The sequence below is a fragment of the Mustela erminea genome, chromosome 1, assembly GCF_009829155.1.
Source record: "Mustela erminea isolate mMusErm1 chromosome 1, mMusErm1.Pri, whole genome shotgun sequence".
Lineage (NCBI taxonomy): Eukaryota > Metazoa > Chordata > Mammalia > Carnivora > Mustelidae > Mustela > Mustela erminea.
The window spans coordinates 22023447-22294649 of NC_045614.1; the positions used below are offsets into that span (position 1 = coordinate 22023447).

Sequence of the window (271203 nt, forward strand, 5' to 3'; positions counted from 1 at the left end):
TGCACCAACTTGCATTCCCACCAACAGTGTCAGAGGGTTCCCCTTTCTCCACATCCTCTCCAACACATGTTGTTTCCTGTTTTAATTTCGGCCATTCTAACTGGTGTAAGGTAATATCTCAATGTGGTTTTAATTTGAATCTCCCTGAGGGCTAGTGATGATGAACATTTTTTCGTGTGTCTGATAGCCATTTGTATGTCTTGATTGGAGAAGTGTCTGTTCTTGATTTTTAACATCTTAAGGTATTAAGGCAGTGTCCATGGGAGAACTCTCCTTAAAAGACCCGTGTGTGAAAGCTCAAAGCTCTCAAAAGAGTTCATAGTTTGATCCAACTGACATTTCCCTTCCCTCTCCTAGAGCATTTACCTAAAAGACCTCACAATTGTAAATCCTTCCAATGTCCCTATTAGATAGATAGGTGTCTATCTCCCAGGACCCAGGTGCGTCTTTCTCAAGGATCTGAAATCCATCCCTTTGAAATACAAGATTTGTCTACATCCAAGAACCAATTTTTGCCCCATTGGGGGCAATACCGCCCCTGTTGAGAATGGAAATGTTAAAGAACAGAAATTCAACCAAGTAAATTTGAAGATCTGATCGACTTTATTAAGTGATTCATGAATCAAGCAGCATCCTGGCTAGCAAGTAGAGAGATACTCTAAGGAGTTGTTTAAAATGGAAAGTTTTTACTGGAAGGAAAGCAAGGCAAGGAAATTATTACTGGAAAAAAGAGAGACAGAGAGAGAAAAGAAATAACTTTTAGTTATTACTGGAAGTTTCAGACCAGGGCATCTTCTTTTTTTTGTGGGGAAGAGAATGGCAGCATTTTTAATTGTACAGATTATCTCACTAGTGCTGATCAGGAAATTTCAGATTGACTGTTAGAAGGTCACATTCTTGGGTTGGTTGAAACTGCAATTAAGTCTTGGTTTGCTGTTGGGGACTGGGTGAGGGGGGATATGTCTCCATCTGGGGCTTGTTGTTTCTTTTTTAATAATACTATTGCCCCAGAAAGTTAATACATGTTTTTTTCCCAGTTAATCCCCATCCCCCTCTTACAGACAAGTACATTAGTTTCTTTAATCCTTACATCAACCCTGTGAAGCTGGTACTATTGTCATCCTCATTTTACAGTTAAAGAAACTGAGTCTCTGGGAAGTAAAGAAACTCATGCTAACAGAGAGAATAAATTGCAGTCAGCATTGCTAACAGGGTTCTTTAAAATGGAGCCAGGAGGACATTGAGGTTGTTGAGGAAATGGAGCTTATTCATGTTTTCTGTCTCAAATTCTCAGAATTTTTGCTGAACCCAGCTAAAAGCCAAGGCATCAGCTACATGGCAAAAGGGACATAAATGGACTTTCTGCCTAACACTAGCCCTGACAATCGATCACATATAGGTTAGTACAACTAAAACTATACCAGCACTGATCACATTTTGTTCAAAACAACTGATGTAAATAGCCTCTTTCTTCTTTAAAAACTCTCAATTCCTTTGTCTCTTCAGAGCTTGTCTTTTGTTTTGGTGGAACCTGTGCTTCCTGGATTGCAATCCCTAACACCCCAAATAAACATATATATTTTGTTTTGCAGTTTGCAATTTTGTCTTTCATTGGTCAACATTCAAAACAACATTCTAGAAGGCTTACAGCTCGCTGCTCCTAAAATCCCTAGAGTTACCTGGCCCCACATGCCATCAAGAGAGCTTCCTGGAAAATGACTCAGATTCCCGAGTTGCATTTTTCGTCTCCATCAATCCCTCTTCCCCTCGGTAGCCCTTGCCCCTCTGGTGAGTTCTCTCCTCTCTTGGTTCCTACAACTTAATTCTGGTTCTCCTGCTCCTCCTGTCTACTCCTCTTCTTTTGACTTCTCCTGATTCTCTCAGGTTTGAGTTTCTCCAAGGTTCTGTACTTTGCTCCCTGCTTTTTAACCTCCTGCAACTTGCTCCTCTTTAAGCCTATCATTCATTCTATAGGCATTTAATGTGAGCCTGCATAGCACAAGGCTAGTGCCCTCCTCTGGAGGCTCAAACTGAACAAGACAAACAAAGTCCTTCCCCCATAGGGCTTACAGTTGAAGAGAGAGGTGATCATTAATCAATGAAGCATGCTAATGTGTTAACCTTGCCAACTGAGGTCAGTGTCACCAGCCCCAGGCCGGGCATCCAGGGTAGGTTGTCCCGAGCTACCATTCCTTGAACTGAAGTTTGCAGGAAAACTTTTTTCAGGTGAAGGGAGCACCATATGGTAAGGCTCAATGGACTTATTTTGTGACTTCATCTCTGCAGTTCAGGGTGAACTCAGCACCGGGCCAGCCCTGTCTACTTCAAGACCCCAAGCCCAGCAGCTGACATGGGCCTGGTGCACAGCAGGTGTGAATGGATGACTAAGGGGGGCTGACAAATGAATGAGTGAAAGAGCACCTGCCTATACAGATCAGAAAAAAAATCTGTGTGGCTGAAGTTGAGACCCAAGGGGGGCAGGCATGGCTGAGTGAGATGGAGGGGTCAGCAGGAGCCAGACCACTCAGGACCTGGAAATGTGTAAGACAGGGAAACATCTCAAGCAGATCAACCTTTTTTTTTTTTTTAAAGATTTTATTTATCTATTTAACAGAAAGAGATCACAAGTAGGCAGAGAGGGAGGCAGAGAGAGAGAGGAGGAAACAGGCTCTCCACGGAGCAGAGAGCCCGATGTGGGGCTCAATCCCAGGACCCTGGGATCATGACCTGAGCCGAAGGCAGAGGCTTTAACCCACTGAGCCACCCAGGCGCCCCACAGATCAACCTTTTTTAATGATGGCTCTGGCTGCCGCCGGAGAGCACACTGTAGGAGGAGGGTGGAGGTAGGGGGAGCAGCCATGTAGGTGAGAGATGAAGATGGCTTAGACTCAGTGGCGACTAGGGATTTGGAGAGAAGTGAATGGATTAGGAAGATATTTAGAAAGGGGTGAGGGGCAGGGAATCTAGGGGCATAAACCACGTAGAATGCCACCCACCTTTTCTGGTGTGGATGCCTGGATGGACGGTGGTGGTCCTCGCTGGGGTGGACAACAAGAAGAGAAGACCAGGCTTGGTGGTGGAGTGCAAGACGGGGAGAGAAAGTCATGAGTTCAGTTTGGCCGTATCAGATGGAGAAGCTCTAAGCAAATCAAGCCAGCATTTCTCTGTATGGGCGGAGCTCCGAGCCGGTCTGAGCTGTCCTCTGTCCTGAGTGCCATCCGTTTGCACCAGCAGCACAGCCCCCCTCTCAGGCCCTCAGGTGCGTGCGATCTTCCAAACCGCACCTGCTTTCTGTCCACCCATCCACCACCTTCCTCACCCACAGGGGGAGCAGCCTCTCCTCATCATCCCTGATGTGGAAGCAGTAATGGTATCCATCTCTTGGGGGTAGTTGGGAATAGTATCTGAGGTAGGACACAAAAGACGTCGAGAAGCTGGTCAGGCACTCGTCACTACCAGCTCTCCCCATACCCTCTCTCCTCCCCACAAGCCACACAAATGTAGTTCTTGAACCTTCTATGGGCCAAGTTTGGTGCTGCCCATCTCCCAACAGTCCAATCTCGATCTTCCCACACCCCTGCTCAAAAGATCTTTAGTGTTTTCCACCAAAGATGGGCCCCTTTCAGACTTCGGTGCCAGACTGACCCCAAACCACTTCCGAGCCTCCTGCGCCACTCTCTTCATCAGGTCCAGCTTCCAGGACGCAGGCAACCGCACCTTCCCCAAGCATGCTTCACACCCACCCACCCATTTTCCTCTTCCTGTCTAAGGGCTGCTCCATTTCCCAGGCTCCTCCTCTAGGAACCTTCCCCTAAGCCCTGTGGGAGTGAGCTCTGCCTCTTCCAGATTACTACAGCTCCTTCGTGCTGCTCTTAGTTTCTGACACCCCTGACCCTCGCTGAGCTTCTTTTGAGTCCTCTGGCTCTTTTTTCCCAATGCACCAGCTCACTGAACACAACAAGGTACTCGAGCTCATCACTGTGTCCTGGCGCCTGGCACCATGCCCAGCCCACCAAGGACTCCGTTGATACCCATGCAGCAAATCAACAGAACCTCAAAGGCAATTCCATGTTGATCCATCTCATCTTCCACGAAGGCCAGAAAACAGACCAGAAGGTCATTCCGGCCTGGGAATGATAAACGTTTTCCCAGAAGCTGTTCTGAGAGACAAAGTCCGAGACAAGCAAACAGAGATCAAAGTGGCCTCTGGGGCCCCCTCACCCCATCAGGGTCATGGCAGCCAGCACATCTCAACCAGGGCCATGGAGTGGATTGACCAGGGCCATATCTGCCCTGTGTGCTGTGGCTCATGGCAGACAAGGAGGGCTCGGGCAGAAAACTTAAGAAACTGAAAGTCCAAAAGAGGTCCCTGGGGTTTTCAACTCTGCGTCTCCTTTCTTGCTAATAAGGCAGAGGGCTTTTTTGTCATTACACGATAGGCTTGGGCTTTGGAGTCTGAAAGATCTGGGTTTGAAGACCTATCCTGTCACCTGCTGTGAGACCAATATCCCAGGGACACCACGAGGATAAAATGAGACAGCAAAGAGCTGAGATCGATGCGTAGCACATACTTAGCCCTCCATTATGAAAACACAGTATTCCCCTTTGCCTCCCCAGCCCTGCCCAGGAGGAGGAGCAATGAGGCTCATTTCTGTTCTTTCCAAATCCAGATGTGAAGGTCCAGAGGGATTAAGAAACTGTCCTAAAGCACGGGTCGCCCATTACACATCTCAGGGACTGGCCAGACGGCCTCTGGCAGAACCAGCCCAAGGGCTGGCACGGCTAGAGCCATGGGCGTGGGCGGACACTTGGTAAACTCTACCATCTTGCCACCCCGGCCAGACCATGACTGTGAAAAGGTTGCTGATGCTTGAAGAATTTTGAAAGTAACACCTAATGGACTTCAGAAGTCCACTTTGAACTGTGGCTTCTTGACGCATGTCACCATGTCCCTGGTGTTGCCTGTGCCAGACCAGGCTTTAGATGGGCCATCCGGGGCTTCGCCATTCCTGCCGGCAGAGAGCGGCTCTGTCCAAAGGGGCTCCGTCTGAGGCTGGTCAGGAGTTTACGCAGCTGGGAATCCCCCCCAAGGAGAACGATTTTACTGCTAAATTTTGATCCCCCTGATTGTGATATTTGCCTTCACCTTGTCTAATGTTTAATCCATGTTTATCCAGCACTTTATTGATTAACGGTCTGAGCGAAGGGACGAGGCAGCAGGAGCCTCGAGACCATGGACGGCACCATGGGGCTGCGGGCGCTACTGTGCCTATACCTGGCCTCTCTCCTCGTCCTGCAGGCCATGCCCACTCAGGGTTCACCCACAGGCAGGCCCAAAGTCAACAAGGTATGTGGGTAAACCCCTCAGGCCAGAAACAGGCCAGAATGGGCCCAGGAGGGACACAAGACCCTCACCCCAGGGCCCCGGGGCCACCCGCAGTCACCTTGACCACCACTGCCGGAGAGGTAATGTCCAAGCAGCGAGGGGGAGGTGAGGCCAAGGGGTAGAGGACCCAGACTGTGTCCCATTCCCACTCCTTAGCAGATAAGCTATGGTCCCCTACACGTTCCCACTTACCCTTGTCCCGGTTTTGTTTTACAGAAGCGACAGACTGTGGACACAGTGAGTGAGATTCTCTGCAAAGGGGTCTGTAGAGGGGCCATACTGCAGCCTGTTTTCCCCCCATCCTGCAGGGGGTGCCCTTCTATCAGCGCTCTGGGCAGAGGGACTCCATGTCCCAGACATGGGGGGCTTGCACGCCTCACTGCAGGGTCTCCGGCAGAGGATAGAGTGGGTCTTTCTGGGAGATCCGGTCTGTTCTTTGGGCGCCTGGCCTCTGAGCTGGGTGCTGATTCCCCATACAACACGGGAGTCCCTCCTGGTTCAGAGGCCCACCCTCCCTGTTCCCAGCCACAGCCCCCTCACTTCCACTCTAGGCCGTCGATGGCGTGACCATCCGGAGTTTGAAAGTCAACTGCAAAGTCACCTCTCGCTTCGCCCATTATGTCATCACCAGCCAAGTGGTCAACAATGCCGACGAAGCCAAGGAAGTGGCCTTCGAAGTGGAAATCCCCAAGACGGCCTTCATCAGTGACTTTGCCATGTGCGTGCCCTGCCTGACTTCCACGCCCAGAGCTGTCCATTCACCAGCCCCAAGCCATGGCTCCGGTGGCTGGACAGTGCCGACCTCCTCCTTCTTGCCGGCAAGACCATAGGCCAGCTCCAGCGCAGAGGGGATGGGCAAGCCACTTGTATCTGTTCTGGGCTCCCATCTTGGAGAGCAAAGTGGGGCCTCTGACAGTAGGTTTTCAGCATAGGGCTCAAACAGCAAAGGCCTGCACCCAAGATCTCCTGTTGGATCCCGTGGCCATGGCTGCCCCTCTCACTGCCATAGAAACCCCGAACCACTCCGTGGGCAGCGAGAGGTGGCAGGGGGTGCCTCCCACGAGCGCTCACCAGGACAGGGCCTTCTCCAGGGCTGGGTTGGGAGCCCCTCCGGTATGATGGACCTGAGTGGTTGGGGCCAGGGGCACTTCCCCTGAGGGCTTCTTCCTCCCTGTAGCACATCAGATGGAAACGCATTCATCGGGGATATAAAGGACAAAGCGTCCGCATGGAAGCAGTACCGGAAAGCTGCTGTCTCCGGAGAAAATGCCGGCCTTGTCAGGTGAGTTCTGGTGCCACCCTCCCCAGCAAGGACGGACCTGAGGGCTGTAAGGTGGCCTTGGCTGGGGAACAGCCCCAGGTTGATTAGAAGTGAGCAAACTACCTGAACTCAAATGCCAGTACAGGTGCACCAGACAGGGCTGGTGCCGACATGGCTACCTCCCAGACCAGCCTCTGGGAGAAGGGGACTCTGTCCTTGGGTCCTGACCTTGACCCTGAACACTCAGCTAAGACAAGGGTGAAGGGCTAGGAAAACCAGGAGTAGCATGAGTGGAAGAGAAATTGATTCTGAGGGCCACGCTTTAGGTGACAAGACCCACGTGTCACTCACCATTTGTCTCTCTGTTGTGGCCGATGGCCGTATGTCCAGGGCCTCGGGGAGAACAATGGAGCAATTCACCATCCACCTCACCATTGGGGCCCGGAGCAAGGCCACGTTTCGGCTGACCTACGAGGAGGTGCTGAAGAGGAAACTCAAGCAGTATGAAATTGTCATCAAAGTCAAACCCAAGCAGCTGGTGCATCATTTCGAGGTAGATTACAGGTGACCGTTTGCAGGGGAGCCGTCTGGGGAGCAGGGCTCCTTCCTCTCTCTCACCATGGCTCCGAGTCCTGGCTCAGGGCACACCATGTGCCATCCCAGGGCTGAGCACACAGAAGGAGACTGTCTTCCTTGGGTAGGTTCTAGTGGGCTCTTTGTGGGCAGAGAGCTACCAACGTCCTCTTCCTCTCTGAGCCTTGGTTTGCTCATCTGTTAACTGGGGCTTCCTGCAGGTCCCAGAGGTGCCACAAGGATCACGAGACATATTGAACGTCCCGGAAGCTGGTAGACCAGAAAGCCCCAGGCAGCCGAAGAGGCTGTGATTGTTGTTGGCAGCTCAGTAGCAGCCGAGTTCAGGGGCCCAGGCATGCACACCTTCATTTGGCCTCTATTTTTGGAGTGCCGATGACATGCTAGGCCCTGTGCTGAGGGCTAGGTGGGTACCACACACAGTGGGTAGCCAGGACACAGGTTGGCTCCTGACTGAGTCTTGATGGTGGCCTCAATGGAGCCTGGGGACTTTAATGACGCAGATCGACGTGGACATCTTTGAGCCTCAGGGGATCAGCAAGCTGGATGCCCAGGCCTCCTTCCTCCCCAAGGACCTGGAAAGCCAACTCATCAAGAAATCCTTCTCAGGGAAACAGGTGTGTGGGATGGCTGGGAGCGATGGTGGGCCTTTGGGACCTCTCAGCCAGGCTTAGCCTGGGAACCAGGCAGGGGCCGCAGGCTGCCCTAGTAAGGGACATAGGCGTTTTGTGGTTGGTGTACCCAGGGAACTCATAGCTCTCGTTCTCAGAGCACTTAACAAAAGCCTGCATGCCGAGGCTGGGGACAAGCCCACGCTGGTTTGCATGGTCTGGGGTGAGCCGCTGACTTGCTTGAGCCTCAGTTTCCTCTTTGCTGTGTCACACCCATGTGAAAGCATTCAGGGAAATACAGAGCACACGAAGGAATCTCAGATGCTGTCGCAGTTAGGATTGCAAGCTCCAGGTCTTTAGGAAACAGACCTCAGTTTGGGAAGGCCTTTGGTCTACCTCGCCACTTACCACTTGTCACAAACCTCCCGTTGGCAGAAACTCCTGAAGTCCCCTGCTTGCCCCTTCCCCAGGTCCTGGCGGAATGTGGCGTATGGGTGGGTGATACCCAGCCGGTGCCCTGCTTCTTAATTTGCCCTCAAATGGAGCCAGGAACGAACCCTCCAGGGAGGTGGGAACCTCCCTTTGGTAGTGACTCCATCATAACTTAAATGAAGGAAATGTTTCTTGCAGTTTGGAGCGGTTCTTTTTTAAGCAAAGTAGGACACCCAGAGTGTTAGCAAACATGCTTGCTTTTAGTAGGGGACCAAGGGGTGGGTCGGTGCCTTCCTAACCATCCTTTTCAAGTTTTGGAGGGGGTTTTTGATGAGTATATCTTAGTCTTATAACAAACAAATACATGAAAAGTAAAAATTAAAAAGCATTTAAAGAAAACGTAGAAAGTTACAAGTCTAGAAAAGTATTGAGTGGCTCAGTCAGTTAAATGTCTGCCTTTGGCTCAGGACATGATCCCAGGGTCCTGGGATCAAGCCCTGCGTTGGCATCCTTGTACAGTGGGAGCCTGCTTCTCCCCCTCCCTCTGCCTGCTGCTCCCTGTGCTTGTGCTCTCTCTCTTTCTCTATCTGTTAAATAAATAAACAAAATCTTTTTTTAAAAAGAGAGAGAGAGAAAAAGTATTGAGTAAGAATAAATGAAACAAGATGGGATTGGGAGGGAGACAAACCATAAGTGACTCTTAATCTCACAAAACAAACTGAGGGTTGCTGGGGGGAGGGGGGTTAGGAGAAGGGGGGTTGGGTTATGGACATTGGGGAGAATGTGTGCTTTGGTGAGTGCTGTGAAGTGTGTAAACCTGGCGATTCACAGACCTGTACCCCTGGGGATAAAAATATATGTATAAAAAATTAAAAATTAAAAGTTAAAAAAAAAACAAAAAAAAAACCTCATCCCTAATTCCCTGAGCACCGACACCAAGTCAGACCAGACCTTAGCTTCCAGCTTCCTCCCCGGGTCCTTCCTTCCAGCCTCTGCTCTTTGCCCACCAGAAGGAGGTGGTGGGGGATGGGGGCTCTGTTTTCCAGCACAGTGTCGTAGCCTTACTTTTTCACCCCACAGTTTTGGGTTAACTGATGTCTCTTGTTCTCATACTGCTATTATTTTGTGCCCAAAGTGGCGACACTTGTAGAAAAGCCCAATGATTCAGAAGCATATACGCAAAGAAACAGGTCTTCTCTCCTACTAGCTTATAGGCGTGTGCTCTCAGCAGGGGGAAGGGCCCGCCAGACTCATTTCTATGAGTCACACAACACACACACACACACAGACACACACACATGTGCGCATGCACGCTCTTTATGGTGTCTCTGCAAGCGTCCAGATCGCAGCCCCACGAAGCAGTAATGCCGCACGCCCTCCACCATTCCAGGGTCACGTCCTCTTCCGCCCGACTGTGGGTCAGCAGCAGTCCTGCCCCACGTGCTCCACGTCCATGCTGAATGGGGACTTCAAGGTGACCTACGATGTCAATCGAGACCAACTGTGCGACCTCCTGGTGAGCCTGAAGTTTCCGGCCCTGAGACTCAGAGACCAGGCGGGGGCGCTTGTGACAAGAGCTTCACTTGTCCCCTCGTGTTCCAGGTTGCCAACAACCATTTTGCCCACTTCTTTGCTCCCCAAAACCTGACGAACCTGAAGAAGAACGTGGTTTTTGTGATCGACATCAGCACCTCCATGGAAGGCCAGAAACTGAAACAGGTGAATGGTGGCTTGAAGCAGTTTCCCCAGCAGCAGCTTTTCCAGCCCCAGCACTCAGCCCATGCTGGTGCTGTCGCCAGAGCCTGGGCTGGGGATTTCTGCTCCTGATCAGAGGCGGGGTGATTTGACAGGAAATCCCAGCAGTCAGGGGCTCGGGCATCAGCCACGTCCTCATTGTACCTCCATGACGGGAGGAGCCCCTGCTCCTCAGTAGTACAGTGGGATGCCCACAGGCTCGTGGGTCTAGTGATGGGAGGATACACTGAACGTGCCAGGGCAATCATGGCTATCCCCAGGGAGGTGTCTGGCAGCAGGGACAGCCCACTGCCCATAGTGCTCTGAGAGCCACAGCTCCACTGGCAGAGTTTTAGAAATTCTTTCTTGATTCTGCCCCCTTCGAGCTTCCGGTCGTTTCTTCTCCCCACACGGGGTCCCCCCGCCTTCTCTGTCTGCTCATCCACGCCCGGAGGACAGACCTCTCCTGGCACCACCTGGCTGTCCTGCCCGTCCCTTCCCGTTTGTCCACTGTGTCCCTCTGCCCTGTGGATCTCTCAAATGCATACCTGGAATTGACAGGGGACACTCTCATGGAGCCATGTCCCTCCACCGACTGTCCTGTCATTACAGACCAAGGAAGCGCTCCTTAAAATCCTGGGGGACATGCGGCCAGGGGACTATTTCGACCTGGTCCTCTTTGGGTCTGAAGTGCAATCATGGAAGGGCTCACTGGTGCCGGCTTCCCCAGCCAATCTGCAAGCAGCTCAAGAATTTGTGCGGCGCTTCTACCTGGCTGGGGGTAAGTGCAGGGGTCTTGAGTCACTCTGGAGTCCCCCCTGTCCCCTTGGAATGAGGGCATACACTGGCCTGCTTTCCTTCCTTTGCAGCCACAAACCTGAATGGAGGTTTGCTCCGGGGAATCGAGATCTTGAACCAAGCTCACAGGAGCCTCCCCGAACTCAGCAACCATGCCTCAGTCCTCATCATGCTGACAGATGGCGAGCCCACAGAGGGTAAGCACCTCAAGGCCCGTGTTGGGAGGCGGTGATCTCTTCGTTACGGAAGGCGTTCAAGCTGTGCTTGGAAATCCCGCTACTGGAGATGTTGTAGGGGGTGAAGAACGGCTCCAGGAGAAGTCAAACCCTGATCTAAAGACAGAGTTCCGCCCATAAAGTCTGCAGGACTTACAAGGCATATTTCTCTGCTGAGCTGGGCGATTGGGGGAAGTACCCGTATGACACAGGGTTAAGCAGATCCCAGGACAACAGGCAGAATTCCCAGGTTGAGTTTAACGAACTAGGTATTCAGCACCGACTGTGTGCCAAGCATGGGACTGGGGACCAAGAAGAGACACTGAGAGAACAGGCTTCTCCTCTGTCCTCAAGAGAGCACAGGATCCACTGGGGTGGCAGACCCAGGAGCAGCTGTTCTGTTGAGGGCCTTGAAAGAACACGGTGTCAGGAGGCTATAGGATTAAGGACATCTGGCCCAGGCAGGGTCCCAGTGAAGCTGCCTGGAGGAGGTGGCCTGTGAGCTCAGGCTGGGAGGAGGAGAAGGGAAGCAGGAAGGAAGGTCTGGCAGAGGGAGCAGCTTGACAAAAACCAAAACCAAAACCAAAACCAAGTATGTACAATGGCAGGGCCGGACTGAGAACATCAGGCAGGTGCAGACTAGGTAGAACAAGGGTGGGAAGGGTGGCAGGGTCTGGGAGGCCATGACAATGACCTCTGGGGGAGGGTGGTTAGAGCAGATTCTGGTCTGCTTATGATGGATCCATATAGATGGGCATGTTCCTGAGGGCCATCAGGAGCTATCGTAGTCACCCACAGAGCCTGTGGAAGACACTGCCTCAAGATGCTGGTGGGGACAGGAGAGAGGTGGGGGTGTGAGATAGGTTTGAGGGTGCCCCAAAGGCCCCTTGTGCCCTACGTGCCTGTGAGTCCGTATCCCGGCTCTGCCTGCGTGTGTGTGGCTGCAGGAGTGACGGACCATTCCCAAATCCTCAAGAACGTCCGCAACGCCATCCGGGGCAAGTTCCCGCTCTACAACTTGGGCTTTGGCCGCAACTTGGACTTCAACTTCCTGGAGGTCATGTCCATGGAGAACAACGGACGGGCCCAGAGAATTTATGAGGACCATGACGCCACCCAGCAGCTGCAGGTCTCCTCCTTCCCCTTCGCCCCACAACGTACCACCAACGGTGGGCCACGGCCCACATTGCCACAGCTGCCCGGCCTTGGCGGCCTTTTGCCCAACCACCCAGAGGAGCAGATAAAGCTCTAGAATGTGGTTTGAATCAGCTGTAGGACCTGAAGCTGGTTCCTTAACCCCTATGAGCCTGCAATTCTGTCTGCAGAACAGGGATCCCAACACCCCACCTGGTGAGCGGGTTTCCCCATGGGGTGCCCAGGGTGGCCCATCAGCTCTGAGGTCGTGCCCCACCTCTGCCCGCAGGGTTTCTACGACCAGGTAGCCAACCCCCTCCTGGTGGACGTGGAGCTGCTTTACCCCCAGGACACCGTCTCAGCCGTGACCCAGCAGCGCCATAAACAGTACTACGAAGGCTCGGAGATCATGGTGGCGGGACGCATTGCTGACAACAAACTGGGCAGTTTCAAGGCTGACGTGCTGGCCCATGGGGTAAACAGTGGGCTACGGACTGGGGAGAGGTCAGGCAGCACTCAGAGGTTCCAAACCACACCTGTTCTCCACCCTATTCCCCCTACCCCAGGCACCACACCACCCCCTTCTCCCCAAGGCCTGAACATTCCCACATGCAAGCAGCCCGCGGACGGGCTGCAGTGGAACCAAAATGGCCTTGATTAGGTGTAGTGCCTTGATCTAATCATCACCTGTTACTCCTTATATCATTTCCCCCCAGGCATGAGAGAGCAAGAGGCTAGCCTTTTCCGGAACACTTCCTGTGCACCCAGCTTTGTGCCACAGTGCCGTGTGTGCCTGTGTGTGTGTGTGTGTATGCGCGCGTGTACACGCGTGTGTGCGCACACACACCACCGGTGGGGGGGCGGAGGTTGTCTTACAGACGCGTGAGGCCCAGACCCTGACCGCAGGGTGTGGATTCACACCTCACTGTGCGGTCGAGGGTTCAGAATCAGGACTCTGAGTCAGAAAAGCGGAGCTGCATCCTGGCTCCCTCTCACCAGCTGGGTGACCTTGAGCGAACAGGTCCAGCTCTCCGGGCCTCAGTTTCCCTCTCTGTAGTCCAGGGGAATACCGTCCTGGAGAGCTGGGTGGAAAGAATGAAAGAATCCCTGCACTGTTTGCGTGGGGCCCAGTGCACAGGATACCCTCAGTGAGGGAATCCCAGCTACCACGGCTTGGAAGAGAGAAGCATTTGTGTGTGGGGACGTGGTGGGCCTTAGGAGGAGTGGAATGTGGTGGAAATAGCTAGCTGCTTGCTGGCAGGCCCCAGAGAGAGTGACTTGAGGAGGGAAGGGCCTGCCCCTCCCTTCCCTGGGATCCCCAGAGCCGAGGCCAGCTCGCCCGGCTCTGAGAGTGCTCAGCAAACGTTTGTGGGATCAAGGGCAGAGTGAGGTGGAAGAGAGCAGGCTCAGGCCGGGCGGGTGCGGGGGACAGAGCACAGAGACCGGGCACAGTGGGGCCCCTGGAAGGCCGGAGCGGCGTCCCCGGCCAGCGGTTGTGCTCCTCCACGGTGCTCAGCCCCCCACCCCATCGCGACCCTCAGGAGGGCCAAGAGTTCAAGACGACCTGTCTGGTGGATGAGGAGGAGATGAAGAGACTGCTCCAGGAGCGCGGCCACATGCTGGAGAACCACGTCGAACGCCTCTGGGCCTACCTCACCATCCAGGAGCTGCTGGCCAAGCGGTAGGACCCGTGCGGTGCGGGGTGGACACTGGGGCCTCTGGACCAGTGGGGTGAACAGAGAAGGCACACTCCTGGGCCTCTGAGGCTGGGAGCAGGTCAGACAGACCGGGCTTCGGCTTTGCTCACCGGGTTAACATCAACTGGTTAGTCAACAGTGTGGGTGGGACACGGTTTGCCCCCGCCTCACGGGAAGCTGCCCTCTCCGTGGGGCCATGGTGTCCACACACGCTCGGGTCATCCCCACAACCTGCAGGCCAGTTTCCTTGTTATCTCCATTTCACAGATGAGCACGCTGAGCTCCAGAGGAGCTAGACCACTCGCCCAGAATCACACAGCGGATCCATTCCCTGTGTCTTTCTGAGGCACGTCCCCCAGCCCTGCCGCATCTCCAGGTTTTCCTGGTGTGGGGGCTTTAAATCAAGAGGCCCTGGGAGGCAGCCGCGGGACAGGCGCCCTGCAGGTGCCCCACACATGTTTGCTGAATGAGTGAATGAGTGAACCAATGAGCAAAAAAAAAAAAAAAGGGCCAGGCAGCGCGAGTCTGCTGTTGTCCAGGCTGCGGGGCTTGGAGCGGGTCTGTGTGTCTCTCAGGATGAAGTTAGAGGGGAAGGAGAAGGCCGACGTGACAGCCAAGGCCCTGCAGATGTCGCTGGCTTACCAGTTCGTGACCCCGCTGACCTCCATGACCATCAGGGGCATGACCGACGAGGACGGCCTGGAGCCCATCATTGACAAGCCCCCCGAGGGTATGTGCTCTGCCGCGGGGAGCGCTGTGGGTCCGGGGAGGCTTCTGAGGGTCGAAAACCTCCTGGGCTTTCATTCTCTTCCCTTTCTCTTCCTTCCAGATTCTCTGCCGTTGGGTGAGTTTCAAAAACATGTTGGTTTTCAGAAGGGGTTTCCGGTGGCCGGCCAAGCAGCTCGTGCTCCAGCCCCCAGGCACGGGCTCCCTGCCCCGCGTCCCCTCTCCCCTTCACCACAAGCTAGCGGCTGCCCCTTTGTGCCTGGGGAGCCCTTGCGCAGCTTCCATCCGGGCCTCTGTGAGCCTGTGTCTGCCGCGGGGGCCCGGATGGGGGGCAGGGAGCCCAGGGGAGGAGGGTTCGCTGAGGACTGATTGGCCTCTGGGCCCAGACTGGTGAACGAGGTGTGTGCCTCTCAGGTGGGGTGGTGAGGGTGACGCCGTCCTCTGTCATTGTCCTCTACAGAGATGCTGGGACACAGAAAGAGTAAGTGACCGCATCCCGCCGACATACGTCTCTACTTCTCTCCTCCCCACGTGCAGTCCCTCAGGCTGTGTGCCCCTACTTGCCTGAGGAGGAAATGACAGACAGCCGAAGGCTTCCTCACTGCCTTCCACTGGGTCCCTCAGAATGGCCCCCTGCCTGGGCCTGGTGACCTCTTGTGCCACTGGCTCCACTAGGTCCCCATGGAAGGAGAGAGACTGGGAGTCAGCACACCTGGAGGCATCAGGGACTCGGGGGCCACTCCCGCCCTGTGGCTTCAGGCCTGCTGCCTGGGTGGCGGGGCCTGGGAAGAGGAGCCAGCAGCCCGAGGAAAGCAGAGTACCGTCCTCCTAAATGCCATTCACTCTCCAGCGTTCGTGCTGTCGGCTTTGCAGCCTTCCCCGACTCGATCCAGTTCCAACTTTCAGCAGTTGCCAAATCAAGTGACTGGAGGTGAGTCCTGGGGAGGGTCTGAGGGACACCCCTGTCTTGCTCTCCCAGCGGGCCCCAGCCCACCTGCCCAATGCCCCATCTAACGGACTCCCTGCTCTGCCCCCAGTGGACACTGATCCCCACTTCCTCATCCACGTGCCTCAGAAAAAGGATACTCTGTGCTTCAATATCAACGAGGAGCCCGGTGTGGTCCTCAGCCTGGTGCAGGACCCAGACACAGGTATGGGGGACATTACTCCTTCTGTCAGACAGGGTGGCTTAGCGCCCGGACCCCTCCACCCTCAGTGTGCAGCCGCGGACAAGACAGTGGCTGTGGCCTCCACATCCCACAGACTGTGTCCCGCAGTCCCCTGCCTGGGCTCAATCTGCCTCCTTCTCTCGCATCTGCCTGCCTGAGCCCTAGATGACACCTGCTTCATGGACATGGAACCCACGCAGGCACATAGGACCCTATGCTTAGGAGGGCCCACGCACAGTTTAATACTCTGCTCTAGCTGTCTTGAAATTCTTTTTTTTTAAAATTTTATTTATTTATTTGACAGACAGAGATCACAAGTAGACAGAGAGGCAGGCAAAGAGAGAGAGGAGGAAGCAGGCTTCCCGCTGAGCAGAGAGGCCGATGTGGGGCTCGATCCCAGGACCCTAGGAACATGACCAGAGCTGAATGCAGAGGCTTTAACCCACTGAGCCACCCAGGCACCCCTGTCTTGAAATTCTTAATATTTTTTGAACAAGGAGCCCCTCGCATTTTGTACCTAGTTCTGCAAGTTACGTAGTGATCCTGTCCTGCCTCCTGGCTGGAGCCTCAGAGTGCATCCTCTAGCAGAGCTCAGGCGGTGGGAATGACTCCCTGTCCGTCTGTGGGGCCACTCTCTCTCCCTCCCTCTGGTCAGGCCATCTGCAAGGGTTTGCTGAGCACTTCCTATAGCCTACAGGTGCAGGAGGGGCTCAGCCAAAGTCCTTGTTCTTGTGCAGCTTAGTGAAGAGAGACAGGTGAACAAATTCTCAGATGACAGTTTCAGAACATGCTGTGTTGGGGTCGTGAGGACAAGGAGGGAGCTTTGGGAACTGCTCAGGTCATAGGGGGCCTCTGGGACCTGCTCCTGAGTCAGGGATTAGGGCCACAGAGGAAGAACAGACACAAGTTCTGTCCTCAGGGAGGCAGGATCTCCAGCATGTCCCAGAAGCAAGGACTAAGTACCAGGTAGTTAGTGTGGTGGGAGGAGAGGGGCGGGGAGAGGTGCTGTGTGGCCTCCGCTAACCCCTTGGGAGGTGAGCCCCTCGAAGCCAGTGTGGCACAGGTGGAGTGCGGGTGTCTCCCAGGAAGGAGGCGTGGCGTGAGCAAAGGCAGGGTGGCAGGCGTCTAGCGAGAGCTGGGCCCTCCCTGACCCGGATGGCGCCTTACACCACTGCAGGCTTCTCGGTGAATGGGCAGCTCATTGGCAACAAAGCCAGCAGCCCAGGGCAGCAAGAGGGCACCTACTTCGGACGGCTGGGGATCGCGAACCCTGCGACTGGCTTTCAGCTGGAAGTGACTCCTCACAACATTACACTGAACCCTGGCTCGGGTGGACCCATGTTCTCCTGGAGGGACCAGGCTTCGCTGCGGCAACACGAGTAACCAGGCTGGGGCCAGGGCCTGGGTAGGGGGGCCAGAGTAGGTGGGGGGAGGGACAAGACAGGAAGCCCCAGAGCCAGCTCAGGTGCCTGAGCTTGCCAGGCCCTTGGCCCCTGAGTCAAGTCAATGAATGACAATCACGTGACCTCCGTGTGGGCTGGGCAGACATGTGGGACCCTGTGGACAATCCTGTCCATTTCCCTCCATTTCCGGACCTGTGCTCCAGGCCCAGCTTCCTGCATGCCTAGGCTTCCATGGCGCTCTTGTCCTGCAGTCCGTTCCCATCGCCACCGAACCAAGCCAACTCACCTCTTGGGCCCAGCACAAAGGCCACCTATTCCCTGAAACATCACCTCGTCTCTTCTCTGCTGAACTCCAGAGTTCACTGGGCTTCTCTTTCAGCACCTGTCTTAACGTGCCTTGTGTCGTGCTTGTTCTTTCTTCCACTCATTCATCCACCAAACTCTGCCAAGGGCCAGAGCCGATGCTCAGCAGCAGAGCTATAGGAGGACGTGGGCAGAGTCCAGTGTGGAGGACACAGACGATCAGTGGCAGGCAAAGAACACAGACTTTGATGTTAGACAGGCTGGAGTCCAAGTCCTGGCTTTACTGCTTACCAGCTGTGTGACCCTGGGCAAATTCCTTACCCTCTCTGAGCCTCACAGGATCTGAGTGAGAAATGCATGATGCAGCTTGTGTGGAGGGCTTGGCACAGGGCCTAGCACACTATAAGCCCTGCCCACCCCCCCGCATAGCAGCATGTGAGAAAGAGATTGTAGCAGGTAACACCCCTCCATCGGGGAGTGAGGGGGTAGGGGAACTCACGAGAGCTGGATCCAGGAGGATGAGGGCAACTGAATGGAGAGGGGTGCCATCTAGCTGCACCTGCCCTCATGGCCGCCCGGCCCTGCAGGGTGGTAGTGACCATCAACAGGAGGAGGAACCTCGTGGTGTCTGTGGAAGATGGGGGCACTTTTGAGGTCGTCCTGCACCGGGTGTGGAAGGGGAGTGCCGTCCACCAGGACTTCCTGGGCTTCTATGTGCTGGATAGCCACCGGATGTCAGCACGGACACACGGGCTGCTGGGTATGACCGGCCCGGCAGGCTGAGCTGGGGGTGCGCGGCAGCAGCCTGGGGCTTGCCATGGGTCGGACTTGCAGCTGAGCACCAGAGCAGGTTCTCCTGCACCTTGGCCATCGAGGCTCGGAGCTCCAAAGAGGGCTTGTCCCGGTGAAGGTCTTGTCCCTCAGAAAGCCTGTGATCAAACACAAGGGGAAACCAAAGCTTCAGTGGGCCTGGGGGTGAACAGGGAGAGGTCCGATTCACAGAACAGGTGAACTAAAGGTGGCTCTTGATGCCAAAACGTATGAGACATAGTCACACCCTCAAGAAAAAAACATTGCAGCAGCTCTCTGACCCTCCAGTGTGCACCTGCTGCATACGAGGGCCCCTGTGGTAACTGCTGCTCCAATGTGCCTTTCCAGGACAATTCTTCCACCCCTTGGATTATAAAGTGTCTGACCCCCACCCAGGCTCCGACCCCACAAAGACAGATGCCACCATGGTGGTAAAGAGCCACCAGCTGACCGTCACCAGGTAAGCAGGCTGCTCTCCCAGTACCTCGGCCCTCAGCATCCCCATCATCGGTTGGGGCTCCAGATGTCACAGGTGGATGGGCTTCTGGGGGTGGGGGTGCAGCCCTGCTGCCTCCAAAAGGTAACCCTAGCTCTTTGTATCTCCTCAGGGGCTTGCAAAAAGACTACAGCAAGGACCCCCGGCATGGGACTGAGGTGACCTGCTGGTTCGTCCACAACAACGGGGCAGGGCTCATCGACGGTGTTTACACGGACTATATCGTCCCTGACATCTTCTGACCCCCCTGCCAGCACCCCTGTCCTTTCTTAGGACCGTCGCAGCGGAGGACAGCATCTGACCTGCTTCCCGTGTCACACCTCCCTGGTCAAGCTGACCCACTGTGACAAAGTCCCCATGATTTTCATTAAAGAGAGGCTATGTCTAACCCGGGCTGGCTGCTTTTTGGGAAGGAGGGTGGCCGGGAGGCCACCCGAGATACTGCCTCTCATAGGGCTGGGGTCACAGCTGACCTGGAGGCCACGAGGGAGCCTCCACCAACTCGGCCCCACCCCACCCTGTCCACGGCAGCTGCCCAACCCCAAGCCAGAGGAGTGCCTGGAGTGCCTCCTGAACCCAGCTCCCCTCCCAGGACACTGGCAGCTTCTACGGGCACTGTTCTGTGTCTTTATGGGATTAACCAAGTGTACGTTCCCACTGATACTTGTTTCAGGCCGATTTACAGCTGAAAAAGCAAAGGTTCGGTGATTTGTCCAAAATCACTCATAAATGCCAGAGCTGGGATTTGAACCCAGGCTGTCTGGTGTCAGCGGTGTCAGCATCTGTGTGCTTAACCCCCCATGTGGATCCTCTCATCAGGCTGGGCAGCGGATCCCAGCCTGCTGGGATTTGGTTCTAGATATTCCAAAGCATCACTTAAAATGAGCATATGAAAGGAGCATATGAGATCGATGGGGATCTGGAGTCCCAGAGAAGCCCTGCTGGGAGCTGGACGCTACAGCCGGTGGGCAGAGGGTCTCCGCAGGCCTTCCCCCAAGCCCCATTTCCAGCTGTGGGTTTGCAATTCTAGCTGGGGGAGCCAGGATATTTCCCAAATGCAGAGACGACCACCCCCTAGAAGCGCTGATTTCAGGGAGATAGCAACCGTGGCCCACGGGCTTCTCATGCTGAGGCCTGGAATGATCCCTGCGGGGCTCCTTCCCTGGGCTCCCCCTCGGGGCCCTGTTGAAGTGCAGTGACACAGGATGCAGGGAGATGAAGCTGTCTGTACCTCCAGGAGCCTCTGGGCCCTCGGGTGGAGGTTGGTGGGTCTCTCCTTTCCGAAGGTATCTACTTTTTCTCTGCTGGCTTTCCATCCAGTTCCCACGGCAATGGAGGTCCACGAGGCCCCACATCAATCACACAAATGCTGAGCTCCAGGGCTGCCCCAGGTCTAGGGAACACAGAGCCCTTGGGGGCAGGCGGGGGGTGGCCAACGGTGTTTCAGAGACCAAGTGCCTTCGAGAGCCTCCAGGGCTTCTCAAGGGAGAAGCAGCCAGACGGCTGGTCACCGGCCCGAAGAAAGCCTTCCTGAAGAGTGGAAAAGCAGTGAGCCCGAAGAGCTCTTGGACTCCATCTAATTCTCAAACTCTGCGTGTGACTCTGGGTCTCTCCAAGTGCCCAGCTGTCCCCTCCAGTGCCTACTGAGCTGCCTCGGAAGTCCTCCGAGGGCTGGGGAAGCTCTGTAGTTGACCGCAGGGCCCCAAGCAACCATTGGACAATGCTGGTCGGACAACTGTTCTGCCACAGTCCCCCGTCACCCCGTGGTCGGTGACCATGGGTACTCAAAAGGGCCACATGAACAAGCTGTCGTGGGAGCCAGGAACCTGGTGGCCGGGCTGCAGGGCTGGGTGGCGCAGCTCTGAGAGGGGACTTCTCTCTGCTCCCGGGGGTCAGCAGTGGGGCGCGGGTCCCCGTCAGGCCCTGAGCAGGGCTCCAGCTGGCCACGGGACCGTATAAGGATTCTGGAGGCCCGGGGAACACGGGGACCCCAGCTGGCCTGCCACATGGGCGGTGGCCCTTCTGTGTTGCTTCATTTGGTCCCACATCCTCCTGTCGAGTCAGCAACTCTCTGTCATTGCTTCTGTGGCTCCTGTCACTGCCAACCACGGAACCCTTCTTCCTTGTGGCTTCTGCTCCCTCATGGAGTCATCTTTCCGCCTTCTCGCTCTCTCTCTGCTCCTAGCAGTCAACTCTCTCTGTACAAGTCATGGTTGGGTGCGGAGCTTTTGGCCAAGCCCACAGGACACCATCACGTAGCTCAGGCAGCCTCCTCAACACCATTCAGCGGCCGCCCCGTGGGAGTGTCCCTGGGCCACTTTTCTCAAAAGAGCCTGTGTGTGTCCAGCCCATGGCCACCACTCTGGAAGGTCTGGGGGCAGGCAGGGCCCTGGGGTAGCCCAGGAGAGGCCTGGGCTCTGCCTCTGAAGCTACCATTGTCCCGGAAGCCAGAGCTCCAGCCTCCCTGGAGACTCTTCGGGGAAGGACTCTCCAGGAGGTGAGGGCCACTGAGTCCCTGGCCAGGCCCTTGGAACACAGGGATGAATGTGTGACATGGCCCGGCCCTCCGGGAGCTCGGAGTCCAGGGGGACGATCAGATCCAAACATGCAAGCCTCCATGAAAGGTAGTGATGGAGCAGGTCCTTGGGGACCGGGAGCCTGAAGCAGGGCCATCTAGGGTCAGCTAGATGACCTTTCAGCTGGAAAGCATGAAGGCTTCTGGAGGCAGGACATAGAGCTGGCAGGAAGGGAGGTGTGAGGTGCTGAGAAGGGGCAGGCGCACCAGTGGGGGAAGAATGCGTTCGGAAAAGCAGGCTGGAGCCAGATCACAGGGAGGGCTGGAGCCCAGGACGTGGGCTTTGTCCTGTCCCTCCAGCGTAAGAACATGGGAAGTGTAATGAACAAGGGGTGTGGCCACGGAGGTCGGAGGGAGCCTCGGGGCTATGCACCTGGCTTTGCGCCCTGGCCGCCTGGAGAAGGCTGAGGGCTTCTTTCCAGAAGGCCAGCCCTGAGGCCATGTCAGCAGTGCAGGTAACAGGCAACAGTGCTGAGACGCCATTGGCTTTCAGTGTGACTCCACGCCCTGTGAGCCCACACCCAGGGAGCCCCAGGCCCATGACCCAACGCGCAGCGGTCTGCTTCCCCCCCCCCCCCCAGCCTCCGTGTCCCAACGCTGTTGACTGTTGACAATCCCTGTGGGCCCCCTTGGCACAGGCGGATCCAAGGCCTGTTACTCCACCCACGCCCCAGTTCCCCGGGGAGCCCCCCACCTCCCGCTCTTCCCGCTTGACACTGCAGGTCACTGACCCCACTCGGAAAACACCAGGCTCACCATATAAGGAGCGCAGGCCAGGCCTGCGCGCTCAGCGATGGCATCGGCGTGGAGGCCCTGCCTCATCTTGGCCCTGCTCTCTGGCCTGGCCGCCTCTGGCTTCCCAAGAATCCCCTCCCGACCCCTGGGGGTAAGTCTGTCCCATCTTTGCCATCTGAGCCTGTCACATGGGCAGAAGCAACAGGATGGACCGTCCTCTATGTGGGGAGAGGAGAAGGCAGGAGGCTAGGCAGTGAGCCGTCAGGGACAAGGCTGGGTATTGGGCTCTTAAATCTCTGTCGGCCTCCGTTTCCCCACCTATCACATGGGCAAGCAGCAGAAAGGGCTCACCTCACTGAGGGGCTGTGCAGGTCCACACCTGAGAGAAGCGTGGAGGACTCCAGGAAGGGCTGAGCTGAGCCTCACGGAGGTGCAGGGGGGGCGGTCCTCGGAGGGGAGGCCTCAGGAACTCGAGGTCCAGGGAAAGGCAGAGTGAGTCAGAGTATGTGGGGTGGGGAGATAGCTGGTTTGGTTCTCCCAGCCCTGTTTCCCCTGGAGAACCTGGAGACCTGCCCTACCTGGGCCTCGGTTTCCCCATCTACTCAGAGCCCTTCCTTCTCTGAAGTGGCTCTGGGAGGGTCCTACGTCCAGAGGCCCCTCAAGAGGTATGTGTGTGGGAGATGACTGCTGAACCCTGGCCTCAACACAGAGCCTGCTCCCAGGCCACATGGCCTTGGCCTTGGCCTGATTGCTGTGTTTGTCTTTCTTGTTGCAGAAACGGAGCCTCCCGGAAGGGGTGAGAACTTTCACTGGGCATGGGGTGGGGTGTGGCGGAGCAGAATGGAGCTGGTTGCCCAATAGCAGAAGGGGTGGGCCGTAATTAAAGGTCCCTCCCAGTCGGCAGACAGCTCCCAGCCCCCTGCCCTGGCAGACCCCATGCGACTCAAGACCCCTGGGAAACAGTGCCACAAAAGCATGCTCACAGACCTCCTGGAAACAGCCCAGGACCACTCTTCTGCCGGCCCTGTCTCCTGTAAACACTTACCCAGCACTTGATGGTACCAGGCTCTATGTGCAGGGGACACACAGCCTCATGAGGGGACACACAACCTCATGAAGCATCTTCACATCCTGTTCGAGCCAGAAGTCTCCCTAGACCTTCCCCCAGTCCACCAGCCCCACTGGAGAGAAGGTGTGGCGACACAAAGGCCCTCCCCACACAGTCCCCTTGGCATGGGAAATTAGTGCCCGTCTGGGGACAGAATCAAGCAATTACCAAAGGAGAGGAGGAGGGCTGGGGTGCATGTGAACGTGATTTCTTTCCAAGTGGAGGTGGGCAGGAAGAGCTGGTTGGTGCAGGTGCTCCAGGGCCAGAGACACGGGGTGGTTGGAGCACAGATGATCAGAGAGATGGGACCTGCCTGGAGGACCTCGAAGCCATGGGGATGACTGTCTTGAGGGTGATGGGGAGCATAAGAGGGTTTAAGTGGGATACAGACAGGGTCAGGCTTGGATTTTTATCAGACCTCCCTGGCTACAGCTAGCTGCATGTACACAGATCCAGAATTGAATTAAGGAGGTAGAGCAAGTGCCCTCCCTCTCTCTGACCCCTCCCCCCTCCCCCCCTCCCTCCTCTCTTTAAGTGGGAGATGGACAGGGACCGGGTCAGACTTGACTCTCCTTCCCCCACTCCTCTTCCCCCTCCCCCTTGCTCTATCCCTCCCCCTCCTCCTTTTCTTGGCACCAACACATGCAATACCGTCCTGAAGTTCCTTCTCATGGTGCAAAACCCTTCCCTGAGTGGCTTCTTGGTGCTGAGCTCCAAGGCAGACTGAGTTAAGGATCCTGTGGGGCCAGGGAACAAGAAGAGACAAAGGCTGAATCAGATAAGGCCCCTGCCGGCCTAGGAGCCCCTGGTCTCCGAGGGGGAGAGAGGTGTTAGAAAGGACAGAACATTCCAGAACCAAGGTGGCCGATTGAATGCAAGGATGGAGGAGGCCGCCCGGGCTTCTGTCACAGTGCCTGGGAAACTGGAGGCGCCACTTACCAGACAGGGGCTCTGGGTTCTGCAGGGGGAGCCTGGGAGGACCAGCCAGGCTGAAGGCCTGGTTTCCCAGAGGCCGATCACTGTCCCCTCCTGCAGGTCGTCAATGGCATCGAGGTCTACAGCACCAAGATCAGCTGCAAGGTGACCTCCCGATTTGCTCACAATGTTGTCACCACCAGAGCTGTCAACCGTGCAGACACGGCCAAGGAGGTGTCCTTTGACGTGGAGCTGCCCAAGACGGCCTTCATCACCAACTTCACCTTGTGGGTGTCGCCATGGCCGCTGGTTCCAGGCTGGGGGGTGGGGGTGGGGAGTCTGGCTCAGCCTGAGCCCCCAATTCTCCTTCCTCGTAGGACCATCGATGGTGTTACCTACCCCGGGAATGTCAAGGAGAAGGAAGTCGCCAAGAAGCAGTATGAAAAGGCTGTGTCCCAGGGCAAGACAGCCGGCTTGGTCAAGTAAGAGGGGCCCCCCGCACCCCGGCCTTGGAAAGAGTGTGTGGGCTGCAGGGGCTCTCAGAGATGCAGACAACAGGGGCCCAGGTTCTTGGTACTGTTACTCTTTCATGATCATAGCAAAATGTGCCTGTGATGCTTATGACATTATCCTACTTGGAAGTGGGGACAAGCAAGTCTCAGAGAGGGGAGGGTCTCTCCATGGGGCTGGACTTGAGCCGAGGGCCCAGGCAGGCGGGCTGGTGCAGTCTTCAGGGTGGTTTTTACACCCCATTCAGGGCCTCCGGGAGGAAGCTAGAGAAATTCACAGTCTCCGTCAACGTGGCGGCGGGCAGCAAGGTCACCTTCGAGCTCACCTACGAGGAACTGCTGAAGAGGCACAAGGGCAAATATGAGATGTTCCTTAAGGTCCAGCCCAAGCAGCTGGTCAAGCACTTTGAGGTAATCAACCACCCTGTAGACCGTGCTGAAAGGACAAGGGTGAACGTGCAGGTGTGCGGGGTGGGGGGTGGACTGCAGGGAAGGGCGCTGGGACAGAGCACGGAGCAGGGTCGAGATCGCAGAGGTCCAATCCCACCAAGGCTGAGGAGCGTCCGAGCTGAAAGCCAAAGGAGATGCCTTAGTGCCGGAGTGCAGGGCACTAGATGGCAGGTGATGCGAGAGACTTGGGGTCACCGAGCTGTCTACAAGCCTTCGAGGTCCTTTTCTTGGAGGGAGACATGAGGCTTAGCCATTAGGAGTTATCGGGAGGCTGTCCCTGCTCCCTCACTGACCCTCTCCATTCCCTTGGCCTTGTCCTGGGCAAATATGGAGGCTGGCCTCTCTCTGTGCTGTCTCTGAGTGACCCCTCCTACTCTTGCACGTTCCAGATCGAGGCAGACATCTACGAGCCCCAGGGCATCCGCTCGCTGGATGCTGAGGCCTCATTCATCACCAATGACCTCCTGGGCAGCGCCCTCACCAAGTCCTTCTCAGGGAAAAAGGTGGTGTTCTCAGGCCTGGGGGGGTGGCTGGGGCAGGAACCCTGACACTAAAGGGATAAGCGTGAAGCCCAGGGCTTGGCGGAGAAGGGGAGAGGGGAATACTCACCGCCATCACTTCTCTCTGGCCACTCAGGTCAGGGGTGAGGGTGCAGGAGGCCAGTGCTAGTCCTGCTGTGATCTGGGGTCCCAGCTGCCTTGAGGATGGGGGACAGGGGAATCATTCATAAGGCCCAGTCTCATTTTACCTTGGGCAGTAGGCAGTGCAATTTATTGTTTGTGTTATAGATAAGGACACCGAGGCCAGAGGGCGTCATTTAGATCTGCTGACTGCCCTGAGGGGTGACAGAAGAAAGGGAATCTTGGTGCTGATGCCTGGGGTTCCCAAGAACCTCAGCCATTCCAGGGGCCTTTTTCATCATGGGCAGTGGATAAATAAATGTCACCTGAATAGCAAACCTTAGTCATTCAGGAATTCCTGGTCAATGCCCAAGGAGCATGTGCTAGGAGGGCTGGTGGTTTCTGCAGGCCAGTGAGTTCACCCTGGGCCCCCCATATCCCCCCGAGGTGCTCAGGAAGGCCAAAGCATTCTGGATGGCAGCTGGACTGCCCAGGTGCCGCCCCCCTCCCCAGCCGCCACCTCTGGTCTCCTCCTGTGGGGGCTCTGTCTCCCTCCCCAGGGAAGCACAAGGTCCACAGGCCCTGGCCAAGCTGAGCAAGGCCCTCTGTCGCCTCCCCCAGGGCCGCGTGTCCTTCAAGCCCAGCATGGACCAGCAGCGTTCGTGCCCAACCTGCACAGACTCCCTGATCAACGGGGATTTTATCATCACCTACGACGTGAACAGGGAGTCCCCTGCCAACGTGCAGGTAGCTGCTTGGCAGCCCCGCTGGGCTGGCTGGTCCTCTGTCCACCCGAGGCGGGGGGGGGGGGGGCTGGCACAGGAGGGTCTACAGTGGTATCTCGTGCCCAGATCAGCAGTCCTCAGCCCAAGGCCAAGTTTTCTGCACGGCCTGGGGATGACAGACAGTCCAGAGCCTTCGTGCGGCACCCCATGGTGGTTTTGCGCAAGGACCGTTGTTTTCTGGAGCTGATAAATGTCTGCACTCTGTTTGCAAGAGTCGCCAAGGGCACGTGGCCTCCTGTCTCTCTCTCCCCTTCCCAGATAGTCAACGGCTACTTCGTGCACTTCTTTGCACCTCAAGGCCTGCCGGTGGTGCCCAAGAGCGTGGTCTTCGTCATCGACGTCAGCGGCTCCATGTACGGTCGGAAAATGGAGCAGGTATTTGCCCCCGCGCCAGCCCGGCTGGGAGGACAGACAGACAGCTGGCTGGCCGCCGGCCGCTCCCTCCCAGCCTCTTGTCTGCTGCTCTCTCTCCTTCCCAGACCAAGGACGCCCTCCTCAAGATCCTGGAAGATGTGAAGCAGGAGGACTACCTGAACTTCATTCTGTTCAGTGGGGATGTGATCACCTGGAAAGACAACTTAGTTCAAGCCACCCCCGAGAACATCGAGCAGGCCAGGACATTCGTGAAGAATATTCACGAACGAGGAAGTAAGATGGGACGGAAGGGCCGACGCATCCTGCCACACCCCTTGGCCTCACCATCCTCCTCCTTCATGCCTTGGGGCGGAGACTCCACTGAGCTAAGCCCTGCAGAGCCTAGCTTGAGGGTGCCGGGGGTGGGGGGGTCTCAGGCTTGATAGTGGGGTATCTTCTCTGTGGGCTTGGGGAACCCCCTCTTCCTTTCTCTAACCCGTGATGCTGGCACCCTGCTAGTCCCAGCAAGATGACGCCGCGGACAGCCTTCATCCTAGGCTGTCTTCAGGAAAATGACAAGTGATGTCACTACGGCGCCCCTCTCCTCCCAGGGAGCAGGTCTGGGAGTCCATCTGACAGTTTCCCAAACTGCTTTCACACCTACTTTCCGGCAGCCCCTTGAGGCTGGTCCTTTTGTCCCCATCAAAAGAGTGAGTCATTCAGCCACCCCTCGCTGGGTCACTCAGTCAATACCTACTGAGCACCACCATGCATTGGCCAACAGCACCCTGGGGTCCAAGAGCAGGGCCTGCTTGTCCCGACCTCCTCCACCCTGGTCCCCCGAGGACACTCTCTCACGGCGCTGTCTATGTCTGTGTGCCAGTGACCAACATCAATGATGCACTGCTGAGGGCCATCAGCATGCTGAACAAGGCCCGGGAGGAGCACAGAGTCCCAGAGAGGAGCACCTCCATTGTCATCATGCTGACGGATGGGGACGCCAACGTTGGTGAGGCAGGCAGCTCCGGAGCCGGCATGCTGCGAGATCTCGGGTGGCTCTCCCAGTAGCCTGGGAGCCCTTTAAAGGCAGTGTCCTGTCTTCCCCTGCTGAGGACTACCCCCCTGCCCCGACACGGGCTTGTGGCTGTGACCCCACCAGCTCTGCGTGGGCAGGAGTCTGATACCTCCAGACAGAGCTGGGCCAGCTTATTGCTGGGCTGTGGCTGGAGTGAGAATGCTCCTTTCTCCTGCAGGGGAAAGCAGACCTGAAAAAATCCAAGAGAATGTACGCAACGCCATTGGGGGCAAGTTCCCCTTGTATAACCTGGGCTTTGGCAACAATCTGAATTACAACTTCCTGGAGAGCATGGCTCTGGAGAACCATGGGCTGGCCCGGCGCATTTATGAGGATTCCGATGCTAACCTGCAGTTGCAGGTATGCCTTGTCTTGCACACTTCCAGAGGCCGGGAGCTCATTACCTCTTCAGGCAGCTGTCCCACCGAGTGACATATTTACTTGTTAGAAAGTGTCTCCTCTTGGGCTCACATGGACCTCTAGCTACCTTTTAGACATCAGTGGTGGTTGATTTTGTCCTCGGGCTACACGGAATAGACTTGCTTCCTCGGTGGGATGGCCAGACCAAATAAGGGGTCGAATATGAATGTCCTATAAACTGAACAATTCTGTAGTGTAAGCATGCCCTCAGGGTGGCCTGGCGAGCTCAGCTACTACAACAAGGTGCCACTGGGGGGTGCCCCTGGGGGGCTCCCACCACAGAAATGGACTGTGTGGCTGTTCTAGAGGCTACAGGTCTGAGATCCAGGTATGAGCAAGGCTGCTCCCCTCTGGGGGCTGTGAAAGCAGGGTCTCCTCCAGGCATCTCTCCTTGGCTCATGGATGGCCTCCTTCTCCCTGTCCCTCCACATCATCGGCCTGCGTGGGTGTCTGTCTCTGGATCTGACCTGCTCCCTGTTCAGAAGGACACCAGATATATTGACTAGGACCTGCTCCAAAGGCATTTTTTAAAATTTTATTTTATTTTTTAAAAAAATATTTTATTTATTGATTTGACAGAGAGAGGTCACAAGCAGGCAGAGAGGCAGGCAGAGAGAGAGAGGAGGAAGCAGGCTCCCTGCTGAGCAGAGAGCTTGATGTGGGGCTCGATCCCAGGACCCTGAGATCATGACCTGAGCCGAAGGCAGAGGCCTCAACCCACTGAGCCACCCAGGTGCCCCTCAACGGTCTCATTTTAACTCGATTACCTCTGTAACCTCCCTAATCCTCTAATCCCAAAAAAGGTCACATCTTGAGATCCTGCGGTAAAGGATCTTAACATATGGACTTTGGGGATAGGCAACTCATCCCCTGACAGACATACTTCCACTTAAACTGAATTTGCTGTCTACCTGACATTCAAATTCAATGGCACGTCCTGTGTTTTCATTTGCTAAGTCTACCGACCCTATCCTCCCCCACCCCGTGCCTACACCTCTGCAGTAGACCAACCCCTCATGCCTCTGCCTTGTCTCTCTTGACCCTTGTGCTCACGCCCATGTCATCTTCTCTAGTCAGCTTCTCCTCCTTTGCTTTCTCTTTCTTACTTTCTTTTCAACACAAGTTTCTCAAGTACCTTCTATGTGCCAAGAACTCTGTGCTTACTTTCTGTTCTTCCCAGGATCTTCCTAGTTGCCGGGGGGGCGGAGGTTGTGTGTGCTGGAGGGGGTCAGGGAAGTCTCCCACAAATTGAAGGGCACAGTCAGGGCCACAAGGAAGTGGAGATCAGGACCTGGAACCGGCTCAGCCTGGGGGATCCACACCTGGGGAGGCAGCCGGGGGCACCTGCCCAGCCTGTCCTCTCCATGCCCACCCCTTGACCTGAGATGACCAGGTCCCCTTTCTGGACTCCAGGGTTTCTACGAGGAGGTGGCCAACCCGCTGCTGACAGGCGTGGAGGTAGAGTACCCTGAGAATGCCATCCAGGACCTCACCCAGAATGCTTACCAGCACTTCTACGACGGCTCTGAGATTGTGGTGGCTGGGCGCCTGCTGGACGAGGACATGAACAACTTTAAGGCGGACGTTAAGGGCCATGGGGTGAGCTGGGCCAGGGCCAGAATGTGTGCTGTGGACGGGGGATCAGCACCGATGGGGCTCTGGCCTCCCGGCTGACGGTCCAGCAGTGGTAGCCCTCGAAATGGGGCCACCTAGGCCAGGCCTCCAGCCCTCAAGCCTCTGGCCTCCTCTCACCCCCACCTCAGGCCACCAATGATCTGACCTTCACAGAGGAGGTGGACATGAAGGAAATGGAAAAGGCTCTGAAGGAGCAGGACTACATTTTTGGGAACTACATCGAGCGGCTCTGGGCCTACCTCACCATTGAGCAGCTGCTGGAGAAGCGGTGAGGCCAATGACCCCTCCCATAGCCAGACCCCACCCCTGCGCCCCTGACACTACCCCACGCCCTACCTGTGCTTGCCCCTGTGCTGGCTGTGCTCTGGGGGAGCCCAAGAGGAAGAAGCCGCAGCCAGTCCCCAGGATGTGCCCCTCCACGTGCTGTCCCAGCTGCCTTCCCTTCTTCTCAGCCCAGCCTCACGGGATGGTTTCCCCAGGGCAGAGCCCAGCCTGACGTCTGGCCTCAGCACCCTGTCGCCCACAGCCAGCGTGGGCCCACAAGGATGGGGAGGCTGAACACAGCTGAAGGCTGGGACCTTGTCCTCAGCCCCCAGAAGGCAGAGCTTGGGCCCATCGGAGAGGGCCTGTCAGCCTTCCTTCCGGGGGGCATGGGCCTATAAAGTCCCTGGAGCAGGGGCTGGGACGGGCTGAGCGCTCAGCACAGGGACACGGTCACGAGCGAGTGTTGTGACGCCACGTTACGCCTCTTCTATCCTATAGTGGAGAATCTGAGGCCTGGCCTCAGACACAGGCGGTCCGTCAGTCCCAAGGAGCTGGTGAACCAGTCTTCTCTGAGCACTCGAGGGTTCTACCCTGGGAAAAGGCACTCCCGGGCTGCGTCTGGGGCTCTTGGCTGGCCTGGTTCTGGGAGCCAGAGCAGAGGAGGGCAGGCAGGGAACTCTTCTCCAGCTGACACTCCTGTCCCTTCCCACAGCAAGAATGCCCATGGCGAGGAGAAGGAGAACCTCACTGCCCAGGCCCTGGACCTGTCCCTCAAGTACCACTTTGTGACTCCACTGACCTCCATGGTGGTGACCAAGCCCGAGGACAACGAAGACCAGACCTCCATCGCTGACAAGCCCGGAGAAGGTGGGCATGGAGAGTACAGGCCAGAACTCGCAGGCCTTCCAGACCCGGGGCCTTGGGTGCCTAGAAGAGGAACAAGCCAGGCTGGCGAGACCCAGCCTTGCTCCAGAGGGGCAGGTCCAGGGGGCATAGAAGGAAACCTGGCTGAGGTTTGGGGAGGGTGTTGTGGAGGGAGTGAAGCCACCAGCATGGACAGTGTGTGGGGGCTGACCAGAGAGGCCTCTGCATCTCTAAAGGGATATGAGTCAAGGGACACCTTGCCGGGGGTGATTTCAAGGAGAGGCTTTGGCTGCAGCATGGAGGTGCTCAGTTAGACAGGAAGAGCTTGAAAGTTGGGCCCAGAGCACGTGCCTGGGGATTGTGAGAGGAAAAGGCCTTGAGTGCTGGAGGCTTGACAGGCCTGTTCAACCAGATTCCAAGAGGGGACGCCTAAGCGCCCTGTACCTAGGTGTGGGGATGAGGGTTTGGCCAGGGGAGACACAGGAGGCAAAGATCTGGTCCAGGCCAGGCTTCTGGCTCCAGGAGCTCCGGGAGCTCCTGGCTCTAGGCGATATGCCCTTGGGGGTGGGGAGGAGTTGTCTGCTGGGAGGCCCACAGCCTGGCGTGGGGTGGACGGGCAGCAAGTCGGTAGCACTGGGGTTGACACCAGGAGTCTGTGGATCCTAACACATTTCTCCCCTTCCTCCCTCACAGGGCCTGTGGACACAGAAGGTGAGCTTCTACCAGCGGCTGGGCGGGTATCCCAGGATGGGGACAAGAGAGAACCAAGGAGGCCTTTCCAAGCGCCGAGGCCAGGGAAGGACCCTTAGGACACCTGCACCCAGGTCCCAGTGCTGTTGCCAACCCAAGAGCCACCGCGGTCTGGGCTCTGCCCTCTCTGAGCCTCAGCAGGTCCTCGTGGGCAGTTTGGAGGTGGCTTTCCCCGACTAGTGAGGGACAATCAGCACGAGAGCTTTCCTGACCTGCAGAAATGAGCCAATTCTCACGTCAGGCACTGACATTCCGTTGATACCACAGCGATCCTCTAAAGGAGTCCTCTTGTGGTTCCCGTTTTATAGCGAGGAAACTGAGGCATGGAGAGCCTAAGACTATTAGTTAGAGGACTTAGTCAGCAGGTGGCCAAGCTGGGACTTCAGCCCAGGCCCCTCACCGGGATTCACACCACTCTCTCGTTATCAAATCGCATCCTCAACCCCAGCAAGTCCCCCTCCCCCACCAGGTAGGGCCCCCCAGCCCCCACCTGCCGGCTCCGAGCAGAGCCTCTGGCCGGGCTGCCTGCTCTGCCATTAGCACGGGGCTGTCAGAGGCAGTCACTGGGGGGCAGACATGGACACAGGAGTGTGCATTGGCGGGGAGGGGTTCAGTACCAAGGACAACAGACAGCTGTGGGCTTCTGGGGAGAGGGACTTCAGGGGTGTGGGATGGCTTCTGCTGTGAACATTGTTCATAACAGAGAAGCAGACGATCTCGTGGCTTACATTTTAGCCACGTCACGTTCTGCCTCAACCTAGAAATTACAGCCGTATTTCCACTGGTCCTCGAAAGGCGTTCCCTGGGCATGCTCCCATTTCTAAAGCCTACCTTAGGAGTCGCATCCCAAGCCTCCAGCTGTCAGGGTTGGGGCTCCACTGGAGACTTGTGGCCCTAGGACAGGCAGAGGCATGGGGCTGGGGGAGAGGGAACCCTCCAACCCCGCTCACGACTGCCCTTTGGTCTCCTTCCTCAGTGGCGCGCTCCATGGCTTACCTGAGTGAGTACAGGCCCGTGGCCACAGCCCCTGCCCCTCCCGAACCCCCCACCCCGCCCAGAGGGCACTGCCCAGAGACTGGCCCTGTGTCATATTCTCTTCTGGAGTCTTTGTGAGTCAGCTCTCTGGAACAGGCAGATGGTTGGGGGCCTGAGGAAATGGGGGTGGTTTGAGAGCCTAGGGAAGCAGGAAGGGGAGGGGCCGAACCAAACCCTGGTTGGGGGTCCTGGTGCCTCCCCGCCGGCCTGCTTATTTAGCTCAGCCTCTCTCCCTCTGCATCCACAGCCAGCTACCAGCCTCCTCAGACACCTTACTACTACGGTGAGTGCTCCCTGCTCCTCCTGGGGTAAGACCAGGGGCCCAGGGCCCAGCGACTCCTACCTGTTAGGAGTCTACCCATTGGGGCCAAGATGGGAGGGGAGGTTCCTCCTAGAACGGTGAGCCAGTCCTTTCTCTGATGTGCCTTCAGTGGACGGGGATCCCCACTTCATCATCCAAGTCCCGCAGAAGGACGACGCCATCTGCTTCAACATCGACGAAGACCCGGGCACGGTGCTGCGCCTCATTCAGGACCCTGTCACAGGTGGGGGCTGAGGCTGCGGCTGCGGCCAGTGCCTCACTCTGCCCATAAGGCATCATCTTTTTGTGTAGCTTATACCGTGAGGGGGCTGTCCAGAGCCACAGGCTCACCAAGGACCCCACTGTGTTGGAGAGATGGTCAGGGTTGAGGGTGCTCGGGGGCAGCCCGTGTCTGGGAGATAGCTTTTCTCTGAACTCCACTCCCGGTCCAGATGGGTCAAGTCTGCAGCATAGGCCCTCGGCCACCAGCATAACCCAGGAGTGTCCAGACCAGAGAGGGCTGGCTCTGAAGGCCTGGTCTCACTTTGGGGACCCCATGCTGTTCCCCCTCAGCAAGGCTGGCTGGAGGTCTCAGAAGGTCTCGCTGGTCCCTCACTGCCCCGTCCCTCCGGCAGGCCTCACAGTTAACGGGCAGATCATTGGCGATAAGGGAGGCAACTCTGACCCCAAGACCAGAAAGACTTACTTTGGCAAACTGGGCATTGCCAGTGCTCACATGGACTTCCGGATGGAGGTGACACCAGAGAAGGTCACCCTATGGAACGGAGCTGCACAGAGCACCTTCAGCTGGCTGGACACAGTCACAATCTCACAGGATGGGTAAGGCCTCCCACTGGGTCTCTGAGGAGCACTTCAGGCCGAGGGCCTGAGGAGCCTTTGAGGGATCCCAGAAGATCCGCAGGGGTCACAGGTGAGACCGGTGGCCTCAGAGCTCAGCCCCTGCCCAGGGAAGGGTGACCGCGTGCCCTCAGCCAGGTATGGTAGTTGGCCAGTTCACAGGACAGATCTTGAGGGAAGGGCTGTGCGGAGGTAAGCATTAGTTGGACCTACACACTGAATACACACTAATCCCCAGTTTCTCCTTCTCTGGCTGAGCTCGTTAACTGGAACCTTCTCAGACTGCTCAGCCTCTCTCCTCAAGTCACCCAGAGCCTAGTGGGCAGGACAAGGCTGTTACTCCCAGGGAAGCTCTGAGAGGGGCCGAACCTACCCCAGGTCACACAGAAAGCCATTGGCTGAGCTGAGGCTCAATCCCTGGTCTCCAGACTCCCTGGACAGCCCTGTTCCTACTTATGGGGAAAAAAGGATGAAGCATCTCCTAGTAGAGCGCAGAGTCAACACACATGAGGCACCTGCTCTCCAGCACCTCTGAGATAGTGTCCAGAGTCTGTGTGCCCTTAGGTGCGGAAAAGGCCCTCCCGAGACGCCCTGGACGCAGACACCTGGTGTCATGGCCACGACCGGTCCCACCTGCTGAGCTCCTCTTCTCTCCTAGGCTGTCCGTGACAATCAACAGGAAGAAGAACATGGTGGTCTCCTTCGGAGATGGGGTTACTTTTGTGGTCATCCTGCACCAGGTGTGGAAGAAGCATCCCGTCCACCAGGACTTTCTGGGTTTCTATGTGGTGGACAGTCACCGGATGTCGGCACAGACGCACGGGCTGCTGGGTATGGAATGTTCGAGCTTCAGATTGTTCAGGACACATGGCAGAGGGGAGACGCCCCAGGAGAGATTGTCCCAGTCACTCCAGACCCAACACCCGACACCCTGTCAGCCTTTGCGTCAACCCCGGAAGGCCGGGGCCATGTTCCCTCTGGTGTTGGCAGGGGCTCACAGTGTGAATGTTTTTTGTTCCCAGGACAATTCTTCCATCCCTTTGACTTTGAAGTGTCTGACATCCACCCAGGCTCTGACCCCACAAAGCCAGACGCCACCATGGTGGTGAAGAACCATCGGCTGACGGTCACCAGGTGACGGGACTCCTCTGGAGAGCCCTCTCCGCCCACACCCGTGGGTCTGGCAGGCTCTTGTCTCCTGTGGCGCACCTACCCTCATTTCTCTCCAGGATCCTGACCCCCCCTCTAGGCCCCTCCTAATCAGGAAAAGGCCAAACTCAGCTCCCTAGAAGGAGCGAATCATTTGATTTCCTTCTTGTCCAAAGAGTTCTAGACTCTTAGAATGAGCAACTTCACACCCTTTTCCTGCTTGAAGTCCACGAGCCTAGCAGCCGTCTGGTCCACACTGCATCACAGCGTCTCTTTCCTTTTTCCCAGGGGCTCCCAGAAAGACTACCGGAAGGATGTCAGCGTCGGCACCAAGGTCGCCTGCTGGTTTGTCCACAACAACGGGGAAGGGCTGATCGATGGTGTCCACAGCGACTACATCATCCCCGAGCTGTTCTGAGCAGACGTGCCCGCTCCTGCTGAGACGGCTGGCCCAGCTCCCCTGGCATTGGGAACCGGCCCAGAGCAGGGCCTGAGGGAGGGCTGTGACAATAAAGCCCAAGGGGACGCTGCCACCAGCCTCTGCATGCCTCTGTGAGCCCTACTCCAGAAATAGACCATTAGGCCCTGAGGTGGCTCCAAGGAGGGGCTGGGGGCTAGAAAAGTAACTCTCTGGGCCGCTCCTCTGATGCCGGTGAAAGATGGGGTGGGTTGGGACGGTGCTTTGGGGAGCCAAATGCCTGATGGTTTGGGAAGGAAAAAACCAAGAACTGACTCCGGTGCGAAGGGGCTCTGCGAAGTCGAGAAGGGTTGAGTGCTTCCCAGAGTGCAGGAGGGTAATAAGGAAAGTCAGGGGTCATGGCTCAGTGGCTCCTATCAGGGTCCCCAGGCCCGAAGATCTTTCTATGATGAGGAAGCAGAGTGCTCTGGAGCAGACAGAGCCAATAGATCATGACGAATGTCATTTATCCCTCCATCTTCCCACTATCTAGCCAGCCACCCCCACCATCCACCAGCTAGCCCCCATCCACTGGCTATCCACACCCCTCACCCATCCATTAGCCACCCCGCATCCACTAGCTACTCAGCCCCCTCCATGCATCCACCAGCCAACCCCTACCCACTAGCTAACCATCCATCCAGCCAGCCAGCCAGCAGATAAACCCAGCATTCTGATTCTGGGCCAGAATCTGGGGGCACACAGCCCCCAGTAACCTGGTTCCTCTTTGCATGGGTGCCCCACATTCGCTGGCACCTAGGCTGGGAATCCCTTCGATCTTCAATCACCACTCATAGTCACCACCTGCTCCACCCCCACAGTAAGTCCTGGGGGGGCCAGGAGTCAGACAGAGAGTCCCAGAGGTGGGGCTCTGAGGACTCTCAGTCAGGACAACCCTCTTCCACCAGGACAACTGCAACACCCTTTCCTGGGTCTCCCTTCTTCCACAGATTGATTTTGTAGAGCAGAACTGACCATCAGTCTCTGCCTAAAACCCTCTAAGTAACACCCCCCACCCACTGATCTTAGAACAAAGGCCAAAGTCCTACCTAGGGTCTCTCTCGCGTCACCAGCACCACACCACACACCAGGTGGTTCCCTCCCTTTTGGGGTTCCAGACACACAGACTGCTTCCAGTTCTGCAAACCTAACCCCTCCTGCCCCGGATCCTTTGGCTTTGCTGTTCTCTCTGCCCGAGGGGCTCTGGGCACACTGTGCGGAGGGCACCCAGGGTAGGAAGCTGCGGGCGGTTTTGCTTGACAGCAGAGCACGGCTACAGCCTCCTGGAAGAGGCTGGGTTAGGTTGGGAATGGCCACAAATGCCAGTGGGGGTGGGGGTGGGATCTGACGATGGGTCACCAGGACGGTCCCCTACTTCCCACTCGAGGGGCTCATCTGCCTGAGCCAGAACAGGGTTCCCCAGGACCTGGGGGCCAGGAGGAAGGTCCTGGGAAAGCTGGTCCAGGAGAATACATATGCGGCCAGGCCCTGCCACCCATTTGGTCTCAGGTGGACTGAGGAACACATAACTTTAAACCAGTCAGTTTTCACACCTGTAAAATGGGGAGAAAGAGCTTGCCAGAGGGTGGGAAGACATCATGATCATGATGTTTCTGATCCTCTTGAGGCGCCTGTCTTTGTGCCATACCCCAACTAGCCTCCCAGCCCCAGTGAGTTGGGAGAAAGGCAGGAGGAGGTCCCCAGGCACAATTCTGCCCCTTTCCCCCAATACACAGTCTGGGAGGCCCTCCATGCAGGCAAAAATCTGGTGGACTGAGTCCTCTTCCCAGTCCCACATCACCCTGGCTATGCCTGTCCCTGCTTACAGCCTCTGATGCCTCCCCCAGCTTTCAGGAGAGAAGCCATACTCCATGGCGAGGTGCACACAGCCAGGGCTGGGCTGGTCCAGCTTCTCCACCTCTCCAGCGTCCACTTCCACCGGATCCCGTGGCACTGCTCTCTTTCACGTTCCCTGAATTCAAGGCACAGCCTTCCGGCTCTAGGCCTAGTGTTCTTGCCCTCCATTTCCACTGGGCTAATCTCTCTTTATTCTTCGAAACACAACCCCAACCACGCCACTTCCAGGAAGCCTTCCCTGATATTCCCCAGGTTGGACAAAATGTCTCCCCGTGGGCTCTTTATTCGCTGGGCGGCAGCTCTGTCAATAGACACTGTGTCTCCTGTGGTACCCAATGTACCTGCCACTCCTGGCCCAGGGGCTGGCCTAAGTGAGGAGCTGGAAAGCACTCAGGGAACAAAACAGTGAAGGGCACGGAGCTCCCTTCAACTGCTCACAGAGAACATCCGTTCTGCAAGTACTGCTGGGCCAGAAAGTCACCCATGACCCCTCCGCTGGTGTGCCAGTTCCACAGCCCAGCCCAGGCGGAGGGGTCCCAGAGTGGGGAGCTTGGGGTGGGCACGCATGTCATTGCGGGATGTTAGCACTAGCGCCACAGCAAGTCGGGCAGAACCCCTGAGGCTGCACCCTTGTCTCAGGGCGCTGGCCTGAGCCCCTCTGAGCAGCCTTGACAAGGTGATTCAACCCATGACCCTGGCCCGCTGACTAGGCTGGATGGGGAGGCAGCAGGGCGGTGGAGGGTCCCCTGCTGCTGGAGACCCCTCCCACTGGCCTCTCCGCTGACCCTTCTAGCAAGAGTCACTCTGCAAACATTCTGTGAAGCCCTACAGCTGAGAAAAGAATGTTTCCCCTGGTGATCTAGTTTGTTTCCTCCCGGCGAGCTGCCGAGCTCGTTTCCTGCTTCACCCCGGCTGCCAGGACGCCCGGAGTGCACGCGGGGTTCTGTGGCTCCCTGCCCGGCCCTGGTGCCTCTGATCCGACTCTCTCCCCTGCCTGCCTCTCCTCTTTGATCTCAGCCTCCTGGTTTTTGTTTTGTTCTCTTGATGCTTTTTATCTGTAAGCCAAAAACGTGTGTCATTTTTGAAGAAGTAGGGAGAGCCATGTCAATGGTGGTTTAGGTATGCTTTGCTTATGCAGGGGTTGGGGGCCCTCTCTGGGGTGCCTAACCCCCGGGGCATGGATGGCAGAGCAGATCCCGGGCAGTCTGGGATCCGGGAGCACCCCCATGAGACTAGAGGCTCCTGGGGACAGGCCCTGGCTTCTTTCCTGGGGCCGGAGCCTCACTCTGTATTGTCTCTGCCGGGACCGGCCTCTCAACAGGGCAGTGAGCAGACAGGCTTGAGCCTGAGCACAGGGGTGGAAATCGGACTGTGTCACGCAAATCCTGTCACCAAGGGACTCTGGAGCTTGCTGAGAACCTCGGGGAGTTGGCCTCTAAAGAATTTCTGTCCAGTCTGTGCCCACCTGGGGACATATGTTTCTAACCAGAACTTCTTGCACACTTCTTTTTTTTTTTTTCTGGTCAAAACCGGTTTCCACAGATTGAGTGACCATAAGGCTTAAGACTAAACCTTTGTTCCCAGAGTATGTTCTCCTGTCCTAGACTCCCAACTGGGCGATATTTTATTTTATTTTATTTATACTTATTTAAATTCAACTAGCCAACACAAGAGTGCCTCGTTAGTGTTCGATGTGGTGTTTCATAACTCATTAGCTATGGATAACGCACAGTGCAGGGCAAGATTTTAAATGAGTGGCTGAATTTCTAAATCATAGTCCTTCTGCTTGTAAAATGAAGAGACTGCCCTGAAAGTTTGCCGTGGGCTGACTGATCACAGGCCTTTGAGGGGCTCACAGTAGAAGATTCTAAGATTCTAAGATTCTAATTCGAATGTGGGATTTAGCCAGAGGCAAGCAGAGATGCTCATTGCCTGGGCTTATGGCACCGGTCTTTATTTGTAATGAGTCGAAAATATCCTCCCCATCACAGCCCAGGTCCCACAGGCCACCCTCCGGTCACAGGGTGGCAGTCCTCAGCACACCTCCGGGGGGATTGGGGGGGTACGCTTGACCCCTCTATAACTACAGCTCCACGGACCAGCAGGAAATCTCTGTTCCTGGGGACCCCTCTTGGTAATCCAGTTTGAGCAATCTGGGATGGAAAAACAGACAGACAGAAAGACAGATGGTCAGCAAATCTCAGGTGTGATGGGAAGAGACAGAGATAACTAGGGTTAGGAACGGGGAGGGTGAAGAGTCTCAGGGCCCTTAGGACTTCTGCCAGGACCCGCTGACAAGGCCGGTCACCCGAGTGGACGCAGCTGTGTGTGGTCCTCGGGGTCTGGGGCTCTGACACTTCGGGAGGAGTTTCTTACTGCCTCCCACCACCCTCACCCGAGTGATCTCTGGACTAGGGTGTTCTCTGTCATTTTGGGGGTCGCTGAGAGCTGGGTCAGACATATCTAAAGTATCAGCCTTTGCCCTGACTGTCTCTATCTGCCAGGTAAGGACAGAGGAATAGGGGCCCAGCTCCCAGCCTCCTGGCCCCCACCCCTGGCCAGGCTCAGCGGCCTGCTTGCACAGAGTCACCTGGTGGCAGTGTACTCAAGGTCGCCAACTGTCAGTGTTCGCTGGCTGTCATTGGCCGCTGCTGGCGGCCCCCAGACCACGTCCTGGTAAAACTGGCCTGGGATACAAAGGGCGGGTCAGAAAGGAATAAAGACAGAGAGAGAGAGGCTGGGAGACACACAGAGGGGGAGGGCACTGCCTGTTAATGGCAGAGGTGGCTCCTGAGGGCACCTAGAGCCATGGACAGCATACCGAGGACCCCGCCAACACGGCTGGAGAAGCGGTCTGTATCCCGCAGAAGAAGCCGGAGCCCCTCCCCAGGGCCGTCCCAGGGTAGCAGGCCGATGGTCACTCTGTCTGGGCTGCTGAGAAGCAGGAGCCCTGCCTTGTCCATGGTCATCTGGAGGCTGTGGGGAAACCCGCGGTCCTGAGCAGTCGGGCTGGGAGCCGGCTGGGGTGCCCCTCTCGTCCTCAGGAATTCCTACTGTGGCCTCGGGGGCCAAGTCCCTTCAGTCTCGCGCGGGCTTCCCTCTCCTAGTGGTAAACTGGGACCGATATTAACCTTATCAGATAAAACATCAGCTCCTTTCCCTCCCTGGTTCTCTTAGATGTGGTTTCTCATAAGTTAGTCTGATGGGATTTCGGTGGGTGTTGGTATATTTACTCAGTCCCTTTCGCTCTTATGGCCAGTGCCACTTTCTTCTGAGGATCAGTGACATTTGGGTCTAGAAGAGCAAGTCCCTTTTTGTTCCAGGCTGTCCTTTTTTTTTTTACTTAGGATAATCTTTGAAATTCTTACTTTTTTGTTTCCTTAGGAATGTTAGATTCTTTTAAGCATGTTGAATAGGGTCCTACTGTTACTCTGAGTTTATTTTAAACAGAATTACCCTAAACAGACACTGTCTTCCAGGCAACATACAAAATGTGGTCTGTTTTCCCTATGTGTATCTTCTGTACCTCGTGAAAATATTTGGACTTTCCCTCACTGCCCGTGATAGGAATTCTTTATTCTACCCTCTAGCGTGTATGTCCGAGGCACAGAAATGCTGTCATTCTCTGTGCATTTATCAGATAAACAGAAACTAAGATCTCTTACGAAACTGGGCGGTTTTCAGGTGAAGCCCTTGGATTTTCTAGGCATGCACTCAGTTGTCAAGTGGAAACCAGTGTCTGCTGTGGGGCAGGGAGAGGGCAGCGGGCAAGGCTCTCTGTGCCTGGTACAGGCTGGGGGGTGGCAGGGTACGGCTCAGAGAGGGTCAGGCTTCTCTGCCCCACTCCCAGCACCCCCAGAGCTGGAGAGCTGCCTCTGGAAGGCTCTGCGGTGGGACAGCCTCACCCAGAAGAGGTCGCCATCCACTTGCATTACCCACCAGCAGCCCAGGGTTTGATGGTGGGCCAGGAACATGCTCAGGATGATGTTCCTAAACTCCCCTGGGGGACAGTGCTCTCCAGCTCCTCATTATTGTCATTACCTCGCCACACAGACGGCACTGCCCTCCACAGCACCCCATGGGCACCGCGCTGTCTAAGGGACAAAGTGCTCCGGGACCACATCCTCTCACTGGATCTTCTGACTCAGGGCTGGGTGATTATCTCTGATGATGGATGAGGAAACAGGCTCAGAGCGGGTGAGCAGCCTGCCCAGGGTCACACAGGACTAGCAGCAGAGCTAGCTCCAAACCACACTGTGACCCGCCTGGGACAGTGGCCTGGGTTGGGTATGAGGCCAGCCAAGCCCCAGCCTAGCCGCTCGGTGCCCCCTGGAGCGCTCGGCACCTCTGCTCTTCCTGTGGGCACAGCCCGCTGCAGAAGACTCATGCCCAGCCACCCCCGTCCGCAGGCTGGTGAGCTCAGGTCACCTGTTGACACTGTCCCCAGATAACTCATGTGGCCAGAGTGGTACCCAGGCTGGACGTACCCGGGTATCACTGAGAACAGCGTCTCCTTCCACTTGTAGGCAGAGTTTCTTCGATTCCGGGTCACCACCACGTGCTCGGAGAAGGCGTGAACCTGCAGCTCGGGGTTCTTGAAGGTCACCTTGATCCATGAGAACTGGGCCTTTTCTGTTGTGTACTGTGCAGTCACCTCAATCCCTGAGAGAGCCGGGGGCAGAGAGGTCAAGACCATGGCCCCAGCTTGGCACTGGCCTGAGCGGGAGATACAGCCAGACCCCTTCTCACCAGCTGACCTCCCTGCCTCCCTCTCTCCCACACTCCCTCCCACCGGGGGCTGGTTCCCACAGTCTCTCCCCTCATCCCTTGGTTTCAGATGGCTGTGCAAGGACCCCTGAATCCTCAGTGATGGCCAGCTTCAGAAGGGCCTTTGAGAAGGGAGATGGTGTCAGAAATCCACGAATGTTCGTAAGGCCCCTGGGGCGTGCTTGGCCTGACGAGGCACCATGGCCAAAGGCAAGATGGAAAAGGGGTGGTGCCCCCTCTCCTCTGTGAGCAAACAGACTACAGGCCAGGCGGGAGGAGGGGCGGACTGTGTGGGCGTGGGAGGAACAAGGGAGCCGTCTGTGCTAATGGACTCTGGCCGGCTCTGTAGGTGAGTGTAGGGCATCCCGGAGCACTGGGCCTCCCGGTATCCCACCCAACACTCAGTTCAAGCAGTAAGACCGTTCACCACCTCCACACCCTCCACAGTCCCACCAGCACCCTCTAGCGCTCTGCTTCTGCCTCCCCTTCCTCTGCCTAGTGGACCCCTACTTGTCTGCCAAGGCCTAGTCACTCCTTTATGACCCTGTGTAGCCACCGCTGCCCCTCCACCCCCGCATTCCCGACAGCTCCTGTCCCCTCCTCTGGGTTTGCTTCCGTGTCGCTCTGGGCACTGACCCAAGGCCATGGAGCTCACCTGTGCCCAAATCTGTCTCCCCACCCCCGAAGTATGGCAGGGCCTGGGGGGCAAGTCCACATCTCGTCATCCTGGAGTGCCCAGGCCACCCAGACCTGCGTAGGGGTGCTCAGGGGTGTGGCGGTGCCAGGATCTGGGACAGGCCTGCGTGGGGCAGGTTGTGTGTGTCTCCACAAGCGGGTTTCCCATCCGTGTCTCTGGGGTAGTACGTCGGGAGGGAGAGGTGTCTGGGCCTCTCTGGGTGGGTGACAGGATGTGCCCCTCTCACCTTGCTCAGGGTCTGAGAGCAGGTTCATCGGCCCCTGAGAGTGCTTGATGTCCACACAGAGACGGTCCACGCTCTGTCCGGGCAGCGTCAGGATGACGGGCGGTGCCTGGATGGGGGCTGGGACAGCAGCTGTGGTTCTTAGAGTAGGTAGAGAAGGCTGGCAGACAAGGACAAGAGGGGGGCCAGGCCTGAGGGAGGCTGGCAACTTACCTGGGAGTGAGGTTGTCTTGGGTGGCTCTGAAAGAAGGAAAAGTCTAGGTTTAGGGAGCCCCTTCCCAGAGAATGGGGGGGGGGAGGGACAGAGACGTGGGTGTATGTAGCCAGGGCACTCTCTCAACCTCAACACAGGGGAACCCACGTGGCAAGTCTGTAGAGCGACCCGAGGCTTTCCTCTCCCATAGTCTCCCTGTCACAGGGTCAGAAGCTACTGCAGGGACTCTGGCCGGGAAGGTATCTCTGGCTCTTAAATCCACACTCCGGAACACTCCATCAGGAATGGAGGGGGCTGACGGCGCGAAAGCAGGCATCAGGGCAGGGCCAGCCGGAAACAGAAAGGAAGAGGGCAGTCAGGACTGAGAGCAATCAGCACGCAACCCCCAGCCATCATCACGGCTGCCCGCCCCCTACCCAGCCCCGCAACCCCTGCCGCACCTATGCAGGACTTAGAAGAGCCTTTGCCATGGGATTTGGAAATAGGAGAGCATGCTCTCAGGGAAAATGGAGAGGAGGTCTAGCCTGGCTCAGTGCTGTTTTTGAGTCCAGACCTGGAGATCAGAAACAGCTCAAGGGTCCACTGCTGACTTTGAAAGGGAGGAAGACTTCCCTTTCTAGAAGGTTCCATCCTGAGCCAGACTCCAGAGTGTAATGAATCCAATTCCGTGAAAATAAAGGACACGTTACATCATGTCATGCCCCACAGCAGCTCTCCCTGGCTTGTGCCCCGCCTTGTCCTGTGTGCTTTACCTCTCCAACTTTATGGCCATGTTCAACGATCATCTTGAAAAAATTAGACCCTCGGAAGGTCAGAAAGTGGCTAACCTAACAACCTGTCCGGTAGCAGTGATTCTCCAGCAATCTGGTAGAGTGGATAATGATGAGGCATGTCAGGAGGTCCTGGTGGTCCGGCTCTCCCTACGTCACTAGGTCTCTTCCTGGTAGTTCCAGCTTTGGAAAAGTTGACGCATGCAGCCTTCTCTCAAGGAGTGTCTTGGCTCTCCGTAGCCAGGGCTCAGGGACCCAGGCCAGGAGAGGGATGAGGAAAGGGCAGATGGTCCCCCCCCCACACACATTAATCACTCTGGGAGCTAACTCCCCGTGGCCAGGGAAAATTCAGCATGGGAATGATGGACCCTTCTTGAGCAACCCCCACCCTGCCCCTGGGATATGAGCCCCCATCCCCCACCCCCGACTCAAACCACCTTGTCCTCTATAGCCTCTTGCTTCCATGAGGACAGAGTCTGCATAGATGCCTCCTGATCAGATATGATGACCTGAGTCCCAGCCCCACCAGCCAGCCAAGGGAGCCAGGCAAGTCACGCCCCCAACAACCAGGGCAGAACCCAGTCTGTGGCCTGGGGTCAAGGTCCTGTTAATGTCCCCCACCCCTTCCCCTTTCCTCCTTTGCCACCTGTTATTCTGGACCTTCTGTTTCCCGCAGTACGAAATTTAGAGAGTGGATAACCTGGAAATCAGAGGGACCTGGGTTTGCTTCCTGGTTATACCTTTCGGGGGTCCCTCACTGACCAGCGTTTGTGTCCCTAAGTGCCCAGGACAGGGCGTGAGTGGCAGACAACACCCGCTCCTGGCAGCAGGGCTGAGTTGGAGAGGCCCTCGCTGGCAACCTCGTGGGGCTGATGTCTCAGGCTCTGTGTCAGCCAACTGCCCCCCCGACCAGCCTTTGAGGGAATTAGGCCCTTACCTGAGTGGAAGTTCCTGTGTTTGTTTTCTGGATAAAACAAAAAGAGAAAGAAAAGGAAATAACGCTGTTAGGATGTTTTCGACAAGTTCGAAGTGCTTCTGTTTAACCTTGCTTCCCAGCCCCAGCACTGAATAGGTGCGGTGAACTCTGGGGTCAGCAGACCTGGCCTCAGCTTTCTCATCTGTGAAATGGGAGCAGTGTCCCGAGGCTCCTGGGAGATTAGGGGTGGCTAGGTCAGGGACTTGGTGGGGATACGCGGGGGAAAGGCTCTGGAGAATGCGGAATCAAAACTGTGTTGCGGGGAAGGCTGGGGTCCTACTCTCACACCTACCGGTTTCCATAGGCTTCTCAGCAACTTCAGACTGTTCTTTGCCTTCAGGTTTGGTGACCACCATGGACGTGAGAGGAGTGACAAAGCAGTAGTGCAGTGACAGGTTCAGAGCTTGGGTCTCGAGGGCCTGCTTCTCAGCATTGGATGCTGAAACCCTGCAGGTGGGGGACATCAGAGGCTTGGCGTGTCCTCCCTGGATGCTGGGTCAGAGTCTCCCTCTCTTCCAGACCCTTCTGGGAGGTTCCACCTGGGAGAGCCTGGAGCTCACCCACAACGCCACCACTGCTTCTCTCTATGCCCGGGAGATACCCCGTGCCAGTTGCAGCTGCCCCCCACCGCAGGGGAAACTGGGGAAGGTGCTTGGGCTGTGTGTGGTGGCCCCAGCGGGCCCTCGAGGGTACAGGCCACCCACATTTTCTCCAGCAGTTGCTGGATGGTCAGGTATGCCCAGAGTCTCTCCATGAAGCTGTGGAAGATGTACTTGGGGCTCTGGAACTCCTTCTCCTGCTCCGCCACACTGGACTCCGTTTGGAAGGTGATGTTCTGCATGTGCTGGAAAGAGGGGCCCAGCCCAGGCAGGAGGAGTGAGGGCCTTGCCAAGGCCGACACGGCAGGCCCAGAGCCAGGAGCTCAGGTCAGACCGACCCTTCCAGAGAAAGGGAAATGAGAATGGGATCCAAACCCCGGGCCAGGGTAGAAACAGCAGCAGAAAGGACGTGCAACTGCAGTGTGGGGGGCAGAAAGGGGCCCCACAGGCACTCCACACTCACCCCAAAGATGGAGACTCTGGGGACCAAGAGAGAAGAGCCTTCTCTGACAGTCAGACGCAGAGTTGAGAAGAGAGCTCAGGTGTCACGGCCCTGATAGGCCTCGGGGGCCCCCCAACCAGCTGTCCCCTGCCCAAGCTGGTGCCCTCTGCTGGAGCTGGGCGCGATGGGATGTGGCAATACAGCGGGTGCCAAGCTCTGGGAGACTGCTGCTTCCTTCCCCAGGGCCGGGCCTCCTGCTGTTGGGCGGCCCTGCCCGCAGTCTGGGAAGTGGGGTCCAGGGACAGAGGAAACCTGCCCTCTCTCACCATTGCTCCAAACAACAGCTGAAGACCGTATCATGGATCAAATCCCACTACCCCTGCTGGGACCACCTTCTCCATCTCACCCACAGCCTCGTTTCCCAAAACTGTGTCACGTAGGCCACCTACATGAATTTCGTCCTGTCCACACACACAGCAATTTGTCTGATCGTTTTCCTTAAATGAACTTCAAATAGATGAATACTATTTATCTGGCTTTGTCCCAATCACACCTGTAAAAATCTTAGGTCTGGCATTCAAGTTCTATTTTGCAGGAGACACATTAAAATACATACTCAGGGGTGTCTGGGTGGCTCAGTCATTAAGTGGCTGCCTTCGGCTCAGGTCATGATCCCAGGGTCCTGGGATGGAACCCCGCATTGAGCTCCCTGCTCAGCGGGAAGCCTGCTTCTCCCTTTCCCACTCCCCCTGCTTGTGTTCCCTCTCTTGCTGTGTCTTCTATCAAATAAATAAATAAAATCTTTTTAAAAAATAAAATAAATACACAACTACTGAAAGAAAGACAGGTTTATAAACTCCCCTGAGTCACCCTGAGTTCTGCACTTTGGGAACCCCTGGCCTTCAGGTTATTTTAGCAGCTAACGTGAATGGAGTGTTTAAACTGGGGCCAGACATTAATCCCCACAGCAGCCTTACAAGGTGGGTAGGGTGACCTATTCTGATTTTTACCCCTAAGGAAACTGAGGCACAGGAAGGTTAAATGATCTGCCCCTGGCCTCACCTCTGGGAGGTGGCAGAGCTGGGTTTGAACCCAGACAGGCGGGCCACAGGGCAGACGATGCCCATCACAATACTTGGCTACTTCCTCCAAGGCAAGGCCCTGTCCCCCCGCTCCGCCTCCCCCACCCCGCTCCCCCACCCCACCCCCTCCGTGTCCCTTAACTCACCCACCTGCTGTTCTTCCCACACAGGCTGCCTGCTTGCCATGCAAGCCCAGAATGCTCCTCTACCATTCTACATCTCTATTGTCTCCTACTCGTCCTTGAGCCTCAGCTGGGCCTCCTTCAGGTAGCTGCCCCTGATTCCCAGATCAGGTTTGGGTTCCCAGGGCTGCTCCCCCGAGTCCTCGAGTTTCTCCTGTTGGCAACCTCCCTACCTGTAGCTCCCTGTTTGTGTGATGATTTCCCTGCACTGCCTTTCCTGGGACGACAGGATCTGTAGGGCCTGGAAAACTTAGCACGGAACGGATGCTGCTTCTCCCCGTGGAATGAGAAAGCTTCCGGTGGCAGAGGCAGGGAAGGTGGGCAGAGTTGGGGCACTGCGTGGGGACCTGGGCTCTTGACCTGGCTACACTGGGGCCCGAGGCAAGTTGCCTGCCCTGTCTGGATCTCAGCCTGCTCGTCTGCAAAATGGGAGCAGTCGCCCCTGCCCGAACGCAACCTCCGAGCGCCGGTGCGAGGGCAGGAGGGCGTGCCAAGCCCCTGGTGCCCTCAGGACCAGCAGCAGCGCAGACGGACTGCTGGGTGTCCCCTCTAAGCAGCCAAGAGCACCGTGGGACTTGTGCAAGGCCGGTGGCTGGAGCCCGGCTGGGCTAGGGTTGGAAGCCAGCCCCTGTGACTGCCTGCCCCGGCGGCCCTCCCCCTGCAGAGTGGTTGGCCACACTCACCATCTTCCCCTTGACTTCGGCTGACAGCACATCAGGGCTCTGGTCCCTGATCTTCCCGGCCACGACAATCTCAGAACCTTTGAAGAGCAGTCGGAAGTTGTCCTGCGAGACGTCCTCCACGGCGTTGCTGGGGTACTCGAAGGTCACTGCTGTCAGCAATGGGTTGGCCACTTCCTGGTAGAAGTCCTGCAAGGTGGTGGGGGGCAGTGTCATGAGTGCTGGACTGGGCTCGGCCTGCCTACCCGTGTAGCCCCCCAGGGCCCTCTGGCACCTACCTGGAGCTGCAGGGCAGAGTCCGAGTCCTCATAGATGCGCCGAGCCAGGCCGCCATTGTCTAGTGCCAGCTTCTCCAGGAAGGCATAGCTGACGTCAAAGCCAAAGCCCAGGGAGAAGACGCTGTACTGGCCACCTACAGCTTCTTTCACATTCTTCTGGATCCTTGCAGGGTTGGTCTCCCCTGGACCCAGTGGGTGGAGAAGGGGGAGTGAGGAAACAGTGATTTGTTCAAAGATCTTTCTGGAGTCGCAGAGCCAGAGGGGTCTCAGATACGCTCCCCACCCCTGCCTGGGGTCCCACGGCACAGCTGTCCGCGCCTCCAGGGTTGTGTGCCCTGGAGTTGCTGGTGGTGCCCTCACCCATGGTGGGGTCGCCATCAGTGAGCAGGATGATGAGGGAGACACTCCCCTCCGGCAGCAGCTCCTGCTGGTTGGCACTGTCCAACAGCTGCACGGCCATCAGCATCGCGTCATTGATGTTGGTCCCTGGGGGGCACGTACTCTCAGGGTGGCAGCTTCCAGACCAGCTCCCCAGGCTGGGCTTGTTGCGCTGGAAGCCCCCTACGCTGCAGGAGCCCGGAGGTGCTCACCTCCTTTGGCCTGGATTCCGGCTGCGTAGCTCCTGGCCTGGTTCACATTCTCAGCTGAGGCTGGCACCAGCGAGGGCCTCCACTGGGTTGCGTCCCCGCTGAAGCTGACAAGATTGAACTGGTCGTTGGGGCTGAGGTCATCCAGGATCTTGATTAAGGCTTCCCGGGTCTGGGCAGGGGGGTGGGAGACTCAGGAGGGTGTCTGAGTAGGGCCTCTCTGGGGCTCAAGCGTACTTGGGGGACATCCCTGGGCTCCCATGGTCAGTGCTCTAGGGGCAGACCCTGCCCACACTCTGGCCAATCTCAACCCCTGGGTGCCCCCTACCCAGGAATATGGAGGAAGGAGAGTGCCTCCTGGACCAGAGCTAATGGTGTGAGGCATATGTGAGTTTCCAGGGCCATGCCCTGAGTCAGGGGGACCCACCTGCTGGATCTTCCTGCCCTTCATGGAGCTGCTTTTGTCAATGACGAAGATCACATTCTTGGGTATTGTGGGTAGGCCCTCGGGGGCAAAGTAGTGCACAAAGTAGCCACCCTCGATCTGTGATCACAGTGAAACAAACCCAGGTAAAAAGAGCTTCAGCCTGCCCTGCCCTGGAAGCAGCCTTCTCATCCTAATCCTTGGGTTCCTCTCTACACATAGCCCCCTCTCTCTGTGTCCCACTGCTGTCCTCCCCAAGTCTTCACCATCTTCGACGGCTCAGTCTAGCCCCTCCCCTACCTCCCCTGCTCACACATGGCCCACTACAACTGTACTCCCACCTCATCACCTATTTGTTTTAGTATTTGAGGCAATTTACCTTAAAAAGTTTAGACATAATTACCCTGAAATCCATCAAAAGAGTAAAGACTTTAAAACAAGGTCCAATAAAGATGAAAAGGGAAAGCACAATGATGCCAGAGACTTGTGAGAAAGAAGCTACTGCCATTGAGTATAAAACTGAACTGTGAGCCTCCTGGCAGGCAAGGCAATAAGGGAAATCCTGCAGGGCATCTCTCTAGCAGAGGTGAAACTTTTGTGCCTCCAAAAGAAAACTATTTCAGGGACAACATAATAAAATTACTTGTTTTCAGTCTGTTCTGCCACTGGTTCACCCTGATAAGTAGGGGCAGTTATTCTGCCTTTCTTTCTAGAGCATGCAAGCTCAGGCCCTTTTCTGGTTGTCCTACTCTCACCTTAAATCTCACCACACACCTGAATGGAGCCCCCGGAGACGGTCCTGTTCACATCGTAGCGGACGATGAAGTTGCCATTCAGGACTGTGTCCTGCTGCCCTGATGACTTTTGCTGGGAGAGTGTAGGCTTGAATTGGATGTGAGCCTGGGGAGGGAGAGGCTGGAGTTGGGAGGATCCTCATGGTCACCCACACCCCCTCTGAAGCAAGAATTCTAGGATGCTGTCTTGGGCCACAGCCCAGCGAATATTCTCTGAGGCCAAGCTGTTGGAGAGACTGCCTCCATACAGAGAAGTGGGAGCCATGTGAGCAGAGGCTGGGCTCAGGTTGTGCAGGATACAGCTGTTGGCCCTTTCCTGCTATGGGGGCCTCACTCTGGCTCCTCCCCATGGCCTTCTCCCCCATCTCAGACTTCACACCAGCACCCAGCAGCCTTCTCTAGGCCTTGTCCTCCACCTCTGCCAAGTGGCAGTAATGGACACAGACCTCCAAAGTCCCTCCAGCTCAGAGTCTGTCCACTTGTCCTGCTCTTTGGACACACCCATAAGGCTGGCCTGACAACAGGTCCCTGGGACCCTTGCCTGCTGATCGTGGCAGGCCCACCTTGGTCTTGTTCTGTGAGACGGTGAGGGCGTCTACCAGTTCGTTGGTCATGAAGGTGCTCTCTGTCTCCAGAAAGCTGATACCTTGAGGCTCGAAGATATGAATGTCCATCTGGAGGCAAGAAGTGGGGGTCACTGGGTCAGTAGGGAGTTGGGGCTGGGCCTCACAGGACACAGAGGGGAAGGATGGGCTGCCCTCACCAGAGCACGTGTCTTCTTAGAGGCCCCCCCGGGAGCAGGCAGTGCCAGTACCTGCAGGTGCTTGACCAGCTGCTGAGGCTGGACTTTCAGCAGCAGCTCATACGCTCCAAGTTGCCGCTTGAGCAGCTCCTCATACACCAGCTCGAAGGTGACCTTGGCAGAGGGAGCCACACTGACCGACACCTGGAACTGCTCTGTCTTTCTTCCGGTGGCCCTGCGGGAGGAGAGCATCATGTCTGCCCCTCCAGGCCAGGCAGGGGGCTGGAGAGGGTGTACAGGGCTAAAGGCAGGGGCAGCCTCTGTGCCAACCCCCTGGGGTCCCTCCCGCCTCCGTTGCTGGCTCACTTGACGAGGCCAGCACTCTCTCCCCTGGCCACAGCCGCGCTGTACTGCTCCTGGGCTGCAGCCTTCTCCTTGATATTCCCTGGGTAGATCACACCTTCGATGATCCTGGGGCAAAACAATGGGAGTCGTGGAGGGCCTGACAGGAGATGCCCACTCCAATCCCACCTCCTCCAGGGAGCCTCTCTGGACTCCGCGTGCCTCATAACAGATTGAGCTTTGTCTTTGCCTGAGCCTACCCGTTTGTCTTTCTTTCTTTCTTTCAAAGATTTATTTATTTATTTGGCACAGAGAAAGAGAGAGAGCACAGCAGAGGCAAAGGGAGAAGGAGGCCCCCCTCTGAGCAGGGAGCCAGCCGCAGGACTCGATCCCAGGACCCCGGGCATATGACCTGGGCCGAAGGCAGGCGCTTAACCGACTGAGCCACCCAGGCGCCCAGCCCACCTATTCATTATGTACTTACTGTATACAAGAGTCTGTGCAGGGCCCCGGATGAGGGTGGCGGGCCTCTGCAAGCTATCAGACTTGTCATGTTGGTACACATGCATTTACTGAACAGACCTCGGAGGAGGTTGTAGAGGAGGCGGGATGGGAGGTAAATAAATCCTGGCCTCCACCCTTGCAGTCTGGCCCCACGTTCCAGCTTGCCTGGTCTACCTCAAAGCCTGCTCCCAGAGGAACTGGTCGGTCACCAGCAAGCACTTTATGGGGGTGCACGTGTGTCCAGCCTTGTGAGCGGCTGTGTGGGGCAGACGGAGGAGGCGGGGGTGCCGGGCTCCCAGCCCAGTGGGAAACGCAGGTCTGAAAGGCTCTGCTCCCTCTCCCTTGCAGCTGTCCCCTGCACAGAGGATGGCCTCTGGGGAAGTAGGTTTTTGACAATTGGTGGATGAGACCCCCAGGGGTGTGGATACAATCCTCATGGCTGTTCTTTGGGACTAGAAAGACCTGCCAGGGCTTTTCCTCTGGAAGGAGAAGGGTTCCAGACTGTCCTGGTGAGGTGAGCTGGGGTGTGTCGGCAAACCTTTGCCTGCCCCACCTGGGGTCGCGTGAAAGGGTAAGAGCATGCAGGGACGGGCAGGGCGCCTGTCACCAGGGCATTAGGACCCAGTGTCCCTCCTCCCCACCTTCCTGACCTTCCTGGTCATAATTTAACTGTGGGCCAGGGCTGCTGAGTGGGCCACAGGGCTCCTCCTCCCAGATGCCCAGCTGGGACTCCCCGCCAGGTCAGAGCACAGGACATCTTGCCCCCTGCTTCCCCATCTGCTGCAGCAACACCATCTGGACCCAGAGGGGGGTGCCGGCCCAGGGCTCTCAGCATAGGCCCTGTACCCGAAAGCTGGTCACCTGCTGGCCTTGGCCCTCCAGTGGGAAGCTGGGAGTACCCAGCTGCGCTCCCACCTCAGGCCTGGCTCCAGGGTCAGGAGAAGCAAGGGCTGCTGACAGGGTGGCAGGGAGTGAGGGAGAAGCCGACCGCAGGGACCCAGGCCCCACTGCAGCTTTTCAGAGGTCTCAGGGTAGTTTGGGAACCCCCGGCTGGGAGAAGCTTGCTCACGGCACCATTTAGCGCCCTCCCTGAGTTTCTGGGATCGGCGTCTCTCTGGCCGGCCTTCAATCCCTGCCTCTCCTGTGAGGCTGGGGACAGACTGGGAGGGTTCTCCTGCACTCAGCAAACATTGCAAAAGAGTCGGGAAGGGTGGGGGAGGGTGGTAGAGGACAGGGTGAGGGTCAGCCCTGAGCCACAGAGCCCACAGAAACTCCACGGGCTCCCTATTTCGGCCTCTGGCCCAGAGGAGACACACCCTCTGCAGGGTCCCCGGGGGGAGGGTGGGGATGAGCCCTGGCTTAGAACTTCCTGTGACAGAGATCCCCCTCCTCGAGGCACTGCCCCACTGTGGGTCCGCTCAGGAGTTAGGAAGTTGTATTCTGAGCTGGACTCTGTCTTTGGTGACTCCCTCCTGCCTGGGCCTGGCCTCAGGATGCTCCAGCTCTGCACGCTTCAGAGGCAAACACACCAGGAAGCTGTGGTGCTCCATCCGTCAACGGGGCAGGTGGGTGGGAAGCATCAGTGGAAAGATGGATGATGGCATGGATGACGGGAGGCAGGAAGGTGAGGGAGAGAGGGATGCGGGGGGGTGGGGGGGAGGGAAGGATGAAGGGTGAGAGCAAGGGAGGCGGGACGGACGGCAGGAGGGACGGCTGGAGGACCGAGGGATGGACCATCTCTGAGAACGCACGGAGTTCCTGGGTTAAGCCTCTGACTCCTCGTATTGCCTACACGCAGAGCACACACGCCTGAGGCGTCCGCCCTGGCTCATCTCACATCAGGAAGAGGGTCCCTCTTCCTGACAGGGTGTCACCAGGGAAGATGGCGACATCACGCTGGGTTGGGGAGGGTGGCAGGGAGGAGGGCGGGGGAGGGGCACCTACATGGAGAAGTTGGTGATGAAGGCTCTCTTGGGCAGCTCCACCTGGAATGTGGCCTCCTGCGCGGTCTCGGCCCTGTTGACCGCCCTGCTGGTGACGACTGTGTGGGCAAATCTGGACGAGACCCTGGAGTCCACGGTGAGGCTGTAGATGTCGATGTCATGCTGGACCAGCGGAGGGGAGGGGTGGGATGCTTTCTACGCCACTCCAGCTTGAGACGGCACTCGTGGAGGGGGCCCTGCCCTTGGTCCCCAACCCCGACTGAACCACTGGCCATGCCCCTGGCCAAACCCCAGGAGGCATTGCACAGGTGAACACCGGTCTCATGGCAGAGGGAGCTGTGTGCCCTGCCCCTCCCCCTTCAGGGCTGTGTTGCTGGAGCCTGAGCCCCAGTGTGTCTGGGAGGTGACTCTCACTTCCTCCTCGGGGAGGGGACCCTAGCGGGGGTCAGGCAGCTTCACATTTGATCTTAGCTCTGCCCGTGAAAGGGTAATGAACAAGTTCTGTGATTTCTGGTGACCTCAGCCTCCATGGAAACTGGGAAACGCAGCTCTTGCCTGTCTCCCACCCGGTGCTTATAGGAGCTGGGAGAACTTGGAGGAGATGAGGACCCAGTCTCTAACCACTAGGAGCCTTCCTCTTTGCCCCCTTCACCCTGCAGCCCTGGACCCTCCCTAGGCCCACACTCTTCCCCTCCAGGTCTGCAGTTCCCCAGAAAGGACCTGGGCACACCTGCGACCTTGCACACCTGCTCTCTGCACATGGCGCGTTCAGGTGCATGCGTGGCTTAGCACCGAGGCGCGTGACTGGCTGGGTGGCTTGTGGGGTGTCTGCTCGGTAGCAGGCCCTGTACAGAGTTCTTTCTGGATATTACAGGTCTGATCTTCACAACAAAGCTCTGAATAGCTTTATCTTTTTACCATTTTACAGATGAGGAAACAGACACAGAGAGCATAAATAACTCTTTCGCAGCCACTCAGCCAGGGAGAGGGAGAGCAGGGCTCATGAAGCCCGTTCTCACCCGCCGCGCGCACTGCCCCAGCAGTAGCTCGCTGGGCTGCAGCGCCTCCTTGCAAAGTGGAAATAGGGTCTCCCTGCTGTTCAATGGGAGAGCAGCCATACAGCCCTAGGTTAGTGCCTGGTAGATGGTCGGCACCACATCTTTGCACACACCCTGATCCACGCTCCCTTGTCCACACATGCTTGCACACGCGGAGGCTCTCCTTGTTCATCAGCCCACAGCACTCGCGCTCGGGCACCCAGACACCCATTACCTTTTGGGCGGTGGTCGTGCAGAGGGCAGCCAGCAGCGAGAGCTGCACCAGTGCGATGCCACGGGTGCAGCCCGAAGTCTTCATTTTGGCTCTGGTGCCTGGCAGGTGGCTTCTGAACTTGAGAGGATGTGGGGAGTGAATTAGTAATGTGCTTGCTGTCCCGCCCCTCCGGGGGCGGCTTCTGGGAAGTTGGGATCTCCAAGCCAAAAACGGCAGTAGCCTCAGCTAAGCAAACTGAATGTCCCGTGGACCTTGGCTGGGGACAGGAACACATACCGACGAGAGGCAGGCTCAGGTGGAAACTGGGTATGGCACTCCTTCTGAAAGATCCAGAATCATCCCAGGCCACTACCAAACCCTTGCACCAACCCTTTCACCAGCAGGCTTCCTAGATCTGGGAGATACAACAATGAACCAGCCTGCTCTCCATATGCCCAGCCTAGGAGAAACGGATGGGCCAGAATCGGGGGGCTAGGGAATGGCTCCCCAGAGGTAGGCAGCCTGGAGGTCAGCTCCATATGACTGGGTGGTGCGAGGGCCCTTAAGGCACTGAGAAGGCACTAGGGTGTCTGACCGGGGGCAAGATCTGCTGGGGCCAGGGCAGGACGGAGACCTCTCGTTTCTGGGGTGAGAGGGGCTGGGCCCAGGAGTCCCCTTCTCTGCCCTTAGGTCCCAGGCTGCTGTTGGGCCCCATTAATCTACCTAGGGCTCTTGGATCAACTCCAGCAAGGCCCTCAGAATGAGCCCCACACTTTATCAATATAAACCAAGAGCCATAAATACTCCTGCACTTTGTGGCCCAGAGGTCTCCCTCCAGGGAATTTATTGAGAGGAAAGCAAGGAACAGACCCCTCGCGGGGCGCCCGTGGGGGTCAGTCATGCCAAGGGAGCCCACAGGTCACAGCTTGCGTGAGAACGTTGAGCCATCCGCACACCCAGGCGGTGCCGCTGTCCTGAGCCCAGACCCGTGGGAGTGTACCGGAGGGCCTGGGGTAGGATTACCGGTAACTTTTCTCAATTATTCTTTAATAAACTTGAAATGCTTTTGTAACGAATAGCAATGAAGTGAATAAATATTGAGTGTCGGGATACAGCTGGTGCTGGTGTCCCTGGCGGTTCTGGGAAAGCCCAGCTCCTGAGTCTGGCCACGGGTCAGGCCGGTTGCTTCAGCAGTACGGCCAGGTGCCAAACCCTGGGTTGGGGGAGGAGGACGGCTTGGTGACACTGGTTGGGGTGCGGGGGTGGGGTGGAGTGGAGCAGCCATGCTCAGGCCCACACAAGGTTCTGAGGTGGTGACCGGCCTCCAGGGGGTCCCCTCGACCAGGGCCGGCAGCATCCAGCCCTGGGGAAAGGGCAGTACGGACTCCAGCGCTGTCTCAGGCTGCTTCCCCTTCCTTAGCACAACTGCAGCCTCTCTGTGCACATCTGTGCTGCTGGCCCTGTGGCTCTAAATATGGCTGGGGTCATACGGGGCTTCACACCCCTCTGGCAATCTGAAAGGAGCCTCCCCAAGGAGCACAGTGGGCAGGCCCAGGCCCTGTCTCCCAGGAGGTCTGCTCCTTGGGGCACACAGCACAGGCCCAGCCTAGAAACAGCTATTTAAGGAGGCTGGGCTGGCTGGGAACATGGGAAAGGCTCCGAGCAGCCAGCCGGACCTGCCCAGGGGACCGGCTGTCTTCCCTGCAGGCAGCATACTGGAGTCAGGTACCACAAGGCCTGGCTCTGCCAGTCCAGCCCGGGGCCGCCCGTGGTTTTGCCATCACGGAGGATGGGCCTCAGCAGTCCTCGGATCTGACAGCTCTGTGCACACAGGGGACACTGAGGCCTTGTGAGCCAAGGGTCTGGAATTCCCGTGTTGTAGGCAGAGCTGTGGGAGTGGCAATGCGGAGGCTCACCCCAAGTGTGGGAGAATAGCTCAGGAGGTGGACGGCCACTGGCCAGAGAGGGGCCTCCATCTGGCTTTGCCTTTGAGGGGTGTGAGCTGGCAAGGGGGCAGTGCAAACAGGGGTGCCGGGGGAAGGGGCTTTGAGGTCCCTGGCCCAGCAGAGCCTTGGAGTCCTTGGAAGTATCTCGATGGTTTCTGTGGAAGGCAGGGGGAGGGGTAAGCCTTAGGCCCCCGCCAGCTTCATTCACTCCAAGCAGTGTTCCTGTGGTCCTTGTCAGACAGGAGGGGAAGCCGAGGCTCAGAAAGGGAGAGGCTGGTTTGAAGTCACACGGGAGCTCAGCACCAGGTCTCCACTCCAAGGCTTTTTCTAGTGAGTGGCAGTAGCCATAGTAGCACCTGCCTTATCCTCTGGAACCTCCCAAAAGCCCACGAAGGGTAGAGAACATGCCCCCCACCCTACCCCGCCTGCCCCTCCCCTACACTTGGTGGCCGTGGCCAGTGACCAACTATCAGCCTCCAAATGCCGGGGCCATGTGGGCATGCGCTTTATTGGTGCTCCCTGGGCACTGGTGCAGAGTCCCTGGGCCGAGGGGTCAGGGCTGTGAGGGGTGGGTGGCCATCCCACGGGCAGCAGGTGAGAAGGAGCATTCTGGCATAAAAAAAGTTTTGGGGAAATTCTCCTGTGTCTGGTTGTTGGCAGCAGTGAGAGGAATGGTGCACACGTCTTAGCCAAAGACACTCTTGGCAGGTCCGGCTTTGGGCTTCTCGAAGACGGTCTCGGTGCCGGTTCGGCTGCCACTGAACACGGACGGGGCGGTGGAGCCGGCTAGTTCTGTTGGGGGGGGATGAGGAGGTGTGGGAGGGACATTCGTGGGGGGGTGCCCCCCTGAGTTCAGGAAACGACCCTGGGACCCCCTCACCCCATCCCTCCCCTCCACTGACAGCCATCTGTGCCCCCCACCCCCATGGCCCGGGAGGACACTCACCACACTCCCGCATGACCTGGTAGGTCTTGGACTTGATCTCCTGGTTCTTGGCTAGGTTCCCACGGGCCCCCTTCAGATCTTCCTCCTTCACCGGGGGGCGCTTCTTCTTGATGGGGGCCTCCTGTGCACCAGCCTTGGAGAAGCCAGAGTCTTACAGCCCCAGGCCTTGCGGCTGAAAGCCCCTTCCCACCTCTGTGCCTTGGCCCTGAGATCCCTCTTCACTGGTTCCCGAGCTCAAGCCGGTTGAAGGCTCCAGTCCTCCTCCTGCAGGCAGCCTTCCCAGCTGTACCCCACCCCCACCCCAAGTGCGTCCTTCTCCCACAGACTGGGAGCTTGAGGACTGTGGGTGCTGTGGCCTTCACACTGTCCGTCTGCCCAGACAGGGGCTCAGGCCTGGACACAAAGGGCAAACGGGAAAGGCATTGGTTTCCAGGTGGAGTTTCAAGGGGTGAATTCTAAGACCTGCTCACTGGGTGCAAGGGCCCTCTTAGGGACTGCCTTTCTCTCCCCCTAACTACCTGCCTTTACCTTGAGAGTTTTGAGGGTGCGAATAGAGAATCAGATGCCCATGAGGTCAGTCTGAAGTGAGTCCCTACCCATGGAGCAGGCAGCAAGGAGGACCCTCCACTTAGCCTGCCACTCCGTCCCTCCAGTACTAGGGATATTCAGACTGTGCTTATCCCGTCAGCCCCAGGCGCCCACAAGTCTGACACCTCACTCCTTTCTAAGCCCTGGGGACAGGTGCAGGGAATCCCTGGTCCCTGAGTCTGGGCTGGGCTCCTGGGGCAACATGCTGTCCGCCCCCCCCCAACTCCCCTCCCCAACACCGTGCAGAGATCGGTCCTACTGGGGAGAGGCCCGGACAGAATTGTGTGCCTACAGATCCAGTGTCACGTGTATGCGCGCGCACACACACACACACACACACACACACGGCTACGAACGAGTCATACAGTCAGCTTCTTCACACACAAAAGCATACACAGAGACTTGAAGTATCCTACGTGTCGTCTCTATGCTCCGGGCCAACCAGGCAATACCACCGAACCTGAGATAAATAGGGGTTTGTCAGCAAACTGGGGGTGGGGGTGTCAGCAAACTGGGGTCCGGGGTTGCCCTCGCTGGGCCTTGGCCTTTCAGGGGCTGCGGGAGATTCTTGTTTACGCCTGGGTTCAGCTCAGGACACATCTGTCAGAGATGACAGTGTCCAGGTTCCCAGCCCTGCCCCTGTCTGGACACCAGCACAGCCTGTGCCGGGCCCTCCTACCTGGGACATGGTGCGTCCTGTGCGAGAGCTGCTGCAAAGGTGCTCGTCCGGCAGAGGCAGAAACCGCTGGAAGGTGGGAGCTGCGCCACCCCTCTGGGGCTTATATATAGTCCCTGGGCCTGTCCCGGAAAGCCACTCCCCTCCTCAATGGGCTTCCCGATGATTCAGGTCCACACAGCCTCTAGCTTCAGAGTTTATTCTTGGAGATGAGAGGGGCTGGCTGAGCACTGCTGCCTGGGGGCTGCGGCCCTGGTGAGAGCAGGTGGCTGGGGAGACCCTGTGCCCTTGGGAACAGCTGCTCTAGGCCGGCAGGAGGGGCCGGGCCTGGCAGCGAGCGACAGGGGTATCGATGAACCCAGATCTCGGAACGTGTAAGCCGTCCGCCTGGAACCATCCATCCCCATGCACTGGGCGTCCCCAAGGGAAGTGAGGGCCCTGCGCCAGGCTGGGCCGCTCTGAGCTTGTTTTTCCTTCTCTTCCACCCCTCCCTGGATTCCAGAGGGGGGAGACTTGCCATCCCTGGCCAGCAGGGCAGAAGCGTCCCGTGTCTGACAGGCAGGAGCGTGTGCTCTTGGCACGCACAGCCCCCCATGGTTCATGGGGGAGCAGCTGTGGCTGAGGGAAGCCTGGGGAGCTGCTCCGTCTGTTCCTGTCCTCTGTCTGGCTCCCAGTGTAGGTTCAGCAAAGGGACCGAGCAGGGGGCAAGCACCCAGGAAGGACCAGGAACAAATTCGTTTTCTGGTCAGGAAACTGGTGAGCGCAGGCAAAAAGGACACAGAGCCTGACTGTATGAGGTCACCCAAAGGTGCCTGGCCTGAGGACATTCAGGTTGCTGAAAGAGGGCGGGTGACATCCGAGCCCATTCCAGGCTCTGAGCTATGGAGAGAGGGATGAGTCCATGGTGTCCCCTGACGGTCACTTGGCTGCCAGTTCCTCATTGCCCATCCTTGGAGGGGAGACCCTCATGGTGCAGGACAGGACTCTCCACCTGGGGTGAGCGTGGAGTAGAGGGGGTGGGAGTGTCAGCCACCCCTGAGCTCCTTGTCAGTTTGTGATGGGAGATTATTTTTGTCTTTGGAGGCTTCAAGCAGACGGAACCCCACCGGGCACTGACATTTGGTTATCCTGAATGCCACTCCACTGCGGTAATATCTCCAATCCCACTCCAAGCCCCAGCAGGCCAGTGTGAGGACTGCCAGCCCCATCTGAGACAAGTGCTGACACGAGGAATGCCTTCCGACAGCCAGGGCCATGGATCCAGGCCTGCGAACAAGGCCACGCAGAACCGAGGGCAAGCCTGGCCTGGGAGGGCTTCGGCACCGTCCCCACAGTCGGCTCTGTACGGGGAGGCACCTGCCTTCCAGCCCTGCAGCTCCAGGGACAAGGATGTGGGCTGTTCACTGCTCACAGCTCATCGCCCAGCACTACTTACTCCTCAGGGGGAGGTAAAGTTCCTTTTACCAGCATTAGCGGGGACGTGGGAAAGGCGAGAGTATGTTTGGCTTTGTCCTTTGGCAGATTCTGGCTCCTGTGTCTGTCCCCAGGTGATGTAGTTCATTCACATTTGGTTTCCTGGGGAGAGCTGTCGTTGTCCTTGTCTTCTTTTTAAAGATTATTTTATTTTACTTATTTATTTGAGACTGGAAGAGAGAAAGTACGAGTGGGGGGAAGCAGGGGTGGGGAACGAGACTGCCTGATGAGCAGGGAGCCCAATGCAGGGCTTGATCCCAATCCCAAGACCCCGAAATCATGACCTGAGCTGAAGGCAGAGGCTTAACCAACTGAGCCACCCGGGCACCCCTGGGGACAATCTTTTAACTCACTGGGGAAATTTTCTTGACCCCACTAAGCTGTTTCAACTCCAAAGACCATACAACCAATAACCACAAGTGATGGTTTCTTTAAAAAAAAAAAAAAAAAAAAAAACTGTATTAAGATGTGAAACTTTATTGTAAACCATTTTACAATGTAAGTACATCGTCTTCCCTTTCATTTCAAAAATGTGTTTCTGTGAATCTTAACACCACTGCTGAAACACCCCCACCGGAAGGGCAGTGGAAATAGGCCATGGTTTGCTCACACAGTTCTGAGTTCTAATAAACATCATGAGAAAGAGAGACCAAATGAGACAGCTCACCCCCCCAGCCAGGAGCTCAAGGTGCTGACGGCCATCGGACTGGAAGTCCCTCCCAGAGAGCAAAGCCCTTCAGAGCTGCCAGTGCTTCACAGGGGAGAACAGAGAGGTCTCCTCTCCCGGTCAGAAGTGTGTGCAACTTCTAAAAGCCAACCCTACAAGGTGGCTGCTTTGGCCAATGAGAAGTTCCAGAGCGTCTATGTTGGATTGGCTGCAAAAAGACCAGCACGTTGCTGTCTGGAGGGCAGAGTGGGCTCCTGGGCAGCCTTCCGATGGGGACTCTGGGCTGCAGCCTGCAGGACTAGACTGCCTAGAATCTGAGCCCCTCTAGGTTTCCCTTTAAAGGCATGAGTGGTCAACATTCGCCTAGGACTTGCAGTTGCCAGGAAGGGGCACTAGTTAAAGCTTGAGGCAGGAGGCCACCAGCGTGCCTGAGCGCTAACTGATGGGCCACAGGCCTCTACCTTGAAGGTCTTCTGAGCAGACCAAGAAGCCACTGCCGCCCAAGATCTCACCAACATCCCCTGCCCCCGCCACTGCTAACATCCCACTGACAGCGAAAGGAAATAAGGCCAACAACGATTCCTTCCATTCAGACGTGATAGTTTCTACCTCACCAGGTTATTTCCATTAGGTACAAGAAACTCATTCATGACCCTGACTTACAAGCTTCCATCAGGGGGGCCTTGGCCAATGTCCACATCTGCACTGATCAGATGGATAGCACACAATATCCGGTTGGTGTCCCATGGTTTCTCAAGCACTGTGACACTTGCCATGTGGCTGGGTAAAGAGCTGTACTGAGTAAGGCACCTCGGGGCAGGTGGTAAGGAGACTCATCCCAGAGAAGGAGGACAGTTCAGGAGAACGTTCTGACCATGGCCCTCTGCATCTGGTCTCTTGCGACAATGCAACAAAGAAAAATTCCCAGGGATTACAGGAAACACTCCAGGGAATACAAACTCTGTGTGTGTGTATGCGTGTGCCTGTGCATACACACACACACACACACACACACACACACACACTCACACACACACAGCCGGAAGGGAAGGGACGGCTAAACCGGCGAGGCCACGCTGTCCAGTCCTACACATCACATGGCTCTCTATGATTAGAGACCCATACCCTGGTCAGCTCTACGACAGTGACTCAGAGACTAAAGCCCTTACTGAAATTCAGGATCCAAGGGAAAACCAGCCCTCACTAGCCACCACTTTGCTCCCCAAACCCCTGCCCTGCAGGCACTGGGACAGGCCTTGAGATGAGCAGATTGTCTGAGGCCTACAGAAAGCCTACTTTCCACCTTCCAGAGACTGTGGTTCCCCCACCACTGTGCCTGGAGCTCAAGACTGAAAGCACTGCTGATTCGGAGCTCAGGAAGGTACGGGGACAGCAGCAGGCACAGGCTGTTCATACAAGATGAGACAGGGGGGAAAAGTAGGGAGAGCCAGCAACGCCACAAGGGGCTGACACGTAGCAGGCACAATGTCAGTTCTGGCCTTCCCCAGCACCGATTCTCCAGGAGGAACAGTCCACTATGGCTGGGGGCGGGCGGGGGTGAAGAGCCGAAGTGAGGGCAAATGCGGTCAAGGCCTCTTGTCTTACACGCAGCCTTGTCTCCCGCCTGTAGACACCTACATTCACAGAGTGGCCACCCAGGGCCATGACAGGGCCCAGTTCCTTTCAGGCCTCTGGTTCCTGGGGGAAGGCAGGCCCAGAGCATAGTGGCCTGGCTCCCACACCACAATTCAGACCCAATCTACTTAAGGGCAGCACATTTGTGCGTAGGTCTATAAAGGAAGGTTATGGGCCAGGTGGCCTCCCTGTACTTGCCTCCCTTCTAGCTTGCGCCTTAGTGGTGCAGTTTTCCGTTCCTCAGCTTCTGTGGCTGTCTCAGGGCCATGACGGAACACTGGCTGTCCCACCGTGCTGCTCCCACAGCAGGGCGAGTGCTCAGGCCGACCCGGACCACTGTGGTCAGCACGCCTCCAGAGCTGTGGAGGCCTGTGGCCATGCTGAGGAGTGAGGGCCACTCCCCAGGGAGGGGACCTGGGCCTCGAAGCATCTAGCCTGCCTGCGGACGCGGACAGTGAGCTCCCACACCTCGACCCGCCCCCTCTCCAGCTGCCCTGCTGCTCTGAGGCCATGAGAAACAAGATCACTGGGTCAGGCGGGCGTTCCTCAGACCGTTGTGCTCAACAGGGGGACAACACCAAGACGACAGACATAGGGCAGCCTGAGAGGAGGTTACTGAGGCTGGTCCAGCAGCTGGTTCCAAAGGCTCCACCTTGCACTGGGAGGCAAGGAGGCTCATACTGAATTTTATACTTCAGCTGTGGAGACTGAAGAGAGGCAGGGAACTCACAGGGGTGGCCCCTATGGTTTCAGTTCTCTGGACACAGACCTCTAGGCTCTTCTCTTGGTCACATTTAACTCAGACCTCTAAACTGCCAGCAGAAAGCCAAGCGCTGGACCCACTTGTCCCCGGACAGGCCTTCAGACCAGCTGCCTCCCACTCAGCCGCGGCCTTTACAGACCCACTGGGTTCATCCCTTTCAGACAAGGGCTCCTCTCCCTTCCTGCTGGGACCACTGGCCTCATCTCCTCTCAGATTACCTAAAAATATCCCAAATAAAAAAACTCCCAACTTTTTCTTCCCACTAGTTCACATCCCATGAAAGGCAGACAAACCCATTTCTTTGGGGGATTAAAAAGAGTTTTTAAATACAATAGTATGAAAATATAACTTAAAAATATAAAAGTCAACAGCATACGGAAGACTTAAAAATCTATGTTTTTGCCCATTAGTCCCATAGGAAATAAACACATACTCAAAAAACATTAACACTGTGACAGCTCATAAAACCGGCTTTAGAAATCAGTAGTTACAAAGCCATTTGGAGTAAGAAAGCATTGCGGTTCCAACTTGGTCAATGAGTGACTTTTAGCCCAAAATGTGTTACATCCTCACGCTCCCCGAGCCTTGGGGAAAGGCTCTACCCAGTCTGTGCGCGTCAGTTTTCCTCCTCAGTGCCACCCAGCCAGACACAGGACGGGGCTTCTGGGTCCCTCGCAACACCGTCTGGGACAATGACAGACACACAGAACGCCTCACTTGCATATTTGGTCAGTGTTTGTAGTGCAACTGAGTGGGGACCTCCGGCTGCCTGGAGCCCCTCAGCGCTGGCCCGGCCTCCCTCTGGCAAGTCACAGCCGTCTGGGAGCGGGCGGAGACAGCGAGAGGAGTGGAGGTAGAAGAGGAGGGGCAGAGAGGAGGGAAGGAAGGACACTGCGCAGCGACCACCTGCTGACCCGAGGGAGCCCCCACGCCTGACCCCAGCACAGGAGCGCGTCAGACCGGCAGCCCGAAGCGGTGCTTCTTCTTCTTCGCAGGCTTCAGGGGGGTCAGTCGGCGCAGGTCCTCCTCCGCGTCAGACTCCTCCATCTCGTCGTCGGCGGAGATCAGGATCTGGGGTGGGGGACAGGCACGACCTGAGTCACCACCGGCGGGGCCTTCTTCCTCTGCCCTCCCTGCACCCTGGCACTGGGGTCTCACCCATCTAGAAGGCCTGGGGTCTCAGGTGTCTTTAGGGGAGGGGGACAGGGAGGCTCCTTTACACAGTGGAACCATCCAGATGTCGCTTACTCCTAGAATAGTCATGGGCTCCTGAACCAGCGCGGAGTGGACGTGCCCACCCCTAGCTTCTCCAGCCAACCTCCAGCTGGGACGGAACCCCAGTCGGAGCAAACTCAGCAAGGACCCCCACCCTGAGGTCGTCCTGGTAAACAAGCCCAATCTGGACACAGGGCGTCCCAGGCCCTGGAAGGTACCCCGCAGACAGCAAAAGCACACTGAAAAGTCCCTTTCCAGAGGAGAAGAGAACCTCTGTGGAGCACACACAAGGCAGACCACGTTCAGATCAGCTGCTTTGAATCAACTCTGCGACCTGTGCAGACGAACGGGAGCCCTGCGCTCTTCTGAGTGTCGGGAAGGAGTTGGCCGTGGGGCAAGGGCACCCGGGCCAACACAGACCCTTCCTGCCCACCTGCCATGCTGCTTGCAGACTCTTCAAGCCTCTGAGCACTGGGAAGCCCAGGGACAGTGCACCATGAGCTCCTTCTCTCCCAGGGAAGGGACAGCTATTGTCACCTTTCTCCGGACCACTTCCCTGGCTTCCTGCTGCCTGTCCAGGCATGGCCGCATCATGAGGCACTTTGCCTGTCTGGCTCAGACCTTTGCCTGTACCTCATTCCATGTCACTCTGTCCTTCCCTACAGGACACACGCTGCTCTGGCCATGAGGGGTTCCAATGACCCAGAGGCCACCCCATGTGACCACAACCCCTCCTGAGTGATTGCTTCTGCCTGTAGTGTTGCCACTCACCTAACGTTCATTACGACAGGATGGGCCCCGTGCCAGATCCTGGGGACAGCTAGAGAAGATATGGGCTTACCCTCTGTCCTGCTCCTCCAGTCAGCTTTCCAAACTCCCCCCAGGAGGCCCCCAGGAATCAAACAGACCATTCCAAGGTCCTCACAGGGCTTTGTGGGCGCCTCAGTGTCAGAAGGATCACACCGTGTGAGAAGGACCTATTCAGACACTCACCTTCACCTCATCCAGTCTGAAGGTCTCTCAGGGAAGACATTACCTCAGCCATTTCTGCCGCCCCACCCTCACTGCAGAGCTGCACACACCGAGAAAGCTGATGAGGCCTCTCAGGAGACGGCCCTGGCCTCGCCCTGCAGCACGCAGTGGGCAGGCCACCCGGGAGCATTGCTCTGCCTCCATGCTTCTGTTGATGACCACCAGTCTCCCCGAAAGTCCAAACCTTTGAACTTAGGAAACCTGACAATAAGGGCGGGGGAGGTTCCTGGGAAGGTCTAGCTACCCCTACGTTTTAGAAGTTTCTAGTGGGCTTAGCCAACACTTCTGCTGGTCTGTAGTGGTAGGCAGGGACTGAAACACCTTAAGGCGTGAAGGTCAACTATCAGGCCCACGAGTCCTCGCCAGCTTCCCTGGAACAAGGCAGCCCCCCTCTTCCCTGTCTTCCTCCACCGGCGGAGGTCCCGACTGCCGGAGATGAGCTCCCGCCACCCCGCTGGGCACTCCACCTCCCTGCCGTGGGAAGGCCAGGGGACGCAGGAATGGGTCCCTCCCTGCTGGATGGAGCAGTCAGCCTCTTCTTCCTCCCCCTGGCCAGGGCCGGGAAGACCAGATGCAGCAGAGGCCAGAGACCCCACGGGGATGGTGTGTGGCATGAGGGCCTGGCCCTACCTCCGATTCTGAGTCTTCGTGGGACGCGGCCCTTCGGTAGCGGACCTTGCTCCCGTCCCTCGGGTCCGGGTCGGCTCCCCTTTCTTCCAGTTTAGCTTTCGTCCTCCCCTTCCTCATGAGGAAGTTGTCCACGACCCAAAACATCAAAGCCTGTGGGGAGGAAATGTGCATTTTACTCTGGGATAAGGCATCTGTCAAAGTACAGCAGATGCCCACTGCCAACCTTCCTGCCTGCTCCTGATTACGAGGTCTAGAACAAGGGGAGCAAAAGCCTCCTCCAGTCCCCCAGCTCTCTCACAAGCTTACAAAGAGATCCCCACCCTCCTCATCCTTTGCTTCTGCTTTCTTATCGGAGAACCAGCAAGAAAGCCCTAGTCCTCTTCACCCTGAGTGCTGGTAACCGCTGGGGACTAGCCACTGGAAAGGTTTCCAGGCTCCTACTGTGAGCTGAGAGGCTGGCCCGCGCACTCTGCCACGACTGTCAGCCCCACGTGACTTTCTTGTTCCTTCCATTTTCTAACGTCTAGCCAGCATGCTTATGAGTCTCTCTTGGAGCTCTGGGGCCAGGGATGAGGCGGCCTGGATTCCGAACATCCCGATCTACAAATTGCTCGCTGTGCATGCAGAGGGCCTCCTTGGCGGGAAGTCCCCGGCAGGCAGGGCAAGACAAAGTTCTCAGGACCCTTCCTCTTGCATGGGGAGCCTAGAGGAGGGATCTGCCTGCTGAGGAAGCAATCCTGCCATTTCCAGGTCTGGGGTGGGGAGAGGCCTGGGGGCTGTAAGGGGCTTTCTCTGTCAGACTCAGAACTGAGAACAGGACACTGGAGGGCAGGGAGTATGTGGGGATAAAATGCAACATGGCACTGACATTGACAAAGAAGGGGACGATCAGCATGACGATGGCCAGTTTCAGGTCTGGGTTTTCAATGGGGTTCAACAGGGCCACCTGTAAAGAGAAGCAGACTCCGTGAGGTAGGGAGAGACCACATAGAAGGGGCCTGGGGGTAGCGGGGCAGCAGCACACATCATCCTTGAGGCCCTGAGAAGGGTGGCTTGGCTCAGACGACACTCCCCTGGAACCCTGATGGGAACAGTGCCTCACAGCCAGGGCTGCATGGTCCGTCCCCAGATGGGAATGCTGACAAGGGGCAGATCCCCGGGAGGGGAGAACACCTGCAGCAGTTAGGGTTTTAGCCGCCTTCCTGGTGCCATGGACCTGGGAAGCATAATGGGCTTACAACCACCAAGCAGGGCAGGGCCCACCCACCAGGCAACGCGGAGGGTAGGGGTGGTGGGGCTTCGGGGTGTTGGAGAGAATGAGGTCGGTGGATGCCCATTACAGACACTAGCAGTGAGGGACCAGACCATTTTCTAGCAGAAATCCTGCACCCCAACCACCTCTTGAAGGACAAAAGCTCTGAAAAGCCTTGGTTTATTTTCTTGAAAAATAAAATTCAGACATAAATAAAACCAACAGAGGGGCACTTGGGTGGCTTAGTCAGTTATGCATCAGACTTCAGCTCAGGTCATGATCTCAGGGCAGCAGGGAGCCTACTTGTCCCTCTCCCTCTTGTGTTCCTGCTCTCTCTCAAATAAATCAGTAAAATCTTAAAAAAAAAAAAAAAAAACAAAAAACCCACACACGACAACAATAACAAAAACAAAGGAAGGCCAAGTTCTGAGCTACTCGAAGACTCTTCAGCCAGTTCCATGCAGCCATGTGGGGGACTTGGGCAGTGCAGAGCCCAGCACCAGGGCCAGAGGGCAGCGCCGAGGGAACCCTGGGAACAGCCTGTGAGCAGCTGTTTCCTGCAGCCCCCAGAGTCTTGATTAAACCACTGGCCAAGAAAAGTGTGGAGGACATGCGCAGGTGGAGAGACACCTTCCCGATAGTTACAGTAGTGAGGCTTGTAGACTGTCTCAGCCAGGAAGCAGCCCGAGAGCAGGGACACTTGTCCCCACTGGCCTTCTGTATCGCAAAGCTTTTTTTTTTTTTTTTTTTTTTAAGATTTTATTTATTTATTTGACAGAGAGAGATCACAGGTAGGCAGAGAGGCAGGAAGAGAGAGAGGAAGGGAAGCAGGCTCCCTGCTGAGCAAAGAGCCCAATGCAGGACTCGAACCCAGGACCCTGAGATCATGACCTGAGCCAAAGGCAGAGGCTTTAACCCACTGAGCCACCCAGGTGCGCCTGTATCGCAAAGCTTAATCGAGGGCAGGCACTTGCACTATTCAAGTAGATGGATGCTAAGTGAAAAACCAAGTTCCTGCTCCCGACAGGCAAGCCAGACTGACTTAGTGGAGGTGGGGGTGGGGGAGAAGGAAAAGAAAGAAAAGATTTGGTTTTCCAATAAGGTTGGGGCGTGTGGATGGTAGGAGAACAAGTACTGTCTTGCTTGGCAGCCCAAGGAGCTGCTAAAGGATGGACAAGAAGCAAACCTTTTTCCACTGAAGTATGAGGAGAACGATGAAGACGACAGACTTTTCAAAAATCATGATCACGATGTAAAGCGCACACTGCCCAACCCAGGCTCCGCACTGCAGAGGGTCTCCTGCAGGGACAGCAGGTGCACAGTCACGCAGGGCCCGGATGCCAGGACCCAAGCCCATGTCCCCGCCCCATGCCCACAGCTCCTAGGAGCCCTCGGGCCCCCCAGCCCACCCCAGACCCTGGCTCTAAAGCCACTTCACGAGCCCCCGAAGCACCAGGAATCACTTCAGTCCCACCAGACACATGCAGGTGTTTTAGACAAAAATCACAGAATTCCTAATTTGGAGATACCAGAGTGGGGGTTTCTTTTAAGAGATTCTAGGATGTAATTAAGGAGACTAAAGTTAGTAAGTGCTCACTGTCAAGGCTCAGAGAGCTGGCTCTTTTTGTCCACGGGCAGAGCTGTGGGAAGGAAGACTGCTATTATTATCTGTTGTTGATTTTTCCAGTGACTGTGGTGCTATCCATCCTTTCCTCCACCCGTGGACTGCCTGATGTTTGTGACTACGGAGGCAGCAAACCTCCCCTTTGCTGATCTGCTGCCCCGAGCCAGTCGCCCCTGCTGCTCCTGCTTCCCTCAGCCCAGAAAGCAGAACTCGGACTGGAGGAATCCTGATTCTGTCTCCATGAGGTAGCCCAAAACAGCTGCACTGGGGACAGGGAAGGAAAGTGGGGGCAGACAAGCAGGAGGGAGGGGCTGTGCGTGGGGCCGTGACAAAGGTCCATCTGTGACCCATCCATCACGGTACTTGAGAAATGGAGAAAGGCAACAGTTCACACTGGGGCACACGCAGGTCCTGGAGGGCCTCCAGAATGTTTCAGAAAAGACTAGAAGAAGTGTGGAGGACCAGCCCCAGGGACAGATCTATATCCTTGGGGACAGGCAGAACTCATGGGATGGGCCCCCAGGGAGCCACACATGCTAAAGTGGGAGACCTAGGGAAGAGCCAGGGGATGGTGGGAGGCAGCTGGAGCTGGCTCTGGATGCTCTGCTGGGGTTGCCTGAGCACCACTCGCCAGAAGAGGGGTGGAGGGCAGCACTTCAGGGGAGGCAAAGGCCCCTGTCTAGGCTGTGAGGCGAGAACGTGCCCCAGAGAGAGGGCTCCGGTTCCACCGTGCGATGGAAGGTTTCTGCAGCATCCCCGTCCAGGCACGGGTGCCGGAGCAGGCCCAGCCCGGCCAGAGCCTGCCAACAGGACGCTGGGGAGCGCACATGAATGCCTTCGCACAGCTGTAATGGACACCACACCAGGCCATTCCCTTTTCTGGAAAACCTCAGGAGAAGGGTGCAGAAAGCATGCAGAGAGCCATCGGGGCTGCTGCTAAGCTCGCCCTACTTTCACTTCTGGTATTAGACACATCTGAGCCAAAAAACCACTTCAGAAGCACAATCCCTCCAGCTAGATTTTTAATGCAGTGCTGGAATCCCTTCAGTCAACTGCGTGACCTGACTGAGAAAAGTTCTCAGAAGTAACAAATCAAAATATTCGTCAAAAATCATTAAGATCAGAGACCAACAGAAAGCACTAGTAGGAAACATCTCTGAACAGGGACCAGCGCGTTTCCAGTCAGCAGACTAAGGGGCCACACTTCATATCAAAAGAAAATGTGCTTGTTCCATGTGCCCGTAAGCTTGCAGCGACTGACAGAGAGGGACAGACGCCCCGAACCCCGCATTGCCCCACACTCTTAAGTGTCAGCGCCATAGCTTGGCCACGGTTGCGTCTTCATTTACATGCTTTAAAAGGACAGCTAAAAAACATGGTAAGAAAAGGGAAAGTCCTCTGTAAATGCGTTCCCACACTCTCCTCCTCCTCCATGTCCCGACCACCAGGAGCCCCGGCTGGAGTGAGCACGTGTGCTGGTCTGCTTTGCTCCTTGGAGAGCCTCCCAGACGTTCCCCACTGTCTCACTGTTCAAGGACAGACACACCAGGCATTATTGACATGTCCTGGACAATCTCAGGTAGAGGGTGTTGTGTTTGTTGAACAAATTCCTCAGGAGAAATCGCAGGGATAGGGCACAAACGGACAGAGCCCGTCTGTCTCCCAAAGGCTTCAGGAAGGGAGCATAAGGACAGGGCCAGCCAGCAAAGCCCACAGACCACTGGTCCATGGGACACAGACCTGCCTTCAGAGCTTCTGCTGTGGGAAATGCCGCCTGGTCATCAAACCACAAGCACACCTATCACCTGGATTTTGTCTCCCCCCCCTCAGGGCTGTGTGACTTATTCCCCAAGTCCCATGTGCTTGTTGGCAAGATCAGCCTCTCCTCTAAAGACAAAGGAAGCACCTAAAAAACAAAGCCCTCTTCTTCACTTAGCTGAGAAGAGAGCTATGGGGCCGACATGGAAATACTGCCTCAAGAAGATGGGCCAGTTAACAGGTGTGGTAGGTGAAATGTGGCCCCACAGACACATCCACATCTGAGTCCCAGGGACCTGGCACTATGGTAAGTTGCCCAGGGCAAGTACGGCTGCTAACCAGCTGCTTCTAAGATGGGGCAGCACCCCGCAGTATCTGGGGGGCCCGGCGCACTCACACAGGCACTGGAAAGAGATCTGGAAGGAGAGCAGGATACCATCGGAGAGGAGCCTTACCCGCTGCCTCAGGGGAGACGGGGCCACAAGCAGGGAGGGCGGCCAGCCTCTTAGGAGCGGCAGACTGCCAGCAAGCACATGGATGCCCCCTCTAGAGGCTCCAGAAGGAAGCAGTCCGGCCCACACCTTGACTTTAGCCAGGGCGACCCAGGTGGGATGCCTTACTACACAGGTGTAACGTGAGACACCTGCTGTCGGAGGCCACTGGTTTTGTGGAAATTTCTTGTAGCAGTGACAGGACACAAGAATACAGGTAGAAAGAGAAATCAGGTAAGAGAGGACATGCACCGTCCTCCCTCAGCCCGGGGAGGGAGGACTCAGGATGGTCATCTGGAGACATCCTGGTTTGAAGGCTCTGGGAAGACGAGGGTAGGAATGGGTGGTGCTCTAGGACCCGACCTGCCTTCCCTCTGTTGGGTACTCAGAGTTGGCGGCGGGGGTGGGGGTGGGGGTGGTCACTGAGTGGCACATGACTGGCTGTGATGGCTCTCTGCAGTGTGGGTCACTACAGCTGAGTCGAGAGCAGCCTTCCAGGATAGATCTCAACAGCAAGCAGTGAGCAGCTCTGATCTTGGAGGCGGTGGCAGATGAGACCATGCCCGCCCCCAGCTGTGCACTGGCTTCAGGAGTGACTTAACTCCTCGGTACCTAGCCTGTAAGTGAGGATGACGCTGTGGTCCACAGGTGTCCTCCAAGCGGAGGGATCATGACTCGGGGCTTCTCAGAAGACTTCCATCGAGCCACAGGAGCGTACGCCGTGTGTCATACGCTATCTTAAGTCCGTGACTCATCAGGCATCAAGTAACAGGGCTAAGAAAAGCCCTCCCCTGAGTTCATCTCCCCTCAATAGAGACAAACAATTACTTAAGAATTCTAGAAATACCCAAGGCTCTCGTATAGTCGGTTCCACGGATCGGCTCCCCTTCCACTCGTTAGTGCCTTATGAGGCTTCAGTCATCTAGGAGTGAGTGGCCCTGAAGCTGCGCCAGGAAGTCCGCAGAAGGGGTGACCAGGAAAGGAGAGTGGAGATCCAGAATTCCTTCCTTCTTGTCCTGTGTGTCCCTAGGTGGCTGAGGCCCCACTGATGCTATTCTCACTGAGACCAGGAGTTCGTGCTCCCAGACATCAGGGGCCAGGCGTGAAGGTGGGAGAGACCTGTCCTTGCCCCTTAACTCCGGGGCCTGAATGCCCAGGGTGTGGCAAGGCCTGAGGAAGGCATCGCACCACAGCCCCGTGGAGGCTACTGCCACGCTTCTCTGGGCAATGTATTTGTGCTCAGAGAGTATGAGGGCAGCTTCCTAAGCAGGCCCTTGTCCTGGGGGTTTGAGAGAAGGGAGGGAGTCAAAGATGAGCCAGCAGCCACAGGTCACCTGTTTTAAGGCTCACCTGTGAGTGAGATGGACCTGGGGTTCCTGGTGACAGCACGCACCTGATGCTGGTGGGAGATCAGCCTCCAGTTAGGAGACAGTAAGGTGACTTGGCCATGGCGTGGGGGATGGATAGCCCTGTAGCGAGATGGCCCAATGACAGGACAGGCAAAGACACGCAGCAGAAGAGGGCCACCTCCCATTCCTCTAACGAGTGGGTGCCTCCTGTGCGCTGGGTGAGAAGCCCAGCAGGGTGAGGTGGCCTCACGGCCTGCAGGTGGGGCCACTGGTGCCCTCTAGTGGAAGAGGCCAGAGCTGGGCCCCTCCCCCTGTCTAGGGTCTCCTGGCTCCTGCCACGGAGTGGCAGTGAAGTGTGCTCCTCCACACCTCACGTGTGGCACTCTGACACTAGCAGGGCGATGGTGTTCAGGCCCCAGAACCAGCCCCCCGACCAGAGGATACAGCCACCAGCTCCTGAAGCTTCCAATCCACCGGCCTAGAGAGCTGACTGGGGCGAGGAGGAGAGCCCCCCCCTGCCCCGCCGAAGGCCCCCTCCACACCCCCATCCAGTGTCCACGCCACTTTACCATATTCGCCAAATCGCAAGGACTCCCACTGCTGCCACTCCACCAGGACGCTGACGGCGCGCACCCCCACGTAGATGAGCAGCATGCCCACGGTGGCGTCCAGGAGGAAGTTGATGAGGTACCTGGGAGGACAGCACACAGTGGCGCCATCAGGAAGCACCACCCAGGCCCCTGAGCCCAGCCCTGGGTGCTTACCAAGACCAACTTCAAGCCTGAAGTCCCAGCACTTTGGCCAGTTCCGGGGGGGCCCATGCGAGAGTCTCCGGGGCTCAATTCCAGGAGCCCCAGGGAAGCCTCCCCATGATAGCATCCGACACTCATCGGGGTCAAAGAACTCGAGGGAGGAGTGGATAAGGGACAGAGAAACTTGAAAGACCCCTAACACTCCCACCAGGAAAGACCTGACCCAGGACAGGGTGCCTAGAAACAGCAAGGACGTCAACAGGGAAACAGAACTTAATTCATTAAAAGAAATCTGCACCTTGACGCTGGTCACATGCACGACCCCGAGCTAGTGCTGCTGCTCCATGTGGTTCAGGACGTGGCTTCTGGGGTTTTTTGGACCAAAGAGGGCAAGGCCACAGGCCCCTCTATCATCCCTATGTTTCAGAGCCTGCCACGGAAGCAAGTGTATTTCTAGAGAGAGCTTTATTCCCATGGAAAAGGCAGGCTGACAGAGGAGAGTAGAGTCAGAAGAGCTCTCCCACCATGATCCTTTGTTCTTATACTGTCTGTTTCCATGTGTCTGACACACACCTCCTCCCTCACCAAGGAGAGGCCCTCCTCAAGGGCCCTGTACCCAGATCTTGCCAGGCACCCTGACCACAGGTGCCAGTGCTCCAGACAAAGCAGGAGACAGGCAACCACTGGGTCAGGTACCGGCCCCCTGGGATGCCAAGTGGCTTGGAAAGCTCTTCAAGTAGTTCCAGATGTCACAGACCAACTGCTGTGCTTTCCCATTGCCAAGGCCGGAGATATTTCATGCAGACTCTGAGCCCCCACCTAGAGACCGAGGCTCTGGGGCCGGGCACACGCTAACTCCTGAGGGGGCTCACCATGGGGCCCAAGGGTGGCCAGAAAACCAGAAGGGTGGACAGCGTGTCTCCGCCTGCCCTTCCTCGTTAACATCACAAGGGGTCACTCTCAGACCAGAGACCAAGGCAGAGCAGCTGAGTCCAAGGCGACTTCTCCAGGCTCCCAGCTGGCCCCAGACTAAACTGCTCTCAGATGCTTACATCTAACTGGTTTCAAATGGTTCTCACATCTGAGGCTCGCCCTGAAAGTCACAAGAACTCGTGACAGACATGTGTTGGTTCATTCATTCCCTCCCCAAACATTTACACCTACTGGGCGCCAGGCCCTGTGACGAAAGACGGAATGCTCCCTACAGTCTACCCAACACATATGAGGCCGGGGGACAGGCTGGCTTCAGATCCCAGCTCCATCACTATTCGTCCATGTGAATTTAAGTTCCGTGCTCTCTCTGTGCCTCAGTTCCTCAGGCTGTAAAACGAGGATAACCAAAGTATCTAAACTGTAGGGCTGTTACCGGGATCGAAAGAGTCAGTACGTGTGAACAATGCCTGCCACGTAGTAGGTGCTAGACCAATGTGTGGTTTGAATCCTGGCCCCTCAGAGTCCCAGAACCCTGGATGTCACAAAAGCTGAACTTCCTCCCAAAGTATTTGGACGGAGCAAGGAGCAGAGCGCCCAGTCCACGGGACCCCTGCACCCACAGGGGCAGCTCGTCCCCGCTGTACGTTTCTGGTCTCCCGTAGCTGAAGCTGGCTTCCCTTCCAGTCTGCAGCTTCCCAAGATGCCTCAAGGCCTGCCCAGCCGAGCCTGTCCCCAACTTGTGAAAAGTCACAGGGCAGAGCCGGGATAGCAGGACCTGAAACAGATCCAAGGGCCTGGGCGCCTTCCACTGCCCAAACACTGCCTGCTGCTGGGCTCTCACACCTTTCCTAACTTACAACATCCTCCAAATGAACTGTTAACTCCCTCACTGAGCAGCGACCCTATGGACCCCAGTGGTGCTTACACTCAACAAGTCCTGAAACCTGCCCAGGAATCCTGGGAATCTGGTGGGACACAGGCCAGGGGAGCAAAGTGGGGCTCGGTCTGGCCTCTTAGTCAAGTGCCTTCACCATACCAAGCTCCACCTTGGGCCCTTCCTCCTCCAGGCGGAGCACTTGAGAGCTGTCAACAGCCCCTTCTCCCTCCTGGCTGTGATTCAGTTTGCCAATGTCCTTACAGCCGTATCGTCTTCATTTTGCAGACAGCCAGTGGAGGTGCTGCAGGGGACAGGCACGCGGCCGACACTGCATGAGGAGTAACCTTAGTGCCTCCAGTGTCAGCCTCTGCCTTGTGGGCTATCCCGGTCAGCAACGTCAAGACCATTCACCAGAGGATGACTCCAGCCTGCTGGGGGCTCAGGGGCTGGAAGGAAAACCATCTCCTAACCATCCCCCTGAGGGAGGATTACCTTTCCAGTCACCTACTTTGGGAATGCACCCACACGTCCAAACAGATCATAGCCTTTCCAGGTCTCAGAGAGACTCTAGGCAGGGAGACGTCATAGCTTTCTGCTGAAATCTCGCCCTGAACTAAATCTGCAGTCACCAAAAAAGGAGGCTTGAAAAGAATCTTCCAGTCCAAATGATCTTAAACATACACGAAGCCTCTTGGCAAGGGACTCCCCAGCTCTCCGCCCTGGTCTCTCAAAGGCGGGGCAGGACAGCAGTGGGAGTGCTCCAGGCAGAGGGCAGCGTGAGCAAAGGCACGGAGGCAGGAGACAGCAGGAGACAGCTGGTCGGGTGGAAGGCCTCCAGCACAGCATGATGGGAGCAACAAGTCTGAGCCAGGAAGGAAGGAGATGGAGCTGGGATAGGGTAGGGGAGTCTCTTTTCCCACTCCCTCGGCTAAGAGAGGCACCATTATGAGCCAGAACCACCCATGGTGTTCAGGTCCAAGAGGTCAATGATGATCCACAGTGGCTTTGACCCCAAGCGGCTGGCACCACAGAGAAGCCCCCCCATAGGTCTTATTCTAGCAGAGATACTCCTTCAGGGCACTATGATGCCCCACCAGGGGCCACTCCCTACCGGGAGACATAAGGATTACTAGAACGCCAAGGGCCAGAACTCGGATAAGCAGGGAGTCAACACAAAGCCCTCACAGCCGGCTGTCAGCTGTGTGTGTGATCCCACAGGCAGCACAGACAGGGTTCTCTCAGGTGAGCACAGAGCACAAAGTGGGGCCTGCCCCCTACCCAAGCTAGAGGGAACATGACTAGTGGCTGAAAGCAAGGCCAGTCTGCATGTTCAGTGGACAGGTGGGTGACGTCTATCCTCGGATACGGGCCACTTACAGTGAGCAAGGGTCCTCTTCAGTGAGATCTGCTAGGTACACATTTGCAAAGTGGATGAACAGCATTCCTATGGCTTGTTTAGAAGTGTCTAAAAACCTGTACAAAATAGGATCAGCACTTGTTACCATCCTGACAGGAGGGTTATACCCAATTTGGGGAAAATGAGAAGTCTGAAACAGGAAGAAAGCCACCGGGGTGCTCCCAACCTTCCCTTTACTAGGTGTCTCTTTCTGAGGCATTGGCACGAACTCAGGCTTGGTGTCTCAGTGACCTTTCAAAACCTTCAATAAAACCGCATCTGAACTCCCTAAGAGGCTGCAGATTTAGAACACATACTTAAATACGTTAAACACATATTTAAAATAGGTGTATTTACTTTTTCACTTTTTGTCACTTCAAAATGAAATGCTGGATCCTGGCTTTTGATGAGGTCCAGGGTGCCTCTGTTTTAAAGAGGTCCCGCTCGACGTCCCTCTGAGCTGAAGTCCGTCTGCGCAAGACCAGCAGGACGCGCAGGTCCAGCCCCACAGCTAAAGCCCCAGAGATTCCGGCTGCTGTGGTGTATGCACTGCGCTACGTGGGGTGGGCAACCTCCCTCTGTAAAGGGTCGGAGAGTCTTTAAACACTCTCTTGAAGAGGTCGGCTGCTGGTCCTCCTGCCACTCCATGTGAAAGCGGCCGCAGAGCCCGCCATTCCCGTAACACTTCATTAGGAAAATGGACAGTGGGCCACACTGGGCCTGTGGGCCGTAGTCTGCCAACCCTTGGGCTAGATGGCCGGAGTTTCAAAAGAGAAGAAAACAAGGGTGTTCTGGGGACACCCATTGGTCCAGACGGGGCCTTTGGTTTCTCCTCTGCCACGAACACCTGGAGACCACGGCCGTCTGTGGCCGAGGAACCTCTAGACTGGGGCCAAGTCTCCTGGCCTCCTGGGCTGGTCACCGAGGGCTCGGACTGAACAGACCTTAGAGATTATCCAGATCAACCCTATGACTGAAGTTTGAAAGTAATTTCCTAAAATACTGGCAAAGCAGAAGTCCCCAAAAGGCAATGTGTGCCCCACAGAGTGCCCCAATTCCAGACCCTCCCTAGGTCCCCTGGCCTAAGCTAGATACCCAGATTTGAGAGAAACCAATGGGGGAAAATAAAAACAAGACTGATCAACATTCACAAGTAAGGCACTGAAGATCAATCAAGCATATGCTCCAACTGCTGTAAAGGCCCTTTAACACACTGATTTATCTGGAGTCTTCTCTGCAGGGCAAAATGACCGTTCTGTTAGCACAGCTGCAAACCTAAGGCAGCCCAAGAAAGTCTGCTTCTAGTGGACGTCACGTTGTCCTGAAGAGCTGGCTGTGCCCTTTTTTCTTTTGAGTTCTGTCTTTGAAGGCAGTATCCGAAGTTCTACCACCCTTTAATGAAGGACAAATTGCTACCAGGGGTCACCCTAGGGTCGACCAGGAGAGACAAGTTTTGGGGAAAGGAGCATTTCCATGGTGTATCTGACTGTCTCCAGATTCAGAGAATGCTCTGCTTACACATACAGACTACAGAACCCAAGGATTTCTCACGACCTAACAACACAGAGACATAATTAAAGGAGCTCGCTGCATACACTGACCTATCTGTCCCAACCTCTGTTTCCTAAAATTGGGCAGCTGTGTGATGACAGAATAAAGGCAGAGCCTGACGTTACCTAGAGGAACTTCTAGAAGTCTTCTGTATTAGACGTAGTTCCTGAGATGATTAATCCAACTAAGGGATTCCAACACTTTATGTGATGCAGAATCGCTCCCATTGCCCGCCCCCCTCCCCCCGCAAACCCCAAAGAGTCAATGGCATTCTAGGAAGGTGTTCATATGTACATACGCACCATATCCTCCACGGCCGTCTCTCGTGCTTTGGTTCTCTGAAGCGCTTGACTGGAAGAAAACACACACATTCAGCGGCTTGCCACAGCGACAACAAAGCAAAATGCATACAAGGAGGGTTACCAGCACACTTGGGGTTGACACTCTAAGTCAAGGTCCTTGCTCTTTTGACATGTGACAATAGACACTAAGCCGTGAAGGTCACAGAGGCCCTGCGCTGCGGAAGACCAGCACAGCCTCGTCAGAACTGGACACTGAGGAAGAACGCCGCCTCACAGGATGTGGAGAGCTGTCTTCTCCTCCGTCACGAGGTTCTCTCAGAGAGGGCCTGGAGACCACAAAGTGGAAGGCAGCTACTTCCAGCTTCAGGATATGCTCCACAGCCAGTGACAGATCCATTCAGCCCCCCGCCTGCCCGCCCAAACAGTCACTGGGTGCCCACTCCAAGGCGGGCACTGAGGACACAAAGGCAGGTGTCTGGCAGGAGGGCAGGCGCGTAACCATCTAGTGAGGCAAGTGCCAGAGGACAGGTATGTCTGAGGCGGGGTGAGGGCACAAGGGAAGTAGGACCACCCCTGGCTGCCTGGAAGGACACTGGCCAGGAGAGGCGGCCCCGGGGGGAGGGGACAGAGCACACACCGCGAGCTCACAGGGACAGGGACATAACATGGCAGACAAACCGAGCAGGAGCCACATGACGGAGGGTCTTGAATGCCAAGCTAAGGAGTGTGGAATGAACCGTGTAGGGAAGGGAAAGCTGGGAGAGAGTGGTAGGCAGAATCAAAGACACGGCTGTTAGTGTGTTTTAGACAAATGGCTCTGAATCGTGTAGAAGGTGGGTTTCTGGGGCTGGAGAAAATGCCAGCTTAGCCCCGGCACCAAGCAGGGGTGCACCCCACTATAGAACAACCAGTAGGGGTGGGGTGCTCCTTCAGCCACAGGCCAACCTCAAATGGCTGAGGGCTGCCGAGACGCACACCTTCACCTCGGGTGCATAGACACCTGAGCAGACTGTCTCCACAAGTCTACCCACGAAAGCTGGCCCCTCGCACAAGTACCAAGGAAGGGACGCACGGATGCAAGCCCACAGAGGACGTCTCCTTCCTATGGGCAGGAGGCGAGAACTGACTTCTGGCAGAACCCCAAGCTGCCCATGAGGGTGCAGGAGGAGAAGGAGACAGGGAGGGAGACCCCGGTGGTGCCCAGATCGATCGACCCTAAATGAACATAAGCCTCCTGCAGTTTGCAAAGCAAGAGCTGTTTGTTCACAGAAACAAAACAGGTCGTGGGTTCAGAGAGTCATTTTGAGCGACCAAAAAACAGGAGGAGCTGTAAGGAGCGCTTTGACTCTGTTGATTCATCATAGAGCCGACATACCAACCACATCGAAGGACCTGGAAGTGGGGCCAAGAGGTTCTGTCCACCCAGATATACGCACATCTCCCACAAATACGCACGTCTCCCCGGGGTGTCGGGAAGGAGACACAGAGCAGACTGCGCCTGGACAAAACCCTCTGGAGGGAAAGCCCCCAGTTAGGACCAGAGCCACGTCACGCACATTTGTGCTTCTGCCTCAAGGGACTCTGTCCCCATCAGTATGAGATCAACACAACCCGAGGAGAACGTCCTCCTTCTGAGGAGACACATGCTCAAGTACCAGAACGGCTGCAGCTCCCTTGCAACCGGTTTACAGAAAAAAATTACACAACATGCATTACAATTACATGAAGTAACTGTCTGACAAATCGTGTAATACATTAGAAGTAATAAACACAGTATCAACTATTATATAATACACCTATTACTTATACTAATATGACCCAAAACATGTAAGGAGAAGCAAATGTGGTGTTATGGGCCAAATCATGTCCCCACTCCCCCAATTCACATGTTGAAATCCTAACCCCCAGGACCTCAGAATGTAGCAGTAGTTGGAGACAGTCTTGACGAGGTAATTAAGGTAAAATGAGGTCACATGTGTGGGTCCTAATCCAATAGGGCTCATGTCCTTATAAGCAGAGATTAGGACCCACAGAGAGGCATGGGCCACCCACCACGTGAGGACCCCGTGAGAAGGGGCCATCTGCAAGCCGAGGGAGAAAGGACCCAGAAGAATCCAACCCTGCCCGCACCTTGACCTGGGACTTCCAGCCACCCAGTGCGTGGTACTTTATGTCAGCCCTAGCACACGGGCACAGGGGGCAATGTAATAATGGGAGAATCTGGATGAAGGATATTTGAGTATTCGTTAAATGACTAGTTGGACTATCCTGCAGATTTAACATTTTTTTGTAATAAAAAGTTGGGAGGAAAACGTACCGTAGAACGCACGCATGAGTATAGCCATTCGGAGGTCCATCTGGCAATGTCAAAGTTCTCAGTGCCCAGGTCCCTCTAACCTGCAAGGCACTGCCAGGTATGTGTTCTACAGGCATTATTGCAACATGTGCCAAGAAATACAGGGCTCTGCACTATAAGATTGCCCGAACAACCCAGAGAGAAACCAGTGTCTATCGTTGTGGGGTTGGGGACACATACCACGGTACAATGCAACATTAGGCTGTCACTGGAAACAACCAGGTCATCTGCATGGACTGTTACATTAATAATATGCCTCCCATGATTCCGCTCATACCCATTTTTGGGGTTCATATCCATTTTTTTTTTTAAAGATTTTATTTATTTATTTGACAGAGAGAGATCACAAGTAGGCAGAGAGGCAGGCAGAGAGAGAGAGAGGAGGAAGCAGGCTCCCTGCCGAGCAGAGAGCCTGATGCGGGACTCGATCCCAGGACCCTGAGATCATGACCTGAGCTGAAGGCAGCGGCTTAACCCACTGAGCCACCCAGGCGCCCCTCATATCCATTTTTAAAGGATAAATAAATATTTATGTTGGTGTTATGCATGTGTTTCTTCCCTAGAAGGATACAAGGCTATTACTAAGGACTGCCTTGGATGAAAGGAACTAGGGTTCAGGGGAGTAGACCTTCTGTATCATTCTGAATGGTTTTAAACATTCTTCTATTTTCACATGGCTTTTACTTCAGAGTTACAAACAAAAGACAACCTGTGTCAGAGACCTGTGCTAAGATGGCAAAGTGGGACATGGGGGATGCAGGGTGGGTCACGGGGGGCTCTGGGATAAGAAGGCAGAAGGTTGTGTGTGGGTGCTGGTCCGTGCTTGGGGTGTGGCCTCACACAGGAGCACCTCAGATATTCAGGACGCATTCAGATTCTCTTTAAACAGAGGAGTGTGACTCCTGCCTTCTTCCTCTCCATCTGCCATCCCCTTTCCTCAGAATATTTCAGCATCTAAAATCTTTTTATTTTTTAATTAAACGCAGAAGAAACATTTAAAGAGCTCCTCAAGATCTAACATGTCAGGAAAACTCGGGAAACTTGGTTCACCCACGCAGTTGTGCTGTACCAAGGGGTCTGTGCTGTGACAGGCTGCGTTCAGGGGACGAAAGAGAAAAAATCCTGGCCTTTCTTGCATTCTCGGGATGGGGCAACAGTGACACTAGAACAGGAAAGAAGAGAGGTCTGGGAAGTGGGTTTGCTGATCAGGAGGTCTGGAAGGTGAGCCAAGACCAGAAGGAGAGGGGTGAGAGTCACAGGTGGCTCTGGAAGCGCCCTCAGGCAGAGGGCTGGGCCTGTGAGCAGCAGGAATGTGGGCCTGAGGTCAGATCGCCCAGGCCTCATGGCCAGGGTGACCTGGAGGCAGCCACCGGGCAGGGCGCTGTGGCCCATAGCTGCTGGTGGAGAGTGGCCTGAGGGCACCACGGTGGAAGGCAGATCAGGCCACCACAGTAACCATGGGTGAGTGGGTGAGTGGGTGCCCGGCCCAGGCGGTGGCAGGAGGGGGTGAGTGAGCAGAGGCGGGAGCCTGTACCTTGGGCTGTGAGCTGACTGGACTTGCTGACACGGTGGAGGTGGCTGTGCATCCGGGAAGACTCCAGAGGTGGAGACTGACACAGATCCACGCATCTGTTTGTTTTGGGGGTGGTTCTGGGGGGAGCGGGGTGGTAAACTGAAAGACTCAAGACATTTGTGCACGAGAAATAAGAGCTGCCCCCCGGGTCCCTCAGGGACGGTGATGCAAGGCACCCAGGCCCCGGAAGCAAGTCTGCTCCCCACAGGAGCCTGGCAGCTGCTGCCTGGAAGCCATGCAGAGAGGGGCTCAGGCGCAGCTCGAGGACAGCTCATCTCTGCTTCTGCAGGACGCAGAGAACTCAGAGGGAGCCAGAGGCCAAAGCAGTGCAATCCACCCCTTCCCACAGAGCCACCGCGCAGCCTGAGGCAGAAGGCTGGGGCAGAGGGCACAACTCAAAGTGTAGGTCAGGTCTCTGAAGGCAGAACACCAGACCCAGAATCCCAGGCTCGAGGTAGGAAAAGGAAGAAGAGCCGAATGGGGGATGGAGAGTGGGGCCGGGGGAGGGGCTGTCAGGGTGTGCGGCCCTCAGTGGGCCCTGACACCTGACCCCCAGGCCCCCTTCCAGTCCCTGAGTGACACTGTGCACCACCACCTCCAGGCTAGGGTGGGCTCTGAAGCAGGTGCTCTGTGTATGCATGTGTCCTAAGACAGGCACAGGGTCCCATCACCCCTGAAAAGGAGGCAAGGTCAAGAGCCAGACAGATGCGGCTTTGAGTCCTGTCTCTGCTGCTGTCTAGCGGACGGGCTTTGGTGGGCGTCAGGATTAAATAAGAAACAAGTGGAAGGGGCTAGCACAGAACTGGTGCTCAGGATGATGACCTGCACTCAGCGGTCCCTGACCTGGACCCTGCCTTCCCGTTCCTCCTCTCCGTGTCTGCTCTCCGAGGCCTGGCACGGGTGTCTGGGTCTCTGAGAAGCGTGTGACCTTGGGTCTTCCATCTGCCACCTCACCTCTCCACAGGGGCCCAGCATTCCCCGACCCTGCTGTCCTCCCTGTGCTCTGAGTGCTCCTCCGTGTCTCTCTTCTGCCTCCCCATGGTTCTGTCCTCCCTCCACAGGCCCCCCTTCTTCCCAGCTTCTCTGCTGTGGGCTCTCCAGCCTCCTCCCCTCCCAGCCTTCACCCCAGTCCTGCCCGGCCTCACCACTGCTTGGTAGAATGGAAGCATCCTCCCTTCTGGGGCTCCTTACTCTCCTCGCCCACTCACCTGCGGCTCTTCCCTGCCAGCTCTGCAGCTGGGTCCCACGTCTACCACCAAACCAGTCCGGGCCTCAGGATTGCCTTCCTGCGCTACGGTGACTGCCTCCTAACAGGCCCCCCAGCCACAGGCTCTCCAATGGCCCTGGCCACCGACCTGTGCTTCCTTCCACTCACCCCGAGCACCAGCAGTGCTGGGGACACAGCATCAGACGCCGCTACAGCCCGGTCTTGGCCCTCGGCGAACTTTCCATCTATTACTCTGCGCATCATTTCTTAAAACACGGCTTAAAACACGGCTCCCTTCTTTCCTAATCTTAGGCATTTTTAAATTAAAATACATCTTTTAGAAGAGATGAACATATGGAGAGTATATAAAATTCAGAATGCGTTCTTTGGTTAGTGTTTGGATGGTATATCCTTTTTAATCCCTTTTTTTTTCCAACATTATACTTAAGATGGGTCTACTGAAAGCAACACACAGGGAAGTGTTTTCCCCGTAAATCTGGCTCACAATTGTAGTGGGTTGAATGGTGGTCTCCAAAAAGATATGTCCAAATCCTGACCCTCCTCCAACCCCATGGATGTGACCTTATCTGGAAAAAAAAGTCTTTGCAGGTGCGATTAAGTTAAAGAACTTGAGACAAGATCATCGTGGATTAATGAGGTGGGCCCTGAATCTAATTGCAAGTGTCCTCGGAGAGAGCAGAAGGCACAGGGGAAGGAGAAGTCCTTGTAAAGCCAGAGGCAGACGGAGGAGTCTTGCAGCCCCAAGCCAGGGAACCCCTGAAGAGGAAGAGATGGGGAAGGATTCACCCCCAGACCCGCTGGAGGGAGTGTGGCCCAGCCAACAGCTGGATTCTGGACTTCAGGCTTCCAGAACAGAGAGAACTTCTGTTGTGTTAAGCCAAGAAGTCTGTGACCCTAGTAAACTAATAATGCATTTCTTTTCTTTTTCTTATTTAAAAAAAATTTCTTTTGAAGAGTACAAGCATACTCTGTGAAGTCTCCCTTCCACCTGGAATCCCAGGCCTTGCTTCCCTGCCCAGAGCCAGCCAGTCACCCAGATCTTGTGTGGCCTTCCAGAGACACACAGGTGAGTCCAAAGAGGGATAGAGATCCCTTTCAAGAGAGACAGACGGTCCCCCACTCTGCACACTGCTGGACCCTCGCTGCTCTCACCGAACACCCCCCTTCCCTGACTCACCTACTGTACACGTGACCCCACCTCTGTTGTCAGAGGCTCTGTGGTCTCCCACCGCATGGCCGTGCACCATGCGCTGTCTCTGCCATGTGGCATCTGTGCCCGTGTGGGTGAACTTCTAGTGGCGGATAAAGGTTACACACGTGCAGCTGACTTCACCACACCACTCTCCGGGGGTTGTCACAATGCATGTGGTCGCCTGCTTCCCCCCACCCTTGTCAGCATGGAGCAGGAGCAAACCCAGCAGAGTGTACTAACTGGGCACACGGGTGCCCAGGCGCCCGCGGGGCTCACCACCACCTACCACCTTTGTTACACGTGCTTTTGGCTCGCAGCTTCCCCAGATGGTACAAAGCACAGCACTCACTCCTCTAGAACTCCTGGAAGTTCTGCACTGTTCGCGCCGCACCAAAGCCACCAGTGATGGCTTATCTGATTCTACCTGTCGGTCCCACACCAGCAGCCGTGTCACTGACGGCCCGCATGAAGCTGTCGCTTGGTTTTTTTAAAGATTTTTTTTTTTTTTTTTTTTTTTATTTGTCAGAGAGAGGGCGAGAGCGAGCACAGGCAGACAGAGTGGAAGGCAGAGTCAGAGGGAGAGGGAGAAGCAGGCTCCCTGCCGAGCAAGGAGCCCGATGTGGGACCCGATCCCAGGACGCTGAGATCATGACCTGAGCCGAAGGCAGCTGCTTAACCAACTGAGCCACCCAGGCGTCCCAAGCTGTCGCTTGGTTTTGCACACCTCTCCGAGCCCGCATCTACAGGGTGGGGGCCAGGCACCCCCAACTTCATTCTCCCTTTCAGAGCCTGGCCTGCTGGCACTCCCACAGGCTTGCTGCACGACAGAAGACAGCTGAGTTTTACATACAGGCATTTCCTGTCATGTCACCAAGAGGAAGACGTAAGAGGTGGTGTTAAATAATCACGGGGGTGGGGGTTGATGGGGGTGCCTGGCGGGCTTAGTCGGTGGAGAAGGAGACTCTTGATCTTGCGGCTGCGAGTTTGAGCCGAGCTCCGTCTTGGGTATTAGAGATGGCTTAAAAATAAGATCTTAAAAACAAAACAAAAAACCCCACAGGGGTTGGAAGGGGAACAATTACCATGCAGTCCTACTTGGAAACGAGTCATAAAAAAGCACAACTGTTTTGAGATGAAACCACACTCTTTCGGAGAGCTGTTTGGTCCATGCCAGGTGCAGAGCGAGAGAAGGGAGTCTAACCCCCTCAGTGTAGAGTGAAGACAGTGGTGGGGAGGGGGTGAACTGTGCAGGGTCACCAGGTTGTGACGTGGGCCTGGGATGAAATCAAGCCACCTGAGCCAGCCTCTTCCTCCAGCTGGCCCTGGCAGTGACCCTAAGCCATGCCCTGCCGGTTCTATAAGCCCAGGGGTTGGAGCTCAAAAAGGACCGAAACAGGGGCGCCTGGGTGGCTCAGTGGGTTAAGGCCTCTGCCTTCGGCTCAGGTCGTGGTCTCGGGGTCCTGGGATCGAGCCCCACATCGGGCTCTCTGCTCGGCAGGGAGCCTGCTTCCCCCTCTCTCTGCCTGCCTCTCTGCCTGCTTGTGATCTCTGTCTGTCAAATGGACAGAATCTTAAAAAAAGAAAAAAAAAAAAAGGACCTTAACAATCGAGGGGAAGGAGGCGCTGAGCAAATCCACCCTCTGATAGAACCAGCAATCAAGGAAAATGTTTCTGCACCTCCCCTGACCTCCTCAGTGCTCACTAGTAGTAGGAAAAACCTGAAAGGTTTTAGGGCAGGGAAAGGTCCCAGAAAACCAGGTAGACTGCTGGTTGCCTCCCCCAAGCTCACATCCCCCCTTCTTCCTTCCTAAGGACTTAGCTGCACAGCTGACAGACTGTCAGCCCCAGACGCCCTTGCCGCTGGAGGTGGCCACGGGTAACTTCCAGCTGGACAGTGTGTGAAGCCCAGGGTGAACCCCTTTTCCAAGGAGACATGAAGGGCCGGTGATTCTTAGGGCAAGGAACTAAAGGCAGTCGAGCTGGTGTCAGCTTGAAATCTAGTCTCTGCTTTATCAAAAATGTTATTATTTTAAGCAAGTCACTTTTCTGGGTCTAACTTTTCTCAACTGTCTACTTTGGAGGGTCACTGTGGGGAGAAAAGCAGCTGCAGCTGTGGCCACTGTCACTGGGAACTTATTAAAGGTGCTTCAAGGATTCTTTCTAACCTTTATGACAACCTTGAAAGGGATCATTCTCATTTTACAGGTAAGGCCAAAGGGTCTGCCTTGAGGCCCCAAAGGTCAGAAGAGCCGCATCCATGTCTGACTGCAAAGCCCACGTTTCCCCCACTGTCCTGAAGAAGCCTAGCCCAAAGGTGACAAAGGTTCCAGAAGGGCAGAAGATCAGGGCCTCCTGGCTCCAGTGTTCTTCCCCGTAAACCCTCACACACCCGAGCTGGAAGGAACTGAGCATGACGCCCCTCGGTCAGGCCTTTCAGTGCGCAACCCTCTTCCCCCTCCTCAGGGAACATAGTTCGAGCTTTCTGGGCTGGCCGGCTGGGCCCTGCCCATGGCCTGGCACCTTCTGTCTTGGTCCTGTCACTCGCATGGTCACTATGGCTTGGGAGGGCCCCATACTGAACTCTCGGGCATCCCTGCAGACTCAGTTCACAATGCTCCAAGACTGGCTCCCTAGGCAGTGAAGCTCAACACCTCTCCACCTGGGTCCCTAAGGTCTCCCATGCATGCTCCTCCGCACACCTCCGGGTGAATATTTCACATCAATCCTGAGGCTCTGTCTCTCCCACCAGACCACTAGTTAGGGAAGTGGAGAGAGACCTTGTCTTCCTCATGGCCCTGCATCTGGAAGGAAGCGGGCATTTAACTTCAGAGCAGAACACACTGGAGGAACACTCGGGTCAGAGGCGGCCACAGCTTAGAGCACAGAGTGCCACCTCTGGTCCCAGCCTTCGCAGCAACACAGACTGTGGGTCCAAGGGAAGTTGTTTAACCTCTCTGGGCCTTACCCGGCTCCTCCGGACAACCGAAGGAATCCAAGCAGCCCCTCCTGCGAGGATTAACGAGACTACAGGTGAGCGCACTGAGCAAGGACTGGGCACGTTTCAGCAGGACTCTTACGGCTGGAGGAAAAAGCAATGGTTCAAAGCAGGAGCACACAGCTGAGGGTAACCTGTGCATCCCTCCTCTTACGTTGTGAATCACTGTAACCAGTTTGGAAACTGAAGAACAGTTACCTAACACGTAACCATCGGAAAACAACCAAGCCCGCAGGTTGCTAGAGCACCTTCCTTCCGGCCTGCACCTCCCAGGTGGGACCAGCACAAAGCCAGGTCACCGGGGGCTCAGAGAATTCCCCAAATGTGGGGGCTCTGAGAGGTGAGTGCACAGCAGCAGTGACAGCCATGAGCCAGGCCTGGTGGCCGGGTGTACCCTAGGCTGCAGCGGCCCAGAGGCAGGCGAGCCTTGAACGCCCACCTCTCCACCCCCAGGGTAGGATGCACAGTGCAGAAACACCAAAGGACCGGCAGGACGGGTGCCCATGACCAACTGGGAGGGCTCAGAAGACCACAGGCTGGACACAGCTGGCTCCTGCTCTGTTCTCAGCGGATGAGAGGAGGAGGCCCACTGTGAAATCAAGTCTGGACCTGCAGAATTTCTTCCTTAATCACTCGGAGTCAGGAAGAGAAAAGCACCAACGTGGCACTGATTCAAGAAACACCATGAGACGAGACACCTGTCCCCAGAGGGTGATCCAGAACGGGGAGCAGGTCGGGGCTGCTGCCCACGTGGGTAGGCTGACAGGCACCGCGGGCTTCAGCACCTTTCAGCACTCCTGCCGTCCCCGCCTTCTTGCCAGTCCCTCGCTTGGGCCTGTCCACCAGGACAGAATGCCCCAGGCCCCGGGCCTTTCTCGGTCCCCAAGCCACCTTCCTAACTTCCCACCTTCCTAACAGGACAGTGCCCCTGGTGGCTTCACACACTCAAAATCAAGACATTTTATTATTTTTTTAAATGGTATATTTTGAAAGTGTTCGATTTAAATTCCAGTTAGGTAACAGAATGTAATGCCAGTTTCAGGTGTATAATATAGCGACTCAGCACGTCCATACACCTCCGGGTGCTCATCACAAGCCCTCCTCCATCCCCGCCACCAGTTTGACCTCTCCCTCCTCCCCTCTGGCAACCATCTGCTGGTTCTCTGTAGTTAGGAGTCTGTTTCCTGGTTTCTCTCTTTTCTTCCCTTTTCTTGTTTCTTAAATCCCACCTATGAGTGAAAATCATGTGGTATTTGTCTTTCTCTAACTTATTTTGCTTAGCGTAATATTCTCCGGCTCCATTCGTGTTGTTGCAAGTGGCAAGATTTCATTCATTTCTGTGGCCGAATAATAGTCCAAAGTGTGTGTGTGTGTGTGTGTGTGTGTGTGTACTACTTCGTAATCCATTCATCAGTCAAGGAACACTTGGGTTGTTTGCATAATTTGGCTACTGTAGATAACACTGCTATAAACACTGGGGTGCATGTCTCCCTCTGAGATAGTATTTTTGTATTCTTTGGGTAAATACCAAGAAGTGGGATTGCTGGAACACAGGGTAGTTCTATTTCTAACTTTATGAGGCGACTCCATACTGTTTTCCACAGCGGCTGCACTGGTGTGCATTCCCACCAACAGGGCAAGATGGTTCCCCTCTCTCCACATCCTCACCAACACTTGTTTCTAAAAACCAAAACATTTTAATGCTGGAAGTTCAGAGCCAAAAAAGGTTGATGGAAAAGCTATCTTTGGAGAGAGACCTTTCCAGTTGCCCCACAGAAATCACACCCCACGGGCCAATACCACTGCCCTTTTGATCACAGGGCTGACATTGACCCTGCCAGAGAGAAGGCTGCGTTTGCTCACCACCCTCAACAAGCAGGTTGTCTGAGCAGAAGGGGCCGTGAAAGCCACCAGGGAACGCAGAACCCGCAGGCATGAGCCGGGGAGAGCCCGCCTGGGACGGACTGTGGACTTCCGGCTTGACACCTGCCCCCACCTCCACGCCTCTTCCCCTGCCGAGCCTGCAGAGGAAGTGCTTCTGCGGCCACCTGCAATGGCTCTGGGCGGCAAAGCGTCCCGCTCGGAGGCACCCTGTTCCTGCAGTAAGGCACGACTATCAGGCCATTTATTCGTCCGTCTGTCCATCCATCCACCACACGGCTGCTGGTGGAGGTCTCAAAATGCCAATAAAATCCTACCACCCACTGCTCCACTTAAAACCCTCAAGACACATACATGTGCCAACAGTCAAACTTCACACGGAAGACGTGTGCATTTTACTTCATGTAAATGATACCTCCACGAAAATTTTCAAAACGACAAAATGGACACAACTCTCCCCGCAGCCCCCCTGCCTTTCCACAGCAGCCAAAATAAAACGCAGGCTCCTTCTTGTGGCCAAGGGACCACATGACTCCGGGTTCTGCCCGCTTCTCCGGCCTCGTCCCCGCCTTCCCTCCCACCACAAGGGCCTTCTCTCTCCGCACGGCACACACCAATCTCCATCCTGCCTTAGCGCCCTGGCTCCCACGGCACTTCCTGTCCGGACCCTGTCCTCCCGGCCTGCCAAGCGGCGGCTCCTCCTTTCTCTTCTGTCGCAGCTCTCAGCTCACCTCCTTGGAGGCCTCTCCGGATCCCTGCACCCCCAGCCATGTACATCCTGCCCTGCTTCCATCATCTTCTCCACAGTTACCCTTCTTGTGTCAGGATTTTTTTTTTTTTTAAAGATTTTATTTATTTGAGAGAGAGCACGATGAGGGGGAGGGTTAAAGGGCAGGGGGAGAGGGAGAAGCAGGCTCCCCGCTGAGCAAGAAGCCCAATGTGGGGCTCGATCCCAGGACCCTGAGATCAGGCCCTCAGCCGAAGGCAGAGGCTTAACCCACTCCACCCAGGTGCCCCTCATCTCAGAAATCCTTACGTGCTTCCTTGACTACTCTCTGTCTTCTCCCCCTAGAAAGTAAGCTCTGCAAGACCAGGAACTATGGTTGTTTACCCCCATGCTCCTGGCATCGAGAGGGCGCCTGGCTCTTCACAGGTAGCTAAACAGTATTTGTTGAACAAAGGAATGCATTCAGTCTGTCACTTAAGACATATTTATTGAGTGCTGTCCAGGATTTATTTTTAATTCACTAAGGTCCATGAATTTGCACGACAGGTTCTCCCAGAAGCTTAGCCTGCAAGCCCTTCATTCTGCAACAGGACAAAATTGCCTAGCCCTTTGGTTTTGGACAAAGTAATCTGCCAGCAGGACTGCCCAAGGACAGCCACCCCAAGCCTCTCTTCCTCCTGACTGGCCACAGGGCAGGGAGAACCAGCCAGTCAAGGTCTCCCTCACCACATCTGGCCTTGGATGCAAAACCTAGACAATCTGGGTTTGTAAACAGCTGAAATGCTGGTCACCATTTTTTGGTAAAAGGACCGGATGAAGCCAAGGGTCACAGTTAGTCAGCTTTAATCCTCCTACATGGAGGTTCTGCCAAAGGTTGAGAAAGAAATGAGAAAAAAAAAAACTAAACTGTCTAGCAAATAAATATGCTTAGCTCTCTAAACATGGGGCCTCCTTAGGACCGCAACTTCCCCTGGGAGCAGGGCGGCTGTGCAATCTGCTGACGACGATGGCCTCAGCAGGGCCGAGGGGGCAGGGTCACTGTGCAGGCGCTCCACGGGGCTCTGTGCGATGGAAGGACATGTGAATGGCTGATAAACACACAAGAACACAGGCAAGCTCAATCAGGTGGGTTTTAAAAATGCAAATTATTAACTACACTCTGCCAGAGTAGCCAAGATGAAAACACTGGGCAAGGGTATTAGGAAACAGGGGCTCTGAAGCTGCTGGTGGACAAGTAAATGTGGACGTGTAGGGGAGCAGATTTGTGATCTTGTCCCCAGAGTCCCCCAGCTAAGAGCGGACAGTTGGCTGGTGTCAGGGTAGCCACAGTGAACAACGGAGCCCTGTGAGACCCGGGGACACGCTGGAGGAGGGACATGTGAGGCCTCCGGCACGCAGAAACTGAAGAAGAGGAGCGGGAGACCTGCAGATACTCCTAAAGAGGGAGAGCTTGTCAGTGTAACTTCTTTCTCCGCACTGATGGAGGCACCACACGTAAACGGGCTGGGGCTGGCCTAGGACAGTGTCCCTGGGCTGCGGGGGACCCTCCAGGTCTGGGGAATTCTGAGACACGCTCCCGGCCTGTGTCACCCCTGCACTGCTGACCCAGACTCCCTGGCCATAAATTTTGGAATTTCATTTGATCTCAGAGGATGGAGATGGGTGTGGTTTTTTCCCTATCGACCCACAGATGACTTGGAAAGTTGGCAGTGGGTATTTTCGGAATATCTATCATGATTTTTAACTGTTTATACACTGTGACCCAGAAACTCCACTACTAGGATTTTCTTCTTTAGTTGCACTCACACAAATGCCCAAAAATCTGTGCAAAATACTGCAGCACTGATTTAAAACCACCTAAATGCCCATCAGTGGGGGACAGGGTTAAAGGTAAATTATCATCCAGTGGAAATTACCATTAAAAAGCAAGGCAGAGGGGCGCCTGGGTGGCTCAGTGGGTTAAGCCGCTGCCTTCGGCTCAGGTCATGATCTCAGGGTCCTGGGATCGAGTCCCGCATCGGGCTCTCTGCTCAGCAGGGAGCCTGCTTCCTCCTCTCTCTCTCTGCCTGCCTCTCTGCCTACTTGTAATCTCTCTCTGTCAAATAAATAAATAAAATCTTAAAAAAAAAAAAAAAAAGCAAGGCAGAGAGGGTACCCTAGCATGTGTGGATTTTATGGCTTATCCATTATACCTCAACAAAGTTGCTTGAAAAGTGAGGTGAGTCTGTCTGCAATGATGCAGAAAAATGCTCATGTTAAATGGAGGGAAAAAAGGAAGTCACCAAAACAGTAATGTGTCATGGGAACCTACTTTGATTTTTTTTTTTTAAATGCTACATACAAACAGAAATTTCAAGGCACATGCATCAACTGTTACCTATGGTTAGCTCTCTAGAGGACGGAATTACAGGGAACTTTCACTTCTTATACTAGTATTTCCATAAAGTTTTAGTTGTTTACAAAGAGCATGCGTTAATTTTGTAGTTAAAAAACGGTTACTTGATGGGGAAAAAAAACTTCTGATGCTAAAAACAATAATAATTATTTTTTTAAGATTTTATTTATTTATTTGACAGAGAGAAACAAGTAGGAAGAGAGACAGGCAGAGAGAGAGGGGGAAGCAGGCTCCCCGCAGAGCAGAGAACCCGATGCGGGGCTCGATCCCAGGACCCTGAGATCATGACCTGAGCTGAAGGCCAAGGCTTAACCAACTGAGCCACCCAGGCGCCCTAAAAACAATAATTAAAAAAATGACAAAATTACAACATCAGATAATTAAAGGCCTTCCTCAAACCTACCTCACTAGCAAATCTCCTTCTGAGAGAAGAGCTTCCAGCAGGCAGAACTCACTGGACATGGACAGCACCTCTGCCCCTGCAACCTCATGGTTAATCACACAGAACAGGACACGGCCCAGAGCCCAGGGCTTCTCAGAGGTAGTGTATGCGGCTCCTGGTCCGGCCCCACCCCACAGGGCGACCCACAGCTCAGGCAGCCGGAAGCTTGCCTGGGCACTGTTTCCCCTGGTCAGAGGATTAACCCGCCAGCCCCATTCTGCAGGGCTGCGCTCCACATCGCAAGATGGATTTTCACCCTTGTGACCTAAGGCTCTGAAGTGATTGCAGCTCAGCAGACAGAACATATGATGGGTACAGAGAGGGCTCTCTTGCTTGACATGGTTTTCACACCTGGGATCTGGAAGGAAAGGGTACAGATCCAGCCAGAGAGCCACACATCAAGAGTTAAACACAGAAGCCAAAGGACTGAAGACAAAGCTGCCAACTCATTTAACTGGGTCATTCAACTCCGAGACTCTGACCAGGAGAAAAACCCCAGTGTACTATGTTTTACACATAAAGATGTTCGCGCTCGCCCTCTGACCTCCTGCAGGCCATATACTTTAAGTGCCATTCCTAGGCAGTGGTGAAGGGGCCACCCAGCCACCCACCTCGCTCAGCTGGCAGACCTCGGGAACATTCTGGGAAGCAGTGTGAGGGCAACGGCTGAGGACCGCTTCACACCCAGCAGGCAGGGCCCCTGACTGTACCCTGCTTCACCTTTGAAGAAAAACAGCCTCGTCTACTGCCCATACCCAAAATACTTAACTCATTCGACGGCGTTCCTGGGAGGATGTCAGAAACACCTGATCTGATGAGGTTTCACCGTCGTGAGGAACACTGAAGGCTCGGGCACTGGACATAAATAGACCCAGCCACGCATCACGCCCACCCTAGGTGGTAGACGGGACCATCCCAACTTTTGGACAAAGAAACGGCATCTCAGTGCAGGTAAAGAACTTTCCAAAGTCCCACAGGTGGCAAACGCTGGTCAGGACCAGGATCCAGGCCTCACTGCTGACCTTCAACAACCCCCCCTTTCCCTGTTAAACAGGTTCCAAACTTGGTCTGAGTTTGGCCTCATGATACAAAAACATAAAGCTTATGAAATGCACAACTCTACGTGCAATCCAGACAGCATTACCAGATGTCAAGAACAACCTTCCAGAGAGGTAGCTCAGAAAATTTAAATACAGGCAGACAAACAATTCAAGAACTTGACCCTACACGGAAGGTGTCAGCAGTGTATACCTCTACAAAGCATGCATGGTCCCAAATTTCAAGGCTTGGGGTAAGAAGTCAAATAAGTCTTAATTCAGGTTAATCTTGGGAAGGTTTGGCTGTCAAAGTTCATCAGGACACGGAAGGGGCCACGCAGGCTGAGGCCGCCCCAGGTCCCCTCTGCAAACCCTGCCTGAGGCTGCTCCAGCCACCCCCTGGCCTCCCTGAGTACAGATCAGGCTCCTGGGCAACCCTGCGCCTCAGGCCGGCCCGAGCAGCAGGGAGGAGGAAAGCCCTGCATCTCCCAAGAGTGTGCAAGCCCCTCCTCCATCACCATATTCCTCTGCCACCTTGCACCGGCCGCTGCTCTGGGTTCTGTGCTCCTGGCCGTCATGGCTAAGCGGCACAGTTAGCTGGGAAGGTGAGTTCTCAGAACAGAAGAGTTCCCTGTCTCAAGCTGCAGTCTGGAACAAATCCCTTGGACAAACGGACGAGCCTCTGTAGACACGTCTGGGTGGCGTGGGGAGGAGGCAAAGAAACAGCAGCAGGACTGGGCTGTGGCGGGGGAAGAATGACGGCCCGGGAGGCAGGACGTCGGGTTCATGTCCTGACCTAGCCTCCGGCCTGCTGTGAACCCCTCCTGTGCTGCCTTATAGAAGTCCTGCATTAAGTCACCTGTATTTTTCCAATTCTAATAAGCAACAGTAGGGTGTGAACTGTCCTACCTCCTCAGGGTCACCTGCTCTGGAGGTCAGTGAGCCACAGTGGGCCTCGGCGAGCTCCCATCTATTCAGCAGCTCCCATGTACCAGGTGAGGCACCTTACCAGCTCACTTAATGCTCGTATGGACCCGTTAAGAAAGGTAATCAGCTCCCTCGTTTGGAGCACAGGAAAGAATGTCCCAGCGTTCACACGTCACCTGGGATGAGGCCGCCCAGTCGTCATGTGGCTCCGTGGTCTCCTGTGAGAGAACCAGGCGTTCAACTGGCAGAAGGTTCTTCCCCTGTTGGGACAGGTGGGGGCTTTGCCCTTGAATTTTATTAGCAGGAGTGAATTAATAAGCAACCTCAACAGAAAAATTAGGTGCAGCTCTTTTCTTGATATCAGTTAAGACCTTTTCCTGAGGTTCTCAACCCAGGCCAGTTAGCACCCCGAGTCTTCTCTTTCCCAACAATCCAAGGTGTGTTATCAACCAGAACCTCAGCAGAAGAGAAGTGACAGACTTTATTTCCTCAGCCCCAAAGCCTGGGAATCCGGGAGCAGCGCAGAGAGCGGCTGAGGAAGCCCTCGTCTCCCTCCAACACTGAGCTGACCTCAAGGGGGCTTGTGACCTTAAGCGCCCAGATCATCAGGCCACTAGGAGCTCAGACATCTGCAGTCCTCCTTGGCGGGCAGGGGGAGTCCAACCCACAGTGGTCTGGTGGACTCTTCCGGTGCCTTGGATTCTGCTCAGAGACCTCTCCTCTCCACACAGAACAGGTGGACAGAGTGAGAGGAATATATCAGCAGTGCATACACCAGTAACGGAGGAGGAACATGTAAAAGGACCATGGCCCTTAGGATGGGGAGCCCAGGCTACCCCAGGAAAGGCAGGTCTGAGTCAACTTAGGATTCCTCAACTCCCAGTGTTCGCTCTGTCCACCTGCCTGCTAGGATCCCTCCAATCAATTCTCCTTCCGAGAGGGCACTAAGAAACGACCAGACTGTGGCCTGGTGGTCACAAGAGGCACTTCCAAATTTTTCTGCATCCCTTGTCCGATCATGCAGATTGCAGAGGGAGTGGCCGCAGGGATGAAGGCTAGGCAAGCAGCTTGGCTGAAGAGCAAGTCAAAGGGAGGTCTGCCTCCATCTCTCACCTTGAGGCCGCCGGACACCACAGCTATAGGTACTGAGGGAAAGCCATCTGCGCTGCTGGGTTTCAGAGAGGGGCCTGCTGTGGGTGCTGTTCTGGGACTGACTCACAACTGTGTTGTCCTTGGTTCCAGCCTTCTTAGAAGTCTAGAACGAACATAAATCAGTCTCAGAAAATCACAATATGCTGACCCTGCTATTTACCATTTCAAACAGGCCTGCCTATGCCAGCTCTGGATGAGAAAGGTCAGACACAACTCATGAGGCCCTGGGAGAGAAGGAGGCATAGGGCCCTACCAGTCCTCAGACCCGGTGACGCAGCCACAGTGCCAGCAAACACGCTTCCTTTGGACTTGCTGTCTGCCAAGCTACCCGCAGGAGACTTAGGTAATAAGCTTCTTACCACACCTAATGCCACGCAAGAGAAGCCAGAGGCTGTACCACTCACGTGGGCCGGGAAGTACAGAACGCAAAGAAACCAGAGCACTCTGTTGGGAAACGACCCAAACAATCCAACACAAGAATCAGGAGAGAGGTGACCACGCCTGCATATATGCCACGGGCAAGGGAAGACAGGTGGCCAGGGAGAGGTGGATGCTTCAGGCAGTGAACAAAGACTCTATACAAAGACCCTACAGGGGATGCCTGGGTGGCTCAGTTGGTTAAGTGACTGCCTTCAGCTCAGGTCATAATCCTGGAGTCCTGGGATCGAGTCCCGCGTTGGGCCCCCTGCTCGGCGGGGAGTCTGCTTCTCCCACTGACCTTTCTCCACTCATGCTCTCTCTCTCTCAAATAAATAAAGAAAGAAAATCTTAAAAAAAAAAGAAAGAAAAAGAGAGAGAGACCCTACAGAACAAAGCTATATACTAAATACAGGCCAGAAGTTTAGCACTTCTTCCCTCTTAGCTTGACATATGAGCTCCTTGGGCTGCTGGTATCTTTGAAAGAGGGGTACAAAGGAAGATCCGTCAAATGCATCCTTATAAAAATCATACTAAGAAGATCAAACACAGGTAAAGTCACGAACAAGTAGAATGAGTAGGCCCCATCTCAACTATCAGTCCCTGTTTTCCTCCCACACGTAACTCAAAGGCTCATTACACAAATTAGTTTGAAATTTATCTTGTTCAACAATCTAGTGCAGACTGTAGAAACTCTGATTTCCTACCCATTAAAATACACGCGGTGAGCAATGAGGTTGGCTGGGCGAACAGAACATGACGGGCTGCTCCTCCAAGGCCCGTAAGACTAAAGCAGCAGCCAACTCTCATCTTGGAGGAGATGTTTACTGGCATCTCTGAGCCTGCTGCAGCCACCTTTGGGGGCTCGGCCCACTCACCAAGGTGAAGTCTGTCCAGTCAACAAGCTCTCGCTAGTCGTAGAAATACCTGAATCAACTCTCTTTGGCCACCCGGCATATAAACCAGGAATCATGACTTACTGGTTCAAGTACAGATCATAGACTCTTGGTGAGTAGCGTATCAAGTCTCAACTTCTCCCATCTTCATCTTCACCGTGTTAGTCATGGACCACTGTGTAACAGACGGCTCCACAACTCAGCGGCCTAAAGCACGGACCATTTATTCTCAGCTTACCTGGGTGGTTTTGGCTCGTGGTCTTTTGTAAGACTGCAAACTTAGAAACCACGGGAAGCCTTGACTGAGGTCGGAAGAGCCACTTCTGAGAAGCTGCACACACACGGCCACTGGCTGGACTCCTCAGCTCCTTGCGGTGAACGTGGGTCCTTCCAAAGGACTCCTTGAGTGTCCTCCAGACAAGGCCACCAGCTTTTCCCAGAGCAAGTAATCCCAGAGGGAGCGCACCCAAGACAAAAGGTGCAGTTTTTTGTTTTTTCTTTTTTAAGATTTTATTTATTTGACAGACAGATCCCAAGTAGGCAGAGAGGCAGGCAGAGAGAGAGGGGGAAGCAGGCTCCCCGCTGAGCAGAGAGCCTGATGGGGGGCTGGATCTCAGGACTCTGGGATCATGACCTGAGCCGAAGGCAGAGGCTTTAACCCACTGAGCCACCCAGGCGCCCCCAAAGGTGCAGTTTTTAGCTAACTTAGTCTCGGAAACAACACACTATTGCACTTCTGCCATATACTGTGCGTCACATGGACTAACCCTGATGCGATGCGGAAGAGGACGACGCAGGGTGCGGCTAGCAGGAGTGGGGATCACTGGGGTCTGTCATGGAGACCGGCTGTCCTGTGCCCTTCTGTGTTCACAGGGCATTTTTACTGAACGTGGAACAGATGACCCTTTTGGGAGGGGGCGGGGGGGCAGGACTGAAGCTGTTCCTTTGCTTTTTGATTCTGTCCCAACCAACGCGGTCACGCTCTCTGCTGACCTGGCTGGCTATCATGCTCCAAAGCAGGAAAAGTGAACAAGGCACTAGCAGCAGTCACCAATGTTTCTGTCCAACCCTACAGAAACTTCCCCAATTTTACTTCAATAAGCAAAAAAATGTTTTCAGCTAAATTCAGTTTCTGACTCACCCAAACAAGGGGGTCATTCTATCAGTGCAACGGCATCTGCAGACAAAGGGAGCATGGACCCGAATGACGCCATCCACGGAGGGGTACCAAGAAGGGCCGAGGGCCGGGCGCTGGCACCCTGCTTCGGCAGGGCAGGGCAGATGGTCCCGACAACAGAAAGGAGGCCCTGGGATCAGGTGACACCCCCCGCCACCCAAACGCACGGCCTCTTGGAGCCCAAAGCCATGCTACTGTGCTGGGGCTCATTAACGTGGTGAAAGGAATTTCTTAAAGTTAGGAAAGCAACTCAATTTCTCCCCAAATCATGTAATTCTTACCATCAGACATAACCCCTGAGATTATAACTTGAGTGGACAAAATCTGTTAAAAAAAAAAAAAAGAGTAGGGGCTCAGGAGCGGAGTTGGTAAGGCAGTACGTAAGGACTGGAGCCACTTGCTTTGGATAAGGAAGGATCAAATGCCTTCAATCCACTTTTTTTTCCTGCCTTCATTTATAAAAGCTATTCCCCGCCACCCCGTATGCAGAATCCTGGGTTAAAAGGTTTTACTTTGCACTTAAAAGATGTTGTTCCCTTGTCTTCTAGCTTGATTAATCTGACGAAAAGTCTCTATCAGTCTTTATGTTTATTTCTCTGTATGTCGTGTCTTTTTTCCCTCATAATGCTTTCACAATGTTCTTTTTATCATTGTTTTTCAGCAATTTGATTATGATGTGGCTTAGTGTCATTTACTCTGTGTCCATCTGCTTGGGGTTTTTGAAGCTTCTTGGATCTTGGATCTGTGTGTTTATACTTTTCATCAGCTTTGGAAAATGTTCAGCCATTAGTTATCTTTTTCTAGGATTTTATTTATTTATGACAGAGAGATCACAAGTACGCAGAGGCAGGCGGTGGGGGTGGGGAAGCAGGCTCCCTGCAGAGCAGAGAGCCCAATGCAGGGCTCCATCCCAGAACCCTGAGATCACGACCTGAGCCGAAGGCAGAGGCTTAACCCACTGAGCCACCCATTCGCCCTCAGCCATTAGTTTTCAAAGATTTTTTTCTGCCCTTTCTTCTGCCTCCCCCAGAAATCCAATTACACATAGGATCTCTGATCCTTTCCCATGGGTCACTGGAGCTGCTTGTTTTTTGTCTTTCTTCTGTGTTTCATTCTTAGTTCATTTATACTGACTCACTTTTCTCCTGACTATAGGTCATAATTTTCTGCTTCTCCACCTGTAATTTTTGATTGGAAGCCATACATTATGACTGTCACACTGTGAAGCAACAGGATTTTGCTGTTTTCCTTTAATGAGGACTGAAGTTTGCTGGGGTGAGCACTTACGTCTGTGAAACAGTTCGACCGTTCTGAGGCTTTCCCCCCCTCTCTTTTAAATCAATTCTGAAGTATAATTTACATACCAAAATGCACCCATGTTGGACACAGTTCAAGAGTTTCGAGAAATGTGTACGCTGATGTGACCCTCGCTACCACCAACATACTAGTTTCCATCACCCCCCAAATTACCTCCTGTTCCTTTGCAGCTGGCCTCACACCTACCACTGCAAGGCAATCGGCTTTCCTCACTATAAATCCCATTTCTAGAACTTCATAGAACTGGAGTCGCACAGTAAGAATACACTTGAGCTGGATTCTTCCGCTCAGCACGCTCACCCATGGTGTGAAATGTGTCACTAGCTCATTCCTTTTTGTGGCCAACATGTATTCCCTTGTTCAGATATACTATAATCTGTTTATCCATTCACGTGTTGATGAACATTTGGATTGCTTCCAGTTTGGGGCAATTATGAATAAAGTTGCTATGAATATTTATGTACAAGTCCTTTTGTAGCCCTGTTTTCTTTTCTCTTAAGTAAATGTCTAGGGGTGACATTGCTGGGTTGGATGGCAGGTCTAATTTTCTTTTCTTTTTTTTTAAGGGTTTCATTTTTAAGGGCGCCTGGGTGACTCAGTTGAGTGTCTGCCTTCAGCTCAGGTCATGATCCCAGGGTCTTGGGATTGAGCCCAGCATTAGGTTCTCTGCTCAGCAGGATGCCTGCTTCTACCTCTGCTCCTCCTTGCCCTCCTGCTTGTGTGCTCTCTAGCAAATAAACAAATCACACACACACACACACACACATAAATAAATAAATCTTAAAAAAAAAAAAAAAAAGATTTCATTTTTAAGTAATCTCTACACCCAGCGTGGGGCTCAAACGAACAACCCAGAGATCAAGTGTCGCCTGCCCCGCCAACTGAGCCAGCCAGGTGCCCCACGTGTCATTTTCTTTTCTTTCTTTTTTTTTTTTTTAAAGATTTTATTTATTTATTTGACAGAGATCACAAGTAGACAGAGAGGCAGGCAGAGAGAGAGGAGAAAGCAGGCTCCCCGCAGAGCAGAGAGCCCTATGTGAGGCTCGATCCCAGGACGCTGGGATCATGACCTGAGCCGAAGACAGAGGCTTTAACCCACTGAGCCACCCAGGCGCCCCACCACGTGTCATTTTCTTTTTAAGAAACTTTCGGTTCTCCAAAATGGTTTCATCATTTCACATTTATTCTGTTAATATATAAGAGTTTCGAAGTTCATACTCTCTTTAACTTTTGGTATTGTCAGTCTTTTTGATCGTAGCATCCTGTGGGTACACGGTGGAATCGCTGTTTAACATGCATGTCCCTGATCGCTAGTGATACTGAACAGCTTCTCCTGTGCTCACTGGCCAACTGTGGGTCTTCTTTAGAGAAACGTCTATTCTGATCCTTTCTGATCATTAAATCACGTTGACTTTCAACTGAGTTGTGAGAATTCTTTACCTATTCTGGATGCAAGTCCTTGTCACATTCTTTCCCAATCTATGGCTTACCTTTTCCTTACAGTATGTTTTGAAGGTCAGAAATCCTTAATTTAGATGTGGGCCTAAATTCACCCCCCAAAATTTTATTTATTTATTTATTTATTTAATGGGTGGTAGGGGACCATGAGCAGGGGGAGGGGCAGAGGGAGAAGCAGGCTCCCCGCTGAGCAGAGAGCCCGATGTGGGGCTTGATCCCAGGAACCTGGGATCATGACCTGAGCCGAAGGCAGAGTCTTTAACCCACTGAGCCACCCAGGCACCCCTCTTTTCTTTTCTTTTTTTTTTTTTTTTTGTAACAGTTCAAGCTTTTTGTGTCCTAAGAAACCTCTGCCTATCCCAAGGTAACAATGACCGTCTCCTGTTACAGTTTCCACTTCCACATCCGGATGCGCACTGTAGTTCTGCTGTTTCTGTGTACGGTATCAGGCTTGTTCTCAAGTTGTTTGCCCCTCTCGCCCGGGTAGGCAGCCAAGTTTGCGAGGGGCTTTCTCAGAGGAGGAGTATCTTCAGAGGCCTCTACCAAATGCCCCTGGTGTTCAACAGGGTCTCACATCTAACTGCACAGAACACCAGAAGCAGTTCAGCTCCCAGCTTCCCAGCAGCTGTCCTTGGCTTTGCTCCGAGGCTCACCCTACGCACGCACAGACTCATATGCAGATAGAGACTTGAGACCGCTGAGCAAATGTCTAGGGCTCTTGGTCTAGGTAGCTCCTTTTTCTCCATATTGTCCCTGGAAATTCCGACTGCCTTGGCTTCCTCAACTCTGTCTTCTCAACTAGGCCAGGCCGCTGGGCTCTGCGCAGGCTCCTCCTCACTGCTCTGAGATCTGGAAACTGCTTCCAGCAGAACATTTCAGAGGAGACCACAGGGCCTACCTCATCATTTTCGGTCCCTCAAGGACCATTATTCTGAGCCATCTGTCGCCCAATGTCTACGAACAGTTGTTTCGTATGTCTTCTGGTTGCTTCTAGAAGAAGAGCAAGTTCTACACTACTGACTCCTTCACTGGCAAAAGTCTCTTCACCCACTTTTGTAGAGGCTCAAAGGCCACATTTAGCCACACGGGACAAACTGCTCTGACTTTAACAAGTCCTGGACTCCAATCTCAAAAGGAAAAGACTTTGGCTTTTTCCTGGTGCACCTGCCAGGCCTACGAAAGTGTTGCAATGATGCTCTGAGTGAAAAACCAAGCAGGTGAGAGACAGTGTAACCTGATGGCATTGAAGTGGTCCATGTTAAGAGGCTACAGGAAGTCCACCGAGGTTAGAGAAGCAGCATCCCTATGTCATGAACTACACATGAACCCTGCGCACAGCAGGCAGGCGGAGCAGTGGGGAGCCCCGGCACTGAACCAGTATTCCATTTAGAGGCTGCCACAACCCGAGACACTTCACTTAGCCTCTCTGTGCCTCAGTTTCCCCAGATACACAACAGGATAAGAGGAGTACCCACTTCGGGTGGCTAACGTGAGAAATAAATGAGTTACGTTTATAAGGTGCTTACAGGGCTTGACACATAATAGGCACTACACAGTGTGACCCAGTATTGTTGCCAAATCAAACGGGCCAAGGCCCCTTCAGCCAAAATCCCTCAGAGCCTGTGGCTCTGACCTCCCAGCCAGGGGAGGCTTTACAAGAAGACTGAAAACAGAACCTTTACATGTTCTCAACATATGCCCTAACAATTTAGAAATTACAAAGGGAAAGATGTTAACTTCACAGTGGAGAGACCTGGGGGAACCACCTGGCTGCAGTCATCAAGAGAACTCCGCCAGTACTGGGAAAAACCCATGTCAGGTGCCGTGGGGTCCCACGCACTGAGGAGGTCACATGTAACCCGAATGGAATCACGAAGAAACATCAGACAAACCCCATCGGGGACATTCTACAAAACCACTGGCCTGTACTCTTCAAAAGTGTCAAGGCCAAGAAGGACAAAGAAAGGCTGAGGAACTATCCCAAGACCAGCATCCAGGTGGGGAACACCCAGCCCTGCACAGGCACCAGCTTGGCCCCTAAGCCAGATCAGGCCAAGGGAGAGGCAGAGGTCATACTTGTGCAATACAGACTGTCCGTCCTGCAACATAACCATCTGGGGAAGTTTCCTGGAAGCAGAGGAGGATGTGGCTGCGTGGGGAGGAAGGAGAAAAACATTCAGGGGCAAGAGAGATGTGGGTAAGGGGAAGAGGCAGGAACGGGTTCAGCAGGTGCAGCGGCCAGGAAAAGAGTAGCCTTGGGGCACATGGCCACATCCAGTGTCCCAGAACGTAGCTGCAAGGCAGACCATGGGGGCTGAGCTGTCTACAGCACAGAAAGAGCTGGGAAAAGGAGGGCAGGTTCTGGAGCCTGGCTGTCCTGCAAGATGCCAGGACACCACCTTAGTTCGAAGCAAAGAAGGACTCCTGGTAGCTATGGCCACTGTGAGAGAGGACAGAGGAGCTCCTTGGTAAGGTCCCATGGTGCCCGGTATGAACACCTTCGGAGAGCAACCCGCCCATCACACCCTCTCCTCACCCTTGTGCCTCACTCACATCAGCGCAGACCGAAATCCAGCCGAAGCCACGTCCACGCTGGCCCAACCTGAAAACTTCCACTTTGGGGGCGAACAAGCTCACTAGAAGACAGCTGCCACCGTGCACATCACCCCATCCACAGTAGTGGCCCTTGAACTACGGTGGTCCATAGCAAGACCACAGTGTGTTTGTTGGCTGTTTCGCCGAAGACGTTTTTACCTACCTGGGGTATTAGTAAGTTATTTACCTTAACACGTTGAAAAAGAAAAAATCCATACATAATCTGCTGAGTGGTCTGAGAAACAACCTAATATTCTTCTTAACTCTCCTTTCATAAAGCAATTTTTTTTTTTTTTTTTTTTTGCCAGCAATTGATCAGATTTCTGACAGAGAAATCTGGGGATAGAATTCCAAACCAGGGTTCTTGACAGAGAAAACACATTCATGCAGACCTCCTCCACTGTGTCAGCAGGACCCCAGCACCGGCCCCCCGTCATCGGCGTCTCTTTCCCACACTTCTGGACCCCAGTTCCCTGCAGGGCTCAGAGAGGGTGGGAGCAGCGGCAGTGAAAACAGGAGACCCACTATCTTCAAGTCTGCTGCGTCCGAACAACCTGCAAATGTTTCGGGCCCCAAATCCCCACCTAAATAGAAAACCTGCTCTCGCCCCCTGACGCCGCCTCGGCCAAGATGCTGACAGGGCCCTCGGGTCTGGGCAAGAGAGGTGGGGTGCCCTGCTCCTGCAGGATGGAGTTGCCGGCTTATGAAACTGGGTGATGCCAGCGCCTCACCTCTCTACATCATTTTCCATGTTATTAAGTGAAAATGTCTTCTAAGAAAACGGAAAAGTGGGGCGCGCCTGGGTGGCTCAGTCGGTTAAGCAGCTGCCTTCAGCTCAGGTCATGATCCGAGGGCCCTGGGACTGAGTCCCTCGTCGGGCTCCCTGCTTGGCAGAGAGCCTGCTTCTCCCTCACCCTCCCACTCTGCCTACTTGTGCTCTTTCTCTGTCAAATAAATAAATAAAATCTTAAAAAAAAGCAAGCAAGCAAGCAGAAAAGCCCATAAGGAACACTGATGAGCTTAAGCGGTTAGAGCCTGGGTAGTTCAGTCAGTGAAGCCTCTGCCTTCAGCTCAGGTCATAATCCCAGGGTTCTGGGCTCGAGCCCCATGCCCGGTTCCTTGCTCAGCAGGGAGTCTGTGTCTCCCTCTCCATCTACTCCTTCTCTCTCTGCTCTCTCTGCTCTTGTTCCTCTCAAATAAATAAAACCACACACACACAAATTTTTTTTAAAATTAAAAAAAAGAGAGGTTAGAGGAGCCCAGGGACTAGAACAAAAGCAGAGGGAAGGGGGAAGAAAAGCATTCTGAGCAAGGGGAACATATAAAAAATATAAGGTTGGTTCTGCTTGTGTCCCGAGCTACTGGGCATACAACTTGGTCCATGAAAGAGAAAACTAAAGACAAACTGTGAAAGCTCTTGACACCTACCACTGACTGGGGATAGGAAAAGCCATAGATACTCAACACCAAGACTTTCAAAGTTATTTTAGAGTCAACAACACAACGACAGCTGAGTTCCCTGGTAAGCATAGTGACTCTATCTCTCCTACCCCTGGGTGCCACTCCACGCCACCCCCCCAAGCACGCCCCAGTTAAGACCCAGCCTCACACAAAGCAGCTCGAGCGGAGCCTGACGGTGGCACAACACACCCTTTAGGATGAAGAGGACCCTCTAACTCAAAGGAAACGTGGGAGGATCTGTCATTCGCTAAGACGGGATTGCAGTAACTCAATTTAGAACTCTTGTCATCACAGTCACAAAGGTGATGTCAGGGATTGGCCATCCTGCTGGGGTAGGTACAGGATTCCAGAAGGTGCTCACACCTGGCCTTCTCCTAAGAGACATTCTTCAGCAGAGCCCCAGCCCACCAAAGCCTGGGACCATGCTCGCAGTCCAGGCCTTGCCCACCCTGGCCGCTGTCCAGAACCCAGGCCAGAGTCCTGCCACCTCCACACCTGGGTGCAGCGCGGATGGCCGCCAGCGGGAGCCAGTTCACGGGCATGATCTGCTCCCTCTACGAGCTAGTGGCGATGTCTCTGGAGCTGGATGGTTGGTTCCTCGGGGGGCACCATGAGATCTAAAAAGGACCTGATAAAGCTGCTTCAAAGGAAATGCTGGCAGAGAAACAGTCCAAAAGGAGCACCAGGTAAAGGCAGAAGCTGACTTGCCACCCAATCATTGAACTCACCCTCCTTTATAAGCGCCAAGCTGTAGGACAAGGGGCCCGCAACTGAACGGGAAGGCTGTCTTGAAGCCTCTTCCTGGAGCCTCTGTCCCATGCTCTCTAGGCCCCCAGACAACCGCCCTGATCACGACCTCCTGTGGCCCCTTGGCATTGCCACCCCCCCTCCCCGTGCTGTGCTGGAGGAAGGCTCCCCCATGGACACTTCCCCAGCCGCAGGCAATCCACCACCACCTGCGTACTGTCCGGGCAGCCCACTCCAGCCAAGAGCCCCTGGAGGCTGGGATGCAGGTCTCGGCAGTCCCCTGTCGAGGTAGCAGCCAGACCCTTCATAAGCCCTGCCAGGGCGTCGCTCTCATCCTTCAGGGGCACCTACTGACTGAATCTGTTCTCTAGGGCTCCCCTGAGAGTGCACTGCATCACCCCCAAGCTGAAAAAATGCAGTTCTCAACAGATACAACTCTGCCCCCGCCCCAGGACACTCTGGGCAGTGTCTGGAGACATTTTTATCTGTCTCAGCCTGGGGGTGGGGTACGTCTGGCATCCAGTGGGGAGAGGCCAGGGACACAGCTGAATACCTGACAATGCATAGGACAGCGCCCGCAGCAAAGAATTATCTGGCCCCAATGCCAACAGCGCCAAGTTGGAAAAGCCGGGGTTAGACGGAACACTTCCCAGTAGTGGAGGAGTCCGAGAGGCTCCCAGACCACCTCTACGCATCCGTGAGGTAAAGGATAACTTCGGGGTTCTCCCCAACGCAAGGCTGTTAGCCACACTCCTGCAGCACCAGGGAAACAAACTGTGAAAAGCAGCAGGTAACCTGAGAGCACTGAGAGCCGTGCAGAGCCTCCTCACCGGCTATGGAACCGACTCAGCTATACTCCCTCCCTGGTGCTCCAGGAGGCTCAGTCCCCAGCCGGGATGGCCGTCCTCAAGCACCGGGGGAGAGCCTGACAAAGGCCCAGGCTGGGAGAGCGCACCTCAGGTAGAGCTCAGACATGCACAAAATGACTCGTAAGTCATTTCAAATGTCTACTTTCATGCTATCAAGAGCCATAAAACTGAAGTTCCACATTAACACTTCGGACATAAAAAAGAATTATTAAGAAAGAAAAATCAGACTTGTTTGAATGGGAAAAAATGAGATGAAGCAGCGAGGGCTTAGGGTCCTCAGAGAGTGCACCTGCGTGGAAAGGGGGCCCAAGTAGGGCAAGCAGGGGTAGGGGAAGTGGTTAGGAGGGTCTGGAGTCTGCTGGGCCTGGCTTCCATTTCAGCTCTACACCTACTAACCAGGCCTGTGTTCGCTGTCCTGGTTCTCTCTAGGGTGCCTGGGAAGTACGTCAAGAGCGAGGCACAGGAGCCAGCACAATGGGGACTGGGTACAGAGCAAGCTTCCGGAAGGACATGGGTTCTAGGGGCCAGCACCATGCCCTGACATCTCTGGGGGCAGAGAAGGCCGGGGCCTGGGACGCAGGTCAAGTACCTGTAACCAGCCTGCCCTCAATGCCCAGGCGACACTCTGTAGGTGAAAACGGGTCAGGGTGAGGTGAAGGAAGGAGAGCCTTACCTCTACTAAAAGCCACCTGCTCTGGGTACAAGCTAATTTGGAATTCACCAGCATTGTGCTGGTTGTGTTCAAGTTTTCTACTATTATGCAGTCCACGAAAGGAGGGCGAAAGGCAAAGATGTTAAAAGGCACAGATGTTGTGCAAACAAGATAGCAAGGGAAATGTTTAACCTAATTCAGAAAACAAGTTACTCAAGCTCTTCGATGGGACTCTCAATGCAAATACTGTAACAATGAGGATAACTGAGGGCCCGACTCGTGCCAGATACTGATCCCAGCTTCCTTACATTCTTCCTAATCCCCACAGTCCCAGGAAAATTATTTCCATCCTTCTGGGAAGCAAACAGAACAGTCGGGAAATACAGGTAGGCTACTCAAGGGCACAGGGAGGCAGAAGCAGAAATGGAAGCCAGGTCCGATTGGTTTCAGAGCCAGGGAGCCTGCTATTTTTAACCACCTGTAAAATTCCTTCAAAGAGACTTCATCTTCATGCAAATATTATACTAATTGCGAAGGATTTTAAACAGATCATTAAAGCAGTGAAGGCTGGATAGGCCCCTATAGGGCAACGCTTGACAAACAGAGGTATTTAAAAGGCTAAAAATGCATTTCATTAAATTATTCTACAACCCAGACTGTCCTCTAATTCAGACAACTCCCTCTGGCCTGATTTTACTCCAAATTAATTAAGTTTTACTATAAATAGAGGAGATCACCATTATGGATACATGCTACCAGATAAATCAGTGTTTAGAAACCCTGAAAACTCTCTAAATAAAGATTCCTAACCAGCTGCCACGCTAATATTGGCCGTCCTCCCTTCCCCTATGGGCACAATACCAGCCTGGGACAGAAGAAGGGATGTTCTTCCTCAGCCTTGGCTGGCACTCCGGAGGGAGCAAAGGAAACTGGTATTTACTGAGTGTTGGGTGCCGGGCCCAGAGACAGGTGGCTTCTCTCCTGAGCTCCAGCTCCAGGGAGGCCACCACTGTGTCCCACTGTTCTGTCAGGTGACCACTGAGTGAAAAGTTACTGGGGAATAGGATATCCCCACAATCTCAAGGGATAAGCCCCCCAGAAATGATTTATTCACTGCAAAGGGGAAAGCATACCTTTACAAGGGAGAGATCCAGAGACCTGCACCCTTCCACCAGGTAATGACCTTACTGTTACTGATAGCAGGGCCGCCTGAGGTCACGTGCAGCCTGGTATGCTGTACTAGGAAGCACGCAGCACTGCCTACAGAGTGTTCCTGGTGTAAGAAAGGTTATCTGAATCTAAAACCCTTCCCAGACTGAACTCAGGGAACACAGGGGTCTGTGAAGCAGCTCACACACCACCACAAGGAAATACCCAGACAAGTCCAGAACACAAGACGCGGCACCTTCAGAACAGCAATATTTAAAAAAAAAAAAAAAAAGGAAAAAGTGTGTGTGAGTGAACGTAGGGGGAGGTTGTTCTACAGTAAAAATGACTTCAAAACACAACTAACACGACATGTGGCCCTTGACTGCTCACGGTTTTTAAAGACCCCAGCTCTGAGACACATGGGGCATGTGGGCAAGTGTGACTGTGGGCTAGCTGTCAGGTGACCTCGTGGAGGTATACATGTTCTTAGGCAGGATCACGAGGCTGTGATTATGCAGAAAATTGTACCCCTTCACAGGAGACTTGACTGGAAGGTCTTAAGAGTGAAGTGGGATCCTGGCTACAAAGTATCTTCAAATGGTCCGGCAAAAAAAAAAAAAGGTATAAAGAGATAAATGTGGCAAAACATGAGCAATTTCTGAATCTAGGTGGAGGGCTGATATTGTATTATCACTGTATTATTTCTCTTCTTTCCTGGATGTTTGACATTTTGTGAGGTAAAGACTGGGATAGGGTAGGGAGAGGGCACCCCAGGAAGGGTGGCCCCCGCAGGTCTGTGTGTACTGAAGACACAGGGAGGCCGGTTCACGGTGTGAGAAAAAGAGCGACTCTCGTATGAGATTGAGATTTCAAAGCTGGGCAGACTGGCGTGTGATGTACCTCTGGGTCTCAGGAAAACTCTCATTTCTCAATTTTTGTGAAACACCGACATGCTCTCCCAGCCGGCTAATCCCCACATCTGTAACACGGAAACAGGCAGGTAGGTCTATCCAAGCTCTCAAACCGCTTGTGTTAAAAACCGATTCTGTCTATACTGCAGCCCAGAGCTCTGTGCAGGGTGAAGGAGGCTGGTGTTTGCTGTGCACCACACGTCCTGAGAGTCAACACTCCCGAATGCCAACGCACACGCTGCCTGACACCGACCTTTGGCTGACAGGTGGGCCACGGCCCTGCAGTGAACAGGGTGCTGAGCTCTGGGTGTGCTGTGACTCCGGCCTCAGCGACTTTATTGTGTCACAGACTAGAGATAGAGCCACCAAAACCAGATGGACTGTTCAGCAGGCGGGTCATGACAAGGTCCCTCACTGAAAGCGTTTCTTTCTCCTCAGACACCAATGCTTTGTGCTGACGTCCCAGAGAACCCGGAGGACCCAGACTGGGAAGTCCCTTTGTAACAAGCTTGCCTCCGAGTGGGTTCAGCTTTTCTCACAGGTGGAGCCTCTAGGAAGCTCACCGCTTAGGAGGTGAGACCTGCTGCCATGTCTTAGCTGATGCTACGACATGCCCGCGGATGCCGGCTGGGGAGGGTCTGTGTGTTCACGCAGCTTGAAGAAAGGCTACATACATCACCTGGTGTTCTTAACTCTCGGCCGTCTTGGCTGAGACCAACTGAAGACCCCCACACAGAGCAAGCACCAGCATGAGAAATCCTTGTGAGAATCAAAATCTTCTCTCTCTCTCACACACACACACACACACACACACAAGTATACATATGTGAAGTCTTCCTCCAGGACAAAACCCTCTAGGGCAAAAAACACAACCACCTGTAAATGGAGAAAAAAGTGATTTTTCTGTGCAGGAAAAAAAAACAATACACCGTAAAGACACCAGTCTGAGGATTCACTGAATTCAGGGATGTGAAGTGATGAAAAATGCCTCAGCCTGTCTGGCAGGGAAAGGGGTGCAGCCAATACAACAGAGCTGGTCTGACAGGAAAATGGAACGATACCTGCCTGCAGGACAGGGGAACTGTCAGAGGAGAGAGCCAACGAGTCCATGGCTGAGGTGGGGGAGGGGGGCACAAACGCACCCAGGAGGGAAGACTGTGACCCCAAAGAGGTTAACTTAAAATTGCTCAGGAGAGATGACTGCTATTTAAAATATGCTCGATGGGGGCACCTGGGTGGCTCGGTTGGCTGAGTATCTGCCTTTGGCTAGGACTGTGGTTCCAGGGTCCTGGGATTGAGTCCCGCATCTGGCTCCCTGCTCAGCGGGGAGCCAGCTTCTCTCTCTCCCTCTGCCTGCCGTTCTGCTTACTTGTGCTCACTTGCTCACTCACTCTCTCTCACTGTCAAATAAATAAATGGAATCTAAAAAAAATTAAAAAAAAAACAAACAACATATGCTCGACAAAGAAAACAGTGGAACTGATGATGGATGGGGTGGTCTCATCTTAACACACCAAGACGTCCCTCAAGAGTAGCAAGCGGGACACCTGTCACGGGAGCCTGGCCTCTTGCCAGCAGCTGTGCCTGACTGGGGAACCGACGCTGTGTCTGGGAAGACAAAGCCCGGGCAAACCAAACTGCTCACACGTGCATTTCCTAGAAAGCACCTCCCCCTTTTCCTTGTCCCCAGCAAAGTCACTGCAAAATGTGATGCAGCCCCTGAGAGATTCCCTCCTCACCCCCGCAGTGCCAAAGGGGAAAGCCCCACCATTCTCAGAACAGAACCGACGAGTTGAAGAGATCATCAGCAAGGGCAGACAGGGTTCTCACTCCTCCACCCCTTCTCCCTGTCACCGTCCTCATCACTGTCCCAGGAACCGATGCCCATTGCCACAGGCACCCTCCATGTCTAGGCTTACACTGAGCAAAAGGCTGCTCGGTAGTCTGGTCTCTGCATACAGAAAGAGCACCCACTGCAGTGAGGTTTGCACACGTGCTCACGCTGAAGATTAAGCAAAGTGAGTTATGTCCCTGAAGACTCCAGGGCCAGCGCCATCACTCTGAACACGGGCAACCTGGGACACTTCTCAGCAGCGAGCAACTCTGCCCCGTCATAACCACATTTCCCTCCCTGAACCACGAGTTCAAAGCCTCAGGAGTAAATAGGGCCATCAGCAGCAATCAAATCCACGGAAATAGCCAGAGCTAGGCTAGGAAATCAGAAGTTAGAGAACAGAATGCAAAGTAAGCCTGTAGTTCCTTCAGAGAGAAAGGAAGGCCAGCTGGGGCGGGGACAGAAGTGGGAGGGGAGGGGAGACCCACACACAGTTTATGCCCCCAAGTCAGCAGCTGATTTTGGCTAAGTCGTCACAAATTATTACTGTGGGAACAAGTGGGTATTTGTTCAGCTGCGAAAATAGCAAGGCAAGTAGAGACTAAAAAGGAAAGAAAGAGTGGCAAACATAAACAGTCGGGCACTTGGGGTAAGGTTTACCAAGGCCAGGCAACCAGAAGAAGTGTCCTCCAAGAACAGCCTCTTCGGGGTTACCTGCATGAAGCCTGGGAGAATTCGCTTAAGCAAGCCCCGTGTTAGGACAAGCAAAGCTGTAACTCCAGCAAGTCCACCCTAGAAGACAAATGCACACAGCTGCGGAATCTGTCCCCAGTGCAAAGAAGCATACTTTCTGCCGAAACTTCCACTCTGCCCATGTGAGCACAGTGGGGAAGTTCTGAGATCCTGTCATTCTGGAATTAATGCCTCTGTACAGATCGTTGTAAACCCTTCCTTCCTCCAGGATGCAATCACAGGGGCGCTCCTAGGCCCACAGCCAACTGAAGCCTCCTGTTACTGTAATCAAGGGAAGGATGTGCACCAAGAAAACAACACAACCCCAAAATGCACGACGCACCTGATAACTACGGTGGAACTTCCAGTTTTCAAGAGGGGCCATCTGGGGCTTTCTTTTCCATCAGGAAACTCCCAAGAAAGGGCCCCCAGGGACTTTAGCACAGGGATTCTGTGACCTCCCAGACCCTCTGAGCAGCATCCTTCACTAAGCCACTAGGTTGCCCGAGTCTCATGGAAAGGAAGGAAACTTTAAATATGAGTAATAGAGTGGGTTGGACAGAGGAATAGCCAGGGGAGGCTTGAGATGCAACTTAATTAGAAAAGCTTGGGCCAGAGATGGAACAGGTGGACCAGTTCAGGAAGTAAAAGAGGGGAAAGAGGAGCAGCAGGGAAGAAGGCAGTCTGGGCGGGTCCTGCTCCAACCAAAACAGAAAATAAAGCTGGGGGAAAGGTGGGGGAAGCGAGGCAGGAGGAAGTAGTACTGGGAAGGCAATGCATGGCCTTACAATCCAGGTATTGCAAAGGAGCGGGATTTAAAAGCCAAGGGGAGTCAGCAAATCTTGGCGGAGTGAAGAAACAGGAAAAAGCCCAGCATCAGACTGTGGATTTAAGGATGCGGGTTCAAAGGGCGAAGGGGAGACTAGGGAGGCTCTGTGAGGGGGCATAAAGGATTATTCCAGCTGGAGGTTCATGACGCCCGGCTGGGAAGTGGAGTAGCCTTAATTCGCGATGACAAGGTAGCGGGAGGGCGAGTTTTAGGCAGTTACATCGGAAGAGAGGCGTGTGCGGGCTGTAGGAGAGAACCAGTGACCCCTGACTAAGGGCTGTCTCGAGAAGGCGAGGGACTCAGGACCCTAGGTCCTGAGCGGGGAGGGAGCTCCCGCTAGTCCGGGAATGCCCAGACTGCGCTCGCGGACAGAAGGCACCCGAGCCAAAGGGCCCGGGGACCCAGGCCTTAACTCTTCTGGCAGGAGGGTCTCCAAGGCGGGGCTGGGCCTGCGGTGGTCCCACAGGGCCTCAGGAGGGGCGGGGGTCCCGGACTCACGCATCAATGTGCTGAAGGCCACGACGCCGAGCAGCCCCTGCAGGAAGATGCCGAAACTGTGCATGAGCGCGCCGCTCTCGCAGCGGCCCGCCCCGGACGCGACGGTGGAGGGCGGCGCGCCCGGGAGCCCGCGGCTCGCGTTCCCGGCGGGGCCCTGCATGGCGGGCCTGGCGGAGGGGCGCGGGGCGCCGCAGCCAGCCCGCCCGCCCGGCCTCGCTGCCTGCCGGGGCCGCGCCGCCGAGCTCCGGGCCGGGAGTCGAAGCCGGGAGCCGGTACCTCCGCCCCGCGGCCCACTCGCCGCCGCGCGTAACCCGACGTCTGAGACCGCAGCTCCTGATTGGCTCGGCCGGGCGTGGGGGCGGGCCTCGGCCTCTCCGGCTCTCCCCTCCCCACCATGGGCGGGGCTCCGGCTGGGCGTGGGGGCGGGGCCGTGCGTCCAGGCCGCAGGTAGAGCGGGGCAGGTGAGCGCGGCTGCTCGAATGTCGGTGAGCCCGAGATACCTCCTTCTCCTCCTCCACCCTCCCCTCGCCGAGCTCCACGTAGGAAAGGCAGGAGCCCGGGACCATCTGCGACTGAATTCTTTTCCTTTCCAAGATGAAGCCCTCACACCCTGCAGAATTTATTAAAAATGCTCCTGGATTCCACCCTCAGATTCCGATTCAGTAGTTCGGAGACAGAGCGGAATCATCTGCATTTTCAGTCAGCATCCTAGATTATCCTGAAGGAGGCGGTGAGGAAAATAAACCGAGACTCTGCCCACAGGCATATTCCTTCCCATCCAGACGTTTGGCGTCCTTCTACTTTCCTTGTTAGTACGAATGTTGTGGCCAAAAGCTTATCTTCGTCAATCAGGCCCCAGTTGACTTTTTTTCTTCCCTAAACATTATGTAAATGGTCATTTTAATCCAATCAATGTCGTTTAGAAATATACAAGGTTTATACTGAAAACATGTCAACATATCCCCGTCTTGTTAATTTTGAACATGCTTCATAAAGCCAAATTGTTGGTAATTGGCAGAATCTCTAAGGACCCCCTCCCTCCACACATACCTGTTTACTCCCACCCTTGACCCTTTGGAACCAGCTCTCTCCCTCTACCGGGGCCTCTAGTCCCTATTGTCTCATGGAACTTCCCAAGCCCCTCTGGCTTTTCTCCAGACACCTCTTGCTGGTGCTCTCCAGTCCCTAGCCTTCCTGCTGCATCCACGTAATGACCGTATACACATGGTATTCACTCCAGTAGACACTGGGCTACATTTGTAGGACAAGAAAAACTGTATTTAGGGAAATTTTCCCTAAAAGATAGCCACCACGGAATTCCAATGGGCTAAAAGCTTACAAAAGCTTTCTGGGTTAACAGGAATTAACCGGATTATCCAGAGAACAAAAGTGCTATTGGCTCCTTAGAGCCAATTCTTTAGCCCTTCTCTTAGGATGCACTTCACAGCTCCTCTGTCTTAAATGGCATTCCAGCTCCATGTACCACTCTTCCCTTTCCCTGCAGAATGAACTGCTACTCGTGCTTGAGGCCCGTCTAACCTCCCTCTCCCTGTACGGCTTCCACGTGACCTTGTGTCCACTGCTCCATTAGAACTTCTCCAACTGCTCCAATAGACGGTGGTACACGTCTCTCTCCCACACCTGAGTGTGAGTACTGGTTTTTATTCACCCTTGAATCCAACATAGTGCCTGGCACAGAGAACATGGCAACACTTTTTAAATTAAACTGAATTTTAATTTATAAAATTTAAAACTCTCCACAAGTATTGACCATGGGAAAATACAGAAAATCAGGTTAAGAAAATAAATAGGCCAGGGAAAATTGTGTTACCGTCTTTAAGTCTAAGAAGGTCTCTTATGGGGATACTCAACAGTTACAGTCCATGTGCAGAGGGAACCAGGTAAGAGAATGAGTACTTAATGCAGGAGAGACTGTGGGCTGGTATAAGAAGACTGTTAATTGATTGAAGATACAGGCAGCTTAAGGAAAGTTGCACACAGAGCTGAAGAATGAAGTTTTTGACAGAGCACTGCTCTGCACACCCAGATGTGGAGGGATCCTTAAGGCCCGTTGCTGCTGTACCAAGGCAAATGTAGACAAAGGAGAAGCATTCTTCTGAGATCAGGGGCAGATTCCCCAAAGCCAGGAGCAAAGGTGCTATGGGGAAATTCTGTTCCTCCTACCTTTCCTGAACTACAGTTAAAAAGTACCCAAATCCAGAGGATAAAGATTGGACAGCAGGAGAGGGGGGAGAATTCTGGAAATGTAAATTTTACTGAAGTAGAAAGAACTTTCTTCTCCTTTCAGAGATGATTCTGAGGCCCCACTGGAATGGGTTTTGAAGGATTTACTCTGGCCAAGATGTCTTCTTTGCTGTCAAATGAAGTTAAACATAGCTTAAGACGTGTTTTAATTCTTACAACCACTTAAAACTGTTATAATATACCACAAGTTCTTATACACTCTTATTTACAAAAAAAAAAAAAAAGAAAACAAAAACCCACACAGAATATTCATCCAAAATAGTTTTTTTTTAATCCCTTGAAGTTATACCCATCAAACTGGATGGGAGTTATTTTATAGGTATTCTTGTGCATATTTCTCCTTAATTATACTTTACCCTCATAGCATAACTTTTAAAATTAAGAGAAAAACAGCAAGCAGGAAGGATACAATGCAATATGCATTTCATTTTGTTCGAAACAAGCAGCTTAAAAAAAAAAAAAAAAAGGCTAGCATAAACAAAGTGCATCAGTTCCAGCAAGTTAGTATCAGAAACAGGCCCAAGGACAGTGCTGGAACCAGCCAGAAGTCCCACCCTAGCAGGCCTCTGATTGTCTTTAGAGAATATTCAAACCCCCCCCCCCCAAAAAAAAAGAAAGAAAAGGAAAATAAATGAAAGCTTAAAAATCTCGAAGCATTCAAACTACACTTCCCTAGAGCCTTCTTACAAAAGGAGATAAGGAACTGTCCAGATTTAGCTTTGTCTAAACTTTGTACAGGACCTTCAGTCATCTGCTTTGTGATTTGATTTGCCCCCAAAGCCTACCTTCATCCTTCCAGCACTATTTGCCCACCTCCATTCTGCCAAGCTAGGCATGCAGTTAGGTTGACTATACCATGTAGAATCCCCTCTGGACAGAGTTTCCACACATCCTGAGACTAGGCACCCCCACTGGCAATGGCGGCATCATCTCACCAGGCAGTATCATCCTTTGTCCCCAAATAGCTCAGGGTCCACACTTGACTGCTAGTGTTGAGGACCTGTCCACCAAAGTTGTAGATTCTCTTTTACAACCGTGCCTTGTGAGAGGCCATAGCACCAGGACAAACCCAAATGGTGTGGTAAGTCAGAGAAGACATAAGGGGATGGAGTTTTAGGCCTATTTCTCCATTACCCTCTGCTGGTTTTGTGGGTTCTTATGAAAAATCTAAGCATTCTGAAACACCAGAAGCAAGAAAATCTCCAGGGCATTTACTGCCCACTACCTTCATATCTTCACCCTGCAGGCTGCCCTCAGAAGCAAGGCTACCTCTGTGGTCTGGGACAAGTACAGGGAAACCCAAGTAAGAAGGCTTAGAACCAGATCTGTGGACTGGGCTTTGAGTTTAGAACTCTTCTGCAAAAACTCCACGTCCATAGGTGGCTTGCTTAGGTAGATTCAAATTTTCAAAGTACGTACTTCTCATACAAGGGGTGAGAGTCATCAAAATTCACTAACAGAACATGGTAAAGTAAATCAAGTCATGGAAGAATTACAATTGCATGAAAGGGACTGACTTCTTTTTGGCTTTGCAGGAGACTTTGTTCTACAGGGTTTCTGAGAAAGCATCATGACCATGACATGCGCTTATTTACAGTGGACCCAGGACCAAAGACATTCAAATTTTAAAAAGGGGGGTCCCTGGTTCCCAAGATTTATACTTCACTTGTTAGTGATGTCTTTTCCTTCATCTTCCTAAGGCCAAATGATAACATAGAACTCTTTTAAACTTACACACACACACCCACACACACACACACACACCCCATCCCTAGTATATAGAACCAGTATTCAAACCTAGTACGTGTTTCCACTGTTGAGACTAAGCTCCTAACATCTCTTTCAGAGCTTCTGTGGGCATCAATCAAACCAGTGAAAGGGGTCTTCAATACAAGTCTTTGGTGATAGGCGCCAAGTAAATATAAGTATCTGTGAGTTTTCCCAACGTTCCCATCTAGATAATTCTTAACAACTGTTAACAATTTCCTGATGTTCTGTGTGTCCCCCAGAAATACTTTTTGGCTTGGGAGAGGTGAACGGTTCTGAGTCCTGCCCTAGCTATGTCCTCCTAAAGCTTTTAATCTGTATTTAGGTACCACATTAGTAACAGGATTAATAAAACAGAGTGAGTAAAATATATTCAAGTCCTCAGGAAACTTTGGTCCAAGGCCCTCTCTCTCGCAGTGAGAATAACTTTACTTCCAGGAGAAGAGGCATAGAAAGGCCAAGCTCTGAGCTGGTTTTCCATGTCTGACTCTATCATAATTCAAGAAATATTTACCAAGAAGCCCATCTCTTCCAGGAGTTGCCAAGTATCTTTCCCTGACCTCATATATCCACAACATAGATGCTGGGAGCCACTTACATCACCAAAGAAAGGCAGACACAGGTAAAGCCCCAGTAATATATCCCCTGCATTAGACACCTTAACTCTCCTTCAACTGAGAAGAATGAGGGCAGTTTACAAAGGAAAATAGCATAGTTCCCAGAAGCCCACAAAATACAGTCAAAATGTTACAGCAAATCTTCATGTACAATAAAAGGTTTCCCTAACACACACAAAGGCTAATAGCGGCCGGTCAACTTCAAGGTCCAAGAGGCTTACACAGTCCATTCACCTGTTTCCAAGTTTGTCAATACAGGATAAAAAAATGGATCATGGAAAACTCTGTGACCTCAGGCAGCTGTGGGGCCAGCTGCAATTCAGATAAATGCAGCCCCTCACAATATAAATCTTTAAATTTAAGAGGGTGTCAGCCTTTAAGAAACAAAGTTCATGTACCCATGTGTAATATACAAGCATTTTACCCCAACATGGTGAGTCATTATCCGGTTTAAAATCTGTTTCAGAATCAGAGTAATCAGACTGTCACCGTCGTCCAGCCATGTCCCAGCAGCTTTATGAGGGAAATGGAGTCTAAACTGTGTACTTTAAAAAAAAAAAAAATGCCCTGTGCCAAATTCCCAATTACCTTCCCTTATTTAATATGGGGGGGGGTATGTAATTCTTTAATGCAGTTGCCTGAGAAACTGCATCTCACCATGAGAATGCAAGAAATATTAAGGGAAAACCAACTTAGAGTTGGCTTCTCTCTAGGAGAAAGCTGAGCTTGGATAATCATGGTACAGACAGAGGAGCTGGCTGAGCCCTGAGTATATCCAGATTAGAGACTACTCAGGGCCATGAGTTTCACCTTCCCAGGCTCCACCCCCTTTAACTATGATTTTGGAGAAGGCAAAAGAGAGACAGCTTAACGTATTCACTGTTGCATTTGGTCAACTCCCCCTCACAGGAAGTAAAACTCATTTCCCTACATAAAACAAACACTGATCTTCTCCAAGGAACTCCCTTTGCCTAGTGCCTTAACTGCTGAGCTCTGCAGAACTTTATGTAAGTTATGCACCCTCTGCCCCAAGACCATGTACTTAACACTAACTGTTCCCAAGCATCTTCTATGTGCTCCTCTTCCACAGGCATAGCCTTACATTTGAAAAAACTGGGTCTCTAAGTTCAAACGTATCGACTTTTACTTAAAAGAAGCTTCTTTCCGGGTCTATCTGGTGATAACCTAAGCACAGAACTGATGCTTTAACATGCGGTTTGGCTGAAGGGCTTGCGTTAAGGTGGTTTGTGAGTCATCTAAGGAGGAGAGTGTGCAGACTACAGACTGTCTGCCAAGGTCCGTCCACTGGTGGGAACAGGAGAGGGGAGGAAAAGCGAAAAACCAACAATCAGTTTAAATTTGAAATAATATTACCTTATATTTGTATAGCTGTTTAGAATTCACCAAGTCTGTAGTTTTAAAAAACATTTTCAAATCTTGACGATGAGTGATTAAGTTATAAATTTGCAGGTAACTAGGATAATTAAAAAACAAACAAACAAACAACACACTCAGCAACGCAAACCATTTAAAGGAGGCAATCTATATGTGCATCTTTCCTCATTCCTCCCGGCTGGAACAGCATGGCTACTGTCCTATAGTAGCTCGAAGTACAATCCTAAGTGAAAATTTGCCTATAGTTTAATGTTAGCTTGAACTGGGCCAAAACAAACACCTAAAAGAAAACCAAGTTGTTGAGCTGTTGTGTGGGAATCCTCAGGCTTTAGATTACGTTCAATTTAAAGGTTTCACTAAGAGGACATGTAAATGTGACTAGGCAAAGAAGTTTCCAGAATCCTTAACCACCTCTTAATCTTTATGTGGCCACTGAGGACATGAGGACACACTGTTACAGAAACTCCATGCTCTGCATCGCCCCCCAAAATATTTTCTCTGTTGTGCTTCTTCACTCTCTGCCTGGAGACACAGAAAAAGAAAGGGAAATGGGTTTTCCACCGGGTCCAAGAAACACCTACTGATTTGCACCCTAAGTGAGGACTCTCAAAATGAAACAGACAACCGTGGAGGAAAGTAGACATAAAATAAGAGCCACTGAAGTCCGTCTGCAGACTGATGGGGAGACACCAACTAAACAGAAATAACCACAATTTTTGAGAGACCACCTCACAGGGAGCACTACACTGGGCCCAAATGGGAAACAATGACAGTGCAGGTCTCGGATCAGGCCAGGAACTCATGTAAGTGCTCACATGGTATTTTTAAGAACGCAAACAGTATTGGGTTTGTTGGTTTTTTTTTTCACCCTCCAGCTTCTGTCATAGTTTTAGTGTTGATGTAGCTTAAAAATGGCATCATACAAAAAACCTTATACATGGCTGTAAGCTCAGTCATCAACAGAGGTAGTAAACAAAGGAACTCCTAAGAATAGATTTTAAAATGGATCAAAGTGTGAATGTACATTCAAAACCCTAGAGTCACGTAAGCATCCCCAAAATGAACTGTTTTAATTTAAAAAAGCTTAAAAACACAATGACAATGAAGCACTGAGGTGCCTTAGGCACAGTCCCAAATCAGTGCTGACTTAAAGCTATGTCCTCTCTTTCCAGGAAAGAGTTCAATCTACAATGGGAAGGAACAGAACAAAAAGAACACAACCATAAGGGTGCTTTCCGGCCGCCGAGGTTCTTCTTCGTTTTCAGGCCACACCACTGGAAATGTTCGTTCTTCTGACACGAGTCTTTTCTTCACAACCCTTCTTCTTTTTAAAACTGCAATCTGCTGACCAAGAGATGCCCACATTCCCACTGGCTGGGGAGCCCCTTCCAGGCAGTTTTTGCTTCTTCGGTGTGGGTCCTCCTTCCCTGAAAGTGCAAAGAGAGCAGGCCGAGCCCTGCAAGGCCCAGAGCCTCAGGGCTGACTCAGCACAGCTTGGAGAGCAGCGAGAAGGATTTGCTGCACTTGTGCTGCGAAGACACAGCTCACTTTGGTTGTCCTTCTCAGTTGGCAAACTGCTCATAGAAAGCAAACTTGATCCTCTCTATGTGGTGGCAGAGTTTGATGGCGGGGCCCAATTTTAAATCCATGCACTCTTGAACAGTGGGAAGGGTAAGAAGCAACAGGGCCTGCCCGTCAATTTCCTGTTAAAGCACAAAATACGCATTATATATGATGTGCATGTGGATGGCAGCTCAGGAAAGACAGCCCCTGTTTCCTTTCGCTTGTGTCAAAATCTGAGCCTCTCTGCTTTCCTTTCCTTACTTTCCCCCTTTTCCCAAGTATCACACAGTTTCTTCCAAGTGCCTCCTGCAGTCCTCCATGCTAATGAATCTTCACAATTAAGGATAAACTTTTACCCAGTATAAGAATCCATTCTACAGGGAACGCCTGGGTGGCTCAGTGGGTTAAGCCTCTGCCTTCGGCTCAGGTCATGATCTCAGGGTCCTGGGATTGAGCCCCACATCGGGCTCTCTGCTCAGCGGGGAGCCTGCTTTCTCCTCTCTCTCTCTCTCTCTCTCTCTGCCTGCCTCTCTGCCTACTTGTGCCCTCTCTCTCTGTCAAATAAATAAAATCTTAAAAAAAAAAAAAGGAATCCATTCTACAGTTTTTGCTCTGCAGAAATTCACTGAATGAACTAGCTTTGTAACTGGCTACTGAATGAACCAAAAGAAACATCTTTTTAGAGGATGCTTTCTAAATCTGAAAAAAAAAAAAATTAACTATAAACGTCAATGTTTTCCTACTCTGTAACATTCATAAAAGCCGGATGAGCTCTTCAAACATGTTCAGTTCAGAATCTCCCCAGTTATCAAAAAAAAAAAAAAAAAAAAAAAAAGTATTTGTTTAAGGTCACAGACTATTTGTCTTAAGACCGATCATCAGTGTAGAGCCTCACATATTACATATTACAGTTGTTAATTATTCTTAAAAACAAGCAAATCATTACTTTGGAAAACAAGAGCACGGTTAAGAACTGCATACTTGATTTTAAGCCATTCAAATACTTGAGGGATGGAAACAAAGTCTTGGGAAAAAGGGCAACACAGTGATCATCCAGTTCAAATGTAGCGGAAGTGGGAACCATGACCTCTTACAACCCTCCTTCTAGACTCCTAAAAGGGTAACTACATTTCTTTTGTATGAGAGAAACATTTTTCCTCAGACTTGTAAACAAATCGTTACTACACCCACAGTCCTTTGCTAAGGAAACAGGTCTCTGTAATTACCTGGTCTAGAAATATCCTCGCCAGCGGAGCACAGTCGGTGGATCTGATGAACCGGACCACGTCCGCCACACTCCACTTGAGGGGGTTACTGTCCAGATGGAGCCTCTCGGCAACTTCAATCCTTATTTCCTTCATTGCCCGCAACAAAGCAAACCAAACGGTGTCAGAGCTACTTTATTCTAAAAAAGTCTCTCTCTATAAATTCAAAACCCTTGGAGACAGGATTGGAGGGTTAGGTTTTAGGGCATGATTTCTCCCAGCAAAGATGGCCAAGGTCCACACACACCAGGTACCCAGGAAATGTGGATCTTTTATAATAAGAAACATCAGTGGGGAAGAATTTATTCAAAGTTCCAGCACAAATAATTTGGACAATTTAACAGAGAAAAATGGCTTTTCAGGCTCCCATTTGTTCCCTGGTCTATTTCGACTCGCTGTCTGTAGGGTGCTGCAGTGAACAGGATGCTACTTCGGAAGAAAGAAGGCGTAACTAAATCTTCAGGAGAAACCATTTGCTGCTTTAGTTCAGGCAATATATTTAAAATGCAACCCAGTTTTGAAACAGTGACTTAACTGCCACTCTTATAGTGTCTGCATTATGTAACACACATGTATGTATATATTATACACCAAGCAAAACCGCTTCACCCGAATCAAAAGGATAAATAACTTATCTCCACAGAACCATCTATCAAAAGTATCAAACAAGAGTTCTCCCTAAACGACAGGCTAGAGTTAAGAGGGAAAAAAAAAAAAAAAAAAGGAAAGTTTTATTGCAAGTTTAACCTAAAGTAAGCAGCTACTCAGAAAGACCTTCTTTCTGGTAGGTAGTTGATCTCCAAATAATCCTTGCAACACAAGTAAATTCCTAAATTTGGAATTCTTTTAAGAGAGACCCAGGAAATTCAACTGAAGCCTGTACTGAAATAAACGGAATGCCCACATCATTAACAACCCGCCCTCAGAGGGGAATTCTAGAGAGGAATAAAAGGCACTGTATTTTATAAATGGGTACCTTTGGTGAAGGAGGTTTATTCTCATCATCAGAAAATGAAAAAGTGCGAAGCTCTCTTTTTCTCCGTTGTCTGTCGGGAGGCAGTGATGTAGAGATCTCACTCTGGGTGGGCGAGGAAGAGCACGACTTTTTTTCTGACATTTCTGACTCTTCTTGTAGCTCGTCCTGCTGCTCCGACGTACTGCCCTCACTCAGGGAATCATCATCCCCTTCATCTGGGTCATCCTCATCTTCACCCCCACTTCCCTAGAGGAAACGCAGAGAAAAGTCTCATGGAAATTCACAAACAAACCAGCTCCCGGCCAAAGACCACCTTCTGCTGGGGCAGGGATCTGACTCAGACAGGCCGGCAGGTGGTCCTTGTGTGTCCGTGCTGTACGGTCGTGTTCTCCTGGCTGCTTGGCTGGACAGGCACACCACAGATCTCGTACCTGGGGCGAGCCTGCCGGGGTGTTATCAACGGATGCAGAGGAGCGTTTCTTCTTATGGACAAAGACATTTTTCCGCCTCTTCCTCCGCTTACTGGCTTTTTTCAGGGCACATGCTAAGTTGCTATGCCCACCAGGTGGCCTCCCGATTCTTTTATTTTTCTTCTTTCCATAATAGTGTGCTAAATGTGAAGGACAGAGAAAAATGAAGTAGGGTCACAATTTCTGTACACTTCATACCACAAGAGATTTGACCAGCACAGCAGAGAACATTGTATGTGATGAAGGTTTAAAATCTGAATCATGGAACAATCTTAACTGTCCAGATCTTAAATGGATAGTACCATTAGTACTGACAAATGCACAAACCTGTTATGCACAAATGCATAACCGTCCCTCTGTCAAGATGTAGAACATCTCCATCAACCTAGAAAGTTCCCAGGGTCCCTTCCCAGTCAGTCCACCTCACCAGAAGCAAGCACAACTGTATTCCAACTTCCACCAGTACTTATCAGTTCTGCCTCACCTATAGAACATTTGGTAGATGCTTTTTTTTTTTTAAAGATTTTATTTTTTTATTTGACAGAGAGAGAGACAGCGAGAAAGGGAATACAAGCAGGGGGAGTGGGAGAGGGAGAAGCAGGCTTCCTGCTGAGCAGGGAGCCCGATGTGGGGCTCGATCCCAGCACCCTGGGATCATGACCTGAGCCGAAGGCAGACACTTAATGACTGAACTACCCCGGCGCCCCAATCAGTAGATGCTTTTTGGACAAGGTTTCTTTCGCTCAGTATGATTCTGAGTTTCACCTCTGCTGCTGTGTGTATGAATACTTCAGTCCCTTCTACTGATGAACAGCATCTCATTGTGAAGAATACACTAGTTTAGTCTCCTGTTGACAGGCACCTGAGCTGTTCCCAGGTTCTGGCTATTACTATTTGGCAATGAACACTCTTGTCCGAGGCTTTTAGAGTGGGTATTTTCATTTTCCTTGGGTAGATACCTGGGGATGGAATTGCTGGATCATACGTGGATGTAGATTAACTTTTAAAGAAACTGCCAAGAGTTTGCTTAAAGGGTCGCATAATTTGACACTCCTACCAGCACTGTATGAGAGATCTAGTTGTCAACACCTTTGCCAGCTTGTGGGACTGTCCATGTTTTTCATTTTAGCCAATTTAGTGGATATGTAGTAATTTCTCATGATAGTTTAGATCTGCATTTCCCTGATGACTAATGATACTGAGCATGTTTTCATGTGCTTATTGGCCACATATGTATCTTTTTTGTGAAGTGCCTATTCAAGTCTTTTATTCATTTTTAAAATGGTTTTCTCTTTCTACTTTGTGAGATATAATTCACAATATAAAATCCACCATTTTAAAGTATACATATCCAGTGATTTTTAGTATATGATGTCTACAACAATCATAACTAATTCCAGAACATCTTCTTATTTTTAAATTTTTAAAAAATAAGGTAAAAGTCCCCATAACATACAATGAACCATTTTCCCATGTACCATTCAGTGGTATTCAGCATATTCACAATGTCGTACAACTATCAGCTTTCTCTGGCTTCCAAGTTTCTCTTATTACGGAGTTGCAGGTGTATTTACTACACTGGAGAGAAATTCTCTGAGCATAAGTTTTTAATTTTGGTGATTTTTTTTTTCCTTTACATTAGTGCATTGTTTTCTAAGAAATCTTTGCTTGCCCCAAGATCTTGAGGATACCCTTCTTGTTTTCTTCTAGGAGCTTTACAGTTTTAGCTTTACCTCAGGCCTAAGATATACCTTGAATTAATTTTTATATTTAGTGATGTAGAAGCCAAGGAGTTCTGGTTTTGTTTTTTCAATTTGGAAATCCGAATGTACCAGTGCCATTTGTTGAAAGAACTTCCTTTTCCTGTTAAGTTCTTCATCTTTATTGAAAATCATTTAACCACATAAATTTGGGTGTATTTCTGGCCCCTCTCTTCTGTGTGTCTTCTGTGTGACTATTTCATCCACCTCACTTACTGATTATTCTACCTTTATGGTAAAACTCGAAGACAGACAGAGTAAGTTCTCCAACTTTATTCTTTTTCAGGATTGTTTTGGCTATTCTAGATCTTGCACATTTTCATATAAATTTTAGAATATAAAAATAATTCAAAAAATGAACTATATATATCCTAGCTCTAAATATATATACTAGTTTTATATTAACATAAAAACAAAATATAATTTTTTTTTGCAAAAAATGGATTATACAGAATATAAATCTATTTGATATCACTCAGATTACTAACTGAGGAAAATCAATAAACACTCTCTCCTAAAGTCTAGGTTTCTATGACTTAGAAAAATAGATTTAGACAAAAAGGTAATAAAATCTGCATATCCTCCACAGGCTCTGAGAGACAGTATGTAGAGTATATTTCACATAACTACTAATACTTCCAATTTGCTAAACAAAGTGCTGAATCTGACCCTATAAGCTAACACCAATCCCTGCCTTTAAGGAGTTTACAATCCAACAAATAAAAATAGACATTACAAGGTTAGACTCTTCTATGATTTTGCAATTCAGACACTGACTGATTAGCAAGCTCATCATGCTAAATGACCTCAGATCAGCAGCATCAACAGTGTCTGGGAGCTTGCTGCAAAAGCAGGGACCCACAGACCTGATGAATCACAACTTTCATTTTAACAAGATCCTTAGCTAGTCTGCATGCATGATAAAGTTTAAGGGGCACAGGATTAGAGATCCCTAAAAGAAATCTTCGAATTTAACAAGGTAAAAATCTTCCTCTGTATTAATTCTCCCAAGTGACATCAGGGCTTGTAAAATTTAAGGAAAGGTAGGATCAGAATTTTGTCTTTGGGCAACAGTGCCTTGACAAGGCTCTGATCTGGAAATTTCCTTTTGTATGATGTGTGCATGTGTGTGTGCGCATGCACAGTGGGCAGTTTCACATGGGAGAAGATAACCAATGAGAGGGAACGGGTGTAGCTGTGATGGTTCTGAGGGAGGCCCGCAAGTACCCCTCTCCTACCACTGATGCCTCCCAGCCACGGCGGCTTCTCTGCTGCTCCTTGCAGACTCCTGCTCCTGCTGTGCTCTTGTGGCCCCTGCTCAGAGCACGTTCACCCTGATGTCTGCACAGCTGGCTCTCTTGCTTCCTTCAGGTTGTTACCTAGCAGGAAGACCTCCCCAACCACCTCTGAACAGCACCCCATCCTAGCCTTCCTTACTCCCCACTCCCCTCCTTTGCTTACTTATCTTGCCTCACTTTTCTCCATAGTACCTGTCTCTCTCTATTCATTTACTATCTGTCTCCCTCATTAAAACAAAAACCCAATGAGCACAGGAATTTGTTTTTCTTTACTGCAGCATCCCAGTACTAGAACAGCAGTGGCACACAGTGGACACATAATAAATACTTACAGACTGCATGAATGAATCACATATCCCATCAGATGCAAAAGCTAATTTACATGAAAGTTAGCAAACGGGCCTGCGGGCCAAATCTGACCCATAGCCTGTTTCACTATGGCCCTCAAGCTAAAAATGGCTTTTACATCTTTAAAAGTGAAAATAAAACAAAACAGAGGGAAGCCTGGGTGGCTTAATTGACTAAGTGTCTGCCTTCAGCTCAGGTCATAATCCCAGAGTCCTGGGATTGAGCCCCACGTCGGACTCCCTGCTCAGCAAGAAGCCTGTTTCTCCCTCTCCCCCTGCTTGTGTTCCCTCTCTCGCTGTCTCTCTGTCAAATAAATAAAATCTTTAAAAAAAAAAAAAAAAAAAGAGAGAAGAATATGCAGCAGAGATCATTTGACTGACGACCTAAAATATTCATTATCTGGTCCTTTACAGAAGCAGTTTGTATACCTGTATTATAGCTGAAATGTCTACAGAATAAAAACTTTCCAAGATATAAAGTGTGGCCAACCATGAGAGTTAACAAATCTGGAAAACCGAACTCACTGTATTTGGTCTTTGTAAGCACAGAGCAGTTCTCGGAACACTTGTCCAGAACCATCCTTGGGCCAAACAGATTCGGACAGCACTCCAATTTGATGCAGGTTTGCCGGCAGAACTCAGTCACACGATCTGCTGTCTTCACTACTTCAACAGTAGCCCGGTAACTCTTTCCTTTGTATCTGCCATGGAAGATGCCACAGACCATGTTTACTGGGCTAGTGATTAACCAGAGAAAGTCAAGCGCATTCAGAGGCCTGAAAAATGTCTTCACTTCTCAGGATAGTACATGTCCTTTATAGTTTGAGGATTCTAAAAATGAGTTTATGCACATTGCACTTAAATTTATCACCTAAGCTATAACAGATAAATGTTGAGGTTTTTATATTAACAGATGAGGGTCTTGCTTTCTGGTTCCTCAGTTTAAGGTTTCTAAATAGGTTTCTAAATAGGAACTTCTACACTAACTACTAAAAGAAAAGGGACTAGAACGAAGGATTTCCTGTACCCTTGGGCAGTGATCCTCAGAGTGTGGACATGGACCAGGTTAACCTGCCAACGGTCATGCTGACAGGGTCAGAAAACAAGAGTCCATGTTTATAGCCTTTTACAGTAATTTGCAAAGGTAAGTTCATGGCTCTTAAATCTAAAAACAAATTATTCTTGCATTTTACATCTTGTGATTTTCCTATTTCTTATAACTCATTCTTACCATATTTTGTAACAGTACTGGCCCACAACAGGACGGAAACTTATTAAACGAAACGAATCTGGTCCCTCACCACCAAGAGCTGAAGAACTGCCCGAGAGGACAGAACTACTCTAACATGACGCATGGAGGGGGATCGGGCTCCGTGGCCTGTCAGATGGGTAAGAATGAAGGGCAGAGGAGGCTACTCACTTGGCTTTTAGGACCTCCCCACATCCATGCCACACGGAGTCCTTGTCCAGCTGCAGCTCCCGAAGGACGCGACTGGGTTTGTAGGCTGCATTGATAAGTAAAGTGAGGACCTGCGCTCCGTTTTTAAAGCAGAAATATGGGTTGGGAATGAGAAAAGCAGACCATTAGAATCTTGTTATCCCCCAGAATATCATTTAGGAGATTAAATCTAATATTTGTTAACAATAATAATATTCAAGATACAACCGCTGACCAAAGTGGTAGCTAAGACAATAATCAGACCCTCTTGGACATTCAAAACATCACAGTCAGGATGAAATAGGCAGCATGAAATAAAAACGACTCTGGCATATGCTTCTGAATCCTTTGCAACTCCTGGCAGACACAGCAGCTCGGCCTCCCAGACCCGCCCTGCCCCGCCACGGACTGAAAGCGCCAGCAGTCCTCACAGCTGGTGTGCACAGCGCGTGGCGGTCTGGCTGGGCAGCTGGGCAAGCCCGGCAGGTGTGCAGCTTTCTCACGGCCCCCGCGAGCGCCACGCGGCCGCCAGCTCCCCGACTACGCTCCCGCTCTTCCTTGCACCACACTCAGGCAGCCTCTGACGAAAGCCCTTTCTCCACTAGCAGAGATGGGCATCAGGCTCAGCTGCCTACATGAATGCTCCCTCAGGAGCAAAAGTAAGGACTGGTTCATTGAACAATACAGGAGGAAAGGGAATCTTTTCGGATAAGACCTAGCACTGTCACACGTTAGGCATGCACATCTTTGTACCGATGAGTCTATGAGACTGCTGTGAGTTGTTCTGCCCCGGGCGAGAAGCTTACCTCTCTGAGGACCAGAACACAGTTCCCAGGCCCTACACACTGAGGCAGCTCAGCGATTCTTCCTTTGTTAAGATATGGCCCTGAGAAGCAACGGTGGTTGAAATATATCTTTGGACAGCAGTATTTTCCATTAATCATAACTGGGAAACGAAGAGAAACAAATATTCAGAAGAATCATTTTCCACTCCATGTTTCCAAAGTGGATTACTGGGGGGTGAGGGGTGGCAAGCATAGCCACCATTATATAAAGTTAAACACATATTTTGAAGCTTAACATGTTGCCTGAGAGTGCCCTTGAAACACCTGAGACTTACCACAACTCTATTACAGAGCTCGTCATGCTGCCCAAATCAAACAACAGCCTGAATCACATGGAGATTGACTTCAGGGTTAACACGACTCTATTTCAGAGACCACACTTCTATCAATAAGGGAAGTAAAGGATTGACTTTAAGAACCCATAATGATGGGGCGCCTCGGGTAGCTCAGTCGGCTAAGCACTGGGCTCATGATTTTGGCTCAGGTCCTGATCTCAGGGTTGCTCTGCACTCAGCGCAGAGTCTGCTTGAGATTCCCTCTGCCCCTCCCCCAGCTACCCACGCGCTTTCTCTCTCAAATGAATAAAATCTTTAAAAAGAAAACACTCTTAAAAAATGAATTAAAAAAAAAAAAAGGAACCCATGATGATTCTTTAAAAAAAATAAAAAGAAAGAAAGAACAAGCACATGTGCTCGTATGCAAACGGGGAGGGGCAGAGAAAGAGGGAGAGAGAGAATCTCGGGCAGACTCCCCACTCAACGCAGAGCCCCATATGGGCTTTTATGATCCATGATCTCATGACCCTGAGATCGTGATCTGAGCCAAAATCAAGAGTCACGTGGTTGGGGCACCTGGGTGGCTCAGTTGTTAAGTGTCTGTCTTCAGCTCGGGTCAGGATTCCAGGGTACTGGGATCAAGCCCCACTTCAGGCTCCCTGCTCAGCGGGGAGCCTGCTTCTCCCTCTTCCCCCGCTTGTGTTCCTCTCTCACTGTCTCTCTCTGTCAAATAAATAAATAAAATCTTAAAAAAAAAAAAAAAGTCACATGCTTACCTGACTGCGTGCCCAGGCTCCCCATGAGAACCCATGATGATTCAATGATTCCTGATGCTCAACTATTCAATAATCTATTCTGGAATGTTTCTAGGCAGTGGTGATGAATCATTTCCAGAACTACAGTTTCTCCCTTTCTCCTTAAAACCACCAAACTAGCACGTCAGCAGTTTACTATGAGGTAGGCACCCTCCCACATCTGGGACTCCTCCAAAGGCTGAAAGTAAGCTACAAACAGATCTCTAAGTCCTTTAAGCACCATGGGGTGTTACGTGGGCACAGAGACCCCTCTCTTCAACTCTTTCTGTGTGAATGCTATACTTCAATATGTTTTCTCATTCCCTCATCGTAGCTGGCAATTCCACTAATAAATATATGAAATTCATAGTCACAAAAGCAGAAAGAAGTCCTGCTGCTGGACACTGTTTTGGGAAAGGGAACGTGTGCACTGCCCACTGCCGATGGGATCCTAAAGCAAGGAATGTCCACTCGGGAACGAAGAACGCAGTCTCAGCACAGAGGACAGCATGTCTGTGCCCGCTTCTCCATCTCAACTCTGCCACCCAGACCCCACTCTTCAGGATGAAGGCCCGTATGCTCCCCACTGGGGCAGTATGGGCAGCTAACAGGTATCAGCTGTACATTATCCTGGAATTAGCCTTGCCCTACCCTCTCACAGGAGAGAGAGACTCCTTGCCCAAGGTTCCACCCTCTGTGAGTAGACAGGGAGAGGCAGCCCACTTCTAACAACTGCCCAAAGAGGGAGTACAAATGTGTGGCCACTGTGCCTCAACTAGGGATGACTCTGAGTGGCCACACCAGCTAAAAGGCTTCTTTGTGGGCTGGAAGGAACTTCTGTTACAAACAGCACTGCAACTGAACTTCTCCCTCTGCCCAATTCCTGCCCCCCACCCCTGAGGCTGTTCCCCAAAAGCACACCCCAGTGACCCTCCTGCATGCAAATAGCAGCCTCAGACTGTTTCCAAGGTAACCAGAACTATAACAAAACACAAACCAAAAAGAATATGGCTGAGGTCACTTGGGAAACATTAGTGTCTTAATTCTATAGTTCTAGTAGGCATTAGAATAGCCAGTAATACATCAAAATTAAAGAGTTGCCTTATGTTTTTAATTTACCTTACCCTTTGATACCAAATCAAAACCACAACGAGCTCTCACCTCACACCTGTTAGGATGGCTATTATCAAAAAGACAGGAAACAGTAAGTGTTGGCAAAGAGGTGGAGAAAAGAACGCTGGTACCCCGTGGGAATGCAAACAGGTGCAGCCACTCTGAACAGTACGGGGGTTCCTCAAGAAGTCAAAAAGAGAACTACCTTGTGATCCAGTAATTCCACTTCACAGGGAATTTATCTGAAGGAAACAAAAATACTAACTGGAAAAGGTATCTGCCGCCCACCCCCACCATGTTCACTGCAGCATTATTTACAACAGTCAAGATATGGAAACAACCCGAGTGTCCACGGACAGACAGATGGATATAGAATGGAATATTATTCAGCCATCTAAAAAAAAAGAAATCCTGTCATTTGTGACACCATGAATGGACCCTGAGTTCACTCACTAAGTAGAATAAATCAGACTGAGAAAGACAAATATCATATGATCTCTCTCATCTGTGGGATTTAAACAACAAAAACAACAAGACCCCAACTCACAGATACAGAGAACAGGCTGGTGGTCGCCAGAGGCAGGGGTAGGAAGTGGGCGAAATGGGTGAAGATGGTCAAAAGGTACAAACCTCCAGTTTTAAGTTAAGTCTTGGGGATGTACTGTGCAGCAGTGAGTATAGCAGTAATATTACTGTGCTGTACATCTGAACATTGCTAAGAGAACAGATCTTCTCATCACAAGAAAAAAAACGTAATTATGTGGTGGTAGATGTTAACCAGACTTACTGTGGTGACCATTTTGCAATAGATACAAATATCAAATCACTATGTTATACATCTGAAACTAATATGTTTTGTGTCAATTATATCTCAATAAAAAATGGGTAATTTTTAAAAAGATATTTACTAGTAATGTTATTCTGCTGGGTACTCAAAAGATAACATTATGGTCAAGTAAGAGTTATCCTGGCAATGTAAGGAGGATTCAACCTTAGGAAAAAAATCTATCACTGAGATTCACCACATTAATAATCTTAGAAAAATCATATGATCATCCAATGCTAAGGAAAAATTCTTTGGTCCTAGAAAACTAGAAACAGAAGGGAACTTCTTTAGCAGTTACATGCCAATCACCTATTGAACAGAGGAAGTTTAAATACTTTCATTTTAATATCATGAATAAAACAGTGATGCCACTGTCATCATGCCTTTTAAATACAGGGATAAGCTCTATAGGGACATACAAGTAAGTGACAGTAAACGAGTATAGCCAGCTGGTTACTACGATGAAGGTTGTCACCTTTTTGAAAAGGCCCTGATCCTCCACCCGTGAGTGACTCAATGAGAAGGCAGTGTGTGGAAAAGAAGAAAGTGTGGGTTTTGAACTTGAGAAAGAGCTGAGCTACTTTTTTGACCCATCTACTCATAAAGCTGTGTGGCCTCTCGGAGCTTTGATTTCTTTTCTGTTCTAGACATTTACTAAACACCGTCCAAATGTGTAACCTGTGCTACATGCTCATCCAGACGCTGAGCACGCGACCAGCAAAGGTGGAGTCAAGAGCGGTCCCAGGGAGAGCCGCCCTGACAAGGGCCCTGGCCTCCACGAGGATTCTTAATTCACTTGTCAGGCATTGCCTCCGGGACAATGTTTTTCCAGGGCTTTATTTTTTTAAATTGTGAAATATGTAACATAATGTGTACACCACAGAAAGTGTTTGAAGAACAATAAACACCCACCTGTCAACCATCCAGTTTAAGAAGGTACACTGCTTGGAAAGCTCCTGGCTCTTCATCTAAACTAGGGATGAAAATACTGACCCCTCCAGAGCCCTTGGCACTCAACAAGTGATCAGGAGAGAATAGTCAATAATTACATATGGGCAGAAATATCATCCTAGAGATAATTATTAAACATAAGAGATCCCTCTGTGAAGCTACATCCTATAAATCAAAGGTACTGTTTAAGATACAGTCCATTAAAAAACCCAGAAGGTTCTCTTTTGCACAAGACTGCAAGCACTTATTTATACCTGAGTCTGTGGAGTTCAGCTCCTGATTCTTCAGACCCTCGTGGACAGTCCTGGAGGACGGTATTCTGGGTCAAGATAACACAACAAAACAGTAAGACAATCCTTAAGGTCAGTGAAGTGTGACGGTTAGTTTCCTTCAAATCTAAGAAAGCAAATGCGGCAGATTGCAAACTGTATAACAGAAGGTGCTTCCCTGATCACACTTTTATATTTTTAACAATGGTTTTTGAAACTATGTACATGGTTTAATGAGCCAACAGACAGTCTGTAGACAGTGCTGTATTACTTCATATGCAAATCAACTTTCTCTCACTCATGTGAGCAACAAATTATAGAATTCCTTCTGGAATTCTCAAACCATAAGTAAATTTTTCATCTTTCTCAATAGTCAAAAACCAAAAACATTTCTTACAAGGGTCTGTTTTCTTCTATCAGTTTCAAAATCAAAGACAAATTAGGTTTTAAAAATCAGAAACTTATTCTATATGTAGCAATCAATGAAAAAGGCTAACTTGTCTCTTTTAGAATACTTCCTGAATAAAACCATGGATCTGTCTCAGCAACTGAGTCAAGGAGAACCGCAAGGCCGGATGTTGACACTGCTATCTCACCTCTCTACCTGGAACTTCTCCACCTCACTCCACTTCTGCGGTCAGTCTACTCCTCACACAGCCGCAGAAGCAGCCGTAAGTCACACAGAATCTGCTACAGACTGAATCCATTCACTGAAGCCCCACTCCGACTGCGTCTGGAGACGGAGCTCTTGCGAGGTAAATAAAGGCGTGGCTCTGATCTAGGGGGAGCTGGCTCTCCCTGCCAGCTGGCCCTACCATGTAAGAACGAGAGAAGCTGGCAGTCAGCAGGAAGAGAGCCCGGCCAGGAACCCAATCGGGCTGGCACTCGGACTTCGGACTTCCCAGCCTGCAGAACTGGGAGAAAATAAATTTCTGTTGTTTCAGCCACCGAGTCAGTAGTATTTAGTTATGGCAGCTTGTGCAAAATAACACAGACTTGAAAACCCAGTGTTCAGAAACACACATTACATGTATTTTAAAGGCATCACTGATTAAGTGCTTCTCAAAGCTGTGTCAGAAGGTGCACCATCCAGGACGTCCCGACAGAGCACAAAGGTTCCCCTGAGCACACCTTCTCTTTCACAGCCACTATCGTTCACCCCAACTTTTCTTTCATTGTGAGAAATCATATCATATCCTAATTTCTAATTTTTGCTCTTCCTTAACAAATAACAGTACAGAGATTCTATTTCCTCTCTTATGCAAATGCTTTCAGGCTCTAAAAGCCAAAGAAAACTCAACTGGTGGGAACATCTTGAGAAGGCATTTTACCCCTTTGTATATAAGGCCATTTCAGAAAATGCATATGCTGTAAGGAAAAGTATGTAACCTAGCAAAAGCTGAATTACAGAATTATGCTTCCACCCAAGAAAATAACATATGAGATACATTCTCTGAAATAGCGATTTCTTTTTCTAGATATTCTAACTTTCAAATGTCAACTGTTCAAACATACTAGTATATTACTTACTGTTTTTCTGGTTGAACCACTGCAATTTTCCTCTGTTTGTGTACTGCAAGAAGAAAACAAAACTATAAATGTCAAGAAAAATAAACAAAGGAAAAGTTACATATATATTAAGCTAACATTAACATATACAAAGCCCAGTCATGTGTGTATTTAACTAGTAAGTACTATGAATTAAGAGCTGATATAGCTGAATATCCAGACTGAGGCACATTTTCTGGGTAGAAGGAGTCTGTACACAAAGACCAAGGCTCTTAAATCCATCGAATCCTATGAATACTTACACACAGGAAAAGATTTTCAAAAGAAAATTTCACATTAATGAAATTAATACAAAAACACAAAAATTAACTAAACAGATCAAAGACTTAAACATAGGGACACCTGGGTGGCTCAGTTGGTTAAGAGGCTGACTCTTGGTTTCAGCTCAGGTGATGATCTCAGGGTCATGAGATAGAGAGAGCCCTACGTTGCACTCTGTCCTGAGTGTTAAGACTGCTTGAAATTCTCTCTATCCATCTCCCTCTGTCCCACCCCTAAAAAAAAAAAAAAAAGAGCTTAAAAAAAGACCTAAAGGGGTGCCTAGATGGCTCAGTTGGTTAAGCATCTGTCTTCAGCTCAGGTCATGATCCCAGAGTCCTGGGATCAAGCCTCATATTGGACTCCCTGCTCAGAGGGGAACCTGCTTTTCCCTCTCCCTCTAACCCTCCCCACTCTCCCCCTGTCAAATAAATACAATCTTTAAACTTTTTTTTTAAATAAACAAATTTTTTTAAAAGGCCTAAACATAAAGGCTAAAACTATAAAACTCTCAGAAGATACCATACGAGAAAATCTTCATGACATCAGATTTGGCAACTATTTCTTAGATATGACACTGAAAGCAGAGGCAACAAAAGAAAAAACAAATTGGACTACATCAAGTTCTAAAACTTCTGTGCATCAGATAACACTATCAAGAGAGAGAAAAGGCACCCCGCAGAATGGGAGAAAATACTTGCAAATCACATATCTTATAAGGAAGGCATTATTATCTAGAATATATAACAAAATCCTACAACTCAGCAACAATAACAACAAAAAACCCAGTAAAAAAAAATGGGCAAAAGACCTGAAGAGACATTTCTTGAAAGAAGACACACCAATACCCAGTAAGCATATGAAAAGGTGCTCAACAAAGCTAAGGACTAGGAAAACGCAAACCAGGACCAGAGTAAGACACCACCCTGTACCCACCAGCAGCACTATTATAAAAAACTAACAAACAAAAAACCACCCAACAAACAATAGCAACAAACCCAAAAACCAAGCAAGCAAACAAGAAACTCAGAAAGACGGGGCGCCTGGGTAGCTCAGTGGGTTAAAGCCTCTGCCTTCAGCTCAGGTCATGATCCTGGGGTCCTGGGATCGAGCCCCACATGGGGCTCTCTGCTCAGTGGGGAGCCTGCTTTTCCCTCTCTCTCTGCCTGCCTCTCTGCCTACTTGTGATCTCTGTCTGTCAAATAAATAAAATCTTTGAAAAAAAAAAAAAAAAAAGAAACTCAGAAAGTAACAAGTGCAAGAGGATGTGAAGAAAGCGGAGTCCTCATCCCATGGACATGTGCAGAACAGTCTAACGGTTCCTCCAAGTGTTAAACAGAGAGTTACACTCGAGAGATGGAAAGACATGTCCACATAGAAACCTGCAGACAGATGTTACAGCAGCATTCTTCATAACCACTAAGGAATGGAGACAACCCAAATGTCCCTCGACTGAGACACGGATAAAAAAAAATGGGGCCTAACACTACAGTGCAATGGCACTAAAAATACACAGGAGCGAAGTGCCGACACACACACCACACGGATGAACTCTGGAGACGTGATGCAGAGTAAAGGAAGCCCGTCACACGTGAGCACCTGCTGCATGATCCCACAGGCAAACGTACATAGTAGGAGAAGGAAGAGAAGTAGGTGACTGGGGCTGGGGGCAGGAGGTAAAGAGGCAACTGCCAAGGGGTACAGGGCTTCTTTTTGAGACAATGCAAATGTTTTCAAATGTTCTGTGGTGACAGTTGTACAACTCCATGAATATATTAAAAACCACTGAATTCTATGATCAAATTTTTTGTTATATAAATTATATTTCAATAAAGCCATTTTTAAAAGGGAGAGTGGGGCGGGATGACACTTTTAGGGTTAGGTTACAGAAACACTCTGGCTTCCACCTCTCTCAACCTCTCTTCCTCTCTTCCTGGCTAGCTCGGATGGAAGCCAACTGCCATGTGTGGGCTCCCCTATGAAGAGGCCCACATGGCAGAAACTGAGGAAAGCCTACCACCAACAGCCAGCAAGGAACTGAGGCCCTCAGGCCCAGAGCCATGAGGGAATGCAACTAGCTACATGGCAGCAGACCCTCTACACTGTGGGCCTTGAGATGGCTGCAGTCACTGGCTGAGTACAGACAGGCTCATGAGGGGCTTGGGTCCAGAGCACCCAGATTCCTGCCCTGCAGAAACCGTTAAGAAAATCCATGCTTGTCACTGTAAGAGATTTCCTATGAGGAAGAGACAGCCAGAACACCGCTTTGTTTCTCTCAACTGTCCAGATGCATCCTAATGGTGGCAGCCACACAACATTATTTACGGATCAGCCCCTGGGCCAGACATAGACAGCTACCTCGTGCTCGGCGAGGGGCGCTGAGGGGATGGCCATTGGTTTCACACCAGCCCAAAGGAAATATATCCATGGATTCCACATTCACAATACATTCCGGTACGGGCTTCTTAGAACCTGTTTAGATTAAAACAAAGTTTTAGATCATTAAACAGCCTTCTTCATAAAGTACTTCCTAGACAATATTCTACTGTTGCAGTAATGCAGACACAAAATCTCCTGAGCAAGTTCCTTTTACACAGAAGTCATACTTTTACATATGTGACAAACATTAAGCAAAAAAAGTAAATATCCCCTACGCATACTGGTACAAATATGAAAATGAGGGCGCCTGGGTGGCTCAATCAGTTAAGCAATCAACTCCTGGTTTCAGCTCAGGTCATGATCTCAGGGTCCTGAGATCAAGCCCCGCGTCAGGCTCTGTGCTCGGCAGGGAGTCTGCTTGAGATTCTCTCTCTCCCTCTCCTGTCCCTCTGCCCTTCCCCCTCCTTCATGTTGTCTCTCTTTCTCTCTCTCTCAAGTAAATTAATAAATTTTTTAAAAAGGAAAAGAAAATGGGTAGTGGGCATACAGCGTGACCCCTAGTTACAGAACAGAAAATAAGCAAGCAGAACTACCAGCAGTATCACTCAGATGGCTGACAAATATAATCAATTCCATGAAACAACTGCAAAACAAAAGGCAACAGTGACAGTTCTACTCGATGAGAACATTAGCTCTGGTCCTTGGGAACAAACCAGTGAGGTCAACTCAGCAAGTGACATTGCTCAGCAGGGGTTGTACAATAGTCTGGATTCAATCCCGTCGCCGACATCTGCATTAAATGTCTGTTCTACAAACTGGAAAGAGTAGGTACCAAGTCTGTTTGGTAGGACGTAAGGAAGAAACCCAAGCTGTCTTTAGTACTGCAGTGCTGATGCTCACATAAGGCTTTCCATCCACAAACCCATCCAATCACTGAACATTACCTTTTAGTATATCTTCTATTTTACATATTTTTTGTTGCTACTGGGTAGCGGCAATCAAAATATCATCTCTTAAGTGAGCTACATGTTAATGCTGATGCTCGTATATTCTAGTTACATCAAAACATACACCACCTTCAAGAAAACAGGAGACTCTGCAGTGAAGGCTCTTTACTTACATTCATTTCCTAAAGTTTGAAAGTCAAGGACAAGGAAGAGAAGTTTTTAGCAGAGTCTTGCACTGCAAATTATGAGTGTCTGAGCAAGACCCCTACTTAGCTAACTGCTGCAGCCTAGCAGCCACATCACAGGGGTTGGCAGGCAGGGCAGAGAAGAACGGCCGCAAGCGGCTTCTCAGAGGTATGACTTACCCTCCAGCTGGAGCCACAGGTAGGAGCCTCTCACCGCAGTAATGGTGGCAACGCACACTTCTTCGGGGAGAAGAGGGTTCACTGCCTCAAGCTTCATATTCTCCTTAAATTCATGCTCAGAAATGGACTGAAAAATAGATGATCAAATCCAAACACATACTCAGTACTAACTCACGTGCTCATCTCAGAGACTTGGCATAAGTAACATTTAACCCTACAGTAGCACTTCAAAGCTATACATTTGTTTTGCTTTGTTTTGTTTCTTAAAGTCAAAAATGTCAGTCTCTCTTGGTGCTATCAACAGTATACAGTCTTGAGATCGGGTAAACCCGCATTATTGCTACCTGTGTGACCTTGCTCAAGCCTTCTGCCTCAGTTTCTTCATCTATCAGATGACCCTGAGAACACTTACCTCACTGGGTTATTAGGAGTTTTCAATAACATAAAGTCCCTAAGGCTCTGTGCCCTGAACCAGCTGGCTCTCACCCACTGTTGGTTTGCTTCTCCTCCCATACAGGGCTCTATCACACAGCAAGCTGCCTGGTTCCTCCTTCTATGTATGTCCTAAAAGGCAGTTAGGATAAATAATGCTTATGAATGAGGGAAAATATATGTTTGAAAAATTTGCAACTTCTGGGTCAAAGTGGAGAATTGAAACATATTTGATTGTTCTCTTTTCCTTCTGACATCACACTAAAATTAAAGTGTTGTCTTTTTGGGTTTTTTTTTTTTTACATAAACCTACTTAGACAGATGTAACAGGAGACAATAATAACATATAAGCTAAAATTTAGAAGAGCATCTAGAACTAACGCAGTAGACTACAGAAGGGCGAATGTAAGCGGGCAGTGACGCAGGCTAAGAACAGGCAGCACCAGGTACCAGGCAACTGCAGGTAGAGAAGAAATAGTCCAGTGAAAAGATTCGCTGAAGATATTTAAGAACCATTTTGGTCATACCATTGGCTCTTCCACTCCATACCCCAGAGCAACTATCCCATCCCTTCCCCTGTAAAAGATGAGATTTATCCTCTAGAGACGATCAGAGACAAGATATCCCGGGACAGGAGAGCACGTGAGTTGCTGAAAGCATACACACAGTACCCAAAACAGGGCTCTGCACACAGAATGCTGAGAGGGCCAGCCCTTGCCTCTACCCTCCAGGCAGATGGGGAAATATGTAGTTAGATGACAAGCCCAAGAAGAAACACAGATTTAGATGACAAACCCAAGAAGAAATACGGATTTAGGCATCCTCGACAAACGGCCAGCCAGATCCCACCCTAAAGAGAAGTTCAAGGTTGACAAGTCCCACCCATGTGCTCAGAGCTTCTAATCTGCTTTTATCTTTTAGTTGCCCCCCTTCTTAAATATGAGCAAATCACCAAGCGTTAGCAGACATCTAAAAACATGAAAGCTAGGGACCAACATAGACAAAACAAGCAAAGGGGAGAAAACTTTTTATGCAACAAGAAAATTTCCCAAAAGGCAGGAGTAATTAACATTCCCTGAGTGATAAGAAAAACTATCACATCTTTAAAATAAGAATGGTACGCTATTACAAATAAATATTCAGAGACCAGAAACAGTTCAGGAAAATAAAAAAGGTGGTAATAAAAATTAAAAAACTCTAAAGAAGGGTTGAAAGATAAAGTTTAGGAAATCTTTTCATCAAGTAAAGCAAAAAGACTAAGAAACAGAAAACAAGAGAAAAGGGAAAGAAGAGTAGAGGTCTGATCCAAAGGGCCAACATACAAAAAAAAAGAAATTCCAGAAAAAAAGAGAGAAAATCCAAGGAAGGAAATCAAAGAAGAGATGCAAATCTCTAGAGAGAATGTGTTCACTGAGAACCCAGCAAGTGAATGAAGACAGGCCAACAGGCTACCTGTGGCTTGGCTAGGAAACGTGGTGGCAAAGACCCTATAAGCTTCCAGGGACGGAGTGAAAGGCAGACCATCTATGAAAGATCAAGAATAAGGACAGGTTTCAACTTCTCAACAGTTCCACTGGAAGGGAGAGAGCAACTAAATCATATTTTCAAGATGCTCAGGTAAAGTAACTTCTGACCTAAAATTCCAATAGAATGAAGACATTTTCAAACATGCAAAGTCTATAAAAATTTACCTCTCTTGTATCTCATTTCAGGAAGCTACTGGGAAATGGGCTCCTTCCAAACAAGGGAATGAGACAAGAAAGAGGCAGCGGGTTAGACTTACAGAACAGGAATCTTAAATCTTAAGAAAGGAGAGAGGCAAACCCTTGAGTGACACTGAAAGGCAGTCCCCAGGACTACAATTTCATGGTAAGCCTAGTGAGCAACCTGTCTGGGGAGGAGAGAATGGAGGTTGCTAAAAGGGATGTCTCAAAGAAAAATATTAGAAATGGCAAAGTTCCTATTCAAGGTTATCTAAGTGGTCACGGACTTGAGGAAAAAAAAAATGTGTCTATGGAATATCTTGTACTTTAACCCCTCTACCCTAAAATACAAAGAAATAACTGTAACTAGGAAAGACACACAGGTCTAGTTGGACCAAAGAGACTTCTGGGAAATGCTACAGGACAGCTCTGCGAGCATTTGCTCCAAACACAGGACTGCAACCCTGGCCCAGATGCCGGTGATCTTCACAGTCGTCTCGCTTCACAGCCCACCCCAGGGCGGATGGAGCCAAAGCAGCAGGTGCTCAGGGCAGAGCCTCAGATACCTGCAGAAGTGGCTGGCTGCACAGCCTTTTCTTGGTCCTCCTGGGCTCCTGTCAGTGAGACAGCTGCCTTCCGCAACCACACACCCACAGAAAATGATAGCTGCTGCCGAGAATCATGAAGCAGTCACTGGAAAACCACTGGTGTGGGAAAGAGGAGTGTGAAAGGACTGAGGAAGGAAAAGTAACCACAAACTGACAAGAAGGTTGCACTCCTGCTGCGTCCCAGTATCAGGGTTCTCACTGCACTAGCAACCCTGGTGAAAATCCACATGCAAAGGAAAAGCCTTACCAAAAAGGTCAGCAAATTAATGCATATTAATACATCTTAAGTTAAAATAGACTGTTGCATCAAAGGATGATTCCCTGATTTAGCGGACTTTCAATTTACCCACTCAAAGTCCATCTGAGAGTCAAGTAAAGGACCGTTTGCATATGTTATTAGTGTCTCCCCACTCCTCATATAAACTCTAAGTTTCATAAAGGTGTGTGTTGGTGGGGAGATCACAGACTTCCAGATGGGACTGCCTTTGTGAAACAGTTTCAAGAAGTTACTGGAAGGTATGCTAAGAACTAGCAATAGAAACAAAGAAAATTAAGCTATGAAAGGGCACCTGGGTGGGTCAGTTGGTTAAGCGTCTGACTCCTGATTTCAGCTGGGGCCACAATCTCAGGGTCATGGGATTGAGCCCTGCCTCGGGCTCTGTACTCAGCAGGGATTCTGCTTAAGGATACTCAATCTCTGTCTTCCCTCTGCCCCTCCCCCTGGCTCATGACCTCGCTCTCTCAAATAAATAAATAAATCTTAAAAAAAAAAAGTTATGAAAAACAAGGCAATTATTAACTTGAGGACAAATAAAAGAAAATCATAAAATAATGCAATGCTCAACTGTGAATAATATACAAATGCATACAGTAGTGTAAGTATTCAATCCAGATTCAACTCCACATTGTAACAGAACTCTAACAGGAGGAAAAGGTGGGTAAGACAGAGGAGAAAGGTGATATAAAATAGCTAAGTGCTCATTCATCATAAGATACAACCAATAGACATGTCTAAAATTAATGCCTCAAAAGATGACAGTGTGCTATTCTGAAAACGATTTAAGTACAAATATCAGAACAACAGGAGTGAGAACTCCTGGAAAGGAAGACCACAGTGAGGGATAGGGCAGGGAGCTGTTGTTACATTGTAAGCCCTTGACTGCTATTTGGTGTTATAAACCATATGCATGTAATACTTTCACAGAAGTATTTTTAAATAAGCTTAATGATTTCTTTCTACTTAATATTTAAACATTTTTTCATATTTTTGAACTGCCAAAAATAATTTTGAACTAAAAAAATGCACATTATTTAAACTAAATTTAAAAAAACTGATAAAACCCAGTTAAATTAACAAATTAACTTCAAAAGTAAATGAATTTTCCTTGGACCATTTTATTATAGTCAACAAGATGCTCATCTGGGTTGAGTGAGGGGACTGAGTAATAACCATGGGAGCCCAGGAAGCACAGCAGTGCCGGGCAGATGACAACGGTGATGAGGGGCCGGGGTTCTCACCGGAGGAAAGCACCTCTGGGGAGCAGCTTCAGCACCACACTGTTTGAGGTAGTCAGCCCAATCAAAGTCCTGGCCTGGGTAGCCTAGGGAAGGACAAAAAAAAGAGAGAGATTCACACCACATATGCCTGCTCGGCTCTTCCATTCTGCCAGGTGTCCACCCAGAACTTCTCATTTGCTAAGCTGAGGACTTGGCTCATTTTAGGGAGGAGGGAAAACAACCTATAAATCCAAAGCATCATTCATGTTATAAAGCAGAGCAACTCTGGTTAAACCGTAGCAATATAATACAATTCTTCAGATACATTTTTTTAAACTTTCTAGTTCCAAACTATGCATTTATTTTCAACACTATTTTATTTGATTAGCTGCTGGCAGTTTACCAAAAGAATTTAAGACACTTATAACTGGATTTGAATTGTTCTAATAAATCCAGTCGGGCTCTATTCTAAGTCGGGCTCTAAAGGAAGAGACACCAAATAATCTTTTTGCTCTCACAAAGCTCTGCCCTCATGTATCTTCGCCACCCCTGACACAATGCTCTCAGCACTGTTTTCAGATTCCTGTTTTACAGAATCCCAATGCTCTTAAAAACTTAATCATGAATTCATTTCAGCAAGAGTCCAGCATAACTGCCTGCTTCAGTCCCCCAACATTCCTGGTAGCGGCTTCTCAGACCCGGCCCCCAGGCTGCCGCCCGGAGTGGACAACGTCCCAGGCACAGAGCGGGCTACCACACTACGCCACCTGACAGACATACATCCCCTGCAATCCCTCCTCTGCCCAACTTAGACTGGCACCATGCTCTCCCCCTGTTCTCCACCTCTATACCTCACACTACATTAGCTGCCATTTTCAGTTACATCATCTGCTACTTTCCTCCTACTTATAGACAGATGAGCAGTCTGTAACAATGCTGAAAGTTCCAATACCTTTAATAATTGCTTTTCCTTTTCACATAAAGGCAGCAGGTAAGATAAAGAACTTGGGATATCCAGCCTTCTAGAACAGCAGGAACTTCCTCCTGCAGGCTTGTGCCCTCCTGCCACCACCTCCAGGCAGGCATGCCCACTCTCTGTTCACAGATGGGAGAACCTGGGAGGCTCCATTATGGTTTTCTCCTACTTGCTCCTTGAAGGAACCGTTGTACTCACTTCTGTCTCCCCAGTCTCAGAGAAGCCCAATGCCTAGCTCATAGCAAACATTCCACACAAGTTTGTTGGATGAATGGAGGCTGAATAAACAGCAAAAGGATCTGAATTTATGACTCTTGTTAACACAGAAGAGTACTTCTATCCCAGTGTTCCAGCATTCAGCATTTAGAAAGTGAAGCTGTGTTCACCAAAAGTCTACTAATAAAGGATACACAGACTGCCAATCAAATAATTTGAAGTGCTAATACAAAAGCCAGATTAACATTTGACATGTCCAGATATCGTCAGTTAAAAAATATTAAAAATTTCAATCAAGGTTAACTACTGTCATATTTAAGAGCCTTGATTAAAGGACCAATGATTATATTTTGCAGGGGCGTCTGGGTGGCTCAGTCAGTTAAGCATCTGACTCTTGATCTCAAGGTTGTCAGATCAAGCCCCATGTGGGCTCTGCACTGGGCATGGAGCCTGCTTGAGATTCTCTCTCTCCCTCTGACCCTCCTCACCCCAGCCCCCACATGCTCTCTCTAAATAGAATCCTAAAAAATATATAAAAAGATTTTGTAAAGTTGCAAACACCAGGAAAATGAGTTACTGCTTTCCTATCTACAGCTTCTCTGAGTCCTGCTCTTAATCATAAACCTTTCTCTGAAGTCTAATGAGCCTCACTCCGGAGGGATGCCCAGAAACCAAAAAATCACAGTCATGTGCTACCTTCCAGCTCTGGCCCTGAGGCATTTTCTCGTATGCCAGCTCCCGACACTCCCTGTACGCTCTCCCCTCACTCCTCTGCGCTCTCACAACAGACACAGAAGGGAGCAAACCAGGAACCTGCATGAAACCCTAGGCTGTTATGAAGACATATTTGTCAAGGTCGGAGGACAGAACATACTTAATATTTAATAGTTTTTTAGCTTAACTTAAAACTTGCAAATATGTAAATATATGGAATCAAGGCCTTCATTTGTACTTGTCTTGGGACCCAAAAATGTTAAGGACAGGCTCGGGCAAGGAAGAGAAAGAGAGTGAAACACACAAAAAAGATCCAGGTGATACCATCTGATAAATCCTTCTCAAAAAGAAGCCCATAATGAACAATTCAAAACAGAACAACTACTTACCAGGAGGGGGGCTGATGTGTAAACCATTCTTCAGACTCCACTGCACGGGGAAAATACCAGAACTGTCAGCATGACACACAAAAGATCGCCGGGCATGATTCTCTGGTCGCAAATCATCCATTTCCACCAGGAAGTACTTCTCATCAAAAACCTGCGCATACAATAGAACAGACAACACAGGCCAGTGGTTTTAAAATGAAGGACAAGTGTGTGTCATTTCCTTGGTGGGGACAAACATGTTACAAAACTGCACAGCCACACTGGGTGTAAAGAACACTACGCACCACAACAGGCGCTGTTCTCATTAAATGCTTTTCATGCGTTAACTCAGTTTTAATCCTCCTTACAACATAAGGTAGGTACCATGATCAACCCCATTCTGAAAGTAAGGAAATGGGATTTAAAAAGAGGTTAAACAACTTGCCCCATTTTACCCAGCAAGAAAGAATCAGAACCTGGGTTCAAATCTAATAATTTGGACTCCAAACAAAACTTAGTTTAGGCTGAGTGAGGAGTCCACCACAACTTATACAGTGGATTTCTGGGTCCTAGCCTAGTTTCAAATGTCAAAAAGGTTTTATTAACCCGCTCCAGCTCCTTGCCACCCCACGGCCCTTCAGTCTCCAGAAGGGGCCTTCTGACCCCACTGCAGGTTCAGAATCCCTCCCTGTTCTTAGAATAATCTTCTCCTAAGACCAAATAAATAAATAAATAAATAAATAAATAAATAAAAATTAAATCTCAAGACGTCCGCATCCAAGCGACCACTCCTCTAGTCACACCTGTCTTCTGGCTCTACTCTGGGTCAGTGGGCTCCAATCCTGAACTAACCCCTTGTCTTATGCCTTGGGTCAGTCACAGAGTTACCAGGGCCTGACAACCTGCCCATCTCCTGTGCTTACTCTCTAGGAGCCTTACTTTTGTCAACCTTCCAAAAGACTGGACTCCGGACTCCATTCTGGAGCAATCCTGGACAGAGCTCATGACACAGACCACCTGCCCCACCCCCACATGAGCCCTGTACCTGGGTGGACACTGACACTGTTGCCTGTGCCCAGACTTCTCAGACACCGAGGCCTGCCTGCTGGACAAGTGCCCTCTGGTTATGTATCACAAGGCCTGCCCCACAGACCACACCCCACTACTCGGGTGCCCACGCTGTGGTTGGCTGGGGTGACCAGGCCCAGAAGAAGGAATGGGCCACAGAGAATCGGACAGTACAAATACAAAATGTGCATAGAAGTCATTCTAGCGTCGCTTAGGAGAAACATGGCTCAGAGTAGCAGAGCCTGAAAACCAAAACTCTAACCACTTTCCTAAACAAGTCACCCTTGCAGGTATTCATACCAAGAGAGTTGTCCCTCTTTTACCTTAACAACTGTAGCAGGAGAGATCTCAAAAGGAGACCAGGGGTCCACAGCTTCCAACTTCATATTTACAGAGAATGAATGAGTGCTAATAACTTGTTTGTCCTGAAATGCAAACACCAAGAGGGAATAAAAATACAGTATTTTCACATTCACTTTATACTCATATATAGCTGAATACTACTCTTAATTAATTAAAATAGAACTGCCCAGTTCCTGGTAAATAATTTAATCCTGTATTTTCTTTCCTGGAAAAAATTATTCAGAAACAAAAACACAGGAAGTACTCCTACTCCCTGTATTTGGTACACAAAAGCCACCTGGAAGAAAACAAGTTTATTTTATAACAAGTTGGGGCTATGTAGTTAAGAGTGGAAAAGAAGGGGCACCTGGGTGGCTCAGGGGTTAAGCCTGTGCCTTCATCCCAGGTCATGATCTCCGGGTCTGGGGGTTGAGCCCAGCATCGGGCTCTCTACTCAGCAGGGAGCCTGCTTCCCCCACCACCCCCTGCCTGCCTCTCTGCCTACTTGTGATCTCTCTGTCAAATAAATAAATAAAATCTTTAAAAAAAAAAAAAAGAGTGGAAAAGGAAAGACTCAAATGGTTTTAGAGAATGTTGGGAGAAAACACAGACTACTTTTAGAAGAAAAGCAGGATCCCCAACACTCCAGTCTTCAAACCTTTCCTCCTTCAGACACCCCAGCATTCTCACTGACCCCCTGGGTTACTGTCCACTTTGCGCCTCCCCTGACTGCCAGACCCTGCTGTGAGAAGGTGGGCACCAATCTGTCCTGTTTTGCTTTTACCTTAAATAAGTATGATGGTAATGGCTCCTCCTCCTCCTCTTTCACTTTGGCCAAGATCTCCTGCCACTCAGCTTCATTCTTCAGATGCCGGACGGCTTTTATAAAACAAGACAGGACATTTTAAGTGAGGAGAATGTACACACGTTCTATTTGTTCTGAAAGCATTCACGTAAACAGAAAAGTCACTTTCCATGGGGAAAAGAAAGGGCTCCAGAGGACTTACACAATCTGCACTCACACAACCTGCACCCTGACTTTAGGACTTTGTCCCCTCTGTTGAGAGCTGGGTAGTAAGCCTGGGCAAAATCCCTGCAGCAAGATCAGAAGGACTGCTGCAGGCCACAAAATCGCGTAAGCCCCCAAGGGAAGCACAGAAGTGCAGACTGCTTTAAACCGAAACTCTGGTTTTGAGATTATTGTCATTTCCTCTAGTTAACAATTCACTCTGAACCAAGACCTATCCTAAGACCTATCCTACTCTCCTGTACCTAGCTAAATGCTACCTGGAAAATTTTCCATCAATTTTGGTAAGGGGTCAGTATGAGTTGGGGCAGGAGTCCATAAGGTACATCAAGATGTGTGGCAAATTACTAAATTAATAAAACAAAAGAAAAATAGGCACTTAAATAATGTGAGGGGGTTTTTTTTGCAATTACTACTGTCTATTAAAAGTGTCTATTACACTTTTATAATACACAGTATCATACTATTTTTCAGTCTTGTCTATGTTAGTAAAAACATAACAACGTTAGTAAAAACATAACATTAACATAACAGTTAGAAGAAAAATGTTATATAGACATCTTCACCTGATGGGGGCTGAAGCTCATATCCCTGTTGAGCAGCCCAACCAACGTGATGAAGAAACGGGTCCAAGTAATACAACCAATGCTCAAAATTGTCAGAACTTTCAAGTCCTTCATAACGCAGCTTCAGCCTTCCCCCAATGTTTTCTACTACAGTAACAATCCAAGTGCTTAATGAGTCCCGGAAAGCTTGACATTCTAGCCTGGAGCCTGGAGCAATGAGATCTAAAGGATTCCTCCCGTTGCGGAGCTGTAGGTACAAGAGGTGAAAACGATTATGAGAAGCTCACACAGTATTTTAAAAAGTCAAGCTGTAAAGGATCTTCAATGAGCCTTTATATTTCTACCCACTCAAAACCACGACACTGAAAGGCCTAGTATCATACAAGTCTCTACAGTATTATTTCCAGATGACATGAAAATGTGTACCTTAAAGACAATTCTACTTATAATGCAATGAAACTATTTTAACAGACCTCTGTCTCTAGGACTATGTTGTATAGTGTCATCTAGTAAAAAATTTTAAATTATCATCATTACTTAGTCTGATTGTAAAAGCAAATATGATCACCATTAAACAAAAATCGAACATGGCAAAAGTCAAAATCCCTCACAATACCACCTCTGAGAAAGAACCAGGGTGAACAGCCCGGCGCCCACGCTGAACCTGGGTTTTCTACACACTAGTCAACATCAACATCTACCTGTCTGTCTCATGTTTTTTGAAAAAAACAGGGACACTGTATACTCTTTCAATTCATGTTTGCCACTTAATACATCACGGCTATCTTTCTATTATAGCACATATAAATCTTCTTCATTCTCTTACACTGTTCTACTGATATTCTGTGTTATAAATGGGCAGCAATTTATCCACTTATCTACTCATGGCACTTCAGCTGTTTCTGATTTTTTACTCATTTCACAACAATGTTCCTATCAACAGAGTGTTTTGATTATGCTGATGGAATAGAAAAGTTTAATTATCACTCTCTAGATACATATTAAAAGCTACAATAGGGATGCCTGGGTGGCTCAGTCGGTTTAAACATCTGCCTTCGGCTCCGGTCAAGATCCCGGAGTCCTGGGATCCAACCCCACACAGGGTTCCCTGCTCAGAGGGGTCTGCCTCTTCCTCTCCCTCTACCCCTCACTCATGCACACACACACACACACTCTCTCTCTCTCTCTCTCTCTCGCAAATAAATAATCTTTTTTTAAAAAAGCTAGAATAAGGTATAAAAGGGAATGCTGATTCCAATGCCTTCACTTAACCATTTCTTAATATTCAAACTTACTTTTTTTTTTTCGCTAATAAGAATGGCTCTGCAACACTTACATATTCGTATATATGCAAAAGAACATGAACAAATGGAAGAACACATTCACAGCTAAAAATCAGGATGGCAGAATCAAGGTCAATGTAGAGCTGGATATCTATTAAATCATTTGTTCAAGATTTCATTCATTCATTAAAATTTTACTCAGTGTTTGTTTAGTGTGTGCCAGGACCTGGCTAAGCATAAGGAAATGAATCAGAGGATAAAATATAAAGGTCAGCTGAGAGTATCTGTCAATCAAGTTTTAAAGGGGAATGTGAACGGATCACAGAATGAGATGTAAGAGTCAAAACTATCAAACATGTAGAAAATATAGCAGTAAATCTTTGTAACCTTGCATTAACAAAGCCTAATCAGAAACCAAAAGTATAAGCAACAAGAACAATAAAATAGATAAACTGGAGTACATCAAAATAAACTTTTGTGCCGCAAACAGTATCATTAAGAAAGTGAAAAGACAGTCCACGAAATACTCTGGAAATCATGTGTCTGACCTGGACTTGTTACCAGACATAAGGAGCTCTTACAGTTCTGTAATAAAAAGACCACCCATTTAAAAAATGGGCAAAGACACTTCCCCAGAGAAGATATACAAATGGCAAACAGTATAGAAAAATATATTCAACATCATTTGTCATTAGGAAAATGCAACTCAAAATGAGAAACTGCTTCATATTCAGTAGCATAGCTATAACCCAAAGAGAGTAACAAGTGTTGGCAAAAATGTAGAGAAATTGGAATGTTCATACATTGCATTTCACATATGCCACAAAGAATGTAACTGGTATGACAGAAAGTGACAAAATAGAACTTAGAAATGTCACAACCAATAAACGGATTTCATAAAAACAAGAAATCTGTATTATATTCACTAACAAGCTTAAAAGCTATACTAATTTAAAAGGACTGTTGAAGGCAGGTAGGTGGTAAGAATGCAACAGGTCCGCTATCTTCTGAGCAAAACAAAAGGGAGTCTCAAGTCACCTGGGGTGGGAGTTAAAATTCCTGAAGTGAAATCAGCACCTGCTCGATGACAGAGAGCCCCAAGAGGCCACATTTTCCAATTTCATAAAAGAATCTGGAAAACTAGATTTTTATGTGTTAGCAACAAATTCAGAACATTTTAAGCACTAAGTAAGGCACCAGTTGGCAAGCTGTGAGGATAAGTTTAAACCCACCAACACCCATTGTCTAGGTCTGTAGTAACAATGCTTATTTGCATTAGAGTGATAAACGAGTAACCAATTTTAAGATTCCTTGGACAGGAAATATCACTGAAGATGAGAAGAGTTTTCCACACTGATTCTGCAAGCAATAATACTCACGCCTTCGAGAAGTGGAACAGGAGGGCTACACGCTCCCATCAGGGTCTGCCGCAGAAACTCATCCCAATCAGACACTTTATCTCTGATGCCTAGATGAGGGGATAAATGAGTGATTACTCATAACGTCAGCTACAGAACACAGAGAAACTAAACTCAACCAAATACAGAGAAGTTAAACCACTGAAAGTGATTTAGAGATCCATTTGTACTTTTAATATCTGACTCCAACATATTACTTCTTTCAGAGCTTTAAAAAAAATCCCCGTCTCAATAGATATACTTCCTCATTAGTTTAATAGGAGGTACACACAAAACAACGAGAATACAGCAACAGGTAGTTGGCCCCAGTTTTTGTTTTTTTTTTTTTAAGATTTTATTTATTTGAGAGAGAGTGACAGCACAAGCAGGGAGGAGAGGGAGAAGCAGACTCCCCGCCGAGCAGGGAGACCAATGCGGGACTCCGTCCCAGGACCTTAGGATCATGACCGGAGTTGAAGGCAGATGCTTAACCAACTGAACCACCCAGGTGCCCTAGCTGGGCCCAATTTTATCCAAAAATTAACTACTTTCTTTTTTTTATGATGGGAATCCTCAGATGTTTATAAAAGTAGAGAAAATAGTATAATGACGACAGGCACCCCAGCTTTCACAACTGTCACTTCATGGTCAGTCTTTCCAGGGGTGGTTGGCAAACTACAACCTGGGGGCTAACTTCGGCCTATTGTCTATTTATAATTAAAGTTTTATTGGAACACAGTTCCATTTGTTTACACACTGTCTGGGGCTGCTTTACACTAAAAGGTAACATTAGGTAGCTGTTACAGGATCACATGGTCTGTAAAGCCTAAAATATTTACTGTCTGGTCCTCTACAGGTACTTTGCCAATCCCTGATGATCTATACCCTCACACAGTCTGCCCCACTCAACCACAAACTATTTAAGAGCCAACTTCTAACATCACATAATTGTATCATATAATTTCATCCAGTTTAATCTCAGTATTTTTTTTTTAAGATTTAATTTATTTATTTGACAGAGAGAGATCACAAGTAGGCAGAGAGGCAGAGAGAGAGAGAGGAGGAAGCAGGCTCCCTGCTGAGCAAAGAGCCCGATGCGGGACTCGATCCCAGGACCCTGAGATCATGACCTGAGCCGAAGGCAGCGGCTTAACCCACTGAGCCACCCAGGCGCCCTCTCAGTATTTATTTCTAAAGATTTTTATTTATATATTTGAGAGACAGAGTACATGAGAAGGGAAAAGGCAGAGAGAGAGAGAGAGAGAGAGAATCTCGAGCAGACTCCCCACTGTGCAGAGTGTGACATGGGGCTCAGTCCCATGACCCATGAGACCTTGACCCGAGCTGAAATCACAAGCTGGACACTTAAACCACTGAGGCACCCAGGCACCCTAGTATGTATTTCTGAAAGAAAATAACTTCTGATATAAATACAACAATATCATACCTTTAAAAATTAATAATTCTTCAACAAAAAAAATCTAGTCCAAAATTTAAATTTATCCAGATGACTGATAAACAGTTTTTCCAATTTGCTTGGTCAAATCAGGATCCCAATGAGATACATAATACTGCAAATGGCTGATATACTGCTCAAGTCTGTTTTAATCCATATGCTGTTTCTCCCCCTCCAACTCCCTACCCTCTCTCTCTTTTTCTAGCAGCGTATTTGCTGTTGAGAGAGAGCCTTTTGTCTGTTTAGAGTTCTTCTGAGTCTGCTTTTACTGGTTGCCTCCCTGTACGTGGGTAACCAGCTGCTCCATTAACCTCTGTACTTTCTATAAATCAGTACTTAGGGTTATAGGCTTGATCAAATTCAGACCTCTTTTTTGGGAGGGAGGCACTGTCGAGAACAGTTCGTGAGTGGAGTTGTAACCTTCTACCATGTCCATCAAGAAGCACAATCACTCTGGTTGTCTCCTTTTGTGGTGTTAGCAGCTTTTTTTTTTTTTTTTTAAGATTTTATTTATTTATTTATTTGACAGAGATCACAAGTAGGCAGAGAGGCAGGCGGAAAGAGAGGAAGGGAAGCAGGCTCCCCATGAGCAGAGAGCCCGATGTGGGGCTCTATCCCAAGACCCTGGGATCATGACCTGAGCCGAAGGCAGAGGCTTTAACCCACTGAGCCACCCAGGTGCCCCGTGGTGTTAGCAGCTTTTAATGGTCACTGCATAGATACACTGATTCATTAGAGACTAAAAATGGTGATTTTTCCATCATCCCTTTTTTTGTTTACTAACGAAAATATTCTATAAAGAAAACTTTCACTTCTTCAACTAGTTCATTACCCTGAGGTGTAGTTCACAGAAAAAAGCCAGGATATATGTTTTGATTCTCTTTATCCTTCCCTGTATTTACCAGCCTTCAAAATCATCAGTGGCTTCCCTAGTATCTTCCAAAGGCAATCAGTGAGCGTTCTGTTTACAAGTCTCACTGGGAAACTATTGGTTATATCACATATGACATGTTCCAGGTCACTGCAGCTATTGTCTTACTGATGCTTATACTGTCCTGTCTTTAACCACAAGAATCTCTTTTGACACATGACCCTAGTAAACAGTTAGTGACATCTTTCCTACTTTTGGTATGAATGGTGTCCCAGGCTCAGCTTGTACATTACCTGCCCCTGTCCAGGAATCAGCTCCTTCTCCAAGGAGCAATAACTTACTCAGGTAAAATGGTATTTAGAGGTCATAATTAGGGTGCCGAGGGTGCTCATTTTTTAATATTCTTTATACTGTTTGTGTTTCTAGACCTTTTCAGTATCTAGAATAGTATCTTCCCCCTTTTTTTTTTTTTAAAGATTTTATTTAGTTATTTGACAGAGAGAAATCACAAGTAGATGGAGAGGCAGGCAGAGAGAGAGAGAGGGAAGCAGGCTCTCTGCTGAGCAGAGAGCCCGATGCGGGACTCGATCCCAGGACTCTGAGATCATGACCTGAGCCGAAGGCAGCGGCTTAACCCACTGAGCCACCCAGGCGCCCAGTATCTTCCCTTTTTTAAAAGACATAAACCATATTAGGAGTTCATATTGATACTTCCAATACAAATTCATCAAGACATTGTTTCTACTTAACTTCATTTATCCAACTTCTGTTTTCTTTCTTTCCTGCTAAAAGCCCTAGCTCTCATACATTTCATTATGACTTGATCCCACAATACCTGCATATTACTTCAAAATAACATTAATTTTGCCACTAACAATGATGACCAAAAACAGCTTACTTTTGATTTTGTGATTATGGTATACCCCTAATAGGAATGTACATTTAAATTACTGTATCTGAAAGCCAATGAAGTAATTCTCTGAATGATCACTTCATAATCTCCATACACAGTTACATTTCTATGCTGCTTGTATTTTTATTTTTTAGAAATTTTATTTAAAATTTAATTTTGTTTTATAGTTATATAAAATACATAGTTCAAAATTCAAATTTACAAAATAGGTACATTCAGAAAACCTAGCTTCTATCCCTGGCCCCCCCTTCATTCCACTACCTTCCTTCCCCACAGGTAACTTTTTTTTTCCTTAAAGATTTTATTTATTTATTTGAGAGAGCAGGTGAGAGAGAGAGAGAGCATGTGAGCGTGAGTGGGAGAAAGGGCAGAGGGAGAGGGAGAAGCCGGCTCCCCACTGAGCAGGGAGTCCAATGCAGGGACTCGATCCCAGGACCCTGACATGAACTGAGCTGAAGGCAGACACTTAACTGAATGAGCCACTGGGGCTCCTCCTCCCACAGGAAACCTTTTTAATAGACTTACCCTTTTATTTTTTAAAAATGAACTTCACAAAACAAACATAAAAAATGAACTTCACATATACACATTCATATGCTTCCTCTTCCATTCTTCATACATTTTTCTCTTTTCAAGAAACAAGATAACCAGAACACTCCATGACTATATGTAGATGGTCACCTTTTTTTTTTTTTAACCATGCACTGCAGCTTTTATCATTATAAAGTTTCCCTTTTATCTCACAATGCTTTCTGATCTTTATGAAATACCAAGACTTACACTCCTACTTTCTTTTCTATTTGATTTGATTTTTGTATATCTTTGTCCATCCCTGTATTTTAATCCTTGCAGAATCTCTCCATTAGGTGGGTCTCCTGTACAGCACATGAGTGGGTTTTGCAGGGGTGCCTGGGTGGCTCAGCTGGTTAAGTGTCTGCCTTTGGTTCAAGTCATGATCCTGGGGTCCTGGGGTCGAGCCCTGCATGTGGCTACCAGCTCAGTGGGAAGCCTTCCTCTCCTTCTGTCCCTCACTCTTCTCTCCCTCTCTCTCAAATAAATAAATTAAATTAAATTAAATTTTTAAAAGTGCGTTTTATTTTCTGAGTGAACCTGAACTATATTTTTACTTTTAATAGAAGACTAAGCCCATTAATGTTTACGGATGTTATCAAAAGGTATGCCCTCGAAGGAAAAAATGAAACAAGATGGGATCAGGAGGGAGACAAGAGACAAGAGACTCTTAATCTCATAAAACAAACTGAGGGTTGCTGGGGATCAGGGTAGGGAGAGGGTGGTTGGGTTATGGACACTGGGGAAGGTATGTGCTACGGTGAGTGCTGTGAAGTATGTAAGCCTGGCGATTCACATACCTTTACCCTGGGGCTAATAATACATTATACATTAATAAAAAATAGAAAATTTTTAAAAAAGATATGTCCTCAATTTTGTCATATTGTTAAATATAAGTTACTGATGTGTGTGTGTGTCTGTGCAGGGTCTCACTATGTGATCTATTTTATTTGAATATACATGTTTTTTAAAATCTATTTTTTGGCATTTAGAAAGGTTTGTGTTTTTGTTCTTCTGTATATACTTAGTATATACTAGTACCTTCATATAACACTTTAGTTCTATTCTTGGACTATTTTCCATTTCTTTGTTCTCTAAACAGCACTAACATTAGCCAAAACCTCTTTTTTCTCCTCTTCTTTACCATCTCATTTCATGTAATTGTCATTTACTCTCAATTAACTTAAAAGATAATTAGTTTAAAAAAATAAATAATAAAAGGTAATTCATTTAACTACTGTGCAGTAAAGCTGGTTTTTTGAAAAGGCAGCAAGTGAGGTTTACCACAATGCACACGCCCTCCCCCACCCGCCATCGGCAGCCTCACAGGTTTACAGTTACACTGTATCTGTACTGTCAGATCATGGAGCCATTACATACTACTACATTGTCTCCTCTGGAACATTCCTTTAGTTCCAAGTTCTACAGCTACACATATATTTAATGTCTCATTCACAGTTCTTATGCTACTGTTTCTTCTTCATTCACTTGGTTTTCTGAAGCTCATTCCCCAATGGATGTGTTAGGAAGGGTTCACAGGAACACTGTTCCTGAATCTTCACATCTTCCTAAGAGTAGGTTTATAGCCTTTATACCTGAAGTTCAGTGTGGCCAGACGTAAAACCTGTATCTCATAGGCTCTTTTACTGAATTTCTTGACTATGTTACCCTAATATCTTTTATCACAAAGTACTATTGTTTGTCTGATAACAATCTTGTTTCCCCTCCTTTTCAAGAAATTTGGGACTTTTGCCTGAATAACGAAGGGATTTTATTTTACTTTAAAGTTCAAGTGTCAGGGGCACCTCAGTGGCTCAGTCAGTTAAGCGTCTACCTTCAATTCAGCTCAGGTCATGATCTCAGGGTCCTGGGATCGAATATGACATCGGGCTCCCTGCTCAGTGGGGAGCCTGCTTCTCCCTCTGCCCGTCCCTCCTGCTCATTCTCTCTAATAAATAAGTAAATAAATAAAATCTTAAAAATTACCTGTTCAAGTGTCACTTGAACACACCTTGATACAGCTGTTCTCGATTTTCCTGTGCGCAAGTGAGCCCTTTTTATATGTATTTTAGTCAAGTTTTCTTGAATGAAAGTTCATAGTACTTTATTGTTTCACTGTGGTGGTTTTCTTCAAGGACTCTACCCCGAGCCTTTTTTCTTTCCTCATTTCTTTTTTATTTTAAAATTTTTCTTCCTTTTCATCCTCCATTTCTCTTCAGCTATTATCCATGGTAGGTTTGTTCCTGAGTTCACATTAACTTAGTCTTCATTTCCAGTATTTTTTTATTTCTAGTTCTTGTCTAATTCCTACTTTTTCTCTTTTCAAATCTCCCTTTTTTCCATCTCATTTCTGAATTTTTATAAATTTTATTTATACTTTTTCTCACTGTTTCTATCATTGTTACTACTTTCTCTTAGTTGGTTCTTTGAAATTTTTTTGGTGACACAATGTTCAACTCCTTTGTGGTTATGTTTCTCTGGAACGATTTTACTCCACACTCTCCCACTCACTCTTTCATTATAATAACCTTGTATCCAACTAAAATCATTTAAATTAGATGCATGCATTTTCCTAGACTCTCATGATGAGATGGTAGGCCAGTAGCTTCATGTCTCTAGAGCTTCCTCTTAAAACGTTTTTTCACAAAGCACTTAAAATATGGCAGCCAGGGGCTACTGGGTGGCTCAGTCGGTTAAGCCTCCAACACTTGGTTTTAGCTCAGGTCCTGATCTCAAGGTCCTGGGATCGTGCCCCACATGAGGCTATGGGCTCAGCTTGGGGTTTTTTCTCCCTTTCCCATCCAACCCCCAGTTCTCTCTCTCTCAAAATAAATAAATAAATAAATCTTTAAAGAGAAAAAAGGCTTCTAAGAAGCCCACAAACCCCCAAGGACCCTAACACCTAAATCTTCATTTCAAAATACCATTCTTCACCAAAAAAGCCAGGACTTCTTGAAGAAATGGCTGTTTTCAGGGAAGAGTTTCTTGAGCTAAAACATAAGGAACTACTCAAAAAATGATGGGAACATAACAAAGGACGCATCAGCCAGCTTAAAGGGGTGGCCACTTGCCAAATTCAAAATAAATAATGACAGTAAGGGATTATAACCCACTGAGTAAAGTAAGAATCATGAGTCTACCCTCACACACATACACAATTGTATGTATGTAAATGGAGGAAAAGGAAAGCTCTTTCTCTTGTAGAAAGCCTATTATGTTATGTAGGCAGAATTAGAAAACACTATTTAGTAAACATTAGAATAATAGTTGTTTCAGATAAAAATGATAAATCAGTGCTAAAAATAGTGGATAAAAGTTTGAAGAGTGATGAGATATTTACATTATCTCAAAGTATCTTCCTATAAGATACTTATTTAGGGATATAAAAGTAATTTTATTCCACCTTATATCAAATTTTTTTATTCCACCTTATATCAAAAACACCAAGAAAGACAAAGAAAGTTTAGGGAAACTAAAAAGACATGACAATGAAATACAATGTATTATCCTGGACTGAATCCTGGACCAGGAAAAGAAACAAGGCATAACCAGTATTATTGAGAAAATTGGCCCATTAACTTTAAAAAACGTCAAAGTCATGGAAGACAAAAACTAAGAAACTATTCCAAATTAAAGGAATCTTACGAGATATGACAACTGAATGCGACATATGATCTGGGATTTTCTTTTACTATAAAAACATTATGGGTAAAAACTAAATAAGATCTACAGATTAAATTACAGTGTTATACCAAAGTTAATTTCCTTATTTTGTTATTTTATTATGCTAATGAATGTCCTTATTAGTACACGAAGGTAGGAATAAAAGGGCATCGTGCCTACAACTGACTCTCAAATGGTTCATTGAAAAATCACACACGCGTGTGTATATGAGAGGCAGAGGGATGGAGAACATAAACTTGGTAAAACATCAACATTTAGGGGAAAATGGCAAAAAGTCTCTAAGAATTTTCTCTACTATTTTTGCAACTTATCTGTAAAGCTGAAATTACATCAAAATAAGTAGCTGGAAGAAAAACATGTAAGATCTGGTAAGATCTGAAGCCTTCTTTCCCTTTCTCCATCTTTACATGACCTTCCTCCTCCTCCTGTCCTATTGTCTCTGTCCCGCTCAATTTGGATTCTACTCCCAGTAAAGGTCTTTCCTGGAAGGGAACTTCAGGTGACTCATTTTAAGAACTCACAGGTCCCAGATCACTGAGGGGTGAGAAGAGGCAGGAAAATAAAATCAGAAGAGAATCAACAGCACAGCAATCTGGCCTAACTACTTCAAGACAAACAGACCTACAAGTCCCAAACTCAAAGAGCCTCACAGTTTTACAGGATGACATACAACTGATGCTTCCTAGGAGTATCATGAAAAACCAAGGCTTTACGAAGCCTCCAAAATAATTTTTAAAGATAGGGAAATGTGCATTATTCCTTATCAATATTTTCACTCAAAATGCTAACCCCAGGCAGTTAGAAAAACACATGCGGAAGATCGAAAACCTCAAGGTTGTGCACACAGCAGTACCATACCATGTCTTGCGAGCAAGTATTTGATTACCTTCTGGGGCTTCAAGGGTCTTCTTATTCTGCTCACACCACCCAAGGGGGTAGAGGTCGGCCTTTCTGATGTCACACCAGAAGTCGGCCCTCCGGTCCTCCCCGTAGCCATCATAGCGGAGAAGCAGCAGCTGCTCACAGGTGGTGATGATGGTGGCAACCCAGTAGGTTTCAGGGTCTGTCTTCACAGCCACCTCTAGTTTCATCCCAGGAGCAAATCCATTTTGCAAACGTGTGTCCACCTGAACAGGGAAATGTTATTAACCACCAGATAGGTACCTCAAATGAGTATTTCTTTAGCCAAAATTCTTTTTTAAAACTTACAATTATGAAACACTAAATGAAATAAAACCTTCTCAAGGGAAACCTGAGAAAACTCCAATTCTAACTCACAGCAGTGATCCAAACAGAACAGAGAACAGCGCACTGTTCTGTTCCTGCCGACGCCGAAGGAATTTTAATAGAACTCAGTATTTTCACCAAAGCAGCCTACTATGATTATAGAAAATGTTTTCTATTCAGTACATAAATCGCTGAATGTTCACCATTTTAGTAACCTTCAACACATTATGTTTTCAAGAGTGATTTCTCCATCCTTCAGAAAAATTTATGAGGCTAAAAAAGGGGAAGGACAAAAACAGCTATAATGATAATATATTAGTATAATATATACCATATGTAGGGGCCACACCTCCCAGCTTCCCTGAAACAGTCTATGTTTATACCTGTTATCCTTGAATAATAATTAATAATGCCCTGTTTCTCTCTCAAAGTGTCCTAATTCAGATGATAAATTATATGGTCACAAAGGCAAAGGTGAGCAATTCTGAACTATTTCATGTGTATACAAAGATTAAATACATACATATATTGTGGGAAATGAGAGCCACATTTCTCACTGTGGGAGAAAGAAGTAAAAATAAGGAGAGAGCAGATCAGCACAATCCTGGTGGTGCTTAGCTGGAATCGGGAGCATCTGAATGAGGTCAAAATGACAGACAGAGAATAGTACACAGATGTGCACATATGTGGGTGCTAATACATTTCCTAGATCTGTGAATTGACAGGGACTCTAAGTAATGATACTCATCAGCAAAAAGCAAACTTAGTGTACAAATTCTTCATTTATAAATGCCATCCTCCAATGAAAAAGAACACGGGCTCCATGGAGAAATGAATGATTCTACTTCCGGAGCAGAAAAAACACATGAAGTGCCTAGAATATCTTGTGATGCCAGAAAGTAAGGAAATGCTCCAAAAGTGATGGGGGCATTTAGAAAGGACATGGGAGCCAACCAGAAAGATCTCCCAATGTTCATATTAGGGACAATGTGAGCAATAAAATAGTAAAAGTAATGGGTTATAACCCATAGATTTAAACAATACCCATGAGTCCATACTGTAAAAAATAATTAACAATAAAGGGATAGATTCTTAAAGTAATAAAAGACCAATTAATAAATACAGAGAAAAATGACAGAAACAGAAAACAGGAGCTCCTGAGTGGCTCAGTCAGTTGAACGTCTGCCTTCAGCTAAGGTCATGATCCCAGGGTCCTGGGATCAAGACCTGCACTGGGCTCCTGGCTCAGAGGGAGTCTGCTTCACCCTCTCCCTCTGCTCCCTCCCCACTTGTGTTCACACTCTCATGCTCTCTCTCTCTCTCTCAAATAAAATCTTAAAGAAAAAAGAATCAGATTGTCAATGTCTACCTAAATTTTTTTGGTATTTGACATGGGTTGCAGTGTATCTACGATCTATTTGGGGAGAACTGACATCTTTATATTAGTGAATCTACCATTTCATAAACAACGTATATTCCTTCATTTTATGACTTGAAGTTACTTTACAAATTTTTGTTACATTTATTCCTGGCCATTTAATGTTTTTATGCTATTGTAAATCACATCTTTCAGTTTCCACTTTTCTTTGTCCCCAGTATACAGAAATATAATAGATATACAATGGGTATATATATATATATATATATATATATATATGCATATACGTGTGTGTATATATACACATACATACATACATATACATATATGAGAGAGGGAGAGGGAGAGAATCTTAAGCAGGCTCCACACCAGTGAGGAGTCCAACATGGGGCTTGATCTCACAACCCTGAGATCATGATCTGAGCTGAAATCAAGAGTCGGACACTCAACAAACTGAGCCACCCAGGTGACCCTAGAAACATAATAGATTTTTTATGCTACCTTGTTTCTAACAATCTTGCTAAAGTTGGTCATTAATTTTATATCTGTAAATAATGACATTTTTTCCTTTCTTCCCAATTTTTATACATTTTAATAGTTCTTCTTTTTGTACTAGTCAGAACCTCTAACACAAAATCAAACAGAAGTCATATTAGACAACACCTTCATCTTGTTCTGTATTTAAAAGAAGGTATGCATCATATTACTATTAATAAAGTTTGCTATAGATTTTTTTATAGATATCCTTCAACAAATTAAAGATATTCCCATCTATAGTTTACTAAGAGTTTTCTTTGTATCATGAGTGCATGTGGAATTTTATCAAATATTTTTCTCTATATAGTGAGTTATAATGTGATTTTTCTCCTTTATTCTGCTTATGGGGTCAATTATGCTCTTCAAATATATTTTCCTCACTTTCTTGTTTCCTGAGATTCCAATTACACAAGCATTAAGCTTTTTTTTATACTGTCTACAGCACTGGATGCTCTGGTCTGGACTTTTTCCACCTTTCCTCTCTTTATATTTCAAGTCTGGGCAATTTATATTGACTTATCTTCAAGTATACTGATTCCTAATTTGTGAGGTCTACAAGTCTGCAATAAGCCTGTCACAGGCATTCAACATCTCTTATTATGTTTTTCATTTCTTAGATTCCCACTTGACTCTAATAGTGTCCATCTCTACTGAAAGTCCTTTTCTATTCACACATGTTGTCCATCTATTCCACTATAGCCTTTAACCTATTACTCATAGTTATTTAAAACTCTCTGATAGGGGTGCCTGGGCGGCTCATTGGGTTGAGCCTCTGCCTTCAGCCTGGGCCATGATCCCAGGGTCCTGGGATCGAGCCCTGCACAGGGCTCTCCACTCGGCAGGGAGCCTACTTTCCCCTCTCTCTCTGCCTGCCTCTCTGCCGACTTGTGATCTCTGTCAAATAAATAAATAAAATCTTAAACAAAAACAAAAACAAAAACAACTATCTGATAGTTCCAACATCTGGACGTTATGAGTCTGGTTCTGTTGAATGCTTTGTCTCTTGACAGTTTGCTGTTTTTCTCTTGCTTCTTCATGTGTCCCATAATTTTTGGTTAAAAGCCAGACATCATACGTAGAATAATTGAGATTGAGGCAAATAACATTCATGCCTGAAAATGGGCATGTTTCTTTTTAGGCCTTAAATTTGAGGGAGAAGGTTAAGTCAATGTAGTTAAGGAGTGGAACGGGGTTTGGGTTTTGTTGTTGTTTAGTTACTCACAGTACACTATAGTCTCCAAGGTACATCAGCATTTTTTATTGAAGGTATAGGCTCATTTGCCAGGTGGCTTTCCCCCCCCTCAATATTTGCCGCTCCACTCTCAGACATAGGTCTTCTCTGTGTAACTGCATCTCAGAGATCACTTCTCTCTACACTCTTGTCTGTCTCCTACAAATAGACCTTTGTTACCCAGTATTTCCTCACTTCATAGTTGAAGACAAGCAGGAAAGCACATTCTCTGAGATTGAGCCTCAGTCTCAGTCAGGTTCTGTGTCCTGAGTCTTAGGAATAGGAACTTCAGGGCGCCTGGGTGGCTCACTGGATTAAAGCCTCTGCCTTCAGCTCAGGTCATGATTCCAGGGTCCGGGGATCGAGCCCCACATCAGGCTCTCCGCTCAGCAGGGATCCTGCTTCTCACCCTCTCTCTGCCTGCCTCTCTGCCTACTTGTGATCTCTCTGTCAAATAAATAAATAAAATCCTAAAAAAAAAAAAAAAGGAATAGGAACTGTAGGGGGCCTCGATTGCTCCAGCTTGTATTCCTACCCTCCTTCCAGGAACAAAGGCTTTTACTTCTTCTGTCCTATCTCCAGGATGCAATGGATTTCACCTGCATCCTGGGGTTAACAGGGTTTGCATCCCCTCCCCTAGCAGCTTAAAGGTTTTGTTCCAGAAGACCCAGATAAAGCTCAGTGCCTTTTCCAAAACTGGTACTGCTTCCTCCATGTACCATACATGTACCATAAGGAAAACTGTTTTACTATCTTAGATGCATCCTCCTTGCAAATGTGGTTTGGCCTCTAATTTCTTCTGCAGCCCTATCTTCCCACCCTCCTTTATTCCAAACTGGGTCCTGTAGAACTCTTGCCAGCGTTTTAAACATCCATCTCCATTGTTCTGGAGATTGATCTGAGTTCTACCAGCTTTGCCTATGATCAGCTATCCACCAGCACCGCTTCTCCAGCATCTTCCTATACCAGTGCTTGATTTTCATTGTACCTGGCAGCCCTTCACAATACACTGATTCAAGCTTAAATATTTTCTGTATTTGACGATGAAAGAGGACACATCTATTTTTCATTCTCCTTGTTGCTTTGTCAAAGAGGAGAGGTGGAACCATTTTTAAGACCCAGAATTTTGGTCAGAAAGTTTGTCCTCCATTTTCACTTTTTTTTTTTTTTTAAAGATTTTATTTATTTGAGAGAGAGAGAGAGAATGAGAGAAAGAAAGCATGAGAGGAGAGAGGTCAGCGGGAGAAGCAGACTCCCTGCTGAGCAGGGAGTCCAATGTGGGACTCGATCCTGGGACTCCAGAATCATGACCTGAGCCAAAGGCAGTCGCTTAACCAACTGAGCCACTCAGGCACCCCCATTTTCATTTTAGTATAAATAAATAAGCTTGTATAAATACATATCAGATTAGTAATAACATTTAAAACAAGAATTCAAAAATATTACATGATCACAAATAGGCTTTCCATGTTAAAAAAATATTGAAATTGATTATGAGATTAGTCAATATAAAATGAAATCTTTACTTAAAATACATAAATCTCACCACTTCAATTTTAGAAAGACATAAATGAACTAAAAAATAGAAAGGAAAGGGGCACCTGGGTGGCTCAGTGGGTTAAAGCCTCTGCCTTCAGTTCAGGTCATGATCCCAGAGTCCTGGGATCATGCCCCGCATCGGGCTCTCTGCTCAACAGAGAGCCTGCTTCCTCCTCTCTCTCTGCCTATTTTTGATCTCTGTCTGTCAAATAAATAAAATCTTAAAAAAAATTTTTTAAAAATAGAAAGGAAAATATCATGACTGAGTTTTTACAAAACAAACTGAAAATAGCAGGACTCTTCAGCTTATAAAAACACTTTCTTTTTTTTTTTTTTTAAGACTTTATTTATTTGACAGACAGAGATCACAAGTAGGCAGAGAAGCAGGCAGAGAGAGAGAGAAAGGAGGAAGCAGGCTCCCTGCAGAGCAGAGAGCCCGATGCGGGGCTCGATCCCAGAACCCTGGGATCATGACCTGAGCCGAAGGCAGAGGCTTTAACCCACTGAGCCAACCAGGTGCCCCATAAAAACACTTTCAAGAATATGGTTCAACTTCCCAAAGTCAAACAACTCCGAGTGGGCATTGTTGCCTTCCCAAACCCCAGAACAAAGGAACTCCGCCCTGTTGAACACTGCTTTGGACTGAGTTATGTCTCCCCAAAATCCATATTTCAAATCCCAACTCCCAATGTGACTACATTTGAAGACAGCACCTTTATGAAGGTGGGAAAGGGGAAAAGAGGCCTAGGAGTGGAGACCTGATCCGGTAAGATCAATGTCCCTATATGAAGAGACACCAGAGGGGCTGCTCTCTCACTCTCTGCCATCTAAGGACACGGTGAGGTGGCTGCCAGCAAACCAGGAAATGAGTTCTCACCAGAACCTAATCATAATGGCACCCTGATCTCAGACTGCCAGTCTCCAGAACTGTGAGAAAATACACTTCTGTTGTTTAAGCCACCCAGTCTACAGTATTGTGTGATGGCAGCCCAAACAGACTGAGACAAACATGAAATCAACAGAATCAAGAATTCTATATTTTAAGAGGGAGTGTAAGTGAACAGGTTAAAAAACTAGATCTCAATATAAACTATTAAAAAAATTTGGAGTATTTTCTTACCTTCTTCAGGCATCACACAGGGCAAATACGTTGCCAATGGACTAACAATTTAACTGGGCTATTATGGCACGAAACTGTGCTGCAACAGCCACTAATCTGACCCACTATATGACACTACTCAGGTTTCTGCTCAACATGAGAGAGAGCAATAATGTTACTGAAATTAATCCCAATATGCAAGCCAGTGGTCATAAAACAAAGTGCAAGAGGGGTCCCTGGGTGGTTCAGTGGGTTAAAGCCTCTGCCTTCAGCTTAGGTCATGGTCTCAGGGTCCTGGGATCAAGCCCCGCATCAGGCTCTCTGCTTGGCAGGGAGCCTGCTTCCCCCCCAACTCTGCCTGCCTCTCTGCCTGCTTGTGATCTCTGTCAAATAAATAAATAAAATCTTTTAAAAAAGAAGTGCAAGACAATAAACCATTTTCTTCAATTATAGAGGTTCTTCAATTACAAATAAAATATTAATTTTTGACAAAAATAACGCAATATTCTTGACTAGTCAAAAAGACAAGTCCATGGGGTGCCTGGGTGGCTCAGTGGGTTAAGCCTCTGCCATCGGCTCAGGTCATGATCCCAGGGTCCTGGGATTGAGCTCCGCATCAGGCTCTCTGCTAAGAGGGTGACTGCTTCCCTTCTTCTCTCTCTGCCTGCCTTTCTGCCTACTTGTGATTTCTTTCTGTCAAATAAATAAATAAAATCTTTAAAAAAAAATAGACAAGTTCTGCACTGAGTGGCAGAAGACACACAAAACCGAAAAAAAGATTTTAGAATATGTCCAGGGAGGCCTAGCTGGCTCAGTCAGTAGAGCATGAGACTCTTGATCTCCGGATTGTAAATTCAAGCCCCAAGTTTGAGTGTAGACATTACTTAAAAACAACATATTAAAAGAAATAAAATATGTCCAGTTTTCTTAATGAAGGGGGCAGGAGGAGGAAAAAGCACTCAAATCCTTTCAAGTGCTCCAACGTAAAATAACTCTAAAATCTCTAATAATGGTACCGTGGGACAAAGGAATGGGATACAGTCAGTAAAACAAATACAATCACTGCTTACATGTTTAAAGGATCCATAGGGAACTGCAGTGGACCCGGTCTCTTCTAGATAATCTTCCCAGCTTAATTCCACTTCTTCCACACCAGATCCAGCATCTGGAATTTAAATCAAAACAAAAGGAAACAAATGAGCCCCAATTAAAGAAAACTCAAGGTATAAAAACATAAACTTAGTAACCCTAACTTACACAATTTACTTCACAACAAGTTAATTGATTTCACACACAAAATATTCACGTGCACTTTTTAAATGGCGGGATCCCATACTGCATTGATTATCGATGAATCCCAACAGCATGGAAGTGTTACATGTTGTCTCCTGCTGGAATCCATCAGGAGCTCACTCAAACGCATTATATAAAGCTGGCGAGAGTGTAACGATTACAGTCACTCTGGACTACCATTTAATATCTAATGCCAACTACTTGACATACCTAATAGGCATTTCAAACTTGAATTTTCAACTTGATTCTTCCTTAGTACTCTCCAAATGAGTAAAAGACATCACCAATCTGTATTTTGGCTCAGCCCAAAAATGTCGAGTTATCCTTGCTTTCCAACTTTTCTTTCACATCTTACATCAAAACCATCAGAAAATTCTATAGGTACCACCTTTAAAATATATCCCAAATCTAACCACTTCCCATCATTTCTATTGCTCTCTTTCTCTAGCCCAAGACCTAACCACTATATATTTTACCTTTTAATCCCAATTATAAAAAAATCTGAACTCTTTGGGAGAGTGCAAAGGCCCCACATGGTCTGACCTCTGGCTACCTTCCTTGCCACTTCATCCCCAACCAGCCTCTTTGCTCCCTGCACTCAAGTGACCCTGGGATTCTTTCTATTCTCTAATCATGTTCAATCCTCAAAGTCTCCTCTGCGTTCATTTCCTCAGCTCAAAGACTCATTCCCCAGTGTCATTCCCAGCTTCATTTCATTCAAGCCTCTCCTCGAACATCCTCTCTCCAGAAAGGCCTTCCATCAGTACTTATCTAATGCAGAAAACCCAGACTCTAGTTTCATTATCTTAAAGGCATTCATTTCTACTTGACAGTGCACCATACATCTTTTTATCCTCCCCATTAGAAAATAAACTCTGTTATTTCAGACAGGACTTTGTGTTGGTCGCTCCTATATCTCTGTCACAGCACACTCAATAAATTTTTTGTTGAGTAGGCAAAGATTCAAATATTCCAGAATCCAATAATCCCAATTTACATAAATTCTCTAAGAGCAGGGTTTTGTTTCCTGATGTATCCCCACTGCCCAAAACAACGCCTGCCACTAGAGTTCACAATGAATAGGGGCTGAATGAGTGCACCCTAGGGGAACCTGAGCTTCAGACAAACACAAGGAGGCAAGTACAAGACGCTCACCACAGCACTGTGTGGAACAGCACCAGACAAAAGCAATCAGTAGGAGAAGAGACAGATTACGGCAGTTCTTCTACAGCGAGTAGTACTGTATAGCAGATGAAATGAATGAACTAGTTTTGACATAGATAAATCTCAAATAAAACCCCACATCGAATAAAAACAGCAGGTGCAGAATGAAAAGCACAAGATACAGTTTAGACTTCAAAGGAAACTTCACAGTATCTCTTTATAAATGCATGCATATTAATAAGAGTATAAAAAACAAAGATGGGAAGACTATACATCGACTTCCAACAGTGCTACCTTTGGTGATGAGAGGAGAAAACAGGATTAGAAGGGAAAAGAGGCTGAAATTTTTCTTTCAAAAAGAAGGGGGGGGGAACAACACATGAAAACATGTTTAACATTATAAGGTAAATGCAAATCAGAGCCACAATGAGACACACCTCAAACCCCCTAGAACGACCATTATCCGAAAAAGCAAAAAACAAGTGTTGACAAGGATGTGAAAAACTGGAATCTGTGCACTGCTGGTCTGGGAATGGAAAATGGTGCGGCCACTGTAGAAAACTATATGGTGGTTTCTCGAACAATTAAAAGTACAATAACCCTATGACCCAGCAATTCCACTTCTGGGTACCTACCACAAAGAATTGAAAGCAGGGACTCAGATGTTTATACACAAAGGTTCGTAGCAGTAACAGTCATAGGCGCCAAAAGGTAGAAGCTACCTAAGTATCCATAAATAGATAAATGGATAAATAAAAGGTGGTACATACATAAAATGGAACATTACTCAGCCTTAAAAAGGAAGGAAATCTTGGCACACATGACAACACAGATGAACATGGACACGACGCTAAGTAAGCCACTTGCAAAAGGACAGATCCTGTATGATTCCACTTCCATGCAAGGGCTACAGCAGCCACACCCAGAGAGACAGAAAAGAGAACGGGGGCTCCCAAGGCCTGAGAAAGGGAGATGGGGAGTTACTGCTGTGTAACAGGTCCAGAGCTTCAGACTGGGAGGATGAAAAAGTGCCGGAGATCCCCGTAGTGATGGTTGTACAACAATGTGAACGTACTTCATGCTCTGAACTGTACACTTCAAAATGGTTAAAATGGCAGACTCTGTATTAAGGATATTTTACAGGATGAAAAAAATGGGAACAAATATTGGACAATGATAACATTAATTCTTCACCGTAGGTAACACCAGTGTTTGTTATATTGTTTTCCATTCATTTTTATCCATGTGTGTTTGTTATATTATTTTCCATTTGTTTTTAATTGTTTTTCAAATTTTTCACCAGAAATGTAACCAGCCAAAAAAGACTAAATTGGGAGCATCCTGGAAGTATGGATTAGTAGAAAGTCAATTTTCATTACCAAACCATAATAAGTCTGAACACTCATGGTCCTTAGCTAGGAGGAACCTTCTCCCTCAAACAGCATGCTAACTTACAAATAAAAGATCAACAGCAACATTATAAATAATGAATTATAGAACTAAACCCTCATAAATTAAAATCTACTAATAAGCCAAGAAGAAACGAACTAATAATCTGGTAGAAAAATGACCAAAATACATGAAGAGAGAATTTATCAAAAAGAAATGCAAATCATTCTTAAACATATGGAAACATGTGGAAATTTACTCATTTTAAAAGAAATGTAAATTAGAGGGCCATCTGGGTGACTCAGTCCTAAGTGTCTGCCTTCCCTTGGGCTCAGGTGGTGATCCCAGGGTCCTAGGATCAAACGTCCCCCGCCCCGCACTGCCCTGCTCAGTGGGAAGCCTGCTTCTCTCTCTCCCACTCCCCTGCTTATATTCCCTCTCTCACTGTCTCTCTGTCAAATAAAGTCTTTAAAAAAAAAAAAAGAAAGAAAAGAAAAGAAATGTAAATTGGACAGCACTAAGGTATCAGATTGGAAATAAAATCCCAAAGTTTGACAACATACTCTATGGTAAGGCTGTGCTTAAGCAGGTAAAGCACAATGACACAAACCTGGTGAAAGAGAACTTGGCAATATCTAGCAAAATACATATGTATTTACCTTTTGATCAGCAATCCCACTTCTAGGACTCTATCCCAAAGATATGCTGGCAAAAATACAAAAAGACATATGTACAAAGCTATTCATTGCAGCACTATTTGTAATACCAAGATTGGAAACAACCCAAATGTCCATCAGTAAGGAAGTGGCTGAATAAAGTATGGTATATATATCCATATAGCTGTAAAAAGGGGAGAAAGATTACTACATACGGCTGAGGGACAATCTCTAGTATCTAAGAAATATGAATATGAATATGAATATATGTTATGTATATACATATATATGTATATATGTATACTCACACATATACATGTTTATAATTTTTAAATGAACAACAGAAGAGTCAAATAATAAAAACCAATTGTATATATAGGGAAAAATAAAAAGGGTGAACAGTATCAGATTGAAAATGGGAATGGTGTTATACATAATTTTAACTTCATCACTATGTAGATACTTTATAAAATTTTAGAAACATATTTAAATCAAAAGAAAAAAATCCAACTAAAAATGAACTGAAACAAAAATACCTAATTGTTGGTGACATAACCTCAAGGAAAACAGGATTACTTTATGTCATATTAAAATACAGTATCTTGGGGCGCCTGGGTGGCTCAGTGGGTTAAAGCCTCTGCCTTTGGCTCAAGTCATGATCCCGGAGTCCTGGGATCGAGCCCTTCATGGGGCTCTCTGCTCAGGGAGTCTGCTTCCTCCTCTCTCTGCCTGCCTCTCTGTCTTCTTGTAATCTCTGTCTGTCAAATAAATAAATAAATAAAGCTTAAAAAAAAAAAAAAATGTCTGACTGCAAACCCCAGTGGAATATATTTTAAGGCAAAAACCATAAAGAAATTTTAAACCTCACACTGTTATCTGTTATACTTGGAATGTTGGTATTATTGAAAAAATTACAGAAATATTACAGGGTAAATAAGTGATGATGTTAACATCATTATGAAACAACACAATTCCAAAAAAAAAAGAGACACAACATAAAATCAAAGAAGTAAAAGCCCTGCAACTTTAAATTAAAACAGTGACTATAAAATGAAGCCATCTGATTCCTTTCTCTTCAAAAGACGTGTAGTTTCTAGCTATGTCTATGGAAAAGGCCTTATAAGAAATGACAACCTAGTATCAATGAGCACCCCAGCACCCAGACTATGGTCTCTAAATATTATATCCACTGTCCAAAAATAAAAAACACAGTTTTCCTGAGAAATGGTAGATTGTTAAGTTTGGGGCAAAAATGTGCAAGAGTTACCTGGGACCCTTACTACACTAGAAAGCAAGGACTGAACTATCAAAGACACATGACATCACACCAAAAGAACACAGGAACCAATCTGAAAGATCACTCACTGCTCTAGAACAGGGCAGTCTGATCATCAAACGAAGGATGACACCAATGGAATCAAACTCATCACATACGTGCGTGTGTGTGTGCGTGTGTGTGTACATGTGTGTGCACACACATGCATGCACTTTATATCCATGCATTAACAATAACATTTAAAACAAAACACTGATCAACTTCCTAAATGGCAGAGTAAGTACTTCAGTGAACCCAGTCTCCCAGAAAAGTAGCAAATCACTGGCTAAAAATGATGAAAGTCAACTATTTCAAAGTTGCAAAATTAGCTGATGGCACACGACAAACTGAAAGGTTAACTACGCAAGACAAGCTCCTAGGCCTGGTTAGAGGAGCCGGGTTGTGGCTTAAGTTGGGGCTATTCCCATTCCTCATCCCTCTTCAGCTCAAAATAGAAATTTTGTTTTTGAAAACACAATAACCACAAGGAAACTCCATAGTAAGCCCCTTAGCAGAATAAGAAGGACAGAGGTAAGAATGACTAAAATTAAAGACAGAGAAAAGAAAAAAATGAAAAGAGTATGGAATAGCAATATAAGATCCAACCCTAGTGCCAGCAGAATCCCAGAAAAAGAAAATGAGAACAGGGCTGAAAAAGTATTTGAAGAAATAACAGGTGAAATTTTTCCAATTTTGGCAAAAACCATAATTTCAAGAAACTAAGAAAACTCCAAACAAGATAAACCCAAGGAAATATGTGCAAAGATACACCAAAAGTCAAACTTCTGAAAACTAAAGACAAAGAAAAAAAAATCTTAACAGCAGCAAGAGAAACTACACCTCTCTTAGGGTGACTGGAGGAGAGGGGGTTCCAATGACAGCAGATTTCTCATCCGAAACCATGGAGGCCAGAAAGCACAGGACTTCTCAAGAGATGAGAGAAAAGAATTTTCTACCCAGAATTCCATTTCCAGCAAAAATATCCTTCAATAATAAATAGGTAAATTAAGGCACTGTCAGAGGAAGGTAAAATATTTTATCACTAGCAGATCAACCCTAAAAAAAAAAAAAAAAAAAATGGCTAAAAAAAAAAAATTCCATAAATAGAAATGGAATGACAGAAGGAATCTTAGAAAATCAGGAAGGAAGAAATCAGGAAGGGACAATTTGAAGAGTACAAATATTGGAAAATATAATACATTTTCCTCCTCCTTCTGACTTTATGTTCGACAGTTGAGGCAAAATTTTAAGTGTCTGATGTGGTTCTCAAAATCTGTAGAGGTAAAGTTTCCACACCTGGCTCAAATTAATAAAATGATGACACCAGCAAAGTATGCTAAGTTATGTATAGATTGTGTTATACCTAGGGCAACCACTAAACAGCCATAGAAAAAGATAACATTCAACAACACTATATACAAATCAAAATGAATTGAAAACCAAATGGCAGAGAGGATGTGAAGAAACCAGATCTCTAATCCATTGCTGGTAAGAATGTACAGCCTCTCTGGAAAGCAGTTGGGCTGTTTCATTATTAAACATATAATCCAGTAACTGTGCTCGTGGGCATTTACCCCAGAAAAATAAAATCTTAATGTACATGATTGCTCACAGCAGCTCTATTTGTAATAGCTAAAAACCGGAAGCAACGAAAATGTACTACAGTAGGTGAATAGTTAATCAAACTGTAGTACACCCATGGAATATTACTGAGCAATAAAAGGGAACTACTGATAACATGCATGAATTTGGATAGCTCTCAAGGGCATTATCTTGAGTGAAAAAAGCAAATCTCAAAAAGCCACATACTATGTAATCCTATTTATATAACATTCTTGAAATGACACAGAGATGGAGAGGAGACTAACAAGGTGCCTGGGGCAAGAGAAAGTTGGGGGAAAGCAGGGAGTGGATGACGGGTGTAGTAGAGAAGAACTCTTTGTGGTAATGGAACAGTTCTGTATCTTGACTGAGGTCATAGTTAGGGGAAGCTACATGTGATAAAATGACAGAGAACTACATATACTTTGTACATAGGTCAATTTCCTGGCTTTTATATTGTTCTACACTTAAGGAGATGTAACTAATGGTAGAAATGGGTGAGAGGTACACAAGGACCTGTTAGTACCATCTTTGCAACTTCTCATGAATCTGTAATTATTTCAAAATCATTCAAAATAACTATCAAAATTAAATTTTTTAAAGATCTCTGTTCAAAAACGTTACTTGCCTTTTCAGCAAACATTATGAGTACCCCCTAGTGCCAGGTTCTCTGCTAGGGACAGAGAAAGAACTCACATCTTCAAAGAGCTTCCCGTTCAGTGGCAGAAAGACAAGTTGGACAACACAGGTAAGTAAGAGAATCCTGCACTATGAAAAAGGAATTCTCTTCAGCAAAACCAATACCTGCATCCAGCTGCTGCTCCCCGTTCATTTCCACAGAACATGGGCAGTCTCCTCCCCACGCAAAGGAAAGGCCTTATGGTTCCGCTCTGATCTGAAGATTACTCGTAGGTCTCAAGCATCAGCTCAGTGGGCATCCAAAGGTCCAAATGAAAGTGCTGGAAAGTCAAAAAGAACACACAAAAGCCTGAAACCCAAGTGTAGTTTACTCATTCATAAGACCTGGCACTGCAGTGAGTGGGGAGGGTGCATGAAACAGACACACACTGGCAGAATAGAGGGAATGAGAGAAAAAATGGGTATCTTTCCTAATTTTGGAGACTGTGTATGTAAATGTGAGAGTGTGTGTGTCTATCTGTATATGCAGAGACAGCACTATCAAGATCTTTTTTTTTTTTTTTAAAGATTTTATTTATTTATTTGAGAGAGAGACAGTGAGAGAGAACATGAGCGAGGAGAAGGTCAGAGGGAGAAGCAGACTCCCCATGGAGCTGGGAGCCCGATGTGGGACTCGATCCCCGGACTCCAGGATCATGACCCGAGCCGAAGGCAGTCGTCTAACCAACTGAGCCACCCAGGCGTCCCTATCAAGATCTTGATATCTAAAAATCACAACACACTAACACGTATATGAATCACTCTTTAACCCTTAGCACCATGACTCCTACCCACAAAAACTCTAATTCCTAATGAATTCCTGAAGGAAAAAGGTAGCTTTCAATGCTCTGTCTTATCCAATGAATAAGATTAAGGATGTATTATTTTATCTAGTTTTTCATTCCACTTATCTAGGCTATTATGCAGAACCAACAAGCATCAACTACATTAGTCTACAGTTACAGTTATAAAGGGAACCTCTCCAAAATAAGCTTGGAACCCATTTATTTTTATTTATATATTTTTTAAAGATTTTATTTATTTGACAGAGAGGAAAGCACAAGTAGGCAGAGGGAGAGAGAGAAGCAGTCTCTCCAGTGAGCAGGCAGTCCAAAGCAGGGCTCGATCCCAGGACCCTGGGATCATGACCTAAGCCAAAGGCAGCCGCTTAACCAACTGAGCCACTCAGGCAACCCAGAACCCATTTACTTTTTAAAACAGCTTTATTACAATCACATACCATAATTTCCCACTTTAAAAAGCATGTAATTCCATAGGTTTGAGTAAATTTACAGAGCTGTGTAACTACCACTATATCCAGTTTTATAATATTTCCATTACCTTGAAAAAAAATACTTCATTCCTACTTGCAGTTCCTCCCCATCCTGTCAAGGACTTGACCTTCCCAGGGCTCTACAGCAAGGAAGTAAGAGAACCAGGTTTCAAACCAAGCAAAATGTCTATATCCCATGTCCTCAAGCAAGTATTTTACTGACTCTCAATGGGAAGCCACTGAGGGCTTCTTTAAGCATAGAAAGGAAATTATCAAATCTGTGTTTTAAAAAAGATCATTCTGGACCCAAATAGAGAAAGCATAAGGGAATGACAGCAAAGAAAACAGGCAAACATAAAACTTCCACATGCCAAAAGACATCATAAATAAAACTCAAAGGTAAGAGAGTATATCTTAGAAGTTCTCACCATAAGAAAACAGATTTTTTTTTTAAAACTATGTATGGTAGTGGATATTAACTAGACTTATTTTGGTGATCATTTTGCAAGGTATACAAATATTGAATTGTTATGTTGTATACCTGAAACTAGCAGAATATTATTTGTCAATTATATTTTACTAAAAATAAATAAGACAATGGAGATTGGTGAAAGTATTAGCAACATATAATGGATTCATTTCCATATACAGGCTCCTATCATTCAACAACAAAAAAGAAAAAATGGGCAAAATAGGTAAGCGATCCACATTAAAAAAAATCAGAGTTAAAGCTTATAAAAATGTTTTCAATCTCATTAGGAAGAGGAAAGTAATTTTTAATTATATATGACTTTTTCACCTTACAGACTGGTAAAATTTTTTAATTTTATTTATTTTTTAAAAGATTTTATTTATTTATTTGACAGACAGAGATCACAAGTAGGCAGAGAGTCAGGCAGAGAGAGAGGAGGAAGCAGGCTCCCTGCCGAGCAGAGAGCCTGATGTGGGGCTCGATCCCAGGACCCTGAGATCATGACCTGAGCCAAAGGCAGAGGCTTTAACCCACTAAGCACCCAGGTGCCCCCCAGACTGGTAAAATTTTTTTAAACTAAAAAAGTCCATTGTTGGCAAGGAAGGTGGACGAATGGGAGAACTTCGGAGTACAGACTTTCTGGAGAAAAATTTAATGAAAAATTTTAACTTACAAAGATTTAAAAGACACAAATTCTTTGAGCAGTGATTCTGGTAGTGAGAATCTTTCATACAAAACACATGTGTGGGCGGCTTCATAACAGTGATGCTTGCAGCAGTATTATCGTTAATGGTGAGAAACCAGAGACAACCCATACGTCTACCAAATGGGAATGGAATGGCCACATACATTATGATACACCGATACTAGGAAATACTCCACAATCGTTAGAAAAATTTAGGTAGGTCCATAAAAAGCACATGGGAATACTGTCTATACTGCTGAGTGGAAAAAGCAAATGAAGGACATTATTTGTATTAACTTTTTAAAATCCCATGTCTACTCTTTATTTGACTACATTTGTGACTTTTCGTAAAACATTTATTTATTTGAGAAAGAAAGCGGGAGAGGGGCAGAGGGAGAGAGAAAGGGTCAAGCAGACCCCGCGCTGAGCACAGAACCGGACATGGGGCTCGATCCCACGACCCCAAGATCAAGACCTGAGCCATAGTCAGATGCCCAACCGACTGAGGCACCCAGGAGCCCCAACGTTTGTGACTTTTAACAAATGACTTACTCATTTGTGCCAATGGCACCCCTTTAAAAGAGGGATAACAGTACTGTACCTACTTCAGAGGACTGCTACGTAGATAAGACAATCTGTGAACAGCACTAAGCACGGAGTTGACTACACGGTAAATGCTGAATTAATGTTACCTTTATACAATGTTGACTGATTCAAGTTCCTATGGCACTAATGTAGTGCATTACCTCTACAGAGGACATCCTGTCACTTCATCGGGGGTCTGATGCAGCAAAGCCAAGACTACATAAATATCTGTTGGTTCACTAGGCTTTGAAGATGTCATCCACTGCTTATGTTCATAAACTCTTGGAATATGCCAGCATATTTTGTGCAGAGAGCCACCAAGTGCAAAATGATTACACACACACACACACACACACACACACAATATATATATATATAAAATAAGTGAAGTTTAAAAGCCAAGGATAAGAAAAGTTGGGAAAACCACAAGTCTTATGAAGCTGAGAGCTAAAGCTGTGATATATTTTTTTAAGATTTTATTTATTTATTTGTCAGAAGAGAGGGAGAGGGAGAAGACACACAAGCAGAGAGAGAAGCACACTTCCCGCTGAGCAGAGAGCCCAATGCAGGACTTGATCCCAGGACCCTGGGATCATGACCTGAGCCCCTGGGATCATGACCAGAGCTGAAGGCAGACACTTAACCGACTGAGCCACCCAGGCATCCCTATTTTTTCAATCTTACAGCATCACTAAGATTTTAACCAATGAATGATCAGTTCAGCATCTTAATAGGATTAGGAGAAATAAACTCATGAAGCCATTTGCTGTGGAACATTTGTAAGATCTCTTTATTGCTGTCTTTCTATGCAATGAAGGGGAAAAAAACAGCAAAATATCTGGGAGCCTAGAATATGGAAATTTAATTCCTTTTTCATTTATTTCCTTTATTTCCTATTCATATTAAATTGCTTTACTTTATTTTATCATTCATTGATTTTGGTATTATAATTCCTCTTGTGGTTACCAGAACACATTAGAGTTACTCATTTAAATAAGTTCTCATGAACTAACTATCTGAACCTTGCTCATCTTATTTAGAATATTTCAGTGAAATAAACAGTGCCTAGATACTTAAAAAGTGCTCCAAGAAGACATACTGAAGCCAGTATAAGATATACTAAAAGCTAACAGTACAAAATAAGCCTTGAGGTCAAACACACACATACACACAAAACTAAACAAAAATGAAAATGAAACCCAGGTAGAATAAAATGAAACTGAATTCACTATTTCATGTTTGGAGATACATTAGTGTAAACCCATGGAACACTTCTGTTTTAACAGCTTTTTTAAAAGACCTAAAAGCCATATGAACAACAACCAGCCTTCATCTTGTTTGGGCTTACACTTGCAGTCCACACCCTAAGCCTCCACTAGCCGGCTTCATGTTAATGCACTTTGTCTTCAAGGATAAGACTAAACACTAAGTAAGAGCATTATGTGAAGAAGTTACAACAACCCAAGAGAGATTTCTGTAGGAGAGAGCCTCCGCCAAAATCATTTAATAAGCCCAACATAAATAACTTTTAAAGCATTAGTTAGAAGGAAAGAAACTCAGAGTGGCTCTGGAAGTTTGTATCCAGTTCATATAGTAGTTACAAGAAAATACTTTAATTCAGGAAGTATTTACCAGGTAGTTAAAAGGAAAATTCCCATTGAAATGTTTAAATTTTCACTCTAGTCCCTCAACTTAACGGATGGAAGCCCAGGATTAATTTCAAGTATGCTGTTAAATATGGTAAATGCGAACAATTCAGCAAATTTGATGCTCCATTTTGGGTCTATTTGTAAAGTAAATGCCCTTGACAGCAAATGCTAGTGGTAGAGTCACTATTTTTTCATTCCCCAACAGATGTAGATTTCTACTGGCTTTTCACGCTCCGCAACAGTCAATCATTACTCCCTGCTCTCGCACACACCCTATCTGACAGGCTACCTAAATTAAACGTTTTGCTTCCATCTGTCAAATGTCATGTAATTTGATTATTAGGGATAGAAATCTTCCATTGTTTCATTAAGTTGTTTATTGCTGTTGTTTTTAACCCACTGCTCCATGTCTAACTAGGGAAATTAAAAAAAATAAAGTCTAATAAAGTCAATCTTAGCCACTCATATCTACATTAAATCTGACCCCAACTTTACTTTTCTATGATTATGTAAACCCAACACAAGGCACATCTATCTCAGTTAAACAAATCAGTACTAATGAATTTATAAAGCCAATAAAAGTTTTAAACAAAGCCCAGAGCTCAAGTATACCCTGAATTTTTTTAAAGGTGATCATTGTCACTAACTGTCAGGAAAATACAAATCAAAACCATCATGATATAGCACCACGAAAATACAAATCAAAACCATCATGATATAGCACCACACACTTGTCAGAACGCCATTATCAGAAAGATAACAAATGTTGGCAAGGATGTGGGAAAAGCGAACCCTCATGTGCCTTGTTGGTGGGTATGGGAATTGGTTGCAGCCACCATGGAAAACAGCATGGGGATTCCTCAGAAAATTAAAATTTCAAGTAACATATGATCCAGAAATTCCCCTTTGAGGTATTTATTTGAAGAAAACAAAAATATGAACTCCAAAAGATATCTATATTCCCCTATTCACTACAGCATTATTTACAAGAGCTAAGACATGGAAGCAACTTCAGGGTTCAACTTAAGGGATGAACGGATAAATAATGTGGTATACATACACATACACACATGAAATATTCTTCAGCCACAAGAAAAGAACAAAATCCTGCTGTTTGCAACAACATGGATGGACCTGAAGAGGAGTATACTGAGTGAAATAAGTCAGAGAAGGACAAATGCTATATGCTCTCACACAAAGAATTAAAAAAAAAAAAAATCATGGGCGCCTGGGTGGCTCAGTGGTTAAACCGCTGCCTTCAGCTCAGGTCATGATCTCAGGGTCCTGGGATCGAGTCTCGCATCAGGCTCTCTGCTCAGCAGGGAGTCTGCTTCCTCCTCTCTCTCTCTCTCTCTGCCTGCCTCTCTGCCTACTTGTGATTTCTCTCTGTCAAATAAATAAATAAAATCTTTAAAAAAAAAAATCAAAACCAACACCCCCCCCCCCCCGGGCCAACTCACAGACACAGAGAACAGATTGGTGGTTGCCAGGGATGAGGGGTGGGCAAGGTGGGTGAGGGTGGTCAAAAGGTACCAATGCCAGTTATAAAATAAATACATCCCAAATATGTAAAGTGCAGCATGATGACTACAGTTGACAACACTGTATCGTGTATTTGAAAGTTGCAAAGAGAGTAAATCTTAAAGGTTCTCATCATAAGAAAAAAAGTTTTTGTAACTCTATGTGGTGGTGAATGTTACCAAAACATACTGTTGTCATCATTTTGCAATATATTCATATATTAAATCATTATGTTGTACACCTTCGATTAATACAATGTTCTATCTATATCTCAATTTAAGATGCTAAATGATGAGCCAATATTTTAAAAGGATGTTTTAAACTAACATGAGAAATTTTGGGGGCGCCTGGGTGGCTCAGTGGGTTAAAGCCTCTGCTTTCGGCTCAGGTCATGATCCCAGGGTCCTGGGATCGAGCCCCACATCAGGCTCTCTGCTCAGCGGGGAGCCTGCTTCCTCCTCTCTCTCTGCCTGCCTCTCCGCCTACTTGTGATCTCTGTCTGTCAAATAAATAAATAAAATATTTTTAAAAAAAAAAAGAAATTTTTAAGTAAAATTTGGCATAAACATACAATGTAATACTACAGGGCCACTAAAAATCACCTTACAGAAATGTTTTCCTTTCCAATCAAAATCCCAAGAAGGTATTTTATTTTAAAATGCTCATTTAAGGGGCGCCTGGGTGGCTCAGTCAGTTAAGTGTCTGCCTTTGGCTCAGGTCATGATCCCAGGGTCTTGGGATGGAGCCCTGCATTGGGCTCTCTGCTAAGTGGAGAGCCTGCTTCTCCCTCTCCCTCTACCTACCTCTGTCTACTTGTGCTCTCTCTGTCAAATAATAAATAAAATCTTTTAAAAACAAACAAATAAATAAATAAAGCTAATTTAAGGGTGGCTCAGTTGTTTAAACATCCAACTCTTGGCTTTGGCTCAGGTCATGATCTCAGGGTTATGTGACTGAGATCCATGTTGGGGGGGGGGGGGTCCACACTCAGCAGGAAGTGTGCTTGAGATTCTCTCTCTCCCTCTGCTCTTCCCACTACTGCACATGCTCTCTCTCTTCCCTAAATAAATAAATAAATCTTTTAAAAATGTATGAAATAAAATAAAATGCTAATTTAAAAATGTATCTAGGGACGCCTGGGTGGCTCAGTTGGTTAAGCAGCTGCCTTCGGCTCAGGTCATGATCCCAGGGTCCTGGGATCGAGTCCCACATCGGGCTCCTTGCTCGGCAGGGAGCCTGCTTCTCCCTCTGCCTCTGCCTGCCTCTCTGTCTGCCTGTGCTCGCTCGCGCTCTCTCCCTCTGTCTCTGAAAAATAAATAAAATCTTTAAAAAAAAAAAAAAATGTATCTAAAAGAGAAAATGTACAACCCAGCCACATTTTTGTAAAAGATGATATGTGATGAGGCTAGTTCCTTCTATCAGAATATTAAGATAGTATGGTTCTAGTGCAAGAAAATACACACACATCAATAAAGTAGAATGAGGCTGAGAAACAGATGTACGCATACAAGGATACAGCAGGTAATAAAATGGCATCCCATATCAACTGTGAAAGGACGAACACACACAGAGTCTTGAACTGGCTCTACATTCTAAGAGGAAAAACACTGCATCCTTACTTCATGCTGCCACATAAATAAACTCCAGGTGAATTAAAAGAGCAAACCATGAAAAACAAGACTCCAAACAAATTAAAATAAAACATAGAGGAATATGGTTTTAAACCCTGGGACAGTACAGACATCTTTAAGCAATGAGGCCATAAAATGGAACATTTAAAAACATTTAAAACTTCTGATTGGCAGAAAGATACCATAAACAACTTTAAAAACCAAGCCACAGACTAGAAGAAAATATTTCCAGCATATATAATACACAAAGGATTAACAGTCATAATCATAGAAAGCACCAATAAATCACAGAAATAAATCACAGAAAGCACCAATAAAGAAAAAAAAAAGCCAAACTTAATGGAGAAAAAAGGTATGAATAGGAATTTTAGAGAAGAAATGCAAATGATCAATAAACATATGAAAATATGTTCAATGTCAAGGGCTTAAGTGAGTTATTTCTCACTCAGGTTGGCAAAAATAAAAGATGAGTAATATCCAATACAGGTGAAAATATATAGAGAAATGGATGCTGTCATTACTAGTTGAAGAGCACAAATGGCTGCAACCCTTTAGAGAGAAATTTTATTCCATCAAAAATTTTAACTTGGATTCTCTGCAACCACACAATTCCATTTCCAATATCTGATTCAGAAAAATACCCAAAGAAAATAAAGAAATAAGTAGCATACATTTTCAAAGAAAGAGAAGAAACTGTTGTCCCCTCCCGGGCATACACGAGAAACACCCCATGTGTACAATGTGAGGGTGTAAATGTGTGCTTGAACACCATCTACACTGAGGGAGAAATGAGGATGTCAACGTCGATCAGTAAGTCAGGACACCTCCCTAATGTGAGGGTTAGAAAGAACAGGATAGTTTCATAGGGACGGAGCTTGTGTTGGGGGTGGGGTGTTCCACAGTTTGGGGACTACACAGTAGTTCTTACACATACAGGCATTCCTTGTTTAACTGCAATTCACTCCACTGTGCTCCACAGATATTGCAGTTTTTACAGATGGACGGTCTGTGGCAACCCTATGTCAAGCAAGTCTGTTGGCACCACTTTTTCCAAGAACATATACTCACTTTGTATTTCTGTGTCACACTTTGGGAATTCTGGCAATATTACAAACTTTGTGTTACTCTATTTGTTATGGTGACCTATGATCAGTGATTATGACTCGCTGAAACCTCAGATAAGGGTTAGCATTTTTTAGCAATTTTTTAAAAAAGACTTTACTTTTTTATTGACAGAGAGGGACAGCAAGAGAGGGAACACAAGCAGGGAGAGTGGGGGAGGGAGAAGCAGTTTTCCCGCAGAGCAGGGAGCCGGATGCAGGGATCGATCCTAGAACCCTGAGATCAAGACCTGAGCCAAACGCAAATGCTTAATGACTGAACTACCCAGGAGCCCCTATTTTTTAGCAGTATTTTTAAAGTAAGGTACGTGCATTGTTTTTTGGAGATATAATGCTACTGCATACCTGCCAGACTATAAAATACTATAACCATAACTTTTATATATACTAGGAAACCAAAAAATTCCTATAACTCATTTTATTCTGATATTTACTTTATTGGGGTGGTCTGGAACTGAAGGCACAGTCTCCAGGGTATGCCTGTATCTGTATATGTATGTATTGCCAAACACATACAAAACTATTTCTACATCTAGACATATGTATGTGCAGAAGCCCTTAAAATGGTCTGGAAGAATACATCCAAGTCACTATCAATGTTTATGAGACAGACTCAGGTATAGAGCAAAAGGGAATTTTTGCTTTATCTGCACTGGATAAATTTTTTTAGGATGACAATGTATTCGTATGTGTATTTCTGTGACTTAAATTTTTATTTTAAGAAAACGCAAATGTATTTATTAAAATGGAAATCTATTCCATTTTTTCAACAAATTTTTTCAACAAATATTTACCAGAAACCTATGTATTGGGCCCTGTAAAAGCATTAGAGCTCTGTGAGTGCAGAAGGACAAAGACCTGGAGACGTGGAAGGAGACAGCATGCCACGCCGAGGGGAAGGCCAGCGGAGCTGCAGTGAGAACACACGAGCTGTATTCCCAGAATGGCATGGGGCCGGGGAGCAGAGGCCACAGAAGCAAGGGAGCAAGCAAGACAGGGCAGCAGGAGCGAAGGCAGGCTGACTGACACTCCAAGACTGCTCTGGGAACACCACATGCCTGCAGCCCTAATGGAACTATGGTATTTACCAGCGACCCGACTCATCTGGGGTGGACGACACATGAAGGCAACGCTAGTGGCAAATGTAAAATGTTGCAATCACTGTGAAAAACAGTCTGGTAGTTCTTCAGGATGTTAAACATCAAGTCACCATATGACCTAGCAATTCCACTCCTCGATGTATTTCCAAGAGTACTGAAACCATGTACCAAAAAACACATACAGGAAAGGTCATGGCATGACTCATAAGAGACAAAAGGTATGAAACACCCCAAATGTCCATCAACTGATGGACGGTAAGTAAAACGTGATACATCTAATACAATGGAATATTATTCAGCCACAAAAGGAATGAAGCACTGATACATGCTATAAGTTAGGTAACTGAAAATATACCAAGTAAAAGAAGTCAAACATAAATGGCCACATATTGGGAGGTGGGTCGGGGGAAGGGACAACTGGGTGTTGGGCATTAAGGAGGGCATGTGATGTAAATAATCAGCACTGGGTGTTATGTGCAACTGATGAGTCACTAAATTCTATCCCAGTAACTAATAATACAGTATATGTTAACTAAATCAAGTTTAACTAAAAAAAAAAATTTTTTTAAGAAAAGAAAAAAGGCCACATACTAAATGCTTCCATTTGTATAGAATGGCTAGAACAGGCAATCCATCGAGACAGAAGGTAGATTAGCGAGGCTGCCAAGAGCTAGAGGAAAAGAATAATGGGGAGGGGGGCACCTGGGTGGCTCAGTGGTTTAAAGCCTCTGCCTTTGGCTCAGGTTATAGAGCCCAGGGTCCTGGGATCGAGCCCTGCATTGTGCTCTCTGCTTAGCAGGGGAGGCTACTTCCTCCTCTTTCTGGGGCGCCTGGGTGGCTCAGATGGGCCTCTGCCTTCGGCTCAGGTCATAGTCTCAGGGTCCTGGGATCGAGCCCCACATCAGGCTCTCTGCTCAGCAGGGAGCTTGCTTTCCCTTCTCTCTCTGCCTTCTTGTGATCTCTCTCTCTGTCAAATAAATAAATACAATCCTTAAAAAAAGAAGAAGAAGAAGAAGAAGAATGGGAAGGCACTACTACTGTATACAGTTTCTCATGGGGGCATTGAAACATTATAAACTTAAGATTGTCACGACAGCCCTACAACTCTGAATAAAAATCGTTCAACTGGATCATACACCTGAAACTAGTATAACATTCTCTATCAACTGTAAACACTCCACATGGCTGTACACTCTAAATGAATGAATTTTATGGTATATAAAATATTTCTTTATCAAGCTGTAAAAAAATTAAGTCACCTGTATTAAGAACACAACTGCGCTTTTAAAATAACATTATTTCTTGGGGCGCCTGGGAGGTGCAGTCAGTTAAGCATCTGACTCTTGGTTTCGGCTCAGGTCCTGGTCTTAAGGTTGGTTTCAGCTCACATCATGGTCTCGGGGTTGTGGGATGGAGCCCCACCTTGGGCTCCATGCTTATCGCAGAGTCTGCTTGTTCCTTTCTCTCCCCTTCTACCCCTCCCCGAGATCTAAGTTAAATAAATAAAATCTCTAAAAGAACACTATTTTCATTTTCAAATGCAGAAAGCAAGAACAAAAAAGAGACAAGAGACTGATAAATTCCAAATCACACTTGCTTAATCCAAGACATTTCTCAGACAACAAAAGTGCCAGCAGGTGTTCCTGATGAGCAGGCACCTCTCTTCCACATGATAATTCATCGGGCCAAGCACCTTCCACCTCATCGCTCTGCTTCTTGAACACAGGCTCCCCAAACCATCAGGGGCAGGGCTGTCAGTCACGGAGCTTTCCTTGATCCAGGCCTTCCACCCACATTCTACTGTTAAAATTCAGTCACATGGACCTCGTCTGACTTCAAGGGAAGCTGGTAACCAGAAGGCAGCACTTCCCGCCACTAAATACGAGTGTTTAGAATTAGTACTACTACTTTTTGGAACTTCCATTAGTGGATAATATCAGCGATTTTGTTTAAAGAAGGCTCTATGAGTCAACAGCCGTGATACTGATGAACTGCCACGGAACTGCAATTAGTCAATACGTATTTACTGAGCACATATTATCCACTATAGACTGTTCTAAGTAAACAGCGTGAAGGAAACCCTGCCCTCGTGGATCCTACAGTCTAGGCTGGGAAGGCAAACAATAAAGTAGAAAGTGCGCGGAAGGACAGTAAAAGGGGGGAAATGAGCCAAGGAAGGAGGACGCGGAGTTACCATTTTCAAAACAGTAACCGAGGCTTCCGTGGCGAGGTGACATTAGCCAAAACCTAAGGGAAATAAGAAGTGGGTATCTGGGGAAGAACATTCCAGACAGAAAGTGCAAAGATCCTGAAGTGGGAGCTCGTGTGGCACTTTCGAGGCCACTGCTGTTGGAGCAGAATGATCAAGGCAAAGATGCCAGGAGATGAGCTCACAGAAGTACCGGGCACCAGATTACATACAAACGTGTAGGTTGCTGTAAAGATTTTGGTTTTGAGGAAGCCACTGGAGAATTTTGAGCAAAGAGACGTAATCTGATCTATCTTTCAAAAGGATCACTTGAGAACAGACTGTTAAGTGAGCACGAGCAGAAGCCGGAAGACCAATAAGCAAGATCCTAGAACAATCCTGGCGAGTGCGCTGGTGGCCAGGTCCAGGGTTGGAAAGGTTTCGAGAAGGGGAGCAGGGAAACTGGATGAATTTCTATATTCATACGATAATGAATTTCTGTGAGAGAAAGAGCAGGGTCTGGGCTGATTCCAGTTTTTTGCCTCCAAAACAGACAGGATGAAATTGCCACTTAGGGGTAAAGTCTGAAGGAGGAGAGGTCCAAGGAAGAAAAAGCAGGGGTGTCAGTAGAAAATCAACCAATATGATTAATTTCTTCATTAATAAAGGTTTGCTCTTTGAGTTTTCAGGAAAACTTTTTACCACAAAAAAAAAGTATAATTATTACACTCTTTATATGAATAGTGTTCCCCATTTATAAGCTATTTCCAAATGGTATACTTCATTCAAGTCTAATAAAAACTCTTCAAGGGGCATCTGGGTGGCTCAGTGGGTCATAATCCCAGAGTCCTGGGATGGAGCCCAGTGTCAGCCTCCCTGCTGCTCAGTAGGGAGCCTGTTTCTCCCTCTGCCCTTCCCCCGCTCATGTTTTCTCTCTCTCTCTCTCTCTCTCTCTCTCTCAGACTCTCTCTCAAATAAATAAATAAAATCTTAAAAGAAAATCTTTAAAATAGCTAGAACGGCTTCTATCCTGATTTCGCACCTTGGGAACCTTCTTGTCAGCTTCAGTCCTGCTCTCACACTTCACCTTTTTTTCTAGGTTTACTGATCTGCCATGAAGGCATTTCGTCACACTGATTCGGTAATTTATGCTGTTTTATTGTTTAAAATCCTAATTTCAAAACCCATAAACTTCCCATTAAAACTTCAAGGTCAATTTTTCCAACCTTCTTTATTACATGTCTTTAAAAAATGTCAAGCATAAATAATTTTTAAAAAACTGATTCATACTATAATGAAGTTGGAAATCTCACACCAACCAATTTATAAATCCTTGATTCACAGCTGTAAGTACAACCACTTCACAGCCCTGTTTCCTTAGCTATTGCTAATTAATTAGTACCAGAGTACCAAGCACTGTCTCTACACCAGACAACAAGATCACTAAATCATAGTTTTGAAATTATTTTTCACTGTACCAAAATATGACATAAGCATTTAAAAATCAACTCTTTATCTTTATATTACCGTAGAAAAGTGGCAGATCTTTTAGAGTTCAAATATTATCATATTTTTCATGGATTATGGGCTTTACTTATAGGAGCCAGTTATAGGAGCACATGTTGAAACAGTCAATATGTCTTATTCTGATTAAATAAGGAGGTATTTGATTTACCAATAAGCACTGCCAAAAATGTACCCATTTCAGTAATATTATAAAATGATTACATGAATACGCTATGTTCAGTTATGAGAAGCCCTGAAACTTCTAAAATCTCCTAGTAGCTATTTCTCCGCCTCTTCACGTCAAGTGACAGTTCAGAAACTTCATTCCTACTCAACAGATGCTTGTTACCATTTATCTTAAAAAAAAAAAAATACTTGAGTACCTACTCCGTATGTGCCTAGCATTTTTTGAGTTATATACTAAATAAAGCACTGCCCAACAGTATATGATAATCGTAACACAAGTGTGAACTATTTTCAAATTATATCTTATTTAAACCTAACCATTCTACTTATCCCATACATGATTCCCCCATTCTGCATATGAGAAAACTGAGGTTCAGAGAAGCTAAATAACCAGTCCACTTATTTTTTTAAAAAAAAGATTTTATTTATTTATTTATTTGACAGAGCTCATAAGTAGGCAGAGAGGCAGGCAGAGAGAGAGGAGGAAGCAGGCTCCATGCTGAGCAGAGAGCCTGATGTGGGGCTTGATCCCAGGACCCTGAGATCATGACCTGAGTGGAAGGCAGAGGCTTAAACCACTGAGCCACCCAGGCGCCCCCAGTCAGTTCATTTAGTAAGCAAACAAGGGCAGCATTTGAACCCCAGTCTGATTCCAGACCCTGAACTCCCCTAGACTTCCAGGTTTTTCTCAGAGCTCAGGTGGTAAGGACAACTGTGAGGTATGCTTATACCACAAAGTGATGGCTCCAGATGATTTATACTCTAGTTCTTTACTATTCTAGTTAACTTATATTTTATATTTGATCTTTATATTCTGGCTCTTTTTATTATTTATTCAACTTCAAGATTCTATATTGTTCTAGTAAAATGGTGAGTAACCAGGAGTCTAGATGGCACCTAAGTGTTACCATCTGTGAGCTTCTTCTACAATGCTATTTTAGTAGGGCCTTATACTAGATTAGTTCATATGAAAGGATAAAAGCCTCATTAAAATGGGGGCGCCTGGGTGGCTCAATTGGTTAAGCAGCTGCCTTCGGCTCAGGTCATGATCCCAGGGTCCTGGGATCGAACACCATCTTGGTCTCCCTGCTCAGCGGGGAGTCAACTTGAGATTCTCTCTTCCTCATTCCCCCTGTCGCTCCCCCCTTGCTCTCTCTCTCAAATCTTTAAAAAGTATCCCTGAGTTACTGAATACTTGTAAAAAGAAACAGAAGGTCCTTATCATTTTTTTAAAGATTTATTTATTTGACAGAGAGAGTGCAAGCAGGGGGAGTGGGAGAGGGAGAAGCAGGCTCTCCAATGAGCAAGGAGCCCAATGCGGGACTTGATCCTAGAACCCTAAGATCATGACCTAAGCCAAAGGCAGATGGTTAACTGACTGAGCCACCCAGATGTCCTAAAGGTCTTTATTCTTTAAATGAAATGATAATCAAACTAATTTCTAAGTGTTTCTAAAGAAAAGGATTTAAAAGAATTTATTTAATTTGTAACAGTTCAGGGGTACCTGGGTGGCTCAGTTAAGTATCTGCCTTTGGCTCAGGTCATGATCTTGGGGTCCTGCAATCAAGCCCTGTGTTGGGCTCCCTGCTCAGTGGGAAGTATACGTCCCCTTTTCCTCTACCCTCCCCCATCCCACTCACTTGTGCTCTCGCTCTCTCTCTCTCTCTCTCAATAAATAAGTGAAATCTTAAAAAGAATTTTAATTTATGACACTTTACTGTTTCAACCGTTGTACACACCTAGAAACCACTTTCTTCATATCACTGCACGAAATTAAGCCCAGTCCACATTCAACTCTCCAATTCGGAATGGTCACTCCTAGTAGCCCGGTCAGTCCTTTCCTCTCTTCCCCTTGTCCTGAGTCCCAGATGTGCTCAGCACAGCAAAACCCTGTTCCACATAATGAACCCACTCAACCAGTCAACCAGAATCCTTGCTGTCAGGTAACTATTCTGGGCCTTCTGTGTGGCTGTGTGACCCGGTCCTGGCTACAAGAGAAGAGAAAGTCTGCTGGGAGCTTCTGGGAAATATACCCTGATTCCCAGTAAGAGAGGCAAGATAGTTTCAAAATATCCTGAGTCTTGTTAATACCAACCCAATGTTCACCTTGCAATAATACCTCCTACAACTCAGGTCAGCAAATACACTGCATTAAAATGTATACAGACCACATATTCTACTTCTCTTGGGGCCTGAAAAACTTCCAGTGCCAGATGTGGGTATAACACTGGCATGTAAATTCCATGCAGACCATTTCATTCAACCAATATTACTGAATGCCTATTCCATGCTAGGCTCTGGGCTGGGCAGGAGGGTAGAGTAATAAATCAGATGAATGTCCCTGTTCCTAAAACATAGCAGGTATTTATGAATTCCTGCTCAATTAGTGAACTACAAATTCAAATGATTATTGAACCAAACTCTGGTAGAACAAACTATTTTTAAATTATAAAACTTGTAAGTTTAACTGAAACTAATATATTGTTTCATCTATATTGTATATATATATATATACAATATATACATTGTACGTCTAGACCAAGCAGTTTTTGCTATATGTCCAAACACACACACATACTTCTTTTTTGGATACCAGAGAATATTTAATGTGAAAAGTACTGGCAGGCAATCATATTTATTATAAGCAAACTGGAGAATTTCCGATGTTTCACCAAAAAAAATATATATGCTAACTGAAATGGAAAGTGCCCCTTTGGCATTAATTTTGTTAAGAAATACGTTTAAAGAATACACTAAATACAGAGAAGTAGTCAATGAAAATTTAAATCAAAATTCAAAATCTGTTTTCTGCAACCGCCCCCCTCCCCCCGCCACCAAAAAAAACTACTGCAAAAGGTGAAAAGGGGTTAGTCGGAGCTGGGACCAAAATAATGGAATACTTGTAATCATTCATGAATTCTGATATCCTTGTTCCCCTATTCTCCCTCCAATTACCATGACCAAGAAGAACAAGTCACATGACAGTAATGTGGACATCTGGTAAGAGTGGTCCAAAACTCCCACCAAACACTTGATCAAATTTACATTACCCTACAAGCAAGTCTGGTGGTGGGATAGATTAATACTTAAAAGAGATCTTCAAGAGACCAGAGATACTAATATAGTTTAACCCTATTAGAGTTCAGCTGTAGACAGAATAAACAGAAACCCAAAAATAAAGACCTCCACATGTTTTTTAAGTTCTTACCTCAAGGATAAGGAACTGACCGCAAACCAAAAAGTCCTAGAAGTTCAAATCAAACCTAGAAAGCTACTTAACTGTCTTTACCTCCCAAATGGTTGCCAATGTGCTCATTTCATTGCAGGCACCCCCTCAAAAAGGAAGCCCAATGGGAAGGGAAGAGGGAAGGTGTGAAAACTCCCTGATAACTAACATTAGAAATCAGAGAGTCAGGTCAATTAGAAGAGATACCAAGTATACACACACATGCCAGGAAAACAAAAACAAAAACAAAACAAAAACAAACCTTCATCTGACACTCCAAGCTTTTCTCTCCCTATAAATTCCTAGTGGCCTTAGATGTGATATTACATTTGCAAATTCTCTGGTACATGAACTGTTGGAAGTAATATAAAAGCCAATTATATTTTGCTAAAAGCAGACTATTCTCTTGAAGAAAATGAAAAACAGCAGAAGCTAAATAATGAGTAGAACTAAAATTGCTCTACACAAAGTTCAGCATCCTAAATGTCTCGAAAAAGATCACTCAGCAAAACCAGCAGAGGTGCTCAGAAGGGAATTCAGGTCTCTTTGACTTTGTGCCTTTGTCTTCACTGGTTGAGCACATGCTTCTCTGAAGAGCAAACAAGACGACTCACAGCTGGGTAATGGGAAACTGAGAGTGGACCAGACGAACCAGAAGAAGACCTGGCTAAAATTCCCCAGGCCCACGCTTGCTAGCTCAGCTTCCTTATCTGTTAAATATGGAATATACACAGATTGAGGGGTTGTTGTGAAGATGAAATAATTTACATAAAATATGGCACCACACAAAATAAAAATTTTTAGGGGTTAACTTAGCTTTCTAAAGGGGAGAAAATCAATGAATGATCCACACTGTATCAAAAATAACTAGACAGTCCTGATAAGGAAGCACGTGGCCTCAGCAGCCAGACTGGGGGTGTACATGGCTGGCTCGGGCAAGTTATATAACCAGTTTATGCCTCAGCGTCATCATCTATAAAATGGAGGTGTTATCAACTGTACCTCTCGCATAAAGCTACTTTTAGCTTATTCAATCAATTAATGCATACAGAAGTTTATAGCACAGCAGGCCTCAAAGCATAGTGGCTCTTACTGCTTTAACAAACCTCTCAGTAGAACCATGATTCCCAGCCCCAGTCCTTGAAACACCCTCATTTTTCTTACCCAGTACCCTTCTAACACCTCCTAGCAAAGTTATACAGTAACTTTTCTTTAATTAAAGTACACTTCTTTAATAATTATTTGATGCAGTGGGAGGACATTGAGTTTAGAGAGGGGTCAAAGGGCTAAAAAAGAATCAGTGTGATAAGCAGCCACCATCAAAAACCTTAGAATCAGCAGGAAAGCACATAAACAAAGCCTTTGTCCCCAGGTGGGTGAAGAGGCTTCTTCCTTTCCCCCAGAGGTTTGGAGAAGAGTGGCAGGCAAGCTGGAGTGACTACTGTCTCCAGACCCCTGGGAGGCTGCCTTTTGCACATTAGTCACCAAACTTTAAACTCTACTCAGTCTCCTCAAAGCCTTCAGCCCAAGGTGTCATCTTAAGGCAGGATACTTTAGGGGTTTTTCCACTTTATTTTGCTGTATTAAGCACACAGGTATTTTTATAAAGCTTTATGTTGGACTTTAAAGACTCCTAGACCATAATCGCATGTGCTGCACAATTAATTCATTAGGATATTTTAAGACTTAAGGCCCTAAAAGAAGCAGACTATCAGTTGTAAATGTAAAGGACCTTTGGATAGGCTCTACCCCTCAAAATCACTATAAGCACATAAACAGCATGTTCAGGTAAAAAACCAGTCCCTCAGGAACGCCTCCTAACTCCTGGGCAATGATGCTGCCCCCTGGGGTATCCCTGGGAAACCCTGAGTCTGCGCAAAACCCCAGGGCCAGCATGTCATGGTCCACAAACGTAAAGAAGCATGCTGAATATTTAATAACGGTGATACAAGGAACAAGGGAAAGCTTATTTACAAAAAGAACAAATTACTTAGAAAACAAAACAACTCTTCGGTAACTTTTAAAATAAATGCTTCCCGGAAAGGAGTAAACCTCTGGTTACTACTAGAAAAAGGCTGGGACACATGTTACATCTGTAAAATAATTCAGAGCAAAAAGTTAAATAGGCATAAGGGGGGGAAAAATAAAGAGCCTAACTTACGCTAATTAGGAAACTAATTAAACTCACATTTAAGTGAGTAAAACCTTAAAACCCCAACTGGCAGACCAACAGTCTCCTTACCTGCTCTTCTGGAGCTCAGCGGGTTGCCTGGCAGCCTGTTGTCTGTTCAGTACAGAACTCAGCCCAGCTCGTTGTTTGTTTCTGCAGACTGCAATACCCACACAATTAATCCACAGCGAACTTCCTCTGAAAACTAGAAGTGCTTATGTTAAATACACAGAAACTTCTGGTTAAAACTACTCCTTTTAAACAACAACAAAACAATGCCTCCGACTCCACTTTCCTACTCTCTGTCTAAAAACTATGTTTTTTCCTACCATTAAATTATTATTTAAGTAAACTTAAATACAGTACTATAGAGATTGCTAGTTTTCCAAGATTAGCACTTATCAATTCTACTTTCTAGTGTGTAGTACAAAAATAGCTACATAATTTTCAATTCTTAATATTCTTAATATTACTGACTATGCTAAACTAATTTTCATATTATAGAAGAAAAAATAGTTTTCACAAAATATAAAACGACTTTTCCTTCTTGGCTAAAACTGTAACTGAAACAGAGACAGGTGCCTGAAGTCATCAAAGCTAGCTGACAAGAATTCAAAACTTTATTTGCAAATTAACACAAGGTGGGCTCAACGCAAGTGAACAGTTACTGATGTCTCTTTCAGAGGGGCAAAATCTCTAGCACTGTGTATGAAAACCTTTCTGATTTATATTCCAAAGTGTGCGATGGGGGCAAGGGCAGAAGGAGGTTGTTAATTTCAATTGTTGTGTTTAAACTGTTGAGAAAATAAATGAGCTAGCTGGTGAAAACACACATTCAGGAAAAACATCATCATCAAGATAACTCAAAGCACACACCCTACACCATTTATGTGTTTCTCTTCACTATTTTCTTGTAAGTGGTGAGATTATAAATGTAATACTATTCTCTACTAAAGCATAAAGGAAAAAAGGAAGTCAATTCAGTTGTCTAAGCTCACATTAAATCCCTCCACAATGGTCATGTGCAGATAAGCACGAGCTCAGCTGCATCAGGTTTGAACCTTCGTGGCCTCAGCCAGACTACGAGACATGACCCTCGGTCCTCACTGACCAGGAAAGCCGGTGCTTGCATAGGCCTAATGTCAAATGTAACTACCAAAAGTCATGAACTTACTTCAAATTCCTCTCAAAACAATGTTTTAAGGGGAAAAAAATCAATAAACCATTCAAACAGCAGAGTGATACTCTTACCCGAAGCTTTAAAGAAATGTCAAATTCAGACTGCCAGTTAGTTAGACTTCAAAGAGCCACCTTAATGAACAGTCTGGTCAAGAAAGTTTTCCTGACTTTAACAGATACCATGGTGGGAACTAAATATCATGGAATCTGGACCGTTTTGGAAATGGAGACATCTCTGAAGCAAACGAATAACCCTACAAAACAGACCTCAGTGCCATGGGGCTGCCCAGCCAACCCTGCAGTTTCAGAGGGATGTTGATGGACTGGGGTGAAGTACAAGGAGAAAATAACTTTTCTACTTTACTCCAATGATGAGTGATGAACTTTAACACACTAACATTTTTCCTTTTGCTCACTTCCCCCTCAAATAAATGCTTTAATGCTCCTATCACTCCCATTCTCAAACATTTGCTTAGTGCCATCAGGAACGACACCCTGTGCTGCACTTTCACATATATGAACTCAACTGCCTGGATGATTTAAAAAAGAAAAAAGATATCTTTTTTTGTTTCATTAAGTAACGGAGATTGGTGGATCTAAAAGTTGGGAGACACTTCAACAGGTGGCACCTCGTCCAGCGGTCCTCATAGTTTTGTGGTTATCTACTCACTATTCTCATGCCCCAACACTTCCACAAGGAACACCTCTCCATTAACCCAGCGTGCTTCTCTAGCACATTCTTCTCCACACATCCTTGAAGAGGAAGTTGTCCATTCCCTGTCAAACAACATCAGTGACACAGTGACAGAGAGCTCCCAGGAACACCTTCTGGGATAATCTGTTCCACTTCTGAGCTGCTTCACCATAAAGTGTATCCTTCAATTGCCCCAAGTTCCAAAGGCTTCTACCAAGAGGTGTTTCCCACTCACAACGTGTCTGCACCCCCATTCACACAAGAGCCCTTCACACAGCCAAAAGAACTAACAGTCCTTCCAAAGACGGGTTCGAAGTTCCCTCACCATCCTGGTCTTCCTGTGAAACACAGTTCAGTTTATCTGTATTCCAACAGAACACAAAAAGATTTAGTTAAAGCCTTAAAATGATTTTGATTTCACTTTAAATAGCTTGCTACTTACACATGGCTAGGCAAAATATTTCAAAGCTAAGTTTGCTCAGTTAATTAGACTTTGAGCCTGAGATCGTGGTAATCAGGCTTGATGGAACAAAGAACTCTTCCTTTCTCACAGTGTTCCTTTGACGTCAACCAATCACAGAACTACAGAGATGCCTTCCCCAAAAGGACATATAATAGCCAATGGGTACATGAACAGGTGGCTCAACATCACGAATCTTTAGGGAAATGAAAATCAAAACCACAAGGAAATATCACCTCACATGTGCTAGAATGGCTAGTACCAAGAAGATAAGAAAGAAAAAGTGTTGGTGAGCGTGTGCAGCAAAGGGAACCTTTGTGTACTGTTGGTGGGAACATGAACTGGAGTTGCCATTTTGAAAAGTATGGAGGTTCCTCAAAAAATGAAAAATAAAACTACCATACAATCCAGCAACTCCACTTCTAAGTATCTGAAACAAAATCACTACCACGAAAGATCTCTGCACGGTACAGTCCACTGCAACATGAGTCACAACAGCCGAGATATGGAAGCAACCGATGTATCCATCAATGGATCAATGTATAAAGAAAATGTGGTTATACATCTACAACAGAATATTCTCCAGCCATAAAAAGGAAGGAAATCCTGCCATTTGCAACATGGATGGACTGTAAGAGCAGTGTGCTAAAGGATGTAAGTGAAAGACAAATGCTATACGATCTCACTTATATGGGGAATCTAAAAAAATCAAACTCATAGATTCAGATTCAGACAGATTCATGGCTGCCAGAGATGGGGAGGCAAGGTGGGGGAGGGGGTGTGGTGGACAAATGGGTAAAGGTGGTCAAAGTTACAAGTTAAGGAAGTTACAGATAAGGAAGTCCTGGGGATGTAATGTACAGCAAGTAACTAGATTAACAACACTGTATTGTATATTTGAAAACTGCTAGGAGAGTAGATCTTAAAAGCTATCATCATAAGAAACAAAAATGTTTTACTGTATTTACAGAAACTGTATTACCAAGGTAAATATGTGGGGTGACAAACATTAATTAAACTTACTGTGGTCATCATTTTGCAATATAAACATATATCAAATCACCATGTTGTACACCTGGGACTAATACAATGTTATATGCCAACTGTATCTCAATAAAACTAGGGGGGAAGGAATTTTGATGCTGATACCCACAGCTACTCTTTAAGTCAGGGTCTTGGTTATTTTCTCTCTCTAGTCCCAGTTCCAAATAGATAATAAATGTCTAGAAGGAAGAGAAAAAGGAATGAGAACTTAACTCTAAAGCTGAGAGATTTGTTTGTGTGAGAAAGGAAAATCTGTGCAGGTCAAGATAATGCAGAGTGCAGAGTAATTAACAATTATAAACAAACAGGCTGGTGGCCTATGTAGAAACTCAGAATAAATATTGGGGAAATTAAGTTTCAAGGACGAAATCTAGTCACTGGTACTGAGGAGTTCAAGGCACTGACTTAATCATTATATAACTGGGGGAAACAGTAAAGGTCCAGTTATTAGAAACTGTATTACCAAGGTCAAAAAGACTCAACAGTAAGACTGACCCTGAAGCTGCACTAGCAAGTTATTGCCATACTTAAGTAATTCATGTCTGCATCTCCTTTGGGGTGAAGATTAGTCCCAGAGTCTGGGAAGAAGCTGGCTATCTTGGCCAGACCTCAGTAAGCATATGAGGTTATAACTGTCAAAATGGAGAGCTGGATGGAAATGAAAGCCACAGAAGGAAAAGGAGCCAATTCTCAGGTGATCTAAGTTGGCTGCAGCTTGGTTTGTGATTTTTAAAATTTCAGATTCCCAAGCCTGAGCACTGCCTTTACAGGTAAAAAAAAAAAAAAAAAAAAAAAATTTACCAATCATTTTGCAAAAGCAAACTACCTTTCAGGAGAAACTAAGAAAAATCATAGATAGATCCACATCCCTACAACATAAAGGGCAAAGTAACTAAATACACATTCCCACACAGAATGCAATTCTCTTCCTCAGAAATGACCAAAGCACCTTGCAGACCTTCCAGAGGAGGAGCCCTCCAGCCCACCTGCATCTCAGGGCAGGCCCTTCCTCAGTCTCCAGGACTTGGCCCCCTGCCTGGCTGCAGTGAGCACAGTTTATGGTCTGCAGAATAAAATAAATGGGGATGGTTCTGTCATCTATTCCAACAGAATTTGAGTCTCAACTCTGAATACTTCTCATAATCATCCTTTAATTTTTTTTTGAAGATTTTATTTATTTATTTGAGAGAGAGACAGTGAGAGAGAGCATGAGAGGCAAGCAGGTCAGAGGAAGAAGCAGACTCCCCATGGAGCTGGGAGCCTGATGTGGGACCCGACCCCAGGACTTGGGATCGTGACCCAAGCTGAAGGCAGTTGCCCAACCAACTGAGCCACCCAGGTGCCCAATCATCCTTTAATTTAAAGGAATGCCAAGAAACTAAAATAATTATTGAAAAGCATCTCAACTCTGAAAATGTGCCATGTCTTACCAGTTTAAAAAAATAAACAATGTATAAAATATCACATAAATAAAGAAAAGAGACCAAAAAACTCTTTTCTAAGCAAAAGCCTTAACATTTATAAACTCCAACTAAAACCCCAAAGAACCTGCAGTTTTTGCACTTCAATCCATATGCTAAATAGACACCGTTAATTATAGGTATCTTTGGCAGTATTTTTTTAAGTTTTTTTGTTTGTTTTGTTTTTAAAGATTTTATTTATTTATTTGACAAAGAAAGAGATCACAAGTAGGCAGAGCAGCAGGAGAGAGACGGGGAAGCAGGTTCCCCACAAAGCAGAGAGCCTGACATGGGGTTGGGGCTCGATCCCAGGACCCTGAGACCATGACCTGAGCTGAAGGCAGAGGCCCAACCCACTGAGCCACCCAGGCGCCCAAAGTTTTTCTTTAAGTAATCTCTACACCCAACCTGGCTTCACAACCCTTAGATCAAGAGTTGCGTGCTCTGCTGACTGAGCAGGCCAGGCGTCCCACTTAGGCAGTACTTTTTATTTGTGACATAGCCATTACATCTGATGCACTATGTAACACATAAAAGTCCATTTTAAAATAAATTACTTTAAAGTGGACTTAGTAAATACATGACACACACTGGCTGTTCTGCTGCACTATTGAAATGCCTGCTACATTCACAGCAGTTACCTACAAAACACGTGATCTCTAGGTGCTGGCACTAAATGTCTACAGCTCCGAGGACTAATTCTAGGTTGATCGGTTAGTACACAAACCTTCTCCACCCTCGTCCACTCCATCTACTACTTAGCTCTGACCATTCTGAGCATCTGCTCCATACAGGTCCTTTTATTCGAGGTACATCTACTTACAACATGCTACAAAGTTATTGTGACATTAGATTAGTGTTTAAAACAGATACAATGACAGCCAAAGAAAGAAAAAAAAAATCATCCCATTTGGGAAGAATTGTGAAAATGGTGTTAATGACTAAGACACAAAAAGTGAAAAGTATGAATAGTAAAAGCATAATCGAATTTACATCAACTTTGTAACTTTTCTTATTTATAGTTAAAATCAAGGAAAGAACAGAAAACCATTTCATTGCAATAAAGCGGCGTAAGAGACAGCAGCATCATTAATCAAAGCTGAGAAAAAAGAAAAAAGCAATTACTCTATGCTCATTACAAAATACTATACTGGAAAAAAATACAGTCGAGATTGTAATTTGCTCTTATAAAGCAATCATTGACTATACATACAGTCTTTGCCTACAAACGAAGAAGCCAAGAAGAACACTCTTAAGCAGAGTTTCCAACAGAAGGGTTTGTTCAGAAGACATTAATGCAGAGAGAGGGAAAAAACCTCAATTTGCTAATTAGTTAAAACTGTCTGCCAATTCAACTGGGAAATGGTGCATTAGAAAAAATACCTACCACAAACAACTTGCTAATAGAGTCACTGCATTTGTAACTAAAGAGATCAAACACAACTGTACCACTGGATAACAAAATAGAGGAAAAAGATGTTTCTTTTAACAAAAGTAATCCAGCTAATAAAGGAGGAAATGACAGACTCTCTAATAAAATCAATTAATGGATCTAAGTGTTGACCATCAATAGCAGCTTACATCAATCGCAAAACAAAAGACAACCTGAGGGGCACATGGATGGCTCAGTCGGTTAAGTGTCTGACTTCAGCGCAAGTCATGCTCTGAGAGTCCTGGGGTCCTGGGATTGAGCCCTGCATCTGGCTCTGTGGTCAGCTCTCCCTCTTCCTCTGTCGCTCCCCCTCCTCAAGCTCTCTCTCAAATAAATGAAATTTAAATAAATAAATAAATAAAATAGGACAACTGGAAACATTATGTGTCCCCCCATGGACGAATACAACACCAACTATGAAAAAGTCCTGGGGGAAAAAAATCAAACCAGAACTGGATGGAACTTCTAGATCCAATAGAGAAGTCAGAAGAACAGGATAAGTGTCACCCTGGTGATCTCAACTTTTCTTCACGCCATACATAAAAACTCAAAATGAATCATAAACCTAAATGTAAGAGCTAACAGTACAAAAAAAAAAAAAAATAAAAAAGCTAGAATTATAAAACATCTAGGAAAAAAATAGAAGAAAATCTTTTCCACCTAGGATTGACAAAGATTTTTTTTTAGATATGACCCCCCCCAAAAGGCACAAACAATAAATAAAAATTCAATAAACTGTATCAAAGTTTAAGCCTTTTTGCTTTTCAAAGATTCTATTAAGCAAAAAACAAGTCACAAACTGGAGGAAAAAATATGCAAAACATTTATCTCATAAAGGATTTATATACAAAAACTCTTACAGGGGCGCCAGGGTGGCTCAGTCGGTTAAGCCACCAACTCTTGGTTTTGGTTCAGGTCAGGATCTTGGGGTCACATTGTGTCCTGGCTCCCTGCTCAGCAGGGCGTTGGCTCCCCACCACCCTCTCTTTCCTCTGCCCCTCCCCCACTCTTGTTTCTTCTCTCTCTCACTCACTCTAAATAAATAAATCTTTTGGGCGCCTGGGTGGCTCAGTGGGTTAAAGCCTCTGCCTTTGGCTCAGGTCATGATCCCATGGTCCTGGGATCAAGCCCCACATTGGGCCCTCTGCTCCGCAGGGAGCCGGCTTCCTCCTCTCTCTCTGCCTGCCTCTCTGCCTACTTGTGATCTCTGTCTGTCAAGTAAATAAATAAAATCTTAAAAATAAATAAATAAATCTTTTTAAAAAAAAAAAAAAAAAAAAAAAAACCCCACCAAACTCTTACAACTCATTAAACAATCTAATTTTTTTAAATAGGCAAAAGATATGAATAGACACTTTAAAAAAGAGGACGTGGGGCGCCTGGGTGGCTCAGTGGTTTGGGCTGCTGCCTTCGGCTCGGGTCATGATCTCAGGGTCCTGGGATCGAGCCCCGCATCGGGCTCTCTGCTCCACAGGAAGCCTGCTTCCCTCTTTCTCTCTCTCTCTCTCTGCCTGCCTCTCTGCCTACTTGTGATCTCTGTCAAATAAATAAATAAAATCTTTAAAAATAAATAAATAAATAAATAAAATAAAAATAAAAAAAATTAAAAAGAGGACGTATGAATGGCAAATAAGCACATGAAAAGATACTTCATTAGTCATTAAGAAAAGCAAATTAAAACGTCAAGGAAATATCATTACATACCAACAAAAATGGGTAAAGTCAAAGACTAGCAATAGCTAGGGTTCACAAGAGACTGCAGCTCTCACACAGTGTTGGCGCAAATGGAAAATGGTACGGCCACTCTGAAAACAGTTCGGCAGTTCCTTAAGATCTTCTTCAAAGCTGTATGTTTAAATATAGTTACTGTACAACCCAGTAACTCCACTCTTGGGTATCTACCAAAGAGGGATGAAAACATAACCATACAAAGACGTTTACACAAGTGTTCACTGCTATGAGCAGGAAACAACCCAAATGTCCATCAATTAGTGAATGGATAAACAAAATATGGTGTATCTAACAACAGGATAATTCTCAGCAACAAAAATGAGTGAACTACTGATACATGCAATAACAGGGACAAATTTCAAAAACATCATATGAAATGAAATATGCCAGACAGATAAGTCTACATACTGTGATGATTCTATTTACAACAAATTTGTAGAAAAGGCAAAACTGCAGAGAAAAAAGCTTATAGGGGCACCTGGCTGGCTCAGTCAGCAGAGCATGCAATTCTTCATCTCAGGGTTGTGAATTCGAGCCCCAAGTTGGGTGGAGAGATTACTTAAAAAAATAAAATCTTAGGGGCACCTGGGTGGCTCAGTGGGTTAAAGCCTCTGCCTTCGGTTCAGGTCATGATTCCAGGGCCCTGGGATCGAGCCCTGTATCGGGCTCTCTGCCCAGCAGGGAGCCTGCTTCCCTTCCTCTCTCTTTGCCTGCCTCTCTGCCTACTTGTGATCTCTGTCAAATAAATAAATAAAATCTTAAAAAAAAAAAAAAGAACCTCTCATTTAAAATAATAATAATAATAATAAAATCTTAAAAAAAAAAGCCATCAGTGATTGCCTGACACTAGGGTAGAGACAGGGGTTATTGGTAACTAGTCACAAGGTCATGGGGTGGGAGCGGAGGGGAATGGAAGTGTTCTAAAATTAATTTCTGGTGACAGATGTTTGTATCAACTTACTAAAACTCAATAGTATCAACATGGGGAGAGGGGTTCTATACCACCTAAATGGGTGCATATAAATATCAAGGTTCCATAAATTTCAGTTTTTATTAAATCCTCAGGTCATCCTGAGTAGAAAAATCTCTCACATTCACACATCCTGAATCCAACAGAAAGTGGGTGGCAGCACATACTCTGTGCCCCTCAGTGAGCAGCTCCTCACTTTTAATATGGGAACCGCACTACTGCACCAGCAAAGGAAGGAAATGGGTATAGAACAAAAGATCATTACCTGTTTTAAACTGTTTAAAACTACCAGTTTTACATGTCATTGCCCAGTTTATTCTTTGAAAGGTTCAAATATTACTTGCACTATGTATTATGCTATTTCTGAATTATAACAAAAGAGAATTACTGTTTCAAATTAACTCCACATTCAGTAGTTGTAAGGTATTTTCCCCAGTTTAATTTGCATATAGTAAGTGCTCATTTAAGCACCTGCTGAAATGGCCTGTACCCAATAACTGGGGCAAAACCTGGTGCAGGTCCTAAGGGCTCTAAGCCCCACAGTTCAAGACCACTGAGCTACCAAGAACCCACTGGGCTCAAGAGCCCACAAAAACTCCTCACCTAGTCAGCATCAGCTTGCTAAACCTAAAACAGGAATTTTCAAAAGAGTTTCCTCTCTTCCCCAAGATGTATATTATTAAGTACACAAACAACAGAAAAATCGTCATTCAAGTATAATTTAATCAGGATTGTTATTTATAGATAGATTTCCAGTGCTTGGTTGTTTGTATGTGTGTGTTCATTTTTGGGGGGTCTTAGCCCAAAATATTTTATAAAAATATGATATTACATTTTCATTCCAGAAACAGAGCTATTCTTTTTATATCATAGTTAAAATGAAAAAACCTCCATAAGTTCTGCATAACAGCCAATACCACAAATCAAACTGTAACAGAGAAGAACTTAAAATAGTGATAATGCCAGCAGCATATTTAATAATATTTTTTAAATTAACTGATTTTTACATGCAATAAAAGGGTATTGTGGTTAAAAAAATCATAATTTTAGAGATAAATACTGAATTATTTACAGAGTGATATAATACTCAACATTTGCTATAAAATGATGTAGTAAGGGAAACAAAATTGTGTCTATCCGTCAGAAAGGAAAGTGTATACAAAATAAGCCAGCCATGTGGTGATAACTGTGGAAACCAAGTAAAGGGATTTTCTGTTTCTGTACATGTTTAAACACTGCCATAATAAAAAGTAAACCGTGAAATAAAACTACAGTGATAAATCAGCCTTCTTAGGGGTTACAACAAAGCAGCAGCAGTATCCCCGTTAACTGCCTTAAACACAGAAATAAACAGAGTGCATGCTAAGTGACATCACGATACCGCCATGACACTCATGGTGCTACTACTCGATAGGAACGGGCTGCATTCTGCACCACGAAAGCGGATTCTCACGACGAATATCCAGAACTACACTATACTATATCCAAAACACAGTCTGTATTTGAGATATCTTTCTGGAAAAATCAATGATATTAACAAGTATGTACTGACTAAAAGGTCATCACTGTTACCTGGATATTTCCAAGTTCTGACAATTCTTTTTTTTTTTTTTTCCTGACAATTCTTTTATTGAAACACCTATTCTTTTAACAATGAATGTTGAATAGAACAGTAAGAGAAAAAAACTGGTCTATCATTGGAAATCCATCTTTTGAAGTCATAATAGGGGATTTTTAACTGAAAGGAAGCACTATCACCAACTGCTAGGTCACACTTGGGTAATAAAATAGAAATTCATGGTTCCTCCTGTTTTAAGCTCTCATAGCATCAAACATTTTTCCTTCATAGCACTCAAGGGCATTTCTTTCTTCTTTTTTTAGTGAATTGCTTTTAATGACTTAGGTAGTTTTATCTTGATTTTCTTTCTTAATTATGGAAGGTAATCAAGTGGCTGATTCCTGAGATTTTGAGACAAACTTCTTTATCACTCACATACAAAAAAGAAATGCTGGATCTTGAGTCCCTCCAGCTTTCAGTAGCATGCTCCCTCACTCGGACCACCTGGGACACCCGACGTGACCCAGTCACTAAAGGCATCTGCTAAGCTGAAGCAATCCATCCCTGGTACCAAAATGGGTCAAAGGGAGGGATAAAAGAGGCTGCAACCATCTCAGTTTGAAGTCTCCCAGACAACAAGGTGCTCAAAAGCACAAAGGTGTTCATCTTTTGCTGAGGCAAGGGACAGTTAAGTCAAATGCGTTGTGACTTACTAAAATGCAATACTGGTACAGAGTAATGATTTTTTTTTTCTTTCAATGCAAATTCAGATTTTTTTGTGTTTCTGAAAAGTCAGAGTTTTTTTGTTTGTTTGTTTCTAAATTCTTGGGAGTAGAGATAAATGCAGTCAGGTCACTTTGCCTATCAATCAGAAAAAAAACATACTGCACATGGTCCCGTACTTTGAGGGCCGGAATGCCAGTTGAGAAAACCTCACAATGACAGATGATGACTACTAAATACTCCAGAGACTGTACCCATGATGGGAGTAAAGCACAGAGAGGCCTCAGCTAAAAGTCAGGTCCAGAATGAAAATGTAATTTTGCAAAATGGGGAAGATGAAGTTCCAGGCGAAGCATAAGAATGAAGGCACGGGAATGGAAGAGTGCAGTGTGTGTGTCACATGCAGTGACAGGCCAGTCTGGTTTGGTTTAAAGGCTTCAGGACAAGTAACAAGACAAGACTGGGAAGTTAGGTTGGGGCGAGCCTAGAGGTATTACTTATCACGAGTCTGGACTTCAACCTGAAGGAAATATGGGCACACTCAAGGTCTGTGAGCAGTGTTCAGTGATGTGAAAGTAGGTGGAGTGCACATACAGAGAGATGGACAGTGACGCTCAGGGTGGAGGAGAAGAGCCAGGAAGTTAATTCAGGCGATGGTGCCTTAGTAATTCTTTTTTTTTTTTCTCCCTTAGTAATTCTAAAAAAACTACAAATACATGAGGAAGTGACGGGAAAGAAATACTTCATTTATAGAACACATCTATAATTCACAAAGGACTTTTGCTTAAATGATCTCGTTTTACCGTCAGAACAATTTGTAAAGTGGAACGGGTCATTTCACATGTAAGAAATGCAGCTTAGGACATTTCATGACTGTCCCTCCGGGTTTCTGTGACCCAGTCTAACCACACACTGTAAGCTCTCTGAGGGCACTGCAGGCACTATGCTGGGGTTTGTCTGCCCAGTAACCCTGATGCTTTGCGAAGAGCCCTGCTTGGGGCCTGACTCCAGGAAATACTCTCTACATATGTGGTGGCCAAGCCAGCAAATGAAGAGCACACTACTTCTTCCACTCTCGTTTCAACCAAAAATGTTTTTTATTTGTTGTGGTTTGTTTTAAGTGATTATTCTGACAATGAAATGGCCTCCACAATTACAATACTTCTTTTTTGGCACTGAGACAAAAAGACTTCTTTTTCTCTCAGGTAGAAAAAAGAAGAAATGCACAAAAGGGAATGGCAGGTTCTCTGCCACCTTCCCATTAGTGTCAGAAATTCATTCCGGGGCACCTGGGTGGCTCAGTGGGTTGAGCCTCTGCCTTCTGCTCAGGTCATGATCTTAGGCTCCTGGGATCGAGCCCCGCATCAGGCTCTCTGCTCAGCAGGGAGCCTGCTTCCTTATCTCTCTGCTTGCCTCTGTGCCTACTTGTGATCTCTGTCTGTCAAATAAATAAACAAAATCTTTAAAAAAAAAAAAAAAGAAAGAAAGAAAGAAATGCATTCCAAGCGATATATTACTAAGGATACAAAAAAGGGTAACATTTGGTAGTTATTTTTTCAAAATAACTGGACACTAAATAAACAACCACATGCATGAACACAGACAGTGCTGAGGTAAGAAACTCTGGCCTAGGACCGCTTGTGCCAAAAAGCAAGAAAATGTTCCAGAGAATAACAGAAACACATCAAAAGAACAAAGAAGTGAGCGTGACAGGGCTCCTACTGGCCAAATTTGGGGAAATTTACACATCAATATAAAGTAATGAGAATAACAAAATTATAGCTCACTGAATAAAACAGAAAAAATGAGTCCACACAGACATAAATTTATAATAAATAAACTGAAAGCTTGATGAGGAATAGGATAGGTTTGAAGTACCTACCCACAAAATACTAATTACAAAATACTCATTAATTACAAATAAGATCTAATGAGACATAGCACCATTTCTGTGATATTCCTGCCAAAGATTCATAACCTGAGTTTATTGTTTTTTTTTTTTTAAAGATTTTATTTATTTATTTGACAGAGACCACAAGTAGGCATTGAGGCAGGCAGAGAGAGAGAGAGAGAGAAGCAGGCTCCCTGCTGAGCAGAAAGCCCGACACGGGGCTCGATCCCAGGATCCTGAGATCATGACCTGAGCCTAAGGCAGAAGCTTAACCCACTGAGCCACCCAGGTGCCCCAACTTGAGTTTATTCTTGAGAAAACATCAAACAAACCCAAACTGAGGGATATTCTATAAAATAACAGGCCTATATTTCCAAACAAACAAACAAACAGGCCTAATTTTGAAACACATCAAGATCACCAAGACCATAAAATTCAAAAGAAAGGCTGAGGAAAACTTGCCAATTCAATGCAAAGCATGATCCCTAACTGGTTCCTTCTGCTCCCACCAGACTCGGGAGGGCGGTGCGGGCTGGAGAGGGGAGCTGCCCCTCAGCAACTGGTCAAAGCTGACTGTGGTCTGAGGAGTACTTGTGGCTATGCCGTCCTCACTGTGCAGGGGGATGTCCGTATTGTAGGACACCCGCACCTGGGTATCCTGGAGAGATGCACATCAGAGGGACAACCTACTGCCAAAGGCCGGAGGGACAGGATGGTTCTCTCCTATTCTTACAACTTCGGTCTGTTTTCCACAGCTTCAGTATCTTTGAAACGTTTTAAAAATAGTCTCTCCAAAGTGAACATAATAATCTTCATACATACATACATATTCTTTCCAACAGTGTTCTCCTTGTAGGAAGAGTACGAAAGGCATCTCGCACCAGAGTACTAGGGAAGTACTGTGAAATAACACTGCGTAACAAAACACGGAAGCAGAAACAGGGTTTACGCACGGGAACCCCAACTTCAAACTCCAGTTCATTGCATACAAATTCACGCCCCTAGAGGATGTTTTACCCTTCTTGGTCTTAAGAGCCCAATCTATAAAGTGGGAATGCCGCCTTTTTATGCAGAGTAGCTCTGAGGATGAAATGAGATGGCGTGTTTGAGAATGCCTTCCAGGTTATAAGCTCTCAAAACACTCTGCTGCTCCAAGCAATCTACTCTCAAACTGTGTCTAGTTGGGAAGTTCTGCACTTCAGTAAGCCTGAGAAGTAGGCTTACTAATACCAAACAGCTTTTCCGGCTAAAGGGATATGAAAGATCCCTTTATACCAATACCCTTGCTTTCCAGGTCAGCAGAGGTGAGCCGCTTCGCACCCCAGAGAAGCCGGCGCTGATCTGCAGCTCCGAGCACTGGCACACGCGCTCACTCATCTTCATGGACTCTGGCGCAAACAGTATCTTAACTGAACAGGTGAAGAAACCAAGCCTCAAGCAAGATTAACAAACTTATTCAGAATTCTTTCTGACTCCAAAATTCATGAGATTTTCCACTAAATGCCATCTTTGTTATTTCCAAACATGATTAAGAAAGATGCCACATGCATATATTTAAAAGATTTTCTGTATCCTATGCACTCGAGCTATGAGTCCCTTACTCCCACAGTGCCCAAAATTTAAAACAGAAACTATTTAAGCCCTAAGTCTCTGTCCATCAACATTCTCAGCAATGTATAATAATCTTAATCACTCCCCTATCCCAGACTTGTTTAAGATAGGAGAATCAGCCACACTGCGAAATAAGGTAAATTTCTTAAAACGTCCTCCCACCTTCCTCCCTAGTTTCTTTTATTCCCAGTTTATTTATTTATTTAACAGCTTATTTATTTTAACAGTTTATTTATTTATTTATTTATTTATTTATTTATTTATTTTTAAGTAATCTCTACAACTCAATATGGGGCTCGAACTCACAACCCAGGAATCAAGAGTCACATGCTTTTCTGATTGAGCCAGCCAGGCACCCCTGTTCCCTGTTTGGAGCAAGGTTCTTAACCTGGAGTCCTATGGTCCATCAAGAGAACACAGCAGTCCATGAATTTGTGTGAAAGGAAGTTATTTCCTGTTTCCATTAACCTCAAATTTAAGACTACCTTGAAACATGAATGTAGGCAAGCAATCACAGCAACATTACCAGTAACTGTAACTGTGTCACCACAGAAAGAAGAGATACTCTTATATTACATTACAGATGTTACAGATACATACAACTAATTTCCTCTGTAATCCTATGGATTGCATTCACTTAAAACCATTAATCTCAGAACAGATCTACAGGATTCACTAGTTTACCAAAAGGGGAAAAGGAATACCAAAAGGCTTAAGAACCCCCGGTTTTTTTAACAATAAGGTTGTTAATCTGCAGAGAATTTGAGAGAAGGGGGGGGGCCTTAATGCTGGATAATATAAGCTTTTTTACTCTGTGAATAAATTTGCCTTTTAAACACATGAGTGTTTCATTCAACAAATATTTTGTAGTTCCTAGACTATGGCTCTACTGTGTAGCAGCTATAAAGATAAAACATCCCTTTGCCTCCAACTAGTGGAAAAGAAGACAAAAGCTAGTAACAAGGTAGAGTAATATAAATACTAAACAGGCAGGACAATAGAAACCTTTGAACGCTAACAATGGATTCTCTAATTCTTACCAAACAAACCAACAAGGCACATCAGGAAGGGGAGAAGCAGCAGAAAACTATTCTAGCTCTCAGCCACTCCTACAGCCTGGAGCACAGGCAGGGGAAGGCAGAGGGAGACAGGTATCAAAGGGGGCAGCTGGGAGGTGACTGCACACTGCCGTCCACCCAAGGGAGAATGGCTTGTGGGTCCTGATTCAACCCTCTGTGGAGCTGGTAGGCCCTTTCTATTTCTGAAATACTTTTGGGAAAGGAAATTATATAAGAAATTTGCTTAAAATTTTTTATACGAAGTAAATAGGAAAAATACACTAGGGTTGATAAGTGGAGCCATGTTTCAAAGTAGGATGCCATTCACTTAATTTGTACAACCAAAATACAGGATGTCCATCTAATGACATTTTATTTATGGCACAGTATTTGCTTTACAGTAGCGGAGTCTGGAAGAGGCAAATGGGCCTTTCTCTGTGTAAGTAGAACCTAACTCATAAAACAAGATGTTTAAATACGGTAATTTGTACAAAGCGTCCCCCACTGAAACCACTGAATTTTAAAGATTTTATTTATTTATTTATTTGTCAGGCATAGAGGGAGAGCGAGCGAGTGAGCACAGGCAGACAGAGAGGCAGGCAGAGGCAGAGGGAGAAGCAGGCTCCCTGCCGAGCAAGGAGCCTGATGTGGGACTCGATCCCAGGACGCTGGGATCATGACCCGAGCGGAAGGCAGCCGCTTAACCAACTGAGCCACCCAGGCGTCCCTGAAACCACTGAATTTTAATCCCATAATATCTGCAATACCCTACCAACAAAAGGACACCAGGTAAGAGCTAAAACCATCTTAGGCAAGGACCACGAACCTTATAACATCTATTCCGTATCTTTATCTTTAGAATTACTTCCCAGTATCTACCAACACAATTAGAAGCCAGCATGTGGACGACGCTTGCTTGACGATTCTCACAACCTACCTCCATCACTCTTGAACTTTGTGTTCCTGGCACTACCCCAGGGATGGCCAAGTGTGCTACAAAGCTCAGTCCCGCCCTGACCTAAAGGATTTTACAATTGGGGACGGGGGGGGGGGGGGGGGGGGGGGGGGGGGGGGGGGGGGTGGGTGGAATTTTTGAAAGGCAAGGCATTAGAAAACTGGCTGCACAGAGAAAAGAGCGTGAACTATGACTCAAGGTAGCTGCAAACAGCTTCATCAAAATGGAAGCAGGAACTTCATCTTGAAGGATGGAAAGAACTTTGGAGAGCCAGGGGAGAGTGGAAGGCACTCCCACCAGTGCGAGCAGTGTGCAGAGGCCAGCAAGGCCGGCGTGGGGCTGGCATCAGCCACGCGACGCTTGCATGGGAGGTGACGGGAGAGCTCAATCCCTCGCTGTACAGAATAAGGCCGCACGGGAGAGCGGAAATAGTGTGCAAACGTTACATAGGCCACAAGAAGCACCGAGCAGGAGAGGCCTGAGCGGTACTACGTTTCACAGCGTATCTGTCACCAGCCGTACGTGCAAGCATCGGCCGGCGAGGACTAGAGGCCGACCGGCAGGAAGGTGCGGACCAGCCCGGGGATAAGCTCTAGGCGCAGGCAAGCAGCCGTCAGAGCGGCAGGGACAGACTAAGCCTGAGAGACGTTTCAAAGGAGGAAGACAAAAATCAGAGGTGACTCCACAGGTTGTCAGGTCAACGGCCAGACAGCGAAGAAAAGCGGAGCTCTGCGAGCAGGGCGCGTCCCGGCGGGTTGGGGGCGCCACCGGCGGGCGGAAGACCCTGCAGGCGGAGCATGCGCACATGGCCGCGCGGCAGGTGAGGAGCCCGTGCGCCCCGCGCGCGCGGGGAGCTGCGCCTCGGAAGCTCGGGCGGAGGGAGCCGTACCGCAGGAAGGGGGAACGCCTTCTGTCAGCCACGGGACCACGCGCTCTGTGCACCCTATGCAGAAAAGAAGCCCGGAGGTGAGAAGCACGAAGGCTTCGTCTCCCAAAGAGGGAGCCGCCAACAACGCCAAGTAGAAAAGGACGTTCCAGGGAGAGGGAAGACTCAGAAATGAAAGGGCGCCCGTGTGGCCAGCGCGAAGACCACCGGCAGCCACTGGGAAGCTCTGCTGGGCACCAGGCCAAGGGCTGTGGTGTGGGTGGCCGAGAAGAGAACGGCTAAATTCAAAGTGAATGTGATGAATGGAAGCGAGTGTGCATTTGGATACCTGGGCAGCAAGTGCCCAAGATTTAACAGCACTCAAAAGGACAGCAACACTGCGCAGTTCTCAGAATCCTTCGTTCATCTTAGCAACTAGGAAAACACTGACCAATAAACCCAAAGGTCAAGAATTAGGGCCCATCCTCCATATTATTCAAGATGCTGGAACTGAAGAAAGTGACAGGCACTCTTTTGTTTTTGCAAGCTCAATTTCAATTCAGCTATCAATATAATAAATCAAAATATACTGATGAGAGTGTATTCCGCCTGCTTTGCAGTTGAAAAGCTAACACCTTTCAAAACTGAGTGCTAAAGAGACTAATAACAAAAACATATTGTTATACTATTAAGAAATTAAATATTTTATATTATCCTCCCGAAATCCTAAATCATGTTTTTATAAATAAAACATCCAAAAGACTAATCAAAATCATCTAGAAACTTGCTGGGAGCCTGGCTGGCTCAGTTGGGGGACTGAGAGACTTTTGATCTGGAGGTTGTAAGTTTGAACCCCATGCTGGGTGTAGAGATGACTTAAAAGTAAAATCTTAAAAAATAATCTAGAAGCTTGCTATAGGATTTGATTATAATGCTGGCAAAAATACTCACTGGTTCAGTGGAAAACATTCTTCCAACTGCTCTCAGTGCGGAGCCTGAAATGGAGACAGTCTGACCCATTCATAAAACATGCCTAGTTACAACTGATGCGTTAGTTTGTACTCAAAATAATAAAAGTATTCATTCTTCAATCCTTTACCTAAAAATAAACTCTTTTAACAGAGGGGGCATGAGTAATAAATCAACCTCGAATGGGAAGAATATGGCCTCATGGGTACAACTCTTAGTGGCATACATGACTGAGTTGTTTGAAGTTGATCCCAGGCAAGCATTCTGCTAAATTCATCTTTCCATCCTCCACTGTTTCAAAATGTCAATACACTGAACACTTTGCAAAAACTTTATTCCAGATAAAAGAATCCAGACAACAGAGCCCTCACAGATTCTTCAATTCATTCAAACTGTAACATATTTAGGAACCTTAATGAGTCATTAACTCAGGATGCAAACCTCACTTGTTACAAAACATGACCTGATCCATCTCATCTTACATTTAAAAAAAAGAGAGAGAGAGAGAGAGAGATGTTTTCTCAACTAGGACATAGTAATGATTTTCAACAAAAGAAAGGGGGAATAAATGAACTTATAATAATTTCCCTCTGCCTTTTACCAGAAACATTTTCTCAGATTTGTTGCAAAAAAACACATTTTACTTTAGAATATAATCGTTGACTTCTAAAAATCTTCTGCAAAGAATTTTTTAAAAGACTTTATTTGGGGCACCTGAGTGGCTAGGTCAGTTAAGCATCTGCCTTCAGCTTGGGTCATGATCCTGGGGTCCTGGCTCCCTGGTTAGTGGGGGGCCTGCTTCTTCCTCTCTTCTCTGCTTGTGCTCTATCTCTGTCTCTCTCTCTCTCTCAAATAAATAAAATCTCAAAAAAAAAAAAAAAGACTATTTTAGAGAGAAAGGGTGCATGGTGGCAGGGCAAAGGGTGGGGGGTGGGGGGCAGTGAGGGAGAGTGTGAGAGAGAAGCAGACTCTTCTCTAAGCACAGAACCCAAGGCAGAGCTTGATCCCACAACCCTAAATAAAACCCAGACTTGGATGCCCAACTGACTGAGCCATCCAGGCACCCCTCCTGGAAGAATTTTTAATGACTTATACCTTGAAATAGAAAAATCTAGAATTGGAGCACCCGGTGGCTCAGTTGGTTAAGTGTCTGCCTTTGGCTTGGGTCATGATCCCAGCCAGGGTCCTGGGATAGAGCCCCACATCAGGCTTCCTGCTCAGCAGGGAACCTGCTTCTCCCTCTCCCCACCCCCTGCTTGTGCTCTCTCAGTGTCTGTCTCTCTCTCATAAATCAATCAATCAATCTTCTTTAAAAAGAAGAACCTAGAATTGACAGAAAAAAAAAAAACAGTGCGACTCGTAAGAATTTAGAGAGATTTAAAATCGCACCATTTTTGTCATATTCTAGGAAATGCTTATAACTAGGTATATTATTATGGTTTTTTTTGTTTTTTTTTTCTTTTGCCCTAACGTTCTAATTTTGTTTCTATTAGATAATAATCAGTTAATTTGTATCTTTATTTCAGGAAGGAACATAGCTTATTTTCTATAAACTCTGTCTTGAGGTGAAGGAGCAAGAGAGCTGACACCTGAACCCTCGAGGCTACGCTAGGTGACTACTCATCCCTTCCCGCCCTCTGAAATACTCCCACTTCACAGGTAAGGAAATGAGGCTTCAAAAGTTTTTAACTTGTCCAGGGTTACAGAACCATTAAATGATAGCCAAAGCCAAAGCCTGACCTCATTCTCCACATACCAAGCTGCAATTCAAAAATCACAATCTCTACACACAAACTTTTTCCAAAATGGATTTCCTCGTCTGCTACCATTTCCTCTTAGACACTTTACTGCACATTCTAAAGCCTCAAATCAGAGAAGACATCAGACCCTTTGCAGAAATTTTTTAGAACCACCAGCCAATGAATCACTTAACAGTAACAAGAAACCCAGGTGAGAGCAGTCACAGGTGTTAACAGGTGTTCCTTGGTAAAAAGCTCTCCAGAACGACAGCGCATCTAGTCTACCTTTTAACTGTACACCCATTTTACATTTTTTGTTCCCACATCACAAAATCTGATGTTCTAGTACCTGACAGGGGCATCCTACGCTCTCTTGGGACTGGACTCTTGAGCAGAGAGGCCTTCAAAGAGTGTTGATGGAATGAGTGAATGAATAAAGGCACAGCTGGCATGAACTTCAATAGAGTAGAGAGAAATTACAGAGGTGGAGGACCCCAAAATGAAAACCTATAGCAAACACAGCTGGGGCACCTGGCTGGCTCACTTGGTAGAATATGTGACTCTTAATCTTGGGGTGGGGAGTTCGAGCCCCACACTGGGAGTAGGATTTACTTAAAAACAGAGTTTGTTTTTAACTAAGGCAACCTCACCTCAATAAAAATCATTTAAAAAGCCAAAATCATTTGAGTCATAAAAACTAATCGACCTGCATGTACTCATTTTCTACACTCAGCTGTTAAATATTGGCATAACTGATGACTGTGTAACAGCATCTCACTGTGTTTTTCTTTGTGTGCAGTCTTCTTTGTTTTTTGTTTTTTTTGTTTTTTTTTTTTTGCCTTTTCATTTCACTGTGTTTTAATGTCTATTTCCTCAGATAAAGCCACAAGCCTGGCTACAAACAAAAAAGAGAAACAGATATTCACAAGTATCAACAAAGACGTGGAGAAACTAACACTCTCACCCACTGCCAGTGAGGATGTCAAATGACAAAACCACTTTGGAAAAACAGTTTGGCAATTTCTCAAAAAGTTAAACACAGAGGGGTGCCTGTGTAGCTGACCCTTGATTTCAGCTCAGGTCATCATCTCAGGGTCGTGAGATCGAGCCCCCATCAGGCCCTGCACTGAGCGTAGAGCCTGCTTAAGATTCTTTCTCGCAGGCACCGGGGTGGCTCAGTGGGTTAAGCCTCTGCCTTCAGCTCAGGTCATGGTCTTAGGGTCCTGGGATCCAGGCCCACATCGGGCTCCCTGCTCAGCAAGTAGCCTGCTTCCCCCCACTCTCTGCCTGCCTCTCTGCCTCCTTGTGATCTCTCTCTCTGTCAAATAAATAAATAAAATCTTAAAAAAAAAAAAAAGATTCTCTCTCTCTCTCCCTCTACCCACCTCCCCACTCTCTCTAAAAATAATAACAAATAAAATAAAAATAAGGGAGAAAATAAAATCTACAATCTTTTGCCTGTTAATTTTCTGCCTCAGATGACCAGGTATGCAGTGGGGGAAGACTCATTTCATCCAAGACAATGTAACTGTTTCCGTCTTTAGTTAGACTGCTGTCTTTTTTGGAGCCATACCTTTAGCAGCAAAAGAAGAGAAAATACAGAGCATTCTAAGATCCAGAACAGAGTCATTAACAAATTAAAGGACAAAGGGAGAAAAAGTACTAGAATTCGCAGTTTACACTCCTCACTGTCCATCAGACTCCATGGCCTCTCTAGACTCCAGGACCCTTACGGCCACAGGCTGGAAGGTAGCAGAGCTGGCCTCCCTGCCACAGTCCAGTGGAGGTCGGGACAAGCACATACACCTTGTAAAGCAGACTGAATTTCACAGAGTGGTTGTACCGTCTCACACCCAGCACCAGTGAGGAAAGTTCCATGCACCACTACCTATTTCCTACTGTGTGATTTAAACATTTCTGCAAATCTCGTGAGTATGTCAAGGTATCTTACTGTGTTCTAATTTGCATGTTTTATATAAGAATTTGGTCAAAAAAGGACATTTTTGAAAATTCTGAAAATGTGGGAGTCATTTTACTGTCCATGACTACTAATATAATGATGCTTTTCTTTTTTTTTTTTTTAAGATTTTATTTATTTACTTGAGAGAGAACAAGCGCGAGAAAGAGCAAGAAAGAGAGGAACAGAGGGACAGGGAAACTCCCTGCTGAGCAAGGAGCCCCACGAGGGGCTGGATCCCAGGATGCTGGGATCATGACCTGAGCCAAAGGCAGTTGCTTAACTGACTGAGCCGCTGAGGCGCCCCAGTGATGCTGACTTTCAGAGCTGACTTATTCATTCACTCATTCACACTTACCAAGTGGTGAACAAAACAAAGTCCCTGTGGTCTTAGGAGATCACAGTCTAACCTGCTTACAGCAAGCTCCCATGCCCCTCCCACAAGCCTCAGCCATTCACACTTAATAAACAAAACCCCCTCAAAGGCAGAGGGAAAGGACGCCAACATGTTAAATTGTCAAGTTTAAGGCTGAACTTAAACAGCAACTTGGGAAAAGTTCCAGCATTCACACCTAGAGGACCTCATGAAATAAGCATCCCCATGCCTCTTTCCTTCTCTTACAGCTTAGACCTCCACTTTTCAAAAAATATCAACAATACTTCGAAAGTAATACCCTTGACAAAATGAGTGTGACTTCTTGTAAGCATCTGTGTACATCTTGTGCTATTTCTAAACCCTCTCCACTCCTTAAAGAAGATGCATCTCCACGGACAGACGACAAGTAGCAATAAACTCCTGCTTCCTTGTTTCTTTAATACAAATCGGATGTCTACTCACATTCAGAGAACCGAAGAATCCAAGAGCCAGGAGAGAATAAAGATACCTACACAGACCCATGTGAGGGTGCCAGGAGCTTCCTTCAGTGCTCCATCCCCTCTGGGCAGCACACAAACACGCTCTAGCCCTTCTCCACCCCTTTCACAGTAGGACATCTCATCTTGGAGGCTGGTCCACCCTACTGCTCACTTCGTCCCCAATCTGGCTAGCGTCTATCTTAACACACTAAAGTGGCTGCTGGCTAGGCCACTGTGACCTTCCGAATGCCTAAGCCAGTCTACGGCCCCCATCCACTCAGGAAACTGTCCCTCTTCCTCAAAGTGTTTTCTTCTCTCCGCAACTGTGACGCGCTCTCCTGTTCCCCCTCCACCCAGCCCTTCTGTCTGCTGACTCCTCCAGAACCACACCAACTAAACCTGGGATTTCCCTGGAGCGAATGCTGAGTTCTCTTTGCTCCCCACACGCATCCGACATTCTCTTCCTAGGTGATGTCATGCCGATCCGTGACGATGAGTACTACCAATATTAACGAGGACTTACTCCCTGAGCTGCAGACAGGTATGTCCAAGTACTCATTCGGAATCTCCACATCGACGTTCCACAGACAACCAAAGCTGATCTCCAATTTGCTCCCCAACTCAACGCTCCCTGGCTTCCCCACTTCTGTACTACACAACCAACCAAGCCCAGATGCCAACCATCAGCCCAGCCATCCACAAATCCTACTGAGTCTACTGTCCCAACGTAGTTTGAAATCAACCACTTCTCTCCATTCCCGCTGCCATCATTCTAATTTGAACCGCCTAGACTTCTGCGGGAGCCTTCAAACTGCCTTTCCTCTCACTCCCAGAAATCCATTCTCCACAGAGTGGACAGATAGCTTTTTTTTTTTTTTTAAGAATTTTCAAAATTTTAATAGCAGACAGATATCTTTTAAAAGGCAAAGCAGATACTGTCACAATCCTCCTGAAAGCCTTTCAGTAGCTTACTAAATAATAAACTCCAAACCCCTTACCCAAGATCTACAAGACCTGCAAGATCTACTGCCTGCTTAGACCACTGTGGCCCCCTCCACACATGCTCCCTTGCTGGGTTCCTACTTCCCTGCAGACTCTTCTCTACCTCAGGGCCTCTGCAAGTCCTGCTCCCTTGCCCAAAGTGCTCTCTTCACAGCTGTTTCTCACCTGCACGTCTGAAATCACCAGCAGTTTTTTTCTCATTCCCTTACTGAGCACGTCCCCATCTTACTCTCGGCCACATCGCTCAGTCTACCTGCCAAGTCCTTGTCGCCAATGCTAGATCCTATTTATGTCCAACCCCCAACCCTCCCACAGCGCAGGCTCCCACCTGGTAGCGTTGTGCACACAGAGCAGACGAACACCTGTAGGACAGACGGCAGAAAGGAGAGACAGATCGAGGGTGGAGGAAGGACAGAGTAGGAAGAGAAGAGAAGAGGAAAGAAAGAAAAGGGAAGAAAACATTTCCAAACTAGATCTAGCCTCCACCAGTTTTATAACTTAGATCTGTGTTCCCTGTAAGTGAAAAAGAAGTGCCTCACTGCCGAAGCTGAGCCTACCAGTAATACTGGAAATAGTCTGCATACGACTTCTCTTTGTCGAGCACCAGTCCAGCAGCAATCTGCCTACCTCATACTCAGTGCATTACAACTAGTCTTGAGAGTTACTCGGGCACAACTAAACTTGTAATGTAAACTGAGAAAAACATGCCTAAAACACAATGCCAAAAAAAAAAAAAAAATTTCATGCCTAAATTCATTTGAAAATACCTTTAAAATAACAGAACGTTAATGTGGCGTGATCTGTATATGGAGGTATACTGCATTATTATCTCTTCATTGGTGTATGTTTGAAATGTCCCAAAATAAGAAGTTAACAAATAAAAGCAAATACCTACAAGAAGTTAAGAGTAAGCGTCTTTGAGTCATAGACATATTCCTGGCTCTACTGCACCCCATTTGGAGAGTTAATTTAAATGAGTGTGTAACAGTTTCTAAAGGTGTCTTCCTAAGACATCAGCTTCTTGGGAGCATCTGAGGGCACAGGAGAACAGGACCGCCCACCCACCTGCTCCGGTCGCAGCCTCCCAGCCGAGGCCCCGTCAGCCCAGCACCTTCCTAGGAAAGCCTCCAACAACCACGGCTCAAAAACAGAGCAACTTCAGGGTACAAATAAAATCATTCAAAAGAGAGAGGCAGTGGAAGCATGCTGAAGAGAAAAATAAATGGTTTTTGCTTAAATTCAAACAATATTTTTCTCATAGAATTTTGATGAGGTAGTATTTCTCACTAACACAGTGTTTCAAATTCAGAAAGGGACTTTCGGAAAACTAAAAAGGCAAATACACCAGGGGCCATCCCCCTTCCTTCCCCAGTACAGTTCCTCTCAAGGATTCCTTCTTTATAGCATTAAATAAAATGTTATGGCTGTCAGTAGTAAAAACGCAAATAATAAGCGTTTATTCAGGGCACAAAGAACAGAAGAATCTAAGCTGCTCTGGCAGTTAATTTTTTTGCTGTAGAAATTACTCAGCCATATGGGAAAATAAAAAATAATAGAAGTTTATTTTCAGTTTGTTTAGATGAAGAAAATAATTTTTAAATCCTATTAGAAAACTAAGGGACTGCATCTAGGTACAATTTTAAGGGATCGATTACATCCTTACAAGGAAATCCATGAACATAATGAGATGGATGAAAGATCCATTAATTTATGTTTACAAGTAGCATAGGATCATCCTTAAATAAAAATAGCATCCAGAAATCCAAAATAACCTGATGAATGAAATAAGCTGGTACTTGAACATAAATTATTTAATTCATCAAAAACATGGTAAAATACTCTCTGAAAAGACTTAACATTAATAGCCCTTGGAATTTCAGTTTTTAAGGAAAAAAGGATGTGAATTTCATAAAAAATAAATCGTAGGGGCACCTGGTGGCTCAGCTGGTTAAACATCTGCCTTCAGCTCAGGTCATGATCCCAGGATCCTGGGATCAAGCCCTATGGTGGGCTCCCAGCTCAGGTGGATGTCTACTTCTGCCTCTCCCTCTGCCCCTTCCCCTGCTTGTGTTCACTCATGCTCTCTCTGTGTGTGTGAAATAAATGATCTTTAAAAAGAAAATCACAGGGGCACCTGGGTGGCTCAGTGGGTTAAAGCCTCTGCTTTCAGCTCGGGTCATGATCCCAGGGTCCTGGGATCAAGCCCGCATCGGGCTCTCTGCTCCATGGATAAGCCTGCTTCCTCCTCTCTCTCTCTGCCTGCCTCTCCGCCTACTTGTGATATCTCTCTGTGTCAAATAAATAAATAAAATCTTAAAAAAAAAAAAAAAAGAAAAGAAAAGAAAATCACAGCAGAATTCTAAATCTAGAAATATAATCATAGCATAGGATTTCATTTTGCGGGGTTGGGGGTGAGGGAGTATGGAGGAGGTAGTTTCTTTGTCTATCAATGACATACTTCGAATCCAAGAAACATACCCTCAACCCAGATCCCTGGGCCAGTCTTAACTGGGGCCTAGGAAAGTGAGGAAAAGGGCAAAGGGAATAGGGATCCTACCAGTTCCAAACATTTCCACTATTTTCTCCCTCTGCATCATGAGAGATTAAAAAAGCTGTCATTCCTAATAAAAATAAGCTTATTACTGATAGATCAATGTCATAAATATTGATGAGTACTGAACATGAATATGGTTAGCAATCAAGTATATTTAGACTCTGCTACCCTTGTTCATAAAGTCAGAAGAGAAAGGAAGGGAGAAGAGGAGTGACAAGATACTGGCAATTCATCCTGGGGGAGGGGGAGCCAGGGATGATCTCAGCAGCAGAGAAAGGAGCACTTGGGTCAGAGGTACCATAAATACAAGCTTGTCACATCCTAGGCCTGTAAATGACACCAGGACTCTGAGTAACGACTCTGTAATCAGATTAGGAGAAGCCAGTATGATCCTTTAGGTGACAGAGATCTAATCTGGGACACAACTGGGCCTAAAAACAGATTTACTGAACTCACGGAAATGAGCACTTAATCACGCTAAGAGATCATGGCCACAGTGAAGATATGTTTCCTGTCGTGCTCCATTTCTAGAGGCTGAGTTCAGTTTGTGGTTCAACACATGGATGTGACTAGGCTAAGCTGGGATTTAATTCTTAGCTTGCTAATGTTGCACTCATAATCTCAGATCTCACCCTGCGCTATTAATTTGGGAACACAGCACAAATGACTCAATTTAGTCTGTCCTATATCTAAGCTTATCTCCCCAAATGAAGTAAATAAATATCCCCTGTGCTGGACAGTTTATGTCGGTACTTAGCCCTATACCTTCCCTTCTAGACCATCCCTGAATCATTTGGCTTGAAATCTACATTCCCAAGCCCCAGGCAGCTGGGCTCCCATAAGGCTCTAGCAGCAGCCCTGGCAGGAGGGAACTCCAGTAACATTGGGGCAAAATGGGGGTGTATGGGCTCTGAGGAATATCACATTCCCCATTTGCTCCTCCAGCCCTTCTTTTTCTATCTAATTCCTAGAATCATACCCCCCTCTTTTTTTTTTTAACCCTGAGATCAAGACCCAAGCTAAGATCAAGAGTTGGGATGCTGGGGCGCCTGGGTGGCTCAATGGGTTAAAGCCTCTGCCTTTGGCACAGGTCATGATCTCAGGGTCCTGGGATCGAGCCCCGCATCGGGCTCTCTGCTCAGCAGGGAACCTGCTTCCCCCTCTCTCTCTGCCTACCCCTCTGCCTACTTGTGATCTCTGTCAAATAAATAAAATCTTTTTTAAAAAACTTAGAAAAAAAAAAAAAGAGTTGGGATGCTTAACTGAGCCACTCAGGTGCCCTGAATTGTACCCCTTCTTGACTGAAGCACCTGGAGGGGTTTCCCGACTAAACACTGACAGTCTACCAAATTCAGAATTTATAAAACTCACAGACCAGGGTGAATCTATGCTATTTCTGTGCTGTGAAATATTCATTCATTCACTCATTCAACAAATTTTTACTGTGCACCTACCATCAGCCAGACCCTGATCTAAGTGCTAGAGATAGAGCAATAAACAGCAGAGACAAAAATCCCTCTCTTCAGAGAACTAACATTCCAGTGGAGGAGAGCAATAATACACAAACAGATAAACAAATATAAGTGTTAGATAATGCTAAGGAGGAAAAAAAAAAAAAAAGCTAAGCAGGGGACAGGGATGTGAAATGTTGGAAGAGGGTTAAAATTTTAGATACACTGGGGCGCCTAGGTGGCTCAGTCAGTTGAGCCGCTACCTTCAGCTCGGGTCATGATCCTGGGGGCCCGGGCTCGAGCCCCACATAGGCTCCCTGCTCGGTGGGGAGCCTGCATCTCCCTCTCCCTCTGCCTGCCACTCTGCCTACCTGTGCTTTCTCTCTATCCATCTGTCAAATAAATAAATAAATAAATCTTTAAAAAAAAAATTTTAGATACACAGGCCAATCACTGAGGTGATTTTTGGAAAAACTCGAAGAAATGGAGGGAGCCAGTTGTCAGGTATCTGCAGGAAGGGCATTCCAGGCAGAGGGAACGACATGGAAGGAGACCCCTTACATGCTAGAGAAAGGGGCCCAAGTCTGAGAGGTGGGGAGGCCAGGCCATGCGAGCCTTGTGGGAGACAAGAAAGATGGTAGTTCAGCTGTAGATTCTGAGCAAAGGACGGACATCCTATGACTTACCTGTAAACAGGATTCCACGTGTCAAGGGCAGACTGGAGGGGGCAAGGGCGGAAGGAAGGGGAGCTGTGAGGAGGCTAGTGAAGTCCAAACGAAACTAGATGTTAGCAAGCACCACGTGGTGACAATGAGGACGCTGAGCAAATCCTCAAGAGACCCTGAACTCCTACATGGCCTTAGAGTCGGGCCAGTCCCTGAATCTTGCTGGAATTCATATCAATAGAAATTTTCATAAGACTCCTACCCAGTGAGAATATAATGGCTTTAGCCAAAGAAAACTAAATAATTGCAAATTAACATTCTGTAATAATCAATATAGGGAAAAACTAATGTGCAACATATATCAGGGCTATAAAAATATTAATATTTTCATAGAAATATTAAAGAAGCAATATAGAAGTATAGAACTTACATTACCTATAAATTTGGTTTCTATTTAGCTGATCCGATTAGAGAAAAAGTATTACTTTATTAACTATATTTCTTTCGGGGCGCCTGGGTGGCTCAGTGGGTTAAGCCGCTGCCTTCGGCTCAGGTCATGATCTCAGGGTCCTGGGATCAAGCCCCGCATCAGGCTCTCTGCTCAGCAGGGAGCCTACTTCCCTCTCTCTCTCTCTCTCCGCCTGCCTCTCCATCTACTTGTGATTTCTCTCTGTAAAATAAATAAATAAATAAAATCTTTAAAAAAAAAAAAAAACTATATTTCTTTCTTTTTAAGATTTTATTTATTTATTTATTTGAGAGAAAGCGAGCGAGCATGAGAGGGGTAAGGTCAAGGGAGAAGCAGACTCCCTGTGGAGCTGGGAGCCCGATGCGGGACTTGATCCCAGGACTCAGGGATCATGACCTGAGCCAAAGGCAGTCGCTTAACCAACTGAGCCACCCAGGCGCTCCTATTAACTATATTTCTAAGAGGAAAATTATCATATGTAAATTTTCTAGAGAGCCATGAGGAATTTTAAACCTAGAAGAAATCTGATAGTCCCCTTCTCGTCGTTTTGGGATGAAGGTAATAAAGCCCAAATATAAATGAGGCTTGGTCCTTCTTCAAGTACCAGAACACATTTTAATGGTAGATGGAAATATTTCTGAAATATATTTTTACTTCCTTATCTCCATAAGATTGGGCGTCCTGAACAAACTTTTAAGTTTTTTTGATAATTCTGATAACTTTGGTAAGTCAAAAGAACCTTATGTTGGATGTCCAGCCCCAAAGTAATGCTGGGCTTTGCGGACAGCTGCCACCGGTGTGCAGCCCTGAAAATCTCCACTCATCTGCCTCCCAGCTAATGGGGTCTATTCTACACAAGACCGGGAAAGAGTTAGGAACCATCCACAAACAAAAGTGAGACTAGTTAAAACCGAAAAAGAAATACGATCAGCTTTGGTACATGAGCTCTATAGCAATTACTGCTAGCATTTAGAAATGGACTTGGCTGTTCTGTTGTTGGGCTGTGTTATTGGGGGGAAAGACTACCTCCAAAAAGGATGTCTGGAGAGATGATATATTTGCAATCCTTCAGAAAAAAGTTCTGCCCCCAAATGCAATTCACCACTTCTAAGAAAGCATGAAGATTAAAATTACTTAATGAGAAATTAACTTTCTGACCATTAACATTATAAATATCACCACATAAAATAGCAAATTGCCAAGGCACCTGGGTGGCTAAGTCAGTTAAGCATCCTACTCTTGATCTTAGCTCAGGTCTTGATCAGAGTCAAGAGTTCAAGCCCCATGCTGGGCTCCACATTGGGCATGGAGCCTACTTTAAAAAAAAAAAAAAAAAAAAAAAGGCAAACTGCCAAGGTAGTATTTACTTCTCAAACAACAGCTTAGAAGTATGAATAGGAGAGTAGTGAGCTTTAAAAAAAGGGGACTTCATTTCTTCTACAACCTACCCCACCATATTTCTCCAGTAGGCTGACATAATAATGTCATAATAATAACCATAATAATGGTCCCTTTACTACCATTCTACCAAAACTAGCCTATTTTAAAAATTAACAATAAAAAAAGTTTAAGGTTGGGGCGCCTGGGTGGCTCAGTGGGTTAAAGTCTCTGCCTTCGGCTCTGGTCATGATCCTGGGTCCTGGGATCGAGCCCTGCATCAGGCTGTCTGCTCAGCAGGGAGCCTGCTTCCTCCTCTCTCTGCCTGCCTCTCTGCCTCCTTGTAATCTCGGTCTGTGAAATAAATAAATAAATAAAATCTTAAAAAAAAAAAAAAAGTTTAAGGTTAATCTGTATTGGAAACTAAAGATTCACAGAAACAGAGAACCATAAATCAACACTGCAAATGACTTGCATGTAAGCATTCAACATAACAAGCCCCCTCAGCAATTAAACAGCAAATATGGGAGCTCAACAGATAACGTGAACAATTTGGGGCTCTCTTAGGATATACTCTAATTCTTGCCAAGCTGCATGCTCATGGCCAGAGATCGAGAACTTTCCTTCCATCCCCGTGTCCTGACTACTACACACTGCAGCTCCAGGTGGATCTCCGAGGGCCTAAGCTGCAGATGTTAACAGCCCAGGGATCATGAGAGCTAGCTCTCGTTTCCTCTACTGCTCTCAGAGAGAAAGAGCTAGTAGGAACCCCACCAGCTTTAAACAGCTTTAGAAGGAAGGAGCACTAAAGGTAAAGGACTGGAAGGGGATGTGCAAAGGAGAAGTTCAGGGTATTTTCTTATTTTACAATAGACCTTTTCTCCACTAAAAAAAAAAAATCAGTAATAATTTAGCTTATTAGAAAGTCTTACACTAACAACACAAGTATTCACCGATCACTCACTGCCTGAAGTCCAACAAAAATTCTTTCCTAAAACAATACCCTACAAGATAACCCTTCCCCACACCCTTGTAGAAATATCTTCCACAGTAGGCATTCTGTACCTTTCTGACAGCACTTACATGGGAGTATTCTGTGGCATGTCTTACCACAGCACTAGACGCTTCTCCAGGGCAGAGACCTCACTCTACTCTGCATTCCTCAAACTCCTGGCACCAGGGCTTCACTTCATGGCTATCTGGCGTTTGCTAAGTGAATTTCTGTGGTATCAGATCATGATATCTCCAATTCATTACTGAGAAAAAAAATACAACTTTCTAATGCAGCAATAACACTGCTGCCCCCAGGGAAGGGTACTGCCGCTTCCACAAGAGAAAGAAATTCAATGCCTACCATCTGTCTCAAGTCAGTCCCTCTGACTCTTCCTAGTGTGCAAACCAGCCAATCAGGAGCACCTTTCTCAACAAGGAGTGGAAGAATCTGAGAGGTCATTAAAGCGGAGTCCCTGTATAAATGTACCAGGCACTACCACAGGCAATCCCTTACACTCCAAATTCTTCAAGTGAAAACATGCCTTCAAGCCACTGCTTCTTCTACCCGCTCTTTCAACACTGGATGGTCCAACATGCCAGGCTGTCCTGTGGTCTTATCTGACTAACCCTAACTGTCTGCTGATTTCTATACTTCCTCTCATACCCCTTCTTGAAAGCACCTTCTCAAACCTTAAAACTTGCTTTCTGACATAGTGACTGATACTGTATGACACCTTCTTTGCCACAAGCCCAAGACTACAAGTCACATCCTTTTGCCTGACTCCACTGGTCAAAATTACTCCCTAGAACACAAAATAAGCAGCAGAGAGAAGGGCCCAGCAGAGAACACACACTTGGCTCAGGCACAGCCAGCAGCACCCTCAGTGGCTCAGGGACCCTGCAGGAAGGAACACTGGTGCTCACAGATACTCGTGCACGCCTGCCTCTCTCTCTCTGCCTACTTGTGCTCCCTCTGTCAAATAAATAAATAAAATCTTAAAAAAAAAATCAACTGGTATTTTTTTTTTAATTTAGCTATATATCTGCCAAACAAGCAAAAGAACGCAAAAAAAAAAAAAAAAATCCAGAAAGTGATATAACTTGTTAGTCAATCTATGGTGTGGCAATTTTCTCAAAACCAAAATACAAAACAAATTATCTACATTTGTAACAGGCAGGCTGCACTCAGGGCTGGGGCTTCAAGGCTGGCCCACGCCTCACTGGTGCTGGGGCATCTGCGGACGCTGCCTGCAGGGGAAGGCGGACAGTGGCCGGCAGGCAGAAGGCCTCTGTGCGACTCTATCTCCAAGTCCGCTGACTCTACTGCATCCACTTGCTTCTTCTCTGCATTTGGGGGACAGGAAGTGGTTGGAGAATGGTCTCTACAAATACACTAACTCAGAAAAAAACTTTAAGTATTAGACAGCTCATCTTAATCCAAGTACATTCAGTTGTTATTTGGGATAATTTCCACAATACTGTTGTAGCATTAAAAGACTAGAAATAACCCAAAATGTATACAAACAGGAAACCGACTGAATAAATTAAGGTGCATCCTGGGGGCGCCTGGCACATACCTACTAAGGTAGAACATGTGGCCCTTGATCTCAGGGTTGTGAGTTCAAGCCCCAGCCTACAAAAAAAAAAAAAAAAGGAAATAAAGAAAGAAAGAAAAGAAAAGAAAAAAAGGTACATCCATACAATAGACTCCTAGGTAATCATTAAAAGAATGAGGCCAAGCTTTGTGTACTTGGATATAGCTAAGGTTCTATTAATTTTTTCTTTAGAATTATTTATTTATTTATTTGACAGAGAAATCACAAGCAGGTAAAGAGGCAGGCGGGGGCGGGGGGGGGGGGGGGCAGAAAGCAGGCTCCCTGCTGAGCAGAGAGCTCAATCCCAGGATCCCAAGACCATGACCTGAGCCAAAGGCAGAGGCTTAACCCACTGAGCCACCCAGACGCCCTATCTAAAGTATTTTAAATGAAGAGTACCACCAATTGTTTTTTTAAGTCGGTGGGGAACTATATGTTTTTATACAAATAGAATTTTTCTGGGGAAAAAAAGAAACTAACAAGAGTGGCCTACAGAAGGGACTGAGGGACTGGGGGTCTCAGTTAAGGAATACACTCTTTTGCACAATTCAAAAACATTTTACTATGTACACATCTCCCTATTTTAAAAAAATCAGTAAGTATTTAAGTCTAGGATTATGACAAAATCAAAGCTGTGGAAGGAAAAGTGTTGCCTCTTAACAGCAATTTTACATTTCTTACCTATCTCTAAATTCTTTGTGGCAAATATTTGAATTTATTTAAACAAAGGTAGATATAGAGAGGTCCACTCTACCCTCCTCCTTCAAAACCACAAATGTTCAATTTCTAGACATAATGCTAAAAAAAAATTGCTCTTGCTTCCCCAACCAAGATGCATAAATCTCTTAAATGTTTCCCTTTGCTGTAACCAAAGTTTAAATGATTCAAATATATTAATAAATCCATAACTGAAGTTCAGTTACATTTCATGTTATTATTATGTTCCAATCACATTTTATGAGAAACAGTTTCATCTAAGATTGTCTTATCGCTAAACCAACAAAGAACTTTAGTATTACTGAAGAGTCCGAATTTCCTAAACTCACCCCAAACAAAAGTTAACTCAGTCATAAACTAGAGGGTTCCCCCCATAGCTTCAAAATTTCCAAAACTTCCCCATTTCCAAACAGGACTGGGGAGGGAGGTTGCAGGCAAAGCCCAAGTAAGCATGTCCAACCTTCTTCCGTCTCTGTGGATGCCTTCCCTGGTCTCAGGACCCCCAGAACACTGACTCAATGAACAGCGGGAGGACAGTGGATCCACTGGGTCTGATTCGGAAGCCCCGCCTGCGGCTCCTGTACCAGTCACACCGGGCAAACCAAACGGCGAGCGCTGCTGCCCCACCCCACACGCACAGAGAACGGGGCTGCTGACAGCCGTCTCTGCACCCACCACCATGAGAAGTGAAGCAAATGCCTGGAGCTAATGCCCTTCACCTGGACTTTTACTAGCAGAAACGTGTTTCTTAAGGATGTATAAATGTGCAGGTGCCTTGGCAAAAATAATGACGTAAGTTAATATGCTAATGAAAATGAAAGAAATGTTGCTAACCTAAAAGATTAACTAAAACAGACACCAAGCAGCAAAATATGACAAAATATTGACTCCTCATAAAAAAATTTCTGAACATCCAGAACTGAACTGTAATACTATACAAAAATGTCCAGGCTTACTCCTTAGATCATTTACAAGTTGGTTGTTTATTTACACCCCCATGTAACATATATGTATTTGCCATGCTCCGTTCTCAGTACCAGGCGTACCATGCTGACTAAGACAGACCCAGTCCCTCCTCGTACCGTTGGTGGGAATGCTAACTTGTGCAGCCACTGTGGGAAGACAGCATGGAAGTTCCCCAAAATGTTAAAAATAAAACTACCCTCCAATCCAGCAATTGCCCTAGTGGGTATTTACCAAAAAAAATACAAAAACGTTAATTAAACAGAAACACACAGTGCGCCTGGGTGGCTCATTGGTTAAACGTCTGCCTTGGGCTCAGGTCATGATCCCGGAGTCCTGGGATGGAGCCCCACGTCGGGCTCCCTGCTCACCAGGGAGTCTGCTCCTCCCTCTCCCACTCTCCCTGCTTGTGCCTGCTCTTTTTCTCTCTGTCAAATAAACAAATATGATCTTTAAAAAAAATAATAAGAAAGAAAGAAAAGAAACAGATATATGCACCCCTATGTTACTGCAGCATTATTTACAAGAGCTAAATTATGGAAGCCAGCTCAAGTGTCCATCGACAGATGAATGGAGAAAGAAGATGTGGTGTATATACACAGTGCAATATTATTCAGCTGCAAAAAGAAGGAAATCTTGCCATTTGCAACATGGATAGAGCTAGAGAATATTACGCTAAGTTAAATAAGTCAATCAGAGAAATTGACAAATTTCTTTTAATCCAAGTAGAGAGTATTTGGAATTTTTTCTACATCTCTGAAAACTTTGATGAAAGCCTGTATTGATTGGGGAGCATAAAAATGACAATTTTTATGTCATTTTTATGACATAAAAAGACAAATACCGTATGATTTCACTCAAATGAGGAATTTAAGAAACAAACAAGCAAAGGGAAAAAGAGAGAGGTAAACCATGAAACAGACTCTTAACTCAAGAGAACAAACTGATGGTAACCATAGGGGAGGTGGGAGGCGGGGCAAAATGGTTGAAACAAACAGGTGATGGGCATCAAGGAGGACATGCGTGATGAGCACCAGGTGTTGTATGGACGTGCTGAATCATTCTATTGTACACCTGAAACTAATATAGCACTGTTAACTACACTGGAATTAAGATTAAAACTTTAATTAAAAAAAAAAAGACCCAGTTCCTGTCTTCATGAAGTTTATAAGAGTAAACACAAGAACAAGGCATCAGGGCATTGTCCAGTTCTGTCACAAGGAACAATAAGGAAAAACATCCTCAGAGTAGATTTTCATATTCTCTAGAGTATGGCTTCAAAGCATATATAATAAATTGAAATTTTTTAATTTAAATTTTAAAATGAGCTGAAATAAGGTAATTTCATATAGAGATAAGTGCCACAAAGAAAACCAAACACTAACGAGAATGTAGCTCCTGGAGTGGAGGTAAGGATGTTGAAGGAAGGTTTCATCCCTGAGCCGAACCCCTTCTGGTGAAAAGGAACAAACGCTAACAAGTGTGGTGTGCTTGGAGGGACAGGGAACCCACAAGGCTATGCTGTGGGAAAGTGGTGGGAAAGTGGCAGAGAGGACGGGGACAAACCACAAAGGGCATTATAGGCCACAAAAGGAGTTTGGATTTTATTCTAATGACTGTGGAAAGTCACTGGCAGCCTCGAAGCCTGGGAGTGACAAGAGGGAATCTGATTAAACATAATAGCTTCTTGTTTAGAACACAATCCATCTTCAAGGAGAAAGAACATTACAAACCGCCGTGTGGCAATATTGCTTCTGTGCCCTCATCAGCCAGAGCTGCTCCGCTCTCTACTCTCCGCTAGGTTGTGTGCAAGGTACTGTACACAGGGTCTCTGACCTTGAGCTCACAGCCTGGTGGAGATGAGAAACACGGGACAAATGATTATAGCTGTGATATTTATAAGAGTGGAGCACGTACAATGCCAGCGAGCACCCAGGGCAAAGGGTAATCGGGCCTGGAGGAGTCCAGGAAGGAAGACCTCACACAAGACCGGAATCAGAGTCCTGTAGAGGGCAAGCAGGGATTTCCTCAGTGCACTCCCCTCTGGGCAACACCCAAGCCACTGGTGGGACACAAGAAAATGTAGGCGCTACAAAGACTCCTTCTTTTAAAGTATATTACGTAGGATTTTTATGGTGGAATGGAGGAAAAAAGTTAACACATAAAACCTGCAACCGCAACTTCACAGGTATTGGTTAAATACAATTTTATTAAGAACTTCAAAAGCACAAACTTCTAGTTTTAAAATTAAGTCCTAGAGATTAACATACAGCACGGCAACTATAGGTAGTAACACTGTAGCATGTATTTGCTAAGAGAATAAAAGAGTTCTTATCACAAGAGAAAAAAGGCTTTTGTTAACTGTGTATGGTAACGGATGTTAACCAGACTTACTGCGGAGGCCGTCCCCCAATATACACAAATACTGAACCATTATGCTGTACACCTGAAACCAATACAATGTTGAATGTCAACTGTAGCCCAACTTTAAAATTAATAATCTTTTAAAAAGAACTTTATCTGTGTGTGTGTGTGTATGTGTGTGTGTGTGTGTGTGTGTGTGTGTCTGTTACCCATCGTGAGCTGGGGTTAAAGACTTTTTTGAATACCAACTTTGTTGCAGTCATTTTTATGCTCCCCAACCAATACAGGCTTTCATCAAAGTTTTCAAAGATGTAGAAAAAATTCCAAATACTCTCTACTTGGATTAAAAAAATGATTAACAATCTACTGAAAGCTTTCTCTGTGTCTGCACACGGGCATATACATGTACTTCCAGAGCTACCTGGAAGTGTTGGAGACATGACGACATCTCACCTCTAAACTCTTCAGCTGCTGTCCCCCAGTAGAAAGGGCATTCTCCTATATAATCACAACACCATTAGTACACCTAAAAAAAAGAGAAAAAAGAAAAAATATCAACAACTCTTTAATATCATCCATCATCAGGTTCACAGTTTCAAAATTTTTTAAATACAAGGAAAGGGTTTTATTGAGAAACTTACTGAAGAACTGTATTTTCATAAACTGATTAGATTTACTATTATTTATATTTCACTATTTTTCATTTCTTTTTTTTTAAGCTTTTTTAAAATTTATTTATTTGACAGGCAGAGAGCACAAGTAGGCAGAGAGGCAGGCAGAGAGAGAGAGGAGGAAGCAGGCTCCCCGCTGAGCAGACAGCCCAATGCGAGGCTCGATCCCAGGACCCCGGGATCATGACCTGAGCCGAAGGCAGAAGCTTTAACCACAGAGCCACCCAGGTACCCCACTATTTTTCATTTCTAAATGTAATAATACTTTTAAGTTAAAAGTCTAATTTTTAGGGGCGCCTGCGTGGCTCAGTTGCTTAAGCGTCTGTCTTCAGCTCAGGTCATGATCTCGGGAGTCCGGGGCTGGAGCCCGCATGGTTGTGGTCTGGCTCCCTGCTCAGCAAGGACTCTGCTTCTCCCCCTCCCTTTGCCCCTCCATCCCGTGTGCACTTTCTCTCAAATAAATAAATAAAATCTTTTTTTAAAAAAAAGATCAATTTTTAAAAGTCAATTTGTTAAATATTACAAGAATGATTATAGTAATCAAACATGGCAAAAAAGTGTGAAAGTGGTCCATGCAAGACTGACATTTTGGAAGTGCTGTGTTACTGGAAGGACACTCTAGACAAAGGGACCTCCCGGGAAAAGGATGCATGAAGAGCAGGGTGTCAGCGAGAGAGAGGGAGGTGAGTGGGACGGTCACTGAAGGGAAGCTCTTTGAGGGCTCTGCCTGCTTTCCAGAGGAGTCTGGACTTCATCCTACTGGCAGTGGAAGTTTTACATTATACAGTCACGTTTGTTGACAAAGTTCTTCTGGCCACAGTCTGTCAGATGGACTGGAGAGCAGGGAAGATTGTGGCAGGGGGTGGGGGGGGAACATTTGGAGTCAAGAGAACAAGGTTTATACTTTTCACTGCAAGTATTTTAGTTACATTATGGGTTAAATAAACCTGCTATACTGGTAAAGGGACAAAACAAAAACATAAAATTAAACTAAGCTTATCTTGAATGTTCATGTTACTGAAATGCAGCTTTAAAGACAGAAAGGTACAGTCAGGAGAGACTCAATTTTGAAAGGAGCCCTTGGGCACTTGTGAAGTTTTCAGCATTTAATGGAGCTGGCTCTTTTTAATACCCAGTTTCACTTTCCAAAGTGGCTTTCCTTTTCCTTGGCAAGATTCATCACTGGCACTAATTTTGTATTTATCAGTCACAATTAAAACTTTCCAAAGGAAAACCAATGGGAAAGAGGTGGGGTGCAAAACAGATAAAGTGATTTTCAAATACACAGAGTGCCCTCAGGACAGTACTGGCAGTAACTGCAGGAGCTCCACGCACAGAGTCCAGGGGCCAGATGCCAAACCTGCCTCGAGGAGGAGGAGGCGGAGGGCAGCACTGGGAGGCTGGCTAAGGGCAGGACCGGACACTGGCCCTTCACTCCCTTCCTCTCCCGGACACCTCTACTTGTGTTTCTGTTACACACTGCGCTTCCTAGAAAGATTCATTTGAACAAAATGTTCCTTAGCTTTAAAAATGTCTCAAAGCAAAGGAGTCAGATTTGCATGAATATTCCTAAGTCGGAGGCTGGTAATTCAAGAAGACTCTGCGTTCCATAAGAGAGCTGCCGGGGGGGGGGGGGGGGGGGGGGGGGGGGGGGGGGGGGGGGGGGGGGACTAAACAAACACCATCACTGAAGAGGAACATCAAGAAAGAGACCTGGCAGACAGGCCTGCTGAAGGAGCAGCAGCTTCAGGGTAGAACGAGGGGCTGTGGGTTGTCAGGGACCTGTGTCTTTTGAGGGCCCAGTGAGGCAACCAAACTGGAGATCCTGACAGCAACAGACATGTGGATGTAAGGCTTAGCAGAAAGGGTTAGGAAGGCACAAGGGCTAGGGGAAGGTGAACACGGATGAATCCACAAGACAGATGTAAACAGAGAAACAAGGGAAGGTCTGAAAAAGTCACAGAAGGCAAAAAGAAAAGGCTCTTCCTCAAGACAGGACCCCAGGGGCCACGCACGCACAGGGCCACTTCAAGAGGGGACCCTAAATGCGAGATAGCCTGTGTCCAAGAACAGAGAGAGCACAGGCTAGACAGCTTGGGGGTGGTAGTCTACGAAGCAGAGGTTGCAGAAGGACAACAGGGCAAGGTTAAGGGTACTGGCTAGGAAGCGAGTGAAAGACTGGACAATGGGTCCAGGTCTGAAGGGGCTGGAACTCTGAGAGAAAATGAGGTCCAAGATGAGACAGGGGAATACAGAAGCCCCTCGAGGAAGCTACAGAAGAACAGCACACCAAAACTTAAGATTTCGCTAGTAGAGGTGTTCTGGAAAAAGCTCCTTTCAGACAAGTTAACAGGAAGCCAAAATCAAAGTAAAGGGTTGGGACAATGTCTTCAGAACCCTGTAATGCCTTAAGGAGGCAGCAGGAGTCACGCAATCCTCCCCTCCAGCACTCACTGCAGAGAAGGGACACCCATCCCAGCAGGGAAGGCCAGAGCTAGGCCTACCCAGCCCCTTGTCATGCCTACACAGGCAACAGGGTCTGGCAAAAGCCATTGAAAGTGGCTCTCAGTTCACCCAGGAGCCTCTATCTCCCCATAAGGAAAACAGGGCCCCGATAACATCTAGGAGATCTAAATTTGTTTTCCAATTTGTGTAAAATGTTACTTGTATTAAAAATAATAATAACTATGCATATTTTAAATGCAAATATAACTCATGCTTGAGAGCTGGGAAATTAGCTTTAAAAAGGAAACAAAATGGAGGCGGCTGCTGGGTCAGTTGGAAGAGCTTGTGTCGCCTGATCTCAGAGCTGTGAGTTCAAACCCCACACTGGGCAGGGAGCTTACTTACAAATTATGTCTCATCTAACAGTTTACTTACAAACCCCAATGCTTATTTTAAAAATTAACAAACTGGCTCATATATAAACTGGTCTCTTCACAATATTTAACTGACAATTCAGGAGCATGACACACACTAGGGAGAGAATGGAGTAAAAGGTGCTCATTAGTGTGCTAGGGAGAGTATCAATCACCAAAGAAATGGACACATTCAGAAAAACCTTACTAATTCTAAGCAGCAACTAACCACTCTGATTTCCTTAAGAATTGAGAAGTTAAGGCACCAAAAAATAAAAACAAAAACAAAAACAAAACCCAGGCTTCACAACATTATCAATTTTTCAAGGGTTTCAAGAAAAATAGTCAAAAGCAGCCTCGTCAAGAAGATAGTGACGGGGTGGGGATCCAGAAGTACCCCCAAAGGACCCGCCCTCCCCCAGTAACAGACAGCATTCGGGAGAGTCACCCCATGCATACTCCATGAACACAGGCCAGGTACTACAAAATAAGAATAGTGAAAGAAAAAACGTCCACATCTTTGGCCATTCTGGGACTACTGACTGCTCCACTCGTAATCCTCAGCTCTGTCAGACCTGCCTTCCCGGTCTTGAGACTGGCTATGTGAATGACACAAACGCACAGTGAAAGCAACGCAATAAACTTAAAATCTGAAGCATTAATTATGTAAAATCATTATTATGTATGTTATTGAGCCTCTTTAAACCCTCACTAGTTTTCCACGAAACTAGAAGTGAGATGTTCAATATGGCAAAACCTCAACTCACCGGGACAGCTGGCGAATGAGTCACCACCGACTCACGCCGCTCAGAGCGGAAGGCTTGTTGACGATCTGAGCACAAACTTTCTGGGCTCACTGTTCTGGGGAGAGGCTCCGACCCGGACCAACACGATGAATAGCTGTGATTACCCGGGAAGATGTAGTCCCAGGACACACAAGTCTCTCTGTCCCCACCCAGGTGAGACTCCAGACTGCAGCGACCCTGCTCTCCTGCTCCCGTCCCCCAGCCTGCTGGCCCACTCCGCTTCCATCTCTCTGACGTCCCCACAGCCAAGCGTGCCAAGACTGCATCTAAGGAAGAGGCACCTGGTTCTCACAGCTCTGCGGGCTGCCTCTAGACTCTTCCAAGGGAGAGAAAAGAGCCCTCCTGCACAGGGTGCTGTGACCTCTATTTCACCTGCTGCCAAAAATCTTTTTAAAAACGTATTTCCTCACAAGGCAATTCTGATGCACATGCTACGGTACAGACAAGCCCTGAGGACATTATGGTGAAACAGCCACTCACCAGAACCCAGATACACAGGACTCCACGACCCTGAGGCAGCCAGAGTTGTCAGTCGTAACACAGGAAGTACAATGCTGTCTGCCAGGGGCTGGCAGGGAGAAGGAAAGGGGGGGGTTACTGTCCATGGCCTTGGAATTTCAGTTTGGGAAGATGAAAACGCTCTAGAAATGGAAAGCAGTGGCAACTGAACAACACTGTGAATGTAGTTAATGCTGCTGAGTTGTACATTTTTAAAATGGGACATTTTGGGATGCCTGGGTGGCTCAGTCGGTTAAGCATCTGCCTTCAGCTCAGGTCATGATCCCGGGCTCCTAAGATCGAGCCCTGCATCACTGGGCTCCCTGCTCAGTGGGGAGCCTGCTTCTCCCCCTCTCCCCTGCTTGTACTCTACCTCTAACTATCTCTCTTTCTCTCTCAAATAAAATTTTTTTTAAAAATAAATAAAATAAAATGTGAAATTTTATGTTATGTATAATTCCTCACTGTTAACTATGTTCTAGACAGGTGACATGCTAAGTGATTTTGTGTTGTCACCATCTCATTCCAAGAATGTTATTTATTTTGACACAAGTAAAAATGAGCTAAAATGGTATCTTAAAATTATGATCCCAAATTACTATGTATTATTTTCAACAAGGAGAAAGTATGTTTTACAAAAAAATGACCCATAAGGAAGAACACTAACAAAAACTCTGAGACCAGAAAGCACTCTTAATCTGGGGAGCAAATTAACGTGAAAAGAATGAAAAACTACCAGCAACTCACAGGAAGTCTTACCACCAAGCAGATATTACACAGCAGCCCCCTCGAACTTTTTTCTTTTTAACTATTCAGGGTAAAAATAATTAATAATTTGGAATTCAAATCAAAATACTTGTTGGTTAACATTAAATTGAATGTCAGCAGGAAAAACTCGAGGTATTTTAATAACAGCTCAATTTCTCCACCCATCTCTTGTCATTCCAAATACGTGACTGTCCTGCACTTGCTACTGCAACAAACTCCCTTCCCTCACTCACCGAAGACCTTCTCCAAATGTCCTCCCAGACCAAACACGTAATCTCAACTGCCTTATCCACCCCAAATCAATCAGTGTAGCAAGTAACCCATCTCTAAATTAAAGAGAAATGTCAAAACAGAACCTGCAGGCAGCACTGGACACCATGAGAAATGCCGCCTTGTAGCCTCTCCCTGCACAGCCAAATGCTTGACTCTGAAGTTACCAACTATGAAACCACAAAGTTTGAAACATATTATCTTGTAGCACAACATACAGACTACATCTTTTGTTTTTTAATTATGTCCTTGAGTGGTCATCTAAAGATTAAGAGAGCTGAATAAAGTTAAAAACATCCTCTTGGATAAGAGACTAGAAATTAATCAGATACAAATCTTCAGGTGCCTCTGAGTTAAAGGCAAAGGTTTACATTCAAACTTGTTAAAACTTCTGCAGTGAAATCATAGTTTTTCTACTACTAACTTGTCTTTGTTCTAATCCTCTCTCCCACTTTTGTAAAATTTAAATATGAACTTGCAAGAACCTGTCCACATCCTTTTTATTTTAAATCATTTTCCAGTGGGGCTAGTACCACTTGAAGAAACTGTCATATCAAAATCCTGCTCCCTAAAGCCTAATGGTTCAAAATCTCCCCCAGTAACCAAAATCCCTAGAGACTTTTATCCAATTTAACAACTATATATAACAAGAAATATTTTTTTCAATTACAAAACATCCCAGTTAGATAATAAATACTATCTACTAAAAGAAAACTACCCTGCAATTACAAAGTTATAGGAAATCATAAGATAGAAAATCTTTAATATAAAAATTTTGACATTCAATGGGGCGCCTGGGTGGCTCAGTGGGTTAAGCCGCTGCCTTCGGCTCAGGTCATGATCTCAGGGTCCTGGGATCGAGAGTCCCGCATCGGGCTCTCTGCTCAGTGGGGAGCCTGCTTCCTCCTCTCTCTCTCTCTGCCTGCCTCTCTGCCTACTTGTGATCTCTCTCTGTCAAATAAAATAAAATCTTAAAAAAAAAATTTTTTTTGACATTCAAAATACCTGCCTACACAATGGTCTGCTTTCTGGATTGTATTCATTTATTTAATATGAACATAACATGAAGTTTTAATGGAAAGGTCAATGAAGTTTAGACAGTATAGACTTCAGAGTCAAATGATGTCTACATCCACACCCTCACTCTGTAGCTAAGCCCAGTCTAGTTACCATCGTGAAAGCAAAAATACCCTATAGAACCAGCAAGGTTATGGACAGGAAAAGCAATTTTAAAGAGAAAAATCAAAATTTTCAAAGAAACAAATATCAAAAGAGATAATGCCCTTTTATATGCATTTTGTTTCTCATGTTGCATCTTTAGTTGCATCTCTCAAAATTTAATAAATTTTAAGTGAAATATCTGACAATGCAAAAGTTAAGAAATCTAAAAAGATGTGCGCGCGTGCACACACACACACAAAACTAGTGCATCAATTTTAACTAACTGATGGATAACTATCTTAGCTAATGGTGCTGTGAATCTTGGGAGTAGAATAACCAAATCCAGTTTAGCTGTTGGCTAATCAACTGACCGGCTTAATCAAAGAAAACAGAATTATTCAGCAGAAACCATTTCACAAAAGAAAATCTTTGAACTTTGCGGACTATGCCCCCATAAATCCCTACCACAGGCCTTAACACTGTTCCCAACTCTGCATCACATAGGTGTCCTTGCAGTAAAAAACACAGGCCATTGCGAAGAATTACCAAGAATTCAATGACAACTTCTAACTCCTCCCCTTCAGGAGCAGAAACAAGAAAACATATAGGACTACATTAAAAGGTATTTGGGAAGAATAAGCAAATTGTTGGAAGTACTTGCTTCAGTGGAGAATATAAAAAACCCAACTTCCTAGAGGGCCAATATAAAAAGGTATCCTAACCATGTTGAAATTTAAAAAAAAAAAAACCACACCTGGCATAATTTTTAGTTACTTTTTGTTTTTGCTTTCACCACTAGAGTTTTAACGACTTGATAAACCAGGCAAATATTCTGCATATATAAATCAAGTTAATTGCTGTCACTTAAAAGGTTGTTAAAGCTTTATGCCCACATTCTTTAATTCACTGAACTTTAAAAAATCAATTTTCATTCAATTTTCTCAGCAAATTCTAGGCTTTAAGAAACTGATTCATCTACTAACACCTTAAACACTGACTTATTGGGAAAGTTCATGATCCATCCTCCAAACCTGCTGTCTGGAAATACACCAGTATTCCAAAAATGGGAAGTAACACATCGGTACTGGGCCTGTGACCACAAGGATGCCCAACAACCATGGATCCAAATCTGCAAAGCCTTGCCTCAGCTGACAAGTAGCCTTCTGGCTAAGAAGTTCACAATTCCAGTAGTTAAAAGTGTAAAAACTGTTATAAAAGCATTTAGAGTCATGGCAAAAATGACCGTAACTCCAGGTTTACACACCTGTTGTCCTTCAGCTTAATATTGCCCCTCACCCTTAAAAGGGCCCTGTCATGTAAAAAAAAAAAAAAAAATTCACCAGTGGTGCCAGAAGTGGTCACCTTGGGGAGGGAAGAGGTGCCTGCTGAATGAGAGCAATGGAAAGGGAGCCCTTTGGGAGGCTGAAAGTGCCGTGCATCTTGATCTGAGTGTGGCTATTAGGACATACAGGTCATGTAAGTTCTTACTGTAAATTAGACCTCAATTAAAAATACATACATAATTTTTAAAACACATTGAAATACATTTGTAAATGTCTTTGTTCAAACAAGAAACACAAAACAACACTAGATGTAGCAACTAAGATTTTTTTTCCAAATGTATTTTAATTAAGATGTATATTTATTGTGAGCACTTTTATGTAGAACCTGTCAAAATACAAACTGTGATTTTTTTAATCTCATTTTAAAAAGTTGCCAAATTGACATCTGAAAGCATGCAGAAAGATGAGCTATTCATTCTCTGATTTTGCAAATAAGGAAAACTAAATCTTCAGGGTAAGAACCATACGGAGATAAGGCAGCCAGTCAATGACAACAGTAGAACAGCACTGTCCTAAGCTTGAGCCACTCCCGTTTCCACTGGGCCGTTACTTTTGTGACCTTATAAACAAATATGAACTCTGAATCTACCCATGGCAGAGGAGGATTCAACACGCTCCTCAAAATACCAGGCCAACAGGCCCCAAAGTGCACTCACAAAGACACACTCATCTTCTCCCTTCTAGACAGTTGGCAAATGATCAATTACATTTTCAGGCACGTATTTTTCCTGCGATGCAATCAAGTGTGACATCTTTATAATGTGGTTCAGGAGGAAAAGGTAAATGCAGGGATTGGCAAAATCCATCTTATTTCCTTTCAAATCTCTTTGATGGTTACTTGGTTCTCAAAACTATGTCACTAAGTAGGACTCAGGAAAACATCGCTAGGGGCCATTCACCAGCAAGGCTTTGGGTGACCGACCCGCGGGGAATCACCCCCACTAAATAGAAATCTTGCCTCTGCCCGGGGTGTCCCACCCAACTCTCCGCACAGAACAAGACTTGCAGGTGACCTGTGCCTTGCGGCTCAGTTTCCGATCCCAGTGAACAGCTGACATCTCGCTTAAAACTTAACATACATCCTTTCCGCGGGAATTTATTTCTGTTCTCACAAGGCGTTTCTGCTCCCCACCAGAGCAGGCCTTGCTTCACAGGACTCTCTGCTCGCCTCTCCACCGTCTCGTCTTCACGGTTTAAAGCGAGACTTGAACAGAAATCGAAACGGTCGCGGCCCTCCCGAGCGCAAGTCGGGGCCCCGAGCGAGCCGGTCCGGCCGGGGTCGGCCGGCGGGTGCCAGGCGAGCCCACTACCCGCTCGCGCGCGGCTCCGGGGAGGCCCGGCGCACTCCACCACGCTGGCCCGAAGCAACCGGTTGCGGCGGCCGCTAGACGCTCTCCAACAGCGCAGCGGCCACCTCGGCCCTCCGAAGTTCCGACCGCCGCGCAGGCAGCGCGCCCCCCGACCCCCGCTGCGGGTTCGCGCCCCGGCCCCGGAGCGAGCCCGGGGGGCGGGTCCGCGGGGGCTCGGCGGGCGGGAGCGCGGGACGCGCCGGGAGGGGCGCGCGGCGGGCCCAGCGCGCCGGGGAACTTGGGCGCCCGCCGGTACCGCCGCCCGGCCACTTTCCTTTCACGCCCCCGGGGCGGCCGCGCACTGCGCCGCCCGCCCGGGGCCGCGGGCCGCCGCAGCCGCCGCTTGCCGCCGCGGCGAGGCGCCCAGGCGCGCTCCTGCAGCCCGCCCGGCCGGCGCGCGGGGCCGCGGGGGCGCGCGAGGCCGCGCGCGGGCGCCGCGCTGCACCCCCCCGCCCCGCCCCCGCCCCCAACGTGCCGCCGCCGCCCGTTGGCGCCTCAGCCCGCGCGCCCGCCGCCCGCCGGCTCCCGGCGGTTTTTCGTTGGCAAAGTTGCGCGGCCCCCTCGAGGGGGACGCCGCGCGGTCCCCCGCCCCAGCGCCGCCGCCGCCCCTTCAGGCCGCCGCGCGGGAAGGCCCAGCTGGCGGCCCCGCTTTTTTACCTGCCGGGAGTTTTCGCGCGCGCCCTCGCTCGATCGCTGGCTTTTCCCCTTCTCGCGCTCGTTTTCTTTCTTTCTTTCCTTCTTTTCGCTTCCCCGCGCGGGCGCTTTTTCCGCTCGCGCCACCCGCGCTCGCCCGCTCGCGCCCTCCTTCCTGCTGGGCTCGGCGGAGCGGGGCGGCCGGCAGCTCTCCCCGCCCCCCTCCACCCGCGCTCCGGCGGAGGCGGCGGCGGCGGCGGCGCTCCGCGCTCCGACTCATTCCAATATGGCACGGGTGCAGGGCGCATGCGCCCGCGCCCCCCCCCATCCGCGCTCCTCCCGGCAGCCCGCGCCCCTCGCGCCGCGCGCGTGGCGCCCCCGGGCCGGGAGCCCCCGGGCCGGGCCTCCCCGAGCGGGCCCGCAAGTCTTCCAGACCGGCTGGGGCCGCGCGGAAGGCGAGGTGTTCGGGCAGTGAGGGGTCGGGGAGGGGGTGCTCGGCGCCGCCAGCCACCCCCGCCCCTCGTGCCCCGAGCCACAACTTGCCGCGGACATCCCCGAGGCCGCGGCGCAGGGCAAGCGGCGGCGCCTCCGGCCCCCGACGGCAAGGCGGCCGGGTGCGGGCGGGTCCCGAGAGGGAAACGCGCTCCAGGGACCCAACGCCCGCCCTGTCCCTTACCCGACCCACGAGTGAAGGGCTCTCGCACCTCACCTCGGGGTGTGCACAGAGCCGCACGGAATCGACTGGCGTCCACGGGTCGGTCCCGGCGCCGGGGCCCCGGCGAAGCGCGCCGCTGTCGTCCGCACGTGACCGCCTCGGGCAAGATGGCATGAGCGGAGGAACGGACCGAGCGGCTGCTGAGCCCAGATGGGCGCGTGTTGCAGCCAGAGAGGGCTGCGTCCCCGCGCCTGGCCCACGTCGGGGATCTGATGCGTCCTTCGAGACCTGGAAGGGCACCCAAGTGTCCAGTGTCTGCGAAGTCAGCCTCGGGCCCCCAGGCGCACTGGGTGTCTTCAGGCCACCGCAGGAGGCGCCCTGTAAATCCGAGTTTCCCTGCCGCTCGGGGCCCTAGCGAGGGGGCGTAAGACGGCTGCCGAATTTGGGCAGGAGAACCGGGGGCCCGGAGCCGGAACGGAAGTTCAAAGGTGGCTGCAAGGATTCCTCGCAACCCAAGGTGCCCACCAGCGATTAGGTTCTCCCAGCTCGCCCCTTCCCTTGCGAGTGCAGATGCCGGTGGGACACCCTCCTCCTCCCCTCTTGCTATGGGAAGTTGCCTCCGGAAGGGAGTCCTCCTGCAGCCGAGACCCAGGAGTGCCCCGACTCCCCGGCCCCAGGGAGGAGGTCTCCGACTGGGCGCTGATGACTCTTTCCTTTAAGGAAGGAGAGGCCCCACCGCAAGAAAGAGAGGTGCCAAACGCCCTGAGAAATATTACCCCACGGACAAACTTGCCCAAAGTCACGCTGCTGGCTGAATTTGAAAAATTTTTTTAACCATCACTTAAAAGACAACATGACAGCTAGAGCAAGAAAAATGTACAAAGTATCCATAATACTAGGGAACCCATAAAACCCTCCACCTATATACATGTCTTTACAAAGTTGCAACCAGCCACGCATTTTTCTCTTGTGTTTGCTACTATCACTTCACATTTTCATCTATTCACATGATTCATTCTGAAGGTGTGCAGGGATCCTCCTACATTTACTCAAGTCTCCCAATGTGGTATATTTGGGTTCTTTACCACTGTTTGCTAATATGTCCTTTAATTCTGCACTCGGGACAAATTCCTGGCAGTTGCCAGGTAGAAGGCAGAGAAGTCCTGCTTCACAGTGCCACAGGACCTTCCCAGAGCACCACCCGGCTCCCTCTGCTGCCTCCCACCGATGACTGTAAGGAGCATAATAGACATCACTAAGCAGTGGGCACCATCTCTTTTGTCTCCTCCTACTTTACTAGTATGTCAGTAGTTCAAGGTTACTTTAGTCTTCCTTAGATGACTTTAAAAATGAATGTTTTTTCATCATTTATTGTCTGGCTGTTCATATCCCTTCATCTGCTGGGGACTTAAAAGTTCCTCCAACGTCAAATAAGCATTTTTTAGATTATCAATATTATTCCTGTGTCATCGATGAGGTAAATATTTCCCAGTCTGTTTTTCTTTTTTTGTTTGTTTTATTTAATGTTCAATCTGTCATTCTAGTCCTTTGTGATTTTATTGCTTGAATGTTGACAAAATGAGCTTTTTCTTCCACCCATCTGATGGTCTGTTTTCCGCTAATTTTCTAAAATTTCATTTTATATTTAATTCTTTAATGATTAACCATCCCAAGTTTATTTTCCTGTGTGGAATAAAATATGGGCTTAACTCACCACCAGCACCAATCAGTTTTTATTGCTTGTGCATCATCATTTATTAAATAAATTTTCCCTACCCTTTGTTTAGTAAAATCTATTTTTACAGTAGGCTTTTGATTCAGGTCAATCTGTTTCTTCATTTCTTTTCACAGACCTCACTTTGAGCAGATACTATATGGATCTAAATATTGGTTCTTTAGCATAGGTTCAAACATCTAACAGGGCTATCTTGCCATTCACAGAGTTTTCTGTTATTCAAGAGATCACTTGGTAAACACACCGGCTTCTGTGTCCATACACATCCTAGTTAACCTAGAAGAATTAAGAATTCCTAGAAGATAGAACCATCCAGCCCCATTACCTTGGCAAGTTACTTATCCCATCGAGGTCTAGGGGATATAAAAAATGAGGATAAAAGTAACACCTGCCTGACAAGCTCGATGTTAGACACATTGTAAATGCTCAGGAAATGTCAGTTGTTGTTACTGATATTTTTAGTTCTAAAGCAAAACTGAGGTTTTTGCATGAAGTTGCATTAAACCTATGAATTAATTTAAATAGAATATCCCATAATATGTCATTTTCCCAACTGGGACATGTACTATCTTTCAATTTATTTGAATATTTTAAAACTCAGAAATCAGGTTCCTTGTTGATTCCAGCCTCCCTCTACTTCATGACACCTGAGGAAGAGGAAGATCTGAAGAAATCTTTACAGTGGAGGAAGATTTAAAACTTACCATTTGAGAGTCAGCCTTGTGCCTGGCGGGTGTAGGTGTGGGTGTGGGTGTGGGCGCACACGCATGAAATCTTTCACCCTTGCACCATCCCTCAGGATAGATCGTGCTGTTCCCTGTAGACAAAGAGCAAACTGGAAACTTCCAGATCACTTAGTGAAAGGCAGAGCTAGGCCACAAACCAGGTATGCCGGTTCCTGCTGCTTGGAAATGCAGGTGGGAGTCCTGCACAGAAGAGCACGAAGAAAACGGACTTCTGGTCATGGCACCCCTCTGCCCCAAAGCCTCCCAGAGCTTTGCCACTGCTATGTCCAAAAGACCTACTTTGGCCTATGAGACAGGCCCTGCCCACCCTCCTCGCTTACCAGTAACCGCTCATCTGCCTTGCTTGCCGAAGTTCAGCTATGTCTGTCTCCTTTCCACCCCATAAGTACGTCCAAGTCCTTTCCATCACAGGGCCCTTGCGCACATTGTTCCCAATGCCTGGAACACTCTTCCTCTCGCCTCCCCCACCCACATTCACACAGCTGGTACCTTCACATTGTTCTGGTATCTGTTTAGCAAGGTAAGGTGGTCTCCTCAGAGAAGACATCCCTACTTATCCCACATAAACAGGTTCTCTCTCTCTTTCTCTCAACCTCCTTCCCTCCCTTCCTCCTTCCTAATTGTTTCTTCACAATTCCTTTTTATTTTTTTAAAGATTTTTATTTATTTATTTGACAAAGCAAGAGATCACAAGTAGGCAGGGGGTGGGGGGGGAAGCAGGCTTCCCGCTCAGCAGAGAGCCCAATGCAGGGCTTGATCCCAGGACCCTGAGATCATGACCTGAGCCGAAGGCAGAGGCGTAACCAACCGGAGCCCCCCAGGGGCCCCTTCACAATTACTTTTTATAATTTAATCTGTATTTGTCATTTGTTTGAGTTCTATCACCTCGTCTAATCCCACAGAAAGATATCAGTTCCCCTGAGGGCAGAGAGGAAGTTAGCTAGCCCTTTCCCTGCAGGCAGTGGGTGGATGAGAAGGTGTCCACTGGTCAGCTGGAGGCATCTAAGACCAGAGGTTGGCACACCATGAGACACCTGGGCCATTCTCAACACTGTCTCTATTTCCTACTGGCTCTGTTGGGTAGAGGTTTTACCCCCTCCCCGTCCTCAGTGACCACGGGGTGAGTGTTCAACCACCCCATATGAATGCCCTATCCCTCGAACCCTTGCCTGCTACTCCCCAGCAGGCCTGTTCTCTGCCTGTATCCGCCCAGGACCTTGTTCTGGATGAGAACATGAAAGCCAGGCCTGGACCCTGGGCACCAGTAGAGCCCTCAGCCAGTTTTCAACTCCAGAAAAACATAATTCCAAAGAATGCCAGGCCCTGCTGTCAGCCATCAGCAGTCCTCCACCGCCACTGGGCAGGCAGCTCCCTTTACCCAGCCCAAGGGAGACAAGTCCCATAATGACTCCCTGTGGTGAATTACCCAAGTGATCAAGTGATTACCACCATCAAGTCACTGCTCACATCACAGAAGCCTGGTCCACTTGCTGGTCCTGCTGCTTGGGGGGCACAGGCCACTGACATGTGCCCCCCCCCAGCACCCGCCCTGCTCCACCTCCACAGTCTCATCTCCTGCAAATGCCCCCCACCAGGCATCCCTCTCTCCTATCCTGTTTTGGAATGGAAAAGGCTTCCGTCAAGTCCAGATTTAATCATCACTTCTTTATAGAACCTTCTTTATGGGAGTCTTCACCTCTCTGGGCCTCAGTTCCCTCATCTCCGTAAAATGGGCATGAAGCCACCTGTCTCCCTGGGGCCCGAGAATCCAAGGACATAATGTTTGTAAATATTCTTTGCAAACTGTAAACAACAGAGATATGAGAAATAATTGGCCCGGTCCCAAAGCCCCTCCTCCAGGAGACCTGTCACTATCTCTCCATTCCTTTCTCTGTCTACCTAAGCCACTTAGCTTGTTTTCCCCCAGTTGCCTGTCTCGAGAAAGGCACAGGCCAGGACCCCATTTTCCAACCTTAAGTACTACAAGCCCAGAGCCATGCCCCATTCATTCTCAGGGTCCCTCTCTGCCATGACACCCCTCTTTTCTCAATTGATGGAGGAAAAATAAATGAACGGACACAATGTTCTCAATTTTATATTACCGGGCCATGTATTTTTGCACCTTCAACTTCTTATCTGTTAATAAGAGCTCACAGGTCCTGAACAGGTGACAAGGACATTCAGCAGTGCAAGGGCAACAGGGCTGGAGTTTCTCTTTCGGGCAGGAATGTGTTCTGAAATCAGACATGGTGATGGTGCACAACTTTACGATAAACTAAAAAACACAAAATTGAACATTTTAAAAGGGTGCAATTTATGGTATGTGACTAAGACCTCAATTAAAAAATCGTATGAGAAGAGCACTTCGCTGGCTTAGGGAGAACATGTGACTCTTGATCTCTGGGTCATGAGTTCAAGCCCCACACTGAACATAAAGCTTACTTTATTTTTTTTAAAAGATTTTATTTATTTATTTATTTGACAGACAGAGATCACAAGTAGGCAAAGAAGCAGGCAGAGAGAGAGGAGGAAGCAGGCTCCCTGCTGAGCAGAGAGCCCGACGTGGGGCTCGATCCTGGGACCCCGGGATCATGACCTGAGCCGAAGGCAGAGGCTTTAACCCACTGAGCCATCCAGGCGCCCCATAAAGCTTACTTCAAACAAAATGTAGGGGTGCCCTTGTGACTCAGTCAAGCATCTGCCTTCAGCTCAGGGCATGACCTCAGTGTCCTGGGACAATTCTTGCATCAGGCTCCCTGTTCAGCGGGAAGTCTGCTTCTCCCACTCCTTCTGCCTCGTCCAGCTCATTCTCTCTCTCAAATAAATAAATAAAATAAAATAAAAATTTGTGAGAAAAGTCTATAGTGACTGTCACAGAGGACGGAAACTGGTCACCCTTGGGCTGGATATGACCTATGTGGTGCATTGCATGGGCACCATAGTGAGGCTGTTCACAATGCTCCTTTTTGTTTGTTTGTTTAGGTGTAATTTGCATACAGTAAAATGCACCCATTTTACAGGTGTACAGTTCTCTGAACACTGACAGAGGTAACCACCAGCACGATCAAGACGCAGAACATACCATCACCCCAGAAAGTTCCTCTCATCCCCTTCCACGGACTGCGCCGATCATAGGCAACTGCTGATCTGATTTCTCTCTCTGTAGATAGATAAAAATTAAAAGTTCATCATGGAATGAATTTTTTGTGTCTGTTTTTGAGATTCACCCATGTTGTTCAGTGTGTCCGAAGATGATTTCTTTTTATTTTATTTAGTTTTTAAAGTAGGGTCCATGCCCAACATGGAGCTTGAACTTGTGACCCTGAGATCAAGAGTCACATGTTCTACTGAACCAGCCAGGTGCCCAGGTGATTCCTTCTTTTTTTTCCCCTCTACTGATCAACCACCCCTCTATTTCAGGTTAAATAATATTATTTCAATCATACAGAATTCCCAAGGAATAGAAGTTCAGCAGCCCCATATATATATATATATATATATATATTTTTTTTTTTTTTAAGATTTTATTTACTTATTTGACAGAGAGAGAGATCACAAGTAGCAGAGAGGAGGCAGAGAGAGGGGGGAAGCAGGCTCCCGGGTGAGCAGAGAGCCCGACACGGGGCTCGATCCCAGGACCCTGGGATCATGACCTGAGCCTAAGGCAGAGGCTTAACCCTCTGAGCCACCCAGGCACCCCAGCATCTCCTTATATTACCGGTCTTCAAAATATTGTATTCACACTGGTGACCTTTTGAGTACATACCCTTCAGTATGTTTACTTCCGTTTTATTATTTTATACATATATACTATTTAAGCAAAATATCACAGACATTATAAAACATATATATATGTTATATATATATATATATATGTTATATCCCAATATATAATAAATGTGATTGGAAATCACATTTATTTTCTTTAGAGATTTTATATTTATTTATTTGACAGAGATAGGGAGATCACAAGTAGGCAGAGAGGCAGGCAGAGAGAGGAGGAAGCAGGCTCCCGGCCGAGCAGAGAGCCTGATACGGGGCTCAATCCCACGACCCTGGGTTCATGACCTGAGCTGAAGGCAGAGGCTTTAACCCACTGAGCCACCCAGGTGCCCCTGGTTTACTTTTTTAAACTACATATTAGTTTGCATGTTCTAGAATCTTATATAAATGGAATGATATAGTAGGTACTCTCTTTCGCCTGTCTTCTATTATATAGCATCATTTTGAAATGTTTTCATGCTATTGCATGTGATAGTAGCTGGTTCCTTTTTCTTGCCAAGTAGTATTCCTTGTATGGATATACCACAATTTGCTTATCCATTCCTTTTTTGATAGGCATTTGGGTCCTTTCCAGTGTAGGGCTACTATGAACAAATAATGAGTAATTAATAACAAATAAGATAACATTTTTAGAAAAATATAATGTATAATAAAATTTAATGTGAAATTTTAAAAGAATATGTATATGTAACGTGAGCTATATAATGTGTAAATAAAAATATAATGTGATTATATAATATATATGATGACTATATAATAATATATAGCATGTGTTCAATATGTTCAATATATAATAAATGCCTTGTTAACAGTCAAACATATCAAAAATATATGTATATATACATGCACACATACTTATATATTTAAATACATAAACATACACATGCAGTTGTATTTAACATGTATGCCTTTAATGGGGCATTTAGTCCCCATTCCTTGCAGTTCTCTACCCGTATTTGCTCTGGGTAGCACATTCAGAAAAGGTAGTCACCCACATGAAAAAATGTTCATCATCATTAGCCATCAGGGAGATTCAAATTAAAACCACATTGAGATACCACCTTACACCAGTTAGAATGGCCAAAATTAGCAAGACAGGAAACAACATATGTTGGAGGGGATGTGGAGAAAGGGGAACCCTCTTACACTGTTGGTGGGAATGCAAGTTGGTGCAGCCACTTTGGAGAACAGTGTGGAGATTCCTCAAGAAATTAAAAATAGAGCTTCCCTATGACCCTGCAATTGCACTACTGGGTATTTACCCCAAAGATACAGATGTCGTGAAAAGAAGGGCCATCTGTACCCCAATGTTTATAGCAGCAATGGCCACGGTTGCCAAACTGTGGAAAGAACCAAGATGCCCTTCAACGGATGAATGGATAAGGAAGATGTGGTCCATATACACTATGGAGTATTATGCCTTCATCAGAAAGGACGAATACCCAACTTTTGTAGCAACATGGATGGGACTGGAAGAGATTATGCTGAGTGAAATAAGTCAAGCAGAGAGAGTCAATTATCATCTGGTTTCACTTATTTGCGGAGCATAACCAATAACACGGAGGACATAGGGAGATGGAGACGAGAAGGGAGTTGAGGGAAATTGGAAGGGGAGGTGAACCATGAGAGACTATGGACTCTGAAAAACAATCTGAGGTCTTTGAAGGTACGGGGGGGTGGGAGGTTGGGGGAACCAGGTGGTGGGTATTGGAGAGGGCACGGATTGCATGGAGCACTGGGTATGGTGCAAAAACAACAAATACTGTTACGCTGAAAAGAAAATAAAAAAAAAAAAAAAAAAAAAAAGGTAGTCACCCAGGCTTCACCCCAGAGAAGCAATTTCTAAGACCTGGGGGTCAGGTTGGGACTGAGGGGCTGGCATTTGAAACCAGGACACCAAGTCTCCCCGTGCTGGCCAAGGACTCCTATCTCTGGCTGCTTAAAGCCCAAGAGCCAGGAGGGAATTGGGAGCAGAGCCAGCTCAGCCATAAAGCATTCTCCAGGCCTGTCATGGCCCTCCTGGAGGGTCAAAGTTGAGAGATTCGTGAAGAGAGCTCACTCTTGGACCCTTGGAAAGGAGTTGGTAGCTCAAGCCCACCAGGAGAGGAAAAGGTAAAGGGAGATATGACCCTGGACCCTCCAGTCTCTCTTCAGAGCCACCTGTGGGGCTTGAGCAAACTTAGCCTGAATCCCCCTGATGTTCAGGGTCCTCTCTCCATACTCTGCCTGCTTGCTGTAACTGGAGACCATGGTCCCCACCTGTCATCGACCTTGTGTCCCACTCCCCACCCCTTCCCATGCTGCCATTTTTCCTTTTTTATTAAGGTTAGCCTATATATAATGATTGTTAGCATTTCAGTGTGAATCCATAAAATGTTAACAAGAACATTTAATATGTTTGTTTGATGCCCCTTATAGCAACAGGGCAGCTTAATCTCCCTGATGAAAAAAGCCTCACAGTTACCCAGCGGGGCTTACCAGCCAAAAACAATGCCACCTCTAGGCCCCCAATTTAGTCCCTGCTTATCAGGGATTTAGAAGGAAATAGATTTCTGCATAATACAGACAAAATCAGGAAAAATGTCAATGGACCTTGCTTTACCCAGTGGCTTTGTACAAAATGAAGTATGGTCAATTGAATCCTAATTTTCTCATTACTTACTTTGTAATTCCTGAGATGTGTGCTCTTTATTCCTGCCAGGTCTGGCTCCTAAGGCCTCCAATTTCCACTCTCCACCGTCCTCATCGAGTCAGGTCTGGAGTACAAAACCTGAGGCAGTCACTTAACAACTTGGTATCAATTTCTTTATCCTTAAAATTCGGCTGGAAGCACCCAGGCTGTTGAAAGCAGAACACGGCGCTCAAAGATGTCTGGGGTTCTTTCAGCTCCAAGATCCAGGACTGAGCTGTGAACACACTCGTGACTATTTCGGAGAAGGGGTTTTCTAGCATGTTTCCAAGCAGCAGAGCCAGACTGAATCACTCATCCATGCTTCCTCTCCTTGACACCTGCTGTGTGCCTGAGCAGGCTGGATTGAGTCCTCACATGCCCTACCCCCAGAGGGGCCCTCAGCTGGGGCACGCTCTCCCTAGGGTTGGTTCCATGACAGGGGGTATAGACAGAGCTTCTCTCCAAGGGAGGAAGCCTGATTTCCTCTCCTGAGAAGGAAGCAGGAAACCTGAGTCGTAGCCCAGCTCTGCTTATAAGTGTAGGGGGCACAATCTCTTCTCTCTAAGGGCCTTGCTCTTCGTCTGTGCAAGGGGGTGGGGTGAACAGGTTGGAGAGAGGGTCTACAGACCTTCTCAGCACCTTTGTGCTGGGTCATGGACTAGATCCAACATCTAGTTGGGAAGGGCTGCCAGGGACAGGGAGCCTTGAAGACGGGCTGCTAGGGACAGGGAGCCTTGAAGACAGGCTGTCTTCAAACAGCAAATATCTTGTGTGCACTTCCTAACAGGACCCCAGCAACCAGAGGATTTGATAAAAGCATGTACCTAATGGCCTTCATGGGGTGCTTGATTTGTGGTTGGTGATCACCAAATGTGAGTTTCCTTTCTCCCTCCCAGAGGGTGCAGCCTGCACCTGCCCACATCAGCCAGGAACTCACCCCCCCCCCCATTGCAGTAGGATTCTGGGTCCCTGGAGGATGACTGCCACTGCTAACAGGCAGGCTCATCTCCAGATAGGGCAAGGAGGTGGGGTCTTTGAGGCTCCTGAGGGTCTGGAGCAGAAGGACGTCCAAGGATGAGAAACAACTGAAATTTGCATACATTGTTATTGGCGGTTTCTTATAAAGTCCAACACACATTTACCCTGTGATCCAGTTTCTCCACTCATTGGTGGAGAAATAAAAACACAGACGTAAAAACGTGTCCTCACACACAGACTTGCACAAGAGTATTCACAGAGCTCTAATCCACGATAGCCGAAAACTGGAAACCACCCAAATGCCCGCCAGCAGAAGCATACATAAACAAACGGTGGTACGCCTGTACAATGCAACACTACCCAGTGGTAAAAAGGAGTGAACAAATGTCACGGACAAGAACAAGGATGAATCTAAATAACATTATGCTAACCAGAAGAAGACAGACCAAAAAAAGAACATACCGTATAACTACATTTACCTGATAGTCTGCAAAGGCAAAACCAGCCTCTCATGATAGAGGTCAGAATAGTGGTTAATTCTGGGGTAGGTTGTTTTGACTGGCAAGGGACACAAGGGACTTTTCTAGAACAGTGACCCTTGCTCAGGGTCACGGTTACGACAGGTGTCTGTTCGTCAGGTTGTACAGTCATGATTACAGTTCTTTACTGCATGTAGGTGTAGGTTATTCCTCAGTAGGAGAAATAAATGTCTAGTGTGTGCCCTGGGCACAGGGCAGCTGCGGGGAGAAGTGGGCTGGGCCTCCACCTGCACGCTAGGACTCCCTGCGTCCAACACATCCTGCAGGACCCTGGCTGGGGATTCATCCTCCTCGTTCGGGTATCAGTCACAAACGAACGCCTAGCTCACCGGCTGGCAACTGAGCTTATTAACGGGTAAGTAGAGTGGACAGCATGGAGGCTTGCGAAGCTTTTCCCACGGCCACACCGGCCAATCACAGCCAGTGGGCCACATCCTGCCTTCTAGTGAGCTGGGCCACCTTTCAGGGCTGGGCCCCAGGGCTCTTGTGAGGCCCTCAGACTGCTGGGCCGGGGTAGGGCATGAAGGCCTGCTGTGGCCAACCTTGCTGGGGTGGGGTGCTCAGCACAACCCACTCCTGTGGGCCCACTCTGGGGCAGGAAGCCACAAGGTTGGACCCCAACAGATCTCAGCCACTGCACCCACTCTGGGGTCACCTGTCTGTGTTTTTTTCTGCCCTGTTTTTCTCAAGCTCAGCCTGTCCATTCTTCCCTCCACCCAAGCACCAGCCTTCCCAGATTGCCCCCCTACCTATTGCCTTCTGAGCACCGATTCTGTGGAAGAAATGATCCCCAGGGACGTACCCCCACACCTGTGCCAAGACGTGGTTTCTGCTCGTTGGAACAGACCACACACACACACACACACACACACACGCACACACGCACATACACCCACACCCCAGGAGAACCCCCCCAGCTAAGGCATGGACTTACAGGTGTGCACGGGTGCCTGTAGGCACAGGCCCACGGACAGTTGACCCTGGGATTCCAGTCAACATTACTGGGCATCTATCTACTAAACCTAAACCTTGGGCCATTTTGGAGAGTGAGGGCTTGTGCTCCGCCCCCAATACGTGTGGGTGGTCTGTTCAGGCGCTGGCTCATTCGTTTCTCACCACAGCCCTGGGACTTAGGCAGCATGCTGCCCCCTTTACAGATTGTGAAGCAGAAGTGCTGAGAAAAATCACCTGCCCAGACATTTTCTAACATAACCCCCAAAGTGCTTCAGTCAGGCAGGAGGCCTTCCCCCCACCCCGCCACGCTGTTCCCCGTCTCTACACACCCTCTTCCACTCAGAGACTTCTTTGGGCAAAGGAAAGTGAGCCCAGGGCCTCCTAAGAATGGGCTTTTCTTGGTATGCCCTCTCTTGCCCTGGAGCCCCTGGTGGCTGGTGGCTGGCTAGAAAGCGACAGTGCTCTTTGCTGGAGGGCATAGAAGAAGGGCAAAGCGCTTGGGGAGGGTCTGCAGAAACACCTGAGACAGGTCCAGGATACTTCAGCCTCCCTCAGCACCTAGCGTGGGGGACAGTAAAATCCACACAGAGCTCCCAGGACCTGGGCCCCACCTTTCAACTGCCCGAAGCACCCACCTGCCCATCACCCCTCTACCTCCTGCCCCAGGTCCCCCTTCACCCCATATTCTGGAGGCAGGAAGCAAAGCCGAGAGAATGAGATCGCTCTTCCAGAGACAGAGGTCCAGGAAAGGTTGACCTTTCCCAAGTGGGTCACTTTAGGCTCAAGCAAGGACCAGGCCAGCCACATCTTCAGCCAGCCCAGCTGTCAGTGTCAGGGAGAACTTGGAGCTGGGGTGTTGTCCAGATCCAGCCCAGAGGAGAGGGCCCGTCAAACAGTTGACCCCAATCTCCAGGGTCTCCCGGACTCAGGGAAGGAGCCAAGTTCAGGAGTCTGCAGGCTGTGCTTCAGGACAGGGCTCACCAGGCAGCTCCTGCCTCAGTAGACACAAAGACCTTGGGGGTGGGGCCAGGTGTCTCCCACTCTGTAATCTGGGCACGTGCCCTGCGGTTGGGCAGAGGTCAGGCCCTCAGGTGATCTTCCCAGCTCTGCCCCTGCCTTTCCACGTGAGCTGAGTGTGAGAGGTATCTCCTTGGCTCTGGGGGAGATAGGATAGGCTGCAGGCCGCGGTGAGATCCTCTGTGGGCCAGGGAGCAGGGGAGGCTAACAGGGGTGAGAGGCACCTAGCTTCCGTCCCTGAGAAGAGCGCCATCAATGGGAAGACCCGCTGGGCCCCAGACCACAGTAGCTGCGGACCAAGGGCATGGGGTGGGCCACTGGAAAGGGAGAGAAGTGGGAAGGGTTCTGGAGTGGGGTGGGGTGAAGGGGCCAGGTCTCATCCAGTGGAGGGGGATGGAAATTTAGGGAGGGTAGACTAAGAAATTATGAGAGGCCTGGGGCAGGGAGGGACAGAGAAGAAGAATGAGACAGGCGAAGACAAGGTCTGGATGGGGGACATGGGCAAGTGCAGGGAACAGTGAGGAGTTCCCCTGGCCGCGGTGCAGGAGATAGGACTGGGAGGGGTTTGGGGGGGTTGATCACAAAGGGCCCGGATGCGGGGAATGGTAATGATACTGACAATGATGGTACCCAGGGCTCACTGGGACTGTGACCTTCCCACGGCAGCCTCAAGAAGTGGGGACTGTCCTTAGCCCCTTTTACAGCTGTGAACTCCGAGGCTCAGGGAGGAAGCAGGAAGGAGGCTCTCAGTCCCTGTGCTCCCCTGACGGGCCGCAGGCATGCACTGCCCTCTGGGGAGATAGCCAGGAATTTGCGCAAGGCAGAGACAAGGTCAGGCACACATTTTAGAAAGAGTATACGTGTGTGTGACAAATGACACCATAAACGACGTTAAAACGCAAGTGAGAGACTAGAGAAAATACTTGCACACATGTAACAAAGAAATAAAATCCCTAACGCAGCGTCAGTAAGAAACAGATAAAAGCGTAATGGGGTTGGACCAACAATATAAACAGACTTCACAGGAGAGGAAATACAAGTGGTCGCTAAAGGGGCAACTGAGTGGCTCAGTTGGTTGAGCATCTGCCCTTGGGCTCTGGGCTCCCCGCTCAAAGGGAGTCTGCTTTTCCTCTCCCTCTGCCCCTCCCCCTGCTTGAGCTCTTTGGCATGTGCTCGTTCGCTCGCTCTCTTTCTCAAATAAACAAAATCTTAAAAAGAAAAAAGTGGTTGCTAAATAAGAAAAGATGAGTTAGCAAAACGAAAAGGCAACCTACGGAATGGGAGGAAATATTTGCAAACCTTGCATCGGACAATGAACTCGAACAACGTTACAGCAAAAACAAAAGCAACAACAACAACAAAATAACCTGATTAAGAAATGGGCAAAGGAACTGAATAGACATTTTTCTAGAGAAGACATACAGAGGACAAATGGCCAACAGGCATATGCAAAAATGCTCACCATCGGGGCACCTGGGTGGCTCAGTGGGTTAAAGCCTCTGCCTTCAGCTCAGGTCATGACCCTGGGTCCTGGGATCGAGCCCTGCATCGGGCTCTCTGCTCAGCAGGGAACCTGCTTCCTCCTCTCTCTCTGCCTGCCTCTCTGCCTACTTGTGATCTCTGTCAAATAAATAAATAAATAAATATTTTTAAAAAATGCTCACCATCACCACAAAACCACAATGAGATATCACCGCACACCTATTAGGATGGCTATTAGAAGAAAGAAAGAAAGAGAGAGGGAAGGAAGAAAGAAAGAGAAAAAAGAAAAGAAGAGGGGAAGGAAGGAAACAAGTATTGGCAAGAGAACCCCAGCACTCTGTTGGTGGGAACACAAACAGAACTACCACATGACCCCGCAAGGCTACTTCTCAGCGTCTACCCAGAGAAACAGAATTCCAGATCTCAAAGAGACATCTGTACTCCCAGGTTTATTGCATCATTATTCACAATGGCCAAGACATGGAAGCAGTCTAAGTGTACACCAGTGGATAAGTGGTTAAAGAAATTGTGGTATGTGCACAGGCGCACATGCACACTCACACACGGAGGACTATTATTCAGCTATAAAAAAGGAGGAAACCCCACCATTGGCAAAGTGGGTGGACCTGGAGGGCATTATGCCAAGTGAATTAAACCAGATGCAGAAAAACAAAAACTGTATGATCTCACTTACACGTGAAATCTAAGATAGCCAAACTCACAGAAACAAAGAGTAGAATAGTTACCAGGGTCTGGGTGGGAGGAGGGATAGAGTGGGAGACACTGATGAAGATATACATAGTTTCAGCGATGCGAGATGGAGGAATTCTGGAAAGCTGATCTGCAATATGGTAACTGTGGGTAACAACACTGTATCGTGTACTTGAACTTTGCTGAGAAAGGGGATCCTAAGTTCTCATCAAACACACACAAAACAGGTAACTATGTGAACTCATGGATATGTTGATCTTCTTGATTATCACAGTACATATGCATATTAAATCACCAACTTACACACATACATACAAATAAATAATAAGATGAGCAAATTCATGAGTAATGATGAAAATTCACATTGAAATGAAATGTTTTGGCCTAGTGTTAGTGCAATAAGTCTCCTTGTCCAGGGTGGGGGCACAGGCTTCTCCCACCTCCCTATTTGCTTCCATCCCAACACAAATCTAATTGTGGAGGGGTGGGGAGAAAGGAGAAAATAAGCCCTAAAAGTAGTTTGAGATGTGAACTTTTGAAGCCAACACGAGGGGACGGAGAGAGGGAGTCGGGGCCTGACTCCCTTACTGATGGGCTACCTATAGGACAAGGGCACTCGGCACCACCCAGGCCCAGCACCAGCGGACCTGCAATCATTGCACCTTCATAGGACATTGGAAAAATCAGCTATGTATGTGAAACTCACATACTAACAAGCACTACCTGTTTTTATGTAATAAACCTATTGGCTGGGTAGCACAAGTAGTATTATTCTCATTTTACAGAGAAATACTAAACTACTAACTCTAGCAAACCATGAACTTGTGGGGAACAGGCCATGGGACTCTGCTGATTTAATCTTTTTGTATTACATTGTGTTTTATTATTTAAAAATTCTTTTGTTTCTTTTTTAAAGATTTGTTTATTTTAGAGAGAGAGAGAACAAGAGGGAGGGAGAGTGCATGCATGTGGGTGCAGGCGTGTGTGAACAGGGAGAGAGGCAGAGGGGGAGAAGAAAGAGAGAATCTCAAGCAGACTCTATGCTGAGTGCAGAGCCTGATGCAGGGATTGATCCCAGGATCCTGAGATGACCTGAATGAAACCAGGAACTGAATGTTTAAGTGACTGAGCCACCCAGGTGCCCCTAATTTTTTTGGTATTACATTTTAAAAAGGAAGGTATGTTCATGTATTTTCACATAATAAAAACTAAATAATTACTTTTAGAATTTAAACCATTTTTTTTGAAAGCTGAAACTAAGGAAGAAAAAGAGAAAACTAAAGCCAAGGAGATTGGTGAAGAAGCTGTTGGCAAAAGGGTGGTGAGGCCTGAGGCTGGGTGTCCTGTAAAATGGGTACAGTGGTTCCGTTGGACCCTGGAGCTGCTGAGGGGACCTTTGCACTAATGGGGGTGTGCTCTGCAGTCTGAGGGGTTTTATGCCCCAGATACATGGCTGGAGGGCAGGGTTCCCCTAAGTCCCTCATTTGTACCTGCCTGTGCAGCTACTCTCCCTGAGAGACCTGCCTGATGTTGATGGTCTCAACACACCGGGGACCCCCATCTGGGCTACAGAGAAAGATCTGGTTCCAGAGCTACCTCTCCCATCGGACCCCAGACCCTGCACTCCAACCCAGCTACTGAGCTGGGTCTATTCACATCAGCCTCGTTCATGAGCCTTACAGGCCTCAGCCCAGCACTAGCTCCACAAACAGGCCCCCAAAACACCCTCGATTTCTGGTGCTCCCTGGCAATAGTGGGAGAGCCGGCCTCAGCCTCCAACTGCTCGGGCTCTCACCGGGGATATGATGCCCAGCAGCAGCTCTAGGGCCCGAGGCCTTCTTGTTCTCTCACAGGGCAGAAGTGGGGTTGTCTGAGGTAGGAATTACCCCTCCCCTGCCCTGGTCAGAGAGCTCCAAGCTTGGCTGGGAGAGCCAGGCCAAGCAAACGGCCCAGAAGCAGGTCTTTGACCTCCATGGCTGCAGGCAGGGCCTCACGAGGTCAGCAACCTGCCCTTGGTGCCCTTAAAGGGCACCCACTTCTTGAGAGCACCGAGTGGCCCTACCTGAGAGGTGCTGCTCAGGCATAAAGCAGCTTCTTCACGGCTCCTCCTGCCCGGTGGAGAAGGTGGGCATCCTCGTGGAGAGCACGGGCCCCAGAGACAGCAGTCCTTGGCCTCGCTGTCGGTCAGGTCCGGACAGGGCAGATGGCAGGAGCCTGGCACCCTGTTCCAGCCACAGCCACCAGGCCTTGCAAGCATGCCCATGTTCTCGTCGGGAGGGTTACAGGAGGATGTCTCTGCTCAACATCCATTCCAGCCCTGTTTGGGCTGGAATCCGGCTCCCACCCTTGCTATGGGACCTGTCTGAGCCTCAGTTTCCTCATCTGCAAAAGCGGGGTGATTCCAATAGCAACAGCCCTGAGGAGTTATGGTGGGTGCCTGGCTCATGGTCACCTCTCAGGAAATGTCTACCCCAACCCAACTGACAGGATGCAGTCAGGTACGTCCTTCCCTGCCTCAGTTTCCTTAACGTGCCCAGAGGAGGCTGGAGGGCCTCTCCTGCCGATGTTCTAAGAAGGATGGGGCAGGCTCAGGACTGGGCCGGCCGGAAGTGAAAGCCTGAAGGCGCAGGGAGGTCTTGTGGGGTCTGGGGCACAGGTGGACTCCTGGCCAGTGTCCCAGTGTCCGCTGGAACCTAACAGCCGTCCTGCGGCAGAGGATGTCCACATCCCGGGGTCCACTGGGGCACTGTTTCCTTCCAGCCCTGCTCTGCTCACTAGCCTTCTGGAGGAAACACATGGGAGAGTTCTGCCCTCTAGTGGTCACTGGTGGCTGGGCCTCTCCCCCGCTCCGGAGCCTCAGAGGAGCCCACTTCCCCCTCTCTGCCTTCTTGAAGTGCCTGCTTGCTGCACAGGAACAGGCCCATTGCACAGGGGCTGAAACTGAGGCTGGTCCGTGGAGCCAGCGCCCAGGACTCTTAATCTCTGAGCACCGTGGAGCTCTGAGATCCCTGCTTCCAGATGTGAGCTCCCCAGCCTGGGGCTCTGGGTGGTCCTAGGGCGACGGGGTCTGAGTCTGTCACGAGGGAGGCCTGCCTGTGCCCAGCATGAAAGCACTCACAGATGACAGTCAGTGCACGTGCTCCAGGGTTTAGGAGAGCCTTAGCTCTGGAATGGGGAGTGTCCCTGCCCAGCTGGAGTGGGGCCTTCCCTGACTGCAGCCTCTGACATCAGGCTGTGGCCAGTGCCCGTCAGTGGGGAAGTACCACTGGAGTTGAGAACTTGGCCTAGGGCCCCGAGCCAAAAGGTGCTTTGCCTCTGGACACCCCCATCTCTGCCCCAAACCCCAGGAGAAAGGGGGCAAGGGACATGGGGGAGGAGGAGAACATAAGGGGAAATCCCACCTCTCCAGGGAGGCAAGAGTGTGTGCCTGGGCAGACAAGCAAGTCTTTCCTTGCTTTTACTGAGCTGTGGGTGGAGACTGAGACCTCAGCCTCAGGAGACCCTCCCCCCACCCCGCCAGTCCCTCCGCACCAGGACCTCCGCGCCAGGCCCTGAGACCTCCTGCCCTTCATTTCCATCATCTGAAACTACGAAGAGTCATGACTCCTGCCAGACACAAGATGCAGTGTGGACCAGGTGGGTCTGCCCATCCCTGGGGGCAGATGGCACCCCGGCTAGGCAGTGGCCAGGATAGCCCAAGCTGCAGCGGCTGAGAGCCTTCCTGCCTGGGTTGTACAGGAGACCCTGCAGCTCTGGGGAAGGGCCTGTTGCAGGAAGCTTCAAGGTTCTGCCCAGGACATCAGAGCTCCAGCACCCCCCTCAACTTCCTGCTCCCAATTAGCACTAATTGGACAAGAGGGAGAACCCACAGGCCATGTAGCAAAGCAGTCATGTCTGCAGGGTCCCAGGGAGGCTCCACCAGGGCCCAGGTGAGCCAGGCTTTGGGGGATGGGCCCTGGGGGTCTCGGTCTCTCTGAGGGGGGATCAAGTGACAAGGCCACATCTGCCAGGGACCCCAGTGGTCCCTCTGGAAGACAGGAGCTTCTCCAGGACTAGGGCAGAACTTGGGGACGGGGAGCCTGACATACAGCCCCCTCTCAGCCTAGTTTGAGGCTTTCACGCCAGCTAGTCACCCCAACCTGGTCTCCCGTCTCTTCTGCTCCCGGTCCTCAGCCATCCAGCAGTCCGCTCGTGCATTCACTCATTCATCCCTGCACGGAGTGTCCACGGAGCCCCTCCTATGGCCAGGCCCTGCAACCCCAAAGATGACACACAGCCATAGCGGGGCCTTGGAGGCCTGCTGAGGGCCAGGACCTCCTCCTAGGGGCCCTGGATGGTCAGAGGCTGAGCAGCAACGAGGTGGGTCTTAGGCCTGGGCCCAGGTTGGCATGGTCCACACTGGCAACACACTGGGCTGGCTCCATTTCATTTTTGGTGAGGAGGAAGGGCCAGACTGGCAGCCTGGCATGCTGCTGAGTGGAAGGATCGGCCCCATATCCTCCTCCGTGAGGCCGTGGTTTGCGCTCTCTGATGAAGCTGTTGTTTCCCCGATCATCCAGACTGGACTCGGGGGCTGTGCCCTCTGTGAGCAGGCCCAAGGGCACAAGCATGGGCAGGAAGGCCCAGGCCTGGGGTCGGGCGGAGCAGGGGTCTCCCAAGTCCAAGCTGCTATGCACAGACGCCAAGCCACCTGAGCCCAGCCCCCAAGTGCGGACCCTAAGCCAGCCAGCCCCCCTCAGTCCCACACCATGCAGCTCAGGCCCGCAGTCCTGAGCTGGGGGGACAGGAAGAATGCCGGTGGGTCCAGCCTGGCCCCCGTTCCCCAGAACATCCCTGCCAGTGAAACAGAAGCTTGGCTCTGTTGCCCTCCCTTCTCCACCTTAGAGATCAACCAGTCCTGGGCAATTTGGTGTTGCCATGACAACCACACACTTTCTTCTTCCCTACTTAGCCAATTGAATCTGAGTTGCAGATTAGATCCTGGTGAGTTGTCTGTTTAGAAAGTGTGCAGCTGCTTGGAGGGATGTCTGTGTCTTCAATTTCCCAAGTGCCTCTGATGCTCACTCCTTGTTTCCTGATGGCTGAGGCCGAGGAGGTTCCCTGGTCCCAGTGTTGTTCCTGGGGTGCTTCTCCCAGGGGTGGTCCTGGCCCAGAGGCAGACCCCTTGAGATGTGGCTTCGCACTGGCACAACCACATGGACAGCACTCTGGTGTGTCGCCTCCGAGGTAAGCCGGACAGTGGCCGTCAGTGGCCCCGGACAATGCACAGGCCTCTTTGATGTGAGGCACAGGGGTTTCTGGCAAGAGCTCTGGACTTAGGAGGCTCTCTCTGTCCCCTTCAAGGGTGTGTGGTGCTTTTAGGGACTCAGGCAACCGTGGCTGAGGGTTGCCTTTGTGGAAACAACTGGATGGCTGGGCCCTCCACACTTTCCCCAGAGCTGACCTTAGCCAACTCTGAGCAACAAAGATCAGAGCTCACTGGGAGTGGGGTCAGAGCTCAGCACCCTGAGGAAGGAGACTTGGGAGTGGGGAAGAATGGCCCTGTCCGGGATGGGGGGGTGGTGGTGTTGGTGACCCTGGAGGCCTGCAGGGAACTTGGGCAGGGGCCTCATGGGCACTGAGTCCTTCTCCAGGGCTTGGGCTGTCATTGGTCACCTCCTACCCTGGATGCCAGCTGTTCCCAGGGCCAGGCAGGTCACTTCGTTTGTGCTAAACGCTCAGTACTGGATCTGGAGCCATGACTTTTCACAGTTTCGGCCTGGTTGAGCACGGTTAAGGGCAGGTAGCTGGAGGGTGGTCAGAGAAAAGTGTGGCCCAGCCTGTGGCCCAACCAAATGACAGTAGGGCCGGAAAGAGCACGGGGGAAGGAACATTCAGGACCAGCAGGAGGAACTGCCTCTGCCCTCTGCCCTCACGTGCAGTCCTATTAAACCTTCCGTGTGGTCCTGCTCACATGGCGTCACCTCTCTGGGCTGCAGCAGCCTCAGGCTGGGGGCTCTCTCCTGCTTTAGGTCTTTATGGTGTTTGCACCGAGTTTTCTGACTTTGTAGGGTAGAGCGTGAAGGAGTAGGAGGAGGAGGGGGAGGAGACGCGGCAGTCGCCAATGGAAAGAAAAGAGATAATAATTAGTAGCTTGGGGAAAAACAATGGATTCTAGCAGAAAGGAAATAGTATACTATTTGGTTTAGCAGAGAACAATATTTACATAGTTTTAAAACATATAAACACTGACTGTCCATTTGCCCCAGACTGTGCCTTTGGAAGGATGGGAGGGAAGTATATAAAGTTTGCTCATTTCTCCATACTATAAGGTCTATGTTCTAACCGGGGGAAAATCAAGAAATAGCAATCTAAGCAAATTATTTAGAAATGAGAAGGGAAACAGAAGAACCGGCCAGAAGGACCGAAAGGAGGGGCTAGGGAGAGGGAAGCTCAGAGTTGGAGGAGGGGGAACCTGTCCCTTTTGGGTTATCAGCCTTGTTGTAATATTGCTCCACTTTTAAACTTTGGACACGGATTATTCTGATCAAAAGAAAAATTGAAAATAAAAAATAGGTAGCATTTAGATAGAGTTCAGTCTGAGGCTCAAGAGGGAGTAAATCACCCAGTAAATCATGAAATCAGGAGACAGCGTAGCGGGGATCTGCGCTCAGGTCTGTGGCCGAAAGCATGAGAGCTTGGGGTGACTTTGTCAAGACCAGAGACTCAACCTATGGACTGAGCAGCTCTCTAAGTACCCACAAAGGCTGCAAAAATGGGCTTGGAGCATAATGGGATGCACTCCATGCCTCTGGGCAGGGAAACAAGGGCTCACCGCCACCAGCCCGCTGAGAGCACGTCTTCCCCAGGGTGGAGGGGGAGTAGCAGGCAGAGACGCTTACCTGGGCTGTTCCTTCCTTTCTCCTTACTGGTGTCTTTTGTCCCCAAGTTCCCCATGCCGTCAGGCTGATTATTCAGATTAATCAGAGGAGACCTGGGGCATCAGTGACTTTCCTGACACTTTCCGGGAAGCCATTCTTTGCAACAGATGCACGCTCGCCTTTCAGCTGTGGCCAAGGAGGCAGCGGAGCCTGGAGCTTCATGTCCTCATTGCTGGCTTGGGGTCACCAGGGATACCGAGCCCCGCTGTTCCTGGCATCAGCAGAAAGACTGTTGGTCGAGTGACTCAAATGACAGGCTGCTGTGATCCCCTGGTTAATGCTGACCATTACTGTGTGCCTGGTATCACGTGAAGCCCTTTCCAGACATGGGGCCTGTGAAAGGAGGGGCTTGGCCCACTGGCCAGCAGGTCCTGAGTCCAGGCCTCCAGGCTGGCCGGTCAGTCATGAGCTCAGCATGAGCTGGGCCGCCTTCTCTCCATCCCGGACTTCCTTGGGCTCTGATAAGGCCCTGATTGTTGCTGGGAGGCGGTGACCTGCTCTGATACGGCAAGTGTGCTGCCCAGGTTCGTGCGCAGGTGAAATGCAGACGCGGGTCCGGTACGGAGAGGTCTCCATGTCAGGATCCCGACTCCCGTGCAGTTTACAACAGAGCAAAAAGCCGGAGACCACCTTCAGGTGCGGACACATGGTAAAAGGCTGGGCATCGCAGAGGTCAGGAGGAGCCGCGCGGGGTGTGCGCGCCACATGTAAGGTGAAAGAGGCAGCGACAGGATGTGGCCTTTTACACCATCTGCAGGGCACTGGCTGCCTGGGGCAGTTTTTTTTTTTTAAGATTTCACTTATTTGTTTATTTATTTATTTCAGAGAAGGTGGGAAGGGGCAGAGGGAGAAGGACAAGCAGACTTCCTGCTCAGCTCAGAGCCTGACATGGGGCTCGATCCCATGACCCCGAGATCAGAGCCTGAGCCAAAACCAAGAGTCGAACGCTTAACTGACTGAGCTACACAGGCACACAGGATAATTTATGATTTACAATTTAATATTAAGAAATATATAAAATACTTACTGATACATACATAAAATACATACTCCTGATACATAGTATCAGGAGATAAAACCATTTGTTATCAGGCAAGACAGTGCATGCAGACGTGTGACTCTGGTCCACCTCCCCCGTCTGAACATGGCCTGGGCTCCAGCCTCGGAGCGCACAGGCACACCTGCTCTCCAGCTCCCCACTCCAGCCCCAAGAACTGCTGTACAGTGACTTTTTCTTGGCTCCCATGATGGTGCCGGAGCAATAGGGAGCAGAGATGAGAATCTTCTGGAGATGGAAAAGAGGTCAAGTTAACCCCTAGGGTCTTACGTGGAGACAAAAACAGGGCTGGAGTTAGAATGTGATTCTCAGGCTCTCTGGCTCTGTTGGTTATCCGGAACAACAGCGGGTTCCAGGGCCAAAACCTCATCTTCCAGGCTGCGAAGGTGACCGGAGCCCTGGCAGAGGCTGGAGGGGTGGCCCGTGGAGGCAGATGGGAATGGGGGAACCCGGAGCAATGGGCTGTGTGGGTCAGAACCAGGCACGCCCAGGTCACAGCTCTTTGAGGAGGAGGAAGAGGACAAAGAAGGCCTGACAGACCCCACCACTGAGATATGCCCCAGACACTCAATGTCAGTAGCCTTTCTCCTTCCCCAAAGATCAGCACCAGGCCCAGATATGCCTGCTGTCTGCAAGCTATCTATGGGTTCTAGCTGTGGACACATGACCGTTTTTAGGAAACCCCACCTTAACAGTAGCACTCAAGACGGCACCCACTGGGTACCCCAAGAACTGGCCTTTTTCTTCCTCCCAGCTGCTTCTGGAAAGAGAAGGTTAGTTGATCTGAACCTGGCACCCTCATCCCTATCCAGCGAAGGAAAAACAGAAGCAAACAGAGAGTTCAGAGATTAAGTCTGATATGCTGACTGCAGAGACAATGCTTGGTTTTTGTTTAGGGCGAGGAGGAAGAACTCCCTAAGTGTTGCATCAGCTGTGATAAGCGGGTTCGAGCTGAGGACGTGGCAAACTGGTGAGTGACGCCGTGTAGGGGTGCCAGGGCCCCGGGCCTAAAGCTGAGGCCAGGGGGAGCCAGGGCCTGTGGCAGGCTGCCTGCCCGCATGGCAGGACCGACTCAGGCCTCTCCCTCTCCTTCAGAAGCAGCAGACAGCGGCTGGCCCACCTAGGACAAAGCCACGCTTTCTTCTAATCACCAGGGGCCCTTTTTCTTTCTGGTTTAATCTAAGGCTGTGGGGAAATCTAAACCAGCGGAGGCTATTTCTGAAATTGCTGAAAATCACTTAACCAGCTTCCGAAGCATCCCCTCTTGTTCTGGGAAGCCGCTCAGGCTGAGCCAGCGAGAGGCATTTGCTGGCCGCTGGAGGCCCCCTCCGGAAGCCGTGGCTTTGCCTCCCCAGGCCTGGCCACCAGCGTCTGCCAAGATTCAGGGGGCGTAAGGCCTGGCTCTGCACAGTCCCAACCCATGTTCTCACCCTCACTAGCTCCTCTGGGCAAGCTGGGCTGAAGAGGAGCTTTCATTTCCTCTTCAAGTGTAGCTTCACCTTCAAGGAAAGGGGGAAGAAATGTTCCTGCTTGAGGAAGAAAAGACTCTCAACCACATGCATGTAACTTCTGTGGACTGGGAATGGGGAGGGGGAAGCAGGCAGGGGTGAACTTGATGTCCCCAGAGCCACAGTTCCTCATGAACGCTGTGGGGCAGACTTACCATTTCACTCACAGGGCAGACACGAGGCTGGTGCTAGGCACCCCTGCTCAGGGCCCTACAGCCTCCCTTCATTTCTGGCCACACCCCAGGAGGCACGTGCTCTTGCGCCCATTTTCAGATGAATCGACTGAGGCTCAGAGGGAAAGTGCCTTGCTCAAGGTCACACAGTCTGAAGTGAGGCTGGATCTGCCTCCAAGGCCCCTCTCTGGAGGAGCCCCCACCACAACCTGCCTTCCTAATTCTCGAGGGAGAAAGAGCACAGGGTTGTTGGAAGAAAGGGAAAGGAGTGGGATGGGGACAGAGCGGCCTGGGAGGTCAAATGCACGGGCAACTGGGCCTGACGGGGGCAAGGGCCGAGCAGCTGGGGAGGTGAGGAAAGGTGTGAGGGACGGAGGTGGGACAGCAGGGATGGACAGCATCCAGGCTCCCCAGGGCACCCTTAGAGTCAGCCCCCGTAGGAACCGAGGAAAGGGACAGGGAGCTGGGTTTCCCATGCCACACGCCCCGGATGAATGCTTTTTGTGGGTGACAGAGCCGAGGAAAAGCAGTGAGCTCCCGAGTGTGTAATGCCTTTGCTTCTCTCTCCTCTGCGAGCTCAGCCTGAAATAGGCCTCTGAGTTGGGTCCACAGGGTGGAAGAGTGGGGCCGGGGTGGGCATGGAGGGGGGTAAAAAGAGTGTTGGGGGGGGTAAACCTGGTGAAGGGAAAGCAGGCAGAGAGGTGAGCCCATGGGGTGTGTAGGAAGCCTTGCAGAGGCCTGTTTCCCACGGCTCTCAGGGCTGCCTCTGCTGGCCTGCCTCTGTTCTGTCACCTTCCCTGGGCCATGCACGGTGGCTAGTGACAGATGAGAAAGCTGAGCACAGCGGGCAAGCTCTCCTGCAAAGTGAGGAAGTGGCCTGGGACTCCCAAAGTCAGCCGCCTTCCCACTCCTCAGTGGCATCTCCCGGGGAGAAGGACACCAACCGACACTGGGCGGGGGGAGCTTTTTCTTTGTAACGCAACATCATTTTTTGGTTAAGATTGATTTCTCTCGAATATTTCTTATTCGAGCTAATGCTAATGCCTGTGCAAAGCGACAACCTCAGATTCTTTAAGATGGGATAAAGAATCTGAGGTTGGTGTTGTAGGGGGAAATGAGCCTGAGGGGCTGAGGCAGGTGTTGTAGGGGGAAATGAGCCTGAGAAGGTCAGGAAAGTGCTTCAAAACATCAAGTCCTGTAGATTTCAAAGTGGGTTTTTTCATTTTTTTTTTTTTAACAAAAAGAACTCTTCTTTCAAGCAAATTCTTAAACTAATGGCCAAATTTCAAAATGAATAAAAGATAGCACTGCTCTTTCTAGAGCGGAGGGGGGGGGCAGGGAGCAGAGCAGGACAGTGCCTGCCACCACTCCCCACTCACGCTCAGGCGTTCCCACCACAGATGGCACCGGGCCTTAGCATCAGGAAGGATGGGATCCGCGGGCAGGGCTCAGGAATCGGGCAGACCCCCAGTTCCGCCACCTTCTTCCTAGCAGGTGGCCCAGGGAAATCAAGCGACTTCCCTGTGCCTCAGCTTCGTCACCTGCATCACGCAAACAATAGACGGCGCTGCTGCTGCCAAGATCTAACCACTGACTCATCAGGTGTGTGGTCGCCCAGTACCCGGCATGTGGTCAGTGCTCCCTAACTGGCAGAGCAAGAGGGGCGTGTTCAAGGTCACCCAGTGAGTTAGGCAAGGGCAGCTAGGCTGCAGTATAACCGACAGCATGTGTGTGTTGCCACATGCCCTTTAGAAAACCAAACCCTGCTCGAGTGCATCCGAAACCGCCAGTGGGTTCCCTCAGTGACCGTGCAGATGGAAGAAATGGCGCAGGCAGGACACCTCTGGGGTCCTGCTCCCAGAGCCTGGCTCTCAGCCCTGTGTTTGCAGGTTTGCTGCAGGAGAGCTGAGGGGAGGCCAGGCCAAGTCGCCAGAGTGCCTGGGCGTCATGCCATCACCCCTCCGGGGAGCCGGAGTGCCGCCGGATTTCACTCAAGGATACAAAAGAAAAAATGGCAAGGGGCTCTGTCGCTTCTGTTGCCCCCCATGGCTGACACCTGCACGCCTGCAAGACATCCTCTTGTCGCTGGAGAGATACCACTCGGGGATCACATGCCCTAGTTCACGGGGAAGAAGGAATCTTGGCCTCTAGTTCAGGAACATAAAAATGCACTCTGCTCATCTGGTTTGTTCATAAAACTGTGAATGCCCTAGGGGAAACAGAAAGCTATTTTCGCAACATTCCCTAGTTTGGTTGAGATTAGTGCGGAGGAAAACATTCCCATTTTTGTCATGGCTACAGAGGTTTGCTTTTCCTGTGTTTTCATCATCCGTCCCCCCCTGCCCCCCCGCCCCCGAACAGCCATGCTAGGCCCTGAGGAGGCCTGGATAAGAGCGTGGAGTGTGGTCCGAGACTGGGGAGATTTAACCAGCTGGGGGGGGGGGGGCGGTCTGCACACCTATGGGAAGGAAGGAGGCGCCTGGGTCACCTGAGGTGTCCCACAGTTTGCCTGGGCATGGGGTGGAAGTGAAAAGGCCATCTGGGAGAGGCCCTTTGGTCCCCCATAAGTCATCCTCTTGTGTCACTTTTTGTGATTTTTCCAAAAGCAGGTGCAAAGAAGTGAGCGAGGAGTAGATGAGCCTGGAACAAAACCCGTGCTGCCCCCAGTGTCATGCTTTCACTCCGGACAGCTTCTCCCTGCCACACAGGCTCGTGGAAGCCACACGCTGTTACTTCCGCATCACTGGAAAGGGTGTCAGGGTCTCTCAGACACGAACCAGAGACACGCGGCTCAGCTGTCACGTCCAGTGTGACTAATGCAGTCATGTCTTAATCTGTCCCTGCTCGCTGCCTGCTCTGACGGCCTCAGAGCCCTGCCTCAAGGCCCCGGTTTGTGACAGGGTGGTAGGGATGAGATGCGAGGACTGAGACCCCCACCCCCACCCCCCGGTTTTCTCGGCTCCTTTCCCACCAAGCGCTGTGAACCAGGTGGCCTCGGCCAAATGCATTTGTCAGCCAGGGCAACACTGACACAGCGGGGTCAACAGGGTCATAACTGTGGGACACATCCACCGGAGGGAGGGAGGAAATGAAGCAAACCAATGGGGCTTTAGAAGATTCCTTCGCAAGTCAGCTGTTCTACCGTGGGCCCTTACGCAGCTCCTGAGGCTGAGGGGCAACCCTGGATGGCACGTACCACCCTGCCTGGCCCCCACCCAGAGCGGTGGGGTGAGAGCGGACTGAACTGGGCTCAGCTGCCCCATGGGCGGCTCAGCCACTGGCTCACTTATGACCTTGACCCACGGACTCAGCCCTATAGGGATAATGTGCACCAGCTCTCTGTCCCGCAGGCGTTTTGCACAGGGAACAGAAGTTAAAGCTGAGAGGACTGGGGGCTGGAGACAAAAGAAAAGGTGAAAGAGAAGGTCTCATCAGTGGCAAAGCCCAGGCCCCTGCCCTGAGGCAGCACCCGGTTCTGAGGATGACTCCTTGCACCGCCCACCAGCCTAAGCACCCCTCCACCCCGCTGTCTGGGCCCCAGGAGAGGCGAGAATCACCCCAGCATGAGGCCGGAAAGAGCAGAGAGGCCCGGGAGCTGCCCTGGTACCCGCGCCAGGCCTCCAGCCTCCCAGCCAGGTGGCTTCGCGGGCACCGCTCCCTCCTTCCCTGGCTCCCAGGGCCCCGTGTTCATTGGGCCTCTCGGGTACAGCCTCCAGGGGCCCTCAATTCCTGAGGAACCTGCCCCAGCAACAACACAGTGTGCCAATTCGCCAACCACAACTTTGTGCACATGTACACTCGCTGTGTTCGATGGCGGGGGCACAGTGTACAGCACTAGCTCTGACAAGCTGGGAGCAGGGTCTCCATGAGGGCGCTGGAGCCCGCAGGGGCTGGCGCGGAGGTCTGGGTGCACGGACTCTGGGGAGGATCTAGTCACGAGGCAAAGACCGAACTCCCTACACCTCACCTCCAGCCCCTTCCACCTAAGCCATGCTGCCAAGGGATGATGGAGAAGTTGCTGGGCAAAAAACCGACTGCACTTTGGGACAGGAGCACGCAGCAACTTCTGTTCGTTAAGAAGTATTTATTGGGGCACCTGGGTGGCTCAGTGGGTTAAGCCTCTGCCTTGGGCTCACGTCATGATCTCAGGGTCCTGGGATCGAGCCCCGCATCTGGCTCTCTGCTCAGCAGGGAGCTTGTTCCTTCTCTCTCCCTCTCTCTCTCTCTCTCTGCCTGCCTCTCTGCCTACTTGTGATCTCTCTCTGCCAAACAAATAAATAAAATCTTAAAAAAAAAAAAAGTATTTATAAGTCTTATTCATTAGGACCCTAAAGGAGGCCGAACGATACTAGGAGCCCAGTTTTCCAACGTTACTGCGATGGACCCAGATGATTCTGGTTAAAAGGAATTGACATTAAATAGCAAGACTGAGGGGCACCTGGGTGGCTCAGTGGGTTAAAGCCTCTGCCT

General features: G+C 48.4%; 6 protein-coding genes across 21 annotated transcripts; 2 read left to right on the plus strand and 4 right to left on the minus strand.

Annotated features, from left to right (window-relative positions):
* Nucleotides 1-5195: 5195 nt before the first annotated feature.
* Nucleotides 5196-19154, plus strand: ITIH1 (inter-alpha-trypsin inhibitor heavy chain 1). Its single transcript, XM_032321915.1, has 22 exons — nt 5196-5347; nt 5603-5623; nt 5938-6104; nt 6564-6668; nt 7038-7200; nt 7742-7855; nt 9672-9797; nt 9884-10000; nt 10628-10796; nt 10885-11010; nt 11976-12157; nt 12452-12637; nt 13704-13843; nt 14435-14589; nt 14689-14703; nt 15046-15066; nt 15436-15516; nt 15623-15736; nt 16932-17133; nt 18048-18220; nt 18619-18730; nt 18879-19154. The coding sequence occupies exons 1-22, from the start codon at nt 5234-5236 to the stop codon at nt 19006-19008; spliced, it is 2733 nt and encodes a 910-aa protein (XP_032177806.1). The 5' UTR covers nt 5196-5233; the 3' UTR covers nt 19009-19154.
* Nucleotides 19155-22104: 2950 nt separating this feature from the next.
* On the plus strand, nt 22105-35704 carry ITIH3 (inter-alpha-trypsin inhibitor heavy chain 3). The gene is made up of 22 exons (XM_032321931.1): nt 22105-22227; nt 22852-22872; nt 24220-24386; nt 24477-24581; nt 24857-25019; nt 25448-25561; nt 26300-26425; nt 26722-26838; nt 26943-27111; nt 27701-27826; nt 28071-28252; nt 29726-29911; nt 30076-30215; nt 30924-31078; nt 31769-31786; nt 32802-32825; nt 33108-33143; nt 33292-33405; nt 33797-34001; nt 34678-34850; nt 35042-35153; nt 35457-35704. The coding sequence occupies exons 1-22, from the start codon at nt 22135-22137 to the stop codon at nt 35584-35586; spliced, it is 2676 nt and encodes an 891-aa protein (XP_032177822.1). The 5' UTR covers nt 22105-22134; the 3' UTR covers nt 35587-35704.
* Nucleotides 35705-39406: 3702 nt separating this feature from the next.
* ITIH4 (inter-alpha-trypsin inhibitor heavy chain 4) lies at nt 39407-55133 on the minus strand. Of its 3 annotated transcripts, none has more exons than XM_032321993.1 (23): nt 55001-55133; nt 53730-53890; nt 51306-51410; nt 51012-51174; nt 50761-50871; nt 50178-50303; nt 49407-49523; nt 48983-49151; nt 48753-48878; nt 48393-48574; nt 48118-48303; nt 45834-45973; nt 45422-45576; nt 45091-45117; nt 44800-44853; nt 44211-44336; nt 43531-43677; nt 43383-43409; nt 43173-43301; nt 41970-42144; nt 40304-40458; nt 40073-40169; nt 39407-39635 (listed from the first exon to the last, which is right to left on the minus strand). In XM_032321993.1, exons 1-23 carry the CDS (start codon nt 55082-55084, stop codon nt 39566-39568), a joined length of 2832 nt encoding a protein of 943 aa, XP_032177884.1. In that variant the 5' UTR covers nt 55085-55133; the 3' UTR covers nt 39407-39565. The 3 variants fall into 3 exon arrangements, with proteins under 3 accessions (XP_032177884.1, XP_032177866.1, XP_032177872.1); XM_032321975.1 differs by having other exon boundaries at nt 43173-43310; nt 55001-55131; XM_032321981.1 differs by having other exon boundaries at nt 43173-43310; nt 53730-53887; nt 55001-55130.
* Nucleotides 55134-55780: 647 nt separating this feature from the next.
* MUSTN1 (musculoskeletal, embryonic nuclear protein 1) lies at nt 55781-59576 on the minus strand. Its single transcript, XM_032322144.1, has 3 exons — nt 59139-59576; nt 57872-58004; nt 55781-57717 (listed from the first exon to the last, which is right to left on the minus strand). Exons 1-3 carry the CDS (start codon nt 59145-59147, stop codon nt 57611-57613), a joined length of 249 nt encoding a protein of 82 aa, XP_032178035.1. The 5' UTR covers nt 59148-59576; the 3' UTR covers nt 55781-57610.
* Nucleotides 59577-61065: 1489 nt separating this feature from the next.
* On the minus strand, nt 61066-114605 carry STIMATE (STIM activating enhancer). Of its 2 annotated transcripts, XM_032322119.1 has the most exons (8): nt 114283-114605; nt 78836-78884; nt 76964-77059; nt 73594-73715; nt 68989-69101; nt 67419-67496; nt 66551-66700; nt 61066-64744 (listed from the first exon to the last, which is right to left on the minus strand). In XM_032322119.1, exons 1-8 carry the CDS (start codon nt 114440-114442, stop codon nt 64628-64630), a joined length of 885 nt encoding a protein of 294 aa, XP_032178010.1. In that variant the 5' UTR covers nt 114443-114605; the 3' UTR covers nt 61066-64627. The 2 variants fall into 2 exon arrangements, with proteins under 2 accessions (XP_032178010.1, XP_032178020.1); XM_032322129.1 differs by lacking the exon at nt 66551-66700.
* Nucleotides 114606-116982: 2377 nt separating this feature from the next.
* Nucleotides 116983-242600, minus strand: SFMBT1 (Scm like with four mbt domains 1). Of its 13 annotated transcripts, none has more exons than XM_032322029.1 (24): nt 241829-242056; nt 231901-231973; nt 194219-194306; nt 176175-176246; nt 174960-175114; nt 167807-167901; nt 160612-160852; nt 152214-152302; nt 149552-149798; nt 148743-148837; nt 147940-148041; nt 146570-146720; nt 144296-144378; nt 140035-140161; nt 138702-138815; nt 136047-136089; nt 134502-134572; nt 130250-130389; nt 129426-129535; nt 128531-128706; nt 124562-124740; nt 124131-124376; nt 123116-123244; nt 116983-122029 (listed from the first exon to the last, which is right to left on the minus strand). In XM_032322029.1, the coding sequence occupies exons 5-24, from the start codon at nt 174985-174987 to the stop codon at nt 121889-121891; spliced, it is 2607 nt and encodes an 868-aa protein (XP_032177920.1). In that variant the 5' UTR covers nt 174988-175114; nt 176175-176246; nt 194219-194306; nt 231901-231973; nt 241829-242056; the 3' UTR covers nt 116983-121888. The 13 variants fall into 13 exon arrangements, with proteins under 13 accessions (XP_032177920.1, XP_032177911.1, XP_032177939.1 ...); XM_032322020.1 differs by lacking the exon at nt 176175-176246 and adding an exon at nt 192239-192328; XM_032322048.1 differs by lacking the exons at nt 176175-176246; nt 241829-242056 and adding exons at nt 236263-236423; nt 240902-241273.
* Between the last annotated feature and the right edge of the window lie 28603 nt (nt 242601-271203).

What these genes read in the sequence shown, in the direction of transcription:
- STIMATE (XM_032322119.1), bottom strand. Translation starts at nt 114,442, where the DNA reads ATGCAGGGCCCCGCCGGGAACGCGAGCCGCGGGCTCCCGGGCGCGCCG. An exon ending in GGCCTTCAGCACATTGATGC is followed by an intron (nt 78,885 to 114,282) that starts GTGAGTCCGGGA and finishes GTTTTCTTCCAG; the next exon opens with TCAAGCGCTTCAGAGAACCA. An exon ending in AGACGGCCGTGGAGGATATG is followed by an intron (nt 77,060 to 78,835) that starts GTGCGTATGTAC and finishes TATTTTGTACAG; the next exon opens with GTTTTTAGACACTTCTAAAC.
- ITIH4 (XM_032321975.1), bottom strand. Translation starts at nt 55,084, where the DNA reads ATGAAGACTTCGGGCTGCACCCGTGGCATCGCACTGGTGCAGCTCTCG. An exon ending in CAGAAGGTCCAGAATAACAG is followed by an intron (nt 44,337 to 44,799) that starts GTGGCAAAGGAG and finishes ACTTTTCCAAAG; the next exon opens with CTGGAACTACCAGGAAGAGA. An exon ending in CCGTGTTGGCGGGGTCCTCG is followed by an intron (nt 40,170 to 40,303) that starts GTATGCTGTCCA and finishes TTTGTATCCCAG; the next exon opens with GCCAGTTTTACCAGGACGTG.
- MUSTN1 (XM_032322144.1), bottom strand. An exon ending in CCAGGTCATGCGGGAGTGTG is followed by an intron (nt 57,718 to 57,871) that starts GTGAGTGTCCTC and finishes CCCCCCCAACAG; the next exon opens with AACTAGCCGGCTCCACCGCC.
- ITIH1 (XM_032321915.1), top strand. Translation starts at nt 5,234, where the DNA reads ATGGACGGCACCATGGGGCTGCGGGCGCTACTGTGCCTATACCTGGCC. An exon ending in AATCCTTCTCAGGGAAACAG is followed by an intron (nt 7,856 to 9,671) that starts GTGTGTGGGATG and finishes CCACCATTCCAG; the next exon opens with GGTCACGTCCTCTTCCGCCC. An exon ending in GGTGCAGGACCCAGACACAG is followed by an intron (nt 15,737 to 16,931) that starts GTATGGGGGACA and finishes ACACCACTGCAG; the next exon opens with GCTTCTCGGTGAATGGGCAG.
- ITIH3 (XM_032321931.1), top strand. Translation starts at nt 22,135, where the DNA reads ATGGCATCGGCGTGGAGGCCCTGCCTCATCTTGGCCCTGCTCTCTGGC. An exon ending in AAGACAGCCGGCTTGGTCAA is followed by an intron (nt 24,582 to 24,856) that starts GTAAGAGGGGCC and finishes CACCCCATTCAG; the next exon opens with GGCCTCCGGGAGGAAGCTAG. An exon ending in AGTCCTTCTCAGGGAAAAAG is followed by an intron (nt 25,562 to 26,299) that starts GTGGTGTTCTCA and finishes CGCCTCCCCCAG; the next exon opens with GGCCGCGTGTCCTTCAAGCC.
- SFMBT1 (XM_032322056.1), bottom strand. Translation starts at nt 174,987, where the DNA reads ATGAACGGGGAGCAGCAGCTGGATGCAG. An exon ending in CCCAGAGGTGCTTTCCTCCG is followed by an intron (nt 140,162 to 144,295) that starts GTGAGAACCCCG and finishes TCTATTTTTCAG; the next exon opens with TCCATTTCTGAGCATGAATT. An exon ending in GTGGTTCAACCAGAAAAACA is followed by an intron (nt 134,573 to 136,046) that starts GTAAGTAATATA and finishes TGTGTTATCTTG; the next exon opens with ACCCAGAATACCGTCCTCCA.